Consider the following 288,358-nt stretch of genomic DNA (forward strand, 5'->3'; position numbering starts at 1 on the left):
AATTATTTTTAGTAATCCAGCAGCTGGAACAGACACTAACCAGAAAAACATAAGCACCATGAATGCTTAAGCTACCATTCATTGCTCTATGTCGAAAGAAACCAGAATAGACTAGTCCAATATAATGTGCACTAAAACTATAAGCTTTTTTTAAAATACACTCTTCAAGACATAATACTTCCCTGCCTCACAGGGGTATTCTGAGGATCAGTCCACTAACATATATGTGAGGTGCTCACCCATATTAGAACCTAAGGCTGAATTTTTAAAAGCATCTAGGTGATTTAGGAGTTTAAGTTCCACTGAAAATCAATTAGAGGCACCAGAGCTGTGCAGGAGATGATTTTCTCATCCCACAATTTTTTTTTTATGAGATACAAAAAATGTTTCCATCCTGAAAAAAGTTGAAATCTCAAATGTTTTCACATGACCCTGCCACAAAAATTCCAGTTTGGATCAACTTAAATGCCTGTTTCATTTTGGACCATTATTTATTTACTTTATTTATTGATACTTTAATTGGCTTACCTTTCAAAACAAAAGTCATCGAGAAGAGGGAAATCAGAATTTGTTTTTAAAATGTCAAAATGTGCCATTTCCACAACTTCTGAACTTTTTGCCAACATTTTTTGAGTCAAAACATTTGTTGAAACTGACCTTTGCCCACGAAAAGTTTCCATTTGTATTAGCTGGTATTTTCCAATGAAAATTCGTATCAGTTCTATTAGACCGTGTCTAGAGAAAAGATCTTGATCCTTATCTTACATCAGTTTTACATCATTGTAACTGCATTGACTTCAGTGGAGTTACTCTTGATTTACTACAATTTGAGTGAAAAGAGAATCAGGTCTGTAGTGTTTACTGGCTTGTCATGTTAGCAATGTGTAGGTGAATTTAGCACCTAGGAAAAAGATGGGCTAACACAGCACTGGCTTAATTCAATCACAGTAGATCTGATTCTATGCAACTATGCAGTTTCTGTAGTCATTCACACATGTGTAATGTGTGTTTAAAATACCACCATTCTGATTTGGAAGCATGTTACACCACTTTGTAATCCCTTTGCACAAGTGTAAATGACTAGACAGGGTGCAAAGCAGTGGAGAGTATGGCCCAGTGTTTGAAAATGTGTCTTCAGAGGTGATAAACTAATGCATTATTCCACTGAGTCACCTCCAATTCCTTGCTGTCATCTCATCTCACCTTAAAAATCAATTGAAATATTACCGTGAATTTTCAAAGTCATATGAAGTTACATGCTAAACTCTTATTATTAGGCCCAGTCTTACACCTCTGAAGTTTTGTCCTTGACGTCCTATGGAGGAGGATGGTTATTAATGGGATACACACTAGAACTCTCTGTACAGGATATTGAAGATAAACCCCCAAATGGAAGGAGCTATCCAATCAAAATACAAGGGTGGGGACAGTTTCTCAGCTGGTGTAATTCAGTGTGTCAGAGATCCTAGTGAACGTCCTTCCTGGCCACTCACTGGCAGTGCTGTCAAAGGAATACAGTCCTCTGTTGCTCTGGATCCCTTGGGTGTTTCAAGCTTCTAGGCCTCAGATTCCTCTCTTGGTCTTTCTGGCATATTTCCTGTACTCTTACTGTCTGTTACGCCTTCTCATAAATGGGGCTCCTCAGTCCACCTACTCTGGGTCTCCAGGGCCAGCGCTGACCCCCAAGATACCCCAGTTACATAAACACACCACTCTCCCAGAACTCCACCCCAGAGGTGTGACGCTTCTGGTTTACAGTTTAATTCTCTCAACTGCTTCACAACTACTGAGTGCCCTTAATACACATTCACTTTGTAGTCTAAAATCTTTATGTATTTCAGACAATCATGTAAAGCACAGGACAATCCAGATCATACAAAACACTGAATATTAATCACATGTCCCTGCTTCAGTATCCTCACCACTCCAGGGCATTCTTTGGTCCGGAATCCAAGTCCTTTAGGTTATCCAGAATCCTTGGGGCCATCCAGGCTCACAAAAGCAAGCAGGGCCCCCCCTGCACCCTGAGGCTGTTCGTGATGGGTGACATCTCCCTCCCAGAGTCCCTCTCCCAGCTTCTGTGACCTTGCTCCCTCCTGCCCCATGCTCCCTCTTCCTGTCTGGCCCTTGTTCCTGTGTGTTTCTTTAAACTCCTCCTGGTCACCTGGCCACTTTTGTTCTCCTCATAACTTTCAACTGCTCCTATCTCCCTCTTCCCTCCAGAGAAATCAGCTAAGCTGGTTTTAATAAGGACATAGCCACTTTTTTTGTATAATCCTTTGTGAGGTTTAAGTACCATCATTAACCTTAATGATTTCCTATTGTCCTTGTCTCTTGTGTATCTGCTTAAGGCCCGTAAGCAATGGTGGATCCACATACATAGAGGCACAGGTGATACAGCAGTTTTTCAGAATACTGCCGCCCTCACAAATATCAACCAGAATTCGTAAATTGTGCAGATATAGCTCCAGTTCATCACACCATCTAGCACCATTGACATTTATAGAGCGATGGCAATTTACAACAGCTGAGAATCTGGCCTCATGTGTAAAAAGAAAAATAACACACATGATACCAGAGGCATCTTTGTAGTTTTTTAGCTCAGAGAATTAGATTCTGATCTCCAGGACACCCATATAAATACAGAATAATGCCATTCACTTCAGCAGTCCAGGTTTGCAATAGTTTAACTGAGAGAAGACTCTTGCTCTATTTCCTGGGTTCACAGTAAATTGAGAGCTACAAAGGAACCTTCTGCCATGGGCGATCCAAGAAAAGATGGAATGTGGGTCTCGTTTGAAACACCATTCATATATAAGCAGCAAAGTATCCTGTGGCACCTTATAGACTAACAGATGTTTTTGCAGCATGAGCTTTCGTGGGTGAATACCCACTTCTTCACCCACGAAAGCTCATGCTGCAAAAACATCTGTTAGTCTATAAGGTGCCACAGGATTCTTTGCTGCTTCTACAGAACCAGACTAACACGGCTACCCCTCTGATACTTGACACCATTCATATATGAAACTTTAAAAAAATGCTTTAATTAAACACAGTTATTGGATTCAATACAGGACTATCTAGATGCCAGGGCCATTGTTATGCAGGGCATCAGACATGATCTAATGGTCTCTTCTGATCCTAGGTGAGAGGATGATTGCTGAAGCCGAGTAAATAGGAAGGCTGCAGAGAGATGTGCAGATGGAAGGATGGAAGTGCTGTTTGCCAAGGAAAGCAGCCATTCAAATCACCACTGTGGCAGGGGATCTGGGACGGCCACCAAGAGGGGCACAGTTGATGGGGACTGGGGAACAAGTCCTCTCTGCAGGTAGGCTCGTGAACCAAGCTTTTCAAAGAGAAAGCTTACCTGTGAGGTGGGCTTTGCGAAGCTTTCACACACTCTCTCTCCCAGGAATGCCTTAATTATCAGAATCTTAATTGTCAAAACAAGCTACAGGGAAAAAAATATCCAGTGTTCCATTTTCAGCTTTGGCAGCTGCAGCCAGACATGAATATAATAGCAATGAATAGTTACCCATGGAAATTACAATGCTCAACTTCAATTCTGCATTGGGGGATCATTAAGGGTTACATGGTCAGTCATTTGGAGGGGTCAGGTATTAAAGATTCCCAGTGCATCCCTCTTCCCTCCCACCCCTGCCCTTGTCAGCCATTTCTTAAAAGCAGTGATTTTATTCATAGCATCATCTCTCTGCTAACATGCCAGGTTCAAGCAAACTCTTCAGCAATAGCCCAAATGACTCACACTTTTATGCTTAGTCTCTTTATTGCAGATGGAAAGATTTCATATGTTTCACCCATAATCTTTCCAAAAGACACCAGATTTCAGAGAGCATTTCAGCTGTAATCTTGCCATCTGCAATAAGGAAACTAAGCGTAGCCCTGGCATGCCAGTGTCATTTAGTTTATTGGTAAAGCATGTGCTTTAAACTGCTGGGTCCACAGAGAGGCTGCCATTAATCTGTAACACAGAAGACTGCAGGAAGACTATTTTTAAAGTGGCACAACCAATTAATTAAGAACATAGTGACCTTAATAACTCAAATTTTGCTGAGATAATTGAGCACATGAGATCACACCAATGAAGTAATGTAAAAGCACAGTTTAGATGCACCAAGTGTTAGAAGAAATACAGAGAGAAAGAGAGAGAGAGCGCTTACCTAAGAGCTGTTCTACATGAGAAAGTTGCACCAGGATAATTTACAGTGTGAAGTTAAACTGATATAATTAAATCAGTGCAAAAAGCTGTGTGGATACTTATTTTGGTAGAAGAGTGGCTTCTTTTGATTCATATTAAGGGCTCTTCTGCATGGCATAACTGACTGTCAAAGGTATTATGGAACAGCTATTATGCTGTAGCTAGTCCATAATAATTCCTTGTCACGGGTCACGGTTACATGTTGAGCTGTGCTTTAGACCCCTTTGCAGTCCTTCTTGAGCGCACTGCCAAGTAACGGGTTCGTTTCTTTCACTTCTTTCTGAGTGGACTCCATGTCTAGCCATGCTTAGATTGGATCTCTAGGCTGCAGCCTTCCTGTTTCTCAATCATGTTAACACTGCAGGCCCAACTGTATTTGGCACCTGCAAGACACTTCCCTCTGAGAGCCGGTGACGGGGTTTGACTCACCACTGTTGAGGCCTCCTGCTGGTCACTTCGGGAATTAGCTCTCAACCACTGTGGAGTGCCCTCGACACGTGGTGTCTGGCCCATCGTCTCTGCTGCTGCCCTGGGACCCGCGTTGCTCCCTGCTTCGGGGCACCCTTTTCAGGACAGTCTTCATCCACTTCAGGACACTGCCCTCCAGCAGTGCCCACTAGTCTAGTCTCACCCCCTTCCGTGGGGGGTGTTAGCAGCAGTCTTTCTGTCTGCACCTGCCTCGCTGGCCAACCACAACCCTGTAGTCTAGCCCCTTATTTCAGTGGCAAGTTGCAGTCTATCTCAGCCCCTCTCCTCAAGGCCAGGGGCAGTGCAAATGGGGAAAGGGGAGACCCAGGCCCGCCCGCTACTCTGGGTCCTGACCCAGGGACCCTTTAGTGGCAGCCTCCCTCTTCTTTCCCCTCTCTCCTGCCTTGTTTCCCTGGGCCACTTCCCCTTTGGCCCTATGCACCTTCTCAACCCTTTTCAGCAGGGCCGCAGCCTGGCAGGTAATGGGCTGGAGCTCCTATCTGCTTCCCCAAGCTGGTCCAGCACTGCTCTGTCCAAGGAACTGCTCCTGTCATCAGGAGCCAGTCCTTCTCCCTTGCTGGCCAGGGAGTGACTACCCTCTCCCATGCTAGGCAGCCTTTATATAGGACCTAGCCCGGTCCTGACTGGCTGCCTCTTCTCCTGCCCTGATAGGCTCTGCCCAGGCCTTCACTGATTGGCTGCTGGTCCATGCAGCCTCTCTGGCCTGGTTCAGCCCTTTTTCTCAGAGCCCCTAACCAGAGGTTGATTCAAGTGACTCAAAACAGCTTTTCCAAAACAAATATATGGTTTATGCACCCAACTAGTGTAAAATAAGACCAGTCTATATGCATCTAGGCTGAGTTAAACTTCATCCTTTCCTTGCAAGTTTAGGAAGTTTCTGTTTAACCCAGACACACCCACTTCTGGGCTGGGACAGACATGCTGCCCTTCTCTATGCCTGAGTCTCTATGCCTGAGCCAAGCAGCTCCTGTCCACTGGACTCCCTCTCCCTCTCCAAGCAGGGATTTTCAATGATTTAGCGTCCTTTTGATCTTAGGACCTAGCCTTGGAAAAATAAGTCTGTTAACCTGGCTGGAACCAGGCAAATCAGAACATCTTTAATAGCCCTCCCATTGTTCTCTTAAGAACCCTTGTTATTTTCCCTAAATATATCATATCTCTATTATTGTTTTGTTTCCTGCTGGCTCTTTCTAACAGCCCCCTGGTATTTAACTCTATATAACCAGGCAGAATAATATCAAGAAGGTAAATTGAGGTACATATACTATTCATAAAAAATGATACAGATATCTCCCTTGCTCTCCACACTCCTCCTGTGCAGAATCTATTCTGAAACAAAAGTGACTTTATACTTAACTTTGTGAAATCACTTTTATTCGGGAAGAGAGTTTCCACACAGGGAGTTATATCAGAATAGCTAAATTATAGCAGAATAGCGATAGCAGAATAGTTATTCTGGAATAGCTATGTAGGTCCATTTCCCACTGCACCGCTGGAGCGCTTAGTTAAGATGCTACTTACACCAACGGAAGAGCTTCTCCTTGAGAGGTGATAGTTATGTCAGTGGGAGAAGCCCTCCCATCAACAGCACTGTCTACACTGGGGATTAGTTCATTATAACTACATTGCTCAAAAGTGTGGATTTTCCACACCCCTGAGAGAAGTCGTTATACTGACATACGTTTCTAGTGCAGACCAGAGCAAAGTGAATTATTTTCAGATTTAACTAAACTGCAGAATGTCCAGGAAGCCTTTTAACTGTATCAGATTAAAAGCTGACTCAAGATAAACGGGTGCAAATTTCTCATGTAGAAAAGCTTCACGTTCTTGCAGTTTGCCATTATAGGGCATATTTTCAACTACCAAACTGTTGTAAGACACACAGAGTGAGGGAATTCTGCCATGGGTTCTATCAACTTTGCACCCACACAGCAGAGGCCAGGCAACCCTCTGGGTCAAATTGTGTGGATGAAGCCTCCTGGCATGCATGCTAAATGTAGGTATAAAGAGGGTAGGAATTTGACAGCTTTTCACTCTACCATCATTCAGCTTAAGAATATGAACCTTGGGATGACCATGAAACAGGAAGAGCTGACTTCTGTAAACCCTAATCAATTGTACTGGAGTTCAGATTAGGAAAAAAGAGACTGAGGGCTTGTCTACATTACCCGCTGGATTGACGGGCAGCAATCGATCCAGCGGGGGTCGATTTATCGTGTCTAGTCTAGATGTGATAAATCGACCACCGAGCGCACTCCCATCAACTCCGGTACTCCACCAGGGCAAGAGGCCCTGGCAGAGTCGATGGGAGAGCATCAGCCGTCAACTTACCGTGGTGAAGTCACCACAGTAAGTAGATGTAAGTACGTCGACTTCAGCTACATTATTCACATCTGAAGTTGCGTAACTTACTCGATCCCCCTCCCCCCCACCAGTGTAGACCAGGCCTCAATGAGCTACACTGCACATGACTATGCAGATAAGAAAAGCATAACACTGGAATTACCAGAAATAGATAAGATTAAAAGTTATTGAAATAAAGAATAAACAAACCGAATACATTTCAGATGAAAAACTTCTAACAATTCCCAGTCTTCATCCTTTAGGACATACATTGATCATGAGCCCAGGTCAGGATGGGAGTCATTCATCTCCCCATACCATAGTTTTGAAGAATTGCCATGGGCCATTATTAAGGGTTTGTGCCTTGCTCTGAAGGATCTAATTTATGACAGAAGCAGATATATTAGGCCATGGATCTGTTCTGAGATAACTCCTCTGTTTCTGGTATGTCTGTAGTGAAAAGCTAGATATATTCTAGATTCTTCTAGATATATTCTTTCTTGAAATATTTATTACCCTGCAGGGCCTAAATGGAAAAGCCATAAAAACTGATGCTCAGGAACCTCGATTAAGTCACTCCTATGACTTGTTGGCTATGCAAGGTTGAAACCTGCAACCATGCAAATAGTTTTCCATGCCCCTTCCCAGCCACTTTAACAAAACACAGGTATTGTGCACATGTATTCCATGCCAATGCACTGGTTCACTGAATATGTAGTGCTAGCACAATCTGTTTAGATTCACCCACTTAACCATGAGCACATAGCATTAGACATGTGCACAGAGTGCAGCTTCTTAAAAATCTAGATTTCCATAAGTAATTCTCTCTTTTCCCTTTCCCTACATTGCTCGTCTCTGCTGTCAGGAGGCTTCCACTCCCCCTGTGCCACAACAGATGACTAACAAATGATATTTTATATCATACAATTGATATTACAAACAGCTCCATATTAATTCATATATTTAAGTCCCCTAGAACAGTGGTTCTCAAACTGTGCATTGGGACTCCAAAGTGGGTCACGACCCTGTTTTAATGGGGTTGCCAGAGCTGGCTTAGACTTGCTGGGGTCCATCGCCAAAGCCCAAGCCCAAGGCCATGGCCAGCAGGGCTCAGGTTACAGGCCCCCTGCCTGGGGCTTCAGCTTTGCCCCCCCACCAGGGAGGTGGGGGTTGGGCAGGCTCAGGCTTCAGTCCCCCCTCCTCAGGTACTGTAGTAATTTTTGTTGTCAGAAGGGGGGTCACAGTGCAATGACGTTTGAGAACCCCTGCCCTAGACTATAGATATTGATATATACAAAAAGTTTATCAGGTTGAAATTTTTCCATTGGAAATCATTTTAAGAGGGAAAATTGGGGTTTCAATGGGAAAAGTTTTAGAGAAAATTGTCAGCTTTCTGTAGAATTTTTTTGATTTTTTGTTGAAAATTGCCATGCCCAAGAACCAAAACATTTCAGCCAAAACCAGAAATATTTCAGTTCTGAAATGCTGTTGTAGACTAGGTACCTCATGCTCTCATTCTCCTCTATAGAACCAGTTCCTCAGCACCATTTCAACTCTTCTGATGCATCATGGACATGCCATTGTCATGATGTCACTTAGAGGAGAGACTGTGGTTCATCATGGGGTATGTAGTCCAACGAAGGAGCACAGACTGGAGAGGGGAATGGGGGCATGAGGCACCCAAACTGCAGCTCCCATGAGGTGCTGTGGCAACATTTCATAATAAAAAATGATGGAAAAGGTAGTGCAGTCAGATATCAACATGTACACAACACAACATAAGAACATAAGAACAGCCATACTTAGTCAGACCAAAGGTCCATCTAGCCCAGTATCCTGTCTTCTGACAGTGGCCAATTCCAGGTGCCCCAGAGGGAATAAACACAACAGATAATCATCAAGTATTCAACATCTTCATTAAGGATCTGGATGATGGGATGGATTGCTCCCTCAGCAAGGTCGCAGATTACACTAAGCTGGGGGGAGAGGTAGATACACTGGAGAGTAGGGATAGGGTCCAGAGTGACCTAGACAAATTGGAGGATTAGGCCAAAAGAAATCTGATGAGGTTCAACAAGGACAAGTACAGAGTCCTGCCCTTAGGACGGAAGAATCCCATGCACTGGGGACCGACTGGCTAAGCAGCTGTTCTGCAGAAAAGGACCTGGGGATTACAGTGGATGAGAAGCTGGATATGAGTCAACAGTGTGCCCTTGTTGCCAAGAAGGCTAATGGCATATTGGGCTGCATTAGTGGGACCATTGCCAGGAGATCGAGAGAAGTGATTATTCCCCTCTATTTGGCACTGGTGAGGCCATATCTGGAGTACTGTGTCCAGCTTTGGGCCCCCCACCACAAAAAGGATGTGAACAAATTGGAGAGATTCCAGTGGAGGGCAACGGAAATGATTGGGGGCTGGAGCACATTATTTATGAGGAAAGGCTGAGGGAACTGGGATTATTTAGTCTGCAGAAGAGAAGAGTGAGGGGGGATTTGATAGCAGCCTTCAACTACCTGAAGTGGGGTTCCAAAGAAGATGGAGCTAGGCTGTTCTCAGTGGTGGCAGATGATAGAACAAGGAGTAATGGTCTCAAGTTGCAGTGGGGAAGTCTAAATTGGATATTAGGAAAAACTATTTCAGGGTGGTGAAGCCCTGGAAGGGATGATTTAGTTGAGGCTGGCCCTGCTTTGAGCAGGGGGTTGGACTAGATGACCTCCTGAGGTCCCTTCCAACCCTGATATTCTATGATTTTATAATTCTATGCAGTGGCATAGCTAGGTGGAGGGAACAGGAGGAGCAATAAAAAAAAGGTGCCACCCGCTGCGGCGCTTTTACTCACCAGGCGGCGCGCCGGGTCTTCGGGCCTTTCACTCACTCCAGGTGTCTTTGGTGGCACTGAAGGTCCCACTGCCGAAATGCCGCCAAAGACCCAGAGCGAGTGAAGGTCCCACCGCCGAAGTCCTGCCGAAGACCCAGAGCAAGTGAAGGTCCCACCGCTGAAGACCCGGAGCGTCACCGGGTGAGTGAAATAAAAGCACCGCAGCAGGTGGCGCCTTTTTTTTTATTGCTCCCCCAGGTGAGTAAAAAGGCGCCAAGAAATTGACAAGGTGCCACTTGTGCTCAGTGTAGGAGTGGCCGCTCCCCCGCTTCCCCCCAGCTACGCTACTGATTTTATTATCCTTTGTTGCCCATTCCCAGCTTCTGGCAAACAGAGGCTAGGGACACCACAACAAACAGCTCCATGAACACCAGTGCATTTCTTCACTGCTATAATTATGTTTAAAATGTCATTTCCCAAGGTTTAATAGACATTGGGACAAACTCTGCTCTGACTTCCCACCACCCCATGCAATTCCAGTGAAATCACAGAAGTTGTATGGTGCACAATTCATCACAAATATTAGCCTGTGGTGTCTAAGACAGGTATATTTAATGCATGACAAGTTGTAACACATTGTGTTTGATTGGTATTGTAAGATGAATTTCCCCTCTCAGATCTGCAGCGTACCCAATCCCGAGGCATCAAAGTGTGGGGCACAGCCAAGTGGCCCCAAGGAAGGTGCACAAAGGTGGTGGGAGTCTGCAAACAGATCTCTTAATTGTTCTCCAGGCCAGCTTTCATTTAGAAAAAAGTCTCTAGCTATTATGATTGTAAAGAGAATCTCTAAAACTAAAAGGGAGTGTAACCAACATGGAGACATCTGCTTGAGTTTGCAGAGAGCCTGAAACATAGCTTTGAGGTGTGACTTCCCCCATTCATTTCAAAGGGTGCTAACTCAGATGCCAGCACAAACACTGTTAACTATTTCACTTCTCATCAAGGCATGTGAGAAAGAAATCATAGAAGATTAGGGTTGGAAGGGATTTCAGAAGATCATCTAGTCCAACCCCCTACTCAAAGCAGGACCAATCCCCAGACAGCTTTTTACCCCAGTTCCCTAAATGACCCCCTTAAGGATTGAACTCACAAGCCTGGGTTTAGCAGGCCAATGCTCAAACCACTGAGTTATCCCTCCTTCCCACAAAGTATCATATTATGAAGAGCTACACCTGTGTTTCTCAAAGGAGGGGCGACTAGCTGATGAATACATTGAGATGTATAAGCCTTTAATATAGGTTGCAGGAGCCATTATTCATTTTATTTTTCCGAAGCTTTCAAAATTTTGAGAGACACTGTCCAAGGGGAAGGGAGAACCTTGCTTTGCTCTACAGTTGTCAGATCGCCATTGAGAAAACAACATAGCTGGTGCAGAAAAACAATGGCATAATGCCTTTGACACATCGCAGAAATCCTGAAAGATCACCAAAGAAAAATAGTCATGTCTTAGTCAGTGGGATGGCTGCTGCAATCTTCAGAAAGGGAGGATGTGTCCTACATGCAAGTGAGCCATTGACAGATCTTATAAATGGAATTCTATTTCTTGGGCACCATCACAAAGAAAGGAGTGAGATGCTGGCTGTGCAAATCACACAAGTAACAAAATAAAATGCATCAAATTTGATTTTTGAATGATTGATTGGAATAAACAGGCCAAATGAAGCAGATGCCCCTGTATTAGGAGAAAACTCAAGTGGGGGGGTAAGATGCTCTGTGTTTTCTTTATTAAAATATTTCTTAAAATTACTAACATTTCTCCTCCAAAATGCTGCCGGTGCTTCTGAGAGGTAAGCTAGGTTTCAAAATGATGTTAGTAGCTCAAATCAAATTTGCTTGCCTTTTTTTTCTTCTTCATCTTTTGCAATTATGTTAGAGAAAGAGTTGTCCTATGAAACTGTCAGAGGTTTCTAATATGAAGACACATGAGATTTAAATATTCACTCACGGCCTGTTGTTGTTCTAACACTGACTTCCCCCTTCCACCTGCTGTGTATCAAGGAGACCAATGAAAGACTAGACACGTTTCTTAATTGGAAGAAGCTCTTTGAGAACAGTGGGAATAAAATAATGTCTTTGCTACAGCATCCTCTCTGCTTCAAGGACTTTGCTTTTCAACTCAGTTTTAAGGTTTTGAAGAGTGAGCAAGGTTTGTAACATGGAAAGACATCAGCCTGCTGGAGGGAATTCAGGGAAGAGCAACAAAATGATTAAAGGGCTGGTGGGATTGACTCATTATATTGTACCACTAGGGCAGACAAAGACTAACATTGTGGGAGGACCTGATAAGCATCTGCTAGTATTTAGGGTGGTGAAAGGAGGAAGAGGAATTCCTTGATGACAAGGTAGAAACAGAAGAAATGGGATGAAACTGAGCAAAAAAAAAAATGTAGGCTTACTGTCAGGAAACTTTCTAACAGTGACTGTTAGCCAGTGGGAGACTTTCTCAAGGGAACTGCTAGATAACCCACCACATGAGTCTTTGAAAAGTGGACAGGACAGAGGATATAGGAACAAGCCTCAATTGATAGGTGATGGATGAGGTGAGAAAATTTGTGGTCTTTTCCTTCACTGGCTTCTCTGATTCTATTGTCTGATAGACAAGAGAATTAGAATATAGCATAATGCATGCCAGAAAGAAGCTGTTTGTCCATATTTCATGTCCGTGACAGGATACAGGTGGTTTGTGTATCATGTTATTAATTTCTTCTTTGGCAACTGGAAACACAGAAGCACAGAGGAAATAAAGGAAACATGCAGATAATAGCTTGATTGCAGCAGTCAGAAGAGTTCCTACAACCGAATAGCTCAAATAGACCTGTTAAAGATATTAAAATAACAGATGTTAGTGATGGAAAATGTCTCTTAAATCATCCATCCAGCCCAATCCTTTGTCAGTGCAGGTTCTTCCCAGTTTGCTCCAGTCTAGTTATCCAGGCTGGTGCAGTGGTGGGAACCAGAACTCATCACTGCAAACTTGTGCTGCACACAACTGTTGGCTACTAACCCACAAAGAAAGAAAAATCCCTAATATGTGACTAAGGAACCAAGGTTGGAAGGGCAATTGGGACAGTTTTTTCATGGATTACGTTAGAATGCTCATGTCATTTCAGACCCTGAGGTTATTATATTGTAGCCTCATTGCATTACTAAGATGGTTAATCAATGATATGCAGGAATCCCGTTAGTGCAGACTAATTGTTCTTTGCAATGATTATGTGGTCCAGTCCCTGCCCAGTAGGTGGCCTGGTATTATAATTTAAGGATTCAGGTGAAGTGAAAGTTGAGGGGTCCAGATTCTGAGCCAATGCTAGGTTTACAAAGGGACTTAAAGCTGCCCTAAACAGACTCTTCCAACACGGAAGGACGGACTACAGCTGACATAGCTGGCTCTGTGCCACCACAGGTCAGATTCCCCAAGTGTAGTGGTCATGAGGGGATATAGCTGGAGTTCACCATGACCCAGCAAATAGTAACAGCCCTTCGGGAGCAGCTCTGAGGCTTCTCTAAACTATCCCATTAGAAAACTGCCTCCAGGATTGGGGAATGTGTTTCCCCTGGTCAGCAGCACCCATCTGAGTGTTCAGCCCAGTTGTACCCTTCAAATAAACAGAAGAGCTGTTCACAGAATCAAAGGGGATCTGTTTCTACATGCTGCCTTTGAAGCTCTGTCTGATGTTTTAGAGGCGCGATGCTGTGAGTCAGCCACCCTTTGGCATCCTGGATCATTTTCCACGTTTATTTTTCACCCAACAGAAGCGATAATTATTCTGCATTAGAAATGAACATTTACGTTTCTCTCCTCTGTCACAATGAGTGCACTAGCCTGGCTTGATACAGCACATCCGTTGTGAGTGCCCTTGTAAGGGCCCGTGGGTCTCTAACTCTGGCCCACAGGTTCTGAGGTAGCCACTCACCCTGGCCACCAGGGGGGCAGCCCACCCAGAGCTATGGGAAATGAGGAGCTAGCAAAACTCTGACCCCTACCAGGGACCCTGCCCATGAGGATCCAGACTAGGGACAATGACCAGCCCACTGATTGGTCTGACCATACTATTTGAGCCAGAAGGAGGCAAAAGAATTTGTCTGAGCAATTGAGAAACTTCCTGTCTGGTTATAGCACCAGACCTGACTCTAGTTTGATCCCTGGGTTTTGATTCCTGCTCTGACCCCGGGCTTGGTTCCTGGTTCCAGCTCTGACCCCTGGCCTAGTTCCTGATTCTGCCTCTGATCCCTGCCTTGGATTCTATCTCTGATCACCCACTCTGACCTTGCCTGCTCTAACCACTAGGTCAGCCTGCCATGCCCCTGTTTTGACCGCTCGGTCCGACCCTTAACCTCTCTGCCAGGCATGGATCCAGTGGAGCTCCTGATGCCCCAAGGGGCATCAACTTCGCATGAGCAGGTAGCCTGCTTTCAGGCAGACAACCAAGTGATGCAGGCACAGGCTATTGAATTGGCCACTGCAAACCAAATATAGTGGTAGCAAGTGCTCCAACTTTGTTCTGAGAATGCTGCACTTCAGACCTGACCTTTTTTCACCACTTTCCAAGCCAGCGCCCCTCATCCCCCGTCTGGAGCACAAGGATCACCAGATATTTTTGAGGCTTCATGAGTCAGTGCCATCTCCTGTTCCTGCTTCACTTGAGGCAGTCAAGATAGGCCTGGTAGTCAGGTTCCTGGCTGGAGAAGCACTGGACTGGGGCCTCCCCTTTACTCAAGATTGACAGTCCAGTGTTGTCAAACTGGGGGGGTCTTCCAGTGAACAATATCAACCACGTGCTGGCTCCTGGCAAGCAATACTACACCTACAAGTTCTAGATGAGTTACACATACTGGGCATCCCCAACAAAGTCTCCTGCAGTGGGCACTCATTGACTCAGGCACTGCAGATAACTTTATTGCTGTGGACATAGCGCAAAGCCTGAAGTTTCCCCTACAGCTGAAATCTCCCTCAAACCTGGTACAGACAATTGACGTATCCCTCTTGTCCTCTAGATCGGTGGTCATGGAAACCATGCCCATGGAGGATACCATCCAGGGACACTGGGAGATGCTGCAATTCAGAGTCATCCCCTCCCTGCACTTTCCTTTGATTCTGAGTATCTCCAGGTTGGTCTACCATAACCCACACATCCAGTGGACAGAACTGAAGGTCAGCTTCCCCTTAGAGTTCTGCCAACATCACTGCCAGACCGTGGTGGGCAGGGAGCATACAACCATTTCCTGGGGACCCACAAGTAAGGGTACTGAGCCTGGGTGGATCACCCACAGATCCTGAAACCTGACCCCTCTCTCCCTCCCTTCCTTCCTTCCTCCCTCCCTCCCAGTACAGTTATTATGCTGATGTATTTGAAAAAAAGAATGCAGTCTTCCTTCCACCACACCAAGAGTATGACTTCCCATAGAAATGCAACCAAGATGAAAATTTTGTTTGAACACATTTATGTCATGTCTGAGCCCAAGTTAGCCTACTTGGTCTTACATCAAAGAAAACCTGACCAAGGGATTTATTCACAAATCCATCTCACCTGCTGAGGCGTCAATACTTTTCTTGAACAAGAAGAAGGATGGAGTCTCTGATGGTGTGTGGACTATTGGCCTCTGAACCAAATCACTATCAGGAATCACTATCTGCTGCCAATCATCCCTGAGACCATGTGGAGGCTGCCAAGTATACTCCAAGGTGGACTGCCAAGGGGTGTTCAACCTACTACTCATTAAAGTGGGGGATGAATGGAAAATTACTGTTTGAATCAGGTATTATCACGCTGAGTATCTTGTAATGCCATTTGGTTTGACAAACACACCTGCCACATTCCAGCATTTCATCAGTGATGTGTTTTGGGATGTGCTGGATTATATGCAGTGGTATATCTGATTTTTTTTCTCTGATGATGTAGAACAGCACGCTATGCATGTCCATTCTGTACTTGAAAAGCTATGCCAGCATGGCCTCAACACCAAACTGGAAAAGTACATCTTTCACCTATGCTCCATAGAGTTTTGGGTGGGTTTCCTGTTTCCAAAAGGTGTTGAGATGGATCTGCAGAAGGAGAAGGCAGTCCTTGATTGGATGGCACCTCAAAATACTCACAACTTAAAGCATTTCCTGGAATTTGCTCATTTCTAACATAACAACATAAGAACATAAGAAAGGCCGTACCGGGTCAGACCAGAGGTCCATCTAGCCCAGTATCTGTCTACCGACAGTGGCCAATGCCAGGTGCTCCTGAGGGAGTGAACCTAACAGGCAATGATCAAGTGATCTCTCTCCTGCCATCCATCTCCATCCTCTGACGAACAGAGGCTAGGGACACCATTCTTACCCATCCTGGCTAATAGCCATTTATGGACTTAGCCACCATGAATTTATCCAGTCCCCTTTTAAACATTGTTATAGTCCTAGCCTTCACAACCTCCTCAGGTAAGGAGTTCCACAAGTTGACTGTGCACTGCGTGAAGAAGAACTTCCTTTTATTTGTTTTAAACCTGCTGCCTATTAATTTCATTTGGTGACCCCTAGTTCTTGTATTATGGGAATAAGTAAATAACTTTTCCTTATCCACTTTCTCAACATCACTCATGATTTTATATACCTCTATCATGTCCCCCCTTAGTCTTCTCTTTTCCAAACTGAAGAGTCCTAGCCTCTTTAATCTTTCCTCATATGGGACCCTCTCTAAACCCCTAATCATTTTAGTTGCTCTTTTCTGAACCTTTTCTAGTGCTAGAATATCTTTTTTGAGGTGAGGAGACCACATCTGTACACAGTATTCGAGATGTGGGCGTACCATGGATTTATATAAGGGCAATAATATATTCTCAGTCTTATTCTCTATCCCCTTTTTAATGATTCCTAACATCCTGTTTGCTTTTTTGACCGCCTCTGCACACTGCGTGGACATCTTCAGAGAACTATCCACGATAACTCCAAGATCTTTCTCCTGACTCGTTGTAGCTAAATTAGCCCCCATCATGTTGTATGTATAGTTGGAGTTATTTTTTCCAATGTGCATTACTTTACATTTATCCACATTAAATTTCATTTGCCATTTTGTTGCCCAATCACTTAGTTTTGTGAGATCTTTTTGAAGTTCTTCACAATCTGCTTTTGTCTTAACTATCTTGAGTAGTTTAGTATCATCTGCAAACTTTGCCACCTCACTGTTTACCCCTTTCTCCAGATCATTTATGAATAAATTGAATAGGATTGGTCCTAGGACTGACCCTTGGGGAACACCACTAGTTACCCCTCTCCATTCTGAGAATTTACCATTAATTCCTACCCTTTGTTCCCTGTCCTTTAACCAGTTCTCAATCCATGAAAGGACCTTTCCTTTTATCCCATGACAGCTTAATTTACGTAAGAGCCTTTGGTGAGGGACCTTGTCAAAGGCTTTCTGGAAATCTAAGTACACTATGTCCACCGGATCCCCCTTGTCCACATGTTTGTTGACCCCTTCAAAGAACTCTAATAGATTAGTAAGACACGATTTCCCTTTACAGAAACCATGTTGACTATTGCTCAAGAGTTTATGTTTTTCTATGTGTCTGACAATTTTATTCTTTACTATTGTTTCAACTAATTTGCCCGGTACCGACGTTAGACTTACCGGTCTGTAATTGCCGGGATCACCCCTAGAGCCCTTTTTAAATATTGGCGTTACATTAGCTAACTTCCAGTCATTGGGTACCGAAGCCGATTTAAAGGACAGGTTACAAACCTTAGTTAATAGTTCCGCAACTTCACATTTGAGTTCTTTCAGAACTCTTGGGTGAATGCCATCTGGTCCCGGTGACTTGTTAATGTTGAGTTTATCAATTAATTCCAAAACCTCCTCTAGTGACACTTCAATCTGTGACAGTTCCTCAGATTTGTCACCTACAAAAGCCAGCTCAGGTTTGGGAATCTCCCTAACATCCTCAGCCGTGAAGATTGAAGCAAAGAATCCATTTAGTTTCTCCGCAATGACTTTATCATCTTTAAGTGCTCCTTTTGAATTTTGATCGTCAAGGGGCCCCACTGGTTGTTTAGCAGGCTTCCTGCTTCTGATGTACTTAAAAAACATTTTGTTATTACCTTTGGAGTTTTTGGCTAGCCATTCTTCAAACTCCTCTTTGGCTTTTCTTATTACACTCTTGCACTTAAGTTGGCAGTGTTTGTGCTCCTTTCTATTTGCCTCACTAGGATTTGACTTCCACTTTTTAAAGGAAGTCTTTTTATCTCATTCTGTCATTGGTTCATCCTGACTTCTTGGAACAAGTCGCCCTCGTCACCTCTCTGTCCTGCAAGAACATCAAGTTCCACCAGAACCCCAAGGCTCAGCAGCCCTTTGAACTGCTAAAACTCGCATTCACTTCTGCCCCCATACTGTTCCACCTGAATCCCACACAAGTCTTCACTGTCAAAGCAGACACCTCCTATATAACGATCATGGCAGTGCTTTCCCACAGGCCTGGCCCCCAACGCATGTTGCATCCATGTGCTTTCTACTCCAGAAAACTCACCCCCACAGAACAAAACTATGAAATCCTGAACAAGGAGCTTCTAGAAATGAAGGCTGCCTTGAGGGAATGGCACCACTATCTTGAGGGGGCCCAGTACCCACTCCAGGTGTATACTGTGATGCTGGCAAACCAGGTCAATACAGGGCCACAGGCCAATCTACTTGTGTGTTAGTACAAATCAAAGTGTTACATGTATAAGTGTGTATTCAGATGTTTAAACTTCATGAAAACTAGTAGAATGGTATTTGTGTGATTTTCACTTATCTGTTCCTGTTATAATGTAACAGCAAATATTTACACTGCGTATCTCCTGTAACTAAATAACCTACCAAAGAAATCTTGTGAAATGCTAATGAAGGACTTAAGGACTTTAACAGAAAATACTAATTTTCAACGCAAGTGGTCATTGTGTGTGATAATCGAGGTCAAGGACTCTAAGTGCATTCCTCACTCACCATCACCAAAGGAAAAACCCACGTAGGTAGAGATGCTGTCAGCTTGCTTTCTGTGTGAAGAGACTATAAATATGGATTCAAAGAAAGATCCTTCATTTCTGGACAGTTTGGATTCTAACAGGGCAGAATAACTGAATGAGAAGACAAAGTTCCCTGGAGTTATTCTGGGTATCCCTGAGAGACTTGGGAAACTGGCATATTACAACATCTTTGCTACCATTTGGCTTATAGACCAGTGGTTCTCAGGGGTATGAGTATCCCTGGGGGTACGCAGAGGTCTTCCAGTGGGTACATCATCTCATCTAGATATGTGCCTAGTTTTACACCAGGCTATATAAAAAGCATAGTGAAGTCAATACAAACTAAAATTTCATACAGACAATGACTGGTTTATACTGCTGTACATATTATACACTGAAATGTAAGTACAATATTTATATTCCAATTGATTTATTTTGTAATTATATGGTAAGATAAGAAATTGAGCAATTTTTAATAATAGTGTGCTGTGATACTTTTGTATTTTTGTGTCTGATTTTGTAAGCAATTAGTTTTTGAGTGAGGTGAAACTTGGGGGACACAAGTCAAATCAGACTCCTGCAAGGGGTACAGTAGTCTGGAAAGGTTGAGAGCCACTTTTATAGACGATGATTCACCTGTTCATATATTTTACTTGCTTTAACCTTTCAATAACTGTCATTCTTTTTTCTTAGCTAATAAACCTATAGTTAGTTTACTATAGAATTGGCTGTCAGCGTTGTAACATGCATTCTACAGCCTAAACTCAACTAACAGGATGTCCTCTTGTCTACTTAGGTTCTGCTTACCTGAAGGTTCTTTTCACAGCATTTTTCAACAAGGGTGGCTGGGACCCTTCTTCCATGAAGCCAACTCTTCTGGTAGGTTGCTTCCCCATGGATGCTATAATGTCGAGGATGCTAAGGAGTCTCTCTGCACACCCAAATATACCAGACCAGTCTTTTTTAATTCCCTTCTAAACCAGAGTTTCCCAGCCCCTGCTGTTTACCTCTTCCTATTAATTTCCTTCTGAAGTTGGCCCCTCCCCCATGAGGTCTTTATTAGCATTTGATTCAGTTTGCAGATAGACTTGTATTGTAAGATACACAATGCTCAACCAAAAGATAAACATCTCCCACCATCCATCTGGAGAGGTTTGTTTCAATGCTCTGCACCTCTGAGTAACTTACCTGCCTTTAACTACAAGCCCTTAAGAACATAATGTCCAATATGTATACATATCTCCTTACATATTATCCACACATATATTTTGCAAATATTATGATGACCAGTGTGACACAGGCTTTCAGTAGAGACCCTACATAACACCCTTTGTTGAACTCAAATGTAAATACTGTACCAGATGCTTGGAATCCCTGTAACCCATATGCCCCATGTGCCTTTTGCCAGTTGACACCAAGAGATCCTTGATAGCAATGTCTATATGTAAGTAGGACTTGCATGTTGTGAATATTTAGTAAACACAGTGGTTATTCAAATCTCTCCAAGCACATACAGTTTCCTCATACTATTATTGTTGTGTAAAGGGCAAAAGACCCAACACGGTAGCACCTAGGGCGATCATTAAATAGCATGCAACATCACTGACCTTGGAGGATCAGTGGCTCAGTAGGGTGAGACCATTGCTTTCTCCCATTGCTGATCCTCAGTAGAATTCCTGTGTGGCTTTGGAGAGGGCAGGGAGACACAGTGGCCACATCAGTCAGTTGGCTGCTAGAAAAACAGTCACCAAACACCCACTGAAGAGTCATGGAAGAGGAGAGTAGCCCTCAACATGTGCTATTTAGATGACTGGGGAAATGTTTTATTTGGGTGCAAATTCTTTTTGCACACACTCTCCGGGGACCATCTTTATACATTAAATAGCAGGAGGTAAAACTGGAAATCCTCCACTTATGCTTATCTCCAGTGTGTAGCTGTGTCTTCATAATTTTACCAAGCTTCCTATAGGCATACGCCAGCATGAAATATTCACTCCTGTGTAATATACACTCCCTCATTTGACACCTGAGACTGCACAGAACAATCTGACGTCACCACTATAAGCTGGTTATTTTTTTTTATTAAAGGCTACAAAGATCACTGCAGCTACATATCAATGAGTGTCCTTTCCTAGGCTCCAGCCAGTGCCCAGCAGCATCAGCGTACATGTGTCAGAGCATGGATTGTCAGCAAGGGTGTCAATCATTCCACTATGTCAGAGACAGAGTGCCATGGCTTAGGGCCACTGCGGGGCAGTGTGTCATTGCTCCTCCATAGCTGCATATCAAGAACTGTGGCCAGTACTAGGCATTAGGGGCTAGATTTACTCCAGGAGTTCTGCTGGCACAAGCAGAAATGCTGCTTATTGCGTGGGTGAAGCCAAGTGAGATGCCTACAACAACAACTATAGTAAGAGGCCCAGAGACGGCATGAGGGGAGCTGGTTGGGAACGAATAAGTCCAGGCTGGCTGAGAGATACAGGGCCTCTGTCTAACAAACAACATTGCTGAGGTTCCCTTGAAGCCCTACGAGTAATGCAACGTAGCAATACCCCTCTGGGTGATTTACCCCTCCAGTGCAGCTGCCCTATGACCAGCAGCATGTAATTTTCACCTACATGGGTGAATCCAGCCTTGACTATACTGGGGATTAGCACCGATTTCAGTAATAGGTGGCTCAGCTGGGTCTGAGTTGGGACCAGCTAGAGAACTGAGGAGTCCTAGCTGGTTTGCTGCCAACCCCCCTCTTTGCTGAGCTCAGTGGGTCTTGACAGCAACTGAGAATCTGGCCCTGTCCATTGAGTCCATGCAAAATACTGAGAATTGCAAGGAATAGGAAGTGTTACCAGAATAAATATTCAGGGATCTATAGCTCTGGGCTATTGAAATAATGAAAGATGAATAGGTAGTAGTATAAAAGCCCATCAGAGATAAAATAATCCCATACCATGTGATAGCCCTCTTAAATTGAGCCCTGTAGGCTGGCCATGTTTCTTTTGGGGGGGCCATAGCTCAGTGGTTTGAGATTGGCCTGCTAAACCCAGAGTTATGAGTTCAATCCTTAAGGGGGTCATTTAGGAAACTGGGGTAAAAATCTGTCTGGGGATGGGTCCTGCTTTGAGCAGGGGGTTGGACTAGATGACCTCCTGAGGTCCCTTCTAACCCCAATATTCTGTTTTGTTTTTCCCTAGCTTTGTATACAACATGGTAATTTAAATTGGGAAGGACAAAAGCAAGCTTTTAAATTTAAAAGTGAATATGAGTCACAATACATTATGTATAGAGGTTGCAAATGATGACTAGAAGTGTGATCACATCTAAGTAACATCTCCAAAACAGATTAGTGAAAATGAAACTTGTTAAAATTCTACAGTTCTTGGCAGTTAAATCACATTAGAGTTATTTATTTCCTGACATTATTCTTTAGTTGAATAGTTATCAAATGGAAATTATGATCCGGTATAAATCACATAAATAGTAATATAATGTACAGTTATCAAACATTAATATGGAACAGGTAATCTTGCTACATTTGTATTGTTTTACAGCCTCTTTTTTCCGCCTCAAATAAAAGGATCACATTTGAAGATGGTATCTGTTGTTTTCTTCAGAGTTTTATCCACAACAGACGTTTTCAAAAATGCATATAGTCTCATGTACATTAAGTTAAAAAAAGTCAGGGCAATAGAAGAGCTTCCCATAAAAATTTCCAAAGCCACCACATTGCTCTTCTTCAAATACCCTGTTAAAAATCTCCTCTGTTGTGATGCCTACAAAAATTTGATAAACGGCAGCTGGTGTGCGGAGACCACTGCTTATCATTGATGAAAACCACCTTCCTGTTATCTTGTGTTTCCCACCACCCCATCCATTTATTGTATCTATTCATTTAAGTTGTCATAGGTTAAAAGGGAAAGTCCTTTCATGGATTGAGAACTGGTTAAAAGAAAGGGAACAAAGGGTAGGAATTAATGGTAAATTCTCAGAATGGAGAGGGGTAACTAGTGGTGTTCCCCAAGGGTCAGTCCTAGGACCAATCCTATTCAACTTATTCATAAATGACCTGGAGAAAGGGGTAAAAAGTGAGGTGGCAAAGTTTGCAGATGATACTAAACTGCTCAAGATAGTTAAGACCAAAGCAGACTGTGAAGAACTTCAAAAAGATCTCACAAAACTAAGTGATTGGGCAACAAAATGGCAAATGAAATTTAATGTGCATAAATGTAAAGTAATGCACATTGGAAAAAATAACTCCAACTATATGTACAATCTGATGGGGGATAACTTAGCTTCAACGAATCAGGAAAAAGATCTTGGAGTCATCGTGGATAGTTCTCTGAAGACGTCCACGCAGTGTCCAGAGGCAGTCAAAAAAGCAAACAGGATCTTAGGAATCATTAAAAAGAGGATAGAGAATAAGACAGAGAATATATTATTGCCCTTATATAAATCGATGGTACGCCCACATCTTGAATACTGTGTACAGATGTCGTCTCCTCATCTCAAAAAAGATATACTGGCATAAGAACATAACATAAGAACAGCCGTACCAGGTCAGAGAAAAGGTCCATCTAGCCCAGTATCCTGTCTACTGACAGTGGCCAATGCCAGGTGCCTCAGAGGGAGTGGACCTAACAGGCAATGATCAAGTGATCTCTCTCCTGCCATCCGTCTCCATCCTCTGACAAACAGAGGCTAGGGACACCTTCCTTACCCATCCTGGCTAATAGCCATTAATGGACTTAACCACCATCAGGGCCGGCTTTAGGCCAATTCAACCAATTCCCCTGAATCGGGCCCCGCGCCTAAGAGGGCCCCGCACCCAAGCCCTGCCAGTGCGCTGTACCGGGGTGGCCCAGCTTCCCCAGGAGGCAATTTAAAGGGCCTGGGGCTCCCAGCAGGGACTGGAGCCTCAGGCCCTTTAAATTGCCACCAGAGCCCCACTGCTGGAGCCCTGGGGGCTATTTAAAAAGTCTGGGACTCCCCTTGCTTCTACTGCCCCGGCCCTTTAAATAGCCCCTGGAACCCCGCCGCTTCCCCAGGACTCCCGTGGCTATTTAAAGGGCCGGGGTGGTAGAAGCAGGGGAGCCCCAGGCCCTTTAAATAACCCCCAGAGTCCTGGGGTAGCGGGGGGCTCCAGTTGCCTCTGCTGCCCCGGTCCTTTAAATAGCCCCTGGAGCCCTGCCACTTCCCCAGGGCTCCCATGGCTATTTAAAGGGCTGGGGCGGTGGAAGCAGGGGAGCCACGGGCCCTTTAAATAGCCCCTGAGCCCCGGGCTGCTGCTGCTACCCTGGTGAGGGAGGGGAGAGGAGGAGGCACTTACCGTACAGGGTGGGCTGCACCCCCTGTACCCACACCCCCTGCCTGCACCCAGCCCCTGCCTGCACCCAGCCCCGCACTCCCTGCCCTGCCTGCAGCCAGCCCCTGCCCGCACCAGCCCCGCACCTCCTGCCCTGTCTCCAGACAACCCCGGCCGCACACCCCTGCCTGAAGCCAGCCAGTCCCGCACTCCTCTGTCTCCAGCCCTGCCAATCCTTGCCGCACCCCCCTGCGGCCCTGCCTGAAGCCAGCTAGCCCACCCCACATAGAATCATAGAATCATAGAATCTCAGGGTTGGAAGGGACCTCAGGAGGTCATCTAGTCCAACCCCCTGCTCAAAGCAGGACCAAACCCAACTAAATCATCCCAGCCAGGGCTTTGTCAAGCCTGACCTTAAAAACCTCTAAGGAAGGAGATTCCACTACCTCCCTAGGTAACCCATTCCAGTTCTTCACCACCCTACTAGTGAAAAAGTTTTTCCTAATATCCAACCTAAACCTCCCCCTCTGCAACTTGAAACCATTACTCCTTGTTCTGTCATCTTCTACCACTGAGAACAGTCTAGATCCATCCTCTTTGGAACCCCCTTTCAGGTAGTTGAAAGCAGCTATCAAATCCCCCCTCATTCTTCTCTTCTGCAGACTAAACAATCCCAGTTCCCTCAGCCTCTCCTCATAAGTCATGTGCTCCAGCCCCCTAATCATTTTTGTTGCCCTCCGCTGGACTCTCTCCAATTTATCCACATCCTTCTTGTAGTGTGGGGCCCAAAACTGGACACAGTACTCCAAATGAGGCCTCACCAGTGCTGAGTAGAGGGGGATGATCACATCCCTTGATCTGCTGGAAATGCCCCTACTTATACAACCCAAAATGCCATTAGCCTTCTTGGCAACAAGGGCACACTGTTGACTCATATTCAGCTTTTCGTCCACCGTAACCCCTAGGTCCTTTTCTGCAGAACTGCTACCCAGCCATTCGGTCCCTAGTCTGTAGCAGTGCATGGGATTCTTCCGTCCTAAGTGCAGGACTCTGCACTTGTCCTTGTTGAACCTCATCATATTTCTTTTGGCCCAATCCTCTAATTTGTCTAGGTCCCTCTGTATCCTATCCCTACCCTCCAGCGTATCAACCACTCCTCCCAGTTTAGTGTCATCTGCAAACTTGCTAAGGGTGCAGTCCACACCATCCTCCAGATCGTTAATGAAGATATTGAACAAAACCGGCCCCAGCACCGACCCTTGGGGCACTCCACTTGATACCGGCTGCCATCTAGACATGGAACCATTGATCACTACCCGTTGAGCCCGACCATCTAGCCAGTTTTCTATCCACCTTACCGTCCATTCATCCAGCCCAGACTTCTTTAACTTGCTGGCAAGAATACTGTGGGAGACTGTATCAAAAGCTTTGCTAAAATCCAGAAATAGTACATCCACTGCTTTCCCCTCATCCACAGAGCCGGTTATCTCGTCATAGAAGGCAATCAGGTTAGTCAGGCATGACTTGCCCTTGGTGAATCCATGCTGACTGTTCCTGTTCACTTTCCCCTCCTTTAAGTGGTTCAGGATTGATTCCTTGAGGACCTGTTCCATGATTTTTCCAGGGACTGAGGTGAGACTGACTGGCCTGTAGTTCCCTGGATCTTCCTTCTTCCCTTTTTTAAAGATGGGCACTACATTAGCTTTTTTCCAGTCATCCGGGACCTCCCCCGATCGCCATGATTTTTCAAAGATAATGGCCAATGGCTCTGCAATCTCATCGGCCAACTCCTTTAGCACCCTCGGATGCAGCGCATCCGGCCCCATGGACTTGTGCTCGTCTAGCTTTCCTAAATAGCCCCGAACTACTTCTTTCTCCACAGAGAGCTGGTCACCTCCTCCCCATACCGTGCTGCAGAGTGCAGCTGTCTGGGAGCTGACCTTGTCTGTGAAGACAGAGGCAAAAAAAGCATTGAGTACACTAGCTTTCTCCACATCCTCTGTCACTAGGTTCCCTCCCTCATTCAGCAAGGGGCCCACACTTTCCTTGACTTTCTTCCTGTTGCTAACATACCTAAAGAAACCCTTCTTGTTACTCCTAACATCTCCGGCTAGCTGCAACTCCAAGTGTGATTTGGCCTTCCTGATTTCACACCTGCATGCCTGAACAATACTTTTATACTCCTCCCAGGTTATTTGTCCAATCTTCCACTTCTTGTAAGCTGTTCTTTTGTGTTTAAGACGAGCAAGGATTTCACTGTTAAGCCAAGCTGGTCGCCTGCCATATTTACTTCTCTTCCTACACATCGGGATGGTTTGTTCCTGCAACCTCAATAAGGTTTCTTTGAAATACAGCCAGCTTCCCTCGACTCCTTTCCCCGTCATGTTATTCTCCCAAGGGACCTTGCCCATCAGTTCCCTGAGGGAGTCGAAGTCTGCTTTTCTGAAGTCCAGGGTCTCTGTTCTACTGTTTTCCCTTTTTCCTTGTGTCAGGATCCTGAACTCGACCATCTCATGGTCACTGCCCCCCAGGTTCCCATCCACTATTGCTTCCTCTACTATTTCTTCCCTGTTTGTGAGCAGCAGGTCAAGAAGAGCTTTTCCCCTAGTTGGTTCCTCCAGCACTTGCACCAGGAAATTGTCCCCTACACTTTCCAGAAACTTCCTAGATTGTCTGTGCACTGCTGTATTGCATCCCCCTGTCTCCAGCCAGCCCCGCACCCCTTGCCCTGCTTGCAGCCAGACCCTACCTCCAGTCAGCTCCTGCCCTGCCTCCAGCCAGCCCCATGTCCACTGGTGCCCTGCAGTTCCCAGGGCAGTAACCCTGCACACCTGCTTCAATGAGAGGGGCAGGGAACAGCTGGGACCCACACAAGTGCACACCCTAGGGTGACCAGACAGCAAGTGTGAAAAATTGGAACAGGGGTGGGGGGTAGTAGGATCCTATATAAGAAAAAGACCCCCAAATCGGGACTGTCCCTATAAAATCTGGACATCTGGTCACCCTAGCACACCCCCAGGGAGGGGTGGGGACCCACACATGTGAAACAGAGCTCAGTTCTAGTTCAGGCCCATCTTTTTAAAAAAGAAGTTTAGGTAGGGTTAATGTACATCCGTATTTTCCCAGACATGTCCAGCTTTTTGGTTCTTAAATCGCCATCCGGGAGGAATTTTTAAAAATACGGACGTATGGTAACCCTATTGGTAGGAAAAAATACATACTGTGGCACATCCCTTAAAACAGAACTTTTTACAGGGAACTGGTTGCTAAGAAATGAAAGGCTTTTTTTAACTTTTTTTTTTTAAGTCATCCCTGCCGGGGCCCCACCGAAAATGTTCGAATTGGGCCCCGCACTTCCTAAAGCCGGCCCTGACCACCATGAATTTATCCAGTTCTCTTTTAAATGCTGTTATAGGCCTAGCCTTCACAACCTCCTCAGGTAAGGAGTTCCACAAGTTGACTGTGCGCTGCGTGAAGAAGAACTTCCTTTTATTTGTTTTAAACCTGCTGCCTATTAATTTCATTTGGTGACCCCTAGTTCTTGTATTATGGGAATAAGTAAATAACTTTTCCTTATTCATTTTCTCCACATCACTCATGATTTTATATACCTCTATCCTATCTCCCCCTCTGAAAAGGTTCAGAGAAGGGCAACTAAAATGATTAGGGGGTTTGGAACGGGTCCCATATGAGGAGAGATTAAAGAGGCTAGGACTCTTCAGCTTGGAAAAGAGGAGACTAACGGGGGGATATGATAGAGGTATATAAAATCATGAGTGATGTGGAGAAAGTGGATAAGGAAAAGGAACAATTAAATTGTTGCATCCACATTAGCTGTAGAGTAAGGGTGGTGATTGGTTGTTATGTCTGATATCCCAATGGTCTAGGACTCTTGGCATGCCATAGATACATGCCTTGCTGTTGCATGAGTGTAATTTGTAAAGTCAAAATGGCTCAGAACTTAAAAATGGGGTGGTAACAGACGACATATGCCAGCGATGATTGAACCTGGCAATATTCTGAACAAAAAGCACTCTCAACCCTGCTTGTAACTGTTTCCATTAGTTCACATTGACTCAACAGACATTCTAGGCTTCAGACTGGCACACAGAGTAACAATCCTCCCTAGAACCTTATTATATAGATAATAATCATAGACAGCAATAGAGGCTGTGAATTGTACAGAAATATTAATGGCAGTCATTAAAACAGTGAGACATGAACCCATGGTCTTATGGCTCATAGATCAAAGGGCATTTGGAAACAGCCTGTCATATATGTGTGTATTAGAGCGAGAGAAATTTTTACCTGTGATGCAGGCAGTCATGAAAGGACAGTCAAATGCATGAATGCCGTATGATATACATGACTCATGCAAGATAGTGTAGTTTTCTGCAGTGCCTACTATCCTGGATCAAGCCAGCCTCTAACTATTAGAGACCAGGATGAGGCCTCTGTGTGGGGCAGATTGTCCCACATCCACCTACTGTAGATTCTCGCACTTCCCTCTAAAGCATCTGGTACTGACTATCAGAGACAGGATACTGGACAAAATGAACCTTGGATTTGAAACAATATGGCTATTCCTATGTTCTTAATTGTACTCTGGTAAGACTCATTGTATACATCAGCAGGAAAAATCTCTAATCCTATGGGCTTGTCTACATTATCTGCTGGGTCGACAGGCAGTGATTGATCCAGCGGGGGTCGATTTATCACTTCTAGTCTAATCGCGATAAATTGACTGCCGAGCGCTCTCCCATTGACTCCGGTACTCCACCAGGGCGAGAGGTGCAGGCGGAGTCGACAGGAGAGGCACCGCAGTAAGTAGATCTAAGTACGTCGACTTCAGCTACTTCAGTTATTCACGTGGCTGAAGTTGCGTAACTTAGATCGATTTTCCCTCCCACCCCCTGCCCAGTGTAGACCAGGCCTATGACAATAAAACCTCTCTGAGATATACAGATGAAAAGGGCTATATAAAAGCTAGATATTTATTATTATTAATCAGACCAGAAACAGTTAAAGAAGATACTACCTTCTAAAAGAGAACAGAAAACCCCCATGTGTTCCTTTAGATATTTTTAGTTTTTTTTTAATCCCCTAACAGATTTTAGTCTCTTTTTCTAGTATTGATTTCAAATGCAGCTTCTCCCAACAGGGCATCACTCCTTCAGGATCTCAGACCAAATTTAAACTGCAGTCCTTGTGAAGAGACTGACTGCCTAATGTTGTAGGTTACAAAGACTTCATTTGTGGCGCACTGAGTGATGAAGTTAAAAGATCAACATCTTTTTTTAGTTCTTTTTTTTTGGATTTCATTTGCAATTAACTAGGAAGTCAGAGGTCTTTTGAGTACAAAGCTTTCTTCTGCAAAGGATTTCTATGAAATATCAAGTCCAAGCCAGTAATTCTCAAAGGGTGAAATTCACTCATCAGTTCAACAGCCGCAAAAGGCCATCAACATAGCGAAATCATAGTCTTTCTGTCATGTGAGGGCTGGGCAGGGCTGTGTGTGTGACAGTTCTATGTAGCCCACTTTAGAAGAGGGATTTAAGCTCAGGGTGGGGGCAGGGATGATGTGTAGCAGCTAGAGCTGTGCAGAGGACAGAAATTCCATATTGCAAAGCATTTTGAGATTTCAAAATTTGTTTTTTTTTTCCTAATTGGATCAAAACCTGAAAATTTTGAAATTCTGTCCTATGGAAAATTAAATAAATGAATGAAGGATACACAGATTGTAATAAGGGAATATCAAGCAATATCAGAAGTTACAGTTTATTTCCTTTAATGTATTGGAGGAAAAGAAAGAAGAGTGTTGTTGACAAGGTGGGTAACGAGGACACAAAAAGTTAGTCTGCTCTGAGGTTTTTATGTTATTTATTCATTTTCTCTTTTTTAATAATTATTTCAAATCTCTATTAAGGTTTAAGTAAGGCAATTTACAGCAGCACATATTCGACAATATCTAAAGGTCGCCCTTCCTGGAGAATCCCCAAGTGCTTTTACAAACCATGTAGCTTGTCTTGCAATTCTTACATAAGCAGTTCCATAGAAGATTGCTCACATGAGTAAAGACCATTAGAACATAGCATGCTTCACAACAGCAGAGAATGGGAATTTTGGCCAACTTCATTGGGTCAAACCTCTACTATGACCAAAATTATGGGATCTATAATGCTGACAAGGGTATGAGTTTTATTGCCTTCTTTAAACAAACAGGCCACAAGAATAAAAAAGCAGGGTTACTACTCAAGGGCCCAGTCCAAAACCCAGTGAAATCAATGGAAAGACGCCCAATGAATAAATTCAGCTTTGGGTAGACTCAGAACAATTATGCTCCACAGAGGTGCTTGCAATTCTTATCAGCTTCAATAAAAAGTACAGGTGCTCAGCACCTGTGAAGTAGAGGCCCATAAATATTTGCAGGTACAATAAGCTCTTAATAATGCCATTCACTATGCTAGCTCATAGCACTAGAATTGGAAAAGACACTGAGACAATCTAAATGAGAGAGGTTTCACCCCTGACAAATGAATGATCAAGGTTTTGTTCTAAAATATGCTTTCCTTATTCATGTAAATAATGCTGCTGACTTTAATGCATGCGTTGGCTCTTTACCACTGCCCGCAGCTGGAATACCAATTGTTATGCTTATTGCTGAAAACAGATGTGAGGCCTTTGTAGCAGCCTTAGCACAACTAACAGGCTGGGAGGGGAGGGGGAAGCAAGTGACTATGGAGAGTAAACATGACCTTGTGCCGTCCAAACTTGAGCTTTTTGCCGAAGCATGTGGTTTTGCGAGATGGAAGGTCGGGCAATCGTTAACTATTGCCATGTGAAATACAGCCGGTTAACTGATGGAATACTACAGGCTGCAAAACTCCACACTTAACTTAGCTTCTGCTCAGCAGTTATTTTTCTGAACAAGCTCTGTAATACTAACAAATTGGATATAAAAAGAGGAAGGAATCTGAGCATGGTGGACACTTCAACCTTTGGACACCTCTCAAGTCCCCCTGCAGACAGAAGGCTGGCCACTGGACGTATGCAATCATCCACTCGAGACTGCCTCAAGACCATAGATGACTCTTGCCTCTCCGCAGCAGGGTAGTAGAGCACCCCAAATTACCAGATTCAGATTTACCCAGGGTCTTGAGCATAGGTGACAAGTGGGGGAGAATGCAGGATCAAGTGCCCTTCCCCTCCCCCCAATTTCTGCTTAGCCTGCCAGGGGGCTGTGTCCTTCCCCCTGGCTTGCTCAGCCTCTGTCCCTGGTAGCTGGGCCCAGGAGGGAGCGGAAGGGGCAGGACCAGCCACTTCTCACGCCAGCCACTCAGGGTTGCTGCCCTGTGCAGGGTGGCAGCTGCGACAGAGAACCTGGCTGGGGTGGTGGTGGTGGGTCACCCCCCAACCCATGCCCGGCTGCTGCAGACAGGGGACGAGTGAGCTAGACTCTCCTCTCCCTCAGCATGTTTCGGCCCCTGTCCCTGGCAGCTGGGCCCGGGTGTGGGGCGGTCCACCGCTGCTGCTGCCTCCCCAGCCAGGGTCTCTCAGGCAGCTGCTGTGCTGCACAGAGTCAGTGACCCGGAGTGGCCAGCTTCAGCTGCGTGAGAAGCGGCTCTGTCCTGCTCCCCACCCAGGTCTGGCTGCCAGGGAGAGTGGTTGAACGTCCAGGGGGAGGCGCAGCGAAAGAAGGACAGAGCTCCCACCCCGCAGTAACATGGGGCAGGGAGAGCATGGCGGTCCTGGCTGGGCACAGGGTGGGTCACAGGGCAGAGGACACATGTGAGCAGGTCACGTGTCCTCCCTTTTAGATTATGCTGGAGAGTAAATACAGTAGAAACTTTCAGTGAAAGCACTTTTGTTTGTCTGTTTGCATCAACTATCTATCAGCAAGACAGCCATGTCCCCATTGATTTATTTCCTACCACTGCCTCTCAAAGAGTAAAGTTACAAGGACCTTTGGGTTCAGCAAAACCCCAGGTAACAACAGGATCTGACCCACAAAATGCAACCAACATTATAATATATGAATATATTAAGATTACAATTAGAGAATTAATACATTAATAAAATAGCATTAGAGAATTTACAGCTTCTTATATTACCTTCATATTATGCTGTTTTTGAACTGAAAAATGAGCGTTTGGTTAAATCATATTATAATGTTCGTCCCTTTTCCTTTGTTAAAATGTGATTTTTATACTGAGTTGAGTAGACTAGACCTGAGATCCCTTTTCTACTATGATTTGGGGTATTATTATTATTAATCATAATAATTATGAGTCCATAGTTAAGATACCGCTTCTTATATTGAGTAGCAGTTTCATCCTCAGGGAGTCTCCGTGGTTTTATTGGGATGATTCTTGGAGTGAAGTACTGCTCAATATGAGTACAGATGTTATTTCTATTATTATTTATTATTATGTATTAATCCTTGATGTTCCATTTGTTACACTCCCACTGCATATCAGTGTATTTTTCTATCCTACCCCCCTAAGAGTGTAATGATCTTCCATTCCAGTTCACCAAGCCCATTGCTCATCCAAGCTCTTTGTGAGGATTTTATTTGCTTTAAGTCTGGATAGTGCCTAGCAGAATGGGGCTCAGACTTGGTTGGGGTCATGTCTACTCTGCATTGTAAACCCAGGTCTGTGGGAGCCAGACTTGTGGAGTCAGTGTTTGCTTGTACACACTGCATTGTTAACCTGGGTTTACAATTGCTGGACCTGGGTCTTCCAGCCATGCTAACATGTCTATACTGCACAATGCAGATCTTCTGACTTGTGTTTGTGGCTTGACCTGCATCCACACTCCAAAAGAGCAGGGCTTGGACCCAAGTCCTTGATGGATCCTAGGACCCAGGTCCAGGGGGCTGCTGACCTGAGTCAGCAAGATGTGTGTGTGACGATAAGGGGTACTTGGGCTCAAACCTGAGTCTGAGCAGAGTGTGTGGATATGCTGGATGGCTGTTGTAATACAAATAATACCTAGTCATTGACATCCTTCCTAAAACCTATTTATTCTATATGATGTCCGCCAGAAGTGAGTTTAATAATGAGGAGGGGAAGCAGAAGTCACTAAGTCCTACCCACCTCTGGCTCTCCCAGTGCATGCTGATTTCTGTGTGCCTGTTCTTTACACTGCAGGCTCTTTTGGGGGGGGGGGGGGGCTGGCTCTCTGATCTCTCCCCACCCCACCCCCATTGTCAGCACTTAACAAACGCTTCAGTTCAGTGGCAAAGAGAGTCAGTGGCTGGCTTCCACAGCGCCTCTAAACCGAACCGAGCCGAGCCAATCCAGGGCAGGTCCTGACTTGCAGCCTCTGCACTGGGGATGGTTCTGCTTTCGCTGGACAGAAGGGGGGTGCAATAGACTAGGGCCTGACGTCACTGGGCATCAGCTGACCGTGCAGGGCTCTGCCTGCCTCTTCCAGGAGCAGCTGGAGCAGCAGCGGCAGCCCCGGCCACCGCAGCAGGGTCTTTACTCCGCTAATCCTGTCTATCCTGGGCGCTAATGCTCTCTGCGCTGCTGCTGCTAATGCCGGCCCGCGAGAATCACCCCACTCCCCGCTCACCCTGCCGCCTGCCCGGGGGAGCCGCGCCCGCTGCAGGGCTCCTGCCAGCCCCTGCCTGCAAGGACGGGAGTTGGCGTCAGCCCAGGGGCACCGAGAGCTCATGAGTTGCAGCCTCGTCCACGCGGCCGCCAGCACTTTTCAGAGCGAGAAAACTCCCGCCCGGCTCTCTCCCGGCCGGGTCCCGCACCTGGACCGCGGCTGCCCCAGTCTCCGCTGAGGGCAGCTGGCACTGCAGGCGCCCGATCCCGCCTCTGTCCCCGGCCCCGTGGGATGGATGCTCGGAGGCTCGCCTGGAAGTCCCGCGGAAACAACCCGCGCTCCGAGGTGCTCCTGGCGGGGCCCTGAGAGTTTGGTTTGCTTTGTCCGATGCCCCGCCACGGCTCCCGGACCTAGTCTCGCCACTGGGGCGGGCGCCCCGTAACCCAGAGCGGCCAACCCAGCCGGACATGTGCTGCTGCAAGTCACCGCTCGCAGGAGAGAAAGAACAAAGTCCCGCTGGGCCGGAGTTGCGTTTTGCAGCCGCTCTCTCGGCCCCTGCCAGCCCGCACGGGAGGATGCTGCTGCTGCCGCTGCCCAGCCAGGGATGCGGCCCCGCTCATTGCCCTGCCCGGCCCGTGCCCCGGGGCTGCCAGCCCCCCACTTCTAGGCTTCATGAATGACCTCGGCAAAGACCTTGCTGGGCTGTTTTGTTCTCCTCTCGCTCTTGCCCGGATGGCTTCTGCGGACCGGCCCCTTCGGGATGACAGCGGGTCAATGAGTCCCTCGCGCCCCGAATCCCGGGGAGAGTAACAGCAACACCCCGGGGGGGGGGCTGCAGACTCCGTGGGTGCATGTTGCACCGCTCCGTGCTCCAGCAGCTGGTCCCTGGATGGGACCAAGGCTGCTCCGTCCCCGGGACGTTGCCTCGCTGAGCCTGGGGGCGGGACGGGGGGGGGGGCACTTTGCCGGTCCATGGGCCTCTCCTCCTCCTCCTCCTCTCTGCGCTGCGCGGTGCCAAGCCAGACATCACCGCGGCGTGGCTGCACCTGCTAAAAACCAACCGGCGGCAGAGCCAACCAGCCCGCTTCCCTCCCCCGCCCAGTAAACCCGCCCGGACTCGCGGCATGCAGCAGGGCACCGAGCCGGCTCTGCCAGAGGCGCCAGGCGCGGGGCGACCCGGCCCTGCCACCCTCCGCTAACCGCCCGCCTCTCGATGTGACACTCGCCCACCCCGGCACCCCCTGGCGCCTGCTCCTCCCCCGCCTCTGCCCCCCGGCCGCCATGGAGCTCTCCGAGGTGCGGTGCCTGAGCGACAGCGCGGAGCTGTACACCATCAACAGGACCCCCCCCTGCAGCGGCCGCGCCAGACCCCAGCGCCTGCTGTGGCAGACCGCGGTGCGCCACATCACCGAGCAGCGCTTCATCCAGGAGCAGAGCAGCAGCAGCGGGGGGAGCAGCAGCGGGGGCAGAGCCCTGGGCTCGCAGGACTCCTGCTGCCCCAACCACCACCCGCACCCGCACCCCGCGCGGCGCCCCTCCGAGCGCCACAACAACGGGGGCACCAAAGTCTTCCCGGAGCGCACCAGCAGCAGCGGGGACCTGGGCTTCCTGCACCTCGACTGCGCCCCCAGCAACTCCGACTTCTTCCTCAGCTGGGGCTACACCTACCGCGGGGTCATCTTCCCCACGCTGCGCAACTCCTTCAAGTCCCGGGACCTGGAGCGCCTCTACCAGCGCTACTTCCTGGGCCAGCGGCGCAAGTCCCAGGTGGTCATGAACATCCTGGACGTGCTGACCAAGCTGACTCTGCTGCTGCTCCACTTGACCCTGGCCTCGGCCCCCATGGACCCCATCAAGGGCATCCTGCTGGGCTTCTTCACCGGCATCGAGGTGGTGATCTGTGCCTTAGTGGTGGTCAGGAAGGACACGACCTCCTACACCTACCTGCAGTACAGCGGGGTGGTGACTTGGGTGGCCATGGCCACGCAGATCCTGGCCGCTGGCCTGGGCTGTGGCCTTCTGGGCGACGGGATCGGCTACGTGCTCTTCACCCTCTTTGCCACCTACAGCATGCTTCCACTGCCCCTCACCTGGGCCATCCTGGCCGGGCTGGTGACCTCCTTCCTGCAGCTCGTCATGCAGCTGGTCATCCCTAGGCTGGCAGTGATTTCCCTCAACCAGGTACCCTCTTCATAACCGTGGCAGCCAGCCTGCACTTCTGCCCCAGGATGTGTGGGGGGTGGGGGTATAATAGCCCCTTCTTTCTTTAGTCATTGAAACGTGTGTCACTAGGAGGAGAAGGACAAAGATAAGAGACATTGGTTGAAGTAGGAAAGCCCCCTGGGAGAGGGAGCATGGTTTGGGTTAAGCGTCTGAATTGGGGCAAGGGGGATGTAAAGGTGGGTTTGCTGAATTCCACCCCTCCCCCCATGTATCTCACTGGTGCCCCTTGAAACACTCTTTTGGGAGAGAGAGGGGGAAGTTGGGGCACCCTGTCACTTCTCCCCTCCTTGCTTCAAGCGCTGAGCCAGTAGTTAAAGCACAGGGACTGGGAGGCAGCCATGCTGACGCCTCTTCCCAGCTGTGCTCTGATCTATGGCAAATCACTTCACTTGTTTGTGCCTTTTGGTTTCCTCACTCTCAAAATTACACCCTACCTCCCAGGGGTGTTGGGTGTGTGGAGCACTTTGAGATGCTGGCATGGAAAGCGTTGTAGAAAAGTGTAAAATGTTATTAATTACTTTCTTTTCTATAAGAACATAAGAATGGCCATATTGGGTCAGAACAATGGTCCATCTAGCCCAGTATCCTGTCCTCTGACAGTGGCCAGGGTCAGGTGTTTCAGAGGGAATTAACAGAACAGGGCAGTTATTGAGTGATCCATTCCATGTTGTCCAGTCCCAGCTTTTGGCAGTCAGAGGCTAGAGATGCACAGAGACTCTTGGCTAATGGCCATTGATGGACCTATCCTCCATGAACTTATCTAATTCTTTTTTGTATCCTGTTATAGTTTTGGCCTTCACAACATCCCCTGGCAATGAGTTCCACAGGTTGACTGTGTGTTGCGTGAAGAAGGGCTTCCTTTTCTTTGTTTTAAAAACTTCTGCCTATTAATTTCATTGGGTGACCCCTAGTTCTTGTGCTATGTGAAGGAGTAAATAACACTTCCTTATTTACTTTCTCTCCACCATTCATGATTTTATAGAGCTCTATCATATCCCCCCTTAGCAGCTGCTTTTCCAAGCTGTAAAGTTAACCTCTCCTCATGTGCAATGAAACATCTGAGGGTCAGAGCTGAAGCCCATTGAAATAATGGAAAGACTCCCACTGAATTTAAAGGGCTTTGGATCCAGTTCTTAGGCAGCCATCCAAACAGTCAAACCACCCAACATTGGTTTGCTGGTGGAGGTGGGTCTTCTTGGGTCAAACAGAAGTGTATTGGGCTGGGCACTTTGAAGGACTCACTTGGGACAGGGAGTTTATTGCCTGGTGGAGGTTGTGTGTGCTGTTTTCTGGTTGACAGACCCCTTGTGGGACAAGCTTGGGCACGAACGGGGGCTCGGTTCTGAAAATGTTAACTGCGTAGGGGCAGGAAGGAAGGATAGAAAGAGTAAATGAAGGACTAATATTACTTAGCACTCCCATAGCCCCTTTTGTCCTGCAATTTCAAAATCACTTTACAAACACTAATGTACTAAAAATTGCAACATCCCTGTGAAACTGGGAAATCTGACATTTTGCTAAGTTTTTTTCTCCCACTCGCTGGGCAGCAATGCAGAACTCAGTCATTTAGATGCTCCTTTTCCCCCTTCTAGAATGTCCTGGTTCTGTGCTCCCAGTATTTCAGATCAGATTATCATGTAAACGTGACTGATTAAAGTGGAGAGGAGAGGCAAGGGGGGAGTTAATCTCAGCCAGAGGAAAGTACAAAAATAGTGTCATTTTTCTTATATGGAGAAAGTATCTAGCCTCATTTGTGTCTTCTGCTGTTGTTGCCACATGACTGTAAGAGACATGCAAGTAGAAGGCGTGCACATTCTTACACTAGGAGTTTTGACTAGATGGGTCTCCTGGCAATCAGATGCCTCAAACCGGTCTCCAGGCAGCCAGTTGATTCGGCTTATGTCCTTTAGTACTATAGCTATTCCATTTCATTTATTTACCTTGACCTGATGGTCACTGTGTGCACCTTTAGGATCCTTGCCTTATTTCTGATTGCACTCATTTACTGTAACAGCTGGTCTGATTGGCTGCCTTTGCTTGTTAATGTCAAGGCTTTTATGATTTAGATACAGGAGTGTCTTACTTGACGTTAGCTGTTAGAATATGAACTAGTTGTGCTGAACTGTAAAGTCTTTGCTGCATAGAATTAAATATATTACAAAAAGGAGTACTTATAACAATCAAAATAATTGTCTATGGCAGGTTTTCAAAAATTCCATCCTGATCCAGTTTCACATACAGAAATATACTTCCATGATCTTTTTTTGTGATGAGTAATACTGTGTAATCTGCTTCATGCATTTCGGTGCAGCTAACTAATCTTTTTTGGGGAAGGAGGGTCATTCATAACATAGACATGAGAGAGATACCAATTATCCCTTCTATTTGAGAGCACAATACCTAGTCAGTTATATGAATGAAATACTATTGAACCATGCAAAATGATAAACTACTTGCTATATGATTGTCTTTATGAACTAAAAATATAGAACCAGGTAATATTCTCCACACACTATTCCATACACGGGTCTTGTTTTACACCTTAACAGACCCAGTTATTTAAACTATCAAATTATAAATTGCTTCAGCACTTTTTTCTCCACTAGAATATTTGATTTGACCAGATTCTCCACCTCCCTGCCAGTGGAAAGGATATTAACATTTATTTGACATTTCACTTTTTTTTTCTTTTTTCTTCTCTTTTTCTTTCCATCCCCTTTGTCCCGCCACTAAGCATTCTCCTGATTTAAGAGAATATAGAGACATATAAGAATATTATAGCTCTCCCTACCTCCCCACCCCATCAAAAAATGTTTCCGAGAATACATAGTTCAGACTATTTTATTTTCTGATCTTGTATTAAAGTGGAGGAGGAATAGAATAGTAAGTAAAGCCAGCAGCTGGCAGGCGTGTGACCTCTGTTGACACTGGGCGCTCTCCTCTGGCTCTTGGTGCTGAACATCCTTTGCCTTTTTATTTTTGGATGTAGAACATTTTCATTTGGCTCCCTCTTGTGGTTTCTTGTTACTTCCAATAGCAGCTTCTCTCATCTCCCAGCTTAATTTGATATTCCATAGGCTTTCACTCTGCCAGTCCAAATGGTGGGCATGATCCTGCCCGGTGCTTAGAAATTCCTGCCAGGCACTGAACGCCCTCAGCTCCTGTGAAGTAAATGAGAGTTGGATGTGCTCAGTACCCCCACAGAATTGGACCTATTGTCTACATGACAAGGCATAGTTTAGAATAAGTTTGCTGGTACTGCACTAAGACGCAATCAGGTACTGCACTAAGACAATGAATTGTAATTCAAATCACATTATCTACCTTGTACACTGTATTGATTTCTTGCATGGTAAAGTGAAGGAACAGGAAACCATTAAACAATATTCATTGCGTAAGGGCAGCATATTATAAAGTCGTAGTGATGTGATGGCTGCCCTATCATGTAGTTTAGAATAACTCGTATTGTTATTCTTAGCATGTCCACAATGTACGAGGCTCTGTACACTCACATGGGAAGATACAGCCCAAAGGGTCCCTTTGCACTGTTATAGCCATTTCCCTCTGAGGCTTCCAAAGCATTTTAAAATTATTCATGACTTAAGCCCCATAACACTGTCAATATTATTTTACAGATAGGTGCAGATAGTTTAAATGACTTGCCCAAGGTCAGACATTAAGTCTGTAGGAGAATTCAGTTATCCTGATCTTCCAGATAAAACCGTCTCTTTTATCATATGGTTCATTTTACCCAAGTTGTAAACATCAGATTCTCTGACCCATGACTATCTAATAATATTACATGCGGTGTTGTTGCAGCTGTGTTGGTCCCAGGATATTAGTGAGACAAGGACGGTGAGACAATACAAGATAAAATAAAAATTAAAGCTAGTACCTCGCCCATGTTGTTTCTCTAATAATGTTATGGAAGCTGTAATAATTTAGCCATCTGGATAGACAGGAAGGTGTGTAGCTACCTAAATTAGACCAGCTACATGAATTAAAATATGCTGGGAACGATGGAAAAGATAGAGGGTGAAATTCTGAGTTTTTCTGGAAATAGGAGTTTTTCCATTGACTTCAATGGGGATTTCATGCAGGGAAAATATTGCATACAGTACTGCATACAATAGCATGGTCTATATTAGCATAGCTAGTTAATTAGCTTATCCAGTAGTATCCATGTGGACAATGGGTCTGATTCTTTTCTTACTCATACTGGTGTAAATCAGGAGTAACTCCATCAAAATAATGAAGTTATAGTGGTGTAAGAGGGAAGTCAAGTAGCATGTGTTCTGTTTTCTCTTTATCCTAATTAATTACATTTGTTATTGAGAAGCGTATACTCAGATGCAGCTGAAAGTCTTCAGTAATATTGAACATCAGACGCACAGAGTTTGCCTTTTGGGGTAGCTGTGGTTTTTGTTATTGAAGGCACACATTTTAATGCATATAAATATTGCCCACAGTTCACCATTTTCTCCAGTAGTCATTTTCAAGAGGTTATGTGAATTTCCCTCCACGGCTGTTCCAAAATATTATTTAATCTATGATTTACTGATAGCACTTTCAGGGAGAAAGGGGAAGAGGGGAGGAAAAGAGAGAGAAGTGAAATGAGAAATGAGATAAAGAAAACAAAATTAGCTCTACTCAGGCCCAGTTCTGCAAGGTGCCCAGCACCTATTGGAAGATTCTGAGAATTCTCATCTCCCATTGACTTCCAGTTGGGAGTGCTGAGAACTGTACAGGCAATGTTCACTACGTGCCAAGGTGAAAGCCCACAAAGAGAGTCTGATCCCGTCATCCTGGTGAAGGCAAAGCTTCTGTTGACTTCCCTAGGAATTTTCCCTGAGTAAGGATTGCAAGATCGGGCTCAAAGTCCTTACCCCACTAAAAACAGAACTCTCATTTTTATACGCTTTTTATTTTATTCGGTCAGCTACTGTGATGTGGTGAAGTTTGCTGGAGACATTCCTATAAATGAATTCCCAGAGAGTGTCTGTTTGTATTGTATTTACGATTGTGTTTTCCTCTATTGGATTATAAAATATAAAGAGTAAATTATCTGCGTCAGGAATATAGAGAAGAATAAACAATGCATTTTATATTAATATACAATACAGGCAGATGATGCCATAGATATGAATTCTGACAGGCTGCAAGATAATCATGTAAGCCATGTACATAAACTGGATTTTTATGCTCCACTCCTGCAACCATTGCTCACATAAGTCAATGAGCCTACCCATGTGAGAAATAGCTACTCAAACTGATGGCTTGGAGGATCAAGTCTAAATTACGTACATTAAACAAGACTTTTAAAAAGTGTTAAGGAACACTACCAAGATTAGTTAGACCTGAAATTTGATCCTTGTCTTAATAAATCTCTTTGCAGAGGCTGTGCAGTTCTTTATGTGTATATGGTTGGTTTTTTTCCAGACATGTTTCAGAGTTATTATAAAAAAAGATGACAAATGGCAACCTTACAATAACAAACTAGTATACATGTCTAATGGGGCTAAAAGATTTTGTAAACACATTCCACCTTCATTATTTCCAATAATTTATTGTTGATATCAGTGTGGGAATTATGCCACATACCTTGGCAGTATCCTTTGAAATATTTTAGTCTAAAATTGCTTTAAAGACCAATTTGAATTTGAAAGTCAGAAAACGATTAAACTGTTTCACTCTTTAGCCCTAAAGCCTCCTTCATAGCACAATTTACTGTCAAGTTTTACTGCCATTTTTTACCTGGAGTGACTTATAAACTGACTGTATTTTTTTAGATTGGATTATGAACTTGTTTCTTTTTATATCCCGACGGGTATCAGTGGGTCAAAGCATAATTAGATTAGAACTGGATATACTTTTCTCTGGAGCAGCTGCAATAATGTGCTACATAGGACAAATGCATTAGTCATATTTACAATTTGATGATTGATTGCATTTTGAGAGTTCATCAGAAATGGAGTAATCCAAGCAGGAACATGGATGAAGCCTGTTTTTATCACTGAGCTTTATCACTGAGTTTCAGACAACAGCAGACGAGTGCACTTGCCCTCAGGGGAGGTTAGTATGATCATTTTGATAGAATATTGTCAAAATCGCTCTGACGACGATTTTTTCCCCCATGATCAAAACATGGGGATGTGCTGGTTTGGCCAAAATAGCAACTTCCAACAAAAACCACTTGCCTGCTAGCATAGTGCACCAAGGTAGTTAGTGATCATGAATGGATTGGGTTGGCACGGTCCTTTTTCAGATATTCAAGAGATTAAAGGAGGGTAACATGCCCATACTCACTCCTGTATTCTTGCCTGCCCAGCCTCTGAATCTGGCCATGGCCTGGAAGGAGGAATAGCTGCAGCTATTCAACTGATACTTCCCTCTGTAAGCAAGTGGGAGGAGAGGAAGCCCAGGGGTGGGAGGAGTTTGGGCTCTTCCCCCATCGCTACAAGAGTAGTTGGCAAGACACACATTGGGGTAAGCTGTTGTATGGAATGGGGTTTCCAGAGCAGGAGAGCATGGTTCTCTGAGTTCTTTGGTCTGCTCCCTGGTGCAGTATAGCTACCCACTCAGGGCAGACTGTGATATTACAATCTAGCCCAGTGCCAGGGGCACATATGCAAAATATGTCAGTTATTTGTACAATGTATACTTGAACATTTACAGATCGATTCCAATCTCAGTTACACTGATGTAAGCCAGGAGTAAATGTGATCAGTCTGGCATGTAGGGCCTGAACCAGAGAGATGCTAACACTCCCAATACCCATTGATTTGCTGGCATTCAGCATAGCTTGGAGCCATGCCCAAAGGGGTCTTGCTAGGTGCTGAATGAATGGAAGGCACTCAGCAGTTTGCATAGGGGCCTGATTAAAGCCCATTGAGGTTAATGGAAAGACTCGCATTGACTTCAGTGAGCTTTGGATCAGAGTCTAGGATTGATTTTGATTTAGGAAAACCAGCACGATTACTCAGCATTTCTACAAAATGTTACAAGTACATTCCAGGTTAAAGCACTGATTTATGTTTGGAAATCTGCTCATTCTGCCATGTATTGGTTTTCTCTGATTTCAGTCATTTGGAATAAATTATGTCAATCTTATCTTTATAAACACCTGAATCTATATCTGATGATGCTGATGCGCTGATGCCTAAACTGTAAGAGAGCAAATGAAGAAGCCAATACTATGTTGCACAATGCAAACTACAGAAACATACTGTCACCTGCTGTCACAATAACTTTTCATCATGCAAGTTTTGTTTATAAGCAACTATTTTAAGAAGTCCTTGAATTTCATTGGCATTTCATTTGCCAGCTTCTCCTGCTGCAGGGTTTCACACAGTTAGCCTAGCAGGAAAGACTCAGACTTTAAGGCCAGAAGGACCATCATAATCTTTGCAGGTCACAGACCCTCATTCACCCAGCCCATAACCACTGTCTGAGTTACTGCAGTCCTTTTGTTCTTGACAAATCTATGCTGGCTATTTCTTATAACACTATTATTCGCTAGGTGCTTACAGACTGATTGTTTTTAATAATTGAGAGTAGGGCTGCTGAGTAGTTTAATTAACCACTACTGCAATGAGGCATTCTGAGAAACCACTGAAGCATTTAAATGCAGCAACAGCCATTTTATCAGCTACTGCAAAAAAATGCTTTCCTTGCACATAATCCAGAGGGTTTGGGGCTTTATTTGTTTGTCTTCTCATCCTGGTGCTCTTAGTATTAATTTAATTCATATTTTCTACCTGTTTTGAATTATGAATCTGAATGCAAAGTGAACATGAGTTTCATGATTTGATCATTGTATCTACTGCAATTTTTTATTTTTTACCTGATTTGTTTCCCATTGTTTTACAACTTCATATGCCAAAGTATGTTCTTTTCCTTAGACACCCTACATTGTTTCTAAATGCATAGTCCTCTTGGAGTTAGAGGGTACAATCAATGGGAGCCTCTAACGGGGCCAGGATTTCACCAAGAATATTTTTGATTTTTCTAAACAAGGGCGGAGAGAGAGAGAGAACTGCAGTATTTACACAAAAACAATGAGGAGTCCTTGTGGCACCTCAGAGAGTATTTACACAGCTATCCTAGTTCATATTTTTAGAAGAGATTTGCATCACCGACACATTATTATTCCTCCTTTTCTCCAATCTCTGCTGATTTACTTAGGGGGTCAGTTCTTCAGGGCAGGCACTATTGCTTTGTTCTGTGTTTGTTCTCTGTTGATCCATGACTGGGGCCTGGAGGCACAACCACACACAAATAATTAATAATAATTTGGTAAGTCTTTCCGTGAATAAGAGACATAGTGTGGAAAATTATTTAAAAAATAATGTCTACCTTAAATGTGCAACAGAGAGATTAATGAAAGAAACAACTATTTGTTTTCCCATCTCTGTTACTCAAACAAATGAAGAAGATCTATATCGTATGTGATTGTCTTTGTCTTATGTGTAGGGCCCTACCAAATTTATGGCCAGAAAAATGCATCACGGACCATGAAATCTAGTCTCTCCCCATGAAATCTGGTCTTTTGTGTGTTTTTACCTTATACTATACAGATTTCACGGGGAGACCAGCGTTTCTCAAAGTGGGGGTCTTGACCCAAAAGGGAGTTGCAGGGGGTGGCAAGGTTATTTTCGGGCAGTCATAGAATTGCCACCTTTACTTCTGCGCTGCCTTCAGAGCTGGGCGGCTGGAGAGTGGCTACTTTTGGCCAGGCACCCAGCTCTGAAGGTGGCACCTCACCACCAGCAGCACAGAAGTAAGCATGGCAGTATCATACCATGCCTCACTTACTTCTGTGCTGCTGCCTTCAGAGATGGGCAGCTGGAGAGCGGCGGCTGCTGACTGAGGGCCCAGCTCTGCAGGAAGCAGCACAGAAGTAAGGGTGGCAGTACCGTACCAGGCCATCCTTCCTTCTGTGCTGCTGCTGGAGGCGGCTCTGCCTTCAGAGCTGGGCTCCCGGCCAGCAGCCACCGCTTTCCAGCTGCCCAGCTCTGAAGTCAGCACCGCCACCAGCAGCAGTGCAGAAGTAAGGGTAGCAGTACCACAACCGCCCTACGATAACCTTGCAACCCGCCCACAACTTCTTTTTGGGTCAGGGCCTCTACAATTACAACACCGTGAAATTTCAGATTTAAAGAGCTGAAATCATGAAATTTATGATTTTTAAAATCCTGTGACCGTGAAATTGACCAAAATGAACCGTGAATTTGGTAGGGCCCTACTTATGTGAAAGTATTTCTAATGGGTATCAGTGTTAATAATTTGTATCTATAATGTATCTACACATCCTTAGAGACTTCTAAGCATTATAGAGATCATTCCAATACGTATCAAATCTAATTTATTAGGATAGACATTTGTGGTCTTGTATGGGAGGTATTGGTATCTCGTGCATGCTCCAACCAGGGACTGTGAATCAAGATTTCTGGGTTCCGCTCCTGAATTTGCCACTGCCATGCTGTGTGTGTGACCTTGACAAGTCTCTTTACCTCTCTGTATCTCCATTTACAAACATACATATAAATGCATCTTCCAGGGTGCTGTAAGGGTCAATAATTAATGTTTTTGCAAAGTGCTTTGAGAACTTCATGCCAAAGGTATTATGTAAGTGCCAACTCTTATTATTACCTTGTTGACTACACAAAGTTATTCTCATTCTCTGCACCTCATTGTTACCTTTCATTCAAACATATCACAACAAAGAGCAGGAAGAACTACTCTCTGTTTAGTGTCCACAGTCATTAAGATAAGAATGTAGTGAGGGTGATTTCAGAAAAAATGTTTAAATACGACCTTGTTTTTTATAAAGCAGATCTGATTATGTAGTGATGGATTTTCTCCTTTAAGGACCTGGTACTCTTTTATACCACAGCCACTTTACACCCCCATGGCACTGCAGGAGGCCATACAATAGGAGTAAACTACTTGTATGTCCACTTTAAGGCCTCTTTACATAGCCAGAGCTCATTAGTGTAAATGAGGATTCGGCCTTTGTAGTGCAAAGTTTACATTTCCTAGGATGAATCGTCTGAAATTCGATTCATAATGTTTTTAATCTCTTCTTTATTTCTCCATTTATTGATTAACTCTATGAAAAAGCCCCTCCCCTTCGGAAAATAAGATCTTAAATAAAATAAAAATCAGTCGTTCCTATCAAAGATGGCATGGCACTTTCAAGCACACAATTCAGAGATTTGGGAGAAACTGTTTGTGTCTGTTTAAAGCACCATTGCTTATGTCAGTTACTTGCCTTCCTTTTCCAACTGCACTGTGTAGCTAGAGCAAGGTGGCATAGTTAAAATTAAAAATGCAAATCTTAACTGTTCCCACAGCAATGGTAACTGGGCTGCATTGCCCATATGTAGTATTTTCTGTTTGTCTTTTTCTTGTTAAGGACTCAAGCCTTCTACCATTGAAAGTCAATGGCAAAACTCTCATTGACTTCAAAGGGTTCAGGATTGGAACTATAGTTTTATTTTAAATGAAATCTTGAAATTTGAAGAAAAGAGCTAAACACAACAGAAAATATGGAGTGATGCAACTTTGAAGAAGCTGTGATATTTTTCATGTTATTGACAATGTAAATACAGCTTTTGGGTTGATAATGTGGGTAGGGATTTACTGTATTTGTTAAAATGAAATGGTTACAATCTCCTTCCTATAAAGCATCCCCGTAGCCAACTGAGAATGGCAGCCCTGGTGCTTGCTAAGCTGGAAAAGAGCATGTGCAATGTTATCACTCCCTGTGTGATGACACAAAGCGAATGGGGCTTCAGTTTTCTTTTAAAAAATCTAAACAGGCCCATTAAGCATGCTCAGAATTGATTTTCTTCAATAGCTTACAACTTTCTTTTCTGCCAGAAATGTACTTGTCCCTCCGTCGTTAAGGAATATTTATATGTACATTTTCAAACTTCAGCTATATTTTTTGGCTAGTGCCCTATAAAAAATACCTCAAGCAGCAGCCTAATATTACTCCCAAATTGTAAATTTAATGATGGCTGTGATGGCAACCTAAGACATTTTAAAGTGGAGTTCTCCTCTGGAAAGTAACTTCATAGACGTAGCATTGGGGGTTCCCATTTATTGTCTGTTAGTGATTTCCACCTCATGGTCCAGATCAATGGGATTGCTCATGTATTTAAAATTATGCACGTTTACTGGATTGGTGTCTTTCCGAATGGCAAAGTAACTGCCAACCCTACAAATTCAGCCCGAGATCTGGAAGTGAAGCTGGGTCCTTTCCTTCTCAACCATCTGCATAACCTTGTTGCCTTCAGTGGATTTGCACATGAAAATAAATGGCACTTATTAATTAATTCTGTTGGTGATGCACAAGAAGGAATAGAATCCTTTTACTGTTTACTGCCTGAGTTTTTTAAGAGAAGTAAAAAGCAGTAAAAACATTTTATCACTAAGCTCAGAATATTCGACCCTGAAAATACAAAACAAATAGCTCTGCTGAATAAGAAAGTGTTAGGTTTACATAGACAAGGTGTGTGAGGTAATATCTTTTATTGGAATAGCTTCTGTTGGTGAGAGAGACAAGCCTTCGCTCTAGGACCTTGCTCTGGGCTCTGCTTTCTCGCGAGGTCCTAGAACTCAGGCTCCAGCCTGAGCACAAACATCTACAGCACAATTTTACAGCCCCTCAGCCTGAACCCCTCCCATCCCCCACCCCCAAGCCTGAGTCAGCTGACACAGGCCAACAATTTAATTGCAATGTAGACATACCCAGAGTTTCACAATTAAATACAAGGTGAAACAGATTGTTTGGCATAAGTAGTTAACACATATGCTAAGGGATCATTAAAGGTGAAGTGGCCCATTAACAACTACAAGTCATACCACAAAATGGAGGGGATAGTGGGTTACAGATTCTTGTAATAAGCCATAAATGTAGGGTTGCCAGGCGTCCGGTTTTCAACTGGAACGCCCAGTCGAAAAGCAATCCTGGCAGTTCCGGTCGGCACTGCCGACCAGGCCGTTAAAAGGCCGGTGGGCGGCGCAGCAGAGGCCAGGGACTAAGGCAGCCTCCCTGCCTGCCCTGGCTCCATGTGGGTCCAAGAAGCGGCAGCTAGGTCCCTGCAGCCCCGAGGCTTATGGGCAGGCAGAGAGGCTCCGTGCGCTGTCCCCACACCCAGCGCCGGCTTCGCAGCTCCCATTGGCCGGGAACTGCAACCAATGGGACCCTGCAGGGCAGGGTGCAGAGTCTCTCTGGCCACCTATGTGCCTAGGGGCCGCAGGGACCTGGAGGATGCTTTCTGGGAGCTGCAGTAAGCGCTGCCAGGACCCTAACCCTGAACCCCAACCTCCTGCCCAGCCCAGAGTTCCCTCCTGCACCCCGAACCCCTCATTCCCAGCCCCACCCCAGAGCCCACACACCCTGCCGGAGCCCTTGACCCCAGACACACATACCCTAACCCCCTGCCACAGCCCGGAGCCCTCTCTCGCACCCTGAACCCCTCATTTCTGGCCCCCACCCCCCGCCCAGAGCCCATACTCCCACCCCACACTCCAACTCCCTGCCCCAGCCAGGTGAAAGTGAGTGAGGGTGGGGAAGAGCGAGCAACGGAGGGAGGGGTGATGGAGCGAGCAGAGGACAGGGCCTTGGAGAAGGGGTGGGGTGGGTGCAGGGCCTCGGGAAGGGGCGGGGCAGAGTGTTTGGTTTTGTGCGATTAGAAAGTTGGCAACCCTACATAAATCAAGTGTTTTTATTAAGACCATGATTTTAAGGGCTGAGCAACATTGTGGATTTAAGCTCCCAAGGTCATCCTTTGAAGGTGGTGTGCATGTTTCCATTGAGGATGAGGACTGAGAGGTCAGATATGGAGTGATCATTTTGTTGAAAATGGTGCTTTTGTCTATTGTCATTTTTCTACATGAGAGCATAGTGATTGTCTGGTTTCACCCACATACTTGTTATTGGGGTGCACTGGATGAGGTACACTACATGTTGTAATAGGCATGTGTAGGATCCATGGATCTTGAAAGGTGTTTTGGGGCATAGGCATGTATTGATTACCATAGCAATGGTGATATGTCTGCAGGCTTTGCATCTAGGCACTTTTCAGACATGCTCTTTAAGGCCTTAAAATACAATTACATTTGGAAAAAGGACTCAGTAAAAATGACATTGTGGTGTTTGTTACTTGCTTTCCGATCAGATTAATTATCTTTACACATCGAAATAATATCGGCTGTTTTCCTAAAGTTTGTGTGTACCTAAGGAGAACTGATAGGTGCTATATAAAGATTGAGAATAAATACATTAATTAATAAACACACTGTTTTTCTAATTACTATTGCTACAAACTCAAGCTGGAATCTGGAAATGAAGCTGTATTTTTTATGCCACCAGTAATAAAGATCCTGCAATTAGAAACTTCATGGTACGTTGTGCAGTAAATTGAGCTGAATTCTATCATCAGCTTCCTTTACAGAAGTCAGCAACGTGCCTTAAGGGAGGCACTGGCTATCTCCATCAGCAGTGGATTCCTTTGCAATAGACCCTGCTAATCTTCACCACCTATGCAGCATATGTAGGATATGGACCCAGAATTCTATTTGTGGCACAAAGTGTTCTCAACTCTCATACCTCAAGGAAGTCACAGTGTTTGTGCCTCGAGAATTTGCTTGGCGGAGATATCCAGTTTAGTTCAAATCTGCTTGATTTACTCCACAAAGTAACATGAAGTTTGAAGATAGCCTGGATCAACCTTTAATGAGAAATTAGCCCACAGTATTTTTGGTGATGCAAAAAGAGGGTAAGATCCAGCTGGTTCTTCCATAACAGTAATGATAGATTGCTAAAAGTAGTGAAACATGTTCTGTTCAGTAAAGTCAGCATGTACTGTAGAATGCAAAGAAACTGCAGGGATCAAGTATGCCAAATAAGCAGAGGCCATTTTTACACAGTCACATTTTTTTTTATTTTATCACAAACTCACTTTAATTCTTTCTTGTGCTGAGTTAATAAAAATCCACCCAGTTCCAATGCCACACAAAGCTGCAAAATTCTCCCACCCCTAATTTCATAGCCCTATTCTAACTTTAATAATCTCATTAATGTACATTGCTTTGTATATGACCACAGATCATGTTCTTTATTGCAGATGTCATTCAGTAGACTAGCAGAACATGTATACACAAGTTTGAGTAAAGAACAATAAGGTAGAATTTTTACTGTTTCTAATTAAAGCTTTGATTCAGCAAGATACTTTAAATACATGCCTAACTTTAAGCATATGAGTTGTCTTGTTGAAGCCAGTGGGACTTGAGCTGGCAAAGTATTTTTGGCAAATAGTAAATTCACTGAAATATTAATTTTTCAGGACATCAAAACCATTTGCAAATTCGGGTTGATTTCAGCAACTAGTTTCAGCTTCAAAAAACTGATTTTTGGTAAAGCCAAAAACTGTTTGTTTCAGCTACTTTGAAATGTTTCATTTTGACTTTTTGTTTCAAAATGGTGGTTTGTTTTGGTATTTAACCGAAAACAAAATGAAAAAACAAAAACTTTTGTTTTCAGTCAAACAAATAATTTTGTTTGACCCAAAACAAATTCTTTTTAATTGTTGGGTGTTCTTTTTATTATTTTATTTTTTGTTTTGGCAAGAAAAGCAACAAATAATAATCAATTTTGGTGTGAACTGAGCCTCCCCCCACTCCCACCCCCAATTTTCCAGTTCGGTCCCCCCAACCAAAACATCAGTTATTGCTCAACTCTAGATTGACCTACTCATGTTCTTAAAATTATGCAGAAGCCTATGGGACTTTTATAAAAATAACAGAAATCTTAAAATGTAGATAAAAATGGCTTGGTAGCTTCTCTACCTCTTGTCTTGCAGCTGGGGATCACCCAGGTCCCGGCCAAGATCTCTTGCTGCTAAACATGCCCATTTGTCAGGGAATCTAGAGCATGGGTTGGGATGGGGAACTTAGGAGCAGTTATGGAGACCCTACACCACTGGCAGATTCCTCTGTTTCGGAGAAATTCTCTTGGGGCTGGAGCCACTGGGTCTAAGGCTGCTTTATGTCACTGGAGCTGCGGAAGCATCCTTGTGGGCCGAGCATCTGGCCCACTTTACACAGGTATAAGTGACTACAGGAGATGCCAAGACGTTGAGAACTGGCTTTCCTTGTAGCTCAATGAATATAAAATGCTCCCCATCTTGTCTAAATAAACAGAGACTCTTAGCAGGAGCACAGAATTGTAATTCAGGCAGCATATTGGCTAATGTTCTCTTCAGGAACAATAAACTGAGACCTTGCTGGGATATTCTTTTATAATTTTTTCATCGCGTGAAGGGCAGTTCACTCATTCAGCAGCGTGCCTTAATTTCCAGTGCACAAATACACATCAGCACAGTTCAGAACAACGATGTAAAATTCTTCTGCTTTAATAAAGGATTTTCAAGGCAGCTAGCTACCAGCTCCTGCAATCCTGGAATTTGGCCGTAATGATGAATACTTTGGGAGTTCAGGCCTGTTGGAAAAATATTCAAACTTATTCTGAGGACATTGTTATAGAACCAGGGAACCTCTGGAACTGAAAGCAAGAATCTCAACAGCCTGAGGTGAAGGGCCAGCTTCTCCCCCAATGAACTGTAATAAAGACATGTCTACACTGCATTGTAAATCCAGGCCTGTGGGATCCAGGCTTATGGACTCAGTGTTTCCAAGCCTATACTTGAGCAGCCACACTGCATTGTAAACCTGGGTTTACAGTTTCTGGGCCCAGGTTTCACAGCTGTGCTAGTGCGTTCACACTGCGCTACTCAGACCTCCTGACTCAGGTCTTCAACTTGAACTGCATCAACACTGCAAAATGATGGGGCTTGGCCCTGAGTCGCAGCAGGAGTTGGTCTAAGGCCCACCCCACGAGGTGGTTCTAGGACCCACGTCCTGCCTGAGTGCTGATCAGAATCAGATAGTTTTGTGTGTGGATGATAGTGGGGTTTGGGCTCAAGCCATAGTCTGCAGTGTAGGCATACCCTAACAGAATCACATCCCCTGTGGATCAAGCACCAAGAGGCACATAACACATTGACCAATGGGCTAAAATTGTTCTTTATGTTATTCTTTTACTAGAAATATTTCAAAAGTGCCAACCACCCTCCCTCTGATAATCAAGCCAACCTTCAAGGTGTCTCAGATAAAGTGACCAAATGTCCCAATTTTATAGGGACAGTCCCAATTTTTTGGGGGGGGAGGGTGTTGTGGTCTTATATAGGCACCTATTACATCCTACCCCGTCTTGATTTTTTACACTTGCTATCTGGTCACCCTAGTCTCAGGTCAGGGAGCCAAAACGTCCAGTATGCAAAATCACCAGTCACTTTGGAAAATGTTGGCTGTAATATTCACAGTTGTCTAAGTTAACAATCACACAGAAAAGAGGGATCTTCCATTGTTGTACGCAGTGTTGTCGTAGCTGTGCTGGTGAGACAAGCTCTCTCACCAACGGAAGTCAGTCCAATAAAAGATATTACCTCACCCACCTACTCACAGAGAAGAGAGGCAACTACAACAGAGCGTGATGCCTCTGGGATCCCCTCTGTATGCCCTGCTGGGAAAATGGAAGGCTGCGCCTGTTTAGACCCCCTCCTGCCATCCCCTGCTGGCTTAGAGGGGTTGAGAGAGGGAGCCTGCCCTGCTGCGTCTGGCTTCACCAGCAACAGGAGCTGCCACTCCATTGCCTGCTCACACACAAGGTTATTGGGAGATGAGGTCAGAGGGGCAGTGGGGGGAGTGTGGGCAGAGGAGGCTTGTGGAGGAGGGCAAGAGTTACATGGGGAAAATTGGAGAGATGGGAACAGTACAGGCTGGTGCTGGGGAATGGGGGAGAAATACAGGGGGACCTTGGAGAAGGGCAATTGGGGGGAACTAGAGGAAGGGAAACAGAGGGAAAGATGGGCAAGGGGGAGACCAGTAAGGTGACGAGCTTGGGTGTGGGGCCACTACAGACAGGGACTTTGGGTTGGGGTTTGGGTACAGGAGTACTGGGGATGGGGTAACAAGTGCAAACGGGGTTCTTGAGGAAAATGGACAGGTAAAAAGTGATCTGGGGGGAAGCAAAGGGTGTAGTGGGGAAACTGGGAGGGTGGCAGGGAAGGAGAAGCAGAGTAGTTGAGAGACTTGGGGGGAGGGGAGCTCTGTAGGAGACCTCAGGGGCACCTGGCAAGAGGGAAGCAGAGACTGGGAAGGGAGCTGATGATGGGAAGGCAGAGCCTGGGAACTGGAGGGGGAGGGATCAGGGAGACAGAGTGAAGAGAGGTGAAGACATAGATTAGCTGGAGAAGGGATGGGGTATACAGAGCAAAGAGGGAGGGTGAGACATCTTGAGAGACAGAGGGGTAGTATCTGAGGGATTGAGAGAGAGAGAAGTAGAGGTTTGGTGCATGTCAGATTGAGGGGATATTATGGGTATATGTTTTTGAGAGACCTGGGGGCAGAGGAATATTGGGAGAGGCAGAGAGAGATGGGGACTTTGCACGGCAATGAGGAGGAATGCTAAGTACTTTTGAGCTTTAGAGCTAGGTCTTAGAGTTAGAAACATTTCTGTGTGTCATTATAAATACAGTGTCCAGCTCTTCAGCAGGGGAAGGCTAGTGCTGCTGGTCCTCTTTGTTCACAAGCTGACATATGGTGCCATGGAAGCATCAGTGGACCAGAACTAAAATTATCACTGCCGGACCCAGAAAAAGGTCATTTGGGGATAAATTCCACATTTGAAGGAAAAACTTGCTTTTCTTTTTAGAACTGGTCAAAAAATGCAATTAATCTTCATGGGAAATATCAAAACATTTTTTATTTTTTCTAAGTTTCCTGTGAAAAAATTTCAGGGTTTATTTTAATTAAAGAAAAGAAAAGAAAATAATTGGTTTTCAGTAAAAAAAAAAAAGCATTGGTTTTCAAATGTATATATCCAAGTTCTAACATTTTTCCTGAAATATTAATATTTTAAATGAAAAATGTTTGGTTTTCTGTTTCTGGTTTTTCATTAAAAAAATAACACAACCCAAATTTCACCCAAAACAATTTTTTTCCAATTTGAAAGCCATTTTTCATTAATAAAATGTTTTGACGAATTAATTTTGATCAGCTCTGATTATTTTGGTGGTAGGTGCTTTTCTTTTAAAAAATAGGAGTTGTTTGAAGTAACTTAGAGGTTGATGATTTTTTTAAGTACTCCGTGTAGAGATAGTCTATATACTGAGTGTGAGGATGAGGTCAAATGTGCATGATCAATACAGTTTATTACATGACTGTGTGGTTTACAGGAATTTATTTTATTAGTCTCATGCCCATATATGTGTTTATGTCTAGCTGTTTTCTACAAACTGATTACTGTTAAAATGACAGCATTTGCAAAAAGTGATATTGCTCTGTTTTTTCCCTATATTTAGAATAGTTTATAAATGTGGTTTCTGTGTCATATCTGTTACCAAATGTTGACATAATAATGGCAACTAATGTATTTGGAAATCTCTCAATCAGTGTTTTTCTATAGCACCAGCACTGTTGTATCTGAACACACAGGGAGAAACCATTTGAATATTGGGGCCTGATTCATTCTCCGTCAGGATACAAGACTTTCCCATTTTCTCCAGCAAGAGACACCCATATCCCATAGAGCTGTGGTGCCCAACCTTATGACACAGGGGGGACACATAAAAGCCTACATACTTTAATAAGATTTAAAGTCACCTGTACTGATTTATACTTTAAGTTCAGCTTGCTTCATATGTATTTAAATAGGTTGTTTCTAAGTACAGTATTGTCTGTTTACACACTTGTGTAAACTAAAATGATGTAAACAGGACAACAAAACGCTAATGAATCAGCCATTAGTACATTGTGTTGAAGCAGGCCATGGGCCTTATAAATTGCTCCAGAGGGCCATAAGTTAGGGTCCCCTGTCATAGAGAGAGAATTAGGCTGCTTGGTTGGCTAGCCTGCAGCCAGTTTGATTGGAGAACCTCTACTGTTTGCTGGAGGATGTAACCCAGGAACCGCTTGATGCCAACTAGCAGAGGACACCAGGGGTAGAGTTTTACAAGTATCCTCTGGGTCAGATATATGTACATATTAAATTTATCAAAGGGTTGAATGTCAGGTCTCTATAAAAAGCCACTAGCCCACTGGTCATCATAATCATTTAAAAATGTATGTAGAGGTAATAGTTAAGGATTTATGTAGCTATACTGGAAATTAGGTTCTCAAAGCCTTGGAACTAAGGTACTGGGAACTGGAGGTGGAGGGATCAGGGAGACAGAGTGAAGAGAGATGAAGACACCTTGGAACTAAGGTAGGTGACCAATAGGTGATATGTCTGAAGCCTGGACTACACTACAAAGTTAGGTTGACATAAATCTCCTTGCATCGACCTAGTTCTTCATGTGTCTACACTTTAATTTGTTTCCCACCACTGTAAGGACCCGGTTATAGCAACACTTTAACACTGCCTCTCTGTGATGCTTTGAGCCATGATCAATATACTGAGGTCAGTGCAGTGCGAGTGTAGACATTGCATTACTTATGTCCACATAACTGTCCACCTGCAGCTGCCCCACAATGCCCGACATTAACCACTTTGGTCACAAGTGTGAAGTCCACCGCCCCGGGTAACGAAGGCTGGAAGCCCTCCCTCCACTTTAAAGTCTCACAAATTTTTGAAATGCCTTTTCCTCATTGTCCAGCATGGCGAGCACACCTAGCAGCTCTCCATCGTCATGTGCAACTGCCCAGCTGAGCATGCCAGCAACATGTGCCAGATGTGCTCCTGCTTGGAATAGACAGGAGATATTGGATCCCCTTGACCTATGGGGAGAAGAGGCTGTGCAAGCACAGCTATGGACCAACCATAGAAATGGCGACATCTATGAGCAGATTGCATGAGGGATTGCATGCAGGGACCAGCAGCAGGGACACATGAAAGTGAAGGAACTGCAGCAAGCATGTCAGAAGGTCAGGGAGATGAACTGTCAGTCAAGTGCCAAGCCACAGACCTGCCGCTTTTACAAAGAGCTGCATCCCATACTTGGAGGAACCTTACCACCACCCTGTAGACCACCATGGATACCTTCAGGGAACCCAAGTCACAGGCTCCTGGCATGAACAGTGAGGAGGAGGTGAAGGAGGTAGAGAAGGAGATGGGAAATGTGGGATGAAGTGGGAATTTTCTGTAATATTTTTATGAATCCTATGTATGCCTCAGTTTCAACAATATGCTGCACTTCACCCAATAAAGGGTGGGAAAGGACTGTTTGCTCTCAGGGCAGGCTAAGAAACATAAGTGTGGATGTTGCCTACCTATCTGAGCCTTAGTCCCCATATCAGTGGAGCACCTGAGAAGACAATGGAAAAGCCAATCACCAGGATATTGACACCTAACAACCAATAATCCAGAGGGAGATGGAATTCCCCAAGTGGTGTGAGGTAGGGAGGATAAGTGTTGGCTGCTGGGAGGAGTCAGGGCTCTCACCTGGGAACTGACCAAGGAGGTCAGACTGAGAAACACACAGAGCTTGAACAATGAGAGTCACTACAGCTTGGCTGGGCTGTGGGCTGACCAGAATGGACTATGCTTTCTCCTTCATTTCTCTGTGTTAACCAAAGGACTCTCTATGCTGTGTTCCAGTTGACTAAAAAACCCTATTGGTTTTGATAATGCTGTTTGAGTGTCATTGCAAATGTTTGGCAAGGTGCATTAATCCCCGAAGAGTGTACAAGTCTCTAACAGGAGTCTATCTAGTTGGACTCACTGAACGGATCTGGGGCAAAAATCTGTCTGGGGATTGGTCCTGCCTTGAGCAGGGGGTTGGACTAGATGACCTCCTGAGGTCCCTTCCAGCTCTGGTATTACATGATAATGAGGCTTCTCTGGCAGCAAACACAGAGGCTGCATAGTCTTATGGACCTACAGATTCAACAATTGCCACCTCTCTTCCCTTTGCAATCCATGGAGGACTCCATTAAAGCACCTCCCTACAAACCTCATCAACATTGCATGTGGCATCCAGGGCCACACCCATACTCCTATCACTTCACTCCAGGAGACACTAAGGACAACCACAGCTTCATATATGTTGACCTGTGAAAGCCACAGTTGCCATATGTGTAGGTAAAATGGACATGAATGTTTTTTCCCCTTGCTAAATTCTTTGCACTGATTTTGTTACAGAATAAAATCCTGTTATTTGGGAAATAATTCAACTTTATTAGTTCACAGCATATGCTGCAGAGAGCCTAGCAGTTCAGAAAGCACCTGCTTACTTGTTACTGTACAGTGTGACACAACTCATAGGATCAGTGACAGACAAGGTATAATAATTATAAATGTACAGCAAGAACCACAAAAGTAACAGATGCGTTAATACTGTTATGTTCACAAATGCACACCAAGCACCACACAATTCCCAGCGGGCCTCGAAACAGCAGGGCCAGGTAGAGCACAATACACCACAAAGCATTACTGTGGCTCAGTGTTAAAGTATTCTGTCAAAGAGTCCCTGAGTCATATAACTCTGCATTTAGCTTTTCTAATAGCTCTTGTGTCTTGATGTTCAAACTCAGCAACCAGCCACTCCATCTCTGCCCTCTGCCCCAATGGCAATTTTTCCCCCTTTACTTCACAAATGTTATGCCTGACACAACAGACATCTATAACCATTGGGATTTTTGTGCACTGAGATCCAATCTTGTGAGTAAACGACACCAGTGTCCCTTCAATCTACCAAAGTGCATTCAACTGTCATTCTGCACTTGCTGAGCCGGTAGCTGAATCTTTCCTTGGTTCTGTCGAGATGGCTGGTGTGTGGCTTCATGAGCCAGGGGATCAAACTGTAGGCTGGGTCCCCCAGAATCACTATTAGCATTTCAACATCCCCAGTGGTAATCCACCAGTCGAGAAAGAAGGTCCCTGCTTATAGCTTTCTGAATAGCACTGTGTTCTTAAAGATACAAGCATCGTGCACCTTCTCTGACCAGCTAACACTGATGTCAGCAAAGTATCCCCAGTGATCCACCAAACTTGCATAACCATAGAAACGTAGCCCTTTCTATTGATATACTCTATAGCAAGGTCATCCGATGTCAAAATAGGACTATGCGTGACATCTATTTGTCCACTGCTGTTCAGGAACCCCATTGCTGCAAATCTATCGACTGTGTCCTGCACATTGCTGAGAGTCAAAGTCCTGCATAGCAAGAGGAGATTAATGGCCCTGCACACTTACATGACAACAGCTGCCAGAGAGGATTTTCCATATCCAAAGTGGTGTCCCACTGACCACAGAGCGATCGCCACTTGCTTCTCCACTCTCGGTGCAGCCACTCTCATCATCCCAAACCTTATTATGATGTGATCTCACCAGTTTGTGCTCATTTCTCAGACCCAGAAGCAGCGCTCTGCCATCTGCAGCTGCTCCGTGAATGCCACCATCTACCTTGAATTGGCTCTCCAATAGCAATTTGCTCGCCAAGAAATTGTCATGTTCCTCGCAGATTCGGTTCTTCTTGTGGCTCTGCAAACACTGAAGGATTGTGCCTCCTCTGCTTGCAACGCTCATGACAATAGTGCAGAGCTGTGCAGGCTTGATGCTTCTGTCAGAGATGATGGACAGCAAGGGGGGATGGGCAGATTCACGCAGTTTTTTTTTAAAAGGCATCAAAATGATGGGCTATTGATTACTTTATGGGGTGGAGACTGTTGCATGCTGGGAAATTGACCCCATGCTCCGAGTCATCCTTGTGCAACTTGTTTCTGTCCCACCATGCATTGCCAAAACTTCCCAAAAGACAGTGTGCTGGCTGGTGGCGAGTTGCACAGTGGGATACCTGCCCATGGTGCAACACACTGTGCAGTGACACAAGCACTCTTAGTGAGTACATGCAGCACCAACACAAGGAGCCAAGTGTGCATGCATACAAACAATATATGACAGCAGTGACTTTATGGCAACGTAAGTTGCACCGACCAACATTTGTAGAGGAGACATGGCCTTAGACAAGGTCAAGCAGGACGTAACAAATGCTTCTCTCTCTGTCTGTCATGTGTGTATTGTGTGTCTCACAATGGAGGCCTTTTTGCATACTGAGCCTTATATCAGTGAAAGATTGTGAAATCTACAAGAGAGGAAATTTACAGGCAGAAATAAACATCAGGAAGGGATCCTGTTTACCAGTAAAGGCAATAGATTGTAGGAGTATATCTAGGATAGTGGGTCCTTCACCTAGGATACAAGCTGACAGGATGGCTTGTCTCATGAAAAAGGGATCACAGCGTGGCTAGCTGGAAAGTACTGGTGAGCAGTAATTTATTAAACATGAAAGTGTCTTGTTAATTATGTCATAGAATGCCTGCTATGGTTTTATTTTATATGTAATACTTTGTTTCCAGTACTTCTACTTGCTATCAGTGGAATCCTCATACTTTGTTAAATAAACTTTTACTTGTTTTGACTGCAAACATATCTAAGAGCTGTGTGTTAAGCGGAGTGGTGATCTGAGGTGTAACAGGTAAACTGGTGTGCACTGCTTCTTTGGAAGCAGCGAATTTGTGAATACTGTGAGTGTCCAGTGGAAAGGGGGCTGGACATTCCAGGGAGACACTTGCAGGGCTCAGGGGTTGGGCTGGACCTATTGATAATGTGTAAAGTGACAGCAAGGCCTGAGTAGACCTAGAGGGGAGTGTTTGTCTTGCCTGTAGCCAATCGAGTTGTGGAGCAGACCCCTGGCAGGCACAGACAGGGCTTCCTCACACTAAAGGTGGGTTGTAGCAAGGTGCCTCAAGGCCCTGGGGATCCCCGGGAAGCCTCACATAGGGTTCATGCTTCCAGAGAAACACTCGTTCTGAGTATTAACAAACACAAGAAATTAAAGAGAATTGTCCGATGAGCGTTAGGAACACTTTATTTCACTTGCGTTCCAATAGACAGTGAACGGAGACTGTCAAAACAGAGCCCCAGGGCTTGATCTGAAGCCTGTAGAAGTCAATGGGCATGTCGCCATCGATTTCAACAGGCTTTGGGTAACGGCCCAAGTCCTAAACAATATATCATCCCATTTTAATTAAACGGAGTCCCTTTTCACCTGGCACCTTTCATAGTGTTTATACATAAGCACTGCTTGACTTCCTGTAAACATCAGCCAATTGGCAGAAGCAATTTATTGTAATAGTATTGGCTTGATTTATTTTTAAAGGTTAAGGAATAATTTTCCACCCAGTGACTGAAACCCTATTGACAAATCCAATGCACCAGATTATTCTCCATTTTTTTTAATGACACGAAGCTCTTAAACATTGTCTGTGAGCTCTCAGTAATAGCTCCCAGCATGTCCAAGAACATATAATGTTCCTTTTCAGATGCTCATCAGCGATGCTTTCCCACGAGAACAACAGTTATGTATCATTACTGCTTGGGCACTGATCTATATATTCTCTGGAGGACCAAAAGCTGCTTTGCTCATGCAGAGAGATTCTCTGATATCAACAGAGTTTTGTGTGAGGAGGACAGGCAGGATTTAGTGTCTCTAATGTCTGATTGAACTGGTATTGTAAAGCAGCAATGTAGATTGCTCTTATCGTGTGTGCATATGGGGCCTGATCCTCAGCTGGTATAAATCAGCATAGCTCCATTTTAAGAGAGTGATGCTGATTTACACCAGCTAAGGATCTTGCTCATTATATGTTAACATATGTACATCAAGATCAGTGCAATAGGTTTGATCCTGAGATGTACTGAGTTCCTGCAACTTCCACTGCCAGAAGCTTGGACTGAATGACAGGGGATGGATCACTCGATAATTGCTCTGTTCTGTTCATTCCCTCTGAAGTACCTGGCATTGGCCACTGTCGGAAGACAGGATACTGGGTTAGGTGGATCATTGGTTTGACCTAGCATGGCCGTTCTTAGGGTATGGCTACACTGCCGAGTTGCAGCGCTGGTAGTTTGCAGCGCTGGTCGTCCAGCTGTGCAGGGCCAGCGCTGCAGTGTGGCCACACTGACAGCTACCAGCGCTGCAGTGTGGCCACATTTGCAGCATTTGCAGTGCTGTACTGAGAGGTGCATTCTGGGCAGCTATCTCACAGAGCACCTCGTCCCGTTTTGGCGCCATTTTGGCGCTGAGTATTGTGGGAAGGGGAAGGAAGTGTGTGGGTCATTCCGCTTCCTGTTCCAACGCCCCGTGGTGCATCGCTTCACTTCCCAGCAGTCACAGTTTCGCCGTCCACTTTTCTTGCCATTGTGAGTGCAGCACGCTTTCTGTGTGAAATGGAGCCTGAGCTGCTGAGGACTTTGCTGATGGCTGTCGCCAGCACATTACGTTTGGCAGTTGAGCTATTCCTTCAGCTCCAAAGTGACAGTGAGGAGTCCGACGATGATATGGATTTGCCTAATGCGGGTGACATGAAATTGCTTGTGGCGGTAACGGAAATGCTCAGCACCATGGAACGCCGCTTTTGGGCTCGTGAAACAAGCAGTGAGTGGTGGGATCACATTGTCATGGAAGTCTGGGATGACGAGCAGTGGCTGCAGAACTTTCGTATGAGAAAAGCCACTTTCATGGGACTGTGTGCTGAGCTCGCCCCCACCCTGCGGTGCAAGGACACAAGATTGAGAGCTGCCCTGATGGTGGAAAAGTGGGTGGCTATTGCAATCTGGAAGCTGGCAACTCCAGACAGCTACCGGTCGGTCGGGAACCAGTTTGGAGTGGGAAAGTTGACCGTTGGAATCATGTTGATGCAAGTTTGCAGGGCCATTAATCGCATCCTGCTAAGGAGAACCGTGATTGTGGGGAACGTGCAAGACATTGTGGATGGCTTTGCAGAAATGGGTTTCCCTAACTGTGGAGGGGCAATAGATGGGACGCATATTCCTATTCTGGCACCACCCCACCTAGCCTATGAGTACATTAATCGCAAAGGGTATTTCTCTATGGTTCTCCAGGCGCTTGTGGATCACCATGGGCGTTTCATTGACATTTACACAGGCTGGCCTGGAAAAGTGCATGATGCACGCATCTTTCGGAACAGTGGCCTGTTCAGGAAGATGCAGGAAGGGACATTTTTCCCAGACCGAAAGATCACAGTAGGGGACGTTGAAATGCCCATTGTGATCCTTGGGGACCCCGCTTACCCATTAATGCCTTGGCTCATGAAACCCTATACAGGGAAGCTGGACAGGAGCCAGGACCATTTCAACTACAGGCTGAGCCGATGCCGAATGACTGTGGAGTGTGCTTTCGGCCGTTTAAAGGGGCGCTGGCGGGCGCTTTATGGGAAGCTAGACTTGGGGGAAAGCAGCATCCCTGCGGTTATATCCGCGTGCTGTACCCTCCATAATATTTGTGAAGGGAAGGGTGAAACATTCAGCCAGGCATGGACCAACGAGGTGCAAGTCCTGGAGGCTGAATTTGCACAGCCAGACAGCAGGGCTACTAGAGACGCCCACCACAGGGCAACAAGGATTAGGGATGCCTTGAGGGAGGAATTTGAGGCTGAAAGCCAACAGTAATGTTTTTTACCTTGACCAGGAGTGACGTGCACGGGTTACAGTGCTTTTAAGTGCCTGTGTTTTCCTTGCTGTTTGTTACCTGTGTTTTCCTTGGGGTTTGTTATCTTTCACTTTATGCAATAATAAAAGCTGTTTCATAATCAAAGAAATCATTTATTTAAAAAAAAGGAAGTAAACGGGCAGGGGGGTTGGTTGTTGAACTGTACATTCATAGGTTTGCATATGTACTGCCAGGAGTGCTGTGCACCTCAGGATTGTACTGTTGCATGGTGATGGGGGTTGAGTGCAGAGGGTAAGGGTCGTAGTTCTCTGGGCTCATAGGTGACCGTATAGGTGTCGGGGGCAGCTGGTGATGGTGTAGGTAAGAACCTGGATGCTGGGGAACGGGACTTGGAGCTGACATTGGTGCATAGGGGAAAGAGGTTTGGGAGGGTGGGGGTTTGGCACGGTAGTGCTCTGCCTGCATTGCTACCAGTGACTGCATACAGTCTGTTTGGCGCGCCATGAGGTTTATAAGCTGCCTCGTGGTTTTCTTCAGCATCAACGCCTTTCTCCTGCTTTCGGTTTCCTTCCAGTGCTGCATCTTTTCTCTCCATTCCTGCGCAGTTTTATTCTCTGTTGCACACTGGTTCATAACTGCCTTCACCAAATCTTCCTTGCTTTTGTTAGGCTTCCTTCTCAGGTTTTGAAGCTTTCTTTCGGTCACTGATAAGACCGGTCCAGGACTAGTCAAGGTCACTATAAAAATACAGCAAATGATACATTTTAAGAGAGCCTGCATTGTGTATAATCTGAAGTTAGTTTCAAGTCTCACACTGTAGCATTCCTCAGACATTTCAAACACAGCTAGAGAATTCACAGCCTCCCAGAAATGGTAAGTGAGGGTATCGCATAGTAGAAGTAGAAGTCAATAAAACATGGGAGACATGCTGGGAAACACTCCCTCCATGTCCCTCAGGAATTAACCCTGGGGTTCCTGCCGCGGTTTGCCTGGGCAGGCAGGGTGCTTTTTGCTTCATGGGTGCACTGCTTTTTTGGGGCTTTGGTAAAGGCAGGAAGCAAGCAGCAGTTGGGAGACCTGCGCTGCCATGTCCCTCAGGAATTACACCTGGGGTTCCTGCCGCGGTTTGCCTGGGCAGGCAGGGTGCTTTTTGCTTCATGGGTGCACTGCTTTTTTGGGGCTTTGGTAAAGGCAGGAAGCAAGCAGCAGTTGGGAGACCTGCACTGAAACACTCCCTCCATTTCCCACAGGAGTTAATACTTGAAGATATCTCCCTGCTGCGGGTTACCTGGGAAGCAAGGGAGGGTCTCCTACAACAATGCGGATTCCGCCCTGGCCCCTATGCAGCTTGCCCGTGTGCAGCCATGGTCCCCCCACCCCTCCTGGAACAGTGGCGCGGACGCGTTAGCCTGACTGGGACAGGGACCACACTGGCTCTCCCTTTAAACTTGGTCACGCGAATTGCCTATGCTCTTGCAGAAACTTTTGAAGAGATTACAGAGGCAGATTACCACGACGTGATAGACCACATCAATGGGATATTCCATGTCTAGGCATGCAAGCATGCAGCCATACCACCCCCCTCCTCTCCCAAAACCTTTGCATTGCAATAAAAGCTGCTTACCTGGGACCTGCTCCTGTGATTCTTCTGCACCAAGTCCCAGGGGCTGCGACTGGCTAGCTTCCTCCTGGCTTGAGAAGAGCTCCTGACTGCATGCCTCCTGGGACTCCAGGGTGTCTTCCCCCACCACAGTAGCCTCACTGTCTGCCTCCCCCTCCCCCTCCTCTACCGGCTCTGAACTGTCCATCGGTCCTTGGATTTACAGAGGGGTCACCCCCATAAATCGCATCCAGCTCCTTGTAAAACCAGCAGGTCGTGGAGGCAGCGCCGGATCGGCGGTTTCCCTCGCGTGCTTTGCAATAGGCACTCCGCAGCTCCTTTACTTTAACCCTGCACTGCAGCGCGTCCTGCTCATGGCCCCTTTCATGGCTCTTGATACCTGGGCAAAGGTATCATAATTCTTACGGCTAGAGCGCAGCTGTGCCTGCACAGATTCCTCCCCCCAAACACTGATGAGGTCCATCAGCTCGCCATTGCTCCATGCTGGGGCTCGTTTGCCACGTGGAGGCATGGTCACCTGTAAAGATTCACTGATTGCACTCCACACCTGGCTGAGCAAACAGGAAGGGGATTTTTAAAATTCCCGGGGCATTTAAAGGGCGGGTCACCTGAGGCCAGGGCAGTAGAGTCTGACCTGATGAGCAGAGTGGCTGAACAGGCATTCTGGGATACATCCTTATACCCTGGAGGCCAATCACAGCGCTGGTGTGTGGCCATACTTGATGACCAGCGCTGCAGCACCAGCGCTGGAATTGCCAGGGAGTTGCAGCGCTGGAAGTGCCCAGGTGTGGCCACTTACTAATTGCAGCGCTGGTGGAGGCTTTCCAGCGCTGCAAATCGCCAGTGTAGCCATACCCTTATGTTCACTGATGTCAGTGGGAACTGCAGATGCTCAGCATCTCCCAAGTTTAACCTCCATATTCTTTTAATTTGCTAGGAAGGATCCAATTCCTGTTTACCTTGCTCACATGAGTAGTTCCACTGGAAAAAATGAACCTACCCTTTGAGTAAAGCAAGCAGGATTTAGTCCGCAGTAGTTATCTGGGTGTGCTTGTGATCCTGTACTTGTTTTATACCAGAGTAACTCGATAAACTTCAGTGTAATTACTTCTGGCTAACCACAGTGTGAGATCAGAATCAGGCCTTGCTCAGTGTTTTTTCTCTTCCAAAAAAGCAGCAGAATAAATCTAAGCCTGTGTTATTTGTCTCTGACATATTCTGTCAGGCAAAGAAGAGTCAACTTTTTCCCACAGCACTCTTTGTACTTTTGTATTGCGCTGACTTTTCATGGCTCATCACATCGAAACATCCACCGTGGCTAATAGCAAAATAACTCCCACAGGTTTCACAAAGGAAAACATTTATCTTTGTCTAACTCTCTGAGATAAAGTTTTAATCCAGCTGCTGCGCTGTCGTCTCTTATGGGTCGTGTCCAGTATATTTCCACTCGCCTCTGTGTTCCTTTCCCATTCTCTGTCTGGGTGGGTTGTTAATTATGACTTACTAAAAAAAAGAAGAAGAAGAATCAAAGCCAAATAGGATTTTAAAGAGAACATTTGGCCACTGTAAATAAAATTCCTGAGGTGACCCTGACAAGCAGTGGTCCAGATCTTGAGCTGCGTTTGAGCTGGATGGGTGGGAGTACAACAATTCTAGAGTTTTCTGACCAGGCTGATCCCCAGCCACAGAGCTTCTCAAATTTATGTCAACTACCAATGTCCCCTAAGGGCCATTCTGGATGTTTCTGTGGCATAGAGATGCCCCAGCCATGCTCCCTTTTCCATGGTCTGACTGTCTATATACTCAAGACTAGGAAGGGGATGTGTACATCAGAGGGCTACATTAATTTTATTCCATTCAATAATTCCCGTAGATAGGGACAATATTTAGGGGCCTGGATCTTCCATGTTTACAGACCGTTATGGTGCAAAGCAGCTGCAGATCAGCTGAGAATCTCAGTCAGTATTTTTATTTAGGGGTTGTCTGTATGGCAAGTTTCTGCATGGGATGCCATGGTGTGAATCTACAGCGGATCAGCTTGCCGTGTGGCCACGTCCCATTTGGACACTGCTACAGTGCTGTGAAAGTTCTAGAGTGCAGCTTGATCTACCACTACTTGAAAGCTTAGTATGCCAGGCCACTCTCTGGGACATAGCACACAGGATATTACTGCATGGCCAGCACAGTAACTTGCTATGTAGACAAGCCCCAAGGATATAGTCTGCTGTGAAAACAGACTCTAAAAATGCCATTGCTGGAATACAGTTTTTCAGTGATTTCCAAATGGAACTGATTAGGTCACAGAAAAAAGTTGGGGGATTTTTTTCTTTTTTTTAAATATTTCTTTAGTTATGTTAATTGTGACTTTCAGAGCCATTGCAAAAAGAAAAATGTAATGTCTTAAAATGGCAGGAGCAGTGGGCACTGAGAAACAGAACAGAGTTGCCATTTTGCTATCAGGAGGTCTGAGTAAATATATTCCATTTTATGTGCAGGTAAGCTGCATGTACTAAAAGTTTTACAGTGTGATGAATTGATCACTAGATTTCTGGGCGGCCAGCCATGCAAATTCAACCTGGAATCTGAAAGTCAAACTTTTGGATTTTTACCAATATTATATATGGATTCTTCAGGCCAAATTATATCCTTATTGACATGTATGCAACCTGATTTTCTTCAGATGCTTCCATCAGTAACCGGTGTAACTGAGTGGGAAAATTATTCCCGCCATTGGAAGTTAGTTAAACATTCTATCAATGATGCACAAGAAGGAGTAGAATTGAGCTCTCTTTTCTCAGTTGCTTTGGCTCTGCGGGGTGAACAGGAGTAAAAATGCAATGAAAACTTATTTTTGAGATTAAAAGCAGCAAATGTGACTTTGAATACATGCAGAGAGCCAATCTGTTCAATCACAAGGTGCCGCTTTCACAGTTTCATTTCAGAGTAGAAACACACTTTGAAGCACAATTGTACTGCACAAAATAACTCTAATGATATCATGGAGTTCTTTATTTAGCCTTCTTTTTCAATAATTTCCATATCACATTTTCTCACTTTTACAAGTCAAAAGATGATATATCTAACTGTGGACAATGCAAACTTTTCCAGGGATATGAAACCCAAGCTGTTTTCTGTTTGTGCCTGATAGCATCACTGGCAATATACACACAGAGTTATAACAAAAGATGAATACTTTTGCAGTGGAACTCCATTTATTTCTAAGAATCCAGAACTCTAACTCACACAACAACCAAATGCAGAGAGAAAGAGAGAGAGAGAGCAGGTTGCTACCTAAGGCAGAGAGGCACAGCTCCAAGCTGGCTCTTATGAAGAGTGAGTCTGCTGAATATCCTGCTTGTACGCTTTCCCACAGAGTCTTGTAGCCTGCAACCAACACCAGGAAACCCCTTCAGACTTAAGGTGGCCACTTGTAACTTTAACACCGTTTTCAAAACACCACAGTTCTATAATCACAATTCAACAGACAAGTTTGAAGCTGATGAGCAAGGAATAAGAGAATCCTGCACGCTCTTCTGCAGCTATGCTGGCCATATGGCATTAAGAGTGCAATACACTTGTTTTTGTCTCTCAAGTAAGTGGGTCTGATTCAAGGACACACAGTGGACACATATGTGGTGAAGGAGAAAGAGACATTTTAGCAGGTTCCCTTTTCAGATCATACTACACTTTAAAAAGGACAAAGAGTGACCAGCAGAGCTGGAAATCTCTAAAAGTCTTTGATTCAGCTTGCACACATACTTTTACGTTGTATTTTTACACTGACTTCATCTGAGTTACTCCTGAGTTAATACTGGTGTGAAGGAAATCAGAAGCAGGCTGTTAGGAGAAAAGATCTGGTGGTTAAGTGTTGAGATTCAGTAAACCTGGGCTGAGTTCTCATTTCTGCCTAGACTTCAAGTGTGACCTGGGTCCAGTCACTTAGTCTGTTCTAGTTCCCTGCCTGTAAAGATGGGATAATAGTACCTCCTTACTACACAGGAGTGTTGTGAAGTGAAATACGTTAAAGATTTTGGAGCACTCAAAAGCTATGGCAAGGCAGGCAATATAAGTAACTGCGTTACAGTATCAACAGTTCACAGATGGCACATTCATTATTTCTGGAGACTCTCACCTGGGATGGAATGTCCTTCACAGCAGCCTTTTGATTTCTTGAAAAGCATGAAGGACCTAAGGCAAATGCTAGCTCACTATTGCTTTGCTGTTGCTTTCCTTTCCCATTCTATTGCAGATCTGGTTAGACAAGTCCAGCTTCCTGCCTCTAACAATGGCCACTACTTGATATTTCAGAGGAATAGGTCATGCGATAGGTCATTGAGGCTTGGCAGTTGCAGTGGGGAAGAAAGTGCAGTGTGTACTGCAGGTAATTGTCAGGACACACATATTTTTGATGAACAAAGAACAGCAACAAATAGTGTAAGAAAAGATTGATTGCTGTCAGTCACACAAACATAATTATCCCTCACCCTTTTGACATCCTCCTCCCAATTAGAACTGTCAATAAAAAACAAAAAATTGTCAGAATGTTGAAATATAGGTCAGATAATTCTGTTTTTGTTATACTATATTTTATCTAATACTGAAGCTGAAGTGGCATAGCAGTCAGTGTTTGATAGTTGTTGTAAATAACAATCTACATGTATTTGAAGGAACTTAACTGCCAAGAATGTGAATGATAATTGGGAATTGATTAAAAACACTTTTCTAGATACCCAGAAAGCCATAATCCCACCATTGAGGAAGAAGACCATATTGTCCAAAATACAATCTGATTTGGAAGGGAACTGAAGGCAGCTATAAAAATTATATATAACAATTGGAAGAAAGGGGAAGTTGATATTAATGAAAATAAATCAGAAGCTGTACAAAATTGATAAGGGAAGCAAAAGAATCCAAGGAGAAATATATGGCCAGCATAGTTAAGGACAATAAAAAGAGATTTTTAAGTATTTTAGGAACAACAACAAAAAAACCTAACAATGGTGTTAGCCCATTAGTGGATGGAAGTGATAGAATTATCAACAATTATGCAGAAAAGTCAGAAGTATTCAACAAGTATATTTATTCTGTATTTTGAGAAAAACAGATGATGTAGACATATCATATTATAACACTCTTTGCTCAGTATAGGAGAGAAAGATACTACACAATCCTATGGCTGGAAGTTAAAGCTAGACAAATTCACACTGGAAATAAGGCATACATTTTTACAGTAAAAGTAATTAACCATTGGAACAATTTACCAAGTGTTGTGGTGAATTCTCCATGATGGACACTTTTTAAATCAAGATTTTTATTTTTTTTTTAAAAGAAGATCTGCTCTGGGAATTATTTTGGGGAAGTTCTATGGCCTGTGTTGTACAGGAGGTCAGACTAGATGATCACAATGGTCCCTTCTGGCTTTGGAATCTATGAATCTAGGAGGGAGAAGGATTCTCTAGGTTGGTATAAGTGGGGTATAACTAGGAATAATGGGATGCATTTAAGGAAAAGAAAATTTAGGTTGAACATTAGGAGAAATTGCCTAGAAGTGCGGTATATACGAGTAGTGTCAAAGATAAAAGTTAGAGCTGGTTGGGAAATGTTTTTTTCTTTTTACTTTTCGACAAAAGTTCACAAATGGAAAATTTTTGTCCAAATCCACCAAAATTATTTGGAAATGCTGGTGCGCATGGTGGCTCGTGGAAGTTGTACTGGTGTGCATGGTGGCTTGTGGTGCCTCATGCTTCTCTTCTCCTTTATAAACCAGGCTTCCTGGCCAATCTACACCTCCCATGATGCATCATGGTCTCTCCTGCTGAGCCACCTTGGAGTGTCATGGAAGTCCCTGGCTCTGGTATATCATAGGAAATTCAGTCTTGCTGGGCACGTGGCCCAAAGAGGAGAATTGGAACATGAGGGACTGAACTACAGCACCCAGGAAGTAGTGTAGTAGCATTTCCAAATAGAAATTTTCCAATTTTCAGGTAAAATGTTTTGGTTTCAGGTTTTGTGTGGTTTTTTTGCTTTTTGGGGTTTTACGAATGAAAAGTCAAAAAATTTTCCCAGGCAGTTTTTGTGAAGAATTTTGTTTAGTCAAAAACCCAATTTTCATTTGATAACCAGTTTTGCTGGAAATTTTTTCCAGGAGTCCTAATAATAGTGGAATAGTATTTTAAAGGAAGTGCTCGAAGCTCCATTACTTTACTTATTTACCATTAAAATGGACAAAGCAGTGGAGACTGTTTGGGAAAATTTTCAGAAGTGACCTCTAATTTTGGGTGCTTTGATTTTAGCGGGCCCAACGGCAGCCTGATTCAGAGGTGCTGGGCATTCAGAACACCCATTTTCTTAAATTGGGCTTGTGAGTGCTCAGTAAAATCAGCCCTAGGGGGCTAAAGTTGAGCACCCAAATATTGAGTCAACCAAAATTGGAGACCACTTTTGAACATTTGGCCCAGAGTGTGCATAGTATGTATAAATCACAGAGAATAATCCAGCATTGGTAAGGGATGGGCTACAAAACCTAAGCATAATTTCCTATCACTAACATCTATGATTATATGTCCCTATTTCAGAGACACTTAGCATAGATCTTTGGTTAAATGCTGTAACTTCTATTAAAAGTAATTAATTTTCCATGTGCCTTTAAAAGGAAGATGTCTTCTATTAAATGTAATCACGCTGGCCTTTGTCTTGCACAGTAATTGTGCAGATAATACATCAGGTCAGCTTATGAATAAAAGATAGGTGAAGTATCCCTTCTTGGGACAGACTGAGCCTTGTAAGGCTGAAATTTGGGAGTGGGATGATTGGGTGCTGAAGAGAAAGCTGCACAACTGTTTCAGGTGCAGTAATATGGGTGTTGAGGGAGAAGAGCCATGTATCTGAGCAGGTGTCAGTCTCCCACCCTATCCTGTTTGCTTCTGGCTGCCTCAGATACTTATTTACAGTTACTTCAGCCAGTGGGCAAGAGATTGTGGTATGCGGAGAAGCATCACTTTTTCTACCACTCAGTGCAGCCTGACACAGGATCAGGTCCCAAGTCAGTAGCATTGACAAATGTAACTAGTTATGTTTTAAACTAAGCAGAAAAGCTACTAAATGTGCTAGGGTTTCAAAATTATCAATAAGGATATATAGGGAGAAAAATAGGGATGTGAATTTTCCCTTTTTAGTTCTGCCAAAATGCGCTGGTCTAGAAGAAGTTTTAGGAGGGACAGAATGGAAAGGGGATTAATATTCAGATGAAAAATAGACTGCCCACCTTAAATAGGGAGTTTTGCATGCCTGTAACCATGTAAAAATGTGTGAACAGATGGTGATAATGTGTCATCCCGTACAATGAACAAAAGATATAGCCGTCAGACTGCATTCGGTAGGGATGAGACCTTCTTTCCCGGCAGCTATTCTGCTCTCACTGACCTCCCTCTGACCCTTTACAGCTCAGGTGTGGTCCCACCTGTAATGCTCCTTTTTTTTCTCAGAAATTGCTTTCCATGGCTGCATGACCTCTCACTCTATCTAAACCTCTGTCTATCCAGGCCTGAGACTATAAAGGGTCAGAGGGAGGTCAGAGGGAGGTCAGTGAGAGCAGAGTAGCTGCCAGGAAAGAAGGTCCCCTGCAGTAATCCCTCAAGGAAGAGCGGGCAGGGAATGGGGACGAGGACTGGGATCGGGACTCAGCCGAGACAGTTCCTCGTGGAGGATGGGCTGTGCCCAGCTTAAGGCTTGGTGGAAGATTTGATTTGTGTTTGCTTTAGAACTTTGTAAATAAAGAAACCAGCCCTCAGGCAGGGCTTTGATTGCATGAGAAAGATTGTGTGGGGTTTGCATAAGGACCCCTGAGGAAAAGGAAGTTGGGGTGGGGGCACTGGAGAGTCACCCTTGTCTTGAAAGGGAGCTTGGGGGAGGGGCAGTCAACCCTGTTCCAAGGAAATATTCATACATCTTTCCTCATTTATCTGGGGGTGCAGGGAGTAGCCCCGAGCCTTCCAGTGTTCCAGACAGTCCTTGATGTCTGGTCACTTTAGCATTTTTATGAAAAGACAGACTTGTCAAAACTCCAGAAATATGTACTTTTCCTAGGGTTATGCCTAAATACTAGACTAGCTCAAAATGAGTTAGCGGTGATTTGTTGAAAATGGCTTGGCATTTAGGGATGTTCAGTGGCACTATCAGGGTTACATTTTAGCTTGCCTGCCTCAATGCATCACTCAGGTTGTGTCGCTTGCTGTCACTTTGTGGCTGATAGGACATGATTTGCCTTCCAGACCTAATGTATGGGCAGTGTATTGCAAATGCCCTGCCTTAAGTGGACAGCTGCTCTGCCAAATTGCATGTTTCGAGTTACCTATGAACAATTTGCTCTAACATTTAATTTTCTGCATTTCTGATGGATTTGATGGAAGACTGAAAGAGGGAAATAGCCATGTTTTCATAACAGAATATTACACCTCTTGCTGTGAATATTAAAAACACATTTCTGAATTTTGTTTTTGATCTAAAAACATGACAATTGACTTTATGTATATGTATCATTGTTCTGGGGGAAAATATGCTTTGTTTTCTAAATTGTCAACAAAAATGAAAATGACATGCCCTTGTGTTGCTTTTGTTTGCTTTTGCAATAGCCCAAAGAAGGAAAAAATGTCAGAGACCATCTGTTCTCAATGTAGATAATCAGGGTATGGTGCAGATTCTGCATATGGATGGGTAGGCACAATCCCCTTTGGAACCTATGGCTGTAATGGACAGTCAAGGTTAGGCTGTGTTCTTGTGTATGAGAGGAGCTGAAGTACTTATATACACACTAAAACAATGAGGAGTCTGGTGGCACCTTAAAGACTAACAGATTTATTCGGGCATAAGCTTTCGTGGGTAAAGAAACCCATTTCTTCAGATACATGGAGTTAGTCTTCAAGATGCCACTGGACTCCTCGTTGTTTTTGTGGATACAGACTAACATGGCTACCCCACTGATACTGATATACACACTATGAACACTTGTATTTCTAGGAACCCACAACTTATCTGTTGACTAGCAGCACTGAGGTCAGAATTCCATAAGAACTCGGATCCCACATATACATCTAAATAAGGGCTGATTGGGTTCTGATCTCCTTTAGAAAAATCTGGCCATCAGGGCCACAACAGGGGCTGAGCTCCTGAAAATCTGTCCCTGAGCTCTTTTGAAAATTTTGCACTAAATTGTCATTTCCAGAAATTAAATTTCCAAGAGGTAATACCTGCACAAAATGATGGTGCTTACACTTAACAATCCAGCAAAGGACCTCATTGGAACCATGAGGACATGCGTTTGCCTAAACTGAGCTGACTCAGAATCAAACCTCCCAATCTTATTATTCTTATTATTGATTTGTATTTCACAGTACTTAAGAGGGTTGGATAGCTCAGTGGTTTGAGCATTGGCTTTCCTTTCTAAACCCAGGGTTGTGAGTTCAGCCCTTGAGGGGGCCACTTAGGGATCAGGGGCAAAATCAATATTTGGTCCTGCTAGTGAAGGCGGGGGGCTGGACTCAATGACCTTTCAGGGTTCCTTCCAGTTCTATGGGATAGGTATATCTCCATATTATATTATTATAAGAGCTCTGGTCATGGAACAGGACTCCGTCATGCTTGACTCTGTACAAACACGCAACAAAAAGACTGTTCCTGCCCCAAAGAGCTTACATTCTAAGTCTTCTATCTGTAACCAGGGTCCTTTTTTCTCCCACCTGCCCCTCGCAAGTATGTTATATCCTCACTCATCTCTCAAGTCCATCACTTACTTTGCAAACTCGTTGAGGCATCTAGAACAATTATGGGTGTACAATAACAGTCATCCCTTACGTGAGTACCAATAGAACATGTAGTATACCTGTGGCCTGGATGATGCAGGGGATTAATAATGGTCTATGGAGCCTTTCCTCCTATGTCAAGTTAGTAAATCAAGCCTGAGTCAGTCTGTATTAACTGAAAGTTATGACAGCGGCTCAGTGGCCTTTGCAAAACAAGTTAGTGGTCTCCATTCAGTTCCTGGTGGAGAGAGGTCCATACGTTAAAAAGTAAATGCCACAGATATTAGTACTTGGCAGCGTCCACTGAGAAACCAAAACTGAAAGAGCATGAAGAGTAATTTTGTCCTCTAAAGTGCTGATGCGTGCTTTTCCAAATCCATTGATCAGATGGGGATGGGACACTTGCATAGCCAACAGTTCCTGTTCTATCCAAAGCAGAAGAGTTCAGCCTCCATAGCTATCAGTCCAACACATCACAACTCCCACCATTAATTAATTAGTCTGAGCCAGTATAAGTGATATTAAATGAACATGTTGAATAATATCTCTCCTTACACTGAGTAACCAAACCCCAGGTGAACTGCAAGAGAAGGGGGTAAATGAGACTTTGGAGACTATTTTATTAAAGAAAACAACTTTGTGGCAAACAGCTATTTTTAGTTTAATAACTAATGATTATTCAAAATGTTTCATCAAACCTAATTAACCAATAATAATTACCATAGCAACCACTGCTTTATATGGCACATACTGAAAACATTCTTAAAGAAACACAACAGCTTTCATTTCCACTGCTTACCTATCCCCGGTCAAAAAGTTCTGTAATGTGCTGGTGGAACCAACCCAAACTTAAAATATGGTATAGGAAAATAATAAAGTTATTACATGTGGAATTGCTTTTGGGAACATGTTGGACCTTCTGTCTCTTTACATTTTTCCCCTCCTTTAAGAATGTTCTGTTGTAGTTTTATTTTGCAATTGGTTTTATTTGGCCTCCAGAAGCAGTTTGGCTGTTGAACTGCTATTTTCTTCTGTTTGTTAATGTACCTCTTCTTCTACTCACAGCGCCAGTCTGCTGTCTCAGTTCTGCTTCTAACAGACATTTATCATCAGTTTCATTATGTACGCTAGTGCTTTGGGATCATGTGCTTTTGCAGAGCACTTTAGGGTATTTGGCTACAATAAGGGATAAAATATTTTTGTTAAGGTATACCTGCATTGCCGTAGAAGGTGTGATTTCAGATGAGGTAGGCATATCTGTGCTAGCTTTAATTTAGTTAACTGTTAAAAATTGCAGTGAAGATGCAGCTGCACAGGCTTCAGCACAGGCTGTGGAATCCTGGGTATGTACTCATGTTGCTAGCCTGCACTGCGGTCTCTGTCACTGCCTCATTACTGCTATTTTAAGCTTCCTTAGCTAGATTAAATCGAGCATGGATTTGCCTGCTTGAGGTGCAGTCACACCTCTGATTGCAGTGTAGACGAAGAGCTTCAATTCTCCTCTGGTTTTCAAAATTCTTCACGGACTTTGTCAACTTTCTCTCTCTAATCTCGGATCTATTCTATCTCTCCCTTCTCCTTCTCCTCTCTGTGTCCTGCAAGTGACTCTCAACTAGAGTTGGTTGAACTATTCATTATGAAGAATGTTTGTCACCTATCTACCCCCCTCTTGTTGGTTAGTTAATCACTAACCCACTGATTCTCGTAATCTTCATAACACATTCATAAATATTTAGCAGAAACTTTGAATCAATCATTTTCAGATGATGAGCTCCTTGGAGAGTGTTCTCTTTGATTATGGGCTGTTCATTTATTGCTTATCCTCCCTGCTTAGATGACTGAATCTTTTCAAACAAGAGAATAATGAATAGCAAAAAAGCAAACAACACATGTTCTGGTTGGAAATTTTGGATGCAACATTACGCATGCTAAAACTTTCAGGATTCACAAACTTTTCTGTTTGGACCTGCCAGTTGTCCAAATAATGGATTATGCTACCCTGCAAATGAAGTCAAATCGAAGCAAGTGCTTTTATTTGCAGATATAGCCACAAGTCAGTGTGGCGACTCTTGGATCAGCTCTGTTTTCAGTAGCTAGGAACTACTTTCCCACTTGGGCCGTTTTGACGTTTCTTCTTTCTGAACCATTGATTCACTCTCTCTCTCACTCTCTCTCTCTCTTCAGATCAGCCCCTCCTCTATCTTTTGCCTGTGGTTGTGATTAATTCAGCTCTAACCCACAAACCTACTGGCATACCCCACTGTCCTATTAATGAATATTCCCTTTTTCCATTCTCTTTATTTACTGTAGTTCCTTCTTTGACTAACACTTCCTCCAACTGTGTTTGAATTGCTCTTCGGCTGAGATCTGCTGCTCCCAAATATATTCCAAATGTTATTGGGTTTCATTTCTTTTAACAAAGCACTTTGAGATACTCTGCCTGGCAGGCACCAGACAAAAATGAATTGAATTGAATCATTGTCCACTTTCACAGCTAAACTTACCTTGTGTGTTTGACTTGGCTTGCTCACATTGCATTGCCTTTGTTTTTATATTGACTTTGTAAAGTGCCCCCGAGGTGCCTGCGGGAAGGACATTTTATAAATGTAAATTTCATTTGATTTGACAAGAGACTTCTTTGTGAATCAAGCTCTTAATTATCTCCTGAGTGATAGAGGGCTGTTAGATTTATAGGATGTAGAGATATGGGGAGTAAAAATTATAACAGCAGTTCTAGTTACCTGTGGATACTTTAGCATAACCTTCTTTATTTATCCACCCTTGTTATGAGACTCTCACCCAGTGGAAGTAGCTCTGATTTTGCAGTAATGATGTCTCCCCAACCATTGCATTGATGGACACTTTCTTGTTTGCAGTTATATAATATCTAATATGCAGATCTCCCCGTAGCATAATTTTACATCTACCAGCACTGTACATGGCTTTTTATGTCACTTTATAGCCCAGCTGCATCTGTTTATCCAAAGGCTGGGGGAGAAACAAGAAGGGTCAAGGGACTCTTAACTGATCTGAAAAGGTTTTCTTTTTCTTAACCCTCTCATTCCTTCTGTGTTGGCGTCTATTGTCTCCAGTACAGTAGAAAGGACATGGTGTGGTCCACAGCTTATAAAATCACAATTTGGCTTTGGCATATGGCCAGGCTATTCAGTGGAAATCTCCCAGGCCTTTTGGTACCAGCCATGTTGTGTGGGTGGTAGAGGCGCTAACAGCGAAAGACTCAAGTCTTTTTTTACAAGACCCAGATTCTTCCACCCTTACATTGAGAAGTACCTTACTCTGCAAGTGGTTCTGTTGGTTTCAGTCAGGCTACTCTGTGTAAGGATGGCAGAAAGTGGCTCCAGCTAAATAAGTCATTCCTTCACCTGTAACATGTTTTCTTTAATGCCCTTTGTCCAAAATTAGACCGTGCAGTCATTGTACGTAATTGAAGGCAAGTCTACTGCCCATATTCTGTGAGCAGTTCCGCTGAAGCTGGTGGAACTAGTTATGAACTTAAGTATCAGTAAATAAGGGGCCAGAACTGGCCCTACCAGAACATACAGTTAATCTATCAAAAACTGGACTAACTGTACTCTGCAAATCTGGAAGATGCTTGTCTGTGTAAGGTAAATTGGCCAACCCTTTTTAGAATGTGTATGTTGGGGACGAATGGGATTGAACGCCAGGTTTCCAAATAAAGTTGTTTCTTGATGTACTGAGGGATCAGTATTAGAGCTGGTCAAAAATTTTCTGTTTAAACTGTGTTTTGATGGAAAATTGGGGGGTTGATTAAATGAAATTTCATGTGGAAAATGTCTGCTCTCTGGATATTTTCAGGTTTTTCACTGAAAAACCAAACACCTGAAAGTCAAATATTTCATTTGAAAACCAAAATATTTTTGATTCTGAAATGCTGAATGTGATGCCTCATAAGGGTTATAGTTTGTGTGCCTCATGCCCTGTTCTCTGCAGCTCTGAGATGTAGTATCCCAGTGTCACAATGTTAGGGAAGTTAGAACCAGATTCTGTTAGCCTTCCTTCTTGAGTAGTTGCATTGGCTTCAGTGGGTTTCAGTGATCAAGGGTTTCAGGAGTTTCTGGCTCTTAGGAAATACTGTCATCTCAAAAAAAGGAAAATAATATACCCTTTATTGCAAAGTTTCCAACAATCTACTTTGTTTGACTGTAGATTTCCCTGCATACGCTAGAGAGAGAGTCCAGTTACGAGAGAGGTATCTGCTCTGGAACAAGACAAACTTGGAAAAGAAAACGAACACATTATCCAAGCATTTGAGGATTTAAATTCCATTGTAGCGTACATAAAGCAGTCAGTCAGAGTTTAAAGCAAAAGTGAAAGCAGTAGCAGATCCAGGAGGAAGCCCTCTGCAAAATCCAAATCTCTCCCATGAGGGTTGTTACCCTCTATTCTATTTAAATCTATCCATTAATTATCATTAACAACACATTACCTCATTAATATACATAAAGTAACATTAAGAGGGCATGTGTCACGTGTAGGAATCTGCTTGTGTAACACTAATGGGAGTGGCAGAGCTCCCTGCACACTGCACTGAGGGCAAATTTATTTTCAATAGTTCCCACTCCCTTGTACCACCTGAATGTTGCCAGAGGATCAGAATCTTGCAGCTGAGAATTGCCCTGGCAGAGACAACTCCTGCAACAACTGGTTCCCCGGCCAACAAGAGAGTGCAAGTCGGGAGAGGGAGGGACTGTAACAGAATTGGAACTGGTCTGTATTAATTTATGATTACCCTCGGTTATTGGGATTTTCACTGTATGTGTAATGATCTTGGGGCTCATTAGATAAACCAGTGAATGAGACAGGAATAAAACTTTAATAAAACAAACTGGAGAGCTTCTGTAGTGAGCTGCTGCACCCAGCCATGTGGTGTTCCCAACCCCTGCCTCCAGGGCACATCTCCAAATTCCTATGTTCCTAATACTGTCCCTTATGAGGAGTATCTCCAGATTACAATCTTATACAAACAGCTAATAACTCTCTTATAACACATGCATTAAATTCTCAACCCATGTAGTACATTTCCATAAACCCATCAACTACCTTGAGAGGAGAGGTTACTAGCATATCACTCTAGCGTGGTCTTTACCGCTCACTTTCCTCAATTACCCCTTCTCCAGGTGGGTTAGCAAGTCCATGAGTCTTTTAGGGTGTTTAATCTCCCGCACTAATCTTCTAGTATCAGCCTTTCATTAGAGTGTGAGTTGTTCTGTTGTTCCTTGACAGCTTCTCTTTTGTGCACTGACAATAAAGGATCAGTCAGATGGGAAATGCCAGAGTTTACATCTACTGTCAAAGTGTTGGAACTTTCTGGGATTCCTCGTAAATCCCTTTGAATATGTCGAAATGTGTCTCCCTGGTCCATCCGGATTATATAAACCCTTGGATGCAGCTGTTCTTTAATGGTACTCTTTGGCCCCATGTATTAGAGGTGTGATTCCTAAGGCACAGTCTATCACCTGGGTTAAGAGATGGGAGACCTCAGGCCCTTTGTCAAAATAATATTTCTGTTTCCACTTCAGATTTTCTTTCATCTTCCATATGAGTTCATTGTTTCAGCAAGTTATCAGTAACTGGTAAATTAGATCTGACCCTTCTTCCCACTAACAGCTGAGCTGGAGAAAAGCCATTCTCCAGGGGTGTACTTCAGTAAACCAGTAATGTTTTATACGAATCACCCCCACTGTCAAAAGTCTTTTTCATAAGATTCTTTACTGTCCATATAGACCTTTTCACAAGACCTTTTGATTGGGGGTAATTTGGATTTGATGTTTTGTGATGAAAATCCCAGTCTATGGCAAATTGCCTAAACTTTGCACTGGAAAAAATGTGGCACATTATCACTAAAGACTTCATCTGGAATTCCACATCTAGAGAAGATTCCCGTCATGCCAGCTATCACTAGGGTGACCAGATGTCCCCATTTTATAGGGACAGTCACGATTTTTGGGTCTTTTTCTTATAAAGGCTTCTATTAACCCTGACCCCCTGTCCTGATTTTTCACACTTGCTGTCTGGTCACCAGGGACGGCACCAGGCATCAGCGCAGCAAGCGTGTGCCTGGGGCGGCAAGCCGCGGGGGGCTGCGTGCCGGTCGCCATGAGGGTGGGGAGTCAGGCAGCCTTCGGTGGCAATGACTGTGGGAGATCCACTGGTCCCATGGCTTCAGCGGTAATTCGGTGGCGGGTATGCAGAAGGCGCAGAACCGGCAGATCACCCGCAGAAACGCTGCTGAATCCGTGTCGCCAAGGTCGCCTGACTGCCATACTTGGGGCGGCAAAAAGCATAGACCTGCTCCTGCTGGTCGCCCTAGCTATCACTGATTTACTATTAGTACTATGCAGTATGCAAATTTATGGATACAGAGAATAATAATCTGTGACTATTAAATAATCCTTTGATTGCCAGGTAAACAAGTCAGTGCTGACCTTCTCCTAAGAGCTCTGTGGAGCGGAATGCACTTGACTTTTCTGCATTTGGTAGCTACAGCATTTTGCTAAATGATTTCTCTCCGCCTCCCCATTTATGACAGTTTCCCAAAGGCAACACAGTTTGGGGCCATGCTGTGATCCATCTGTGCTCAGTCTTCCCCCTCACAGTGGTTTTCATAGCGAGTGGTTCCACTCTTTGATTTGACCTATTCTGGCTATATTCTTTTGTACTTAGAACATGGGTAACTCCTTCTGGTGAATTTAGTTCTTTGGCTTGTGCTTTCACAGTTTCTGCATATCTGGAGAGCTTTTTCTAAAGTTAAGTCTCCTTCACGGATGGAGCCATTTCTCTCTTAACACATTGTCTTTAATGCCACAAATGTTTTTCCCTGACCAGAGACTCTGTCAGCTCACTAAAGTCTCAGGTTTTACTGAGTTTCCTTTATTCTGTGACATATTGATCAATGGTGTTATCAGTTGTTTGCATGCATATAAAAAATGTTTCTCTCTCAAAGATTTCATTCCTTTTTGGCATGCAATGTTCCTCAAATTTAGTCAGTCAGTATTTTATTTAACTTCATGCTTCCACCTTCTTCAAACTTAAAATTGTTATAAATATCCAGTGCTTTCTCCCCAGCAACATGCAAAAAGATAGATGATTTCACTTTATAATTTTTCTCCTCTGCCCCTATGACAGTTAAATATAATTCAAATCTCTGTTTGAATTTTTTCCAGTTCTCTGCAACATTGCCTGACAATTGCAGACAGGAAAGAGGTTGCAACACATCCATTTTTGTCTTTTTTCCCTGCTTTCTTAAGCTAGTTAAGCTACTACTGTGCTCACCAAATACATGCAAAAGCCTCCATGCCTGGTGCTCCACATGCTTCTCTGGTGCTTCCCTTTGTCTCTGTTTTTAGTTGCAAACATAGGAGTTAACTTCAAAACGACTGCAGTTTCCTTCTCATTCAGCACTTCTGACACCATGTAACCATCTTTGGGTTCATTAAATAACAAACCAGTGAATGAGAAAGGAACAAAACTTGAATAAAACAAACTGGAGAGCTTCTGTAGTGAGCTGCTGCACCCAGCCATGCGGTGTTCCCAACCCCCGCCTCCAGGGCATGTCTCCAAAATCCTATGATCATAATACTGGCCCTCATTGTTATATCCTTGGGGCAGCCGGTGTAGGAAGCAATCACTTGAGGCCAGAGAGCAGGCAGCTAACCAAAACCTCCATTTTATTTACATATATACAGAGAGCACCTCAGCCGGTTGAAACCGGTTGAGCTAACCCATAATAATCTAACTCAGTTGCCATAGCAACAAAACCATGACAACCAAATACACAACACTCATGAGGAAGCATCTCTAAACTGAAATCTTCCACAAACATATCTCTACAGTATGGATCCATCGGTTTAGTTTAATAGGGGGGCTATAAGGAAAAACAAAGAGGAATGTCTCAGGATAAACACTTCTCCACACCCAATTAAGGGATGTTAAGAGATAATGCCAAGATGGGAATATATATGGGAACAAGAGGATTAAAGGACTGTAGCAGTTTAAAGAGGGACACTCTCTCAAGAAAAGGGGGAAGTTATTTGGGTAAACTAGATGAAAACACAGGCACCTGTTACGGGTGACTGAAAAACGTAGGCCTGCCTAGGTTACCATGGGGGGATTATAGAATCATAGAAATGTAGAGCTGGACGGGACCTCAAGAGGTAACTAGTCCAGCCCCCTATGCTGAGAAAGGACCAAGTAAACCTAGACCATCCCTGACAAGTGTTTGTCTAACTTGTTCTTAAAAACCTCTACAACCTCCCTTGGAAGCGTAGTGCGTTGCTTAACTATCTTTATAGTCAGAAAGTTTTTCCTAATATCTAGCCTAAATCTCCCTTGCTGCAGATTAGGCACATTACTTCTTGTCCTGCATCCAGTGGACACGGAGAACAACTGGTCACCATCCTCTTTATAACAGCCCTTAACATATTTGAAGACCATTATCAGGTCTGTCCCCCTCTCCCCCACACAGTCTTTTTTTTTTTTTCAAGACATGCCCAGTTTTTTTAACCATCCTTCATCGGTCATGTTTTCTAAACTTTTAATCATTTTTGTTGCTCTCCTCTGGACTCTCTCCAGTTTGTCCACATCTTCCTTAAGTGTGGCTTCTAAAACTGGACATAGTATTCCACCTCTGGTCTCAGCAGTGCTGAGAAGAATGTTACAATTACCTGCTTACGTACAACACTCCTGTTAATATACCCCAGAGAGATAATAGCCGTTCTCAGCTACAACACATGGGTGATTCATATTCAGTTTGTTATCCACTATGCCCCCCAGATCCTCTTCAGCAGTACCACTGCCTACCCAATTATTCCACATTTTGTAATGGTGCATTTGATTTTTCCTTCCTAAGGGTTTGTCTACACTGGCAATTTACAGCGCTGCAACTTTCGCGCTCAGGGCTGTGAAAAAACACACTCCTGAGCACAACAAGTTTCAGCGCTGTAAAGCACCAGTGTAGACAGTGCATCAGCGCTGGGGGCTGCACTCGTAGCTACGCCCCTCGTGGAGGTGGGTTTTTTAGAGCGCTGGGAGAGCTCTCTGCCAGTGCTCTGCCGCGACCACACAAGCCACGTTAAAGCACTGCCACAGCAGCGCGTTAGCATTGCCAGTGTAGACTAGACTTAAGTGAAGTATTTTGCACTTTTCTTTATTGAATTTCATCTTGTTGATTTCAGACCAAATCTCCTTTTTTTCAAGGTCATTTCAAATTCTAATCCTGTCCTTCAAGGTGCTCTGAATCCCTTCCAGCTTGGTGTTATCCTCAAATTTTATAAGCATACTCTGTTCTCCATTATCCAAGTCATTAATGAAACTATTGAATAGGACCAGACCTACGAGTTTGGTTTGTGAAGGTCTGGGGGAAAGTGAGACAACAAGCAGAATCGGTGATTTTGTAAATTATGCTCACAGGGCAAAATCTCCAGCTAGTGTAAATCAGCATAGCTCGGTTAAAGACAAATTCATAGCAGCTGAGGCACTACTCCATAAAGTTTATTTTAGCTTGGGGCATGCCTGGAGGGGAGAAGAGGAAGAATCCGGGATGCTCCTTCTTCCACTAGCACAAAGTGTGTAGTTCGCAGTTATAGGAGAGGAGAATGTTTTCTTAGCTTTTTTATATGGGAGGGATGAAGTGATACCTCTGTTTATACCACAGCCATGTTGCAAGTATTTGTTTATGCTTTGGGTTTGTGGTTTGGGTTTTGTGTTATTCAGAAATATGCGTGCCAGTTCGTTGTCATCAGCTGATAATGAGGTTGTTTCGAGTGTCAATAATACTAATACAGTAACAACAATAATTCATAATTCAATGGATACACTGCCCTTTTGTCGTTCTTTTTTATGTGGCTCACTTGTCACACCAAGCCAGGAAGCGCATCACAAAGCTGCTTTTACAGACAGGGCTATGGAAAAATAAATTCTGAATTGTGTTTATAACCACACTTGACTAGCGCCTTGTGAGTCAGCTCTTGGATGCATCATTCATGGTTCAACCAGAGTTTATTGCATATTTCTTCCTGCAGGCAGAGTGTGTTTCATATGTTTGACACCTTTAATTAAGATCCAAGAGACTTTTTTCTGCTAACTTTCTTAACTGTTTAGTTTTACAGCCTACATGACTTTTAAGCAGTCTTTTTCCTTTTTAAATGGATATTTTTGTCTCAGTCGTCTGATCAAAGTCCTGTTTTCTTGTCTATTTCAGATAGCGGCTCAGGCAGTGTTATTTATGTGTATGAATACAGCGGGAATCTTCATTAGCTACCTATCAGACAGAGCTCAGCGCCAAGCCTTCTTAGAGACCCGAAGATGCGTAGAAGCAAGACTGAGGCTAGAGACGGAAAACCAGAGACAGGTATCCAGAGAAATGCTGCTACTGTCATATAAATTGGAGCTCATACATCGCTAGGACCAGAGCCTCCTCTTATTTACATGCTTGTAACCTCTTGATGTGAATGGATTTATACTGGTTAAGTGAGGATCATGCTCTATCATTTGCTGTATTTTTCTGACATGACATCTCAAAGGCTTTCATAATGAAATCTCTTCCTTGCCTCATTTGTGCAGAGGAGCCTATTCTATCTGACACCCTTCTCCTGCTCCACCCCTCACTATGCCTCCTGGGTGTATCAGTTAAACTCACTTTGCACCCACCAAAGGATAAATCAATGCCATTATTCTGCATTGCCATTTAAACTAGTTTTAGGACTAATGTGCATTCAACATATAAATTAGGTTGCCGTTTAATTCACTAATGAAATTAGCCTAATGATTTTATTATGTATGAAAATGGTTTTTTTCATATTTCCTTCCCTTTTTGCCAAACTTACATTAAGAGATCCAGAAGTTGTGCAATGTTCTTAACATTCATCTTTGCAGTATCCTGCCGAGACATTGCTTCTTTTTTGGGAAAATCAAACGAATAATTTGAGTTCAGTTAGACACAGATCGGAATATTTTGTTTAGTTGAACTGACTCAAAATGTTTCAAATCAGTTAATATGAAACTGCATTTCCCATCATGGCATATTGCCTCAAGGGAACTCTCCCATGGCTTTGACTCCCTGCAGGACTACATCATTCATAATGCAACTCAGATTCAAGTCTGACCAAGCTTAGTGCTGCTTCATTGGAGTCACATGACTGCTGGTGCATGATGGGAGATGTAGTTTGTCCAGGGAGCCTGGCCCATGGAGGTGAGTGGTGAACAATAACTCTCAGGAGGCACTGCTCCACAACTGGGAAATGCAATTTAATGTTGAAGTTTCTCAAAACAAAATAGGCCAGGTCACTTTAAAAACCAGACTGAAACATTCTGATTTCAAGAATGTCAAAATATTGTGCTTTGACTGAAAGTGTCAAAACAAAATATTTCAATATTTCTGCATCAAATCTTTTGGAATATTTTGTTCCATGAAAAATTTTGAGATTTCAGCTTTTTGTATCAAGCTGGGATAAACACAAATGTTGAAATACTGGAATTTCCTGTGTGATGGAAATTCTGCCTTTTGCTCAGCCCTGCCCTGTCGATACATGCTTTTTTCTTTGATTTCTGAGAATTTAAGGTCATTTTAAGTTGGGGATGTGTACAGAGGTGAAGCAAAGGACTGCACTAAATATGTAACAAAAAATAACTGCCATAATTTACCATATTAGTATGTTGTCTACTTTAGCTGTCATCAGAATTATCCAATGAGTCCCTCATTAGCACAGAAAACTCTTGATTTACTAGGGCCATAAGCCCCCGCTTATACTGCATTTGGTTTTATTTCCCCCCATGCATGTAAACTGGTTAAAGATATGCATATCTTTGTGGTATGTTAGCCACGCTTAACTCTTCTGGTTTCCTGTAACCCTAGGGTTCCCTTTCATCGGAGTGAATGGGGTGATTAAAAGGGAGATATTTTTAGTTGAAATTCTGCTTCCTTCTGTTCAATTCTTTGCCACCAAACTCCCTCCCTCATTTAAAAAATCTCTGTCCTCCCATTCCCTATACCATGGGGTAAACTGTTCTTTGAGAAACATAAAGCCACCCTGATTCAGAATAAAAATGTCATTATTAAACATAGATTTCATGTTCAGTAGATACACAGTACACTGTGGATCAGATTCTCTTCTGTGCTGTCAGCTGGGCAACATAGTGGATTGGAGCACACAGGGATCCCACGATGTCTCCTTGATTCCATGGGTTGATCTGCACTGGTCCCAAGTAAGTTAGAGCAGCCTAGGAACTACTGGATACTACTCCAGATGGCAATGGCCCCCAAGGAACCTTAGAGCAGCTGGAGATTGCTAGAGTACAGTAAACTCTGGCTGTGTCTCTCCCCTTCTCCTTCCTATGGGTAAAATGCAGGGGGTGATGCTGGTGCCAGCTGCATAGGAATGCAGTAGAAAAGCTGGTGTTCTATTGTTCACAAAAAGCAGCATGATCTAGAGCTTTGAACAAGGGACTGACTGCTTGTAAATTTTGAGTTCTAATCTTGATTCTGATATTGACTTGCCGCATGGCCTTGGGCACGTCATCTATCTTTTCCCCATCTGTAAAATGGGGATTATAGTGCATATTTACCACACAGACATTAAGGGGCTGGTCCTACAAACACTTGTAATTATTTGTTCTTTGTATTACTGTAGTGCCTTGGAGCCCTGGTCATAGACCAGGACCTCATTGTGCTAGGTGCTGTACAATTACAGAACAAGAAGACAGGTGCATGCCTCAGAGAGCTGACAATCTAAGTTTAAGACAAGAGACCGCAGGTGGATACAGACAGATGGGAGAGTACAAGGAAACAATGAGACAACATTAGCCAGCATGATACAGATGGCATAAAGCCATTAAATGTTTTGGTGGTGTTTGGGGGATTTTGCATTGATCCTCTAATAAACACCTGCAGATCTATTAGAATACAAATGTTGCACTCATGTTTTAATGGACGAATGCAGGTCTAGATAAATTCCACACAGAAATCTTGCCATTTCCCTTGCAAAAACAGTTTTGCTTATTTCTTTTGACTTTGCTAATCCTAGCTTGTTTTTATGGAATGTGGTGCGAATTCAAGGTGAAACTATCAAAACGATGCTTCCCTCTCTCCCCCCCCCCCCCGACACACACTGTGGTTTTTTTGGAGGTGATTCCATTTTTTCCATGCAGTTCTGAGCTGAAATTGGACAGTTAAATGTGGTAGCATCTGCTGCATATTATGTAATTCTTCTTATTCTACAGCAACTCTTGTTCTCCTTGTCATTGGTATTTTTCATTATAGTGTGGGTCCCTTGCTTTTTTTTAATTGTTATCATTGGTTTTCTCAGCTGGGCACCATATTGTTCTGGAGCACTAAAATTGGCCAAATTCTATTCTCAGGTACATGGGTGTGTACTTGGAGTAACTCCACTGATCCATTGCTCATAGCAAGATACATTAGCATAAATTCTAGACTCGTGATAAATTTACCTACTGCAAAGAAAGCAAATAACTATGGAAATGCAGAATTTTATATATAGGATTATGGGTAAATTTTCAAAAGCCCCTAAGTGACTTAAGAGCATATTTTCAAAAGTGACGTAATCATTTAGGAGCCTAAATCCCATTGACTTTCACTGAGACTTCAGGTAAAATTTGCAATAAGAACATAAAAATGGCCATACTTGGTTGACCAGTGGTCCATCTAGCCCAGTATCCTGTCTTCCGATAGTGGGTAATGCTAGGTGCTTCAGAGGGTATGAACAGAAGAGGGCAATTATTGAGTAATGCATCCCCTATTGTCCAGTCCCAGTATCTGGCAGTCAGTGGCTTAGGGACACCCAATGCATGAGGTTGCATCCCTGACCATCTTGTCTACTAGCCATTGACAGACCTATCCTCCATGAACTTAACTAGTTCTCTTTTTTTGAACCCGGTTATATTTTTGGACTTCACAGCATCTTGTGGCAACAAGTTCCACAGGTTGACTGTATGTTGTGTGAAAAAAATACTTCCTTTTGTTTGTTTTAAACCTGCTGCTTATTAATTCCATCGGGTGATCCCTGGTTCCTTTGTTATATAAAGGGGTAAATAACACTTCCTTATTCACTTTCTCCACACCAGATTTTATAGACTTCTATCATATCTCCCCTTAGTCATCTCTTTTCCAAGCTGTTTAGTCCCAGTCTTTTTAATCTTTCATCATATGGAAGCTGTTTCATAGCCCTAATCATTTTTGTTGCCCTTCTCTGTACCCTTTCCAATTCTAATATATCTTTTTTGAGGTGGGATAACCAGAACTGCATGCAGTTATCAAGGTGTGTGTGTACCATAGATTATGTAGTGACATTATGATATTTACAATCTTGTTATCTATCCCTTTCCTAATGGTTTCTAACATTCTGTTATCTTTTTTGACTGTCACTGCACATGGAGTGGATGTTTTCAGAGAACTATCCAAAATGACTCCAAGATCTCTTTCTTGAGTGGTAACAGCTAATTTAGACCCAATCATTTTGTATGTATAGTTGGGATTCTGTTTTCCAGTGTTCATTATTTGACAATTATCAACATTGGATTACATCTGACATTTTGTTGCCCAGTCACCCAGTTTTGTGAGATCCAGTTGTAACTCTTCACAGTCTTCTTTGGACTTAACTATCTTCAGAAATTTTGTATCATCTGCAGACTTTGTCACCTCACTGTTTACCCCTTTTCTCAGATCATTAATGAATATTTTGAACAGCTCTGGTCCCAGTACAGACCTGTGGAAAACCTGCTATTTACCTCTCTCCCCTGTAAACACTGACCATTTCTTCTTATTCTTTGTTTCATGTCTTTTTACCAATTATTGATCCATGGGAGGACCTTCCCCCTCTTATATCATAACTGCTTGTTTTGCCTAAGAACCTTTGTTGAAGGACCTTGTTAAAGGCTCTCTGAAAGTCCAAGTATCCACTGGATCACCCTTGTCCACATCTTGTTGACCCCCTCAAAGAATTCCGATAGATTGGTGCATCATGATTTCCCTTTACAAAATCCATGTTGATACTTCCCAAACAAATCATGTTCATCTATGTGTCTGACAATTCTATTCTTTACTATAGTTTCAACCAATGTTCCTGGTACTGAAGTTAGACTTACCAACCTGTAATTGCCAGGATCGCCTCTGGAGACTTTTAAAAAATTGGCATTGCATTAGCTATCCTCCTGTCATCTGGTACAGAGGCCAATTTAAGCAATAGTTTACATACTACAATTAATAGTGCTGCAATTTCATAGTTGAGTCCCTTCAGAACTCTTGAGTGAGTACCAACAGTCCTGGTGACTTGTTACTGTTTAATTTATCAGTTTGTCCAAAAACCTCCTGTACTGACACCTCAATCTGTGAGAGTTCCTCAGATTTGTTACCTAAAAAGAATGGCTTATATGTGTAAATCTCACTCATGTAATCAGCCATGAAGTACGATTCAAAGAATTCATCTAGCTTCTCCACAATGGCCTTGTCTTCATTGAGTGCTCCTTTAGCACCTATATTGTCCAGTGGCCCCATTGGTTGTTTGGCAGGCTTCCTGCTTCTGATGTACCTTTTTTTTTTTTGCTGTTAGCTTTTATGACTTTTCAAGTTCTTTTTTGGCCTGCCTAATTATGACTTGCCAGAGTTTATGTTCCTTTCAATAGCATCTAAGTGACTTAGGAACCCAAGTCTCTTTCACAAAAGTTCCTAAGTCACTAAAGGCCAGATTTGTAAATGTACGTAGGTGCGTAAAGATGCAGATAGCTGCCTAGTGGAATTTTCAAAAGGGCTGAGGCGCCTTCCTCTCATTGGGAATTGGGCATCTAGGTGCTTTTGAAAATCTGACTGGGCACCTATCTACATCTTTAGGCACCTAAATATCTTTAAAAATCTGACCCTTACCCTATACCAGATATGTGGATGGCAGTAGAGTTAAGTAGGGTGAATTTTTGCCACAGTTAATTGTGAGTGATATTGTGATGAGTCAGTAGCATACTTCCTTGGCATTGTTTCTATCTGTTTGATAAACCACAAGAAACCTGGTCAACATGCGACAGTGAAATCCAAAGAAGAGGCTGTGGCCATACTTTTCCCATTTTCACGTAGAAATCAAATTTGAGTTTGCAACTTGGTTTTGGTTAAGATCTAAAACCTTTGACAGCTGGACTGAAAAAGTGAAACATCACTAGTGAAGACTCCCGAATAGGAATATTGAATATGGAAAAAACAAAAGATGAGGTAGTGGAGGTAACACAGCTGAGACAACTTGTTGTGAAGCAGTGGGGCAAGTGGATTTTAACTCTTACCAATATGCATAGGTGACTTATGGGAGGGACACAAAGGGGACACCAGCTAAAGGGGGGTCCGTGACCTCCCTGTGTGCCCCTCACGTTCCCACCCGTGACTCCTCCCCACCCCCATCCCGGGGCCCCCACGCTCTCCCCATCTCCTCCCCATCCCACGTTACCTGGGTGGGGGCTTTGTCCTCCTGCTGCGCCGGATACTAATTTCAGTGGATACCGATTTCTGAACCGCAGGGCTCTCCTGGGAACCGCAGTGGCGAAAGGAGCAGGACCGTACCGCCCCCAGTCCCACCTCCAGCCCTGTCCTCCAGCAGGGCTGTACAGACCCCGGACAGGAGATGCAGCTACGTGGAAGGGCTGGGGGCAGGGCTGGGGGCTGGTCCAGCCGTGCCAGAGGAGCTGCCGGCGTGGGGCTGCCTGCAGCCCCAGGTTCTGCTCCTTTCATCTCTCCGGTTCCCGGGAGATCTTGACGGTGTTCAGTGGATACAGAATATGGCTTTCCGGTACAGCATACTGGCAATACATATCTTAATGGTACAGCGAATCTGACCGTACTGGCTTACTTGCACCACAGTTGTGAAGGCAATTGTATGTAGCAGGTTGATGATACTGGCCAGCAGGTTAATTCATCCATGGAATGGTGAAACACACTCATCCACCTGGGCCTGAAAACTATGGATGTTTCAGACAACAAAAATGCTAATATTAAAATACAGCCCCCCCATGTATAAACAAAGCATATCTTGTCAGCCAGATTTTCAGTGGATGTAAACCATCACAGCTCCATTGACTTCACTGATTTACACAAGATGAGCCTCTGGCCCAGTAAGTTACTTTAAGCATTACAAAAAGATTTATGACCAGTGCTCCACTTATCTTGTCAACAGAATATTTAAAGACCAACATAGAGTGTTTTTTCTTTCTTACTTGGTGTTACCTCAAAGACAGAATAGATAATTCTGCTTTCATTATGGCAAGGCAATGAAAATGAAATGTGGGATATATACTTGAATATATACTACACAATTTTCAAAAATAATCATAACACAGATATGTAGTTTGCCTTAGTGCTAAGGTTTTGTATACTTGCTACCAGGGCAGAGTAGAAAGCTTCACTGAGATGAAAATGAAATTTGTTCTTTATTTAGCCTCTGTTCCTAACTTGCAAATGAACCATATAATAAACACACACATACATACTGGGGTAATGTCCCTATGATTATTGCATTAATGATACTCTTTTATCTTCCTTACCTTCTCTTTATCTAGTAATTGATCTCCACTGGAAACTTGTCAGATAAAATCAATCTTTAAATAGCTCTATTTAAAAATAAACAAATCTCCCAGAGAATTGTGCCCTTTCCTTCCAAAAAAATTTGCTGGTCTGAAAACTGCCATTGTGAAGGGTGGATAAAATTCAGATGTGCACTAGTGCAAACTCTCATGACTCAAGTCTGGAAATAGACATCGTAGAAGGGGAGACTTCCTTCTTCCAAATAAGGCACAGCTCTCAAAATAAAACCTCAACATTACAACATTATTATATGTAGAAAATCTATTTTAGTTAACCTTTGCAGGCCACTACAGTGTGTTAGTTAAAGTTTTCTTCTCCACCCAAGATCTACGTAGTTAGACTCATTTTATTAAGCAAGGCTGGCTTTCTTGGTGGAGTGATATGGGACCTGATCCAAAATCCAACAGAGTCACTGGAAAGAATCCCATTGACATTAATGGGCTTTCAATCAGGCTCATGAAGACGTGTGCCAATAAAAAGTTTAAAAAAACCTTTCTAGTCCAGTGGTTCCCAAACTTGTTCTGCTGCTTGTGCAGGGAAAGCCCCTGGCAGGCTGGCCCAGTTTGTTTACCTGCCGCGTCCACAGGTTCAGCCGATCGCGGCTCCCAGTGGTTTGCTGCTCCAGGCCAATGGGAGTTGCTGGAAGCGGCGGCCAGTACATCCCTCGGCCCACGCTGCTTCCCACAGCTCCCTTTGGCCTGGAGCAGCGAACCACAGCCACTGGGAGCCACGATCTGCTGAACCTGCAGGACATCGCAGGTAAACAAATGGGCCTGGATGGTCAGGGGCTTTCCAACAAGCGGCACAACAAGTTTGGGAACCACTACTCTAAAATATTTTTCTCTGAAATGTGTGATGCAGGCAGAATGCATGATGGTGTCTTGTGGCATAAGAACTCTATGGGCACTTGTTTGAGATGACCAGCTTAACCTACAATGTGTCTCTTGGGCCTGGTCTACACGGGGGATGGTGGGGAGGAGGAATTGATCTAAGATACACAACTTCAGCTACGAGAATAGCGTAGCTAAAGTCAACGTATCTTAGATCGACTTAGATTGACTTACTTTGCATCCTCATGGCGCGGGATTGATGGTTGCCACTCCCCCATCGGCTCCGCTTCTTGCCCTGGTGGAGTTCTGAAGTTGACGGGGAGCACGTATGGCGATCGATGTATCGCGTCTAGATGAGACGCAATACATCGATCCCCAATAGATCGATCACTACCTGCCGATCCGGCAGGTAGTGTAGGCATACCCTTGGATATGTATGTTTACTCTCATGATAAGTATTTGTTACTCTCCTCACTGTGGCTGGTTCTGAATGATTTATACAATGTAAACTCCCTACCCAGTGCCAAGATAGCCACCCATGGGGCTATACAATTACTGCTGTGCTGGGACTGATGATATTTGGCTTAGACTGAGTCAGAAAAATTCATCAGGTCTAGAAACCTGAAGAAGAAAAGGAAAGAAAAAACGCTTTGGGTCATAATTCACCACTGTGTTCTGCCAGTTCCAATGGAGCTATCCCAGTGGAAAAAGGGAGTAAGGCAGCAGGGAGACAGACCCTTTGTTGTTAGCTTCTTTGTTTTTTGGGTAGACAATCTGCCTCCATTGCATCAGCCAGACTTTTAGAAAACAGCTCTTTTTGACGCTTGCATTATTGTCCTGAGGTGTACCCACAGAGGGTTGGGGTCTTCTATGTATAGATGTAGTCTGCACAAGCAAAAGGGGGTGTTTCAGTCACCTCCACAGACCTTCTACTCCACTGCTCTGGACCACATGGAGGTCTCATTGTGCATTTGAGCACATGATGGGGGAGGGGATGGAGACAGGATGGGTCGAAGGAAGAAGCAGTTGGTCAAGGTGCAGCTGGTAAATACACACTGCCCTACTCTGGTCCCATGTGTTGTCAACTGTGGCATGAGTGTGTGTCCTCTCTGCATGCTGTCCCAGCTCTGTGCAGGTAGGTGGTTCAGCAGACCTCGATAGAACTGCCCAGAAAGACCACAGCCTCCATTCACTGATGAAGGTGCTCAGCCAGGTTTATTACTGATAAAGTATGGTAATAGCACCCCATAGATTCTACAGAGAGACTAATATATGTATGCCCGTGACAACGGACCAGCCCAGTCAGTGGTGGGACTTTCCACTGCCCCTTAGGCCAGATAGAGAGTTGAGGCAAGGTACCCCAATATTTGAAGACTGAGACAACCAACTTACATGTTTCGTGACATGTTTGTTACCTCCCCTTGTACCTTTCTCCTGATGTTTCAGACAAGACGTCCCTATTCATCACTTCTGTCAAACCATCCTATCTTGTGCTAGGCTGGGGTGTGCTTGTGCTAGCCTGCTGGAACGTGTTTACATATTCAATGTATTTTGGCAATGTTAGCAGTGCCTCTGCCAAGTTCATGTACTGGACACTGAACGTAGAGGCATTTGCTTTAATACCTTGCCTGACATTGGTTCACAGCCTCCGGTTCAGGCCTCAGGCCTTGCCCAGGCCTAATGCTCTAGGCTCTGTTGACTATACCATGCAGATTACTCAGCAGCCTGCTGGTCTTCTATCTGTTCTGGGGAGGCTGTTAGGGTGCCAGGGGTAGCTGTGACCCATGAGAGTGCCTGGTCATGTGGCTCCAATGGGAGCTGGGGGCAAGTGTGCCAGGGGTTACAGCCAGTATGGTGATCCCTGGGGATCTGGCAGGTTGTGGAAAGGGACGCCCTTTTCAGGGTCTCTTTTACTCACCCACCCAAAACGCTACTTGTTCAGGGTGAGTGGAATTTTGCTGGGCTGTCCAAATCTACTTCTTATCTACCTGCTGATACTGTGCTGGTAAAGAAACCTTGTCCAGGGCTAGAGGAGGGTTAGAAATATCAAAGGATTAGTTCTAACCATTTGTCCCCCACCCGCTCTCACACCATCTGTTGTCTCAATGGAACAACCATCTGTAATCTCCCCCCAAATCTCTCTTCTCCTGTTAACAGTTTACCAATATAGAAACTAAACAGTGTGCTAGTTACACATAGTAGTGGCACATTGCCTGCCCATATGGAGAGCTGAATGTCTACCTTGTTTTGCTTAGTCTGGGCTGGGAAAGGGATCCAGGATTCGATGGAAAGCTGACGCCATGATTAAGAAGCAAGTTCTTTCTTTCTGCTTTCCATTTATTTCCCTAACCTCGCCAGTTTCAGGAGTATTTTTTCTTGCTCCCCCTCAGCAATCTCAGTCTAATTTTTTTTCCATTTGCTTTAATAAAGCTCTCTGTAGGCTGATGAGCTCTGAATTTTTGTTTTTAAAGAAGCTTACATGTCATGCAGGTTTTATCAAGCTCTTACAGCTCTCGTTTTTAATCAACAGTCAGTATTTACAACTTTTAAAATAAGAGCAGATTGGGTTGGGATTGGAAAGGATATTTTAAGAAGGTTATATGGTCTAAAGTCATCTTTTTTAATATGGATACTAAGAATATAAAAATCCCTCTAAACTGGTATGAGGATAAAGTTCAGATTGGTGACAAAATATTCACCGAGACTTCATATTTCATTGCAGAAATGGTCTAGAAAGTATCATAAATAAAAATTCCAATCACAGTTATTTGGGACTTGTTTTAAAGGGTGGATGTTAACCCCCTTATAAAGTTTCTCTGTAGTAAGCCTTTGATCCGGGTTTGTTTATTATTAAATAGAAATGAAAGACCAGTTATTTCTCTATGAAGGAATTTCAGGAAAATTCTTAAGCTTAAGCTGCCAGAGTTTTCTTGCAATTATTAGAATATAAGAACATAAGAACGGCCATACTGGATCAAAGTAATGGTCCATCTAGCCCAGTATCCTGTCTTCTGACAGTGACCAAAGCCAGATACTTCACAGGGAATGAACAGAAAAGGCAATTACTGAATGATCCATCCCTGTTGTCCACTCCCAGGTTTTGGCAAAAAGACACTCAGGGACACACAGCGCATGGGGTTGCATCTCTGATCATCTTGGCTAATAGCCATTGATGGACCTATCCTCGAGAAACTTATCTAATTCTTTTGTGAACCCTGTTATAGTTTGACCTTCACAAAATCTTCTGGCAATAAGTTCCACAGGTGGACTGCATGTTGTGTGAAGAAGTACTTCCTTTTTGTTTTAAACCTGCTGCCTATTAATTTCATTGCATGACTCTTGGTTCTTGTGTTATGTGAAGGGATAAATAACACTTCCTTATTCACTTTCTCCTCACTATTCATGAGCTTATAGACCTCTATCATATCCTCCCTTACTCATCTCTTTTCCAAGCTGAACAGTCCCAGCCTTTTTAATCTTTCATCATATGGAAGCTATTCCATCCCCTTAATAATTTTGTTGCCCTTCTCTGTACCTATTCCAATTCTAATATAAGTTTTTTGAGGTGGGATGATCAGAACAGCTGCATAATAAGCAGATGTTTTCAGAGAACTATCCAAAATGACTCCAAGATCTCTTTCTTCAGTGGTAACAATTAATTTAGACCCCATCATTTTGTATGTGTAGTTGGCATTTCTGTTTTCCCGTGTGCATTACTTTGCATTTATCAACATTGAATTTCATCTGCCATTTTGTTGCCCAGTCACCCAGTTTTGTGAGATCCCGTTCTAACTCTTCGCAGTCTGCTTTGGGCTTAACTATCGTGAATAATTTTGTATCATCTGCAAATTTGCCACCTTACAGTCTACCACTTTTTCCAGAACCTTTATTAATATATTCAACCACCCTGGTCCCAGTACAGACTCCTCGGCGACACCACTATTTACTTCTCACCATTCTCAAAACTGACCATTTATTCTACTCTTTCTTTTCTGTCTTTTAAACAGTTACTGGTCCCTGAGAGGAACTTCACTATCATCCCATGACTGCTTACTTTGCTTAGGGGCCTTTGGTGAGGAATCTTGTCAAAGGCTTTCTGAAAGTCTAAGTACACTATATCCACTGGAGGATCACCATTGATCATATGCTTGTTGATCCCTTCAAAAAATTCTACTAGATTGATGAGGCATGATTTCCCTTTACAAAAACCATGTTGACTCTTTCCCAACAAATTATGTTCATCTATGTGTCTGACAATTCTGTTCTTTACTATAGTTTCAGCCAGTTTGACCGGTACTGAAGTCAGGCTTACTGACCTGAAATTGCTGAGATCAGCTCTGTAGCCCTTTTTAAAAAATTGACTTCACATTAGCTATCTTCCAGTCATCTGGTACAGAAACTGATTTAAATGATAAGTTACAAACCACAGTTAGTAGTTCTGCAATTTCACATTTGAGTTCCTTCAGAACTGTTGGGTGAATACCATCTGGTCCTGATGACTTATTTTTATTTAACATATCAATTTGTTCCACAACCTCCTCTATTGACACCTGAATCTGGGGACAGTTCCTCAGATTTGTTACCTAAAAAGAATGGCTCAGGTGTGGGAATCTCCCTCACATCCTCTGCAGATGGATGCAAGGAATTTATTTAGCTTCTTCGCAGCAGGCTTGTCTTCCTTGAGTGCTGCTTTGGTACGTTGATCATCCAGTGGCCCCACTAGATTGTTTGGCAAGCTTCCTGATTCTGATGTACTTAGAAAAAAATTACCATTAGTTTTTGTGTCTTTTGCTAGTTGCTTTTCAGATTCTGTTTTGGTCTGTCTAATTATACTTTTACACTTCACTTCTGTTTCTGCTCCTTTCTATTTTCCTCAGTAAGATTTGACTTCCAATTTTTAAAGGATGTCTTTTTGTCTTTAACTGACTCCTTTATCTTATTGTTTAGCCCTGGCTGTATTTTTTTGACATGTTCCCATTTTGGAGGAGTGGTGGTGGTGGTTGTTATTGTTGTTTTGGGATATACATTTAGTTTGAGCCTCTCTTATGGTGTTTTTAAATAGTTTCTATGCAGCTTGCAGATATTTCACTTTTGGGACTATACCTTTTAATTTCTGTTTAACTAGCTTCCTCATATTTGTGTAGATCCTCTTTCTGAAGTTAAACACTACCGTGATGGGCTTCTTTGGTGTGTCCCCCCCTCAAGGGATGTTAAATTTAATCATATTATGGTTGTGATTACCACGTGGTTCAGCTACATTCACTTCTTAGACCAGATCCTGTGCTCCACTTAGGACTAAATCAAGAATTGCCTCTCCTCCTGTGGGTTCCCGTCTTGAAGTTACATATACCCAGTTAATATGGGGATAGTTGAAATCTCCCGTTATTATTGAGTTTTCTATTTTTTATTGCCTCTTTAATCTCCTAGAGCAGGGGTCGGCAACCTTTCAGTAGTGGTGTGCCGAGTCTTCATTTATTCACTCTAATTTAAGGTTTAGCGTGCCAGTAATACATTTTAATGTTTTTAGAAGATCTCTTTCTATAAGTCTATAATATATAACTAAACTATCGTTGTATGTAAAGTAAATAAAGTTTTTAAAATGTTTAAGAAGCTTCATTTAAAATTAAATTAAAATGCAGAGCCCCCCGGACCAGTGGCCAGGACCTGGGCAGTGTAAGTGCCACTGAAAATCAGCTCACGTGCCGCCTTCGGCACGCGTGCCACAGGTTGCCTACCCCTGTCCTAGAGCATTTCACAGTCTCATCACCATCCTCATCAGGTGGTCGGTAGTATATCCCTACTGCTATATTATTATCATTGAAGTATGGCATTACTATCCATTGAGATTCTATGGTACAGTTTGATTCATTTAAGATTTTTACTATATTTAACTCACTGCTTTCTTTTACATGTAGTGCCATTCCCTCACCAGCACAACCTACTCTATCATTCCTGTATATATTATACCCCAGTATTAACATATCCCATTGATGATCATCATTCCACCAAATTTCTGTGATGCCTAGTACATCAATATCCTCATTTAACACCAGGCACTCAAGTTCATCCATCTTAGTATGTAGACTTCTAGCATTTGTATATAAGCACTTATAAAACGTGTCACTTTGAACTGTCTGCCATTATGTGATGTAATTGAATGGGACTCGTTTTCATTTGACTGTTTCTCATCAGACCCTACCTGTATTTGATCATCTTCCATCCTCTCCTCCTTTCTAGGACATAGAGAATCCTCATTAATAGATCCTCCCTTAAGGAGTGTCTCTGTCTGAACCATGTGTTCCTATGCACATGTTGACTTTGCCCCAGCCCACAGTTCAAAAAAACTCCTCTACCATCTTTTTTAATTTTACATGCCAGCAATCTGGTTTTGTTTTGGTTTAGGTGGAGCCCATTCCATTGTGGAGGAGAACTTTAGCCCCCAATATGGTTAGAGCTGGGTGAATAAGACTTTTTGGGCTTGGCTACACTTACAAGTTGCAGCGCTGGGAGTTACAGCGCTGGTCATGCAGCTGTGGAAGGGCCAGCGCTGGAGTGTGGCCACACTGACAGCTACCAGCGCTGCAGTGTGGCCACACTTGCAGCACTTTCCAGCGCTGTATTGAGAGGTGCATTGTGGGCAGCTATCCCACAGAGCACCTCGTCCCGTTTTGGCGCCGTTTTGGCGCTGAGTATTGTGGGAAGGGGAAGGAAGTGTGCGGGTCATTCCGCTTCCTGTTTGCCAGCGCCCCGTGGTGCATCGCTTCACATCCCAGCATTCACTCTTTCCAGCAGCGTTTGGCGCCATTGTGAGTGTCTTTCTGTTACTCTCTGTGTGAATCGCGATTTCTGTGGCAAATGGAGCCCGATCTGCTGAGGACTCTGCTGATGAGTGTCACCAGCACAACACGTTTGGCAGTCCAGCTATTCCTTCAGCTCCAAAGTGACAGTGAGGATTCCGACGATGATATCAATATGGATTTGCCTGCCGCGTGTGACACTAAAGTGCTTGCGGCATTTACGGAAATGCTCAGCACCGTTGAACGCCGCTTTTGGGCTCGGGAAACAAGCACTGAGTGGTGGGATCACATCGTCATGGAAGTCTGGGATGACGAGCAGTGGCTGCAGAACTTTCGTATGAGAAAAGCCACTTTCATGGGACTGTGTGCTGAGCTCGCCCCCACTCTGCGGCGCAAGGACACAAGATTGAGAGCTGCCCTGACGGTGGAAAAGCGAGTGGCTATTGCAATCTGGAAGCTGGCAACTCCAGACAGCTACCGGTCGGTCGGGAACCAGTTTGGTGTGGGAAAGTCGACCGTGGGAATCGTTTTGATGCAAGTTTGCAAGGCAATTAATCGCATCCTGCTAAGAAAGACCGTGACTCTGGGGAGCGTGCAGGACATTGTGGATGGCTTTGCACACATGGGTTTCCCTAACTGTGGAGGGGCAATAGATGGGACGCATATTCCTATTCTGGCCCCCCCCCACCTGGCATCAGAGTACGTTAATCGGAAGGGGTATTTCTCTATGGTTCTCCAGGCGCTTGTGGATCACCGCGGGCGTTTCATTGACATTTACACAGGCTGGCCTGGAAAGGTGCATGATGCACGCATCTTTCGGAACAGTGGCCTGTTCAGGAAGATGCAGGCAGGGACTTTTTTCCCAGACAGGAAGATCACAGTAGGGGATGTCGAAATGCCCACTGTGATCCTTGGAGACCCCGCGTACCCGTTACTGCCTTGGCTCATGAAACCCTATACAGGGAAGCTTGACAGGAGCAAGGACCGGTTCAACTACAGGCTGAGCCGGTGCAGAATGACTGTGGAGTGTGCTTTTGGGCTAAAAGCCCGCTGGCGTTGCTTGTATGGGAAGCTAGACTTGGGGGAAAGCAGCATCCCCGCGGTTATATGCGCTTGCTGTACCCTCCATAATATTTGTGAAGGGAAGGGTGAAACATTCAGTGAGGCATGGACCACCGAGGTTCAAGTCCTGGAGGCTGAATATGCACAGCCAGAGAGCAGGGCTAATAGAGAGGCCCAGCACAGGGCTACAAGGATTAGGGATGCCTTGAGGGAAGAATTTGAGGCTGAAAGCCAACAATAATGTTTGCTGCCTTGCATGGGAGTGAATTGCACTGCTTACACTGTTATTCTATTATCCATAATAATAATATGATTTGTAGTGCCTCTTTCTTTACTGGGCTAAGGTATCTTTCACTATCTGCTATAATAAAGACTGTTTTCAAAGCCAAGAATTGTTTTATTGAAAAGAAAAAAACTTCCTTGACAGACAGACAGACACACAACATTTCATGAACACAAGAGGGCAGGGGTGTGGGTTGGTGAACTGTACAGTCACAAGTTTGCATATGCCCTGTCTGGATTGCTGTTTAATGAATCCTGCACTTCAGGGTTCATATACTGCATGGTGATGGGGGTTGAATGCAGAGGGTAAGGGTGGTGGTAGGTATCAGGGCTGGTTGGGGAACATACAGGTGTTGGAGGCAGCTGGTGGTGGTAAGAACCTGGATGCTGGGGAAAGGTGGTTTGAGCTGACATTGGGGCACAAGGCACAAAGGACGGGGCGGGTGGGGGAGTAGCACGGTAGTGCTCTGCTTGCATGGCAACGAGTGACTCTATAGACTCCGCTTGGCGCTCCAGGATGCTTAGCAGCCGCTCCGTGGTTTTCCTCTTGGCCACTGCATTTCTCTTGCGTGTCCTGCTTTCTTTCTCTCGCCAATCCTTCAAGTCCTTACTCTCTCGAGCAGACTGATTAAGAACAGTTTTCAGCATGTCTTCTTTGCTCTTTCGGGGATTTTTTCTCAAATTTTGAAGCCTCTGTGATGTTGAACATCTGGGCAGTCCAGTAGTCAAGGTCACTGTAGAAACAGAAATGACAACATTTAACACGGGCAGCATTGTATCCACTATCTCCAGACATGAATTGTTACACTGAGGGAGTGAGTTCTTATTTAAGCATTCTTTTACCCACACGCATAACACTACAGAAGCCACGACATGGTGAGTGAGCAGTGCTTATATGGGGAGAAGTGGGGCTTGGGTGATAGAGGGGAGCTGGTTGCTTCGGGTAATCTGGAGTGCTAGAGGGTTTGAGTGAAATGAAGATGCAGATGCAGGGGTGATCTTATCTCCCTATCTCTTCACTAAAGAGTCTCCCAACATTTTTCACAGGACTTAATCCTGGAAGATGTTTCCCTACTGCGAGTCACTAGGGAACAGCGGGGGGCTCTTTTAGAGCAATGTGGATTCCGCCCGGGACCCTATGCGGCTTGCCTGTGTTCAGAAATGGTCCCCCCACCACTGGCAGAAGAGTGGCGCGGACGCGTCACCGTCACTGGGACAAGGGACACAGTGGCTCTGCCTATAAACCTGCGCAGGCATATTGCCCACGCTCTGGATGAAGCTTTTGCTGAGATAACTGAGGCAGATTACCGCGACGTGATAGACCACATCAACGGGCTATTCCACATCTAGAGGCTGGCATGCATGCATCCATAACCCCCCCTCCTCTCCAGAAACATTTCACCCAGAAAATAAAAGCCGCTTACCGGTAACACGCTCCTCTGCTTGTCCTTCTGCAACTGCTGGCTGCTGCGATTGGGTGCTTTCCTCCTGGCTTGAGAAGAGCTCCTGGCTGCATGCCTCCAGGGAATCTGCGGTTTCTTCCCCATGCCAGGAGCTTCACTCGCGGTTTCCTCCCCCCCCCACGCCTCCGCCTCCGCCGCCTCCTCCGCCTCCTCCTCCTGTCCCCCAGCCTGCTCAGAAGTGTCCATCGTTATCCTGGGATTGGCAGTGGGGTCACCCCCAAGTATCTCATCCATCTCCCTGTAAAAACGGCAGGTCGTGGGAGCAGCTCCGGATCGTCGATTCCCCTCTCGGGCTTTGTAATAGGCACTCCGCAGCTCTTTAATTTTCACCCTGCATTGTACTGCGTCCCGATCATGGCCCCGATCCAGCATGGCCCTTGATATCTGCTCAAAGATATCGTAATTCCTACGGCCGGAGCGCAGCTGTGCCTGAACAGATGCCTCACCCCAAACACTGATGAGGTCCTGCAATTCACCAGTGCTCCATGCTGGGGCTCGTTTGCCGCGTGGAGGCATGGTCACCTGTAACTGATTAAAACTGATTGCACTCCACACCTGGCTGCAGCAAACAGGAAGGAGATTTTTAAATTTCCCGGGGCATTTACAGGGCGGGTCACCTGAGGCAAGAGCAGTAGAGTGCAAACTGATGTGCAGAGTGGCTGAACAGGAATTCTGGGATACCTCCTTATTCCCTGGAGGACAGGTAAAGCGCTGGTGAGTGTCCACACCTGCTGGGCAGCGCTGGATCACCAGCGCTGCACTCCTTATACCCCTGCCGGGATGGGTTTTCAGCCAGCGCTGCAACCAGGGAGTTGCAGCGCTGGTTGTGCTCTGCAAGTGTGGACGGGGTGTTGTTGCAGCGCTGGAAAGCCTCCACCAGCGCTGCAACTTGTAAGTGTAGCCAAGCCCTTTGAGTTACTAGCAATTCTGAAAAATCAGGAGAAGGGGGAAGTAGCTTCTGATCAAACCAAAAATGATTTTTTTTTAATTTTTGGCAAATCAAAAAGTTGAAAAAATTGTTTTAGTCAAATGAGACATTTATTTCAATTTTAAGCATTTATAAATGTTTCTGATTGCTTTTAAAATAAAATTAAAGAAAATGTTGATACAAAAAGTCATGTTGAATTGAAAAATCAAAATGTTTTTCTTTGAAAACGTCAACATTAAATGTTTAATTTAAAAACATTATTTTTAAACGACTGAAACAATTCGGTGAAATTGACGCAATTCACAAAATGTTTCTTGTGTTGCCAAATCTGCATTTTTTGCTGATAAAGTTTATTGTGAAAAATTTCTAGTTGGATTGGGCAGGGCATTTCAGCCCTCCAGATCTGAAGAACTTCAGACTCCCAGGTAGGACAGCCTAATGCCTCTGCACAGTTCCCCAGGCCTTTCTCTTACAGTGGCACATTTTCCTTAGGAGCCATGATCTCATAATGTCCTTTGTGGCTGCTGCACTCACGTTTCCACTCTGAGGCTTAAGGAGAATCACTCAGTGGATAGGCCAACAACTTAAATGGCAGACTGGGCCAGCGTTATATTGTGCTTCGCAAGCCTTGTACACTTGTGCCATAGGGGGGGACCCTCTTCCCCCTAGCCCTGGTCCCTTCTGACCCATGAAACCAAAACCTTGATGTTCACATGTATTGAAGCTTCTTTAGAAACCAAGGAACTTGTCACAGAGCTGATGTTCCCATCTTCCTGTCCTCTACCCCAGATATGTCTGACATTTCCACTTGCAATAGCCAAGGGAATACTTTGGCCATAAGATTTCAGATCCTGTTTCTCCTGGCTCTGCTCAGCTGCACCATTGGCCCTTTCTGATGACGTCTAGTCCTTCCTCACAGCAGCATCCATAGCTCCTCCCTTCAAACAGAGATTTAAGACAAGGGCTGGAATCAATAGTTAAAAGGCCTTAGTTACCTCCCATGCCCATTGTAAATGAGGAGTAACTCCACTGAGGCCAGTGGCAAGTGAACAACCAGTGCAAGTGAAATGCAATTGGTAAAATCAACAGACTGGTTATGGCTTCAGTGTATGGAAGCTTTCCCTACCTGAGTTCTGTTGGTGAGCAAGAAGACATAATACTCACACTTTAAATAGTTTCAGAATTGTTTATTATAATCTGTATGTTTTGTCACCTCTCGAACACTTGTTCAAAGCTAGCACAAGTCAATAATGAGCAGGACTGATTACTGTCTGATGGGTGTTTGGTGGTCTTTGACTTTCGTCATCTCAGTTCACTGCCAAATACACAGGTATCTAATTAAAAATAATAATAATTAAATAAACGACTATCACAGCTGAGAATGACTAGTTGCAGTAGAGAGGCCATGGATGGAAAGGGCACGGAGATGGAAATGTTCTCACAGCCTGATGGGGATGAAAGACTTTGACCAGGCAGTCTGCATTTCTACTGGCTATGGTTAAATAGAGGATCCCAGGCTCACAGTCATCATTCTAGTACCTTTTGTGAATTCTAAATACACCTGAGTTGGCTGCATGAAGATTCTTCCAGAAGGGTGAAGGTGACTGACTATGCATCCTGAAAAACATCACAATTCATAGAGAATCTGTGATGTAGGGGTACTGCTTAGATTACCTGGCCCTTGTTAACTGTGAACAGTAAAAGTTTTCTGGAGACCCATACCAGGCTAGTCAAAGGCAAGTCAATAACTATATCACCATTAGAATAATTCAAGATATCATAAAGCTTTAGGCCAAGATTTTCAAATGGGGCTAGTGATTTTGGCTGCCTCCATTTTTAGGTACCCACCTTGAAACACCGTAAAGGGGCCTGATATTCAAAGGATGGTGTTGCGTGATGTCTACCCAAAATTGGTCTGGTGCCTCCTCCTGGTTGCTTTGTGGATTAACTCTCAAGGTAGATGCCCTCTTCCGTGGTTTGCATGCCATCACTCTCTCTCTTCTTCTGGTCTGCAGCTCCTTTCTCGCTCCCTGTGAGGGGCAGGTGTTTGTTGATGCCATTGTGTTTTAGGTCTTCTGAGTCTTTTCCATCCTGCTTTCATTGGATTAAAGTTGAATATGATTCTCACAGGCATTCAGAGCAGATGACTGTACCACATTAGAGAGTATTGGGTGACTCTTTGAGAGAGTAGGCCCTGTTACTTAGAAAAGAGATCTCTTCATTCAACTTTAATTCATACTATTTGATGTTTTCAGTCCTCCAGAGACATTTCATCTGAATGAAATCCATCTTCTTTTCAGTCTTGATAGTGAGGAGCCATGTTTCAATCCCATCGGTCAGAATACTGACCACCAAAGCATTATATATCCTCAGCATCACTTCTTTACTTATCAGTGTGTTTGGTTTGCAAAAGACATTTTTGATGACTCACCCTATTACTGATGGCACTTTTGCAGGGCAGACTTCATGTTCTTTCTCAGTGCTGCCCAGGCTCTTGACAACAGGGCCAAAGTAGGGGAAATTACCGACAATCTCGACTGGATGGTCATCCACCAAGAGGCTAGAGCCTGAAACATGTCAAAAAATGCCAGCTGAAAGAATTTTGGTTTTACCCCATTAATTTTCAGGTCAACTTTTGTTGTTGAGCTTTCCAGGGTTTTAAGTGCTGCAGCTAACTTGATTCAACAACTAGCACGATGTCATCAACAAAATTGACATTGACCAGATTCTTTTCAGGTGTATGTCTAAAATGCATTTACTTAGGTCATATCTACACTTACCGGGGATCGACACTGCAGTGATCGATGCGCCAGGGATCAATTTAGTGGGTCTAGTGAAGACCCACTAAATCAACCTCAGATTGCTTTCCCATCAACTCCGGCATTCGACCAGAAAGAGAAGCATAAGGTAAGTCAATGGGAGACGTGTCCCGTTGACCCAGCGTGGTGTAGACACCGCAGCAAGTCGACCTGAGCTCCGTCGACTCCAGCTATGTTATTGACATAGCTGGAGTTGTGTAACTTTGGTAGACTTACCCCTGTACTGTAGTGTCCGATCAAACATGTAGTCTATAATAGCATTAAAAAATTTTGGACTGACAACGCAACCTTGTTGAATACCCAGTATAATTTGAACGAGGGCAGTTCTTACAAAAGCGCTATTTGGGGAGTCATTATATAGAAGATGGAACATTCTACAGAGCTTGTCAGGAAGGTGTGCAAGTTTCAAGATCAGCCAAAGTGATTCCCTGTCAGGAGAGTCAAACACAGCTTTCATATCCACGAATGCAATGTGAATATGACACTTGAATTCTTGTGCCTTCTCAATAAGGTGGCACACTGTGGCATGGCTGGGAGTGAAGCTAGCTTGTTGTGGTCTTCTCTTGCTCCTGAAGATATCAATGTCTTGACCCAACAAGACATAGGCAAAAACTTTCCTCAGGACAGATAGAAGAGTAATGCCACATTTTGTTTCCAAAGCAGTAAAATAATGCCTTTTTTGCCAGTCGGACAGGAATGATTTTCTTCTCCAGGTGATATGGAACAACATCTGCAGCCACAAAAGAAGGTGTGTAAAGTGTGTACTTAAAATATGGTGCAGCCAAAATCACTTGTCTCTTTTGAAAATATTGGCCGAAGGCTTTGGGTGTTGGTTTGACCCAATGGTAGTTACTATAAAACAATGAAAGCTAAAATGCTAGTATTGGTGTTGCTTAGAATAACTTGGCACGTAGTGCTGTTAATATCTCATTGTAGACTGTTCTGAAACCTTGTCACTGCTTCATCAGCTAAGAATGTTGGGGGCAGAGAGAGCTGAGGTAAGTCCACATGTCTTCAGGAGTCAGACCAGGAATCTAGACATTATATGTCCTGGGCCGAATATCAAGAAGCATTCAGTGTCAGTAGAATAAGTCAAATAGTGGAGATGGCAGAAAGGTTGGCAAACATTTGTCATTAACACCATAGGATCTTGCATGCTATCAGTGAAAGTGAAATAATAGGATGAAATTAAGACAGTACATTTAAAATAGGACAGCTGGAGACTGGAGAGGGTGCAGAAAAGAGCCACAAAAATTATTCAGAAGCTGGAGAAAATGCCCAATGGTGAGAGAGTTAAAGAGTGCAATCAATTTAGCATATCAGAAAGAAGTTTGGTTTGAGATGTGACTTGAATACATCTAAGCAGGATTATTATCAGACTAGTTCAGGGATCGGCTATCTTTGGCATGCAGCCCATCAGGGAAATCTGCTTGTGGGCCAGGACGATTTGTTTACATGCAGCATTAGCAGGTTTGGCCAATCGCAGCTCCCACTTGCCGTGGTTCTCTGTTCCAGGCCAATGGGGACTGCAGGAAGCGGCGGCCAGCACATCCCTTGGCCCGCGCCGCTTCCCGCAGCCCCCATTGGCCTGTAATGGCAAACCACGGCCAGTGGGAGCTGCAGTCAGCCAAAGCTGTGGACGCTGCAGGGAAGCAAACTGTCCCGGCCTGCCAGCAGATTTCCCTGACAAGCCATGTGCCAAAGGTTGCTGATCCCTGGACTAGTTAATCTAATGGTCCCTTTTGGCCTTAAACTCTATGGATTTATGAGATGGGGGATCAGTGCTGGGAAGTGGTACAGGAATCCTAGATGCTTGGCTGGTGAGTCTTGCTCACATGCTCAGCCTCCACATAGGGATAATTGGGTGAAATGTAGCAGTCTGTGATATACAGGAGGTCAGACTAGATGATATAAATGTCACTTCCAGACTTAAACTCTATGAAAAATTTCTGGTAGTGAAATCTGTTAGCCCATGGAAAAGCCTCTCATCGAAAATGTTGGAAGCCTTGTTGCTTGTGATATTTAAGATCACAGAACCATACAATATCAGGGTTGGAAGGGACCTCAGGAGGTCATCTAGTCCAACCCCCTGCTCAAAGCAGTACCAATCCCCAGACAGATTTTTGCCCCAGATCCCTCTATGGCCCCTTCAAGGACTAAACTCAAAAGCCTAGGTTTAGAGTGGGGGAGGGGCAATGCTCAAACCACTGAGCTATCCCTCCCTCCTGTTGGACAAGATTGGACAAAACACATAAATAAACAATAGGGAGTATTCCTGCTTTGGCAGGGAGAGGGTAGGATATAACCTATGGGGTCTTTTCCATTTCTATAGTCTATGATTCTATGATATTAGGCTGCAAAAGAAATGACATCCAATCTTTATTTCTGTCACTTTTCTTGTTCTTTGCTGCAGTAACTGATATTATTTAAGGAACGTACTTATTATCCAAGATGCTTGGTAATTTTTTAAACAGCAAGAAAATAACAAAATGGGGGGGGGGAATCTAAAATCTAAATGAATGAAGAATACAAACAATGTAGAATAATTATATGAGCATTCAACAGCAACAGGATCAAAGCAATCCTAGAAAGGTCAAGGAGTGGTGTGAGATATAGATTCATAGATGTTAAAGCAAGAAGGGACCATTATTTTCTTTTAGTCGGGAATATGGATTGACTTTGTAACAGGGAACTCCGCTCATGTCCAAATAAAATGAAAAGCAGGATGAGAAACATTTGTTTATCCTAATTATCTGTATAAGAAGAGGAATTTTAAGTGCTGCAGATTTTTGAAGCCTTAATAGATCTGTTTTTTTACAGTGGGATTCTATTTTTTGTTGTATACTTTAAATTTTATTAAGGCAAGGCTATAGTGCCCAGTGGGTGATATGTCAGAAGATATGTCTGGGTGATATGTCAGAATTGCCTGTGTTGTCACAGAAGTACTTCTTTTTCCTAGTTGTTTTTATCCTCTAAAATCATCCAACAAATTATCACACCAGAATGTATTATGAGGGTAGGTAGAAACACATGAACATTACTTAAAAATTATGTAAAATTTCCTTTGCAATACACTGTCTCCAATGGAGTATAACAATTTTGGACAGTATCTAAAATAAACATTAACTTCACCCCAACAAGGCATTATAGAGATGTATATTATTGTGTAGCCTATGCTTTACATGGTGTGTCTCTGTGTCACCCTCTAGTGGCTGGACCGTATGCGTAAAAACAGAACACAACAGTATTTACAGTTACCTCAACAAAAATGTCCTTCCACAACAATGGTCAGTGCACTTTGTTTACCAGCATGCTACATGACAAAGTCAGTGTTTACAGGTCAAAATATCACTTTTAAGGTATAAAAACACAAGCTTCCATCCCTAGAGGGAGCCTTCTGCCTTACAGGGAGCTCCAGCTCCAAAGAGGACACCCTGATAAATAAACTTTGCAAGCTATATTGGTGCATAACCAAATGAACAAACTGAAAGGTACCTTCTTTGAATTACAGCAACACTTAGGATATAATGTTAATCACCAAGACCTGTCAGGGTTTCATAATATTATACTAGCTATTTGCACTTATCAGCCATTCCTTTTTAGCCTCCGTCAGACAAAGAGGAGCCAATTAGATCAAAACTAAAAACTTAATGAAAAGGCAGCCATGTGCCATACTCTCCTCCAGTATGTCCTGTGTTTACTACTTCATGCCATTCTCTACTCCATTACCTAGGAAACTATCAAATAACATATTCCCCCTACAAGGGGGAAAAATGGTGGGAGAAACTGTGTCGTCTCACCTTGAAACAATAACATTTTCCATGGCACCTTTTAATTAACTATACACGGTATTAAGGCTACTGCACATAAACTCCTATAATCCCCGGTTGCTTTGGAAAAGGCCACAAATTGCCATATTTCAAAAGAGTCTCAAGTCAAGTACCCAAACAAAAAAAATGTAATTAGGGGCTCCAGCACTGCGCTGTGTTTCTCTAAGAGTATACATATGCAGCCAAGTACTGAATCACTGGAATGCTAACTAGCTGAATCCAAAATAAAGGCAAGTTGATATGTCTTGTAATCTCATATTGCAGCAGCACATAATAAAAACGAATAGACAACCTTGTAAACTCACAAATCAGATCATATAAGATATCGCTTTTCCTTCTGTATCCCATTAATCACCTACTATTGTCTTCATAGTGCATTGTAAAGAAGTGCTACAAAGAGCCCATCCATTTTAGATGAAGTAAGAGTGTGAGAATTTCAGTTCAGAGTCCCTAACTATAATGAGAGTTGATTACTCCCTTTTTCCATAAAGGTTTTTGAAAATTAAAGCTATTGTGAAAATAGCTACTTTTTCTTTCATAAAATGATTAATTTTTCTTGTTTCTTAAAATGTAAAATGGGCAAATGTACTTTGGAAAGGTTAAGGTTACTTATTCTATTGACCTAGAGGCTTAAGATAAGTAAACCTACATTGTGATATTTATTAACTACCTCTTTTAAGCAAATTTGGTCATGGCAAAAAGAGTCTTAAAGACTGCAAGTGTGAAGTGGTTTCCCTACTACAGTCTCACCTCTAATCTATGGTCTTGAGTTCACAGATATGGGGCAGGTTGGTGTGAATGGAAACGCAGAGAGGGAAATTCTGATATGAACTGGCAATAAGGAGGGGGAAAATCTGACTGGGACTAAAGGTTCCTTCTAATTTTCCCTTGATCTGTGCTGACCCTGCCATCGAACTGCCCATGAAGAAGAGGGTGAGAAAGGGAAGGAAGTCCTAACAGCCAGGAGAAGCTCTGGCAGCATGACTGCGTTGGAGCTGTGCTGCCTGGAGGGGGCTGGTGCAGATAGCATGCTCTCTGGGTTGAATCCCTTACTCATTCCACAGGGGAACCCAGTGGGGTTTAGCTTCCTCTTGGCATCCTCCTGCAGGGCCCATGCCATTAATATATTTGTTGATGTTTGTTCCTTTATTCATCTCTACAAATGAATTTTTACTCACAAGATTAGGATCTGATCTTTCTGCTAATTAGGGCTGTAGGAAACATTTTTAAAGGGTATTAATTACTCAGCAGGGAGATGTTGAACTTGGTTGTGAATACAAATGGCCAAATTCTGTGCTGGAGTGTGCAGGCCTGACTTTCAGTGGGAGAAATGCCCATTCACCAAAGTTACAATTCAGCCATAGGGATGATGTTGGGATTGGTGTAGTTTATTGCAGATGCATAATACAGTACGTGGACACTGGCATAAAAATGATCTTAGCATCGTATGGCTCAAAATGGACCTGTAATAACTCATGTAGTTAATTTCCCATTCTCGTGATAGGATTTAATTCATGCTTCCTAAACTGTCCCTAATAGTTTGGTAATAGATGGGTATAAAGTGTGGTCTTTGATTGTGATTTCTGCTGGCCTGGACATATTGTTCCCTTGTCTAACTGTTCTTCTGGGGAAGGCTTTTCTTTTAGTTAACTTAAAATTTTCCTACTCCAATTTAAGTCCTTTGCTTCTTGTTCCTTCCTCACTGACTAAAGGATAAAGGACTGAGGATAAAAAAGACCTGTCTCCTTTATAACATCCCTTTGGGTAGTTGTAGATAATGATTACTTCTTTTCTCTCAAATGATTAGGCCCTGTATCTTTCCAAACTTCTTATCATTACTATTACTCTCCTATTAGTCAGTTGCTCAGCTAGCAACAGGGGATGCAACAAGGTGATCTGGTGAACCCGTCCCCTTTCCTTCTCCTTCAGGACACTTCCCCATTAGGCTTCTCTCTGAGGCATGAGCATCCCGAAAAGATATCTGGCATACATTGCTCTCTCCCCAAAAGTGCCACCCACTATGTAACTGACTAGAATTGTGAATAGGGGAAGGTAGTGGAGACAGACAGACAGAGTGAACAGATTTTTACAATAAGAGAGTGGTTCCAGTAGCAGAGCATAGGAGACTGCAGAAAGACTCAGGACTCTGCATTCTATTCCTTGATCTGTCACTGGAATGCTGCATGTGACCTTGGAGGGAGTCACAGGATCATTCTGTGCCTCAGTTTCCCCATTTGTAAAATGGGAATAATAATATCTAGTTCATAGCAGAGTTTGCAGAGCATAGAGAGATCCTTAAATAAAGGAGAGTATGCACAGAAAATTATATCCTTAGACCTGCCACGATCTCTTTGCAGTGCTGCATTGGTGCAAAGTAATAAAGCTGGATAGACTAGACGGCATAACAAGGTTAGATGGAGGTGAGAGAGCACGTTCCAGGGGAGAGAAGGGAAGTACATGGCATGCTATGCACTCCACCAATCTCTGGCCAAGGGAGTGATCCCTAAATAGTATGAATTCGAGAATTCTGATGTGCAGAATGGGACTGGTTCAGCACCTCCACCAGACCATGGTCATGAGTCGCTTAAGAGTGGTTTAGAGCCAACTTTGCCTCTGCTGAGGATGATGCCCACAAACATTATTAGCTGGTGGATTTTATATGCAGGGGAATCGATCACTGACTGTTTTGCAAAATGTATAGATGCAATAATTTTGTTATTTTAAAATGTTTGGCTGTAGCATGACATACAATACAGCATACTGTGTGAACTGCATATGGGATTCATGCTGGCATCTGGACAATATCCCTGCATGTGCTGGGGTATTTATAGTAAAGGACTACGGTGGTGGCATACAAATTATCATCTCTCTTTTTATGGGTCATTGCCAGATTTTATGTGCAGCTAAGACCACTGAATTTATCTTTATAAGTAGTATGAAGGTCAAAGTATCAAATATGTTAGGCACATTTTTCTTGGTTTGCTGAATATGTGTCAAGTGAAGCGTCCTTTATATTAAAAAAATGTTCTGAAGCCACTGTTTGATGGCTCAAATGAATACCAGTGAGATTTATAATATTTCCTGTCATGAAAAAAAGAATATTCTATTTCTTTGTCTCTGTATCTATGAAGAAATGTCCTTTTCTTATTTGCTCTTATCACAGCACTAGTAAGTAGTTTCAGTAATAAACAGTTCTTCTGTTTGATTTCTTTTCTTTTTTCTTTGAATTCAAAGTACTATTTTGTTTCTACAAGGATAAAGTTGGAAATGAAATACATAATTTTATAATGGAAAGAGCTTTGAATATAAGGCAAGTGTCTTCAGAGGATTTGTCAGACTTTTTAATCATCTAGATGCCAGAAAGACTGATATGATTTAGTTAAAAAGGAGTTTTATTATAGTCATGCTGCTCCCTCCCTACCATGTGTTATAATATTCAGAGAATAAGAGACATTAAGACAATATTCTATTAGAGTGTATCTTAAGAACATGAAGTGCCAAGAGTGTTTTTGTTTCCTTGAAAATTTTGGCTTTTGATCAGCTAATGACCCCAAATCTGCTGTCCAGAGAGGCCCTGAAACATTGTGTTAACAATGGTGGGGTTGCATTAGAACTATCACTACACAGGTGCATTCTGGAACCTGCAATTCAAACTGATTGCATAATTTTGCAGGTTTGGTCACCGAAATAGGAAATGAGGATACTGGGATTTCTGAATGGGAAGGATGGAAAAATAAACAGTGCAGAGCTGTGGAAATGTGGAATCCCACCTCTATAAAGGTCACAGTTTGCAGTGTCCATCCACTAAGGCAACAGGTGGGGTATTCAGTAAGAATGTCTGTCAAGTCACTGACACATATTATCATCTGTAGAGTGGCTTCTTCTTCCTCTGAGTTTCTCTGGGCTCTCATAGATTCTGAAGGTCATCCTGGTTTAACAATGAATTCTAGGTGCAGACTCAGTAGGGGACAGATTGGAGAAGAAGAGACACCGGACAGTGATGTTCTGCATTAGAATTTTATGCAGGGAGATAAGAAGAGACCAACTGTCTTAAGTGGAACATTATTCACATTATTTCCAGCAGGAGCAAAATAAAGTATTGATAATATGTGTTCTAGTTTCTGCAGCTAAATGTACAGCTTACCTGTGGAACTGAAGATGTTTGAATTGAAGGTTGTTTGTTCCCAATGTGCTTTCAGTGCAGCTGGGAATTGTTTGCTACCTAATAAGTCAGTCTTCCTGGAAGGAGAATGCTGGACAGTTGTCATTTTACAAAAAGTAATAATGGGATATATTTTCTTCCAAACACGATTGTTGTTCCAGCTACACATGCTGATATCTAAGGTACTGTTAGCCTCACAACACATCTATGAATTATGGAAGTATCTATTATCCCATTATTACAAACAGGAAACAGAGACACTGAGCGGTTAGTTGATTTACCCAAGCTCACACAGGCGCTCTGTGGCAGAGCAGGGAATTGAATGCAGCACTTCTGAATTCCAGGCTAGCACCCTCACCCTCATCCTTCCTTCCTGCTAGAGCCTCAGACTCTCACACCAGTCAGCAGTCACATCTAAAGGAGAGACAACTACAAAGTCAAAAAGAAACCTAGAAATACACAGTCACAAGGCACTGTGGTGGTGGGAGACCTTAAAAGCCCTGGGCCAATACTCCTCTCACATACAGCTCCTAGGACATCAATTCTAACAGGAGAATGTATCCCCCTGGCTCTCCTGTTGAAGCCAGGCTTGCAATTGCACCATGGTTCTTCACCAGAGAGGGTGCTTTCCAGAGAGCTGGTGGGAGGATGTTCACTTAATGTGGTTATTCACCACCACTCCCCAGTGGGATCAGTCCCCATGCCTAACCCATTAAAAAACCTTCCCATAATGTCCAGAGTAGAGAGAACTAATCTGTAGAAGTGGCTGCTCCCTCCCTACCAGGTGAGAAAGGGGAGATACATTTTTGGAATTCCCTCTGCATGCAGGTCTTAGAGGCATGATGTGGCCCTGGACAATTACTGACTACTTAGTCAGGCAGTTATTTATTTATTACTAAGCTGCTTAAAAAGCCATACAGATATGCCTGATTCCCTATGTCTATTTACTCAGCAGTTGTAGCATCGGTGAGCATATTTCATGCACATCCTTCCTCTCATTATCATCTCTGGGTTTGTCTGATCTCAGGCTCGTATATGGCATTCCCTGGCCTTTTCTCATATCCAACAACGTCATCAGCTGAAATTTGGTGATAAACAGCTTAAAGAATCGGCATGTTTCTCTTCATCTTGTCCTAATATACTGCTGTGATGCTTATAGACCAGGTGCCAGCTCACGCCAAGGTCCCTAGGCTTCAAGTGAACACTATCAAATGCATAGCTGGAAACTACTCTGACTTGCCTGTATGTTAGTAATACTAAAAATAGGTATTAGACTTGTAATAATGTGTTTAGTTTTTAGATTTTTTTGAAATATGGAGGAGTGTGATGCTATGGTGTGTAAAAAGAACAGGAGTACTTGTGGCACTTTAGAAACTAACAAATTTATTTGGGCATAAGCTTTTGTGGGCTAAAACCATTCCACAGTTTCGGAGGCTGCCAAATGAATATGAATGTTATGAATATTGTTGAATATTGATGAATATTGTTATAATTTTTTGTGTAAAGTGATCATCTATCACAAAGTCCAGCTTGCCTGGGTGGCAAGAGAGACTAGAAGGCCCAAGGGGACTGTCTGGGACTCCATGGTAAGACTGTTATAATGCTTTAGGAATTCACACTAGTGAACATACAGCCAGTTTAGGGGTTTTGCCCTGCTTCTTGACAGTCTGCCCTGAGGTTTGCACTCACAGTTGTGAGCCACTCCACACAGTGTGACATTTGTTTGTGACCCTTTAGATCACAAGCTGGTTAAACTGGAGTCTTGACAGTGGGAAGACAATAATCTGGATGATGGGATGGATTGCTCCCTCCGCAAGTTCGTGGATGACACTAAACTGGGGGGAGAGGTAGATATGCTGGAGGGTAGGGATAGGGTCCAGAGTGACCTAGACAAATTGGAGGATTGGGCCAAAAGAAGTCTGATGAGGTACAACAAGGACAAGTACAGAGTCCTGCACTTAGGACGGATAAATCCCATGCACCGCTACAGGCTGAGGACTGATTGGCTAAGCAGCAGTTCTGCAGAAAAGGACCTGGGGATTACAGTGGATGAGAAGCTGGATATGAGTCAGCAGTGTGCCCTTGTTGTGAAGAAGGCTAATGGCATATTGGGCTGCATTAGTAGAAGCATTGCCAGCAGATCGAGGGAAGTGATTATTCCCCTCTATTTGGCACTGGTGAGGCCACATCTGGAGTATTGCATCCAGTTTTGGGCCCCCCACTACAGAAAGGATGTGGACAAATTGGAGAGAGTCCAGCGGAGGGCATTGAAAATGATCAGGGGGCTAGGCCACATGACTTACGAGGAGAGGCTGAGGGAACTGGGATTGTTTAGTCTGCAGAAGAGAAGAGAGAAGAGTGAGGGTGGATTTGATAGAAGCCTTCAACTATGTGAAGTGGGGTTCCAAAGAGGATGGAGCTAGGCTGTTCTCAGTGATGGCAGATGGCAGAACAAGGAGCATTGGTCTCAAGTTGCAGTGGGGGAAGTCTAGGTTTGATATTAGGAAACACTATTTCACTAGGAGAGTGGTGAAGCACTGGAATGGGTTACCTAGAGAGGTGGTGGAATCTCCATCCTTAGAGGTTTTTAAGGCCCGACTTGACAAAGCCCTGGCTGGGATGATTTAGTTGGTGTTTCTGCTTTGAGCAGGGGGTTGGACTAGATGACCTCCTGAGGTCTCTTCCAACCCTAATCTTCTGTGATTCTATGATAAGCCACTAGATTTGTTTCCAATGGATAATATCTGGATAGGGTCTGTAGACCAAATAATGGACACATTGAATTAGTTTTTATATTTGTGACAGGAGGCTGGGCAGTTAGAACTGCTTTATTTTATATAAACTAATAGTAAAGATGAATCTATTCCTGTGTGTTCTTAGTCAATTAGGTCAGTCTAAAATTATTAATATTAAATGCTGAGTGTGTTGAGTTGTTTTTTACCAAGAGCAGTTCGCGGACTAGTTTGCGTTGGACATTGTTGATTACACGGTTAGGCTTACTTTCTGTGATTATGGGTAAAATTTTCAAAAGTGCTTAAGTGATTTGGGGCTAGGGTTGCCAACTTTCTAATCACACAAACCAAATACCCCTGCCCCGCCCCTGCCCCACTCCTTCTCCAAGGCCCCCGCCTCCTGCTCACACCATCCCCCTCTCCCTCCGTCGCTTACTATTCCCCACGCTCACTCACTTTCACTGAGGTAGTGGGTTGGGGTGTGGGAGAGGGTATGGGCTCTGGGCTGGGGCTGGAGGCTCTGGGTGGGGCCGGTTATTAGGCGCTTGGGGTTCAGGAGGGGGCTCCGGGCTGGGGCAGGGGTTGGGATGAGGGGATGAGAGCTCCAGCTGGGGTTGTGGGCTCTGGGGTGGGACTGGGGAGGAGGGGTTTGGAGGGCAGGAGAGGACTCTGGGCTGGACCAAGGGGTTGGGGTGCGGGTTCCCAGTGGCGCTTACCATGGCTCAGAGGAAGTGGCTGCCAGGTCCCTGCAGCCTCTAGGTGCATGGGCGGCTAGGCAGCTATGCGCAATGCACTCGGTCTTTGTGCCCACAGGTGCTGCCCCCTGCAGCTCCCATTGGTTGTGGTTCCCAGCCAATAGGAGCTGTGGAGCCAGTACTCGGGGCAGGGGCAGTGCGTGGAGCCTCCCAGTCCCTGGCCGCCCCAGCACCTAGGGGCTGCAGGGACCTGGTGGCCACTTCCAGGAGCAGTGCGGAGCCAGGGCAGGTAGGGAGCCTGCCTTAGCCCCGCTGCACTGCTGACCGCACTTTTAATGGCCTGGTCGGCAGTGCCAACCGGAGCCGCCAGGCTCCCTTTTCAACCGGGTGTTCCGGTTGACAACTGTACCCTGGCAACCCTACTTGGAGCCCACGTCCTATTTTCAGTGAAGGTCAGTGGAACATGGGCCCCTACATGCCTAAGGCCAAAATGTAAAGGTTTTCAAAAGTGATTAGCTATGGGAGCTCAACTTGAGGCATCTTAATGGAGACTAATTTTCAAAGGCTGGGTGCTCAACACTCTCTGAAAACCTGGCTCTTCTAATGTATCTCAAATTTGGCACCCCAAAATTAATGCATCTAAAATCACTGGTCACTTTTGAAAATCTTGGCCTAAGAGACTCTTGAAACATGGGTCTTGGGCTCCTAAATCAGTGAGATTCATTTGAAAATTTTACCCTATGTCTTTATTGTTAATAAGTTATTTTCTCTCTCTCTCTTGTATCTATTTTAGACTCCTCCAGCCACAAAGCATTTACAGCCAGATTGTGCCTATTAGGTACAGAGCAGTGTTGGAGGTGGTGGGGGACTACCAGGGCCGGCTCTAGGTTTTATGCCGCCCCAAGCAAAAAAATTTTGGTTGCCCCCACCCCAACCCTGGGCTCTCCCCCCCACCCACCTGCACCCTCCTTCCGCCCCAGCCCTGGGTCACTGGTAACTTGCTCCCAGGGCGGGTCATTCAGCAGGAATTTTGGATGTGCACAGAACACAGACGGGATTGGTTCCCATATGGTTACAGAACTGCAGTAAAGTGGAACAATTTTCAGCTTGTGTGATTGGAGGATATTTGGATGCATATTATAAGACTGTCCTCCATAAATGAGGAAAAGTTACATAAGAACATAAGAATGGCCATACCGAGTCAGACCAAAGGTCCATCTAGCCCAGTATCTGTCTACCGACAGTGGCCAATGCCAGGTGCCCCAGAGGAAGTGAACCTAACAGGCAATGATCAAGTGATCTCTCTCCTGCCATTCATCTCCATCCTCTGACAAACAGAGGGTAGGGACACCATTCCTTACCCATCCTGGCTAATAGCCATTTATGGACTTAACCACCATGAATTTATCCAGTTCTCTTTTAAACGCTGTTATAGTCCTAGCCTTCACAACCTCCTCAGGTAAGGAGTTCCACAAGTTGACTGTGCACTGCGTGACGAAGAACTTCCTTTTATTTGTTTTAAAACTGCTGCCTATTAATTTCATTTGGTGACCCCTAGTTCTTGTATTATGGGAATAATTAAATAACTTTTCCTTATCCACTTTCTCCACAGCACTCATGATTTTATATACCTCTATCATATCCCCCCTTAGTCTCCTCTTTTCCAAGCTGAAGAGTCCTAGCCTCTTTAATCTCTCCTCATATGGGACCCTCTCCAAACCCCTAATCATTTTAGTTGCCCTTTTCTGAACCTTTTCTAGTGCCGGTATAAGTTGAGGTGCCTTTATTATTCTTTTGTTCCACTCTTTGTTTCTATGGGGAATTTGCCAATGCAATAGCACTGTCTTCCTTTTAAACAAATAAAACTAAAAAAAAAAGGGCAATGGCTGTTGAAAATAGCAATTCCAGTCCAAAAAACCACCTGGAAGCATTTCTTGCTCAATTTTATCCTACTTTTTCTACAGCAAATTACAGTGGATCCGTATATTTGATTTGGGAGAAATGAAGTAACAGCTGCCCAGATTGAGCTTGAGCACTCCTGAATTTTGAGGTGTTCAAATCTGAAAGGCAGGTGCTAGATTCCCTTTCTGAATATTAGCTAAATCTGGAACGGAAACATCAATTTCTGCTTCCATGGCTCAGAAGTGGAAATCTTCCTACGTGCCTGGTACTGTATCTAAAGCCGCCCAGGTCCAGCAGAGCCTCCCCTCCCTTACTTTTCATCTTAAATTCTAGTGGGATCCACATACCTCCCTTGCTAGGCTTCAGATAGAGAGAGGGGCACTGTCCATTTAGTCCACCCAATTCCTTCTTTGGGGGCTACAAGGTGAGGTCACACCAGTATCCCTAATCCAGTCTGGGGATGTCTTCTGAAGGGGATATCTGGGCCAAAGCCTTCTACTCCTTGGGCACACTTGTTCCCCATTCACAGTACCACCCCGCTCTAGCAGTGAGCTCTCCATTCACAGCAAGCTGCAGCATGAGGTTTCAGCTACCATACTCCCTCCCCCTCCCTTTCCTGTTGATGGCAGCCAAGGGAATGCTGGGAAATGTAGTTCTTTCCCTGCTCCAGGGCTGGCTCTATAGGCAGGGAGCTAACCAAGGAACTACAGCTCCCAGGGCCCCCTGTTAGTTCTCAGCTCCCAGGCTGGATCCGTACCAGCTGCCGCCCCTGCAAATGGGCTGGCCCAAACACCTGCTTGCTTTGCTGGTGCCTAGAGCCACCCCTGGGGACAACACTGCCCCAGTCAGCATTGTTCCTTCAGCCAACAGCTGTCACTTATGGTCTCATGCTTCCCTGCCGCTATTAGCAGGACTGGTGCAATAGAAGAGACACAAAGGCCAGCAGCCAACTTGTGTTTTCCCCTCCCCCTTTCAAATATGAACAAACACCCACCGTAGTCTGGTCCTTTGAGTAAGAAGAGTATTGTAAATACTTATCAATTCATAGCTGGTATCCAGCTTCTTCAGCATCTCTTATTGAGGTTAATGAAGATAAGTCTGGAGTCAAAGGCTGGCTGATGGCACATAAGACTTTTGCAGACATCCAAATCAGTAACACAATTTAGGCTGCTGTTGCCAGCTAAATATGCTCTATAGTGAGTGCCAGCTAAACATTCTCAGCTAGTGTAAATTGTCATGGCTCTGCTGAAGTCAATGGAGCTATGCTGGATCTGCTCTTCTTACTCATGTGAGTTATCCCATTGACTTCTAGATGAGCAGGATTCAGGCCTCACCGTGCACTTGTTAATAGATATTGCTCTGCAGTTACATTAACTAATTATGTGCATATGAGTGTTAAACACCCCATTTGGAGTTTCTAAAAAGTGGTCAATACTGAGGATCTAATCCAGCAAAACTGTTCAAATGTTTAAACAGTTTAAGTTTAAACGTGCAGTATAAGCTCCTAATGCAGAGCTCTGTCATTTTGCTGTGAAGGATTAACACAGACCCAGTCTAAAGGGCCCATCCTGTATTTTTTTGCTTTTGTTCAGGAACGGCTGGTGCTTTCTGTATTACCTCGATTTGTTGTACTAGAGATGATTAACGACATGACCAATGTGGAAGATGAGCACTTGCAGCACCAGTTCCATAAGATCTATATTCACCGCTATGAGAATGTCAGGTGAGTGAAGGTGCCTATCTTTTATTTTAACTCAGCTTGTACTGGATATCAGTTTCGGGGGGAGAGGGGTATTGGGTTTTTGTTTGGTTTTGTTTTGTTTCTGCCCCTCGATCAATTCAATAATCAGCTATTTGAAATACCAGGAAGTTTTGTTTTTCCTGAACAGATGAGTATTTCAGAGCCTTCTCTAATTTATCAGACTGGTTGGATGCCTTTGCAACAGCTGTTCAAATTGAACACTGCCTTTTTTCAGCACATGGGAGCAACACAGGGAAATGTTTATTTGTTCATTACTAAACTGTGCCAGAGCGTTATTTGATCCCATTCAGGGACAGCCTCACAAGGTGGGGGTCTGCAAGCTTTGCCAACGAATGGGTGGGAAGTTCAGCATGAACTTTCCTCCGTATGTTCCTTCTACTCAAGAACATCTTGTTCCCTGCAAGCTAACAAATCAGCTGAGAAACTGGGGGGTCCTGTCAAAAGTGTAGGGTTACCAAGTGGTTGCCCTGAACTCATATTAGTGGCCCTTCTCTGCAGTGTTCATACAATCAAGCTTCTTCATGACTATTTTCTCCTCCTCCTATTTCTCTCTTTTCTAAGTTGCTCCGTCCAGTGGACACAAAACTACTGCTCAGGGATGGTGTGGGAATAGTCCTCGCATGCACTTGCCAGCTGAGAGTCAGTAAATAACAACCGCTGTTCACTTGCACCACAATAGTTAGCTTTCACTCCCAAGGTGTACAGAGCCTCTTCCCCTCTTTGGGCTTGCCTATATGGACAGAGAGTAAATCTATGGCACACTAGTGCCTCGCAGTAACTGTCCATGTGGAGCCTGCTACCATGCAGTAAAAGTTCCGCAGTGCTCACTGACCTACTGCTATTTCAAGGTGGAGTAAAAATTGTTGATGCCCGCTACTCAATGGAGCTGGAGATGAGGGGTTTGGGCTGTGGGAGGGGGTCAGGGCTCTGGACTAGGGTTGCAGGCTCTGGGGTGGGGCCAGGGATGAGGGGTTTGGGGTGCAGGAATGGGCTTTGGGTTTGGGAGGACTCAGGGCTGCGGCAGGGGGTTGTTGTGCAGGAGTGGGTCAGGGCTCTGGCCTGGGGATGAGGGGTTTGGGTTGCAGGAAGGGCTCCGGGTTTGGGGTGTGGGGTTCTGGGTTGGGGGTGCAGGCTCTGGGGTGAGGAGTTTGGGGTGCAGGAAGGGATTCCAGGTTTGGGGGGGCTCATGGCTGGGGCAGGACATTGGGGCGCAGGGTTGGGGGGCGGACTTACCTCCGGTGGCTCCTGGGTAAGCGGCGCAGCCGGGGTGCACCGCAGACCGTGCTGTGCCCCAGAAGTGGCCAGCAGCAGGTCTGGCTCTATGCAGCCCCTCCCTCAAGTTCCCATTGGCCGGAAATCCATTATGCAGAGCCAGTGCTCGGAGTGGAGGCAGCGTGTGGAGCCCCATGGCCCCCCTGCCTAAAAGCCAGACCCGCTGCTGCCCGCTTCCATGGCACAGCATGGTGTCAGAAAATATAGGCACTAGCCTGCCTTATCTGGGCAGCACCGCCAACGGGACTTTTAACATCCTAGTCAGCGGTGCTGACCAGTGCAAGGCGACCCAGTGCCTTACATGTCGCGACCTGGTAGTGGGTCGCGACCCACGGTTTGAAAAACACTGGAGTAGTTCAAAGTGCACTTTTAGCGTGCAGTAACAGAGTCAACACAGCCAGTTAGTACGCAGCATGCTAATGCGCTGTAGGTTTATATTTCAGCTCACCACACACTAGCTCTCTGCCTAGACAAGCCCTTTGATTCAAACATGATTCCCCCGGCTTAGAACATCAAGCTTAGCCCGTAATGTCTATTGTGAGTCTGTCCCAAACCAGGAGGAAAGTAATCAAACTCCCATCATATAAACATCTTCTAATTAAGATATATGATTCAATAGGAAAACATTTGTCTAGATTTTAAATGAAGCCCCTATATAACTTTGGAAGGGCCGGTTCAACTTTTACAAAGTGTAAATTAACTTTCTGCCACTCCTGTGGCCTTGGCAGCAAGCCACACATATTATTGTATTGGATGTGGCTGAAGGTACCAGGAACCCTTACAAAATGCTTACACAACACTAAATACAAAAATCTAGTTTTTTGCCCTTTCTCATCCTCTGCTACAGTAACTGTTTTTGTAGAACAATTCCAATGGGGAACAGATTGTTGTTACTTAGGTAATGCTACCTCCACCTTTTAAACACTGATAGTAAAGGGTTGTAGGTTTTGAGATGAAGAATGAAAATATTTCACCTATCTCCCACTCGAAAATGGTTATTGCTTTACAGCAAACACTGGGTGCTTTAAAACTGTAGACATTAGTCTCTTGCTGCATGAGCCAACAGGGACCTCAACTATTCAATGCTGTTTATTTTTTTTAAAGAAAACTTTTTATTAAGGCAAAATTGCAATAAAACATTATTATAGTACATCATACATCACTAATTCAGTATCCGTAAATATTCACAGAACCTGGCTAAAGATTTGGCTTGCCAGCTGGGGAGTAGAGTGACCACTTTTTCAAAAGGCAAAAGCAGGACACATGTATAAGCCCCACCCCCTCTGTGGCCCCACCCCTGCCACCTCCTCTTCCCCCGAGTCCCCGCCCCCTGCTCCTCCTCTTCCCCCCAAACCTCCACCCCCTTGGCTGGAGCCAAGCAGTGGTAAGAGCTGCCAAAGGAGCCTGGGCTGCTCCACCTGCCCTGGACAGTGGGCTGGGATGCCTGAGAGCAGCCCCCGGCCAATATCCCTGCCCCTGGGATGTGCCACCCAGGGCAAGTGGAGGATCCGGGGCTCCCCACAGCAACCTGGGCTCCCTGGGCAGCTCTCACTACTGCCCAGCTCTGGCTTCTGGCCTGGCCAGGGGGTGGGGCATCGGGGGAGAGAGGAGGAGAAGGGGGCAGAGCCTCATGGCGAGCCGTGGCTAAGGCCCTACTCAACCCACCTCACCCCCACTGGGAAGAGACCCTTTGCCTTGGGCAGGCACAGAGTAGTGCCGCAGGGAATCCGGAACAAATGCTGTCCCAGAGTCATTCAGCACGGTTCTGGGACTTCACCTCAGCATTTCAGGACCGTCCCACCCAATTCAGGATGGGTGGTCATCCTCCTTGGGAGCCCTCCTCCTCTGAGTACATTTGAAAGGGTGACCAAATCTCTAAATACTTATTCTCTTTTGGTCACTTCTCTTGCATATGTACTTGGTGTGAAAGCTTTTCCATTACAAGACAGCCCATATTTTACTACCCCACAATTCCACGGGAGGAGGGCTCGCATTTTTCCAATAATGTGCAGTACAAAATCTAGCTGCTAACAATAAAAAGAAATTAAATTGTTATTCTGTTGAAAATATGTATCATTTACAGGAGCATTAAGTAAGCAGGTCAGGGGATCTCTAGGACGCTGGCATTCTGTCATAAGATGAATCTCTTTAATAATTTCCTGCCAAAACCATTTATTTCCTAGACATAGCTGCCACATGTGCAAGTATGTTTCTCTTTTTCTGCAACCCGTACAACAAAGCGCCTCCCCATGCGGTGCTCCAACAACCATTGAAGCCAGGGAGATGTTCAGGTGCCCAGCGTCTCTGAAATTAGATCCCAGTGGGTTTTTCCCTGAAATACGTAGTAAAAATATGATAATCAGGGACAAAAATGTTAGATTTTTAAATATATCAATATATTTTAGGTTAATTTCTAATATTCATTCCTGTTTGATTACCTATGTTTCCCCCGCACCACCACTTTTTATGTGAGCCCCAGTAGAACCTACTCAGAAAAGTCCTGCTTTAGATTTCCAGCCTCTTAGTAACCATCATCCAATTTCTTTATTAGCTTTTGCATCTAGGGAAGCAGTGAATTATCCTTAGCCACATTTTATTTTCTTCCTGATCATAATCTGATTTTTGCAACAGTCAGGATGTAGCATTTAGTTATTCAACAAACATACTGAAGCTCTTCAGCTGGGTTACTTTTTGCTAAATCTCAAGCTGCACCACTGATTGTTATTTTACTATAAAGTTTTAATGAAGTCCGCTTCAAATTATTTGCCGTTCTGGGCCAAGTTGAAACACTCCATGCTGAATTTTACTTTCTGCTCCAAACAAATCCTTGCTTTCCTTGTCTTTTGTTTTTGTCTTCCAAATTCTGTGCTTTGGCATACTTAGATCAGAAATTGGAGGGAAATTCTTATTCTACATTTCTGGCCACATCTATATGTACAATGCTGCAGTGGTGCAGCTGTACTGATGGAGATGCGCCGCTGCAGCACATCTGATGAAGACGCTCTATGCCAGGGGTCGGCAACCTATGGCATGTGTGCCAAAGACAGCACGTGAGCCGATTTTTAATGGCAGGCAGCAGCGTCCTGGCAGGCAGCAACGTGCCATTAAAAATCCTTCCCAGCCCGGCCCAGCCCGCTCTTCTCCGTCCTCCGCTCCCCACTCCCCGCCCCTGCGGGGGCAGGGGCAAGGGGTAGAAGCTTGGTCCTGACGGCTCCCCTGCCTCTTCCCTCAGTGTGCTGGGTTCCTGTCCCTCGTCCGCCTCTCCATCCCTCCCTCCCTGCCGGCCAATCAGCTGATGGCCCTTGCAAGGGAGGGGGTCGGGAAGGAGCAGAATCAGCGTGCTCGCTGCTCCCAGCGGAGGCAGAGAAGAAGCGGGGGCAAGGCCTTGGGGGGGGTGGAATAGGGGCATATCCCCTCCAGACCCCTGCCCTAACCCCCCTCACACACACCCAGCCCTCTGCCCTGACCCCCCCGACACACCCCAGCCCTCTGCCCTGACCCCTCACACACACCCAGCCCTCTGCCCTGACCCCCCCGACACACCCCAGCCCTCTGCCCTGACCCCTCACACACACCCCAGCCCTCTGCCCTGACCCCCCCACACACACCCCAGCCCTCTGCCCTGACCCCCCCCACACACCCCAGCCCTCTGCCCTGACCCCCCACACACACACCCCAGCCCTCTGCCCTGACCCCCCCACACACACCCCAGCCCTCTGCCCTGACCCCCCACACACACCCCAGCCCTCTGCCCTGACCCCCCACACACACCCCAGCCCTCTGCCCTGACCCCCCCACACACACAGCCCCGAGCCCTCTGCCCTGTCCCCCCACACCCCCAGACCTCTGCCCTGACCCCCCCACACACACCCCAGCCCTCTGCCCTGACCCCCCCCACACACACCCCAGCCCTCTGCCCTGACCCCCCCACACACACACCCCAGCCCTCTGCCCTGAGCCCCACAGCCCTGCACACCCCCCAGACCCATGCCCCGAGCTCTGTGCCCCGCACACACCCCAGGCCCCTGCCTTGAACCCTGTACTCCCCTCATACACACCCAGCTCTCTGCTTGACTCGTTCACACACACCCTCATGACCACAGCCCTGACTCTGGCACCCCCACACATACCCAGCCCCATCCTGCCCTGACACCTGCACCCCCCTCATACACACCCAGCCCTCTGCTTGACTCCTTCACTCCCCCACCACGACCCCAGCCCTGACTCTGGCACCTCCACACATATCCAGCCCCGCCTCCCTGACACCTGCACCCCCCTCACATGCCCCCAGCCCTCTTCTCTGACTCTTGCAACCCCCCCGCACATACCCAGCTCCCCACCCCATGCACCCCCCACATCCTGACTCTTGCACTCCCCACATCCTCACCAACACCTGGAGTACCAAACAGGAGCTCCTGCACCCCCACCCTACGTTCCCACCTGCACCCCTCACACCAAATGGGAGCTGCCAAGGTAAGTGCCCCACATCCAAACCTCCTGCCCCAATCCCTGAGCTCCCTCCCTCATTCTAGCTCCTGGCCAGACCCTTCGCCCCCAGCCCTGTGCTCAGTGCACTCCCACCCTCAGCTCAGTGCAGAGAGAGGAAGAGAATGGGCCAGAACCAGGGAGAAGGTAGGTACCCACTGTATGTGGGCAGGGCTGGGACCCCAGATGGGCAGCTGGCTGAGCAGGTCTGGCAGCCGGGATCCCGGCTGGCAGGAGCCGGCGGATGGAACCCCTGAGCAGCGGTGGGCTGAGTCGCTCAGCCCACTGCCGGTCTGGGGTCCCAGCCGCTGGCCCCGCACAGCCCGCTGCCGGTCTGGGGTTCTGGCTGCCAGACCCTTCCCAGCTGGGGTCCTGGCCGCAGGCCCCACTCAGCCCGCTGCCAGCCTAGGTAAACGGAACCCCAGACCAGCAGCGCACTGAGCGGGCCGGTGGCGTAAGATCAACATTTTAATTTAATTTCAAATTAAGCTTCTTAAACATTTTGAAAACCTTGTTTATTTTACTATACAGCAATAGTTTAGTTATATAATATAGACTTATAGAGAGAGACCTTCTAAAAAACATTTAAAAACAGGCAAAACCTTAAATTAAAGTGAATAAATGAAGTCTCAGCACACCACTTCTGAAAGGTTGCCGACCCCTGCTCTATGCCGATGGGAGAAAGCTGTTGGCATAATAAAACCACCTCTGTGACTGGCACAAGCTGTGTCGTCAGGAGAAGTACTGTGCACAGGAGCACTTATGTTGATCGGGGGTGTTTTTTTCAAACCCCGGAGTGACATAAGTTATGCTGACATAGGTTGTAGTGTAGACATAGCCTTAGATACAACAGACTATTTGAGTAAGTGTGTCTGTGCGTGCCTAAGCACTGTTAAAGCCTTTTCCCTCCCCGCACACTTAAATGTAAGGTTGTTGTTATTGTAGGAATAGAGGACAGGGGTCCATCCTTTTTTTGCTCTGTCCATATCTGGTTGCTGAAATGGCCCTTTGGGCTGTTGGCTCCTGAGCACATATCAGAGCAAGGCTGAGAGCCCCAGCATTGGAGAGTCATCAAGTAACCTACGTTCCCCCATGTGAGTCTAGCACTGAGCAGAATTTGGCTAGACCTGAAGACCTGCCTCGAAGGATGAAGTGTGTCAAGCTATCTCTGCGCCCCCCAGAAAGAAAGACAGTGTACACAGACAAGCTCCAGTCTATATATTGAGGAACAGAGTCAACTAGTGGCTGAAGACTGGAAGTCAAGACTTCTATAAGTCTATCAACTTATATGGCCCTCATCACCATAGCATCTGAGCACCTCACGATCATTAATGGATTTTATCCTCACAACACCTCTGTGGGTCACACAGGAAGTCTGTGGCTGACCCAGAAGATGGCCCCAGGTCTCCCAAGTCCCAGAGTAGTGCTCTATCCATTAGACCATTCTCTGTACCCTCCGTTCCCAGCTCTGCCACCCTGACTTGCTGCAAAACCTTGGACAAGTCACTTAGGCCCCAGTGCTCGAAGGTATTTAGGTGCCTAATTCCCATTGATTTCAATGGGCATTAGACACCTAACTATCTTTGAGGATCTGGGCTTTAACCCCCTTGTGTCTCTGTCTCCTCACTCATAAAATGGGATAATTATGCTAAATATGGAGGTTTAGTTAGTGCTTTATAAGTGATATGAGATCCTCTCATGAAAGAGCCTATAGAAACACAAAGTATGAAGTTTACTATAACATTCTTTTATGAAGCAGTGTTTTAGTACTTTTGTTCTCATATTTTAGTACTTTTAATACTAGTTCTTTGTACTGCAAATAGTCCAGTGAGTAAGGCCCAAAGCAAAGACAGAATAACTTTAAAATGTACCCTCCCTGTGTCTGAGCTAATTAATTTCCCACTCTCCTTAAATTACACCCTGGCCAGACATGGGCTATTTGCCTCTTGCTTTTTCACATATGCAGAGTCCATATTAATCACTATACACAGGATTACTGTTTGTATTTATCATGCCAATTACTGGCAGAAATGGACTGAAATATTAATATCCTTTCCCTTTCTTTATTTAGCATTCTTTTTGCAGATGTTAAAGGTTTCACCAACCTCTCCACAACCTTGTCAGCACAGGAGCTGGTCCGAATGCTGAATGAACTCTTTGCCAGATTTGATCGACTAGCACACGTGAGTTACAAGGGGCGTGATGTTGCATCTACAATTCCTCACCCGCTGAGATTGGACATAGCCACTAGGGACGAGTGAAGCTCCAAAGGGCTGCAGTTAGGTTTCAGTTCAGATATGCATCCAAAAGTTCACATGCTCAACTGAGCCTCATGTGTTTGAAAAACTAGGCTGAGAATCTCACGAGAGCAGGCTTTCTTATAAGATGTCTAGAGAGTCGTCTCCTTCTGTTCCAAGATGAAAACTGGAAGGGAAATTGACTGCTCTGAACATTTTAAAAAGCTCAAAGATTTATTTAGGGTTTGATTCTAATAGTTGGGCAAAGGTTCAAAGATTTATTATTGTCATTGGCCTTTCTTTGCCCAGCCATCATGCTTACCAAGTATTGTTACTTAGGGTCACATTTTTATTCCCTTGTTCATGTTAGATAATACCTAACTCCACATATAATCCCATTGGAGACAATGGCATGACTTGTGGAATTAGGTGCTTGTGATGGGTTGGATCACAGAAACCCCCTTGGGAACTGCCAACTTAATGTGCCAAGACTACTTCTGCCCCTGCTTTCCCTGCCAGCTTGGGACTCCAGCACCTTGTCTTGTTGAGACAAACATGCCCGTCTGCTCCAACACAGACCCAGGGTCTGAACCACATGCCCCAAAACTGCAGACTTAACTGAAAGCAGTTTACAGAAGTGTTCCTGTCTTTAACAATCAGATGCCCAACTCCCAATGGGGTCCAAACCCCAAATATATCCATTTTACCCTGTATAAAACCTATACAGGGTAAACTCATAAATTGTTCACCTTCTATAACACTGATAGAGAGATATGCACAGCTGTTTACCTCCCCCCCAGGTATTAATACATACTCTGAGTCAATTAATAAGTAAAAAGTGATTTTATTAAATACAGAAAGTAAGATTTAAGTGGTTCCAAGTAATAACAGACAGAACAAAGTGAATTACCAAGTAAAATAAAATAAAACACACCCGTCTAAACCTAATACAGTAATAAAACTGAATACAGATAAAAATCTCACCCTCAGAGATGTTTCAATAAGTTTCTTTCACAGACTGGATGCCTTCCTAGTCTGGGCACAATCCTTTCCCCTGGCACAGCCCTTGTTCCAGCTCAGGTGGTAGCTAGGGGATTCCTCATGATGGCTGCCCACCTTTGTTCTGTTCCACCCACTTATATATCTTTTGCATAAAGCAGGAATCCTTTGTCCCTCTCTGGGTTCCCACCACTCCTTCTCAATGGAAAAGCACCAGGTTAAAGATGGATTCCAGTTCAGGTGACATGATCACATGTCACTGTTAGACTTCATTACTCACTTGCCAGAGCACAGGTATACAGGAAGACTTACAAGTTAAATAGAGCCAGCTACAGACAATTGTCCTGGTTAATGGGAGCCATCAAGATTCCAAACCACCATTAGTGGCCCACACTTTGCATAATTACAATAGGCCCTCAGAGTTATATTTCATATTTCTAGTTTCAGATACAAAAGTGATAGAACATTGGGGTTGGAAAGAACCTCAGCAGGTTGTTTAGTCCAGCCCCTTGTTTTAAGCAGGACCAATACCCAGGCAGATATTTACCCCAGTTTCCTAAATGTCCCCCTTAAGGATAGAGCTCACAACCCTGGGTTTAGCAGGCCAATGCTCAACCCACTGAGCTATTTCTCCCCCATTTATGAAACAGGATTATAAGCTTTGTAATGGTACCTTTCCAAACCCCTTTTGCATGAAGCATATTCGAGTTATATTATATTCACACTAATTAGCATATTTTTTATAAAATCATATAGAGAGCAACATGAGCAGACTAGGACCTGCCCTCCTAGCTCACCAATGGGAATTCTTGCAGAGAAAGGTGCTGAGTGGCAGAATCTGGTCCATTATAAACTCTATTGGGAGAGTTCCCCTATTTTCTGCTTTTCAATGGATTTCTGGTACAGCGGAATTACTAATATTATGGTCTGTCTCTAAGACTTTTAATAAGGTCCCTCGTTAGTTTCCTGTGCATTGTGCTTATTCAGGGGACAGGTGTGCATCTCCTAACCCTGATGCAATCCTCAGCATAGGCTCTTTGCTTGCATATCAAGGTCAAGAAAAGTAAGACTCTATTATTCAATTACTGAGTGTAATTTCTGAGCCAATCTTTGCCATCTGGAAAGGAAATGTACTTTCTCAAGTATATATTAATGCTTTGGACCAATACCAGGGCAATAACATATTGCCAGTGCATTAAGATCTACTTACAATATTTGTTTTGCAAACAAACAAAAAAATGCCCACTCTCTGGCTGTGCGGTGCTGATTTGTACTGCCAAAGCAAGCTAAGTGAAAGGAGTTAAATTGGTTTTGTCTTTGATGCAGGTTAAACACTCACAACTACTTCTTTATCACTTAGCGAAATTAAATTATCCGGTGGGGGAAAGTATATTATATTAAATTTAATTAATTTGTGTCTTACAAAGGCATTTAAAAACATAACATTTTTTTCACAAATGTATTGAATGCATTTGTTTTACAGTTCATATTTGCCCAATATGCAAGGAACAGTCTCCAGCCTCATGTGCATAGATTTCTTCTTTTTAGTTTCTTCTTAAACCATATTTAATCTACCATGCCTTTGTGTCCAGGTATCTGGCCTCCATCGCTCTTGTGTCTGACAAATGTTAATGAATTTATCCTCACATGATCACTGTCAAGTAGGGCAATGGTTTAATCCCAATTTTACAGATGGGGAAGCTGAGGCACAGAGCATAATTGCTTCTCATCTCACCTGAGGTAAATCAAAAATAGCTCCATTAAAGCCACCGGTACAAACTGGAGGATAAGTAAACCCGGAGAGGTTAAACAACTTGCCCAATGTCACACAGGATGCGATAACAGAACAGGGAGTAGAGTCATTGTCTGAGATTTTCAAAATTAGGTGCTTAAAGTTTCAGCTTCTGCGTCCACATATAGGCACCAAAATGGACAGCCTGATTTCCAAAGAGACCTGCACAGCTGCATAGACCTACTCTGATCGGAGCTAGGGGAGCAGAGGGGAAGAGCAAGGACTGTGTGCCCAGTCTGTCCTGCTTTCTGTGGCTAAATGGGCAGAGAGAGGACAGCGAAGGACAGAGGACTGAGCCTAAAAGATTCTTTGGGGCAGGGGTCATCTCTGAGTTGAGGGTCTGTACAGCACTTAGTACAATGGGGTCATGGTCCATGACTAGGACTCCTAGGTGCTACAGTAATGCAAATAATAAGATCAATCTAACTGTTAGCATCAAGAATTAACTCCTGGATAGCTCAGTGGTTTGAGTATTGGCCTGCTAAACCCAGGGTTGTGAGTTCAATCCTGGAGGGGGCCATTTAGGGATCTGGGGCAAAATCAGTACTTGGTCCTGCTAGTGAAGGCAGGGGACTTGACTTGATGACCTTGCAAGGTCCCTTCCAGTTCTAAGAGATGGGTATATCTCCAATTATTACTTACCTCCTCAGACCAGCCTTAATAATAGCTCTCTCCATGGCACTATCATCCTGCAGGTATCCATAGATGATTATGTTCTCCAGGAGCCAGCTCTTAGCCAAGCTATAGGTAATTAGCTCCTTCAGTCTAAGTCAACTCAAGAACTCCAGTATTATTTTTGTTGCCTGTCCTCTGAACTCTCTCACACTGTCAAGTTTCTTGACAGGGAGTTGCCCAGTACTGAATTCCAGGTTCATTTGCATCAGCATTGTCAGGAGAAGAGCTATTGTCTCCCCACCCTATAGCATGAAGTTCTGCCCATCCAACTCGAAACCAGTACTGCATTCACTTCATGTCTATTTGATAATTGACTTTACTCAATGTGGGTCCAGACTGAGCCATATATCTGCCAATCATAATCTCATTGTAGATTAAGGGTAAATCAAAGACTCCCGTTGACTTCCATGGGCTTTTGGTGTAGGATGGTCCAAAAACAGCAAAGTGATGAAGAGCACAAATCCCTTTGACTTTCAGTGAGATATGCCCCTAAGTCACTGGGGCACTTTTGAAAATTCCAGCCCAAATATGGTACAACCACATCTCTGTCATTCATGAATTCCTGTTCCCACATGCCATAGAAAAGTGTTGTAGTGAGATGGATGCATATTTATTACAAAATTTAAACAAAAAAAAACAGATTCTGTAAAATATACCAGGGTAAATTCTGTTGTCAGTTATATCAGTATAATTCTACCGACCTCTTTGGAGTTTGTCAGGATAGTTAACATTGATTAAGTATGTAGTTAGCCTGGTACCTCCATGAAGTTTCTCACTCCTCTTTCGACCTGTGTTCCTTAGCTATGGTATAGACTGAAGAATGAATTTAAATGTAATAGATTTTAAGGCTAGAAGGGATTGTTAGATCATCTAGTCTGACCTCCTGTATAACTCAAGCCATATAATTTCTTCCAGTCACCCCTATATTGAGCCCAATAACTTGTGTTTGACTGAAGCATAACTTCCAGCAAAGCATCTAGTCTTGATTTGAAAACTTCAAGATGGAGAATTCACCACTTCCCATGGTAGTTTGTTCCAATAGTTAATCACCCTCACTGTTATGCCTTATTTCTAATTTGAATTTGTCTGGCTTTAACATCTAGCCATTGGTTCTTGTTATGCCTTTCTTCATTAACAAGCCTTTTAGTACCCACTCTTTTCTTCCTGTGAAGGTACTTATACACTGTAATCAAGTCTCTTCTCAGTCTTCTTCTTGATAAACTAAACACAATGAGCTGTTTAAGTCTTTCACTGCAAGACTCCAGTCCTTGAATCATTTTGGTGGCTCTTAACTACACTCTCTGCAATTTTTCATCATCCTTTTTAAAATGGGCACACCAGAACTGTATTCAGTAGTCCAGTATTGGTCCTAACTGTGCCATAAACAGAAATAAAATCATTTCCCTACCGCTATTCACTACTCCTCTGTTTATACATCCAAAGTTGCATTTGTCATTTTTGCCACACCATTGCACAGCGGGTTCATGTTCAGTTGTTTGCTCAGTATGATTGCTAGATCCTTTTCAAAATCACTGCATTCTTTATTCCTAGATGTATGACCTTGCATTTGGCTATATTAAGATGCATTTTGTTTGACTAAGTCCTGCCTATCAAGAAATCCAGATCTGTATGACTGCCCTCTCCACATCATTATACACCACTCTGCCAATCTGTGTGTCATCCGTAAATTTTATCAGCAGTGAATTTATATTTACTTCCAGCTCATTGCTTAAAGTATTGGATAACATTGGGCCTGGGACTGATCTCTCCAGAACCCCACCAAAAACACCCCCATTTGATGATGATTTACCATTGACAACTATTTTGAGATCTGTTAATTAGCCAGTTCTTAATCCATTTAAGATGTGCTTTATCGATCACATCTCTATTTAAAATAGCATTGTTCAAACAATTTGCAATACACTCTTTGCTCAGATTGGCTTGGCAATGACTCTTCCTCAAATGAAGAGCTCTGTTACAGAAAGCTTTAGATAACTTTACATTTTTGATATAATTTCTTTAATTTTAATTACACCTTATAAATTCATATTTACTTATTAATAATATTATACATTTATAATACTGTGTCAAATAGCAACTTGATCTGCTGAATCTCTCTCACAAACTTATAGGCATAAAGCTGATAATATAAAAAAGGAAGTTACTTCACAGTTTAGCAAGTTTCTGGTTAGTTTAGCTAACTAGCTGTGTCTGTTAGTCTGACATTTTTGAATGGCTTATGCCGGAGTTATGCCAATGATTCTGGTCTATGTGGATGTATATGACTATTATTATTACTATTATTAACAAATTTTATATTGTCTGTGTTGTCACTACAAGCTGTACTGAATTAAGAGCGGATATCAGCCCACCATTTGTTTAGAACAAAAATATAATAGCATGTTATATATAGCTACTTCTCTCTCTCCTACTCTCTCTCCAACATTTGCAAAAGATTTATGGTTATTAAAGACCCAAGTGGCAACTGGAAAGAAAGCAAAACAAATTGGCATAAAACACAGCTGAAGAAATGAGTTCTTCAAATATCAATCCACTGGTGCAGAAGCTTCATTAATATTTCTTTTTTTCCTCAGGCAGAAATTCTGAGGAGGGGAAAAAAATGATTGATTGCATTTTGAGGATGTGTATGGCTAAGAAAGTTCCAGCTTTGATGAAGCAATAGCTATATTTGCTATTTATTTTTCTCTCCCCATCTCAGATAAGCTATTATCTGGCCCAACAGATTAAATTGCTTGCCATATGTCTGTGCCCCTGCAGTCTGTGTGTAGATGCAGTTTTAGATATAAAAAACTAAAGAGAAATGACCAGATCCTCAATTGGTGTAAATGGTTGTAGTTTTGAAGGTTTCTATTACACCAGCTGGCTATCAAGTTCACTGTCATTAAGAGTGAAGGATGAGCTCAAACCACAAAATTCAGATCTGGATCCAGATTTTTTTTTTCTCTCTCTCTCTCTCTCTCTCTCTCTCTCTCTCTCTCACTCACACACACACACACACACACACATATAGTCACACACAGACACTGTCACACTCACAAAGATTCCCATGTGTTCAGATGCTGGGTTTGAGTTTGGACCCATCCCTAATAAGAACTAAGTATGTTCCCATTGATAAGAAACATTAAAGTATTATCATGAAAGATCACCATGCATAGGTTTTATGTAAGAGCAGATCTCCTAAAGGAGAAGAGAAAGTTTTATGGCCTTCGTCTCTTCCATTTGAGATCTCATCAGCTCGCCTGTGCTAATCGGGTGGAACCTGCTCCTTACTTGGATGGGAGTTCTCCATGGAAACCTCAGCTATAGGGTGTGACCTTAATGAACTAGTAAGTGGCACTCATCCCTTTGATCCAGTGTGATGCTACTGGAGATAATATATTTCATATGCAGTGAAAAATAGCGGTCCTGGGCACTTGTTGTTGTTAAAGGTCCCATGACACTTTTTGCAAAAGGTCATGGGAGTCCTGGTCAAATTCCATTTTGGCTAATGACAATCTTCTTAAAATTCCTTGTGTGGTTTCACCCGGAGACAGTATTCTTTTTCACTTCCTCATCTAACCTATCTTGTGTGTAGCATTGCAGTGCCCTACTAATCAGTTGCTGTGTTCCAGCCAGTGGTGGCTGCATTTTGTTCTGTGGTGAATCCTTGTATATGTAGTTGGTGTAGAGTATTCTGGAATCTCTGGTTGAAAGGGACTATTTAAACATCATTTATACATGTAAATAAGGGAGTACAATTCAACATCATACAGTAACATGTTAGATTAATGGTATGTTGTAACGAGAGGGTGAATTAATTGGACTGCTAAGGTACATGTCAGTGATATTTAACTAAGCATTTCATTCACCTTTCTGTAGATATGTAATGACAATTTTAGAAAACCTTTAGTTTCTATAACTTCTCTTTGAAGTCATGCATTCTTAAAGGTCATTCTGGAGGGGTTTTTTTCCGACAGTGTCCAATACTTAATTATCCACTACAAAAGCTCTCTAGAACCATTTTTATTTCATAGTTATAGCATTAGAGACTATAAAAAGCCTATTAGGTTAGCAAGGGACCTATTTTATCCATATAACGCCCCAATCTAGCAAACGTTTAGGCACATGCTTCACTTTATGCACATGATTAGTTCCATACGCCTTAACAGAAAAACAGACTCGATGAGGGCCAAAATTTTCAAAAGCGCCTACATTCCGTTTTCAAGAGTCGCTTAGGAACCTAATTGTCATTGACTTTCAATAGCACGTAGGCTCATAAAGCAACTTTTGAAAACAAGATTTCAGTTCCTAAGTCACTTACATGCTTCTGAAACTGTTACATAAGATGATCATAATAGTCCCTTCTGACCTTAAGATCTATGAATCTGCTATGTGGTCCATGCTATAAAAGAGTTTGGAAACCTTTGCTTTAGCAAATATTTTGAGGGACTTTTTGTGTTCTGCATGCCAACCTCACCCAATTCCTCACTTATGGAGTATGAAGTCTAGCTTGAAATAATTGTGAAAACTGAATGTTTGGTTAGTTGATAGTGAACATTTTGGACTCCTTTGAAAATGGATGGAATGATTAATTCGCTGCAGCTGGAACTCTGATAAGCTGGGTTTATTTTACGAAATGTGATCAGTCTTTTTTTTTTTCCTTAGAATTTCTGCCTGAGGAGACAAGAAATGTTAATGAAGTTTCTGTTTGTGTGTTTCAGTGGTTTGATATTTGAGCAACTCATTTCTTCAGCTCTATTTTATGCCAATTTGCTTTGCTTTCTTTCCAGTCACTGCTGGTGTTTTTAATAAGCCAAAGCATAAATCATTCACATGCTACTCTGTCATAATCAGCTCATATGTTCACGGTAGCACTGCAAATTCCCTTTTGCTCTGGGTTAAGGTGCTTTGGATTGGGGGAAAAACTCCCTATTAACTGCTAAGGATCTCTGATAGAACTGTTATTGCTGATCATCTTGGGTGTGATCCTACTCAATTTACTCAGGCAAAACAGCTTTTGACTTCAGTTGAAGTCTTGCTTGCGTGAGGATGGCAGGATCAGGCCCCTAAACACTGTCATTCAAATCAGATGAGAAACTGTGATTTAGAGGGCAAGGAAGCTTTCCAGTATCTGTGAGACAATTTGACACTAATTGGAACCAACAGAAAATAATGCTCATCACAGGGGGGTGAGAGATACTAATGCGTATTTTTGAGCAGTGTTGCCTGTCATTCACAAGCAAAAGGAGAATTTCTGGGGTTCTGGGAGGGAAGTGGAATAGGAAGAGAACATAAGGAACAGAAGAGGATGAATGAGACATCATCAAAGAGCAGAATAGGGCTGCTGGTTTGAAATATTGCTCTAACCAGTTCATCCTTCTTTTTTAAAAGCATTTTGATTATTTTGCAGTTGAGTAATTTTTTTCTGCATGATGTTGGATTTCACTTTACATAAGCTTGCAGCTTTTTAATCATCTATTGTAATCAAGCTAGTACACAGCAATAGGCTTGAACACTAAAGGCAGGGCAGGTTATTCCTCGTTGTTGTTTTCTTTGACTGAGAGACGTGCTGGGCAAAAGGCATTGGTAAGTTGAGTTCAAATTTACAGCCACACTCCTGCTGCGTTGCACTGCTCCAGTGGCACAGAACAGCCATAAAGAGGGTCGGCTCCAGGCCCCAGCACGCCAAGCGCGTGCTTGGGGCAGCAAGCCACGGGGGGCACTCTGCCAGTTGCTGCGAGGGCGGCAGGCAGGCTGCCTTCGGCAGCTTGCCTGCGGGAGGTCTGCCGAAGCCGCGGGACCAGCGGACCCTCCGCAGGCAAGCCGCCGAAGGCAGCCTGCCTGCCGTGCTTGGGGCGGCAAAATGCCTAGAGCCTCCCCTGGCCATAAACCAATAAATCCGACCCATGGTCCCTCCCCAATCTGAATTTTAGATGTGACTCAACGAGTGGAGGAAATAAATGGCAGGAGGAATTGGTGAGGGCAGCACAGTGACTGTTACTCAGCTCACGCACACGCTGACAGTGAGCCTGTCACAATGATTCAGTTCAGGGTTTGTTTTATAAAACAAAAACAAGGCAGGTAAAGTCTTGAATATTTTTGACTCCTTGTGGCCATCACAGAAGAAATACATTTGTAAGAGAGATTTTAAAAGAGTGGGTGCTTGCTCGGTAAAACAGACTAGAGGTGGCATGCTGCAGAGGGCAGCATCTATCTAGCCAGTGTCTCGCTGAAAATATGTCATCGGCCTCACACATATATTCATACTTACATGCAACAAACCCTGATTAGCATATGACAGGTAAGGATGTGTATTTCTTATCATTTGTCTACATTACTTTTCTTTTGGGCAACAATTTGCTTTTTTTTTTTTTAAACAGATGGTCAACATGCAAGGTGAAATTCTAGACCCATTAGAATCTATGGAAGTTTTGCCATTGACATCAAGTAAGCCAGGATTTCACCCACTGTTTTTAATAAGGCACCAAGATCCTAACCACTGAGATCGTTCCAGTTTTGCATGAGATTTTAGTGGAGCTCAGATTAGATATTTGTTTAATGGCGAATAAGTGTTGTAGGGAACAGGCTGATATTTCAAGAATAACCAGGCATATTAAGGTCACATACAAGCTTATCACTGGAAGGATTTTTCCCTAAAGGATAGCAAGCTATACATAATAAGAGTTACTCTTTCAGAGACTCTTTCGCTGCCCGGAAGTTGACCATTTTTTGTTAGAATGGCGATTCATCAACTGATACATTTTGTAATTGTCCCAGGTGGAAAAGAATCTGTTCAAGAATCCATTACCTTATTCCAGTGGCCTCCTATCAGTATAATATTATACAATGCTTATTATAGTATGTCAACATAAAAGCAAAATATAATTTATCTGAAATCAATGGGACTATTTGAGAAGCAATGCAGCTTATTATGGATATAGGTATCAGGATCTGTCCTTTAGTAATTATAAAGTGCCTAGAACCACATAGAAGGAAGGTGCTACAGAAACTCTTTAAGATAAGAGTTCTGGTATCACGAATCAACTCCCACTGACGTAAAATTGTTTGTCTTGGAGTCACATGTCCGAGCAGAATTTAACCTTCAGTATCTCTGTGTTAGGAATGATGGTGTCCCAATCCAATCAGAAAAGATAACCCTTTAGCCCTATCTGGAATTACTAGTAGTTCAATAGTGTGCATGTGTGTGTGTAAGGGAAGGAAAGGAGCAGATATAATGTTTACAGTTTTAGAAGCTTTACTTCATTTTAACATCCCTTGTTACACTCTGAAAGCAATGCATGGCACTGCAAGGGCCTGATCCTGTATTCATTCTGAAATCCACCCCGTGCAGAGAGCCAGCCCAAGGCCTATGCACCACTCAAGTCCCACAGAGGGCTTCGGTAACACTTATGTGGTGCATAAGCTTATTCTGGCCTCTACACTCAGGGGTGCATTTCATCTTCTCTGCATACTCAAAGGTTCCGTTGACGTCACTGGGAGCTTTGGTCCAAGGTGATACTGTAATTAGGTCACTTTCACCACTTACGTATTTAAAAAGAATATTCCGAGGCTGTTTTGCAAGACTCCACTCTGATTCTGTAGTAATATAAATGATAGCATAGAGTCCCCGTCAGTTTGCCAATAAGCGATTCCAGAGGCATGGCAGCCACTGGCAGTTGCTGTTGTATGGCACCTGCTGTCATCATGTTCCCCGGACTTATTAGTGCATCTCTGTGCTCTCACTCCATTTCTTTTGACTGAAGTACAGCTTACATGGGAGGTTGCTTGGGACAGCAAGGAGAAAAGGGATAGATATTATAGATAAAGGAGACCAAATGTTATAGTTAACGCAGGAGCTTAAGAAATCTCTACACTGCTTCCCTTGTATGTCTGATTCTTTACTGCAAGGGTTTCCTGCTACCATACAAACATACGCTCACCTGGTGTTAGAGTGCACTTATTTTTTAAACTACTTTTCATCATGAAAAGTCTCGTTCAGCTCTAGAAAATCCACATTTGTACCCCTGAACCCTGTAATTCCAATTACAGTACATTGACTCTCAACCACAGACCACAATCCAGCAAAGCACAGAAGCATGTGCTTACAATTGAGTACAATCTTAAGAGCTTTGATGGGTTGGGGATTTAGTAAAAATGAATTTTATTTCATCAACTACAGTAGAGAGTGGAACCCGTGAATACTTGGTTGTTTCTGAGAGCTGTTTCACTAAAAAAGGATATGCCAAAGTAATGATCTAAAAACAAGATAATATGGTGTTTCCGTCCATTACTATAGAGTTCAGTAGTATCTTTATATATGATGAAATACTATATTTTCCCTTGACGTTGAATAACATTTCTAGTTGGATGGTGTGCAAATAAATATGTACTGTATCTGTGACCAATGACATCTGTTTTTTTATTTTATTTTGGAATATAGGCCTCATCCAAAGCCCACTGAAATCAATGGGAGTCTGCTGACTTCAATGGGTATTGGATCAAGCTCTGGGAATGTCTGCAATTGTACTGGAAGCAAAAACTTTTTTAAAAAAGAGGTGGGAAATGCTCCAGGAGATAAGATTCAAAAGGTCCTGCTGTTCTGTATTTTCTTGCCTGGAGGATCTGAATGAAGAGATAACAGAAAAAAAAGAAATCCAAACCAAAATAAATAACTCTTTAAATCTAACTATTTAAGCTTCTTTATTTCACTTTAACAAAAATCTTGGAGGGAGGGTATAACAGGTCCTCCTTGGTCCTGCTTCTCTCTCGGTCGACTACACAGCGACCCTTGTGCTGGTCCAACACCTTATGCAGTTTATTTATAAAGGAGTCCCACCATCTTCACAACATACATAATACTGTTAACAAGCAGAGGAGAGCAATTTCTCTCTCCCTCCTACTGCCCTGCTTCCCCCTTTTTACTTATTTCCTGTGCCTATTTGTGGGCTCTGGCTAATGGCTTAATCAGCCTTTCTGACCTGCCCCACCCACATATTAGGCATACTTCTGCTTTGCCTGATTGGAGCAGCTGTGAACATAGTGCTGACTCCGGCTTTCATACCTAGCACTCTGTCACAGAGGGGTAGAGGTGCTCCAAAACATTGCCTGTGGCATTCATTCAGTAATTGCTTCATGAGAAACCAAGAAAAGGTTTTCTTAATATAATTATATGTAATGAACAACATTTAATTGCTGGAGATATTCTCTAGTTTGTTTGTAAGGGACAGAGGTAGAGGAGGAAAACCATGGGAATTCCTTCCTACTACATTGTTTATTCCCTGTTCCCAATGTTCAATAACTTCCCAGACAGGGAATGTATTGTTCCTCTCTGTGGGCCTGATCCATGCCCAGTGAAGTCAGTGGAAGGGCACGCTATGGTGTGGATCAATCCCTATATATTTCTGTGGTTTCCTAAATGTGAGACTCTAATTAACCCACTGTGCAGCTTCTGGGACCTTTGCCTAGCTTCTAACCCAACCCTGCTAAGAACTTCACACACCTGCAATAAAAACTTCAGACACACACAAAAAATAAGTAATTATATATAATGGAAGTATAAAGGCACTAATTTTCAAAATCAGAACAAATCAAGATAGTATTAGTTACACACACACACAGAGTATAGTGAAAACCTTTTACATTTCCTTCCAATTTTTTTCACTGCCACATCCATGCTTGTGTTGCAAATACAAACCCATTACTACAAATCTTTCTGTTTTGATACATTTAATTTAGGAACATCATTGCCTTAGAATTAAGATCCTGGGGGACTGTTACTACTGTGTTTCTGGGCTCCCGGAACCTCGCCAAGACCATGCACATTGTTGTGTTGAAATGGGACTCAGCATGATCAAAACTATCAGGTAATTCTTTTCTTTGTTGTCTTCTTTTGGGGATGTTGCTACTGTCCTGTGGTCTGTTATGTAAGCATTTTTATTGCTAGACAGAGTAAATCTTCAAATATTGTCTTGATGGCACATTGGCTTCAGAGATGGATTATCGACTTACTGGAGCAAGACAGAGAATTTTGTTATCTGTGAAGCAGCACCAGGTCCACATTCATAGAACCTGAATACATTTAAGTAAAATACTATGATTTAGAACCTATAACATAATATCTACGATGATAGTAAGAAGGTGGAGGAGGAGACAATGGCCATTGTATTTCCACAGATTGAAATTTAGCAGTTATTCATTTTTACTGTTGCAATTTTTTTAAGATGAGGTTGCTTAGGATAAAACGAGGCTGGCTCATTTTCTATAATCCCTTTGACAATCAAAGATCAGTAAATAGACAGCAGTGGCAATGGCTTTATCTGAATAATAGGTCAGAGATAAATTTATAAGTGGTATAAGATTTGCCAGCTAAATAGACATTGCTTATTATGTTAAGGTTGCCCCTTAACTCCACAGGAGCTATGGAAGTTTTAGTTAAAGCTTGAACCTCCAGTATGTAAATAGCTTTGTTTCTGATCTTGTATAGTATTCAGAGGCAGTGGCTGCTCCAGGCACCAGCTCTCTAAGCATGTTCCTGGGACGGCAAACCTCAGGGGGTGCCCTGTCGGTCCCTGCGAGGGCAGCAGTCAGGCAGCCTTCGGTGGCGTGCCTGCGGGAGGTCTGCCAGTCCCACGGCTTCAGCGGTAATTTGGCGGAGGGTTTGCCAAAGGCAGCCTGCCTGCCATGCTTGGGGCGGCAAAAAAGCTAGAGCCGCCCCTGCTCAGAGGTGATCCAAGCCCAATGGGAGCCCTAAGCAGGGAGCACCCCCCCACACACAAGACATACTAATAATTAATAGGGGGCCCCATGAGCTGCTCAGGGCCCAAAGCAATTGCTTAGTCCGCTTATGCCTAGCGCCAGTTCTGCATATTTTGCTCAGATATGTGCACAGAAACTATCAGGCTTCAGAAGTCCATTTATAGTCAAGTATTTTGCCCTGCTAATGCCCAATTTCCAGTGCTACAAAAGAAGCATTCTCAGCCTTTTTCACCCATCACCTCAAAACCACCCACTTTTTGGTCCAGTGCATCCTTCTCCCAATGCTCCTCCCACTGTGGCCTTCCTTATCAAACCAGTGAGTCCCACACCAAACCTCCTCCCCTTATTACTGCTGTTTTCCTATCCAACCTCTTATGTGTTCCATTTTCTGTTTTTTCCCACCTTTCCACCTGCCTACCTTCCTAATCCTGGGTGTGTCCCATGGAATTAGAGTTAGTGTGGACTGCACTATACTACTGTGTCCTGAATTTAAGAGGAGCTTGAAGATAATTAATAAAAATGCAACTAAATAATGGACCTTGCTGTTACTGATCTCTAGGAAGGGAGCTGATAAAACTAACAGACCAAATATTGCAGAGTATGGTGGGTATTTTGCTTCGGGTCCCACAACCAAAGTAAAGCACAAATCATAGAAATTATAGGTGGAAAAAGCTATCTATGGGCTTGTCTTCACTACTGGGGAGATTGACGCTGCTGCAATCAATATGGCAGGTGTCGAAATCAACAGCAGAGAGCTCTCCAGTTGACTCTGGTACTTCAGCTCCCCGAGAAGAGTAAGGGAAGTTGGCAGGAGAGCGTCTCCCATCGACGCAGCGCTGTGAAGACACAGGGGTAAGTCGACCTAAGGTACGTTGACTCCAGCTATGTTATTCATGTAGCTGAAGTAGCATAACTTAGGTCGACTTCCAGTAATGAAGACAAGCCCTATGAGTACTATTAAATATTTCAGTTGTATATATAAATATATGCAGTGTAGTAACCCACTAGCCCCCTCTTTTTGTCCTAAGACTGCAGAAGTGTTAACCGGCCACTGTACCTTGAAAGATCCCTTACAATATGTGCTACCTACTTATGCTAAACAATCTGTTCCACCTTGCATTTTGCTGTGATGCTGGGAGTTCCTTTCCCAGACCTGAAGAAAAGCTGTGTGTAGATCAAAAACTTGTCCAATAAAAGAGGTTACCTCACCCACCTCGTCTCTCTTATATAGATAAAGTCATTTGTACAAACTTGACAGCACACCCTCTGCCAAGTTCTTCATAGGTCACTTTTCCTCTATGATTGTAAATTCCTTGGGGGCAGGGACCCATGTCTCGTTATGTATTTGTGCAGCATTTAGCACATTGGGACCCCATTACTGATTAGGCTTTTTCATAGAGTCCAAAGCCAAAAGAGACCATTGTGATCATCTAGTCTGACCTCCTTTGTAACAGGCCATAGAACTTCCCCAAAATAATTTCTAGAGCATAACTTTTAGAAAAACATCCAATCTTGATGAAAAATCTTCAGTGATGAAGAATCCACCACAACCCTTGGTAAATTGTTCCAATTGTTAATTGTTCTCCCAGTTCAAAATTATGCCTTATTTCTAGTCTGAATTTGTCTATCTTCAACTTCCAGCCTCAGGATCATGCTGTACCTTTCTCTGGTAGATTGAAGAGCCCATATTAAATATTTGTTACCCATGTAGATATTTATAGACTGTGATGAAGTTACCCTGTAGCCTTCTTTTTGTTAAGCTAAAAAGATTGAGCTCCTTGAGTCTATCCTATAAAGCATGTTTTCTAATCCTTCAATCATTCCTATCGTTCTTGTGTGACCCCTCTGCAATTTATCAACAGCCTTCTTGAATTGTAGGCACCAGAACTGGACAGAGTATTCCAGGAACAGTCTCACCAGTGCCAAATACAGAGGTGAAATAACCTTTCTGCTCTTACCCGAGATTCCCCTCTTTAGGCATCCCAAGATCACATTAGCTCTTTTGGCCACAGCATCACACTGGGAGCTCATGTCCAGCTGATTATTCCCAGAACCCTCAAATCTTTTTCAGAGTCACTGCTTCCCAGGATCGAGTCATGCATCCTGTAAATGTGGCCTACATTATTTGTTCCTAGATGGATGTATTTCCATTTAGCATATTGAAACACATATTGTTTGCTTGCACCCAGTTTACCAAGTGATCCAGATCACTCTGTAAGAGTGACTTGTCCTCTTCATTATTTACCACTCCCGCAGCTGGTCTCTAGTCACTGTGGTAATATATAGTTTATCATAGTTTTAATAAGTTTAATAGTAGTTAAATTCAGTTGGAGTTGTGAGCCTAAGTTCCTTAGGCACTTTTGACCATCCCAGTCCAAATTAACTGGCCAGACTCTCACAGGCTCCTTTAAAGATCCCAGCCTTAATCTCTGTATCTCAGTTCCCCACCTGTAAATGGGGGAAATGATCGTTCTTCCTTTCTCCCACCCTTTTTTCTGTCTTGTCTATCTAGATTACAAAGCTTTTGGGGCAGGGGGATCTTACTATGTGCTTGTACAGTGCACAGTATCCCTGAGGCCTTCTGAGAGCTATCATCATCATCCGAGCAAGCGCTGCCTTTTACATGTTTGAGAGACAGCCTGGCATTACCTACAAAAATCTGTCATTCCAAACTGAAATCACTCTCGTGGCTAGAATGGAAAAACTTGTGTGTACTGAAGACTTTTGAACTGACCCCTGCAGAGCTTATTATTGGCATGACGGGTCTGAATGAAATCCTGCCAGTGGTTCCATTTTGTTGGTTATGGGATGTCTTTTCTTTTCCTGAAGGCTTTGCAAAAGAAATAGCTTCTATGCACAAAATATTTGGAGGACTCCACAGGAGATTAGATCAGAGACACAGTTAGGCCAGTTAGCTCAATTCAAGGCTTTCTTGAAGGGTGGAAAATATTTACATGGAAGTTCCAATAACCAGAATCAGACTGCTGGGCAATGCTGCTTGTGCAGTTCTAAGCTTTGACCACTTCCCATGCAGCTGTATGGATATCCCTGAATTTAACAGAAGAAGACAGAGCTGCTAAGGACCTAGCAAGAATAGAATCTACTATCTCTGCATCCCTTTATTCTATTTTATGTCAGATCATTTGGATTATTATAACACAAATAAATTATAACAATAACAATAGGGTCTAAAGGCCAAATAAGAAAAGGATCTTCTTGTGCCATGTGCTGTGCAAACACATAGTGAAAGACTTTCCCTGCCCCAGTGGTCTAAATAGACAAGACAGACAAAGGGTAGGGGAAAGGGATGGAACACACAAGCAGAGTGAACAGTGTGGTGGCTTCCAAATGCCATGTTCTCTGCTACTTGGGGTAAGGGTTGGTGGGTTTACTTTGTGATGGGGGGTTAATGATATGGGTGGGGTTAAGTTAGGAGAGGATTGGATAGCTGAAAAGATGAAGGGAGGAAGGTGTGGGGGATAGATCTGGGAGATGAGGGCGGAAGGATGGAGTGGGAGCATGGAAGGCAAAGGGAGTGAGGCTGAGCTGAGGAAACCTTAAGAGTGGCATCTGGAGGGGAAGTAGAGGAAAGAGCCAATCAGCACAAGGCAGAGAATATCCAGAGTGAAAATTGAAGAAATGGCCTGAGGATGGTGAGACCAACACAGGAATACTGCAGCCACTTCTGCAGCCCTCATTTTTTCAACGGATGTTGATTTGAGGGCTGGGGAAAAATGCCTTGCAGTGAGAGAAGAAAAAGACATAACAAGAACCAGTGACTGGAAGCTGAAGCCAGAAAAATTCAAATTAGAAATAAGGCACAAATATTTAACAGGGAGGTTGATTAACTATTGGAACAAACTCCCCAGGGAAGTGGTGGATTCTTCATCTCTTGACACCCTCAAATAAAGACCGGATGACTTTCTGGGAGATACGCTTTGGCCAATCACAAGCTATTGGCCTCAATACAGGGCTAAACGGGTGAAATGTAATGGCCTGTGATATACAGGATGGTACACACTAGATGGTCTCTTCTGGCCTTAAACTCTGTGATAATATAGGTGGCCAACAGTCCGTGTTGAACCGGCTTCTGTGATTGCTCAGCTGGCTTGAATTTCTCTGGGCCTAGGGCTAACTCCTCCCTGGAATTTCTTTGTTCCTGAGGCTTACTTCACTAGGAGAAGGGAGGTTGGGAGGCTGTGTCAGTTCTGCCATCAGAGGGACGGCGTCTCCCTGCCCAGTAGTGGAAATCCAAACAAACCTTACCAACACACTTATATTGCAGGTCTAGGAGTCTTGGATGGATTAGTGTCTGGGATACCTGCCCACTAAAGTGCCAGCTGAAAGAATATTTATTATGACCGAAGTAGTCTCACCACACAACTGAAACTCAACTCTGGACACAGTATAACAGCTTGTCTTCATTATAAACCAGTCTATCTATGTGTAGTCTCTAACAGTAGTAATATTAATTCAAGAAAAACAGCTACTATGCATGATCTCAGTAGCAGACGTGCCAAGTTTCCTGCTGTTTCCCAAGGAACAACTGCTTTTTGACCTGTTCTATTGGTCTGTTGGGAAACCTGACCCACCTACTCCTTATTCTGATATATATGAATTCAGAGAGTGATTTACATATGGTAGAGAAAGTGCCCTGGCACTAAAATGTTCAAAAGTTGTTTTGAACTCCCTGACATAGCACAAGTGATTCAAAATTAGATGCCTTTTCTAGTTGGCTTTGCTAATCATAGAGGGCTAGATCCTCAGCTGGTATAAAAATGATCATAGTTGCTGTGAAAATAGGGAATGAGAAATGTGGACATCAGAACAAAACAAAAGATACACACAACTATTTGCTTAGAACTCTAGGGCCAGGTCCTCAGGTGGTATAAATTGACATAGCTCCTGTTTTTGGTTTTATAGTTAATACTACCCTAATTTAATTCTTAAATGGCCCCCTCTCCCCCGATACCCACCATCTTAAGACATGTTATGAAAAAATAATAGGAACAAAATTGGAAATATGGCATGGCAATGTAATTATTTGATGCAGTGTTATAGTGTAATTGGAAAATGGAAAGGCACAGACTTCTAATGGTTTGTGCTTGAATTTGTGGAAATGCATACAAATGTATAATTTTTTTGTTGGAGAATACCGACACATAAACAGCAGTGTACTCCATGACTTTATTGTAGTGTGTAGTACTACAATATCAGCTCATAGGCATTCAGTGCTGAGCATGGTATAAGAACCGCTACAGATAGTGATGTTACTCATATCAGCTCTAACAGTGTAAGTCTAGAGTAAATCCATCCCTGAAGCTGCTCTAAATTATATAGAGCCCAGAGTGTCATTTTGCATTAGACAGCTACTTGACCTTGTGTTAGGGCCATCTACAAAGTATTCCATCCTATGAGTGTTTGGATCTTAGCCACATTTTGCAAGCCATTCAGTAGTTTAGTGCATCCTGCTATCTAACTTTTAAAATAAGTATGACAATATATAAATGCATTCTTAAATCAGCAATTAGGCAGACTTCTGACTTTTAGCTCAAATTCTTCATGCACACAGAAAAGCCTTTTATTAACCGCTACAGAACCTAATTACTAGTCAGAGAATGCTGACCAGGAAGAAAACCTCAAGGTCCCATTGAAGTCAGTGGGAGTTTTGCCAAAATCAAACTGTCTCTGCAGAATTTTTTAGATTTTGACATCTTGGGAAATTCCAATGAAAAATTGTTTCATTGGAATTTTTCCAAGCAGCTCTATCCATTATGTAATGCCTATCCATTATCTTTTCCAAAGCTTAGGTCTGGCTGGTCAACAAATCTCTAATCACACAAAACCAGTCACTTCTCAAATGCAGGTATTCACTTTCTTCTCCAATAACTCCATGATGTGTTCATAGGCTTCGTTCACACAATATACTCTCCTTTCAGCCAGGGCCCAGTTTCAGTGCCCGGTGGGAACTTCTCAAGTTAGAAAGCTTCTTTCTCTTTCCAATGTTGACTGAAGCGGAGGGCTGGAAAGGAGTCCCATACATTTGATAGATACTGTAGATTGAAAGATCAAGGGCCAGGCCCTAAGTCTGGACATGCCATGCTGAAATTTGCTATTAATTCCCAGTCAATTAGTGCTAGAGAAGAATAAGTTTTCCTTCCAGATGCCAGTTTTGGCACTGGACTCAAAAAGGTGAAAATCCTAAAAATAAAATGTAAAAAATGACAAAATTGTGCAGAGCAAAATTCAGAATCCCAAGATACAATATTCCAAGAACCACTGGCAAGTCATTTGCCACAATCGGTGTGTTTGAACAAAACGCTGGTGGAGTAATAAAACCAGGTGTGCTTCTTTTTTTATAGAGAAACATGTTTTTGGTCAATACATTGGAGGAAATGTGCCAAAAAATAGTTTATCAATGTGTAAATCTCAGTCTACCCCTCTTGCCAAGGTCACTGAGACCTCCTGGTGTCTGGATCTGATGAGTAAGTGCTGGGCTAGCAGGATAACAGCTGCATAGGAACATATTATAGTCGTCATTTTTCTCAGAAAATGTGCAGGAGAGGACAATAAAGGTGAATTGCTTTTTCTGTGAATCCTCTCATTTTTATATAATTTCTTTTCCTTTTTGAAACTTAATTTCACACACTACATTGATGTCCTTGTTGACAGTAATCAAAGACCAAGGACTGAATGGAAGCTTGTGATTTATCCTTTTGTCCCTAGACATGATCTGTCTAGGTCAGATTTGAGTCTATGATGTGCAGCTCGGGAATTGTGAAATAGCTCTGTTTATTCTTTGTCTGTCCTAAGGTATGATCGTGCACCATTGCCATTGACTTCAGTGGTAGCAGGACTGGGACTTGTACAAAGAAATAGCAAATTTCAGCCTGCCGTGCATTTTATTTATTCTGAGACTGCCAGCAAGGATGTTAGTTAGTGCAAACAGTAGTGGGGGTGTTTTAAGGTAAAGTCAAAGTTCATTAATAATGTCAGATTGAAAGCTCTGAAGACAATACTCTCTTTGTCCTCACAGTAGGTATTGCACTGGTGACTTAGTTGTGAGCTGCTCCACACTGCCCAACCAAAGTGCCTCAACTCTCACTTGGAAGGACACCCTCTGGGGTGCAAAGGTAGTTTAGTGTCTCCACGTACACTGCATTGGAATCAGTCTGAAAGGAAGGTACTAATTTAGTGTAAGATCATTGTAAATCCATCTTCTGGCTCAGGTCTTCATCTAGTGGAGCTCCATTTACTTCAGTAGAGCTACATTGATTTAAACCAGCTGATTATCAAGCGCATAATTTCCTTTCTGAGACTGTCAACAAAGTTGCCTAGTAATGTCAAAGTGGACTGTACCATGATGCATACACACGACAGGGCAAAGCTGAGGGTTGTTTATGCAGGTTTCTAAATCTGGAACTATCTGTATCATGGACAACCTGGAAGTGTCATGTCTCATGCCCCTTAGGAGATCTGCCAAAGTAAGCACCTCTCCTTGCGAACCTGGTATGTTGGGAAGTTGGGGAAGGCACTTTGCTCTTCCCTGAGGCCTGGCACATCTAAAACATATCAGAGGAGTGCTTCTTTCTGCAAACCATACAGAGAGCAAAGTAGTGCTCCCTAGCCCTATCACATTTCACAAGGTCTGCCGGGGCGTTGGCATCTTTCTTACATAGCTAAAATAGTCATGCATGAATACATAATGCAACCTCCATTAGCTGCATATTTTATGAGCTTCATGAAAAGCCCTGTGCAAAATGTACTCTGTGAGTGTGCAGGGTACAATTTTCAATTGGCCAAATCCTCACCAATTTTTACAAACACACCCCAAGGCTTGTTTTATGCTTAAAATTTAAGTTGATGTAGCTATGGCATTCCGGGGTGTGAAAAATCCATGCTCCTGAGAACAATAACTATGCTGTCCTAATTCCCAATGGAGACACAACTAGGTCAATGGAAGAATGCTTCCATTGACATAGCTACTATTGCTCAGGTAGGTGGTATTTCAACAGCGATGGACAAACAAACCCCTTCCATCACTGTAGGCTGCATCTACACCATACGTTTATACTGATAAAGCTAAGGCACCATGGCTGTGCTGCTATAATTGCCATAGTGTAGACAAGGCCCAAGATACTTCTCTTTAATAAGGCTTATTTCCATGCCAGATTTTAGCTAAGCAACCCCAGCTGCTTTGACTGCTCAAAAAAAATCCCAAGAATGTTTGTTATAATGGGAAAAGTATCTATTTTTTCAATCCCTTCATATTCTTAGGAGCATTTTTGTCCAAATCCTCTAACAAATATTTCACCTTTGGGCGAAGACCAACCCTAGAAAATGTCAGCCAGAAAAGGGAGGTTTTGGAAAGTAATGAGTTACTCAGAATAGGAGGAGGGTAGAATGAGATCATTGTATATCTTAACTATAATAGTTTCTGTTGGTGTGTTAAATATTCAGTTATGCTTTTATGGGCAAGGACTCAGTGGACCCTACAGTTGCTTCCATTTAAACATCTCTCTCTTGCTCTCTCTCTTTATATTTCTGCAAAATAGGAATAATATGTGTGCCATCAAACCATGCACGCAATTAAGCACCTGTATGATAATCCAGCTTTCAGAACCATTTTATGACTGCACATACTCTGCCACCCAGAATGTTATCTCATAACTGTATATGGCTATCAAGTATCCCTACATGTCAAATTGGTGTTGCATTTTATAGACTACGTTTTTTAAACTCGTAAAACCTCTGAATGATGTTAGCTCTGCAGCTGCCCTGTTATCTGGAAAGGCCTGCAGGACAGTTGTTACGGTGCAGTGAAGATGTGACTTTTCCACATGGATCATAGTTACAGACTTCTATGGAGTTGATTGCATGAGCTGATCTTGTATTTCTTTGTGTATTTAACCCTTTAATAAAAACAGGTATGTTAGGTCAAGAACAAAGCATGACATTGACATGCGGATCGGAATACATTCTGGATCAGTGCTGTGTGGGGTGCTGGGCCTACGGAAATGGCAGTTTGATGTCTGGTCGTGGGATGTGGATATTGCAAACAAACTCGAGTCAGGCGGCATTCCTGGGTAAGATGGAGCATGATCCCATCAGCTATATCATTTTTGTTTGCCTTTGACAAATTAACTCTCTTTCCAGTATTTTAATAGGTTTGATGCAATGTTTAAAGCATCCTTCTGGTGATATTTGTAAAATGGCTCTTAGCAAAGGCTGGTGAGAAGATTGTCACAAAATACCCATATACCAACTCTCCTCTTAGATAGCCATTGACTGCCCCAACCAACCCCCAGCATGCAGATCTTTTGGGAAGGTCAACAGATCTCATTTCCATTGCTGTCTTGCCTGCCCTTCAGACCTGGGTGTTGTGGATCTGGCTGTGGGAAAGGGAATGTTGCCCTCTGCAAATGGTCAGAGACAGTATTCAGCCAATAGCTATTTCTGAATGAAGCAGGGCTTACCCAGTCTGGCTTCAGGCCCTGCTGCTCCCTCAGTTTCCTTCCTTTCCCCGTTAATCACACTTCACGCTGCAGCTGTTTTCTCAATCATTCTTTCCTTTTAAGAGTCTGATTTATTAATGTAAGATACAAAACAACACAGATCTTACATCCAACCTTCCTAGCTAGATCATAGCACTTGGGGGCAGAATTCTTGGTCCCAGCCCTCATCGCAAGCTTACTCCCCTCACTCCAGCCTTCCTAGCTGATTCCTGATCTTTGCAGGCTTGCACCCAGGCCTCTGCTTGGGTCCCTATGGGGAATGTTTTTGTGTGGAACACCCCTCCTGCCCCTTTTAGACTCTCCTCTGAATGGTCTCTTATATTTTCTAGCAGACCTGGTTCTGAGTTCCCCCCCTCACATGCTCATTATACTAATTCCCTTTACCTGAAGAGATGAGTTAAAACTGCCACAGGTGAGGGTGAGGCCCAAACCCCTTAAATGGGCAGCTTGCCCTGTGACACCGTATCTGACACAGGATTCATGCAGATACCTTTGGTTCAAGATTCTCCCTTCTGACTAGCATGCAGGCTTCACTCCTAAGTCCTTTGGTTCCAAATGCTGGTGTGAGGAACATGGGTGCAGTTTCCCATGATTTTACACAAGATGTGGGAGCATTGTTGCATCTTTCATAAGCTGCCAAACTAATTTCATGGAGTTTTGGAAAACTTACCCTGCAGGGATTGTTCACAACTAGCTTGATGCTCTGAGCTGCTAATCTGTGCTTTGTGACCTTTACGGGTGCAATTGTATATGTAGGGATATACTTACTGCCATCCATCTGCTTAGTGTTTCTTCATCTGAGGTGTCTGCTTCACCCCAGGGCTGAAAAGTTATTTCTGCCTCATATGACCTGCATCTCAACACATTTTGAGATGCACAATTCCCATCTTTGCTGTGGTGAGTCAACCACTCTCCGTACCCTTCGCAGCCAGACCACTTACTATTTTGAAGATCTGTTAGGGTCAAGCAGTGGGGTCATGCTGGCCACCGAAATCCCCATTTAAGCTCCGGTCCTGTTCCCGTTGGTGTATCTGGCAAAAGTCCTATTTACTTTAATGATGCAGAGTCAGGACCTTGGAGCAGAGACGCAACATCTGGGGAAGTTCTGGAACAGATGAAGTTTAGTGTGCCTGCCAGTTCTTGCCGTGAGAGTTGTGCTACACTGGTCTGGTCTTTGAGTCCTTAGAACACCCCTTCAACCTAGATCTGCCTCAAGCAATACATGGAAAAGCCATGTGCCAGGCTCTAATAGAGATATTGCAGATACGGTACCCCTGCCCCCGTACTGACTGCAGAATAATTGTCTCTAAAGTCAGTGGGAAATGAGTCTTTTTACCAATCTGTAATTGCTTTCTAAGTATTGTTTTGTAAAGAGCGGTTATGCTCAGAAGAATGACTCCTCCTTTCCCAACATATATGATCTGTATGTGCCTGAGTCACACGTGCACACTAGAGTGACAAAACACATATTCATTAGTGTTACCCCCACAGAACCAATATAGATACGGAGGAACAAGCTGTGTCATACTCAGCCTTGTGATCATTAGCAAAATGACCAAGCCAAGTTCTGCTTCCCAAATCTGTATTGTAGTGGGTTGAATTTCACCCCTTTGCTGAAAGTGCACAACACAAAGCCTGTATACTAGACATAGGGCCTACCAAATTCATGGCCATGAAAAATGCACCACAGACTGTGAAATCTGGTTTTCCCCCATGAAATCTGTATGGTATAGGGGAAAAACCAGATTTCATGGGGGAGACCAGTGTTTCTCAGACTGGGGGTCCTGAGCCAAAAGAAGTTTCCAGGGGGGGTCACAAAGTTATTTTAGGTGGGCTGCGGTATTGCTACCCTTACTTCTGCGCTACCTTCACAGCTGGGCAGTCGGAGGGCGCTGACTTTTGGCCATGCACCCTGCTCTGAAAGCAGCAGCAGAGAAGTAAGGGTGGCAATACCATACCCCGCCATCCTTACTTCTGCGCCGCTGCCCTTCAGAGCTGGGATCCTGGCCAGCAGCTGCCACTCTCCAGCCACCCAGATCTGAAGGCATCACCACAACAGCACAGAAGTAAGGGTAGCCGTACCACAACCCCCGTACAATAACTCCTTGCGACCCCTCCCCATAACTCCTTTTTGGGTCAGGACCCCTACAATTACAACACTGTGAAATTTCAGATTTAAATAACGGAAATCATGAAATTTATGATTTTTAACATCCTATGACCGTGAAATTGACCAAAATGGACTGTGAATTTGGTAGGGCCCTAACCATATAAATCCCACCTAGGCCCTCAATAGAGGGGCTTAGTGGGACTTCAGTGGTGCATACATTGAAACCTGTCCCTTAGCTCACAAGGGGGTGAATTTCACACCTAGAAACTAGGAGCACAAAGAATACAACTTTACTTTCAGATCTCAGATGCAGTTTGCTAAAATGAAAGATCAATCATTTTTGTGTTTCTTAGGGCATTTTTACACAAACACTTGCTGCACAGCTAGCTGGGGTGTTAATCTACAGCGCTTCAGTGTCCCACACACTAAGTGTCCATATGGGACCAGGCTGCTGCTCACTAAAAGTTCCCTAGTGAACTTTGAACTATGGCTGTTTCAAACCACAGTACTGCAATATGCACCAGAGACCTCTTAGTGTGCATAAGCACAGTACACACGGACAGTTAGTGCGTGGCACTCTGGAGCTCTGTAGATTTATACTGAAGCTTGGCATGCAGAGAGTGTTTGTGTGGATATGCTCTAAAATGAGCAAATTTGATCCAGAACCCACTGATAGAGAGTACATATGGAATCCCAGAATATTATTTTTAGAGCCACTTTTCTGTGTATTAAAGGCAGGGCTGTTATTTCTAATACATGGTATGTGTCACTGTGCATCTTGGAATTAACCTGTTTGTTCTTGCATAAAGCATAGCTGATAACTGATTTTTCAGGATACCTTATTTATGAATAGGTTCAAAAGTCTTGGGCCTGATTCTGGTCTTACCTTTTCTAAAATGGGTTAGATCCATTGACTTCAATGCTGATTTACACATTTTAAGTGAGCCCAGAATCAGGCCTCCTCAACATACATTTTAAATGAATGAAGAAAAGTCAAATTCTTGTAAGGTGGATGCAGAACCCATTCTTGACTCTACCAGCTGGTTTATTAATATTTTGTCCCAGTACGTGTATTAAATCAGTAGCCAGGATCACAGCTCTACTTAGCGCTGTTATCGTTTCCATTATAAACCCCATATTTCAGGAGTTTATAATGCAATCTTCTGAAATTGTATTAGACTAAAACTCAGCACAAAGATAGTCACCCTAGCAACTAATGTATTGTTTTCTATCCTTTTTTGTATTTAGTCCCTTACTTAAATTAATTTAACCTTTTTGGATTTATAAGCTTGGAAACAAAGTCTGTTTCTCAGGTAGCAGACTATTTGTTTTTTCAAATCCAGGCCAAATGTGGCTTACCTTCAGGAAACAATTTTTACAGTCATTTTATTGTTAGGGACCATTAATCTCGGTGGACATTTTGGCAAAAATAATGGGTCAGATCCTCTTCTGAGGTAAATTGGCATAGATGCATTGACTTCCATTCAGCTACATTGATTTATATTGGCTGAAGATCTGGCCCTAGATTTTAAATGGATTGAGATATAAATATTTCAAACTTTTTAGGGTTTTTTATTGTGAAATTATGTTTCATATTATATATAGCTTCTGATTCTGTGTTTTTCTGGATTCCTTCACTTCCAGGCACTTCAGAGGAGTTAAGTGTAATCAGCAACTTGCAGGAGGTAGTCACTACCACAAAGGGTTAAACCCATACCCTTTTTACTACACAAATTCCTAGGTCTATCACTAGGATTTTACATAGTATAAATCTGCAATGGCATCAAATAGGCCACAAAACAAGGGTTGCAAAGAGATGGGATGGGAAATATTATGGGCCAGAGCTTGCGCTGGTGTAAACCAGTACAGAGCCATTGAAATCAATGCAAGTTTACACCACTATCTAGCTCTGTGTATCTCCTACATATGTTACTCCTGGGGGAATGCTGTCCCAAAAAAATTAAAAATTCTGCACACAGCATTCTGTTTGTCAAAATAACACAATAGAATCACGCCAGTTTCAATTATTTTGGTAATTTATTTCAAAATACCTGTCAGCAAGTATTCAGGAAATGTTTTTTGACAAATAGATCCCTTACTAGGTGTATTAATACAGAACTTCGAGTAACTCATTTACACTACCATACCAACACGTATTTCCTGCCCCTCTCGGAAGCAGTGCAAAGGCTTCGGGGAGTCAGGTGCTTGGGGCAGGAGCAGTGTGCGGAGCCCCAGGGCCTCCTCACCTAGGAGCCAGACCTGCTGCTGGCCGCTTTCGGGGCACAGCAGAACAGGTAGGGACTAGCCAGCCTTAGCCAGGCAGCACTGCTGAGGGAACTTTTAACAGCCCAATCAGCAGTGCTGACCAGAGCCGCCGCGACCCAGTGCCTTACATTCTGCGACTCAGTACTGGGTCATGACCTGTAGTCTGAAAACCACTGCCATAGCTCACACTGACTAGTACCTCACTCTGGGGGTAGTCTGATGGGAATCAGTAAGACTGCTCCCAGAGTAAGGTACTACTCATCATAATGGAATCAGGCTCTGCTATTAAAGCCCCCGTTCTGCAATCTGATCCAGGTTAGCCTTGTGATGCTGTAATACCACTGCATACGATGCTCACCAATAGTGTCTCATTGTTTTCTTGTACTCCCTCCTCAGTCTGTCTGCACCCATTTGTTGTCCCTTGCCTGATACTTAGATTGTAAGATCTTTGAGGCAGGGTCTGTTTTTCTGTTCTGTTCTGTTTGTATAGTACCTAGCACAATGGGGTCCGGTGCATGGCTGGGGCTCCTAAGTGCTACCTCAATCCAAATAATTAATAATAATAATAATATGGGCTGATCCCTACACCTGCATGGAATCCCACTGAAGTGAGTGGGGCTCCATGCTGGTGCCAGAGTCTGACCTTGGGCTTCCCACTGCAGTACTGGAGTCTGTGTTTATAAAGAAATTTGCGGATCATGAGTGATTACACAGCACCTCTAAAATGTAACCATTTATAATGCTGAATTATTGTAAAATCATATGTAGTACCAAAAAGAGCATGTATCTATAATGTTAAATAATGACATAAAGCTCTCCATAGTCCTTCCTGTCAAAATACGCAATCAGCATTTAGTACCACTTGTGTCATACACGCAGGAGGATCCACATCTCCAAAGCCACTCTGGACTGCCTGAATGGGGATTATAAAGTTGAAGAAGGACACGGTAAAGAACGAAATGAATTCTTAAGGAAACATAACATTGAGACCTATTTAATAAAACAGCCCGAGGAGAGTCTGTTGACTTTACCTGAAGATATTGTGAAAGAATCTGTCAGCACCTCAGACAGGAGAAACAGTGGGGCAACATTTACAGAAGGATCATGGAGCCCTGAACTCCCATTTGATAACATAGTGGGAAAACAGAACGTAAGTCAAACTTTCCTTAATGTCATCAACTATGAAAGCATGCTTGAATGCGTCTCAATAATGGAAGCCTCAGAGGAAACAAATTCATCTTTAACCTTTTCTCTAACATGTACTGCAACTGCAGATGATTAAACAAATCGCTTCAGGACAGAATTAACCTATGTATCAGAATCGGGGAAATGCCAGGGTTTCATGGGGAGGGGCCAGGGTTGTTTTTTTGGGTCCAACTAAAATTAAATACTATGCAGCTGAGTTTTAATTGAACCAAACCTCAAAGCAGTTAATTAAATGTAAAAGCAATGTCATTAAACGACATGAGATGGGCAAGTCACCATGTGTAACTTCTATTTAGCCAACGCAGTATATTTTCAGTGCACTGCTGTATTAATTGTCAAAGTCGAGACAAGCAGGTGTATGTTGTGTGGGATGTGCAAACATAGCACAGGGCGATGCATGAGCCAAAGTAAAGAGCTGTGGACTAATATGCACCTTGTGATAACAGGATCACTATTCTTCACATTCTTCCTTTATTAGCTTAAAAAAAGAGTCCTGGACATAATTATGGTTCCCCAACAGGGGATTATTGGAGTCTTGACTAGCTAAGCAGAAGTAGGGAGCAATAACATGAAAGAAATGTCTCTCTAGATTGCTCTCAATCAGACCCTTTTCAAAAGCATTTCATGTTAGTTGTACGCATTCTGGGATCCAATAATTTTTCACAGTCATAAAATCAGTTATGAAGCCTGTCTGCTTAAAAGGAATTAAAGATGAAAAGGTTAAAATGCCCTAAGACACCACTCTTTCTGCTGCATTTGAAAGATTGATGAGTCATAGTGAAACAAGATCAGTTTGAGTTGCCTTCCATTTGTATGTGAGAGATCTATAATGACATGATATTTCCTTTCTTTTGCTGCATGTACTTAGTCCTAGTTGTCTGAAATGTCTGTAGAACTTAAAGCTTTGTTGCGTGAAGATCATGCTTCGTCAACAGTCTCTTATGATAAACCCTCACAAGTGATCAATTCTTTGTGAAGAGTCTTTGTCCTTTCAGACTGAAATGGTGCATGGTACAGTTGGCTGTTCTATAAAACATCTGTTTTATATGGGTATCTGTGTTTTTGCTTATCTGTATGTACAACTCCTTTCAGCTCTCACATCATTTTGTCAGCTTATATCTGTGTTTTCGTTCCATTGGGAATGAAAGAGTGCATGCATGTTGCTAAGATTAACTTCTCTCAACATTCTCCTTTCCTTATTCTTTCCATTTCCAATTTCTATAGGCCAAAAAAAAATAAAAAATTGCTGATTAGGCTATTCTCCCATTGTCCATATTCTCAGCTGTACCTTACCATGGTGCTCACAATGGAGAAAAAGAACTATTGTTTTATACCATTGTTGACCTCATTCCATCTAACAAGCCAGTAAAAAGTCTATGAAAATTACTGAAATGTGTATAAATGCACGTATCTTCAAAGGGATTGCACCTTATGGCAACAAAACAAATCTAAATCAACAGAAGATGGCTTCTCCGTATTTTGATTGACTATTATTTATCCCAGTATTAAAAGCATAAATCATATTTACTATATAACAGTTAATTACCTGGGTAGAAGCTCTAATTAGCCAGTCACTGCATGCATGACTCAATTATGTAATTTTCAATTGTAAAATCAATATAGTGTGTATTATTGTTTATTAATAGTGGGCTGAAGCTAATATAATCTTAGAAATCAAATGGCATGTTTGAATTATGCTAGTAATTTGTATCTTTCTCCAAGGGCTGGTCAGCCTTGGACAGAATAAGCATTTAATAGTGTTAATTATCAGCAGAAAGATCATTTGTAGCAGAGGAGGTTGGAAATGCAAGAAAGAGCTGTTCAACAGCGAAGCACTGGATCTGCTTTAGTATTTGCCAGTTCCTTTCAAATGTCCTCACTAAAAAATTATCAGTTACAACAAGATTTGGGTAACTCAACTCATCTGGTACCTGTGGCTTAATTCTAGGTTTTGCCAAATCTGTGAGAATCTGACAGATTAGAGCCTCTTCTGATTTCTCTTCTCCGAGCGCCAATTCATCACATTTCGTACTCTTATCCCTAATTTATTTTGGACTGTGAGAGTGGAGTGGAGTGGAGGTATGAGATTTGATTTAGAGGCCAAGTAAGCAGTCTACACATCACACACATGTAGAAAAGCTAAAGTTACCAGGCTTGTGACTTAGTTTTGGTTGTGAATTATGCTGAGGTTGTGTGTGGCCATAATGAAATTCAGTCCATGTCCAATATCCTGGACTGTATAGCTAGTGGAATGGAGCTATTAGCATGGCTGGGCCCTTCTGTAAAGCGCAGACAGAGTCTCCAACCCCTGTAGTATATGGATAGTTGGTGGAATTAGATTCTCTGTCTGTGCTTTACAGAAGTTGTAACCAAGGGCAGAATATGGCCCCTGATGTTACTCTGAAGAAATTTGACAGAAATGGGATGCAGTTACAAAAATGCTAGTCTGACAGATTTGTGGTGTATTCTAGTGATTGTTTTGGTGACTGTTACCAATGCAGGTATCTAATAAACAATGTATAAAGAATACCATTGATTTTAGAGAAGTATGAACAACTGTTGTAAAGACCAGGAGTCAAACACAAAAGGGCAAGGGTCATAAAGTGCAGGAGACCTAGATTCAATTCCTAGTGCCAACCTCTTATTTTGATGCCAAGAGCCCCTATGAACTAGTCTTACAGGACTGAATAGACAATGGAAACCTGTCTTTTGTTATTTTAAACCATCCTGTAGTGTTTAACAAAGAATCATATCCCTGCCATAGAACTCTACTGTAAAAAAGAAACTTACAGAAAGGATATTGCTCTCTATTCAATTTTATTATTTTTAGAATAATTTCTATAAAATTCTGTTTCATGCTTATGCACTTCTGTAGGACTTTGCATAGAGCATCTTTAGCTGCTTCAATATCTTTGTAAATCTGGCCCTTGGACTAGGAATATATGATGACATGGGCAAAATGGACCAGAAGAAAAAATCATTACTTACTATTTTTTCAAAAAATGCGTGTATTTTTATTTTTAAAACGGACTTTTTAAAATTTGACCTCTCCGATTCCTGTACTTTAATATATTTCTGCACCCTCTGCTTTCAATTTATCTTATTTTATGTCTGGTTTGCCCTCTCACGCTTTTTGGTCTTTTCACTTTAAAGTCCAGATTCTGCCCTCTGGCATCAATGTGAGCTCATCTAATGGTGGAACTTGAACCTGGGAGCTTGTGCCTGTGTCATACACTAACGAGACTCAGGCAATTAACCCATGTTCTAAAAGGAAACGTTCAGCTCAGTGAATGGGAATTTGAATGCACCATCTTTTTAGCTAATGATAATATGAGTAGCCTGCCTACATTTGCATTGCATCATACTGAAAACATAACCCTTAAGGTCTGCCAGTGTGTCATTTCTTCTGGCTAATAAATGAGAAGGCAAAACAAAACTCTGTTGGCACCACATGGGGGTATGCAGTTGTCTAAGGTTCCACTTAGCCATGTTTTATATTCCGAATAACTAAGCTGACTCTGGATCTTTTTTGTTGACACAACAAAACCAATCCCAGTTCCAAAGCTAATTGGATATAGATAATAGTGTAATTAGATTTAGTACTGCATTATGGTTCTGCTGGAATACGTTGAATCAAAAGGATTTAAACCTACCCCCTGAAACTCACTCAGTGTTTTTTCTTGTATTTTTACAGTTACAAAAAAATAAGGAATCCTTGGTTAGTGTGAATTTTTCTACTACTTCTTCCAACATTCTCTGGGCCTAAACCCACATCCTCTATCTATGCAAAAATGCCAGAGGCATCACTGGGAGATGGCAAGTAATGGGCCTGTCTCATACAACTCTTTTATATCAAAGTACAAGCCTCTTGATCTGAGATAACCCAAACATTTGAAGTAATGTGATTGCAAGGGGTTAACATGCTAAGGCCCAAAACCTAGTCACAATGAAGTCAATGGAATTTTTGATGTTGATTTCAACGAGATAAGGATTCGCAGCTGAAGCATTAAACAACACTGGGAAATGCATTATACTGTCAAACTGGAAAAGTTTTGTGTGAAAAACAAATTATAATAACTTCACTTGGATGGCAATAATAGGCATGAGAAAAATTGGAAAGCCATGTGCTGAACTGCATTATTCATGCCTTTTGGTCTGCCTCACTAGTTCTCTGCTTACTAATACCCCACACACACACCCTCCCTTGAGACATACTTATAATTCCAAATCTCTTGACAACATCAAACAGCCCCTATTTTAAACCAATCAACCTACTGGGTAAATGTTTTCTCCTTTCCCTTAATATTACACTGCTCTGAGGTACAGAATGGGCACCAGGGAGAGATCCTCAGCTGATGTAAATCGTCATGATAATGTACTCCAGCTGATTTGCCCCATGGGATAAAATCCTGGTTCCATTGAAATCAATGGCAAAAGTCCCATGACTTTAACAGAGCTAGGATTTTACCCTGGACTAATGCAGAGGCAAGGTTAGATGTACTGTGATCCTGCAAGGCTACAAATGGGAGCTTTGTGCCATTAGAAAGGGGATATTGCCCTGTTTTCCCATGGGATATACAGCACTTGCATCTCACCCTGGAAGGGCTAGTGATATCCGCATGGATGATCTCATTTAACTTATTCTTAGAGTTTTCTAAAAACGTATTCATTATTACGTTCCTCTTCAGTACAGCTTAGGGTGACCAGATGTCATGATTTTATAGGGACAGTCCCGATTTTTGGGTCTTTTTCTTATATAGGCTCCTCTTACCCCCCACCCCATCCCGATTTTTCACACTTGCTGTCTGGTCACCCTAGTACAGCTGGACTTGTGATATTAAAGGAGCATGGTTTTACAGGAAGAGGGAAGAGAAATATCGTTCCCATGAAATATTTCAAATCTCTCTGAAACATTTCTAAAGTTGTTGGTTTTTTTGTAACACATCTTCATCTGTGTTTGAGCAGAGCCTCATACACTGGTTCCCTGATTCTAAATGGAGTCTTAGGGTGCTACTGTAGTATAAATGCTGATCATCATCATCATCATGATATATAGAACACATCATTGCATGATATAAAGGTTTCAGTGCTGTTCATTTGGGAGGTTAGCCTAACTCCTGAGTACAATGGCTATCCCCAAACTTGGGTCAATAAAACCTTTAGAGCACACCATTGCATGCACACATATTTGTGCATCTGACAGACAGACACAGAACCATTGCCTTAAAAAAAAAAAGACATTTGCCAACTGTTAACCACACTCATATCATGGACACTAGTTTTTCCTAAGACTTAGAACAATAAATTAGTGTGATAACTCTACAGGATGGCATCTGTTGGCAAACATGGAACTGTCTTATGTTGACCACTATATGTACAATGCTTTCTCTGCCAGTAGGGATGTGACTGAAAGCACTATGTCTTGTCTTTCACTGTCACTCACTAATATTGAAAAACAAATCATTAAGCCCTGATTCTGCCACCCTCACTAATATTCAATAGTATTTTACTCTGCAGATAGCCCTGGTGGTTTCAATGGGATTACTTGAGGAATAAGAACTACTCCGGATGAATAAGGGTGGTGGCATCTGGCCCTCAGTAGTTATATAGATCACCAGTATTTGTTCCATATAGCTGCTGACAAGACAGCATCATAGGCTTGGTGGGGAAGCAAGCATTCGACATTGGCTCCCCTAGCAAATGCAAAACAAAGCATGGTATGTGCTGGCAGTAGTGGATGCGAGCACATACCTTGGTCAATGACACACAGATAACCTTTTATTACTTGATTCTTATTGCCCATTAGGGAAAAGCTGTTTGCTTCAGTGTCTTTGTGTATGTGTGAGATGGACAGATTGCATCATGTTCAGCTTGGACTTTCCCTTCTTTTTCTCAGAGAAATACGGATTGTTTCAATCCAGTTCCCCTGCAAATTGAATTGTGGCCTCTGTCGTGATTAGGTTGCATATTTAGGCACCAGTAGTTCTAAACCAATTAGTTAATATATGCAGCAACAAAGCAGCATGATTTTTCACTTCAAATTGAGCAAAATTACTTTAGTCACCTGCTGAAGTGAGGTTAGGTGAGGTGAGATAATTTCCCCCAAGTAATCAAGAGTTACCCAGCTAAAACATCAGGCACTTGTCTCCCTCTTCTTCCAGCAGAGCTATAATGATAGGACGTAGTTCTGAAGAGACCAAAATGCTTCAGCCTCTGAAGTGATCCTGTTCTTATATAGAACCATGCACTGCTTCAAGCCTTCATCCCTATATCAGAATATCCATAATAGCTTCACCACTGAACTCAAGTTTAAATTAACTACTTCAAGTCTGGAGAACGACTAATATACCTCTAAGGAAGGGATGTTATTAGGTGTGATCCACAACACATTGCAATCATATTTTCTTATGTTCCTAAAATCTCAAATCACATGATTCACGGCTTCTCCCAATCACCTGTAGGGGTCAGGAAAGACTCTTCTTTTTTTTTCTCCTTCCTCTGAAGTACCAGAGATGGCCATGCCTGAAGATGGAACACTGGGTGGAGTGGGCCAGTGATTTGAGGTGGTACTCAGAATTCTCTCTCTCAGGTGCTTGGTTGGCTGGTCCTTGCTCACATGCTCTGGGTCTAACTGAGCACCATATGTGGGGATAGGAAGTTATTCCCCCAGACCAAACTGGCAGGGATGCTGGTTGTGGTTTTTTCCCTTCCTCTGCAGCATGGGGCAAGAGTCACTTGCCAAAATCATCTGGGTATGTATCACTGGAAAACTCCTTGTCACTGCTTGGGCCTCACACATTTGTGCACCTCGGTCCTTCCTGTTCTCTGCCTGTGGCATGCAATAATTTAAGCTCCAGAGGGCTATAGTACTTTGATCTAATTCTGGTTGATAGCGTTGGTGTGGGGGTGGCTAGTTGGAGTTTATTGACCTGTGATTTACAAGAGGTCAGATTAGACGTTCTGGTGGTACCTTCTGGCATGAAACTGTGACTCCAGAAAGACTCCTAATGACTTCACTGGAATCTGTCCTTAATGCATACATCTTAACTCCTGCATACTAAGGATGAGATGGGGACTTAGATATGTCTGAAAGTTTTTATGGTAATGTTTAATTGATTTCCCTTTCAAAAAGTTGGTGGTACTGCCTTTTTTGTGGCTAAGTAAAAGGGCTTGTCAAAACACTTAAAGGGTGAAATCCAGCCCTATTGAAGTCAACAGCAAAATCCCCATTGACTTCAATATGGGAAGGGATTTCAGCCATAGTAAGTTAAGCTCTTTTGGCTTTCTATGTTCTAAAGTTTCTCTTCTAATTATGCAGTGTAAGAGAGCAATTTACTATTCAGGATTATTTGATCCTTGGCCTCTCTACTGTGACTTCAAAAATGGTTGCCACTTACACCTGTATTTTGTAATGGTGGATACTTATCCACTGGTAGTTAGGCTAAAACCATTCTCGTGTTCTTATGTGCCACTCAGTATTCATCAGAAGGTAGCAGCTTAGGATAGTTTCTGTCCATGCTCTGAATTTGAACCAGGGAAAGACTCCATATTCCATTAGCTACATGGAGTCTCCTAATCAATAAGAATTGCCTTATAGGTTCAATCCACAGGTCCAACTAGACCAGTATCCTGTCTGCTGCAGTGGGCAGTACCAGATACATAAGAGGAGCCCTGTAACAGGCAGCTATGAATTAACCTGCCCATAAGGAAAATTTCTTCCTAACCCCTAATAATTAGAGGTTGTCTTGTACCCTAAAGTTTGAGAGTTTATATCCCTTCTACTCATTAGCATTTCTTTAAACATTGGGAATATAGCAGACAATAATGTTTACATTTTCCCATTCAATCTGCTGTCCTGTGGTTCGAAGAATGAATTGCTACACTGGGTTGAGTTACTCACTTCATGGAATTAAATTCTGCATCTGTTCTCAAAGTTAAACACTAGCCTTACTATCTCCACCATCTGTCCTTTTCGAAACTTCACAGAAATCACTTGCGTCATCAGTGATGGAAAAGTACAATTAAAATGATCTACAAAAAAATCTACCACAGTTACTACCATGAAAAGCGCTGTATATGAATTATGTTAACCAATATAGCATAACGGTGATCTACATATGCTGGTTGGAACATGCCAATGTAGAGAGAGAGCTCACTGTCTGTTTGAAAGCATATAAACAGGCACATGGTGAGGCAGACAGGGAAGTTTCTCCTTCTTTCTCCTCCCCTCCAAACTATCTGTTCCCTGACTATACACATCCAGTAACTTCACTGTCTTTTCTCCTTTACATATTTTCTGTGAATTCTGTTCTAATTGGCTAAGACAGACCACTGAATTTAGTCCCCTGTTTTGAGACGTTGGTGTGGGTTCCTTCCACCATCCTCTAAGAATTTCACAAATAATTCAGCAACAAAATCTGGAAACATTATAACAATGATATAGTTCAGTGGAACCATGAACATAAAAGCCCCTACAAAACATGACATGAAAGCAGCCACCTGCTATACTGTATGTGTTTAGTGGAACAGACATTTTTTTAAACTTCTGTAGGTTTCATTGAATGAATTGCATGGAATGCTGTTACGGTTTGCAATGCAACATGATCTAAAACATTGCATTTTTAACCCAAGGGGACCTGCAGGTTTATTCTGTTTGCATGTGCTTTCCCCTAGACTCTGGCTGCCCTAACAAGAAATTCAATAAATCTGCTTCCAAACCATCTTGCACAAGCTTTGCATGTCCAGTCTGGGCCCGAGGAAATTAACAAGCGAATAGAGCACACCATCGACTTACGGAGTGGCGATAAATTGAGAAGAGAGCATATCAAGCCTTTCTCACTGATGTTTAAAAACTCCAGCCTGGAGCATAAGGTAGCTGGGTCTTGATAGCTGCTTTTTTCCAATTCAAATTGTCTTAAATGTCCACTGAATTAGAGACAACAGCTCTAGGTTCTAGCTTTGTTTTGTTTTGTTTATAGAAGACATGATTGAACCGAAGGTCATTATACTCCTTGATGAGTCAGTTCCAAAGCTGGCAAGTCCCTACTAGTGAGCAAGGGCTGCTTTTGAAGAAAAGTGAAAGATGTTTGCAGGCCTTTTAATTTGATGATGAGTCTTACTTTTAAAAATCAGGCTGCTTTGGCACAAACTGGGAGCAAGCACATCAATAAAATGATGCTTCTCCTTAAAAAAAAAAGAGAGATAATATAGAGATCTATTCCCCCTTTTTGGTGATACGATCTCACCCTAAATCCCAGTCAATTGCTATTTTTTATTTTGAGTCAAAACCACTCTGTCAAATCTTTGTTTTAGGCCCCAAATTAAAGAAATGTTTTACTTTTGAAGGATAAATATTGTTTTCTCATGTCTCATGTTGCTCCTGATCTGCAGTATGATCCCACCTAAATCTTGTCTCTTGTCTGCGCTCAAAAGCACATATATATTTCAGTTTGAAAGGGGGGAATGGAAAAGTGCGCTCGTCCAGTGTTCCTTGCAAGCTAATTGTGTTGGCTCTTTTCATTGATTTCAACTGACTTCATCAACCCAGAGGATAACAAAGTGCTCAGTGTCAGCAGTGACAGTCTTATGGTCAGGTATATGCCTAACTGGGGAAGGGGGAGGGAGAGAAACAGCATGGAAATTGCACGCTTGAAGAGTCTTGTTGTCCATCAGTGCTTTAACATCTGTTGAGCAACAGCTCAAGGTACGTTTGCTCAACTCATGTAGGCAGATCCTCAACTGGTGTAAATTGTCATAGCTCCATTGACTTCCATAGAATTATAACAATTGACACCAGCTAGGGGTCTGTCCCATAGACATCTGCTAGCATTTTGAGTCTGATCCCACATTCCTGACTCAGGCAATACTCTGATTACAGATCTTGCTCTCATTAAGTAGGAACTTCTCCTCCTGAAACCCTTCCTGTCATTGAATCGTACATTACTTTGCAAAAGCTCCCACTGAAGAAAAGAGGACTAGTCAATAAATAAGTTACTACTCAATACAAGCAAAGCCTTAATCTGGCCCAAGGTAAATGGGGATTTTCCAGAACCATGTTAGGGGCATTGTTTTGTTAAACCTGCCTGCCAACTCAGACTCCATAATTAGCAATGACAGGAAAATTCCAGATGGAAAATGTGGGGTCTAATTTAAATTCAGTTTAAGCAGGGCAAGAAAAAACCCACCCATCACATTTCATAGGTCAGATTTCAAATATTAACAAGGTGTTAAATGATATCTAAATGACAGAAAGGTGTCTGTTAAAAAGTCAGCATCTGTTAGTGGCTGCGACACCTGTTGCTCTCAGTATGATACCTCAGAGAGCACAGTGCCATAACTGTAGGTAAATTATGACTTTTTAATGATAACCGTTGTATATCAGCATTTCTAGTCCCCTGCAGAACCAGCAGGCATAGAATATTAAAAAAATGAAGAACTTCTTTTAAAAGTGAACTGGAATAGTTTCAACTTTCTGAATTAGCTTTTTTCAAGTATTGGGTAGAAGTAGAGTCGGAGATATTATTTTATCTGATCTGGTTTGTTCAGAGCAAATAATTAGAGGAAAACCAAGGTCTCATAGCTATTCATCTTGCTAAGATGCAATCTAACCATGCCATCACAAGCTAGACAGTGAGTTCTTGAGGGCCTGGGACTGCTTCGTCATCCATGTGTGCAAAGTGCCATGCACACCAATTGTGCTACTCAAAATAATAAATCTAGTAAGTATGCATGGGGCCAGTAGGTTAATGAAAGCCAAATAATCATGTACACTTGATTACTAATATAGTGGAACTATCTTATAGTGACATGCAGGAAATGTTTGTTCCTCCCAGTTTTCCCTGTGCAATGATTGCAGGATTAACACCACTGGTGATGTTAGTGATGTTGTACAAGATAATATCTGGAGAGAATAGCCACCATTTCTAGAAAGGCAGCCCCTAATTATTTTCTAGATTGTCTATATACTATCATTTAACACTAATTGTTTTCCTCTTGTTTTATCAGGTTAAAATTTGAGTCCGACAAGAATATTTCAAAACATTTTCTCATTCTTCCCGGTCCTTGCCTTTCACTCCAGAATCAGACTCCCCCCCCCCCCCCCCCGCAGGTCTTAATACTTCTCTGCTGTCTGCCATGACCTTCTACATCAGCTCCAATAGTTGCTCTCCGCAGTGCTTCTGAGTAAATGAACTGGCCCAGGTTTATTGGCTTTCTCCTCTCACTCTGCAGTTCCCCCATGCCTGATTGATTTAGTTTGCTCCCTGTTGCCTTCAGTTCAGTGCAGTGGCTGCCACAAAACAGCAGCAGCTACGAAATAAAATATTTCCAAAATGTTTCCAGTTTCTTTTTTCTGAAACCTTGTGTCCTCACATTCAGCCTTGTGCTTTTACACAGCACTGACTTCTCCCTAATAAACCCTCGCTTTTGTTTTCCAGGCATTTCTCCCTAGAGAGTACATATATTAAATGTGTACAATAGATTCACTAGCATTAACCCCCCGGTCAATAATAAAGCATCGTACTTGCTAGCCATGTTCATTCTGGACAGAGAGTCAATGGCTTATATCTCAGATCATTTTACAAGCAAGTAAATATAAAAATTACTCTGCCTGTATAGGCAATAGGACTGTGCCACTTATGTCCCATTGAAGGCTTATTTTTGGTAGTTTGCGTGGGACTTAAATGGAGCATTGAACTTACATTGCATCTCTGCTCAGGGGCTGGGATTTCATCCATTATAAAATCACGGCAGTCAGAGGAATTACAGCAGGGATTAATTTGGAGCTTTGATTTGTTAAAAAGGACACCAAAGGCAAAGCATCAATTTCAGGAATCCACCTGCTTTGTGTAAGTGGCCCAATTTGTTGTGACACTGTAGCATAATTCCTATCTATTTATAACAGTTTAGGCCTTTATGATTACTTCCAGGGGCAGATTCCCCGTTCCTGTTATTCTCCTCTGCTGTTGCATGAACATAGATTCCACAGAGGTGGCAAACATAGTCATGTCAGAAAATAGGATATCACCATGAAAGGAAAGATAAAATGCACAGTGAATTCCACCAGGATTCATTGCTGTTAGGAGGGATTCATGAAAGATGCCAAATAGTGTGTTTTTAAAATTATTTAATTGCTAATGCATATGTCACTTATTAGCGCTTGATATCTCACTGGACTTTCCTTATAATTCACTCCCAGTTTCTCTAGAAGCTATTTTCACAAACAGGATAGTGGCAAATGGGAAAAAGCAAAGGCTAAAGAATTCTTGAAGTTTTAGCATCAGACTGTGGAAGATGCTGGCAGCCTTCTGATAGCTCACAAAGGTTCTCAGCTATCGCTTGGGATGATTCCCCTCTAAATAGGTGTTTATCATGTAGGGGTTTCTCTGCACTTCTTGTTTGTCAGTTGGAAACTTCCCAGTACCCTGAATCCCATGCAGATATATCAGGAGAGTGTTGCAGAGAATTTTTCAGCAGGGAGAAGATTGTGCTCAAGAAAGTCTCATTGCTAAAGATGTAGGTATCCCTAAGGGAATTTCTAGCCTCCGAGTTGTTCCTCTCCTCACAAGGGTTATTCCTACAGAGAACTACATTGCATTGGGAAGGGAATGTAGGAGGAAGTTGTTCCCAGGGTGACACTTCAGTCTTAAAGTGTTCCCATGGAAAACGTGTAATCTGGGCTGACCCAGAAGGCTGTGAGCTCTTAATGGCAGGGACTGTCCTTCCATTATGTGCTTGTACAGTGCCTAGCACAGGGGCGCCTGATACTCTATTGTGGCCTCTACAGGCTAATGATAATATACATCCTCATCACTAATACTAATTAAGACCAGTTCATGCCCTGGTTCTCTGCAGCCATGAATGGTGAGTGCCCACTGCCGTATGTGGCTGCACAGTCCCTGCCCGGACCACCGCTCTAGCATGCAGAAGGAAAGGGATTGGATGTTGCGAGCAAGTGGGCAGAGAGAGGTGGGGAATGATCAGAGCTGTTTGGGGGGGGGGGGCTGTGCTACGTACGCACAGTGCCGGATGGGAGCCTGGGGAAGATTGTGCCTCTCTGAGTCACAGTGACTTCCTGGCATTCCTCCTGGAGCAGGGATGAGCCCCGAGGCTCAGTCCAGCCCCAGTGACTTCAAAGCACTCAGAAAATGGAAATTGCTACTGAAGCGCTACGTTTTTCCATCGGTCTCAGTGCTCTCCTAGAAATGTTAACAAGTCCTTCTCGAGACACGATTATGCCACATATGCCGTTATCCTTTCAACATCAATTTAAACACAGCAGGAAATGCTGTATTTGTGCTGCAGTAAATTAATTCTCTATGATTTCCCTAACCAATCATTTTCATTTCATAATAAATTGTAAAAAGTTGAAATTACCTTTCCTTGGTAATTTTGTGCAGTGCATAGGCCCAGTCCTATACAGTTGAGGCAGGCAAAGCCCTTTCTTTCTCCAGTGATAGTTTTACCTGAATCAGGAGTGTGGAACTCGGTATTTCACATGTTACTAGAAAGAAAATGGGGCTTTGTATTGGAGAGGAAACAAGTTTTGTGTTTACAAAGAGCAGCTGAATTTAATACGCCAGTTTTCTTTAAGTACTATCCTTACGTCATTGCTGCCGATAGCTCAGTGACTCAGGTAGCATGTGGAGACAACTCTAACTAAGCTCACACCCATGCCTTCAAAAACTGACATCGATATCAAAAAGCGAGTAGGAGGCGTTCCCTGGTGAGTGTGGTGAGGCACTAGCGAGCAATTTCTGCAAAGTTTAATCCTTCTTTAAAAAAAAAACACCATGAATGGATGAAGTGTTGTCTTCTTGCAAACGCAGGTAATCTAGTGCCTCTGCACACAGCAGCAGAGTTAAACTAGTAACCCTGTGCGCAGTAGTGAAACCATCAAGAATCATGTCAATTTCACACTGCTGCTGCAATGAGTAGGCAAGGGTGTTATTCATGGGAGAGGAGGATCCAAAAGTCAGTAGCAGGCAGAGAGGTAAATGGACATCCTCCTTCCTTACAGCAAACAGGACACTTTGGAAGAGAGAGAAGCTAAGCACCTGCTCCCTTCCAAAAGCTAGATGAGATGGAGCTTTAGATTTCAGCAGATGCTCATACAGGAGATGAAGCCCCCAAGCCGGATGCAAGGATTGGACACGGTTTAAAGCCCAACACCCTCCTCCTTCAAAAGCAGCCTAGGAGACAGAGGGTTGAGCTTTGCAACAGGCTGTTACTCAGGGACCTTAGTGGTGCAGCTCGCTCTCTCTTGCCACTTTCTCTTCTCATGCCCACATTTTAGTTCTGCTAATCTGGACCTGTCAGCATCTGGGGGTTTTTTTTGTTTCTCACAAAGTCTGTAAGAGAGATCCATATATATTTTATATTACCTTTGATTTCATTTACAGTGCTGAATATATAACTCAGCTTCATCATCATCTAAAGAGATTAGATAAAAGAGAGAGGCATGTTTCCATTACAATAAAAGTTGAGAGAGAAAGTTTTACAGAATAGGCACCTATTTATTTTTATTCCTTAAAGGAATTTTTGTAGCACAGATAGAGCATAAATAGAACTGCGCCAGATTTTTTGAAATATAGGTACATGGGCCAGCTCCTCATCTGCTGTAAATCGACATCGCTCCGCTGAAGTCAACGGTGATATGCTGATTTACACCACCTCAGGACCTAGTCCATGTGCTGCTCCTGGTTTAACTGATTGACTGAGCCCCAAACTCGTTTCTGAAGTAACTCGCCCGGCAAGGGTGATGTGGTAATCTGTGATGTCTGCTAGGATTTCCAAAATCTGTGGTTTGCAGGACTGTAAGCAAAATGCTTTGCAATATGTAGTTTGAATTTCAAAAAAACAAAACCAAAACCAAAACAGATTAAAGCATTTGGTGGCATCTTTGCAACTCAAGGCGTCTTCAGTATAAAAGTTGGGCTGTTGACAAAATAATAGCTCCACTTTCTGCAGAGGCAGAGTGAATGCTCATGTTCATAAGTTTATATATGACCAGTGTGTTATTTGGAATATTGACTATCACTATTTGAAAGGAGCACAGGATAAATGTAATACAGAGTTCAGGCCATATTCTGTTAGGCTCTTGGGAAAAGGCGTAATGCTACCCCAAGTGACACATACATTACAAAAGTAGCATTAATGGTTGTCCATATTATCATCCGGCGCCATTCACAAATCTCATGCACAATTTATTTTTCTAAGAGTAGGATATGTATGGGTTTGGGGATGTGGGGGAGCCATGTGAAGGGGAAATTACAGATTTAAAGAATAGAGCCCTACCGAATTCACGGCCATGAAAAACACATCACGGACCGTGAAATCTGTTCTCCCCGCCATGAAATCTGGTCTTTTGTGTGCTTTTACCCTATACTATACAGATTTCACAGGGGAGACCAGTGTTTCTCAAATTGGGGGTCCTGATCCAAAAGGGAGCTGTAGGGGGGATTGCAAGGTTATTTTGGGAGGGGGCAGTATTGCCACTTTACTTCTGCGCTGCCTTCAGAGCTGGGCAACTGGAGAGCAGTGGCTATTGGCCAGGCACCCAGCTCTGAAGGCAGCGCTCCACCAGCAGCACAGAAGTAAGGGTGGCAATACCATACCATGCTACCCTTACTTCTGTGTTGCTGCCTTCAGAGCTGGGTGGCCGGAGAGCGGCGGCTGTTGACTGAAGGCCCAGCTCTGCAGGCAGCAGCGCAGACGTAAGGGTGGCAATACCATACCAGGCCATCCTTCCTTCTGCTCTGCTGCTGGCAGCGGCTCTGCCTTCAGAGCTGGGATCCCGGCCAGCAGCCATCGCTTTGGCTGCCCAGCTCTGAAGGCAGCACCACCACTAGCAGCAGCGCAGAAATAAGAGTAGCAGTTCCACAGTCACCCCTATAATAAACTTGTCACACACACACACACACACACACACACACACACTCACACACCTTCTTTTTGGGTCAGGATCCCTATAATTACAACACTGTGAAATTTGAGATTTAAATAGCTGAAATCATGACATTTACAATTTTTAAAATCCCATGACCGTGAAATTGACCAAAATGGACGTGAATTTGGTAGGGTCCTAGATATAAACATATAGACTGACCTTTACATTACACTCTGTGATCCCTTCCCATCACAAAGTGGTCTCTTGCCATGTTTTGGAGAAGTCAGAATAAGCAGGGACAGTGGAACTCGGGAGCGTAGGGGAGGGGCTCACTTCCCCTGAAAGTTGAGTATTTTAAAAGGAAAACATAATGACTTTGATACTGCAAACACTTACACACATGTGTAACTTTATCTATGTATCTAGCCTCTGTTGACTTTGGTGCACGTCTTCCATTTCTTTTTAATAAGAGTCCCCAATTAAAACTTTGTGTCCAAATACTGCCGAATTGTGGGGTATTAGTGATCTAGATCTGAATTTGCTGCTTGGACTTCCCTGTCTGTACTATGTTTTTTCTAGCTACACCTGGGTATTTTGCATCATATTCATCCCCATGGTACCTGTGGCCTCACCCCATCTTTTGCTTTTTAATGCATGGAATTTAGACAAAAAGGCAACCATGTAAAACACTTTTTATTATAAAGCAAAAGAGTTGGGGTTTGCTCCCATTGTGAGAGTGGTTTATTGGCTCATTCATGACATGATGATTTTCTTTCTTTTTTAAAAACACCACAATATGCTAATTAATGTACCAGATCCTCTTTCTAATTTCCCAGAAACTTCAAAGAATGTCACTCTTTACAAAACTGACGCATGAGCCGAACGTTAATTCATTCTTCTTTATTTTTTATTCCAGTATTCTCAAATGAGGGATGAAGTGTTCAAATCAAACTTGGTGTGTGCATTCATTGTCCTTGTATTTATCACCGCAATCCAAAGTTTGCTTCCTTCTACAAGGTAAATACAAAGAGACTTAATTACAATTCTAAAAGGCATTACGGGGAAAGCACGGGATTAGGGTGAGTGTTTTCCGACAATGAAAACAGAATACGTTTGGATTCTCAAAGCTGTATATTTTCAGAAATTTTGGAAATGCAGGATATTAATACAAAAATACATGTATTGACAAACATGAGCAATATATAATCCTTTACAGCACAAAAATGCGGGGCACTGAGGGCCTCTGAATTCCTCATTTTGACCCTACAGTTTGTAGACCGTCTCTGTTTTCTCGGTTTTTGTCTCCCACGATCTGTTGATTCTGGGTTCTGCGGCTTCTCCCTCACCTGGCTATTGTTGTTTTGGTGAACTCCACTCACTAGTTCCTAGTTATCAAATAGGCTAGTACCTAGCTCCTTCACTAAGTTCACATAAAAAATTCTAGTGCAGGGAAAAATAGGTGTTTAGAATGGAAACCCTGGCATGAGAATAAAAATAGTAGTGACCATTATTCACAGATCTAAGTAACAATAATAATCACAATTAATAATGTGCCATAAATAAAAACCACCAGAAAGGCTGCCAGGCAAAGTAACTCTGTTACTAGTCTTTTTTCAGTTCACTAGATCAGAACTTTTTTCCTGAAATCATCCAATCATCCAAAACAGTTTGTAAAATAACTTTCCCATATCAAAAGCTACCCTCTCGCTTGCTTATGCCGAGGGTCACTGCAAAAAATCACTGTTGACCAAAAGTTATTAAATTGTAACAAAGTATAGTTAGCTGTCTAGGCACATTTCATCAGAAGTATCTTTATTTTTATTGTCTGTAACACCTCTATTTTATGAAATCCTATTCTTTCTGAGAATCCCAACTGCTCCCTGCACTAAAGTAAATTATTCTGAAATGGTTGCCTGCCAGTTCAAAGTCTTACACCATGTTTACACTTCAGAGATTATTGCATGAATTTTAATAGGTGTCAGACAAGGATGAATAATATTGTAAGCTGTGCATTATTTCATCCTATCTAAGTAAAACAATTGTCCCATAAATACCATTTTTCAGAATGATTAAAACTGCATCAGAAATTGTACAAATAGCAAATTTAAGACTCAATTGAATTTAACTAGTGTATAATATCTCCTTATCAGCAAACTATAGCTAAATTATTACATTGAAAATGAAAATATTTCTATCAAAGGTAAATGGATAGTAAATATAAGTTAACGTTAATAATATACATGATTAAGGTTCTCTGCTTGGCTCTGTTTCATTTTGGGTACGTGTATCGTGCTTATTATTTACATCTATTTCTGCTGTTGATTATTTGCTCACCCTGGTTTTATGTCCTTAGTTTTTTTCACAACATACATTTCCTTTAGTTTAGTCTGTTTTCCAGGACACTTCTCATTCTCAACATGCCAAGGCCCTAGTTAAGAAGTACGCACTTTTCTTACATAGATATCACCATTTATTTACGGGCTATTATGTAAAAATATTTTTAACTATTCGAGGCACCTGTAAGCAGGGCCAGCACTAAGCTATTTCAGGGCCCCATGCAGAGTTTTAGGTTTCAGGCCTCTTCCAGCTCCCTCCTCATATGATTTTCTTACATCAGCACAACTGGGCTGCCTCCTATCTGCAAATCCTCCACCTCCTAGTCTAGCGTGAATCCCCCCCTTAGCCACTTTGTAATTGCAAAAGACCCAAACCACAAATCGGAGTTTGCAATTCAGAACTTTCTCTGTACAGGCCACATCTGAACACCAAATCCAAACACCCCCAATCTGGGAAATTTGGGATTTGGATTTAATGCCCCCAAGTGAAGGAGTCTGCAGATGAGAGGAGGAGGGTGGCTTCACTTAAACATCTGACAAAGAGCAAGTGTAAAGTTAAGCTATTGCCTCCCACACGACCCCGTCCATGCAACCTTAACACTGCCCTCTTTGAGTAATGCCCAAACCTGATCCTGGTGACATGGTAGCAACCAAAGTACCCTTCCATATACTGAGCACAGAGAGCGTCAGGGTTCATGAGAACTGCAATGGAAACGGTCACAATCTTCTCTTCAATAAGGCAAAAGTCCTATTTAGGACAGGCTTAGCGACCACGCTCTAACTACACCTGACCTACACTCGGCCACTTCACTTACTCCACGTAAATTCCCCCAGACTGTGTTACTTTACTCTTGCCCTAAGGTTTGTCTCTGGGATGTTACCTTCACTTAGGGCGGCCAGGTTTCCAGTTTTCAACTGGAAAGTCCAGTGGAAAAGGGGACCTGAGGTGTCCAGTCAGATCTACTGAGCAGACACCCAAAGTCCAGTTACTGCAGGGGGGAAGAGGGGAGGTGCCCAGTCATCACCTGCACCAGCCCCTACTTAGCCAGGGCCACCTTCTACCTGCATGGGGCAGCAGTAGCTCTCAGCCCCAGCTCTGCAGGAGGGTCCCTCATGACCCACACAAGGAGGGAGGAGAGGGGAGAAGCAGTGAGCAAGGGAGGAAGGGGGAAAGAGGAGCGAATGGGGGTGGGGTATTAGCTGGAATATAATTACACAAATATCTAGTGCCTAGTACACTAGCAACAAATTTGCCAAGTTCACATACCGGACAGTGAACTTGTAAGCACCTGCTTTAATACATGGCCTGACTTTCCTTCAGATCTCAGATTTTGCACCAGGCCCAGCGCTCCAAGCCCTCTCTACTACAGGAGGCTTTCCCCTAATGGAATTACTGGCGTGTCAGAGGTTTATATTTAGCCACACGCCATGTTGTGGAAGGGCATGAGGCAGCAACAGGCAACCTGAGTTCTGTGTTAATGAAGATTTTTGGCCATCAATACCAGTGTAACTCCACTGATTTCAATGCAGTTTCGCCTGATTTACACAGATTTCATTGAGATAACAATCTAGCCCAAAGAGTGAAAAAGATAAAGGAAGACAGAATTGGTACTAATATGGCATATAGACACTAAGAACTTGATCCTGCAAAGCGCTGAGCATTTTGGCCCAGATTCAGCAAAACACTTTAGGACATGCTTAACTGTAGGAGCAATCCCATTAATTTCAAGTCCCATGCCTAAGCCAGAGAAACTAAACAATTCAGAAGAAGGTATCAAAAATTGAACTGGGAAGGATCTATAGGTCTTTATGCATGTGAGTATAACAATATTTATTACATCACAGGCTGTGGGGTGGGGTGTGTATGTGGCAGTACCTGATTAAGGACCAAACTAGAGAGCACTACATGGAGAATATGCCAGAGGACACTTTTCAGTTAACCTTGGTCTGCTAAATCCAATGTAAGGATCACTGAGCACAGTTTCATGTACTCTGTATTTTGAAGGGCTTCTATGAAAACGAGTGATTGATTATCATGATTGTTAAAATTCCATACGGTGTTTAACTGCTATGGTCTTGGGCACAATATTAAAATGTAGATACAGAGAACAAGGTAAGCCTTACCTTTCTGTCAATGCTGTGGTCCCTTCTCACCTTAAGATCTACCATGCTATACGTGCTAGATTTTTAAGACACCTGTGCATAGCTCTATATGCAAAAAAACCTTTGTTTTAAAACTGTCTACAGCTAAACCAGCCTAGTTGTATAACTACTAGCTTATACATGAATAGAGCTGGGATTCTAGAGCATGAGTAGACTGGCTTTGAAAGCATCTTGAAAGAGAAGCACTGAGGCCTGAAAAGAAGGATATTTCTACCACTCGAACACCCAGTGCCTAGAGAGATATTGGTAGTAATTTCAGTGGAATGTTGCCTTGACAGCAGTTGCTTAGCAAGCTAGGATAATAAAATAAGTGAAGTAATGGTCAGCCATATGGAATATAAACAATTCTTTGTATTTACTGGGATGTCCACAACATATACAATGTTTCATGGGACTAATTGTACGAGTCATTAGAACAAGTGATTTTAAGAGAAAAAAACGATGGAAAAGGAAGGGAAAATGTGTTGTGATCTAACTAGTATTTATTTCCTAATGCTAACTAGCAGTTTACTAATCTGTTTTTTTAATACTAAGTGGTATTGTTTTAATATTTTGTTGGGTTTTCTTTTTTTTTACCTGCAGGATGATGCCAATGGTCATTCAATTTTCCATTCTTATTATGCTGCACTCCACTCTTGTTCTAATCACCACTGCAGAGGATTATAAATGTTTACCTCTAGTGCTACGGAAAACTTGCTGCTGGATTAATGAGACCTATTTGGCCAGGAATGTGATCATTTTTGCATCCATTATGATTAACTTCCTGGGAGCCATCATAAATATTGTAAGCATCAGAGGGACTAAGGGAGGGTGGTACATGTATACGGGAAAAGCTTTTTTATGAATTATTAAATCATATCATTCTTCCTGTTATTCTTCTTGCTAACTAATGTGGTAATGAGCCACCCGTTATTTAAATATAAAAGACAAAGCTGAAGCGCTTCAGGAAATTCAATCAGTTGTTTAAAATATAGTTTTCTAAAATGCATAATTATTTCTCCCTTATGAGGATTATCTATTTTAAAATCCCGTCTGCTGCTTTCTGCTCAACATGTCCTGTGCTTTGCAAACCATTTATGGTCTACTGCTGTGATGATGTGGTTTCTTAAGAACTAGTATTCCAAATAATGATCACAAATAAAAGGTACAGGATTCTCATCTGTTGCAACTCTGCTGTAAATTAGATTTCTAAGCAATGCTATTGACTAATAATGTAAGAAAACACCATTGCATTGCCAGTGGAAGAATGGATCAAATGTGGGGTTAGAGTAAGAGACAAGAAGTCAGGAGTCCTAGTCTCAGTTCCTAACTTGGCTATTTATTCAGTGTGACCTTTGGTGAGTCACTTAGCTTATCTCTCTGTCAGTGTACCTGTCTGTAAAGTAAGCAAGCAATGTTTGTAAAGCATTTGTGCTTAGATACTAAGTGTTTGTGCTTTGATTGTGTGGTGACGAGCCCTCTAGAAAAGGGCCCTGTGTAACTGAAAAATGCAAGAGTGCACAGACTATCTGAAGGTCGTCAGAGGCACCAGCAACCTTCAGATAAATGGGTCAGATAATCAGGTCAGCCAGTCCAACCAGTATTGAAGTCTGTGCTCAGGGTGAGCTAGGGTGACCAGATGTCCCGTTTTTAAAGGGACAATCCTGTTTTTTGGGACTTTTTCTTATATAGACTCCTATTACTCCCCACCCCCATCCCATTTTTTCGCAGTTGCTATCTGATCACCCTCGGGTGAGCTGAAATCTCACTGTGTGAATTATAATATGTTCATCATTCTCTCCACTTCTAAAGTACCTTTTGACAAAGGATCTTGGAGTGCTTTACCTGCTTGATTTTACTATTTGTATCTTTATAACTCCTGCCAGACGAAGACCTGAAAGCTCTTTCCAAAAACATAATTAATTAAGCCACCATATGATAGGCACATGTTATTATTTCCCCCTATTTTGATAGATGGGGAAACGTTGCCACAATGAGGTGAAATGACAGACAAAGTCTTGTGTGCTGAAGTCAAACCTCTGACTACGAATAACCAAGAGTTTAATTTAGGGCTTGTGTATATGAACAGTTAGTGCATAGCAACCTGGGATGTAAATCCACCCTGCACTAACCTGCAGCACGCTAACTGTCCATGCGGGCCCTGTTGCCATGCACTGAAAGTTCCCTAGTGCACTTTAATCTACTCCTGTTTCATAGCAGGGTAGATCAAAGCACACTATGAAACTTTTAGTGTGCAGCAGCTGATTCCACTTGGCAGTGAATGTAAATTCACACCCCAGCTTGCCACACGCTCACTTTTCATAGAGACAAACCCTTACGGATGTCACCATTGTGATTTGACCACCCTGTGTTCTGCTCTTGTCATTCCACTGTGATTGGCAGATGGTTATTGGTGTGCTATGGCTTCCTTCCAGTTTCTTTGTGATATCATGTAGCCAGTGGTAGGGAGGACAGTGGCAGGAAGAAGAATGTGACCACTGATTCTTACCATTATAGATGAAGTCCCCATTGTCTTCAGTAGGGCCAAGATTTCATGCGTGGTATTTAGATTATTACCAGGAGAATGGTGCAGTTTAATCTTATATGACTTCTGCTTCTAAAATGGGCAAATAGATTATAGTTGTGTTACCATTGTACCAATAGTTAGTACAGTTGTGGGAAACATTTCTAGCTAGTGTATTGCTGTTGCTTCATATTTGGCCTTAGAAAACATACCATAGATACTCGTTCATTAGCCCATTCATTTATAAGCCGACCCCCCAAAATGGATAGGTAAAAATAGCAAAAACTGTATGACCCTTTCATAAACCAACCCCATATTTCAGGTGTTGGAAAACGTTGGCTCCCAGCCACCAGGGTAAGTCGCTGGCAGGTCGGGACATTTTGTTAACTTGGAGCGTCTGCAGGCATGGAGCCCCTCAGCTCCCTGTGGCCGTGGTTCACCGTTCCCAGCCAATGGGAGCTGCGGGAAGTGGCACCACTGCAGGAAGTGGCGTTTATAAGCCGACTCTCGCTCTTTGATGCGTCACTTTTTTACCAAAAATATTCGGATTATGAACGAGTATATACAGTATACAAAATTTCACAGGGGTATTCCAGCATGCCTATGAGTTCTGTCTGGTTGATCCTAGTACTTACTATTGAATTGCACCTCGTAGATTACTCCATCTTTGCAGCCAAATGCATCTGCTAAGTTCACAGCACCAGTTAAAAAGGGCATGAATCATTGAATTAAAAAAATAATTAAATTCTTTCTAACAAAAAAGATTTGGGTTTTGCTTCAAGCTTTCATCAGAAGGTCAAGTGGGTTTTATGTTTCTCCAAATTGGTTCACCCATCCCTGGTGGAATATTCAGATACCACCTCTAAGCCTGCAGATTTTTAACTAGATATCCAAAGTGGTTCTCATGGACTCTATAGTGCAAAAAGAGATAGTCTCTGACGAATGCCATATGAACTTATATAAGACATAAACTATGAATTGTCACTGAGAATTGCACAAATATCCTAGAGGATGGTACTGCATTGCTGAGACCACCATTATTCAAAGAACAAATAGGAGAGTTGCAAGTTGAGACTTCATTAGAATTTAACTATAGGAAATTGCACCTCATTAAACAAACTATCTAACTCTGTTTCCAGGAATGAGAGGGGATTTAGCCTGTAAGTATTAGCCTGCTAATAAACATCCAGGTTGGATTAACGTGTGTGACAAGTGACTCCTTCTGACTTCATTTTTAAGATATGAAATCATTACAGAATTTTTCTGTTTTTATATTATGCTATATTGCATCTCAAACTTCCATTTGGTTTAGATTTTAGCTGCTGTATATATGTTAATTAAAATACTCTATTTAAAACATCTATTGAGTTTGTATCAGATAAATCTATTTCCAGTACAACACTCTAATTTCCCGTCATCACAATAGTCACTCCCAGAATCTTGGGATCGAATTCTGTTTTTTGAATGCACAAGCCAAACTTCCAGTGAAAGCTATGGGAATTTGGCCCATATCTGCTAGGACCACACTGTTATTTTTGGTGCAATGTGTATGTCGTCAAAATGGTGCATAGCTTTTATGTGTGCAAAAATATCTATCTAGGCATGTAAAGTGGGTGTGTTTAATTAAACTACTCTTAATCTAATTAATCTAATCTTGTGAAATGAGTTTGGTCTTTATATGCCAATAGACAGTTGCACACAGACTTCCTAGACATCTTCCTACCCTTTCATTCTCGGGATTTTCTGCTGAGGCTGCTAGCAAGGGAGCCAGTTGTGGTGGTGGTGTGTTTTGTGATGTGGACACCTGGAAACCAAAGAGTTCCTTGCTCTATGTCCACCTAACTCAATGTGGGGTTTTGGTCATCAGGGAACAGTATAGCGGGTAACTTCAGTTTAAATACATTCCTAACTTGTTTTTTTTTTTAATCCACAGCTATGGTGTGATTTTGACAAACCAATACCCTTTAAGAATCAGACTTTCAATTCCTCTGAATCTTTTACAGATATCTGCTCCTATCCTGAGGTATTTCTGAGTTTATATTTAAACTTGTTGAGATCTTAGTGTTTATCAACATGCTGGTAGAAAACACAATGGAAGGTTACAGAGAGAACCAACCTGATGCTCTTGTAGGAGGACATTACAACCAGTTTTTTGCCCTCTATTATTGATACAGTGCTTCCTGAATGCCCCTCCCTTTGCATTGTTCTCACAGATCACTTCCATAGGCAGGTGACTTTGGCAGACATATGCAGAAAAATGAGACGTTGAAAGTACTAGAAAATGAGAAGTGAATGAGGCTCTGGGCATCACATTGTAAGAGGGTGGTGAAATTTTGCTGGATTTGCAACACCAAAGCACCCCTTCAGGTTTGATTCTCCACTTGAACAACATGGAGGGGGCATGTTGCAAGGGAGGGGCTCCATGATCCTGAACCACTCAGACCTGATGTAAGAAAGGACTGCCGGGGCAAACCTAATTTATGCCCTGAGAGACCATTTGCAAGTGGGCAGCTAGGTGTAATGCCCTTTCCTCTCCCCACTGTGCTCGAGAAATGCCCTTCCCAGGTTGGCGTAGCTAGCACAGGAAGTGGCAGAGCCATCTCTGCCAGATTTCTGCAAGCAGAGATTTCTCCTGCACAGAGGGAATCCTCCTCTGACCATCTCCATACAAACTAACTGTAGTTATTTTGCACCAATTACTAACTATATATACCCCATAAATGTTTAGGCCTAAATTATCGTAAGTGTCCACTGTGCAGGGATGCTTCAATTTTTGGTGCCCAAATAGGACACAGAGCTAAATTTGCTAAAGTTCTGATCACAATTAGTGAACAAAGAACATTCAGGCCTTCATAAAGTTGAAACTGATCACTCATGCTCTCTGTTTTCAGTATTTTGTCTTTACCGGTGTCCTGGCAATGGTGACCTGTGCAGTGTTTCTTCGTCTCAACTCTGTTCTGAAGTTGGCAGTGCTTCTCATTATGATCGCAATCTATTCTCTGCTGACTGAGACCGTTTATGCCTCCCTCTTCCTGCGATACGACAACTTTAATCACAATGGAGAGTAAGTGATAGCAGCTACATTTGGAAAAAAATGTCTATTGTTGTTATACTTTTTATGGGCCGGATTTTGCCACCTTTCCTCACAATGAGTAGTGCCATGCTCCAAAAGGGACCCCTAGTGTGGTAAGGTGCTACTCGCCAGGAATAAGCACAGCCCTGTGTGTGCTGTATCCTTGCTTTCATTTCTTGAATAATCATTAATAATTAAGGATAGGACTGTGATCTCCTTACTCATGCTGAATAGCACCTTCCGCTTTTAATAGCCCCATCGGAGTCAAAGGAACAACTCCTGGAGTAATGTGCTGCTCAGTGTGGAAACGAGGATCACAATCTGGCCCTGAATAAATAATAATAACACTGAGCTCTGATATGGTGCTCTTCAACCGTACATTTCAAAGCATTTCACAACCGTTAATGACAGAATCAATAGATTCTTGGCTAAGAAGCCAACAAGGCATTGAACTTGGAGTGATAGTCTCAAGTTTATTGGAAATCGTTTCAACTGTCAATAAGTGATCAATATGTTATGGCAATTCAAATAAAAAAGAAAAAGTAAACTCCAGACATTCACCAGGAGTTTTAAACAGTAATTAGCAATAAGTGTCAATTAAGAGATAATGCAAAAATCTTAAGCATAATTTACATATACATATAAAATCTGTCTGTGCATGTAGATTGTATGTAACGTACTCTCCTCAGATAATATGGTGGAGTAGCAACACCATACTTAAAGTTGTGCCTGACATCTAATTTTAACGGGGCTGAAAAAGTTGCATTAGAAATGAGTTTTGAAAGAAGGGATTGATTTGAAATGCTGAATGTAGTTTGAACTTAGCTATCACGATTCCAGACAACACCATATGTTAAATATTTTTGAAGTGGCTCGTGTTTTCTTCAGAACCCTTTTTAAAATGTAATAAAGCTGCTTTAGGTATGATGTTAATGTGATCCTTTGCTATCAGTACTTTGGATGATTGTTAGATAAAAGCTGCAGCCTGCTTTGTATGACTACTTTTTAAGGTTCAAAGAGTTAACGTTTAGGGCATCCACAAGACTAATTAACAACGTTAGAGGCATAAGAGCTGTGATGTCACAATGACTGAGGGTTTCAGATGACACAGTGTGTCAGGCTTACTTATTACTATGGCACTAGAGGTCTTCAGAAAATGCCATGGAAATCCTCATTAACACAGTGTGCGTGTTTGCTGTACTCTATAAGTGCCAGGCCACTTATAGAGGTTTATGCTATTGCCTGTGAGTTAATGGAGCTGCTCCTTTCGGCCCCTGCAGTAGACACGCGTGCTTTTAGATTGAACTCTGGTTCAATCCCTGAGGGCCAAGGGAGACATTATGTGAGGTGGCTCATGCAGGGGTTGTGGACTGTGTCCAGTATTCTCAACATGAGCTTCCCAGGGCAGATGGAATGTGTTAATCACACAAACACAAGTATGACTTTATAGCCCCCTTGAGTGGTTAGATCATGTGTAATAATACCCATAAGTCAGATCATCTGCAAGGACTGAACTTGGGAACTAGTAGATCTAGAGCCTTAAGCCGCTGCTGCTTGAGCTAAATGGACTGTGTCCATCAGCTCACATGTAGGAGCAGACTTGTGAGCCTCCTCAGAGCCCTTCAGGGTGAGGCTTTCTCTTGCTGGGCAGTTATTTTCTTTGGGGCTTGCAAGAGCTACTATAATATAAATAATACTGGTAATAAGCTACAAGCATCAAATGTCATGGGGATATATTTAAGCATGATCTTTCTCTGAGCTACCTGCTGCTGATGGCTAATTTACTTAGTTGCATTTAATTCATGCCATGTGTTGCTATTTTCTGTCCTCTGCCAGGAGTGTAATGTCATGTCATTAAACACTGAGGGACCAAAGGGCCTTAGAAACACAAAAAAATTTACCCTGAGTCGTCTGATTTCTAGACAAGTCAATACCTCTTTGCTGCCGGAAACATCTCATTAACTAGCCATAGAAGAAGATGCATGAATGGAACAAGGCAGGCTTAATATAGGTCTCATAAATGAAAAAAAATAAAGCTGTAGCCATTTTGATGTGTAGATCCTTCCCATTTCAAATCTCAAATGAGTGTTATTGTGGTTCTCTAATATTCTGTGCAACTCTCTGGCCATATGAACTGCCTGTAGTACATGCATGTGCTCGTATGCACCAAGAGCTAAAATATTTCCTTTGAACCATGTGCATATAGCCCAATGCCCTGAGGGGAAGGAAAACTCTCCTCAAGGTACTCCACAACTGCTACTGTAACTTTAAAGCTGCCAAAGCCTCCATTCTTGCTCTGTCCTTGCCTGGGGACAAAAATGGGTGGATTTGCAGTCTCCCCCCTGGCCCTTTCTCAGCCAGCCCTCCAAGACCCAGGGGATGTGCACCTCCTACTCCTGAGGGAATTCTGTGCCAAAAAAAATAAAAATTCTGCACACAATATTTTAAAATTCTGCAAATTTTATTTGTCAATAAATAAATGAGAAGGCTCCAGCATGGCAGTGAGGAGCACAGGTGACTAGCTTCACAGAGGTGGAAGATCACCCTGTGGTCCCTCCGCCCCAGGACACGGACTTGGCCATGAGGCTGCACCCAATCCTGACACAGTGCAAGAGCTGGGCCTGCCCCAGAGATCTGTGTCCCAGGGAGGGAGAAGGGACCTCCCACCTCTGTGCAGCTAGTGGCCTGTGCTCCTCGTCGCCATGCTGGAGCCTCCACATTTATTTATTGACAAATAAAATTTGCAGAATTTCTAATTTTTTGGCACAGAATTTTCTTGGGAATAGGACTTCCAAATCCCCACATTTGAACCATCTCTAAAAATTACCTACTGTAGTCTTTGATACACAACATTAATGTGTAGATGAAACAGCTGAATTCCCATCGATTACCATTGAGCCATCATTTCACCCTTGTCTCTGGATCTTTCGGGGCTAGAAGGAAGTGTTGTATATCTCTCTGGAAACCTTATTCTGCTGCTTCCGGAGCCTTGCTCCCCAAAAGAAGTGCAGCTTAATTGCAAGGAGTGCTTCTTGGGGTTCCCATGTATTTGAGGGTAGGTTTACACTTAAAACACTGGAGCGCTTCAGTGAAAATGCTACTATCCCGACGGGAAAGCTTATCCCATCAGCGGAGTTAATCCACCCCCACAAGAGGCAGTAGGTATGTCGACAAGAGAAGCGCTCTTGTCAACATAGCGTTGTCTATTCTGGGGGATAGGTCAGTGTAACTGCGTCACTCAGGAATGTGGATTTTTCACACCCCTGAGTGACATAGTTATCCTGATCTAAGTTTATAGTGTAGACCTGGTCTAAGTGCCACTTGAGCACTCATAAAGTGATAGAATTGCCAGTGGTGATGCACATTGTTGACTAGTCCTGGACCAAATCCAGAGAATTCCACATTTTAATTTTTCTTCAGATATCTTTGTGTTTTCAGACAAAATAGTCATATATCCAAATCAATTTAGCACAGATGTACTTGCATTACAAAGATATTTATCAGCTTACATTACCCTCAGCTACAGTGACATTTACAGTGTGTCCGTTGGTTTATTGTTATGTATTGGAGAATTGTCTTTGTTCCTAGCCAGTCTTGGATTGTTAGGGAAAAAATCTAGTAGAAAAGAATGTACAAATGCTATTATTAATATAAATAATCTGATACTTAAAAAAGAGGTCAGGTTGATTGGGACTTAGAAGTGAGTGTTACTATTAGAAACCAGTTTTCCTGACAATCTTGAGGCACCATGAATGACAGTGAGAAGATACCAGTTGTTACAGGGCAGTTGTTGCTAAAAGGCATATTTAAGGAGATGCTTACTCTTACACACACAAAGGCAGTATATTCTAAGCATACTAAAAATATACTCGTTTTCCATCAGGAAATATTATCAGATGGGTTTTCATGGGATGACTTCAGTTTGTTGATAATATGAGTTTTGGGCCAAACTGATGAACGCTATGTTGAGGTTAAAAAAAAAGACTATTATATTGAACCATGTAACCATTTTTTTATAACACTGTGACATAAGAGAAAGAGTGATCTAGGTACCTGTTGCCATTCTAAAATTACCACAGAATAGACTGACAGGCAGGTAGATAGATATGATCAAGTTATCTGCTATGAACAAAATATCCAACAATTTTAGCCCTCTTTTCTATTTACAAATCATTTCCAAATACAGCCGATTTTTGCAAATCTATTTGTAATTGCTCAAATAGAGTGCAATATGTTTGTATAAGGTCTGGGTTGTTCACAAACTGTTCATTTTATCCATCCTGTTATTTGTTATTCATGATAGTCAAATGATATTGTTTCCAGTCTTGACAGGAGGATTGAAAACATCAGGAGAATAAACAATTATGAATGGTGTCTGCTTTTATTCATACACAAATACCTTTCTTCACTTTTTAACTATGAGCAATTGTATGAATAACAGACATTTCCCAGATAAATGTGTGAACAAAGCCTATTTATGTGAATATTCATTGATAGTGATTAAAAAGGGCCTCAGCATAATCTAACCAAACAGCCACTTGGAATTCAAATGAGAGGCACGAATAAATTATCTGACTTGCCCCAGTTGTCTGGAAATCACTTGCAAAGCCAGGAATAGAACCCAATAGTCCTGACTTTGTCTTCTACTCAAATCACTCTCTCAGCCGGATTTAGTAAACAATGTGTTTGCCATATTTCACCAGCTCAGGTCAGGAGAATCATTAGAATAGAAGACAAAGTCTGAACTCCTGGGTTCTATTCCAGGCTTTGCAAATGACTTCCAGACACCTGGGGAAGTCACATAATTTATTCGTGCCTCTCCTTACCCAGCTGTAGAATGGACAGAATACTGATCTACCTCAAAAGGGTAGTTGGAGGCTTTGTCGATGTGTATAAAATGTTTTGAAGTCCTTGAATGAAAGGTACTAGGCACATGCAAAATAGTCTAACAGCTGAAGTTAGGATTGTAGGTCATAATCCCAGATATAGGGTCAGATTCTCTCCACTCTTCCATACCCTTTGTACTGCTCCACCAGCAAAAAGGTGCCAAATGCTGGTTATATTTGGCCAGCTGAGACTTCCTTCAGTGAAAGGAGGTCTAAGCTGGCCTAAAGCCAGCATAGCTGGTTCCTACCCTGTGTACTGTCCCCTGGTCCTGGCACAGAGGCCATGCTGGAAGCCAAAGGAGGTTTCTAGGGGTGCAGCAAGAGTGTAAACTGCTCTAAACTCCAGCAAGACCAGGGCAAACTAGAGACTCATAAAACCATAACACAGTCTGTGATAGGCCCCCTTCTTCATTGCCAAGTAGGTTTTGATGCTGCAGATCATCCTGGCCCATAGCTCTGAAGCCTGGATTGGGAGAGGACTGCAGTGTGCATACCACATTTAAGGATCTATTTAATCATGTCAATTCTGTTTATTGCGTACTGCTGCCACTGGGATCACCACCACAAAGAGAGTGACTGATGCATGGCTTCTCTGTCACGGTTGGAAGGGAAGGATTAGCATCTCCTGATTGCCATTGTAGGCCTCGCTTTAATTGTTCAACACATTGGTTATTAGACAGTGAACATTTTAATTACGGTCTTGTACTGTTGAATTAATTATTATTGGTTATATTTTTAAATGCCAAGGTTTTTCACAACAAACTGTAGAAAAGCACGTAGGTTACCAAATTAAAGCCCTCCCTGATTAAAATAAAACACTGACCGATCAGTAATAATGTTTTTCTTTGGGTTTTTTTCTTTCCAGAACCGATTTCCTGGGCACAAAGGAGGCGTCCTTGCTACTGATGGCAATGTTCCTGTTAGCCGTATTTTATCATGGTCAACAGGTAAAGCAAACATTTACTGTAACTGCTCACTTTACAAACTAGAATTGCAGGATGCGGCAATAATTACTTTCAAAATACCAGCTGCCATTTGAAGCAAATATTTTTATCCACTTGAGTATATGACCTTTAATAATGTCATGTCAAATAAGCCATAGCAAAGACTGATTAAAGAAGGCTCACATCCAACATGGTGCAGTTTTAGTGATTCTTAAGAGCAGCATGCACTAGTATTCAATGCTGTGCATGCACTGCAGAGAGGCCAAATGTGCAATTGTCTGTGTATCTTAGGTACTTATATGGCTCCCATAGCCATAGTACTGAAGTGTCTCAGCATCTTTGATGTATTCAGCCTCATCACTCCCCTGTGAGACAGGGAAGTGCTGCAAGCCTCCATTTACAGATAGGAAAGGGAGGCATAGAGAGGCCAACTAACTGGGACTTGAGTGCAGAACTCCCACATCCTAGGTGAGTGCCCTAACCACTAGGCCAGACTTCCTACCTAGAATGCCTCTGAAATTGAGAGTTATGGTTAAGGTAAGATAAGGATCTGAACCCATCTGTGCTTCTGGATTTGTAAACGTAAAACCTCATTGAAGTTGTTGCAAAACCAATCTAGGGCGCTGTCAGTCTCTAATGAAGTCTAAACTCCTTGGGGTAATACAGTAGGAATGTTAAGATCTAACCCTCAGCAGTCCTAGACCAGTGGGGGAAACCCCCCTTTGGCTTCAGCTGAAGTTTTTTTCTGAGTAATCACTGAAGGATCAAGCCCTTAGAACACCCCAAGTTGTGCAAGGTTAAGTTGTGGCATCGAGCCACAGTGCTGCATTCGAGCAACGTGAAGGAACAGCACTTCTGGGATCGGGGGTGGCATTTGGAGTCATTCTGCTTCAGGAAGATGCAATGCCTCCTGGAGCTCCCTGGTTCGGCTGGTGGGGATGGGGTAATTTGCTACAGCCCTTTAGGAAATGCAGCATACTCCTCTCTGCCATCTGGGAGGAGAGGAGAGCGTGGGGAAAGCATGGCTCTGTATGTTCTTAATCTCTTTACAGGGAATTGTTCCTAGGGACAATCAGCTTGGCAGCAGCCCTTGTGCTCTCACAAATGCAGGGGCTGTGATTCAGACCAGCCCTTACACAGACTAGGATTTGGACAATAATGTAGAGTTACTTTCACTGACTACACTAAGGTGTAAATTTGGCCCTGAATCGCAACGAGCAAATGGATTGCACATTGTAAATCAGGGCAGAACATGGTCCTAGATGTTTTTAAATCACTTCTTATTTCTGGAGATCTTGACGTTTAGTCATAGAAAAAATAGCATGTGATCATGTAATTAAATACAGTATCAATGCATGTGCACAAGAGGGCCAAATTAAGGTTGCATGGGAAATTCTCATGTTGGCATTTCCTAACATTTAAAGTGCTTGAGTTTGCAACCTTAATGTTCTTTCAATATAGTTTGTTTGTATGTAATTTCCCAGTTTAAAAAAAAAACAGAAATTCCACTACGTGGTATCATATTGACACTCATGTGGGGTAATCAGCAGGGCTGGAACCTTTAGATCCACCACAGAGATCTCTGCCGCTTGAGCTAATGGAGTAACTGATAGCATTGGGAGGTTGTCATCCTCTATGGGGACTTGCTCTAGAAGGGGATGAGAAGCACACTTTGCCAGTAGTATAATAAATACTTACTGAAAAATGGTGGGATTTAGGAAGCTTGGGTTCCATTCCAGGCTCTGTGGGGAGAGTGTTCTCTAATGGGGACAGATTCTTCTGCATATTTCCCCCAAGCTTTGACCCCTTCTGCTCCATCCTGTCTAACCTGGCCCTGTGCTAATTCACACTGCTGACACAAAGGCCCCCCCTGCCAATTTTCAAGACCCTGCTCCAAACATAGGCATGCATTAGAATTTTCAATAACGGTTGCCCACATTTTTTCAACATTGACAAAATGTATTTTTCCCTAGCCTCATTCTCAGAAATGGCTAAATGATTCTGGCTGAAATGTTCCCAAAACACCCTGATGCAGATACCTGGCATGAAAAATTTCAGTCAAAACAGCTATAGTTTGGCAAAGTTATAAGCAACTGAAAACAGGGTCTTATAATGGGCAACATCAGGCAACCTTAATAATATGCTGCATATAATATGCCACTGTGTCACCTTGTGTTCCTTGCGGTCTCCTAATTTCAGCTTCCACTCACCTCAGCAATATATTGAAAGCATGTAAAAGTCAAAGAAAGAGCCCAGCTCTCCAGAAATAGATATATAAAAATAAGGAAATCACTATGGAAACATGGAGATAATGGGGGTTTGCAAGAAAGGGGTTGAAATAATTGTAAATGCTTTTGTGTTGGGTTTTTTGTTTGTTTTTCAAATTACATAGTATTGAATGGTGTGGAGTAGAAAGAATGTCTTAGAAGTGGATGAAACAGAACATTAAAAGCACCTCAAAGAAGAACATAGAACAGATTCTTGTATTTATATATAAAATAAAAAACCTTTAAAGTGTAACAAAAAGCAAAAAATCCTCAAATATGCTAAATAAAAATCACGACAGTCTGATTCTTCATGCTGCTATTCCAGTATGATGTTGCAGCAAAGACACTGATTTCAGCATGCATTGGTGTAAAACTGGAGTGATATGATGAAGGAACCATGCTGTGAAATGCTGTGAAGTGATTGATTTAATATGTCCAAAGGGAGAAGATGAATGTAGGAAACACAGGTTCAGAAAATGAAAAGGATGTAGGATCAGGATTTTAGTAAGCCACATTTTGGAACACATGGCTTGGCAATCATGAGATAAGCTTAAAAAATATGAGATTTTAAAAATAGTAAATTCTGGGTTCTTTGGATTTGCCTCTGCTCTTGGAGCCTTTCGGGTTCATGTTTTCAAGCTTTTATCTGCAACCATGAGGCTAGAAACGTACTATTTTTTAAATGAAAGCTGAGATGCCAGATAATAACATGAATCCACCTGCTGGAAATTTGTGAAATGCACCACAGAGCACAAGGACTGGGAACACTGAGAATTTAGCCCTATACAAAAGCAGCCACTTGTGCATTTAATAATGTACCTGCCCAGTGCCCAGGCTGGTTCTACTGGAGGGTGAGCAGGAGGTCACCCTGAACACCAACTTCCAGGGGACACCATAATGGTGTGCTGCTTGGCCTAGGGCTGTTCCTGCCAAAACCATTGTATCCAATATCCTATATTGTCCTATGTTCCATGAAACCTGTTGAATTGCAACAGCATCTGAAATAGATGCCAGTTTTTTAAAGATAGGGATAAAGCAAACAGATTAGCAACTTTTAAGGGTAAGCATTCTGCAACTCTCCATATGAGCACGGAGTAGGAAATACAGCAGAATGTCACCCTGTGTGACATATAGCACTCAGCAGGGGAGGGATAGCTCAGTGGCTTGAGCATTAGCCTGCTAAACCCAGGGTTGTAAGCTCAACCCTTGAGGGGGCCACTTAGGGATCTGGGGCAAAAATCAATACTTGGTCCTGCTAGTGAAGACAGGGGGCTGGACTCAATGACCTTTCAAGGTCCCTTCTATTTCTAGGAGACTGGTGTATCTATTATTATAAAAGTTTAGACTGCAGAAGTAAATAATGCCTTTGGCTAAAGCTACCTACCAACAGTCTCTCATCCCTCTCCTCACTCAGCTATGGTAGAATAGGCTGAGGCATGCTGTTCTAGGAAGATTTATTAAACAGGAGATTCGTGTTAAAACAAATGTGAGTGTTTTCCATTTCAGAATTGTTAGCTGTCTGCCGTCCTTTATGCAGCTTCACAAACTTCATTTCAAGTCCATCCCTAATTTTGCACACACAGGCTTTTAAGTTGCTTTTTCTAGATACAGTCGAGACAGAGCAAGGCTGTCTAGTCACAGTGAGAGAATTTCCTAAAGAATCGCCGGTGCAGCCAATAAGTCTGGAAAAATCAGTCATGCTAAACCCCTAATTAAAAATAGTTCCCTTAGCAATATATGGTATCAACATAAATCAAATATTTCCATACCAGGAATCTAATTTAACACAAAACCAAGCATTCTTAGCCTGAAAATTATATTCTAAAAGCATTTGACTTACAGCAATATTTTGAAATGACATTTGTACCGGAAAGCTGTTCTGATATTTCAGGCAGTCCCAGTCTTATGGCTATTCTATACTGAAGTATTTATTTCATTCAAAAATCATGTAGCCCAAATTACATAGAACTAGAACATACCTTAAAAACACATCAAAAATAGAACAGCACGTACAAGTTCCCCTACAAGACAGAAATGTTTCTAGACAAAATCCATACAGGGAAATGCTTCCGGGGCCCTAGCTCTGTGGATAGCAGCTAAAGCATCTGTTAGACCTAATTTTACCTCTAACACTCTGCCTAAGCAGCTAAAGGGAGGCTTCAATAACTGCAGCCAGGGACCAAACAAGCCACAGCTGAATCAAGTCCCCCTGTTTCTCCACCCCAGATAGGCCTATCAAGAGTCCTTATAAAACTGGAGCCAATCACTCTCTCTGCTTGTTTTAGTTCAGAGATGGTTGCTTTAGGCCAGAGTTATTCCTTACTGTCAGTGGATTAATTTTACCCTATCTTTCCAGGTAGCTTTTCATGAGTACATTCAGCATTCCATAGATAGATAGATAGATAGATAGATAGGAAATTCCAAGCCAATAATTGATTCTCACTTAAAGTATACTGCAGTATGGCCAGAGTGCAAAATGTGACCAGAGCTCAGCATGCTTATCTTTTAACACAACGTATGGCACTTTAAGGTGTTATGAAATACACTGAAAAGAAAGGATTTTCACAAACTAGGGTGCTGGAAAGCTATATATTTAGGACCCACAACACTGGGGTAATATTTCAGTTCTGCAGAGCTCTGCATTCTGGCTGGTAGGACTGATTTGCCTAAGTAGCTATTTCTCAACCACAAAATAAACACGATTATCTCAGCTGCTCACCCTCTCTACCTTGTTACTCCATTGGTGCTACTCCTCTCCACTGAATTAATCCCAAGGGAGATTAAGCCCACATACTTTCAGTAAAGAGCATCTTGTAATTTAGTTATATTTATTTTAGAAGCTCTCCCTTTCCACCTGCTTGAGATTCATCAGTGCAGATGGAGGAGAATCCAGCATCCATCCTCAGACCTTTCAGCATCTGAATAACTCTGAATGTGGAGAGGGGTGAAAGCAGGAGAGAATTTGGGAAATGGAAAAGGATCTTAGGGGAAAGAGAGAAGAAGGAAAATTGAGGGAAGCTTTGAAATTCAATGGAATGTTAAAACTCCCTCTTGTCGTTGGAGTACAGGCTAACCCTTCTGGAGACTGATCCATCTCCCATTGAGTCTTTCCACTGAACTCAGTGTGAAGTGGCAGGTCTTGCAAGTGTAGTGAGAGGGGAGAAAGCACATTTGCAAGCACTCTGTCCTTGGAATTTCTTTAGTCCAGCATGCGATTATTTGCTCTTAGAGGAAGCACCCTTGAGAAATGTCCCTACTACACTCCCTCGTCCCCAAAATAAACTAAACTAGAAATACTGAGAAAACTGAGAGTTGAACCCATTAGCACCTTGTGCTTCCACCACACCATTGTGATTATATATGTATAGAGGCTGAATGGTATCTCCACTCCTAGGATTTGGGGCTTTTTGGCTTCCCATGCAATAGTCTAATTTCTTTACTCAATAATGAAGGTAGCCACATTTCTAGTAATCACATGGCAGCGCCAAAAAACCTGATTGGCAATGATGCAGCCCTTGGAACAATCCTTTCCCATTAACACCACAGTGGGGCCGTTCCATAGAACAGAGCAGACATTTTGTGCCTGGGAGGCATAGAAAAATTGTTCCAGCTGAAATAAGAGGGAATTTTAAATAGCGAAAATAAAATTATCCAGATTGGATTTTAGCCTGGAAATAAAGGCTATTTACTGATGTGCTGGACTGGGCTTGAAGAAGTCCTATGTTAAAATTCTCCCATTGTTAGTAATTTATTTTTCACAGGTGGTTTGGATACATATATCATTTCAAAGCTCTCATTCTAAACTACAAAATACAATTTTAATGAAATCTTCCATTATGTGTGTCATAGGTCTCACCCCCACTTAGAGCTGTTGGGTTCCAATATGGGGACCTGCATGAATCCTTCTTCTAAACTAAAATCCTAGTTTAGATCTGGTAAAGCTGCCACCACCCAATCAGGTACGTGGATTGGGACACAGTCCTTCCCCAAAATCCTTGGGGATCCCAAGAACCCCAAATCCATGGAGTTCTTACACCCAGGAGAAATAAACCATTCCCCCCTGCTTCCTCCCCCCTCCCTTTTCCTAGGAGAGATACCGGGATCCAGCTACAGAGGGATACCTCCCTCCTCTCCTTTCCCTGAGAATCCACCCAAGGAAAGACCAACCAAGTCCTTAATAGAAAAGAATTTATTAAAGAATTAAAAAGAAAGTCACTGTCTCTGTAACCAAGATGGAACAATATACAGGGTCTAAACTTATCAATCTCTGGAGAGAATTCCCCCTCCTTTCTTTCTCAGTAAAAGCAATAACAGTACAGAATTAAAGAAATTCTATAGCAAAACACAGAATTGCAAATACAGAAATAAAAGTATAAGAATACTAGTTCCTTGCTAATACTCACTAGCTTGAATAGAAGAATTTATTGCAGAAACCTGGGAGGACTTGATTAAGATGTCTGGACTCTCTTAATTCCCAAGAGAGACTCTCCAAGAAAACAAAGAACAGGGAAAAAAAAACTTCCCTCCACAGGGATTTGAAAATATCTTGTCCCTCATTGGTCCTCTGGTCAGGTGTCCACAGGTACTGCTTGTTAACCCTTTACAGGTAGACAAAAACCTTAACCCTTAACTAACTGTTTATGACAATGTGCAATGAGAAATATTCTGCAAATAACTAAATTTTTTAAATATTATAGAAGACAATTTCCCAACTCAAAAAGTGTTGCATCCAACCCCGGGGAATTCTTTATTAGTCCTCATGTTGACAGATAAAGAAGAACTGATCACAAATCTAAAAATTTGTGATAGCTTAGATACAAGTGATTATAACTAGATCATCCTTATAACATGCAAATAGCATAAAGTCCACAACAGTTTTATATACATATGATGCTTTAAAAGGGTCACTTTCACAAGGCTGAAAACAATTATGAGCCAAGTCATCTGGGAGGAAGAATTTAATTGGTAAAGATGTGAATAATAATTGGGAATTGTTTAAGAATACTTTGTTAGATGCCCCCAAAAGCACAATCTGACAATCAAGGAAGAAGGCTGTATTGGTTAAAATAACAACCTGGTTTAGAGCTATAAAAATAGACAAATAAATTAAATTAAACCAATGGAAGTTGATAGTAGTGAGTATAAATCAAAAGGTAGAACTTATAGAAAATTGATAAGAGAAGCAAAAGGGACCCACAGAGAAATGTACAGACAGCTCATTTAAGAACAATAAGAAGGATTTTTTATAACATATTAAGAAGGAAAAGAATCCTAACAATGGTATTTGTTCATTACTAGATGGAAATATTAGAATGATCAATAATAACGCAGAAAAGGCAGAAGAGTTCAATAAATATTTATGTTCTGTATTTGATAAAAACAGATGATGTAGTCATATCATGTGATAGTGCTCTTTCCATTCCACTAGTATCTCAGGAGGATGTTAAACATAAGCTACAAAAGTTACACATTTTTAAATCAGCAGGCCTGGGTAACTTGCATCTAAAAGATTTAAAAGAGCTGGCTAAGGAGCTCACTGGAGCGTTAATGTTGATTTTCAGTAAGTCTTGGAACACCAGGAAAGTTCCAGAAGACTGGAAGACAGCTAATGTGCCAATATTTAAAAAGAGTAAATAGAGTGAAGAGTCTGTGAGTCTGAAATTGATCCTGGGCAAGACAGATTAAGCAGATGTTTAGGAAAGAATTAAAGGAGGGAAATGTAATTAATGCCAATCAAGATGGGTTTATGGAAAATAGATCCTGTCAAACTAACTTGATATCTTTTTCTGAGGAGGTTACAAGTTTGGTTGATAAAGGTATCAATGTTGATGTAATAAACTTCAGTAAGACATTTGATTTGGTACCACATGATGTTATTGAAAAATTAGAATGATTTAAAGTGAACATGGCACACATTAAATGGATTAATAATTGGCTAACTGATAGGTCTCAACATGTAATTCTAAACAGGGAATCATCATTGAACAAGTATGTTCCTAACAGAGTCCCATGGGGCTCTGTTCTTGGCTTTATGCTATTTAACATGTTTACAAATGACCTGGAAGAAAACATAAAATCATCACAGATGAAGTTTGCAGATAACAAACAGTTTGGGGGACTGGTAAATAATGAAGAGGACAGGTCACTGATACAGAGCAATCTGGATCACTTGTTAAGCTGGGTGCAACCAAAAAATATGTATTTTAACATGGCTAAATGTAAATGTGTACATCTAGGAACAAAGAATGCAGGCCATTCTTATGGGATGGGGGACTCTATTAGGAACATACTTGTTCTAAATAAGATGTGTGGGTGATGATGGAATATCAGCTGAACATAAACTCCCAGTGTGATGCTGTGGCGAAAACATTTAATGTGATCCTTGGATGCATGAAGAGGGGATTCTCAGGTAAGAGAGGAGACGTTATTTTACCTCTGTATTTGACACTGGTGCCTCCACTTCTGGATCAGTGCGTCCAGTTCTGGTGCCCTGTGCCAGAGTACTGAAGTCCAAGAGATGGGTCAGCACTCTGATCACTGTAGGCTCAGTTAGTTTCCCCAGTGTCAGCAGATTGAGGAAATAGGGAGGAATTAGCTATTCAGATGGGGAGGCTGGATAACTGGAATTAATTAGTCCATACATTGACTAGCTTGGTAAAAGGCAGGAAGTGTTAGAGGGAGGGAAGATAGGGCCGACTGTGCCCAGATTAAAGGAGATCCGAAGGGAGAGAACTCTCTTTTCCTCAAGGGCCCTGATTAACAGGCACTGAAGGTCGTAGGGATTCTGGCTGTTGTGTTGCACTCTACAGGTGCTGATGGAGGGAACTGGAATAAATTATACTGAGTGGACACTAAAAGAAGAGAGTCTGAGCAGTTCATGGGGTTACCTGGGGATTACAATGGACGAGAAGCTGGATAGGAGTCAGCAGTGTACCCTCGTTGCCAAGAAGGCTAACGGCATATTGGGCTGTATTAGTAGGAGCATTGCCAGCAAATCGAGGGAAGTGATTGTTCCCTTCTATTCAGCACTGGTGAGGCCACACCTGGAGTATTGCATCCAGTTTTGGTCGCCCCGCCCCTGACTACAGAAGGGATGTGGACAAATTGGAGAGAGTCCAGCAGAGGGCAAAGAAAATTATTAGGGGGCTGTAGCAGGGTGGTCACCCTGCTCGGGCCCTGAAGGGGTTAAAAGCAGCCCTGGAGAGGGCTGCAGCAGGGAAATGGAGTGAGAACAGCTGTGAGAACCCAAGTGAGTCACTGACCACAGCTGTGGTCCTTATAAGAGGGCTGGGGCCAGAAGCTAAACAGAGACAGTCTCTCTCTGGCTGTTGAGAGGGATGGGCCTGGCTGATGGGAGCTGAGCAGGGTACCTAGACTGTAGCAGGGCTGGGGAAAGGCCAGAGGAGTTGGGGAGCTCTGGCCTGGAACCCCCCCTCCCCCGGCTGCAGGCCGTCCTAAAGGCTGGAAAAGGTACTGGGGTTGCAGAGGGCAGCCCAATGGTAGACAGCGGCAGCAAGTCCAAACCCTTCTTGCTGATGATGAGAGGCAGTTACTCTGCAGTCTGCCCCAATGAGCGGGGGCCAGATGGTGACTGACAGTAGCTAAAGTCTGAGGCGAGGTGGGGATAGGGGGTTGGTGGTTCCCTGGGGAGGGGAGACCCTGAGAGACTGCAGGGTACTGCAGGGGGCAGAACCCTGAGAGAAGGGGCACCGGGGTCCGTGAGAGAGACAGGGGCCAGTGGCAAGGTGAGACACCAGCCAGCAGAGGGCGCTGCGGAGGCTGGCGAGCTAATTCCCTGGACAAGAAGCAGGAGGCGCCGTGCTGGTGAGTCGTCATCCCGCCACAGGGGCTGGAGCAGATGACTTATGAGCAGAAACTGAGGGAACTGGGGTTATTTAGCCTGCAGAAGAGAAGAGTGAGAGGGGATTTGATAGCAGCCTTCAACTACCTGAAGGGGGGTTCCAAAGAGAATGGAGCTCGGCTGTTCTCAGTGGTGGCAGATGACAGAAGAAGGAGCAATGGTCTCAAGTTGCAGTGGGGGAGTTCTCGTTTGGATATTAGGAAACACTATTTCACTAGGAGGGTGGTGAAGCACTGGAATGGGTTACCTAGGGAGGTGGTGGAATCTCCATCCTTAGAGGTTTTTAAGGCCTGGCTTAACAAAGCCCTGACTGGGATGATTTAGTGGTATTGGTTCTGCTTTGAGCAGGGGATTGAACTAGATGACCTCCTGAGGTCTCTTCCAATCCTTATATTCTATTCTAATTTTCTACCAAGGACAGCAGTGGAGGGGAGGCCTTGCACCCCGTCACATACCCACAATTCAAGAAGGATGTTGATAAATTGGAGTGGGTTCAGGGAAGAGCCGCAAGCATGATGAAAGAATTAGAAACCATGCCTTGTAGTGACAAAATCAAGGAACTCAATCTATTTATTTTAACAAAGAGAAGATTAAGAGGTGACTTGATTATGACCTATACATTCCTATATAGGGAACAAATATTTGATAATGGGCTCTTCAGTCTAGTAGCGAAGGGTATAACATGATCCAATTCAGACTAGAAAGGTGTAAATTTTAAACAATGAGGTTAATTAACCATTGGAACAATTTACCAAGGATCAAGGTGAATTTTCCATCACTGTCCATTTTTAAATCAAAATTGGATGCTTATTCTAAAAGAAATGCTCTAGGAATTATTTTGGGGATGTTCCGTGGACTGTGTTACAATGGAAGTCAGACAAGATGATCAGAGTGGAACCTTCTGGGCTTGGAATCTATAAATCTGTTAATCTAAAGCCTCATGTAATTTCTCAGAATTCACCAGTGGATCTCATGACAAGTAAATGAGAGGTGATTTTAGGCCATTTTTTCCTGGTGACATAAAGGTAGATCAGGGTCTTATCTGCACCCTGTCTCATAACACAAGAGCAAGGAGGCATTCAATGAGATTGAAAGGTGAAAAAAATTGGTAAAAGGAAATAGTTTTACAGACTGTGCACCATTAGCCTGTGGAATTTATTGCCATGGATATAACAGAGATCAAGAGCTTAGCAGATTCATAGGGATGACAAGAGTTTTAGAAAATAATGCAAAATAAATACAAGTTTGGAATGAAATATAAACCTGCATGCTGCAGGGCTTAAACTCAGTTCTAGTTATGGGGAGTTAGGAAGAAATTTTCCCTCCAGTTAGGTTATCCCATAACTGTCCATGCAGGATTTCTCGCACCTTTCTCAGAAACATCTGTCACATGGCAGTGTGGTTGACAAGATACTGAACTGGATGGACCACTAGACTGCTACAATGTGACAATACCTAAATTCCTTATTTACCATTCTCCACCCATTCAGGATTATCCTCTAGACAAAGATACCAAGTGTCTTGTCTGGTCTGCTCTCAAAAATTTCTAGTGCTGGGATCTCAATAACTGTTGTTGGCAAATCATTTGATTGACTAATGCATCTCACAGTCAGAAAATGGGCCTATTTGCTCATTTGAAATAGTCCCATTCTAGTTGTTTGACTCTTACTCCTGGTTGTATCATCCCAAACTGCATCAGTCGTTCTTTGACATAGATCATAGAATCTCAGGGTTGGAAGGGACCTCAGGAGGTCATCTAGTCCAACCCCCTGCTCAAAGCAGGACCAAACCCAACTAAATCATGTTTGATGGCATCCATACACAGACACAGCCGCACTATTTCAGTACCTTTCCATAGTTCAATCAGTTACCGCTTCTGCACCTCTAGAAGGATTAAACTGCATTAGCTTCCTTCTGATCCATTAAAACTCTCTCATTGGATGTGATGCCTACAAAAATCTAAACAATGGTGAGGCAGCTGGTATCCTGAGATCACGGACGATCATGCTGACCACTATTGTCTCACTCTTCCTTGTGCTCCCCGCGTCTGTCTGCATCCACCCGTTGCCTCGTGTTCTAGGGATTCTTTTCCAGAGATCCTGTTTGTACATCACCTACTGCACTGGGGTCCTGGCCCATGACTGGGGCTACTAGGCACTATGGTTATACTAATAATCAATAGCAATATTGCAACCTTTGGAAGCAGAATGAAATCTGAATGGAACTACAGACTATTTATGTAGCTACAAGACAATCTATATCGGGGTAGGCAACCTATGGCATGCGTGCCGAAGGTGGCACACGAGCTGATTTTCAGTGGCACTCGCACTGCCCAGGTCCTGGACACCGGTCCGGGGGGCTCTGCATTTTAATTTAATTTTAAATGAAGTTTCTTAAACATTTTAAAAACCTTATTTACTTTACATACAATAATAGTTTAGTTATATATTATAGACTTATAGAAAGAGACCTTCTAAAAAGGTTAAAATGTATTACTGGCACTTGAAACCTCAAATGAGAGTGAATAAATGAAGACTCGGCACACCACTTCTGAAAGGTTGCAGACCCCTGATCTATATGCTTCCACTATCATATATAAGAACAAAAGCAAATGTCTGTTTGCCCTAGCAGCAGAAACAGCTCACTTCAGGCATCTCAAACTTGAAAGTCCTTCTTGAGCATTTTGGGCTTTTCATACTTCTGTTCACTGAGAAAAGAGTGCTTGTCCTTGAGAGGTAAAAAGATGAATATATTTTCTGATTTAGGAGCTGGAAGAATATGTTGTTAACCTAGCTATTTATTCTGTTACTTTATCTCATGTCTGACTCCATAATATCATTCTTTAAGTAATGCAAACGTGTTCTAGGGGGAAATAACTTATTGCGTGTCTGCGCTTATCTCATCAGACTTAATGTTTGCCTTTCTTCATAACTATAGCTTGAATACACAGCCCGCCTGGACTTTCTATGGCGTGTTCAAGCGAAAGAAGAAATCAACGAAATGAAGGAATTAAGGGAACACAATGAAAATATGCTACGAAATATTCTGCCAAGTCATGTTGCCCGTCACTTCCTGGAGAAGGATCGAGATAACGAAGTACGTATCAATTTGTTTCGGGAAGGGCAGCCAGCACATCCCTCAGCTCGCGCTGCTTCCCGCAGCCCCCATTGGCCTGGAGCGGTGAACCGCGGCCAGTGGGAGCCGCGATCGGCCGAACCTGCGGACGCAGCAGGTAAACAAACCAGCCCAGCCCGCCAGTGGATTTCCCTGAACAAGCAGCAGACCGGCTTTGAGAACCACTGTTCTAAAGAACAATGGAAATCAGGCTTCAGATTGGAGATATACAAGACCTTTGAACTGTGCATCACGAACCAAGGGTTCACAAATAGTTCTAGAATCAAGATACCAGCAATAAGCTATTTGCAGTACAATTAAATGGGTTCAGAATCCCACTTGTCAGACAGTACTTTTTTGAAAATAGATGTAACTAGCCAAAATAGGTCTGACAGGACAAGCCATCGTTTTTTCTAAAAGTTGTGCTTTAAAGTATCAGCTAGGAAAAATGACATCATCTTCAAAGGTTGCATGTCCAGGCACTTAAGAGTTTAACCTCTTGGGGAATTTCCTACTCTGTAAGAATTAAATTGCTAAGAAACCACAATGTTATTATGCACAATTGAAGGTTTGTGTGCATATGACAGAAGGAGAGCAAAAGCAACGTACTTTTTTTAGTGTGAAATAAACTCCAGTTCTGGCCCCTGCCATCTTCTGTCATTAATATATTATGGCTGCTGGGAGAGTGCATGCTCCATCCTACTGAACCATTGAGATATAACGTACATCCACACACATTCATATTCAGTGCTAAAATAATTTTCAAAAGAAGCATTGAAACCAGATGCCTGGTAGGTCAATGCTGATGCATTCAATACACTTGCAGTTGTATTTCAGCTGCCACCTCTGCTTTTTGCCAGGCAATTTCCTGGAGCGATTATACCTGGGGAGGATTTATGAATGAGCTGGCTGGCGTTAACATCTTGAAGATTACTGTACAATCAATCTTGTAATTCATGTCTGGCTATTAACTTAATTCTCCTGCTCTCAAAAAATGACTCCCCAGATGTGTACTGTAAGCACTTTCTCATGGACTTATTATTTCTATCTTGATGCTTCCTACCAAAAATAGAACAACGGAGCAAGGGAAGGCTCAGCTGAATGGTGTTATAGACAGCACTTGGGGAGAAAGTACATATGTGTATGTAGATACACTCATTCATTCACACACTGTCTCTTCTCCATAATTAGGGCCCCAGGCTTTACTCTGAGCACTGCAGCTGTGAAAGGGAGAGTTTGAACTTTGTTGTATGGTTCCCCTGTTCCTGCATCACAGATCCATCACAGATGAAGGAGTGGCTGGGTTAAGAAAGTCAGCTGTGTTCCAAAGAACTTGAAGTACTTTACAAACTTGAACAAATTAAGACTCACAGCACCCCTGGGTGGTTGTTCCCATTTTTATTGTCAGGTAAATTGCTGCACAGAGAGAAGAGATGTGCTGATGACTAAAGAGTGAGTCAGTAGAAGAGTCAAGAACAGAAATCAAGAACCCAGTTCTTACCATTAGACAACAGCACTATTGCCAATCCCAAGCTTTCAAAAAAATTTGAGTGGCTTAAAAATCATGAGATGTTCACAATAATTAATTTTGTTTGCTTTCTGGTGTTTAAGCCTTGCAGATACACATTTCCAACACTTCTCCGCAACCATGAGGGCTGAAAATGTTTTTCTTTTAAATTAAAGCTGAAATTCTTACATAATAACATGACTCAAGCTGATGGGGCTTTAAGAAAAGCACTAAATATTGCAAGAGCCTCATGATAAAATTACAAGTGTTGGCAACCCTCTTGGCAACCTCCTCCCAGAGAACTCAATAGTACCTACAAAATGCCATGTCCAGAGCTGTTCATTAAGCAAATGTTAAGTTGTTCTTAAAAAGATAGAGACATGGGTTGTGACATGCAGACAATGAATTTCCACAGACCTGTGCCACCTATGGGATAACCTTCCACTCCAACTTGTTTTTCTTCCCTATTGTTCCCTTAGGAGTTATATTCTCAGTCCTATGATGCTGTTGGCGTGATGTTTGCTTCCATCCCTGGGTTTGCTGATTTTTATTCTCAAACTGAAATGAATAACCAAGGAGTGGAATGTCTCCGTTTGCTGAATGAAATCATTGCAGACTTCGATGAGGTAATACCAGCTAATTGAGAAGGGGGCTTGGTGGACTTTAAATAATGAACACCCAGATCAGCGGGTCTGACATTTGATTAATCATATTTACTAAGTCCCTGCAATATTTGTGCCTGGTCTTTACTGTAATTGCTATTCAAGTTGTATCTTTTCTTCTACTGAAAGTGCCAAGCACTGATACTAATTACACCAGTAAGGTGAAGTTAAGACTGAAATTAGTTGAATGACTTGGATTTACACCTGTGTGATTGCAATCAGAATCTGTCCCAATACATCTAGATAATATAGATATAGACTCATACCTTGGCATTGATGGTTAAAGAGGATGAAGTTATCTGAACTAGTTTTGGGAAAGGAGTGGTCCAGATTTAGAAAGTAATGGCATTGTTTTGAAGGCAATGAATTTATGGACTCAAGGAATATGAAGGAAAAAATAGTGAACAGTGTCAAATCAAATGTCCAGATTCTTGAAAGAAGATGGTAAACGAGGGCTGGAGAGATGGCTGAGTTTTGATTGAGGATGCTGGCCTGGTCAGATAGGGAGGATACAAGTTTAGATATATTAAGCTGAACTAAGTTTCATAGTGATGCTAATAATCTGTGAGGAAAGGACTTAAAGTCAAGGGCTATATTTAGGTATCGTTTCCCCAGAAAGGACAACCAAGGTTGATTTCAGACTAGGCTCCAAGGGGGATAAGATAAACAAGGGAAGAGAAGCCAGCCTAGGACAAACCCCTAAGGTTTAATGGCAGAGAAGTAACCATTGCCAGTTTCAAGAGAGGAGCAGTTGGAGAGCAGGAAGCAAGTTGTCCAAGGCTATTACTAACTCTGCCAATCAATTAATAGGGATGTCAAGATAGATGGTGTCAAATTCTGTACTGCAGTCAGGAAGGATTAGAAGAGAAAAGGAACAAGGGCTAGACCTGAGAAGATCTTTGAGCAGAAGGACAGTTTAAGAACTGTGAAGCAGCTGGAAGCCATAGTGGAAACTACCAACAATAGAGACTGTCAACCTGGGGGATACAAACAAGTTTCAGTAGGTTGCGACCGCTCTGCCTTTCGCATATTGCTAAATGGCAGCAGTCCTTGATCCCAGCTAGATGGGAGCGAGGTCCTGGTTTCAGCGTGGAAAAGCCTGAGCACCGCGGATCCAGGGCATTGCTTTTGGAAAAGCAAATTAGAGAGCTCAGAAAAAAAAAAATCTGGATTTCCAGGATTTTGCTAAGAAAGAAGATTGGAGATCAGATGGAGAGAGGGTGGGGATGGACATAAACAAGGAGGAATCTTCAGAAAGGGTGGGAATGGTGGCAATCTTGAGACCACCAGGGAAGGTACCAAAGGACAGTAGATGGCGGTCTGTTGCTGTGACACTGAACTTGGAGTCAGGAGGAGATAAAGTGAGAGGGAATACAATCAAGGCTCACAGTGCTTTTCTATTGAAAGGATGGGGTCTCAAAGGGCACCAAAGGAAAAGGATGAGGGTGTGAGTGATAAGCACATGAATGGAGTAGAGGAGATACATTTCTCTAGGTTCTTATGTGCCCCCCAGCACCACGGTGTCTAAGTGCCTTAGAATTTTAAATGAATTTATCCTCATATTGCCCCTGTGCCAGAAGCGTTGTTATCCAAATTTTACAGGTGAGGAACTGAGGCACAAAGAGGCAAAACCAGGACCATCGCTTTCCTCTCCCAGGGTAGTGTGAGAGGGAGGCTGGTGGTGGGTACATCTTGGATTTTGACTGACTGGCAAATGCTGGGGTGAGGTAGTGATGGTCAGGGAGGAATAAGGAGGCACAATCTGAGGTCCCTATGGTTTGAGCATTGGCCTGCTGAACCCAGGGTTGTAAGTTCAATCCTTGAGTGGGCCATTTAGGGATCTTGGGCAAAATCAGTACTTGGTCCTGCTAGTGAAGGCAGGGGGCTGGACTCAATTACCTTTCAGGGTCCCTTCCAGCTCTATGACCTAGGTATATCTTCATAATTACCTTTCAAATATCATGGCTACTTATCTATGCTACCTGCTAGGCTTCTGCATAGCTGTCCTTACAGATATAAATATCTGATTTTATACCTAAGCTCCCACCCAGTTGTCACCATATTTCTTGATTAACGGTTTTGTTTTTCTTTGTAGATCTGATTTCTAATTTTATGCCTCAAAGATAATGCAAAGTTTATGCTATGAATTAATTTTAAGAAGTCCTGTCATGCATGTGAGTGCAATCTTGGCAGAATAATCATATTGCTGTAGCTGTGATCACTAAAGACATCTCTTTCACCAAGAAAATGAACTGCTACTCTGAAAGAAAATGAATGTTATCTCACATTCAAGTCCCTAACACCTACTCTCTGATTAATAAAGAGCCTATTGAGGAACTATGTTAAGTCTCAGACATCTTTAGCTGTATAATAGGTTTTGGTGTGGATATTAAATGAAATAATGTGATCCCTTGCTAGCTGCTAACCAACTTCTAGTGTGGAGATGCAGTTTGCTTACTCCAGCTAGACTCTGGTCTGCAGCTCAGCTGTTTGAAAGGAAGCAAATAAGAGAGAATAACTGAAAAGAGTTAATGATCATGCACAGGAAAGAAGGAAAGGCTGAGAAGCATGAACAAAATGTACTGTAAAGAGACAGAGAAGTCATTAAGCTTCCCATTTTCAGCTGTGCAACATCCCCTAGCTGAAAGTCTGCTGGTAACATTTTCTTGCAAATATTGACTTAAGGACAAGGTGGAGGGGACCCACCCTTGGTGTGCATGATGCTTCCTTGCCAATATTTCACCCTACTCCTTATTTGCAGACCTGTGAGCAAATCTGGATGCACAGCTTGGGAGCAGCCCTGTTAGTGTTGGGAAAATGCTGCTTTTCAGCAATACATATACAAAGATTGTGAAAAACTATTGCTTTACTCAGCAGCTGTTAAGGGCTAGAAGGGTGATTATGAAAAATGGTGACATCTTAGTCAACGTTTCTGCAGCCTGCATGTATTTGGAGTCAGAGCTGCTGACTTCAGTGACCAACATCCATTGTGACTGTTTATTATTCCTGTTTGCTCCAGTCAGCTGAGAGAGAGTGAGATGGATTGTTTCCTGTTAAAGATTCTGCAACTGGAATGTAGTTGTCATTGGTGATGGCATGTGAGCCGGAACAAATCCAGTTTGCCTGCCAGAGCCTAGACTGAGTTTGCAGATCTGGCAGGTGGAGGGGACCAAAGTAATTATGGAGTCACTGAATGATAACAAACCATTCTTTATTCAGTTTGAGATCAGGGCTCAGATTTGCACCTACCTGGGCAGAGGACCTTTTCTGTTGATATTCCTTCCCCACCCAGTTGAGTTTGAGAGCTGCATAAAGGAACATACTGTGCTGAACCATTTGGTTTATATGTTGATGGGACAATATAATTATCTTCTCTCCTTGACACACAGATATGGTGTCTTCTAAATGTCCTTCTGCATCATTCTCTTTGGTATGCCTTCTGTGGCAGGAGCAGCATGAAGGAAGGGAGGTTAGAGCACTAGTGGTGAAAATCCTGTTCTGGATTCACCCAATTGCTGCATGTACACTTTTAAGTCATGTGCTGTGGCTGTGATGTAAACCACCTCTTTCACCACCATAGCAGTCTGCAAATAAGGAGGAGTGGTGTGCATCAGGAGAACTCTTCTGGGTGTAGTCAGCCTGAGGAAACAAATGTGTCTATGCTCAAAAACTGATATGAGTGTTGATTGCTCTATAATTTGGTGAACAGGACTGCTACTATCTGGTCTTCTGTCTTCACAGTAGTAGATCTATGTTGAGGATAGAAAAACAAACAGAAGACTTCTCTGGCTGAATTTCAGCCATTTTGGGGAGAAAGTACATATGTGTATTTTGTGCTTCCTGTGCTGTACGCTACCTCAGAGAGTCACAATCCCACCCCTCTTTGCCCTTTGTCCTGGGGAGAAATAACCTACATTGTGAGGATGAATTCAAGACTGCCCACTCCCTAACCCTCTCCTCCCACTCCCCACATTCCCACACAGGAGAGGGAAGCACCAGCCTCATGGAGCCCTGCTTTCCTTGTGTGCTTAAAGCAGCAGTCCAAAGGGGACTCACATGGTTGTAGAGGCAGGTGTCTAACTGCCTCTTATATCCTGGTACAGACACATAAGGCCAAGCCATAGTCTGGCCACAAATTTATGTATTTGGGGGCATGTGACTCTGGAACTTATTTTCCCAAAAGCTCCAAAAGTCTGACCTTCAGAACCTGCTGTAAGGCCTGTCTAGTTATCCAGGCCTCTCTCTGATGCACAAGCCGGGAGGTGATGACTTCTGGACTGGCATGGGGAGTCTTTCAGTGTGACAACGTGTCATTTGAGAATGCAGTTATACGTGATTTTCTATTCTGTAGACGTGCTCAGAGGCACTGACAGGCACATTTACTATATGGACACTGTGCTGCCTTTTTATAGCACCATATATGTGAATATTATTATAATTATTCAATGCATCCTAGAAGGCACAACCAAGGCCAAGCCCTGTGTTTTGTATGCTGTACAGAAGCACACATAGACACTGTCCCTGCCCTGAAAATTGCAGATCTAAGGCAATTTTTTTTCCGATATCTCATTTTCTATCTAATCAGTTTAATCTAAGGTGGTTACCACTTTAGTGGTGTCTTGGTGCTGCTATTACTTGTTTTGGTATTTTAATAAGGGCTTTCTACTTCACGGATCATTTTTCCTTTCTCTTTACATTGCAGTGATTTAAGCCGTGTTTATGATATCAGTCTTTTGCCATAGCCGTCACTATGCTGTCACAACTATAAATTATGATTTAACTGCAGAATCACATTTTCACACTTCACTGATTAAATTGTACTTGCATAATATGCCCAGATGCATGCAACTGGGTAATATTGCGTGTGTACACTTGAGAACCAATCTTGCATTTTTTTGCATGATCAATGACATCCCCCTGATCTTGGATATGTGAAGAATGTGGGATCAAGTCCTTAATTAGTTTTTGGGCTCAAGGTAGGTTTAGTGTTAGAAAATGTGCCCTAAATTGCCCAGGCAAATTAGCGAACACAGGAAAGGGGGAAAAACCAGAACTGAGTCAATTTGAATATTTTCCCACAATATTAAAATCCATCTTTGTAAGATGCCACAGAGCAGGAAATGAAAAAGAAAGCATTGTTTTAAACATGGAAGGAAGCAGCTGATAAAAAGGCTAAAGCTGAAATATAAGGGTATTTAAAATAATAGAAGACAAAAAAGAAGATAGCTTGAGATATTCTCTGTAAATGATCTAAGAGCCAATGGCTTCTTTGCGCCTGAAAAGAGCATGGTTCAGATATTTGTCATGCTTTTTAAATTACTGTGTTGCTCACTGCAGTTTACAAAAACACTTCGGAAGCTGAAAATGAAATCTGTTTCTTTACCAAAATTGTTTTCCCCCAACGCCTGTTCACACTGATCTGTTGCCATCAGATTGCTCATGAAGGCTGTGTTACAAGCAGTGATTCCTTTCTTTAAGAGAGCATTGAAGCTTCTGGCTTTTGGGCAAGGAAAGGCATATAAATGACTTTGCAAGCAGATAGAAGAAAATAAAAGTAGGTCAGGTGTTGGCCTTTCCATGGTTGGAAGGGCATATGGGTTTACATTCCCTGCACAGGTGGCACCATTCCATTAGAGACAGGTGGTGTGATTTCCATAAATAATGTTTCCAAGACCCCAGATTCTTGACTTACATACAATGGAGTTAGTATGATGGGAGGTCATCTGTGATAAGCCTATGGTATGCATCTTGCTTTGAATAAAGTAATCCCTTTAGCTTTTAATCAATGGGAACCTCAGAAGCATGAATTGGAAGAACTTTGCATAGTGATATATAGTATAAGGGTGTTAATGTTTTGCCTAATAAGAGAGAACTCCCCTCTAGGATTTAAGGAGATTTTGTAACGTTTTGGGTGCTGGTTGGTTTTTTTTTTCCAGTTTGTTTATGCTCAATTTGTGTGTATGTGTGTGTATACATGTATGTGTATCTGTGTGTGTGTGTTTTGTGTGATGGAACTGCAGCAATTGCCTGAATTTAAATTGGACTTGAGTGTGTGTATGTTGTACTATCCATAATACGATGTGCCAAGCAGCCCTGCAGGGCACAGCAGGGTTTAACTGAATGTATTTTGTGAGTACCTAGCTTGGAAACATCAAAAGCTTTAAGCTCATTGTACAAAGAAGTTCAAGCGAACTGTGTGCCATTGTCAATTACACAAGATGCTCTACCAAATTAGATCTTCCTTACAATGAACTGTGAGAATAATTATTAGTTTAGGTCTTTGTACTTGTACAATTTAACTCTACAGCATTTGGCATCAGGTACTATAGAAGTAACAGCCTTTTGTCTCATTTGCATTAGTTACTAGGTGAAGAAAGATTTCAAGATATTGAAAAAATTAAAACCATTGGCAGCACATACATGGCTGTATCAGGATTATCACCTGAAAAACAGGTAAGAGGCTAATTCAATCTTTTTAAATCAAGCAGAGATGTCAATGTGATGCTCTTAATCCATTCCTGCAAAGTAAAGGATATTGGCGTCATTTTTAGATGCTCACAGGGAGATATTTACTAGAAGAAAATAGAGATTTGGAACTTCTAGCGAATGAAAATCACAATTGTTTTCAAAGAATTCTCTCGCCTTCTCTTTTCTTCTTTCACTCTCAATGCTGTTTCTCCCCTTATTCCCCTGATTCCCATTCTCGTTACTTTTCCTCCTAAGCCAAGTTGTGTTTCTCTTTCCTCACCCCCTCAGCTTTAACTTTATCCCCTGAAGTCCCACCTCCTGCTTATTCCCATTATTACCCATCAAATTCCTGATCTCAAGCAAAGCATTTACAGTATTTCACAGCAAGGCATCTCTGTACTGAAATGTGTAAGCAGTGCACCATAAATGGAATGTATTACCTTTCCATTAACAGTGAACCACTTCACTGAGATTTAATAGGGTATGATGAGACTGCTCTTATGAATTATGATTTCACATACTTAGCTCTGGGGAGATAGTTGTTTTATAGCAAATGCAAAACACACATAATGTATTCCATTTTAATTCACTCTTAGCAATGTGAAGACAAATGGGGACATTTGTGTGCTCTGGCTGACTTCTCCATAGCTTTGAATGAAAGTATACAGGAGATCAACAAGCATTCGTTCAACAACTTTGAACTCCGCATCGGTAAGTACAGTGCAAGCATTTGAAATAAAGTGGGTTGTTTATACATAAGAACATAGGAATGACCATACTGGGTCAGACCAGTGGTCCATCTAGACCAGTATCCTTTCTTCTGACAGTGGCCAGTGCCTGGTGCTTAAGAGGGAATGCAGAGAACAAGGCAATTATTCAGTGATCCATCTCCTGTCATCCAGTCCCAGCTTCTGGCCGTCAGAGGTTTAGGGACACCCAGAGCATGGGGTTGTATCCTGACCATCTTGGGTAATAGCTATTAATGGACCTATCTTCATGAACTCATCTAATTCTTTTTTGAACCCAGTTATACGTTTGGCAATGAGTTCCACAGGTTACTTGTGCACTGGGTGAAAAAGTGCTTTCTTATGTTTGATTTAAACCTGCTGCCTATTATGACCTGCAAGGACATTGTATATTGATCACGTGGATGTACAGAATTTCAATACCACCAGCTATTTTGTCTTCTGTGGTCAGATTGACTTCAGTTAAGAGCAGCAGATAGAAATCCAACCTTCTGGCTCCCAAAATACAGGCTCCTACTACTTAGCCTAAAAGAGAATCTTCTGGTTCTCTTTTTATAACGCTTATAATCTCTTGTTCAAGCTACTGTACTAATGGATGATAGCATTCTGTACACTCTCGCATGAATCTGACAGAGATGCATCATTGTGTGATGGTCTGAGCATTAGAAGGGGATCCAGGAGCAACTATAGCTCATCGTGGATCTGATACTGACTCACCTTGTCTTTTTTCATTTAATCTCCCTGCCTCAGCTGCTTCTCTTGTAAAATAGAAATGAGAGCTTATTCTAAGTACGGTAACATGTTTTTTGGCTTTTCACAAAAATCTAATTCCAGTTCTGACCAGACCTGTAGGATCACCAGTGGTTTTGAATTGCTGCCATGGGGAACCTGGCATCCTGGATGAAACGGTTAGGATGGGACACAAAAGTGATAAGCTGTATGAATTGGATACAGCAGTAACATGCCTGTACCTGACAGTCATTATAGGAGACTGCATTACTGGATAAGCCCAAAACATACCCAGCAGAACTGTGGTTCCTTAGAGGTGGCCTTTCCACATCAAGGTTCAGCTATACAGATCAGGCAATGTGGGGAGGATTGCATTGTCATTGTCTGTATATAGAATCATAGGATATCAGAGTTGGAAGGGACCTCAGGAGGTCATCTAGTCCAACCCCCTGCTCAAAGCAGGACCAATCCCCAACTAAATCATCCCAGCCAGGGCTTTGTCAAGACTAACCTTAAAAACCTCTAAGGAAGGAGATTCCACCTCCTCCCTAGGTAACCCATTCCAGTGCTCCACCACCCTCCTAGTGAAAAAGTTTTTCCTAATATCCAACCTAAACCTCCCCCACTGCAACTTGAGACCATTGCTCCTTGTTCTGTCAATCAGGTACCACTGAGAACAGCCTAGATCCATCCTCTTTGGAACCTCCTTTCAGGTAGTTGAAAGCAGCTATCAAATCCTCCCTCAGTATTCTCTTCTGCAGACTAAACAATCCCAGTTCCCTCAGCCTCTCCTCATAAGTTATGTGCTCCAGCCCTCTAATCATTATTGTTGCCTTCCGCTGGACTCTTTCCAATTTTCCACATCCTTCTTGTAGTTTGGGGCCCAAAACTGGACACAGTACTCCAGATGAGGCCTCACCAGTGCAGAGTAGAGGGGAATGATCACGTCCCTCGATCTGCTGGCAATGCCCCTATGTATACAGCCCAAAATGCTGTTAGCCTTCTTGGCAACCAGGGCACGCTGTTGACTCATATCCAGCTTCTCGTCCATGCTAATCCCTAGGTCCTTTTCTGCATAACTGTTTCCTAGCCATTCGGTCCCTAGTCTGTAGCAGTGAATGGGATTCTTCCGTCCTAAGTGCAGGACTCTGCACTTGTCCTTGTTGAACCTCAACAGATTTCCTTTGGCCCAATCCTCTAATTTGTCTAGATCCCTCTATATCCTATCTTTACCCTCCAGCATATCTACCAGTCCTCCTAGTTTAGTGTCACCTGCAAACTTGCTGAGGGTGCAGTCCACGCCATCCTCCAGATCATTAATGAAGATATAGAACAAAACCGGCCCCAGAACTGACCCTTGGGGCACTCCGCTTGATACCAGCTGCCAACTAGACACGGAGCCATTGATCACTACCCATTGAGCCCGATGATCTAGCCATCTTTCTATCCACCTTATAGTCCATTAATCCAGTCCATACTACTTTAACTTACTGGCAAGAATACTGTGGGAGACCATATCAAAAGCTTTGCTAAAGTCAAGGAATAACACGTCCACTGCTTTCCCCTCATCCACAGAGCCAGTTATCTCATCATAGAAGACAATTAGGTTAGTCAGGCATGACTTGCCCTTGGTGAATCCATGCTGACTGTTCCTGATCACTTTCATCTCCTCTAAATGCTTCAGAATTGATTCCTTGAGGACCTGCTCCATGATTTTTCCAGGGACCGAGGTGAGACTGACTGGCCTGTAGTTCCCCAGATCCTCCTCCTTCCCTTTTTTAAAGATGGGCAATACATTAGTCTTTTTCCAGTCATCCAGGACCTCCCACAATCGCCATGAGTTTTCAGAGATAATGGCCAATGGCTCTGCAATCACATCCGCTAACTCCTTTAGCACCCTCGGATGCAGCGCATCCGGCCCCATGGACTTCTGCTCATCCAGCTTTTCTAAATAGTCCCAAACCACTTCTTTCTCCACAGAGGGCTGGTCATCTCCTCCCTATGCTGTGCTGCCCAGTGCAGCAGTCTGGGAGCTGACCTTGTTCGTGAAGACAGAGGCAAAAAAAGCATTGAGTACATTAGCTTTTTCCACATCCTCTATCACTAGGTTGCTTCCCTCATTCAGTAAGGGGCCCACACTTTCCTTGACTTTCTTCTTGTTGCTAACATTCCCGAAGAAACCCTTCTTGTTACTCTCTTGCTAGCTGCAACTCCAAGTGTGATTTGGCCTTCCTGATTTCACTCCTGCATGCCTGAGCAACATTTTTATACTCGCTGGTCATTTGTCCAGTCTTCCACTTCTTGTAAGCTTCTTTTTTGTGTTTAAGATCAGCAAGGATCAGCTGGTCGCGTGCCATATTTACTATTTTTTCTACAGCAATTTCTCTCCAGAGCTGTGTATCTATCACCTTTCACTGGTACTGAATTTACTTTTAAAATAGGCATATTGACCCTTTTAATCTTACAGCATTACCCCTTGTCTTAAATTTACTAGTAATGCTTGCAGGACAATTTTAGCTTTCCCAAAATAATGCTAAGCCACTAAGGAAAAATAACATTTTTAAGCAATTGCATCATGATGTTGTGATGTCTTTTCGTGGGAAGTAACAATATGATGCTGTCACATCCTGATAGCATAATACTAACAAGTTTGTCTTGCAGGACAAACTCCCAAAAGATGGCAAACCTACTTGGAACAAAGGCTAATCCTGAGTCCTTGTACAGTACCAAGTTTATTGGTGTCAAGGTGATGCATAGTTCACAGATATTCACATCATACAGTGATAGCTACCATATACAATCAATATCCAGATAGAAGTTCCAATGTTTTATGTCCTTATTTCTCTTTATTTCCACACTTTTCCTAAAACTCAGAGAAGAATGTGTCTGAAGCAAACTTCTAAAGCATAATTGCAAACTTGGTATTTCAAACGTTCTTGCCTGATTGTCTAATTATGTTTCCTCTTGATTTTATTTTGTTTGTAGGTATTAGCCATGGCTCTGTTGTAGCAGGAGTTATCGGTGCTAAGAAACCCCAGTATGATATCTGGGGCAAAACAGTTAACTTAGCTAGTCGAATGGACAGCACGGGTGTAAGCGGCAGAATACAAGTGCCTGAAGAAACGTATCTGATCCTGAAGGACAAGGGATTTGCTTTCGACTATCGAGGAGAGATTTACGTCAAAGGTATCAGCGAACAGGAAGGAAAAATCAAAACATATTTTCTTCTAGGAAGAGTACAACCAAATCCTTTAATCTTACAACCAAGAAAACTGACTGGACAGTATTCCTTAGCGGCTGTTGTATTAGGACTTGTACAGTCTCTTAACAGGCAAAAACAGAAGCAAATCCTTAATGAGAACAATAACTCTGGCATCATAAAGGGACATTATAACCGGCGGACTTTGCTATCTTCCAGTGGACCAGAGGCAGTGGCCCAAGCAGAGGCCTCTGACAAAACTGAATTGCCATAATAAACATTTTGTTTGTGTTCTTTTTTTTAATTTCTTTTATATATAAAATAAATATACAAATAAAAAGGGTTTAATTTTTTTTAGAAAAAGTGTGATTTTTTTTTCCTTTTGGTACAACGTTCATGCGAAACTAAGTCACCAGCGGTTTCAGGAATTAATAATGGAATGAGAGACGTCTAGTCATTATTTAGTCTTAGTTATCCATTGTCCTATCATAGTAAGCTAGAAGCCCAGTCTAAGATCAGGGTCCCATCATGCTAGTCATCGCACAAGCCCCTGATAAAAGAGAATCCTGGCCAGGAAGAGTTTAGAATCTAAAGAGAACTAATAGACCAAATGGGAGAGAACTAAGGCACAGAGAGGTCATGTGACTTGCCCAAGGTCACATAGGAAGCCTGTGGCATGGCCAGGAATTGCACTCAGATCTCCTGATTTCCAGTCACTGCCTTAACCACAAGATTGTCCTTCATCTCTGTGAGCATCACTTCAGATTCACACCATGTCTACAGCATTACCATCTGATGGCTCTTTGGCCTGTGTGAAATGAGTGAGTCTCAGTCTAGTCCACATCACAAAACTCACCACTTCAGCTGCTGCTCCTTTTAGACTAGTAGACTTGAAGGCCAGAAGGGACTATGGTGGTCATCTAGTCTGACCTCATGTAGGTCGCAGGCCACAGAACCTCACCCACCCATTCACTCCTGTAATAGGCCCATAACCTCCGGCTGAGTTAGTGAAGTCATCAACCCTTGATTTAAAGACTTCAAGTTACAGAGAATCCACCATTTACTCTAGTTCAAACCAGCCTGTGACACATGCCTCACGTTGCAGAGGAAGGCAAAATTTAAACCCCAGGGTCTCTGCCAATCTAACCTGGGGGGAAAATTCATTCCCAACCCCAAATAGGGTGATCAGTTAGACCCTGAGCATATTGGAAAGACCCACCAGCCAAACACCTGGGAAAGAATTCACTGTAGTAACTCAGAGCCCTCCCCATCTAGTGTCCCATCTGTGATCACTGGGGATATTTGCTACTAGCAGTCATGGACGGGCCATATGCCACTGTAGTCAGTTTCATCATAACATCCTCTCCTTAAGTTTATCAAGCTCAGTCTTGAAACCATTTAGATTTTTTCCCCCTACTGCTGTCCTTGGGAGGCTGTTCCAGAACATAGCTTGTCTGATGATTAGAAATCTTCATCTAATTTTAAGCCTAAACGTGTTTATGGCCAGTTTATAGCTATTTGTTCTTGTGCCAACATTGGCATTTAACTTAAATACTGCTCTCCCTCTCTCATATTTTTCCATCTGATATATTTATAGAGAGCCTTTGTTTTGTTAGGCTAAATAAGACACACTCCTTAAGTCTCCTCTTGTAAGGTAGGTTCTCCATTCCTCTAATCATCCTAGTAGTCCATCTTTGTACTTGTTCCAGTTAGAATTCATCTTTCTTAGACATGGGAGACCAGAATCGCATACATTAATCTAGGTGAGGCCTAACCAGTCCCTTGTATAATGGTAATAACACTCCATTGTTGATTCCAACTGATAAATCCCCATCTTATGGCAAGAATTCTTGTTGTTAGTCCCTAAGTGCATGACTTTGCACTATTAAATTTCATCCTATTACTCCAGTTTTCAAGGTCATCCAGATTTTCTTGTATGATATTCTGGTCCTCCTCCGTATTGACAATACCTCCAAGTAGTCTACCCTCACAGTTTTCCAGTCCAGCCTGCATCTGAAAGTCTTGAGTTTTCCCTTCAGCCTCCTCTCAGCTTCCCTCCATCATCTTCTCAAATCCCCATTGAAACTCAAACATAAGTTCTAGCTGCATCTCCAAACCTCAGGTCTTCTCTTCTATCACATCTATCAGGCAGCACTTCATACAAATGGAGCATCTTTCAGGTACCTACTCCAGGATAATGTACATCCCGCAGCATCCTCAGTCATCTTCATTGTTTCTTTCATTCCTTAGTCACTACCACTGCTACCGCTGTGGCTCTAATAGCCTTCCTTCCTATGTAACTATTAAGAAACACACACACAAAACAAAAACAGAACACCAAACACTCTCTCACCCAGATTCCCCGTACAAACTCCCACTTGAACTCTCATTTCTAGTTCTGTTGGCTGGCTCCTGTGCCATTGACTGGCTGCTTGGCTGCCTTTATAGGAGTCTGATCAGTGAATTCCCACCCCCAATCAGGACGTGATCAAAGGCTCTGCTTCTGTCACAACACGCTGCCCCCCTACCATCCTCTACAAACCAGCAAACAAACACTCTCAAGAACTCACACTGCCCCTATGGAACCAGGGCTTAACGCCCCTGTTTTCAGCTCTCTTTGCTGGCTCCTGTACCATTTTGACAGTCTGTAAAGAGGCCACGTACTTCTTAGCATATGCACAACATGCCTCAGGTGGTACGTGCCCAGGATTCATCACCGAATTTGGTCCACTGGTTGGATCATTAGCTTCACTGGGGTTGGGTACTGCCGGGGAGCACAACATGAATGCTGATCCAGGCCTCCCGAGATGGAGAATTAAGCCTGACCTGCCCTTCTTACCTCTGGATATAGATCTCTGTGCCAGGATTGAGACATCTTCATGAGGAGAGGGGAAGCTTGCCCTGCTGCTATCCATATTTGCCGCAAGATAAGCAGAGGACTCTTTTCTCCAGAGCTGCCAATCAGGCACCTTTCACCAGCACTAAAAATCACTTTTAAAAGCAAGCTATGGATGTCAGGGCCGGCTCCAGGGGTTTTTCCGCCCCAAGCAGTGATCGTGATCTGCGGCAATTCAGCAGGAGGTCCTTCGCTCGAGCAGGAGTGAGGGACCCTCTGCCGAATTGCCGCCAAATAGCTGGACGTGCCGCCCCTCTCCGGAGTGGCCGCCCCAAGCATCTGATGGAAGTGAATGTAAAAATGTGAAAAATTCACACTAAGCAAAGAGGCAGGAAACAGCCTTTCTGGAAACACCAAATCTCAGTTCCCATGTATGCAGCAGTAGAATTAGTAAATAGAGTAGCTTGAAATGTAGAGCAATGTCCAGGGGACTGGAATAGAATTACTGTGCCAAGAGAAAATACTCTATGGTTGTGTATGCGTAGGTATGCCTAGCTGTTCCCTCTTTTACCATAGCTTAACTTCCTCACCCTCCTGCTATTGGGCTGTCCTTATCCCATAGGTTAGTCTATTAGTTAAGTTAAACTCATTAATATATATGTCCGTTAGGTTACTATGCTTACCTGTAGTTAGGCTGTTAGAGGCTTTCCTTCACCCTCCCACTTCCCTGGCTCTTGTCATGTAGACAGCAAGCAGCAAAAGACCAGAAGTCCAAAGTGCAACCAATTCAATGTTTATTGGGGTTAGTTTCCAAGCAAGCATATTCCGAAGCCCTTCACGCCAGTCGGGCTTATCTCTATGTGCTGATACAGTGTGTTCCCCAGTGTTCCATTCCCAACTCCGACACCGCAGAGCGTTTACCCCGCATCCCTTTGCCAGCTCTGACACCGCAGAGGAGTGGCACTATATGTTAAAGAAAGTGTAGATTCAAATGAAGTAAAAATCTTAAGCGAATCCACAGGTTCCATAGAGTCTCTATGGATAGAAATTTCATGCTCTAGTAAAAATATAACAGTAGGGATCTATTATCGACCACCTGACCAGGACAGTAATAGTGATGATGAAATGCTAAGGGAAATTAGAGAGGCTATCAAAATTAAGAACCCAATAATAGTGGGGGATTTCAATTATCCCCATATTGACTGGGAACATTTCACTTCAGGACAAAATGCAGAGATAAAATTTCTCGATACTTTAAATGACTGCTTCATGGAGCAGCTGGTACGGGAACCCACAAGGGGAGAGGCGACTCTAGATTTAATCCTGAGTGGAGCGCAGGAGCTGGTCCAAGTGGTAACTGTAGCAGGACCGCTTGGAAATAGTGACCATAATACAATAGCATTCAACATCCCTGTGGTGGGAAGAACATCTCAACTGCCCAACACTGTGGCCTTTAATTTCAAAAGGGGGAACTATACAAAAATGAGGGGGTTAGTTAGACAAAAGTTAAAAGGTACAGTGACTAAAGTGAAATCCCTGCAAGTTGCGTGGGCCCTTTTTAAAGACACCATAATAGAGGCCCAACTTCAATGTATACCCCAAATTAAGAAAAACAGTAAAAGAACTAAAAAAGAGCCACCGTGGCTTAACAACCATGTAAAAGAAGCAGTGAGAGATAAAAAGACTTCCTTTAAAAAGTGGAAGTCAAATCCTAGTGAGGCAAATAGAAAGGAGCACAAACACTGCCAACTTAAGTGCAAGAGTGTAATAAGAAAAGCCAAAGAGGAGTTTGAAGAACGGCTAGCCAAAAACTCCAAAGGTAATAACAAAATGTTTTTTAAGTACATCAGAAGCAGAAAGCCTGCTCAACAACCAGTGGGGCCCCTTGACGATCAAAAGGAGTGCTTAAAGATGATAAAGTCATTGCGGAGAAACTAAATGGATTCTTTGCTTCAGTCTTCACGGCTGAGGATGTTAGGGAGATTCCCAAACCTGAGCTGGCTTTTGTAGGTGACAAATCTGAGGAACTGTCACAGATTGAAGTGTCACTAGAGGAGGTTTTGGAATTAATTGATAAACTCAACATTAACAAGTCACCGGGACCAGATGGCATTCACCCAAGAGTTCTGAAAGAACTCAAATGTGAAGTTGCAGAACTATTAACTAAGGTTTGTAACCTGTCCTTTAAATCGGCTTCGGTACCCAATGACTGGAAGTTAGCTAATGTAACGCCAATATTTAAAAAGGGCTCTAGGGGTGATCCCAGCAATTACAGACCGGTAAGTCTAACGTCGGTACCGGGCAAATTAGTTGAAACAATAGTAAAGAATAAAATTGTCAGACACATAGAAAAACATAAACTCTTGAGCAATAGTCAACATGGTTTCTGTAAAGGGAAATCGTGTCTTACTAATCTATTAGAGTTCTTTGAAGGGGTCAACAAACATGTGGACAAGGGGGATCCGGTGGACATAGTGTACTTAGATTTCCAGAAAGCCTTTGACAAGGTCCCTCACCAAAGGCTCTTACGTAAATTAAGCTGTCATGGGATAAAAGGAAAGGTCCTTTCATGGATTGAGAACTGGTTAAAGGACAGGGAACAAAGGGTAGGAATTAATGGTAAATTCTCAGAATGGAGAGGGGTAACTAGTGGTGTTCCCCAAGGGTCAGTCCTAGGACCAATCCTATTCAATTTATTCATAAATGATCTGGAGAAAGGGGTAAACAGTGAGGTGGCAAAGTTTGCAGATGATACTAAACTACTCAAGATAGTTAAGACCAAAGCAGATTGTGAAGAACTTCAAAAAGATCTCACAAAACTAAGTGATTGGGCAACAAAATGGCAAATGAAATTTAATGTGGATAGATGTAAAGTAATGCACATTGGAAAAAATAACCCCAACTATACATACAACATGATGGGGGCTAATTTAGCTACAACGAGTCAGGAAAAAGATCTTGGAGTTATCGTGGATAGTTCTCTGAAGATGTCCACGCAGTGTGCAGAGGCGGTCAAAAAAGCAAACAGGATGTTAGGAATCATTAAAAAGGGGATAGAGAATAAGACTGAGAATATATTATTGCCCTTATATAAATCCATGGTACGCCCACATCTCGAATACTGTGTACAGATGTGGTCTCCTCACCTCAAAAAAGATATTCTAGCACTAGAAAAGGTTCAGACAAGAGCAACTAAAATGATTAGGGGTTTAGAGAGGGTCCCATACGAGGAAAGATTAAAGAGGCTAGGACTCTTCAGCTTGGAAAAGAGAAGACTAAGGGGGGACATGATAGAGGTATATAAAATCATGAGTGATGTTGAGAAAGTGGATAAGGAAAAGTTATTTACTTATTCCCATAATACAAGAACTAGGGGTCACCAAATGAAATTAATAGGCAGCAGGTTTAAAACAAATTAAAGGAAGTTCTTCTTCACGCAGCGCACAGTCAACTTGTGGAACTCCTTACCTGAGGAGGTTGTGAAGGCTAGGACTATAACAGCGTTTAAAAGGGGACTGGATAAATTCATGGTGGCTAAGTCCATAAATGGCTATTAGCCAGGATGGGTAAGAATGGTGTCCCTAGCCTCTGTTCGTCAGAGGATGGAGATGGATGGCAGGAGAGAGATCACTTGATCATTGCCTGTTAGGTTCACTCCCTCAGGGGCACCTGGCATTGGCCACTGTTGGTAGACAGATACTGGGCTAGATGGACCTTTGGTCTGACCCGGTACGGCCTTTCTTATGTTCTTATGTTCTTAGAGCCTTTACCCCGCATCCCCCTTCCCGGCTCCGACGCCGCAGAGCGTTTACCCCACGTCCCCTTTCCTGGCTCTGACACCGCAGAGTCTTTACCCCATGTCCCCCTTCCCAGCTCTGACGCCACAGAGCGTTTACCCCGCGTCTCCCTTCCCGGGTCCGACGCCACAGAGCCTTTACCCCGCGTCCTCCTTCCCGGCTCCGATGCCGCAGAGCCTTTACCCCGCGTCCCCCGTCCCGGCTCCGACGCCACAGAGTCTTTACCCCGCATCCCCTTCCCAGCTCTGACGCTGCAGAGCCTTTACCCCACGTCCTCCTTCCCGGCTCCGATGCCGCAGAGCCTTGCCTGTGTCCCTGTTCCCCATTCCCTATTCCCTGTTCCCATTCGCCCCCATTTAGCAAACATAATTCCAATTTCCTTTCCCCCGCACTTCCTGTTTGACCCCAGTTTATATAGTAATATTCTCAGCTATACTTTACCCAATCATTTTACTGAAATTTAACTAACCCTTCCGAACATATTCTCTAACCAATTGTATCCCACTACCCTAATTAACTTACACCTAGCAAAATTAATTATAGAGCAGACAGAAACAAACAGAGAACCAGACAGATTGACAATAGAAAAGTGAGGCCATAAAGATGAAACATACAGAAACGAGAAGTTCACAACCGCAACCATTGATAAGTGATGTCTTGCCAGACAGGACACTATCAGACTAAATTTTCTTTAACCACCCTAAGATCTGTTTCTTTATCTGGTGGTGATGGGTGCTATCAGGACAGGATCATCTTCCTAACAGCCCAATAGCACCTTATTTCAGTGTGACGGGTTTGGGATATGAGGATGTGACCGTACGTTTCCCAGCTTATGGCTGCCCTTGCTGCTTAGCCAAAGGCCTTAGCCTAAGAACCAGGCCTCAGCCTGCCACAGTGAGAGAAGGCCCAGACGCAGGCAGACTGTGATTTTGATTCTTTGTTTTATACCCCTGTAACTAGCTAAGTGATAAAAATACACCTAAGTTCTTAAGGCCTTAAGGCCTTTACAGGCAGGCCTGAATAGCTATATTCTAACACTGGCATCTGCTGTTGTGTCCCTCCAAAATATTCTGAAGTAGTACAAACTGCCTTCGGGCAGTTACTGCCATCCGTTCGCAACACTTGTGCTTATTGAAAAACAATAAACAAAGTCTTATGCCATCTTGTGACTCAAGATCACAGTTCAGTTACTTACTCATCCTAACTTATTGAGCAGCTACTCCTACTCACGCTATAAGGCCTTATGCTAACTGCATAAGCTATTCTTATAGATATAGGCCTATAGATCTTGCGTTTCTGCTACCAATTCCTTACCCCTTCCTCCGATAATTACTGCTATAATTGCTCTATGGGCTACACTATGTTAATGTGAACTAGGTTCCTTTTAGTTCATGCTAGCAGGGTCTACATGAGAGTTAGGGTACGTCTACACTGCAATGAGCTATCCGCAACTGGGCCATGCCAGCTGACACGGGTTCATGGGGCTTGGGCTAAGTGGCTGTTTAATTGCAGTGTAGACATCTGGCCTTGGGCTGGAGCCCAGATGCCAGGATCCTGTAAGGTGAAAGGATCGCATAGTTCAGGCTGCAGCCCAGGCCTAAATATCTACACCCCATTAAACAGCCCCGTAGCTCGAGCTTCGCGAGTCTGAGTCAGCTGGCACGGGCCAGCCGTAGGTTTTTAATTACAGTGTAGACTTACCCTTGGAGTGAAACATTTTAGTGTGCATTGCTACTCTCACCCCCATACTCCGCACTGGGCAGACAAGCCCTGAGATAGTTAAACTAATTTCACATTGAATGCGGCGTTTGGGGCACTCGGGAACCAAGTCTTGGCAGGTTTAAACAGTGCTTTAAAAAACAGCTGTCTTTTTCCTTAGACACTAGTTTTCCTACCAACATGGATGGATCAGTGTTTCCTGTGGTTCACTTGGCATTTCATCCTTGCTAAACACATAAGTCCCTGATGAACGAGTTTTCTCCTTCTCATTGTCAATGCTGCCAACCCCTGGAGTGACAATTTCCAGCCTGAGGAAGGTGTTAACTAGACAACAGGAATCCATGCTGAAGATGTGAGGATCACAGCATTTTTAATATGGTGCTTCTCGGCATAGGCATGGGTGTCTTTTTTTGTTAGTCCTTCCAAAATCCCCCTTAGCGTAGCTATATTCCCGAGCAGAATTCTTTGCTAATGAAGTCTGAGCTCTGTGTCACATAGATAAAGTGCTGGCTAAATTTGTTCAGTCTCATGGAATAATATGCTAGTGAGGACATTCCACCTGTGACTTTCACAGGTAAAAAATCCCAGCCTGGGGTTACTTGTCTATGTTAGATGGATCCTATTTATTCCACCGATTACACTGCTTGTGACTTGTGCAAATGTGATGGCCTAAGCAGTGGTCTCCAACTTTTTTACACCCAAGATCACTTTTTGAATTTAAGGGCAAGCAAGGATCTACCCCGCCCCTTCCTCGAGGCTCCGCCCTTTCCCCAAAGCCCCACCCCACTCACTCCACCCACCCCCCGTCACTCGTTCTCCCCCACCCTCACTCACTTTCACTGGGCTGGGACAGGGGGTTGGGGTTCAGGAGGGGGTGCGGGCTCTAGGGTGGGGCCGAGGGGTTTGCAGTGTGTGGTGGGGCTCTGGGCTGAGCCTGGGTCAGGGGATTGGGGTGCAGGAGGGGGTGAGAGGTGCAAGCTCTTGGAGGGAGTTTGGGTGCAGGAGTGGGCTCAGGTCTGGGGCAGAGTGTTGGGGCCCAGGAGTGGGTGGGGGTGCTGGCTCTGGGGGGTCAGGGCTGGGGGGCTTGCGGTACAGGAGGGGGTTCACGGTGCAGGAAGGGGTATGGGGTGCTGGCTCGAGGAGGGGGATCAGGGCTGGTTTGGGGTGCTGACTCTGGGGGGGGGTCAGGGCTCGGGCTTGGAGTGCAGGAGGGGGTTCGGTGTGCTGGCTCCAGGAGGGGGCTCAGGGCTGGGGGTTAGGGTGCGGCCTCCTGCCGGGCAGCACTTACCTTCAGCAGCTCCTGGTCGGCGACACAGTGTCATTGCCGTTAAGGCAGGCTCCCTGCCTGCCCTGGCCCCACCCCCACAGCTCCCATTGGCCATAGCTCCCCGTTCCTGGCCAATGGGAGCTGCGGGGGCGGTGCTTGCAGACAGGGCCACGCTGGCTGCTTCTGGGAGCAGCATGGGGCCGGGACAGGCAGGGAGCCTGTCTTAGCAGCAGCCCCACTGGAGATTGGGATCGACTGGGAGATCCTCTAGGATCAACCAGTCGATCGTGATCGACCAGTTGGTGACCACTGGCCTAAAGGCTACAAGTGAAACACTAGCTGTTACCTATGCACTGTTTTATAGATATACTCTATGACTTGTCAACAGCATTGTAGCTTGTGATCTTACATCCAACCCATAACAACATTTATATCTATCATCAGTGTTTCTTGTCTGTTGATGCAGGTACTGCTCTTCAGGCTAAAGAAGGAGGGCTCCATCCAGACCAAATACTTAAGTTTTGTACTGGAATGTAGAAATCAAGTCTTTCTCTGTGTACATATAGGCTTAGTAGTGCTGGATGTTGCTATGCAGGCACATTGTCATGCTATCTTTGGCCCAAGAGGTTAGCCAATATTGGGGGCCTTTCAGAGTTGTTTCTGGTAGGATGAGAAATAGAGGATGAGAGTCAGGTATTTCTTTGGTGACATCTTTGTGTACCAAAAATGTCCAAAAAGTTCTGTTTCCATGAACACAATAGGAACAAACAGCAGCAGGCAGTTTCCTTGCTCAGAAACTCCCAAGTATACCAAAACTACCCAAGCTCTGCTGGCTTCTAACACAAACAGGCTGCAAAACCGATAGCCTCGCCCCCTGTATTTGCAGTCAGGGAAATCCCTCAGACCACATGGGTTAGCTCTGACTTGCTGTGTGCCCGGGGCAGTGCTTCCATTGTCTGTAGCTGTCTCTTCTACACAGTGGGGCTTGATTGCTTCGTCCATTGAGACTGAAGGAGTTTTAGCCACACCCATTGGCTTTAGCTAGGTCTGTGATGGTCTTTAGATCAAAGACTAACCCAATGGCAGACTACAATATGTACCACTACAAGTCCGATATGCAAGCAGTGTAGGCAGTGACTAGACATATGCACCCTCGTAAATACCAGAGGTGAGCTCAAACCCCAGTATAGAGTTGGAGTTGAATTTACCCAAAGTTTAGGCATGTTTGAATCCAGTTTGGGTTTGGATGCATCTCCCATAACAATACATTGCTTCATATAGCTTCAGAAAGTGTCTTTTAAAAAGATTAACTATTTGTAGGAGTAAGAATAGCACCTGCTAAACCAACACACAGTGAATTGCAGCATGGTCAGTTATTCCCAGCCTTTGAAGAATCCAGTTTTGATCACTGACTCAGATAGGATATTGAACTAGCTGGACCACTGATCTTACCCCTCCATGGGTATATATTTACAATGTAAAGTCATTCACCCACTTTAATAAAGGGCAAATTTGGGGCTAAAAGTGTAGTATCTGGCATATTAAAAAAATATTTCAGGTCCCTTCTGGTTGATTGACAATCCCATATCTATTGTTGAAAGTTCAAGAAGAGGTGAAAATGTTATGCAACTCACCACTACAGAGACATTTATCACAGATTTCAGAGTAGCAGCCGTGTTAGTCTGTATCCGCAAAAAAAAACAGGAGTACTTGTGGCACCTTAAAGACTAACAAATTTATTTTAGCATGAGCTTTCATGAGCTAAAGCTCATGCTAAAATAAATTTGTTAGTCTTTAAGGTGCCACAAGTACTCCTGTTTTATTTATCACAGAGTGAGAGCTGAGAATAGTAGGGCTTGTCTACACAGGGACACTCAGGAAAATTAATCCAAATGAATTTTTGAAGTAGACTAGTTAGACTGCACTTAATCCCTGTGTGCACACTGTAATTCACTTTGGTATTTAATTAAATTAAAACAAATTAAGGCCATTTGAATTCTGAATGAGAGCATCCACACAAGCATTTAATGTGGTTTAACGAATCCACTTTAAATTCACACATTTCATTCATTTGGATTTATTTTCCCTGAGTGTTCCCATGTAGACAATCCTGCATTTCCCTATACTGAGCATAGTGATAAACTGTGGTATCTCAGAGCTTCGCTACACAGAGCATTAGTACATGCTAGAGGGACGTAAATTCCAGTGTTGCACTAGCGTGTTGCACACTAAGTGGCCTGTGTGGACCCTGCTGGCATGTACTAAAAGGTCTCCAGTGTGCGTTAATGTAGTACTCTTTGAAACGGAACTACATTAATGCACAGTAAGGAACTTTTAGTGTGTATTGGCAGGGTCTAGCATGGGCCCTTAGTGTGCCACACGCTAGTGCATGCAGGAATTTACACTGTTTAGACAAGCTGTCAGATACCACAGCGCGGTATCTGCCTAAATGCTGACTTGATAATGGTGGCTGTTGTGTATGTAACCACTGAAAAAAACCCACAGCTTCTCACTCATTCCTGATTACCTCACTGGCACGTGCACATCTGAAAACAGCCAGCAAAGATTCCTCTACCTGACAGTCTCATTTAATCCTTCCCTTTGGTCTCCGTAGGAATTTACCTCCTTTTTCTATGCAGCATGGGGCGTCAAGGCGTTTCCATGTCAAAAATATGCAGTGCCTGCTGTTTTCAATGGCAGTTAATAATGGCCAAATGGCCTTTCATTTGACTGTCAAGCTGACACCATAGAAGCAGAGAGTCCTGCCCAAGACTTGATTTTGGCAGAGGTGCAGTGAAATGATTAGAGCAGAAAAGAGCCACATTAAGCTTCTCCACTGGTACATGGAGAGCTTTGTAACTGCAAAGCTGGCTGGGAATTCCTGTCAGTTGTCATCCAATGGCAGAGTGACATGGATAAGCATTTGCAGTCTTTCAAGCTCCGTGCTTCACTACAGTGGGTGGGGAGGGGAGAGATTACAATGCAATAGACAGCACACACAGAGAATGCTTAAAACCTCCATGTCAGTATCCCCTTGTCATTGAAGCTTGCTGTGCTTGGGTTAGAATTGAAGCCACTTTGTGTTAATTAGCCTTGCTGGTGGTAATATTTACTTGGGGTATGTCACATTAATGGGTGAAGCTCATTTCTTTATATGGTCATTTTTCTTAATCATTTTTTTTCCATTTTCCCTTTTACCGCCTAATAAACACAAGGAAATTGATGCGCCGAAGGCCTCGCTCCTTCACAATTAATGTACCTCTGAAGCTCTTTTAAGCAGAGCTCCCTTCAAATTTGGGGAAGGAATACAATTCAGCACAGCTTTGCCTTGAGATAGTGGGATATAGGTAAAAAAATACATGAAGACTCTTACTGGGGTTTGGGTAACAACTTTTGGCAACAAAGCTCTCATCTTTCTACCTGCTCTCACACAGCAGCAATGATTCTGAGATTTTCATGGCAGTAAGTTAAAGATCAGTTTAATTAGTTATCTATTTATTTTTTTAAAAATCCTATTTTCTATACTTTGACACTCATCCTCACCCATGTCAAGTAGAAATACTAGCTCCACAAAGTGCTAGCCATAGGCTTTTGAGGCTTAGGAGAGAGAATATCTCCCCTGGGTGGTACACAGAGAGCTGGACTCAGATAGCACTTCTAGGTGGCTAATTCTAGTCTAGCCCATTGACTGCAAGTTGTTACGGGATGATGACTGTTCAGTGGCCTGAGTGAAATGACTTGGTTGTATCAGGCTTGGTCACTGTGTGAAAAGGCAGTAGGAAAGCCACCATCACCAACACAACTGGTGTGTTTGTTGGCAGTCACTCTCCATGAAGGCAGAGGGACATCGGGGAGATGATGTGGGTGCTGTTCTCCCATGCTGTTCAGCACCTGCTGTGTGAATAACAGGAGGAGTTCAGTTTCCATGCAAACCAATCTATCACCCTATTTCTTTTTTAAATGGCTCCTGTGTCCTGGCTGCAAAATGCCATTTCATGGCTTCCCTTTTATTTATTCCTTCGGATTTCAGTCTGAATTCAAAGAGACAAGAACAGTGGAAATGCAGAATAAAACCCAACCAGAGCAAGAGCACTGACACACACCAGCTGATCACCAGGCACAGGACCAATACGGCTTACAACCCCAATTGCACATCCCCACCAGTCACACCTACCCTCACCTGCCTCAAGCCCCAGCCATCCCTGCCCAAACAGATAGGCCTTGCAGTGTGCGTGGAAGGTCAGCAGATTTGGGAGGTTTGGGATCTTGGGGTGCTACATGGAGCAATCGTTCTGTCTTGGTAGGGCTGGAGCCTGGCAGCAAGGTCCACATCTGGAAGAATGCAATCTCCAGAACAAGAACAAGCTGAAAAAAAAAGATGACGACTGCTGCAGAGTGCACATCCAACAGCAGATGGCGATCTAGCACTACCCCCAGATTGCAAATGTACACAAGAAGTGAGTGGCAGGCAAATAACTGAGGTATCAGCTTCCTATGTATTCCATTCTCTTTCCCCAACCCACCAGCATAACCTCAGTCTGATCTGAATTAAGCTTCAGACAGCTAGTTCTTATCAGTACCCCAACTTTCCTCATACACTTGGCTAGGAGTTCAACCAGACTGTCTGGACTTTACCCCTATAAACATTTTCACTAATCCTGCCTCCCGCTCCTTTCTGTGCATTCAAGTTTGAAAATGCCAGGTGGGTTTCACTAAGTCTTACTGGCTAGTCTGCACTGCCACCCTACAGCTGAGTGCTTCTCTCATCTGGCCGTGGGCTACTCCGACAGGGAAAGGGATAGTCTAAGACTGTCTTCTTACGAGCTCTAATTTCTGTGCTCCAGCAGCCTGACAGCTCAGTTTCTGTGTGGTTCTCAAACAGGTTCTGCTAGTGCATCATGCCAATGTCAAGCCTGACTGAATCAGATGGAAGGTTTATGGGAAATAAAGGGATTCATTGGATTTCATTTTTATTCATTACAGTGTATAAATACATAAGAACGGCCATACTGGGTCAGACCAAAGATCCATCTAGCCCAGTATCCTGTCTTCTGACAGTGGCCAATGTCAGGTGCCCCAGCGGGAATGAACAGAACAGGTAATCATCAAGTGATCCATCCCCTGTCACCCATTCTCAGATACTGGCAAACAGAGGCTAGGGACACCATCACTGCCCATCTTGGCTAATAGCCATTGATGGACCTATCCTCCATGAATTTATCAAGTTCTTTTTTTGAACCCTGTTATAGTCCTGGCCTTCACAACATCCTCTGGCAAGGAGTTCCACAGGTTGACTGCACTGTGTGAAAAAATACTTCCTTTTGTTTGTTTTAAACCTGATGCCTATTAATTTCATTGGGTGGCCCCTAGTTCTTGTGTTATGAGAAGGAGTAAATAACACTTCTTTATCTACTTTTGCCACACTAGTCATGATTTTATAGACCTCTATCACATCCTCCTTTAGTCATCTCTTTTCCAAGCTGAAAAGTCCCAGTCTTATTAATCTCTCCTCAAATGGCAGCCTCTCCATACCCCTAATCAGTTTTGTAGCCCTTTTCTGAACCTTTTCCAATTCCAAAATATCTTTTTTGAGATGGGATGACCACATCTGCACACAGTATTCAAGATGTGGATTTACATAGAGGCACTATGATATTTTCTGTCTTATTATTTACCTTCCATATACCTAAGGTAATAATTGGAGATATACCAATCTCCTAGAACTGGAAGGGACCTTGAAAGGTCATCAAGTCCAGCCCCCTGCCTTCACTAGCAGGACCAATTTTTGCCCCAGATCCCTAAGTGGCCTCCTCAAGGATTGAACTCATAACTCTAGGTTTAGCAGGCCAATACTCAAACCACTGAGCTAGCCCTCCCCCCTGAACTATCTTCCCAGGAAGAAAATATCATATACAAAAGAGCTCTTTACTTTAGCCGATAAAGGCATAACAAGAAGCAATGGCTGGAAGCTAAAGCCAGACAAATTTAAATTAGAAATAAGATACAATAACTCCTTGCTTAACGTTGTAGTTATGTTCCTGAAAAAATGTGACTTTAAGTGAAACGATGTTAAGCGAATCCAATTTCCCCATAAGAATTAATGTAAATAGCGGGGATTAGGTTCCAGGGAATTTTTTTCACCAGACTAAAAACTATATATTATATAGCTATATACACAGTATATGTTTTAAACAAACAATTTAATACTGTTCACAGCAATGGTGATTGTGAAGCTTGGTTGAGGTGGTAAAGTCAGATGGTGGAAGTGGGTGGGATATTTCCCAGGGAATGTCTTGCTGCTAAATGATGAACTAGCACTCGGCTGAACCCTCAAGGGTTAACACATTGTTGTTAATGTAGCCTCTCACACAAGGCAGCACGAACACGAGGGAGGAGAGACAGCATAGCAGACAGAGACAGACAGACACCTTGTGTGTAGGAGAGAGAGATGCACACTGCCCCCACTCTTAAGTGCATTGTCTTTTTAAGTGGATCAGGCAGTTGAGACAGCAGCTGCTGCCCCGAGCTCTCTCTGTCTCTCTCTGTCCATGTCCCCTCCCTGCTCTATATAGAGAAGGGGTAAGCGGGGTGCAGGACCCGGGGAGAGGGGGACCCCTGACATTAGCCCCTCCCTTCCCTCCGTGGGCTGACCAACCATTGCCTACAGAAGCAAAATATTCAGCCTAAGGAATGTTCAGCGTCACTGGCTGAGTGCTAAAATGGCAGACATTTTCCATGTAACTAATGTGTGCAACCCCCCTAGCAAACAGTGCTCACTCTGTGCATCTTGCTAGGGAAACACCCATGGAACTTGTCACCCCTGTGTCTGGCTGATTCGTTTTAAGAACACATCAAGACCTTAACAACTAAATCTTAGAAGAGACGTTAAAGTTGTTTCTTCCAAGTGCATTTCCTCCAGCACCCCCCAGCTTCTCACTCCCTTCACCCACTCCATAGTGTGTTGTAACAATTCTCCATGTAATCTGTTTTAATTAGATTTTAAGATCCTCAGGGCAGGGTCCATCTTTTCTTGACATGAGACCAGGAGAACTGAGTTCCACTCCCAGCTCTCTGACAGTGACTCAAGATGTGACCTTGGCCAAACGGGGGGTATTAATATTTTCCCATATGATTAAAGTGCTTTGAGTTCAGTGGATGAAAAGTGCTAGGAAAGTGCCATATCTCATTACTATTAAATGTCTCAATCATTTGCAAATAAGCATGTGTGCATCAGATGTGATATAAATAACTATGCAGTCTTCCATGGCTTATGCAATCTTCTGTGTTGCAAAGGCCACAAATGGCTGCTGCAGAATACAGAAAGCAGTGAAAGAAAAGTGGAGAGAAAATCTTCTCCTGGGGTTGGGGGAAGGGGAGGGATTATTTTTAGATGCTCAAAAGGCTCCTTCCAAAAGAAAAACATTACATAACCGCAATCCATAATTAAAAATGTGTTTCCTGTACTTGTCACGGAGGCTAATTAGGGGAATTAGAGAATTATTTGTCTTATTGTTTCTCTCCCAGAAAAGTCTGAACTGCACTGTTAGCCGAATCTGTCTCAAGACAAAAATAATATTTATAAAGCATAGTATGTCACTTGGATTAGCCATTCCTGCCAAACAACAGAGGCTAGAGTATTTACTGATGAAAGTGACAGTGCGAAGCATCAAGGCAGAATAAAAGCTTCTGCTGCTTTGAATTATTAATTGTATATCAGCTCAGCGCACATCCAAATCACACTGCTCTTCCTTCTCTTGCCCCAGGAAAAAAGTGACATACTTGTAGAGAATTTTAAGCCTATTAAAAATGTTCTGAGTTCACCAGGCTATTCCATAATAATGGGCCTTGTCTCACTACAGATCCCAAGCTCCTTTAGCACCTGAAATCAGACTCTTGCACTAAGCTTTTAGAGGGAAATTTTTAAAAGTGGAAGGGAGCGGATCAGTGTTCCTAAATCTGTCAGGCTCTTTGGAAAAGCTCCCCTTTGCAACTAATTAATTTGTGTCATTCTCTCATGTCACCAACCTCCATGAAGTGCCAGGCGAGGACGCAAGCTAGGAATTGCCATCTATCATGATCTTCATCTGTTAACTTCTCTCTTGCAGTGCCCATTGTCTGATCATTCAGGTTAAGACATTAAAACCTTTATACTGCATCTAATGAGGCCTCCTTCAGTTTCCCTCCAAGCTGACCAAAAGGCTGCTGTGGATAGCTCTTTGCCAGACCCCTAATATGGTTGCATGGGTGTCAGTGTCACCCCACTCTGGGCCAACTTAACTGGCAAAATAGGAAGCCAACAGGTACACAATAGAGTGTTATTACCAATAGAAAAGCTCTTAATGAACTAGGAATGAGGTATTTCCTGGGTTAACTTCAGCAACTGCTCTCAGCCAAGGTGACTTTTCCCATCAGCCAGCTAAAGATTCAGGCTAGATCAGGCCAAAGCTAAGGCTCCCCTCCCTTAGTATCAGGCTCCTTCTGGGGCTGTTCTCAGAACTCATGATGAGTCCTTCTTGTCTATGCATTTTTATTTACGACTTGCCCTGCTTCCATCTTTCTTCTTTGCAGAAGAGGAGGAAGGATTTGGGGTGAGGTGGGACTATTGGGATTCTAAGTCTGACTGACTGGCAGGGCCAGCTCCAGACCCCAGCGCACCAAGCGTGTGCTTGGGGCGGCGTGCCGCGGGAGGGCGGCAGGCGGCTCCGGTGGACCTCCCGCAGGCGTGCCTGCTGAGGGTCCGCTGGTCCCGCGGCTTCAGTGGAGCATCCGCAGGCACGTCTGCAGGAGGTCCACCAGAGCCGCGGGACCGGCGACCGCCAGAGCGCCCCCCGCAGCGTGCCGCCCTGCTTGGGGCGGCGCAATTCCTAGAGCCGCCCCTGCTGACTGGGTTATTTTATCTACAAAACCCAGGGCCAGATTCTGAGAACAGTTCTGAAGAAAACATTCAAAGAGTGAAACAAGTGTCATCACAATGTCTGCCAGAGTCTGCAGGCAGCCTGAAACAATAGCTCGGGGAGAGGTGAATTGCTCCATTCATCTTATTTTGTTAGTAACCCTGAAACACATTACCTTGTGCCACCCTCCAGGGATCTATGTGAGGGGATAAAGGAGGGGGTTCACTGACACTGGCCAATCTCAGTTCTGATGTGATGGTGTCAGAAGGGACCCACACACACGAGGGGTGGAGGGCATCTGAATCTTCTCACCTATAGACACACCCCAAGCTACCTGTAAACAAGGTACCCTGGTGCCTGCTCAAAGTGAGCACTCCAGCACAATACTCTTGTGTAGGTGGCCTCTGGCATTGCCACCCCAAGAAGGTGTAGAGACCCAGTACATGGAGGTGTGGCTATAGTGTGGGGGTGTCACCAAGGACAGTCCCCATATAGAGTGTGTTTAGGGCCCCAGATTGCCTTAAGCTTGTCCTGGCAACACTGAGTCCCATTGCTGAATATTAGAAATAAATAATCATTCACTACTGTATCATGAAACCAAATTCATTCCTGGCCCCAGCTACTTTTCAATCTACAACCTGAAACAGGAGGGAATAACAGCTCTTGAAACCTCTATCCCGGCTAGTGGAATTGCAGATACTATTTTTAATCACACCAGTGTCTAATGCTGTTAGCATCCCACGTCTCACCATCATTCATGGAAAGGTTACCCTCACTGTCACTGAGGACTGCTGTCCCTCTCCATTCAGCTTTGTGCTCAGACTGACTTGTTTCAATTGTCTGAATATAAGAGCTGACCCAGGTCAGACTTCTACTGCCTGTCTCCATCAATTCAAGTGAGGCTCTTTCTCCCATTCCTCCCAATTCAAGCTTCCAACGTGGCTGCTTACATTTCCATGAACCCAGGGCCACCCAGAGGATTCGGGGGGCTGGGGCAAAGCAATTTCGGGGACCCCTTCCATAAAAAAAAGTTGCAATACTATATAATACTATATTCTCGTGGGGGCCCCTGCGGGGCCCGGGGCCTGGGGCATATTGCCCCACTTGCCCTTGCCCCCACCTCCCCCGGGCAGCCCTGCATGAACCCAGTAACTCTTGCTCACTGTGAAACCTTTGCAAGAAGCTTTCCTTCACATTCCTGATTCTTTCTGACTTTAAAAATGCCACTAAGGTAACTATATCTGGCCACCTTTATGCTAGGCCCTGGTTGCCAGCTAAATCCAAGCACCCTGATGTCCATAGCCCATCAGGGAGGCTGTTAAAGCTACTGGTCTCCACAAACTGCAGTAGGATCATCAACATTACCTTTCATGGGCTTTTCTGTTGCCCCGTCTGCATAGTATCCGAGTGCCTTTGGTACACTAACACTTTAATGCAGTGGAGCCAGAGTTTAATTAAATGGATTTAGCTTGTGACATCTCTATCACAGGTGTGCAAACGTGTTAAAATCCAGTACCTGTGTATACAAATGTATACAAAGGGCATAATCAAGAGCCACTCAACTTAATGGCTATTGGATCAGACCCCAAAAGTGCTCGATACTATGGTGAGAGGCTCTGTAGAAAAGCCATAGGTAGAATATATGCGTGCTCATACATCAAGCTTGTGCTTGCACAAATGGAGGCCTGGATCTAACAACTGGTGCAGAGAGTTCCTCCTGTTAGAGATGAATTCAAATACATGTAGGTCTCGGCTCTGCTTCAAGAAATCTAAATGCGATAAAAGATTTAGAATGCTTGGAGAATGAAAAATGAGGGTGATTAATTGCATAATAATTAGGGCTGTCAATTAATTGCAGTTAACTCACATGATTAACTCAAAAAAATTGAGATAAAAAAATTGTGATTAATCGCAGTTTTAATTGCACTGTTAAACAATAGAATACCAACTTAAATTTATTAAATATTTTAGATATTTTTCTACATTTTCATATATACTTATTGCAATTACAACACAGAATACAAAGTGTACAGTGCTCACTTGAATACACTTGAATTCTTGCTCACTTGATACAAGAATCTGACTTGCATCCGAAGAAGTGGGTATTCACCCACGAAAGCTCATGCTGCAAAACGTCTGTTAGTCTATAAGGTGCCACAGGATTCTTTGCTGCTTCTACAGAACCAGACTAACACGGCTACCCCTCTGATACAGTGCTCACTTGATATTATTTTTTTAATACAAATATTTGCACTGTAAAAATGAGAAAAAAAAGTAGTATTTTTCAATTCATTTCATACAAGAACCATAGGGCAATGTCTTTATCATGAAAGAGCAACTTAGAAATGTAGATTTTTTTTTGGTACATCACTGCACTCAAAAACAAAACAATGTAAAACTTTAGAGCCTACAAGTCCACTCAGTCTCACTTCTTGTTCAGCAAATTGTTAAAACAAACAAGTTTGTTTACATTTACACGAAATAATGCTGCCCGCTTCTTCTTTACAATGGCACCTAAAAATGAGAACAGACGTTCGCATAGCACTTTCGTAGTCGGCATTGCAAGGTATTTACGTGCCAGTTATGCTAAACATTCATATGACCCTTCATGCTTTGGCCACCATGTTTCCATGCTGATGACCCTCATTAAAAAAATAATGGATTAATTAAATTTGTGACTGAACTCCTTAGGGGAGTATTGTATGTCTCCTGCGCTGTTTTACCTGCATGCTGCCATATATTTCATGTTATAACAGTCTTGGATGACAACCCATCACATGTTGTTCAATATAAGAACATTTTCACTGCAGATTTGACAAAATGCAAAGAAGGTACCAATGTGAAATTTCTCAAAAAAGATACAGTACTTGACCCAAGGTTTAAGAATCTGAAGTGCCTTCCAAAATCTGAGAGGGACGAGGTGTGGAGCATGCTTACAGAAGTCTTAAAAGAGCAACACTCCGATGCGGAAACTACAGAACCCGAACCACCAAAAAAGAAAATCAACCTTCTGCTGGTGGCATCTGACTCAGATCATGAAAATGAACATGCATTGGTCTGCACTGCTTTGGATCATTATTGAGCAGAACCTGTCATCAGCATGGACACGTCCTCTGGAATGATGGCTGAAGCATGAAGGGACATATGAAACTTTAGCACATTTGGCACATAAAAATCTTGCAAAGTATGTTCTCACCCTCAGGTGAAGTAAACAAGAAGAGGGCAGCATTATCTCCTGCAAATGTAAACAAACTTGTTTGTCTGAGTGATTGGCTGAGCGCAAAGTAGGACTGAGTAGGAACAAAAGTTTTACTTTATTTTATTTTTGAATACAGTTATTTTTGTACATAATTCTACATTTGTAAGTTCAACTTTCATGATAACGTGATTGCACTACAGTACTTGAATTAGGTGAATTGAAAAATACTATTTCTTTTGTTTTTTATAGTGCAAATGATTGTAATAAAAAATAAACTGAGAACTGTACACTTTGTATGTGTTGAAATTGAAATCAATATATTTGAAAATGTAGAAGACATCCAAAAATATTTAAATAAATGGGATTCTATTATTGTTTAAGTGCGCGATTAATCGTGATATTTTTATAATCACTTGACAGCCCTGATAATAATACATGCTCCTGCTCCTTGAAACAAGTCAAGGAATATGCAGGCATGCACTAAAAAAATGCCATTAAAACATGGTCACATCTGCTGACTGTGACATTCAGATTCATTTAGAAATCCATCCTAATACTTCTCAGAGGAAAACTGCTAGCATTAGTAATGCTCCCAGTGTTTGCTGTGAGATTCATTTGTTCAGTGAACAGTGAGGGTGTCGCTTCCAATGGCTTTCCCTATTTCTCGCCTTTCTGTGACACTTCTAAGTAGCACTTGTCTTCCTTTTATCAGTATAGGCTGCTAATGTGCACACAGGTCGGCAGTTTCAGTGCTGTATATGCATCATTTTTAAGTAGCTCTTGAGTAGTACAAACATCTTACAAATAAGCATGAAACACTGTTCTTCCAAGCCTAGCACTCTTTCTCTCATGAACAAGGATCGCTGATGATGTCCAAAAATAACCCTGTGGCATTAATGGCTGTGTAAAATGATTACAATGCAACCTAAAAACCCCAAAGAACTCATCTGCCTTTAGAATTTGTTGCAAGCCCATAGTTCGGCTTAGGTTTACCATAAGGTTACATAAATTCTATGAACCTTTCTAGTGAAATTGGGGCCAGGTTTAAAGCTATCTGTCATGGACTCCACTCACCACTAGTGGTGCCTCCTCCTGGGGATTAGCTTTGACCAGGCATTGCGCCCTCCTCTGTGGTGTCTTTCCTGTCATCCTCTTGCGCCCTCTGTAACTTAGGGTGTTGCTTCTTTGTGATTTGGCCCTCTGGCCAGGTCACGATGCATGTTTCACCTCCCAGGAGTATCAAAGTACTGCTATACAAAATGGCCGTCTTCCCTTCACAGCTCTGACCATGCCACTCCTCCAGTGGATGGTAGGGGAGCTGGGGCCCACCTTCAACTCCAGGTTCTAGTCCAGGAATGCTATTTCTAGCAACAGTGACATGCTTGGTCCCAGACTGTGTTGGTCTTCCCCTGAACTCCTTCCAACACAGATTCATAGATTCTAGGACTGGAAGGGACCTCGAGAGATCATCAAGTCCAGTCCCCTGCCCTCATGGCAGGACCAAATACTGTCTAACTTCATATCTCTACCTTCTGGATCCCCCCCTCCCCGGGTTTGCCAGGCCAAGCTCCCTCCTTCCCTGCAGCCTCTTTCTGCTCTCAGCTCCTGGGCTTTATACAGGCCCCATCCTGTCCACCTTAGTCCCAAGTCTAATCAATTCCCTGCTCCCTGGCTCCTCCTCCAGGTGCAGCCTGGGCAGTTAATTGGCCTACCTGCACACCTGAATCCCTTCCAGTCTTGTGTGGGGTGGACATCCCATCACACTATCCGTGGACAATTTATGGTTTCAAACCTAAACCTTGGGAAATTTGTGGTTTTGATGTGAAATCACAATAAAAATAAAATCACATTGAAATGGGAGGAAAATGAGGGTAAGGGAAGTCAGTGGAGAGAGGGGAGAAGAAGAAAGAATCGTGTAAGGTAACTTCTTCATCTGAATCACCAGTATGTGTTGTCTGCAGTTTGTGTTTGTAGACTCCAAGCTGCCTGAGACAGGGATCATGTTGGTATCTGTGTCCTTTATAGCAGCATGTCATGGTGCCAACACTTAACAAATAATGAAGAACAATAATATATAACAATATAGAGGCAGGAGTTGTCTGAGTATGACTGGGTTTTTGGATTCATTAGGAACTAAAACTCATTGGACTGTAATTGTCTGATAGGTGTGTTTTCGTCTTGTACATCAGGCCTGCACTCTCACAACTCTGGGCCAATCTTCACAGCTATACTCTGAGGCAGTATGTAGGTTTACATACATATGGTGTTAGCTTGTAAATTATTTTACCATGAAAAGCTTCTATAATTTGGAATGCTGGTTCAGTGTGGGAAATAAAACTTAGCTAGACAGTTTCACCTTGTGGATTTTGTTGGTTTCCAGCACTGCCACAGACAGTTTATATTAAAAACTCTTTTCACTGAAATTAGAATATTAGGAAATCATGAAAACATTTTCCTCTACATTAGGTGTCATAAAACTCTTCCTTTCACAACCTAAATTCAGGACCTAATCTACTTGACAGTAGTTGCCCTGTAAAGTTCTATTAATCTGCTTTCCTCCCATATATGCAACTTTGTTATACTCCACTGAATTGGAGGTTTCATGTTGTTATAGTTATTTACTACTAATTTTTTTACAGTAGTGCCTAGACACCAAATGAATTTGGGGCCCCAGCGTACTAGGCACTGTACATACATATTGGGTATTAAGCTCCTAAGTCACTTAGGTGCTTCAGAAAAGGTTATATTATGTGTATGTACAGAACCTAGCACAATGGGTGCCCTAGTCACTTAGGCACTTTTGAAAAGTATATCTGCAGTAAGACAGTCCGTGAAGAGCTTACAAACTAAATAGACAAGACAGACACAGAGGGAAAGGAAACAGAAGCACACTGAGTTAAAGCGATCTGTTGTGTGATCTTGAGCAAGACTGTGGCAGAGCAGGAGAAGACGTAAGGATTCCTGATTCCCAGTCTAGTGTCCAGCCCACTAGACCAGTGTTTCTCAAACAGTGGTCACCACTTGTGTAGGGAAAGCCCCTGGCGGGCCGGGCCGGTTTGTTTACCTGCCCCGTTCGCAGGTCCGGCCGATCGCGGCTCCCACTGGCCGCGGATCGCTGCTTCAGGCCAATGGGGGCTGCAGGAAGCAGCGCGGACTGAGGGACGTACTGGCTGCTGCTTTCAGCAGCCCCCATTGGCCCAGAGCAGCGAACCACGGCCAGTGGGAGCCGCGATCGGCCAAACCTGCGGACAGGGCAGGTAAACAAACCAGCCCGGCCCGCCAGGGGCTTTCCCTACACAAGCAGCGACCCCAGTTTGAGAAACACTGGTCTACACAATGTCGCCTCCTCTATGCTCTTACCTAATAGACCCATGTTGGCATTAGGTATAACACTCACAAGTGACTTTTAGAAGAGACTTGGAAGCCAAGACCCCTTGGACATGTAGTTTTACAGCCCAGCTTGTTGAATTGACTATATGTTTTTGCTTAACCTATTTCTTAAAGAAACCCTTAAAGAAAAGACTTCCTGGCTGAGGAGCCTAATACTTTTAGAATCTCAGGAGAGACTCACGAGGATTTTGATCTATTTTCTGTCACGGTTATCAAGATTCGATTGACTGATTGATTCTTTCATTAGTCTACAAGCTTAGAATAATGGACAGTAGCACTTTGTAGTTGTTTGCTTAAAAAACACTCCTACTCCACCATCCAAACAGTAAATATCAAATCTCTGTAGTACAAAACAGAGGACTGTTGCTATTTAAATACCCAGTTTAACAATGAGAGGATTTTTTGCATTTTTGAACCTGGCCTTATGCCTTTACTTATTAGGTGTTTTTCTTTTGATCTTACAAAATGTGTTCACCTCTACAAAATGGCATTGATTTTTGTCAGTGTTTTCTTGAGGCTCCAAAATAAATTATTTACAGCCTTTTAGAGTCAGAGTCACTCCTTTTATTCCAGCAGACCACATTGGCAGGCATTAATGTGGCAGACAACTAGATTTCTGCAAGACTAAATGGGGGGTGGGCGTGCTGGTATCATGAGGATGTACTAAGAAAACTTTTATGCAATTACATAGTAATTAGCCAAGAGCAACCAGGGCTCAGGGTTGATGGCCACAATGGGACTTGAGGCATGAGGGTTTATAATGATTCTTACTGATCACATCTACCTGACAGTGATCTACAGAGGCGTCCATTCCACTAGTCTCTGAGGGACATATCTGCATCTATTTAGAATTTGTTAGGGCTTCCCTTTCCTACATAAGGAAATATCTAACCTTTCTTTCATCAGTTGGCTGACCTATAGCAAGAGAGAGACATAAATAGAGAAAGGCAAAAAAAATCTTCATTTCCTCCTTTACGTCCCCCTTAGCCTTCCAGTGCTCCTAGGCAACTTTTCCTTTCCTGTGTCAAGCCATCAACTCACCACGACTCCTCACTATGGATCAGAATGCAAGATCTTTACTCACATTGGGTATTGCCACGTTCCACCAACACTCCCATTAAATTCAATGGAACTTCACATGAAGTAAAGTCCTACTCAGTGTGAGTAAATTTGTCACTATATGGTCCTTATTTATATTCTGGTAGCACCCAGAAGCTCCAGCAGGGATCATGGTCCCATTGTGCTGGATACAATAAACCAACAGGGAGGTAGTATGGTCTAGTGGATAGGGCACTGGCCTGGTAGTCAGGCTGTTTGGGTTCCAGCTCTAGTCCCAGCTCTGTTACTGACAAGTTGTATGTCTCTGGGCAAGTTACTTCACCTCTCTGCAGCACCATTTCCTCTCACATCTTCGCCCTGTCTTGACTGTGAATTCTTCAGGGCAGTGATTGTATGTACATGTACAGTGCCTATCACAAAGGGGCTAAATCGCAGTTGGTGCATTTAAGTGTTACTGCAATACAAATAAAAATAGAGGACTAGAAAGCTATTGTGGTTAAATGTATTGAGGATGGACGGACAAAAATTAACACTTGAAATCAGGACTGATGGACTCACAAATCATGCTGTGGCGCTCACCTTCCTGGAGAGGACACAGGACAATCCATCTCTAAGCCAGATGTTGCTGTGGTATTGGAGGCTGCTGGGAACTTGATCTGCTGGAAAATACACACAGAGATGTCACCTAGGCAACAGCAGCTCAGACCTGTTGCTCCCTGGCACACAACCTTGTCCTCTACAAAGAAGTGGCTGAATCTGGACTCCCACTGCAGTGGAAACACATCAACACCACCTCCCAGCCAGTGACCTCAAAGCCCCACTGCTCCTCAGTGGGGTTGGTCAGTATCATTAACCCCAGTTTACCAGGAAGGAAACTGAGGCACAAAGACGTGCCGCGACTTGCCCACAGTCACAGAGCAAGTCAGTTAATGAGCCAGGAACAGAACCCAGGTATCCTGACCGTTGGGGTTGTGCTTTAGCCACAAGCCCTGGCTTCTTGGCTACTATTGTTAAGTATCTGTGAATTCTTCAGATGCGTTCTTAGGGTATCTTCAGCTCACAGCTAGAGCCAGACTGGACAGGGACACTGCAGGGCCCAATTTCCATGGCATTTCTAAGCCAGATGATCACTCCCAGGAAGTGGTTAAAGCCCTGATCTCGCCTTCCTCTGCAGCATGGGGCACGGGTCACTTGCTGGAGGATTCTCTGCAACTTGAGGTCTTCAAACCACAATTTGAGGACTTCAATAACTCAGACATAGGTTAGGTGTTTGTTACAGGATTGGGTGGGAGAGATTCTGTGGCCTGCATTGTGCAGGAGGTCAGACTAGATGATCATAATGGTCCCTTCTGACCTTAAAGTCTGTGAGTCTATGAGAATCAGGACCTCAAAGCCCAGGTGTCAGAGCTTAGTTGTTGCACTGTATCACATGAACAGTGAGCATATCTTTAATGTAATACAAAGTAACTTTCATTTAGCTCTTCATAGACTTGGAAGCTTGGAAAGCATATACAATAAATAAATCTCTCTCACCAGGTGGCTTCCCACAAGCACTCATGGGTCTATCACAATGGTATTTGCAGTGTCTTAATCACAGTTGGAAAGCTGCATGTCCTTGTATGCCTTTGTCCTGTACTTGGGCAACAATTTTCCTTTGCTGCCATCTTGTGGAACAATTGATAAAATGCCTAGTGAAACAAAGCTAAAGGCTTCGTTCAACCTGTTCATCTTTACTGAAATGAAGAAAAAGAAAAAAAAAACGGGTGTAGAGCTACATGAGACTTTCTGTTTTGGTTCACATTGTTTGTACCCATTGAGTTTTCCCTTTGAGTGTCAGCTTCCATGTGGCAAAAGCTGAAGTGATGAATGAAACCTGCAGAAAAAACTAGGTGTCTTGGAATGAGACAAGACCATCATTTATGTGCTTTTTTTGAAGCAGTTTACTTTCTTTGGACCAGGCCAAAATGAAATTCTCATTGTGACATACTAAGGTGACTCCCATGAAGTACATGGGAACTGACCTCCTAACCTGCTTCCTAACCTGAGGCATAACAATAGGGTCCCATAAATTACCTGCGTATCAAATAACACATCTTGAGACAGGATATCTCACACCTGTTAGAGAATTAGAGGAGGTCTTGGAAAAATAAATAGGGCAAAAGATTAACAGCTAATTGTTATTGTCCATTAGATAAAACAAATTCTGAAAACTAAGAACCCCTTTCCCATGTGCGATACAGACTATATATACTGGATTATTGGCAAACAAGTTGAACAGAGACTTCATAGAACGTCATTGTCTTCGAGAGAGTCACCCAATTGAAATTACAGTCTCCTTGAGACCTATAAAGCAAGTCAAGTTTGAAGAATATCAATTCTGAGAATGTAAGTGGGATTCAAGTGGTGCACAGGTCTTGTACACTGAGGTGAATTTCACCATCAGTGACTGTGTTTCTACCCATGACTCTCCAAAACAGCTGTGCTCCTGTGGGACAATGCAGCTGATAGGACACATGAGAGCCAAAGACAAAGCCTTCTTGAGTGAGAAGGTTCAGCTCTGTACAGAGCCTCCTGAGGAGAGGCCTTATCCAAAACTTGACCACTGTCAGCGCTCCCTGCAAGATCCTTCCCTTTGGCAAAGTATTTCCAAAATATAATGATGATAATACAAAGTATAATATATTATTCCCTAAGCAGAGTCACCCCTACCCAAGGAGGGAAGGGGAGCAGAAAATACCATGTAGTATACTATGAACCGCACTATGCAGATTTAACTGATACACTTAGGGTCAGGCCCTTGGATATTAAAATATTGGATGCTATAGAAAACTCTTAATTGATTAATTATGTCAATCCCCTGGGCAGCCTCATCCTTGTCTGCAGTTTAAAGATACCTTTCCCAGGTGGGACCATAAGCAAACACTATAATTTTGTATTGGTGAATTAGAAAAAGCAATTGCAATAGTGTATTACAATATAGACGTAATAGACTCTTCACTGTAGTCATTAACAAGTCCGATCTCGGCTGAGGAAAGCTACAGCGTAACCTCAGTTTATAAGTAGACAAATGCTATTACCTGATATAGGGTGGCCCAGAAAGCTAATAATGCAGTCGACACTGGGTGAGCTACTGAGCTGCCTCCTGTTTGCACAGTCAGAGAAAGTACAGATATTTCCTGCAATAAACCTGTGCGGCTTGAAGGACTTTACATCATCTCAGTAAAACAAAGTGCCATAAAAGCTTGTGGAACTTTGAGGCTTTATAGGTGCAGTGTCACTTCAGTGATGTGGTACTTTGTGGTGTGTGTGTGTGGAGCTGGGGGGTTACCTTGACTTTTTATCATTATGTTGAAAACCTAAATCTTTAGGAAGCGGAGTTAAGAATTTTCCAAAACCCAGGTAGCACGTCACACTGTTAGAAGCAGTTCATGTGGGGCAAGTATCGGAGGGGTAGCCGTGTTAGTCTGGATCTGTAAAAGCAGCAAAGAGTCCTGTGGCACCTTATAGACTAACAGACGTTTTGGAGCATGAGCTTTCGTGGGTGAATACCCACTTCGTCGGAGGCATGTAGTGGAAATTTCCAGAGGCAGGTATAAATATGCAAGCAAGAATCAGGCTAGAGCTAATGAGGTTAGTTCTACCAGGGAGGATGAGGCCCTCTTCTAGCAGTTGAGGGCAGAGGCTGCTCAGATCTGAAGAACTCAGGTTCTGGCTGTGTAGCCTGTCAGCAAGGCTTACAATGGGTCTGCAGCAAGAAGTGGCAAGTCTGCCACAGTCCAATGATGGAACTTCATTTGTTCATTTTAAAAAAATGGCTAGAGTTCAGAGAGCTTGTTCAGATACATTAATAATGATCTCTCACAATAATCTACCTCAGACCCACTTTAGAGCTCTCCTTTTTGTGATGGTCATGGGAGGGTGGGTGTATGAACCTGGAAGGCCCAGATTCAAGTTTTGGTCCCACATGAAAATTATTTTGGTGGTCTTGTACTTCCCTATCATCCAGTGGCCGTTTCTCTATCCAGAAAAACTATGGAACAATTGAGCCTGATTTACAGTTTCTGCTGAAGCAAGCCTAAGATTAGAATAGACCAGATGTTGCTGGTTTGAGTAATGCATTGCCCAGAGGGCATTTCCACAGCACCAGCAGTGTCCTTTTATGCTAGTGCTTTCACAGCAGAGGGTGCTAGTGCACGTGTTATCTTCCAAGTAAATAGTATCGGAGCCGGCTTCCTCTGTGCTGAGTTCCTCATGTCTCTGTTTTTAATATTCATGCACTCTGGGGTTCAACACTATCCAATGAGCACTGTGATCCTGAGCTCCTGTAAATCCAAAATGGAGTCTCCCAGAGATAGGTAGGCCTGACTGCCCAATGTACAAGCTAAAGGGGATCAGGAAATCCGTGGGAAGGCCTGTGGACAGATGGACAGAAGTGAGTGGGCTTCCAGAGGGTGTGGGAAGTGAGCAGAGATAACAGTAAAGTGGCTCACCCAAGAGGCAGAAGCAGTGAGGAAGAATCAGTGTCAGTCTCTGCTCTGTAAGAAACAACAACAAAAGACACATTTTTAAAAATGGTCAATGCTTTGGATCAGATCCTCTGCCTGTGTAGATCAGCGTGGCTCCTTTGACTTCCCTGGAGCAACACTGGTTCACCAGCTGATGAGCTGCCACTGTATTTCAAAGGAGGAAAATGCTGGAAATTTTAGCCTGGCCAAGTGAGTGCTTGGTTGGGAGGCAGAGGGACAAAAAAAATCATTAAATCCTCAATCTGCAACATACGTAGCAAGTTGTCTGTCATAGTCTGTGAGTTTTCTGGCGCAGGACTGTCCTTGTGCTACTCATTTGTGAAGCACCTCGCACAATGGGGCATTGAGGCCTGATTAAGGGCTCTATGTGCTAGTGCAACATAAATAACAAACTTCCAACCCATTTACATAGCTCAGCCTCTATGGTCTCTCTGGGCTTTGGTGACCCTCTTTATCCACATCTGAAACGCAGTAGGGTACTAGCCAACAAAACCAAGCACATGCCAGTAGCAAATAGTCAGTTGACAGCGGTGATGGCTTCATTTGAACCACTGCTTCAAAACATTTTTCTGAATGCAGGTAGGGTCTGTTGTTTTCCTTATTAACAAACACACTGTGTATGAGGAGCAAAACTAACTACAGTGTTTAAGTGTATTGTAGGCATTCAAAGAGATGTAGGACCAGATTCTCAGCGGATGTAAATTATTATAGCTCCCCCATTGGTGTAAACTGGCACAGCTCCACTGATTTCATTGACGCTACACTTGTTTACAAGAACAGAGAATATAGCCCTTAATTTAATTATTTTTGCCTCATATCAAATTTAAGGCACAACCTGAGCACTTTACTATTATGGGCAAAGTCATTTGAAAAATATCCTCGGGGTCCTAATTCTCCACTTCCCAGCGCACTCTGTAGTCCTTACCCTTGTGCAAAGTGGATGCAAATGTTGTCGTGTCCAAATTTTTCCTTCATTTGCCCCATCATAGCATTTAACCCCCTCTCTGCACAGAGCAAATGACAAGACCATGGAGAATCAAACCCTCCCATTTTTAGTAATGAGCAAATCCAGTCAGCTCTCTAGTCATTCAGATACCGGTGAATGGGTCCTGGTTGCCAAAATGTACCAACAACCATTCTTATTCATGCCTTGTGAATTTGCCACATTATTTCATCTTGGAACACTAAAATAACCTTAATCAGTAGGGAAAAAAATATGTCTCTCCAAAGGTCTTGGGCAGGTGGGGGGTGTTTTTTGTTTTGATTTTTGTTGGCTGCTTTGTTTTGGCTTTTGACAACAGAAACTATCAAAATGTAATGCGTTGTACTATCATTTTTGGCTGGGAGAGCCATTATCCTTCTCACAGTTGCATTCTTGCAATACCTCTCATTTTTGTTGCTCCCAAAGAACAAAAAACTCGTTTTGTTTTATTTAGTTATGTTTATTACAGTAGTGCCTAAGAGGCAACTGAAAACAAAGTGTCACTGGGATAGAGTGATGGCCAGACCCTGCTCCAAAGAGCTTACTGTTTATCAGGACACGCACAGGATTGGGGAGAGGCACAGAACGTACAATCGAAGAGAACAGTGATAGTTTGCAATTGTCACACTAGAGCGGCGTTAATTTTTTAGGGTGGGGTTTTGTTGGGTGATGATTGCTAAGTGGAGAGACAACAAAAGAAGAGAGCGGGACAGAAAGAAGAGGTGGGCTCGGGGGACAAGGGAAGGAGACGAGTGATGGAAGGAAGGTGGGGAGAATGGAGGTGAGAGGAAGAGATTGCAAGAGAAGAGGCAGGTGGAGTTGAGCACACAGCCAATCAGAGCAGGGGAGAGAATGTCCAGAGGGAAAACTATAGGAACAGCCTGATGATATCATCAGTATCCAACAGTCCCTACTGAGGCTGCTTCTGTGTCTGCTCTGCTGGTGAAAGTCGCTCTCACTGCCTGGGTTGGCTCCTCCCCAGAGATTTGATTTGCTAAGCCCATATGGCTTAGGGGAAAAAATGGAACTGTATGAATCTTAATGCCCCTAGAGAACAGAGGGCACCATTGCATGCCTCTGGGTACTAGGTTACAGGGCTGGCCACAGCTGGGCCCCATCTTTCCTACTCACCACATAGTGCTGTTTCTGTGTCTGCTCCTGAGATCTGGAAAGAGAATTTGGGGATACACCACCAGTGTATTAACCGTCCATGAATGTAGTAGGCTGTTACAATTTTACAATCATAGAATCATAGACTTTAAGGTCAGAAGGAATCATTATGATCATCTAGTCTGATCTCCTGCACAACGCTGGCTACAGAATCTCACCTACCCACTCCTGTATCAAACCTGTGTCTGAGCCACTGAAGTCCTCAAATCATGGTTTAAAGACTTCAAGGTGCAGAGAATCTTCCAGCAAGTGACCCGTGCCCCATGCTGCAGAGGAAGGTGAAAAACCCCCAGGGCCCCTGTCAATCTGTCCTGGAGGAAAATTCCTTCCCGCATTGAAGTGTCAATAATACATGCCCCAATAGGAAAGTAGATACTCTTTTGTGGTGGTGATGGTGATGATGATGAATTATTGGTATTACAGAAGCACATAAAGGCCCAAATTTCAGTTGGGCCTAGGCACTGGACAGACACATAGCAAAAGGCAGTATACACTACCCTGAGGAGCTCACAGTCTAAATAGACAAGAAAGACGAAGAGTAAGAGGGTAGGTCCAAAGGTCTTGCAATTTTCAGCTATTTGTAGCCATTTGTATGTATCCCTTTAGTCATCACTTAGCCAGTATAGCTCTTTCAAATTTTCCCCATAGATCAATTCCTGCAGCCTCCTGCTCATTTTAGTTTCTTTCCTCTGAACCCCCTCAATTTGGAAATCTATTTCTAGTAATGTGGTGCCCGGAACTGAACCCAACATCCCAATTATGGTAACACCAGAAACCAGAACCTCTGTGCTTAGTGGTCTAATTATTTTGTATATACTGCAAAGTCGTATCTAATTTGCTGTCCAGTTTCATCTAGGTCTCTCTCAGCATTAATGATTCCCAAGTGTCTCCTACTCATTGAATAGATCAGTCTGTGTTTCAGGTTATTTCCCCCCAGATCAGTTAGCTTGCTTTTCTCTAAATTGAATCTCATTTTATTTTCTGCCCACCCAGCCTGCTAACAACTCCTTGTCCTTTTGTGTTAGTTCTTTCTCCTGACTGACATTCACATTTCCTTCCAATTTAATAGTCACTGAGAATTCCATTAACATGCTGCCTACTCACTTTCCCAGACCATTAATGAGGGCGTTAAACAAGATTGACTCTAATGGTACCCCATTAGCCAACCCCCTCAAAAAATTACTGTTTTATTACTTCCAGCCAGTTTTCAATCCACATGCCAGTGGTCCCATTAAGACATTTTGAATTAACTTTTTGAGTAAGATTTCCTGAGAGACAGCACAATATGCTTCCCTATAAATCCATTATAGTGACCATGTTTCCTTCATCCACTTACATCCTGAGACATATTTGACTTCAATGGGTGCTGCGGGTGGCAAACCTTTATCATTCTAGCAAAAAGAAATCAAGAAAATGCATGTGGCTGCTGATTGCTCATGGTACCATTACTCTCTTTTCTCGTTCTTGCAGTACTGTTTCATTATTTTATTAGCAACAGCAGTTAAATGGAAGGGATGCTAATTGCCAGGATCGTTCTTCTTTCCTTGTTTGAAAACTTTTCTCTAGCTTTTCAGAGCAATCCTAGTTGTCCATGATTTTTCAGAAGAAGCTATCATGGGTCTAGTAATGTGTTAGCTAATTCTCCTAGGGCTAGATTCTGAATCAGAACACGTACCTGAACAGGGGAAGTAAAAGATGCATAGCTCCATAGATGGGGTACTTGGACCTTGGATCCAGGCTCATGGGATTGAGTGCCGTTACTCATCTGTTTGCTCCCTTTCTGGAGCAGGTAGGTGGAGGGTAGCTCAGCATCACTGGTTCTAAAGTGTGATGAATCTGCTGAGCAGTAGTAGAAGGCTGATTGGGGCAAATCTGCTGTTCTCCTTCTCCAGATGGGAAGAATTATAGATGGCCAACTGGAGAAAATTACGAGGCATTTGTGAGCTTGGTTGGGTCACAGAGGCAGGGTATCTCAGTCTCTAGGCAGACCATATCATTGAAGGCAGTTAAAGGAGTGGGTATGGGGACCCACTGGATGTTACGGCCTATAGAGCTTCAGCTGGTTTAAAAATTCAGCTCAGATGTAACAGCTATTTCTCAGGGGTGCTGTTCTATGGAGTACCTGATTTCATGCTTTTGGAAACTAAAGCGGGTGGAGGTAGGTTGTCAAATGAGAGAAAGATCATTTATACACAATCACTACCCATGTAGAAAGTTGCATGGAATTACTTCCCAGCTCTGTGATGAGAAAACATTCCATACCCTGAAGAAACGCTACATAATTACACATCTACCACTTTCAGAAGAGGAAATGGTCTGTGTTATAGCCATCCATAAGAGAAGATGCCTAATTCAGTCACCTTCTCTAATTAGGCGAGAATATAATTAACTACACAAACACTGCCCTGGGATACAGGTTTATACAGAGAATGATTCATGGATTCTTTGCCCACTGGTCTAAGGAGAAAGTAAAAAATGTCTAAACTGGTATATAAAAGGCCAGGAAATAGTTTCTGAATTGCTCACAATTTCCTCCTGCACCTCCCAGCCAATTCTAGTTGATTTTGTTGCTAGCTGTAATGAACAGAAAACATAAGCAAGAAATACCGTCCTTTAAAATTCCTCAGCCAGACAGTGCCATCTGCTGAGAAATTGCTGTGAGGAAAGATTCACACATAAGTTTTTAGCTGAATAAAACAGTTACTAACCTGTTCTGTAACTGTTGTTCTTCGAGATGTGTTGCACATGTCCATTCCTCTTCAGATGTGTACATGCCCAGTGCACTAGAAGCGGAAATGTTTCCCTTAGCATTACCTGTCAGGGTGGTGCATGTACCCTCTACTGCCTCAGGGGCATGAAATAAAGGGCAGAGCCAGCCCAGGTCCCCCTCAATTCCTTCTTCCCTTCTATATCCAAGTCCGTCCGGTGGGAAGGAGAGGTCACAGAATGGACATGTGCAACATATCTCAAAGAGTGACAGTTGCAGAACAGGTTAGTAACCATTTTTCTTCAAGTGATTGTGCATGTCCCTTCTACTTCAGGTGACTCACTAGGTGGGATTCGAGTCTACCTAAATAATGATTGAAGGACTGTACATCCAAATGTGGCATCATCTCTAGACTGTTGAGAGCTGTCATAAATGAGAAGCAAAAATATGTACTGAAGACCAAGTCGCATCTCTACAAATGTCCAGTATAAGCACTTGAGCTAGAAAGGGTGCAAAGGGGGATTCACTGAGCTTGGTACTGGGAGCAGCTGCCCACTCCCTCCCCCCATTAGCCAGGGCACTCACTCCACTGCCTGGCGCATGTCTGCAGAGCAGGGAGTCCTGCTAGCCAGAGTGCAGCTGCCGCCTGCCCAGAGGCTCACCAGCGTGGCTGGGGGAGGCAGCCGCCAGCCACCAAGTAAGTGGCACCAAAAGTTTGTACCCTGGGGGGTTTTTTTGGGGTTTTTTTTGCTTTGGGTGGCAAAAAAGCCGGAGCCGGCCCTGCCCCAGAGGAAAGTGATGGCTTACATGATGTGGCTGTGACACATAAGATCCAACTTCTGACTTAGAGAACAAACTTGAGAGAGAACAAACTGCCAGGGAGATGCAGTGCCTCTCAGTGCTGGGAAGTAGTGATGGGAGTCTGAAGAAGATGGCATTGGGGAAGTCATAGCCACTTGGGCTCTTGATAGCACAGTACAAGGGGGTACTGCAGTATTCCGAGGTGCCCACAGTACTTAGGGCTGAACTCTGGTCGCCAGCAAATCCACACAAGTGTCCATCAGTTCCAGGCAAGACGTTTCTTGAATGACTGGCGAGATCATCACTGAGATACTCAGCAGATAACGTGCCGCAGCATATGCCTCAGGCACTGGTGCACACTGGGAGAGTCTTTTGTTGCTGTCGCTGAGCCAAAGGTGATGGCACTGCTGAACAGGATGGTGATCCCCAATCAAAACTGACCATGTGAATGCACCCGACTGGATCTGAACCAACAGCAGCTCTTTTAAGGATCTGCATTTTGTATTACTAATCCAACAGATGGGAAGAGCCACATTACTGAAATGCAGCATCAAGAGCCTATCCCTGAAGACATTTCAGTATTGAGGTAGGAAAGCACTTCAGGGCAGGGATCATGATTTCCTCCCAATTTCTACAGTGCTGCACATACTGCCAGCACTCAGTAAATAACAATCTTTCACTTAAGGACTAACTAAGTGCCCAATTCCAATCCCATTAAAATAAAAAATGACTCTTTCCACAGCTTGATTGGGTCCTATATGAATAGCAATAAACAGATTGAGGTTAAGGCTTAACATTTGTAGTTATTGTGTCTAAACATCTCATATGAAACCACATGCATACACCTCTAAAAAGGTTAACAAATCCCACTTTGAATCCTGTGGACCTGTTTCGCTGCTGTGTTGTGCTACTCCAGGTTTACACTGGTGAAGCTCCACTGATTTCAGTGGAGTTACACCCAATTCTCACTGGGGTAAGTGAGAACAGAAGTTAACCCAATATGTACCAATTTGCTTCTATATGGGCTAAAAACCTTGCTGACCCTTACCCAGGTGCACAGAGGGGGAAGGAGCCCATAAGGAGCCTTCCTGCAACCCTATGCATGGCTTGTGAAAAACTCAGACACAATTGCAACTCCTGAGCTCTGGAGAGTGCACCAGCTGCTGCCTCCCTTCTTCCTTTGCAGGGCAATGCAGAGGCACGGATCCACCCCCCTACACACTGGCTGGCAGAACCAGTCTGCACAGACAGGAGAGCAGGTTGCAGTCTCCAAGGGGTGTGGTAGTGGGTGCATTGTGTCTATGCCCATGAGCTCCAAGAGGCATTCTGGTCCCCTTGGGCCAGGGCAGTTCTGCATTGACCTCTGTGCAGGGCAGTGCTTAAATGGCACATTCAAGTCCCATATTATAACTGTCCATAAGGTATAGTCGTATTATCTTCAAGCTTTGCCTTTTCCCTCCTACAGCATTTGTTTAATTTCAGAGCTAGCGTTAATGCATTTCCTTTATTAAAATTGTCACCTCTTTTTGGTTTTATTAACACTCTGCTTCAGAGTCAAACAAAAGCCAGTTATGCAGGTCCGTCAGCAGAACGTCATGCAGTAAATTGAATTCTGGCTCCTGCAAAAAATTCATCTCCCATTATCCTACATTCACATCATAATTTTCCACCCTTGATAAAAAGAGGTGCAAAATCAGGTTTAAAAATATCCCATTCCACAGGCTACAATTTCTGTCCTCTGTAGAGAAGGGGGTATTTGAGTTTTGTTTTATTCAGCAAACCCTCTGTAAAGAACAAAACCTGTATGAATATACTGGAAAAGGAGACGTCACCTTAAAGATGGATTCACTGTTGTTTCTATGACAGTGACATCTGGAGGCCAAAGCTGGGAGTGGGGCCCTATTGTGTTAGGTGCTGTACACACTTATAGTAAGAGATGGTCCCAAAGAGCTTACTTGTGAAATAGACAAGATGCAGGGTGGGAGAAAGAGTATTACATCCCAAGGTTACAGTTGGTGATCTAAGGCATAGAGAGGTTCAGTGACACTTGCAAGAGGATGGCTATAGCAGAAGCAGCAAATGAACCCAGCCTCCTGAGTCGGAGGCCAGCGTTTTAACCACAGAACCATTTTTCTTCTCAGGCCTTACTTAAGGAAAACTCCCATTGATTTCCTACTACAGCAATCTGGACTTGGTCAAGGAGAGCTGGCTCGTGAGCCCCCCAGTCCCTTCTAGATCAGCTGGAGTGGTTGCTTCCCCATTCTGGCCCCTAAAGGCTGAGTGTTCCTCTACTGCTAGTGTTTGCGAACTAAGCCTGGTTCTCCTGCATGGCACCACAGGACCACTTAACAACACTCTTTAATTGCATTACACACGTTGTTATAGGTACAGTATGAAAAAAAATAACATATGTTGTCATTATAACTTTAACAGCTATACCTCACTTAAAGTGCACAAGATCCAAGAAGTGTTAAATCCCAGGTCATTACCTCCCCCACCACCTTTTGTTAGTCAGCAATCAGCAGAGATATCTCATTTGAACAGCAATTATACTCCTTCTCATCTGATCAACTGGGATTGACATTGCTGCTGCTTCAGATGGAATCGATTCCATTTCCCTCTCATGTTAATTGCTGAAGAGGTAAAACTTTACTCAGCCTCACAACAGGACCCCTCCCCATACGTCACAGGAAGGAAAGCATCTGCCACTTGTTTTGTCAGGTTTCCTTGAAATAGAAAGGCTGGTTTTAGGCGAACACCTTAGCAATCCAATGGAACATAATATTTTATGCAGAGAATGGAGAATTGGAAGGACCAATTTTGGAAGCAATTTTACTCACTATGGATAAGCTAATGATAAGGTCTGTTATCTGATAAAAGAGCAAATACAATTAATGCAGTTACTGAGCCGAACAATTTAACATAGGCTGAGCAACAAGAAGGAATGGGAAATACTAATTAAATTAAAATGGGAGAAGGGTTTGTATTTCTAGAGAAGTGGCTCTGACCTGTGGTCTATCCAATGGTGGAGGTTCTTCAGACAGATGCTGTCTAATATTATAATGTTAAAAACTAACAGACTACAGTATGAGGGAGACAAGGTGGGAGAGGTAATATTTTTTACTGGACCAACTTCTGTGGGTGGAAGGAAACCTGAAGAAGAGCTCTGTGTAGCTCAAAAACTTGTACCTTCCTATTGCCAGCCAGACCATGAGCAGTCAGGCCTAGTGGTAAAGGCGAGAGTTCAGCCTACTGGTTAGAGCTGGGTCAAGCGTGCCTGGGCACCAGGAAATGAGCTGAGGGTCAGTAACGGACGGGTAGAAGCAAAATGCCAGAAACGGGGGTGGTGGGGTGGCCACTCTGAGAGTTCTACAGCAGTGCAGCTGGCTCATTGGTTGCCTAGCAGCATAGTTAGTCAGGGATCAGGCCAGCAGCCTTTCCTCACTGGTATAGTCCCTGACATTTCCACCAGCAAAAGTTGATCCAATAAAAAATATTACTTCACCTACTTTGGCTCTCATATCCTGGAACCAACGCGGCTACAGCAAGGCTACAGTAGTGCATTTTTTAATCTAGCTATCTATCCATTTATCTAATCTAATCGATTTTATGTATACTTAGAGTGCCATCTCTGTAGATCTGAGTCACAAATATACAGCTCAGCTGTGATTTTCCCAAATACAGCTGCAACAGGAAGTGGAAGAGAGTAAGATGCCCACCATGTGCTTATAGAAAATAGATCCTCTCTAACTAACTTTATCTTTTTTGGATGAGATCACAAGTTGGGTTGATAAAGGTAATGGTGTTGACGTACTATATTTAAGCTGCCGTAAAGCATTTGAGTTGATGCAAGACATTTTGATTAAAAAACTATATATAAAATTGAAATGCACACATTAAATCGATTAAAAGCTGCTGAATAATCGATCTCAAAATGTATTGCAAACAGGGAATCATCATCAAGCAGGTGAGTTTCTAATAGGGTCAGAGAGGGATCTTTTCTTGGCCTTATACCATTTCACATTTTTATCAATGACCTGGAAGAACACACAAAATCATCACTGATAAGGTCTGCAGATGACACAAAAATTGGGAGAGTGGAAAATAATGAAGAGGATGGTCACTGATACAGAGCAATCTGGATCAGTTGGTAAACTGAGGCAAGCAAACAATACATGTTGCCATAATTACACAGTGAGGGACTCTATCCTGGAATCAGTGACTCTGAAGAAAGGTTTTGAGCTCATAGTAGATAATGAGCTGAACATGAGCTCATGGTATGACTTTGTGGCCAAAAGTGCTAATGTGATCCTTGGATACATAAACGGGGGAATCTCAAGTAGGACTAAAGAAGTTATTTTACCTCTATATTTGGCACTGGTGAAACCACTGTGTTCAGATCTGGTGTCCACAATTCAAGATGGATGTTGATAAATTGGAGAGAATTCAGAGAGGTGCCATAATAATGATTAAAGGATTAGAAAACATGCCTTATAGTGATAGACTCACGGAGCTCAATCTATTTAGCTTAACAAAGAGAAGGTTAAGGGGTGACTTGATTACAATCTATACGTCCCTGAGGGAACAAATATTTTATAATGGGCTTGTCATTGTATCAGAGAAAGGTACAATAATGGCTAGAATTTGTCAAGGTTCAGGACAACTACATTTCCCTTTCATGCACAAAGTGCACCCCTCTATGCTCCAACCTCCTCTGCTATCACTGCTATTGGGCAGACACCACCTGTCTCTCTCCATCCTGGCCAGGAGTTTTTCAGACTACATAGTTTCCTGCTTACACTGTGATATTCCCATCAATCCAGACTGCCTAAACTGGCCAGTGTCTGTGTTTTGCTTTCTATCCAGATGCTATGTGGGTGGAGCCATGGCTCTGCTCCCCATATCCATCAGCCATCACAGTGGAGCTGACAGAGGGGAAAAGAAGATGCACACTGTAAAGGGATGGTGTAACTTACTTCCTACTCAGAGTAAGAGGGGCGCAGAGGAGCGGCTTTGGTCCTCTCACATAGAAGAGAAGTGACTTGCTCAAGGTCACCCATCCTGCCAGTGGCAGAACTGAGAACTGTATCCATCAATGTCAATGGGACCTCTTGCATAAGTAAAGCAAATAGGATTTTCATATTTATCGCCACCCGCTATAGGCGGTGTGTAGCAGACACGAGCTTCACATCACACACCTCAACACATCTGTAGTTTTTGAACAATTTTATTTGGAGGTAAAGTGGCTGATAGCCAACACTGCATATCTACCTGTTTCAGGATCAGAGTCATTTCCTTATATGGTTTATATTAACATAATCCTGATGAGACAACCCTAACCAGGTAATATAAGATCATGACTCCTGTAGTCTATTAAGTCATAAATCTGTTGCTCAATTAGCTGCAAGATGTCAGAAAATAATCCATAATACATTTGCATTAGGCCACCACAAGCAGTAACTGATCATTCTTCTAATCCATCCTCAGATCTGTTTCCTATAACTAGTAACTATAAATGCAAGAATTAACAGCACAAGGACAATACACCTGAAACTAGAGATGGCAGGACAATTTCTGAAGGTGGGTTGGGTTCAGCTAAATAAGCAGAAGTTGGGGGGCTTACTTGAAACTCTACCAAACACTCCAACCATTGAATTTGCTAAACTGGCCAAGACTACGTGAAAGATCTGACTCAGCGAACAGCAGAGAGGCTAACAGAAGGAGTTTGCCTGGGAGTTCGCCTGGAGAGAGCTCTTAGAAGGAAGAGACCATGGATGCTGAGCAATCCGCCGTTGTGACCTGCACAGGATGCGCCATGTTTGTCTTCCTTCCACAGGATAGAAGCGACTTTGTCTGTACAAAGTGCAAGCTGATCTCCATCTTGGAAGAGAAGATTCAAGGTCTGGAGAAACGATAACAACCCTGCGTTCCATAAAAGAAAACGAGGATTTCCTGGATAGACGTCAGGATCAGCTTCAGTGGGCACAATGTTCTGAAGATTCAGAGCAGGCTACACAGCGGGGACAGAAGGCCAGCGAGGATAACTGGCGGCATGTGACATCCAGAAGAGGCAAGAGTACCAGAAACGTCCATGTACCAGAAACACAGATACAAGTGAGCAACCGCTTTCGTGTTCTCTCCGCAGGTACTAGTGCAGAGAGTGGAGGGGATGATACACCTGAGGGAACAGAGCAGAAGGAGACTCCACTGATTGGAAGGCATGAGATGCGCCGTCCTAGCGATGGGGGTTCCACGACCACCACTCCCAGGAGGAGCAGGAGGGTGGTGGTGGTCGGGGACTCTCTCCTCAGGGGGACTGAGTCATCTATCTGCCGCCCTGACCGGGAAAACCGAGAGGTGTGCTGCTTGCCAGGGGCTAGGATTCACGATGTGACGGAGAGACTGCCGAGACTCATCAAGCCCTCGGATCGCTACCCCTTCCTGCTTCTCCACATGGGCACCAATGATACTGCCAAGAATGACCTTGAGCATATCACTGCAGACTACATGGCTCTGGGAAGAAGGATAAAGGAGTTTGAGGCGCAAGTGGTGTTCTCGTCTATCCTCCCTGTGGCAGGAAAAGGCCAGGGTAGAGACCGTCGAATCGTGGAAATCAACGAATGGCTACGCAGATGGTGTCGGAGAGAAGGGTTTGGATTCTTTGACAATGGGATGGTCTTCCAAGAAGAAGGATTGCTAGGCAGAGATGGGCTCCACCTCACGAAGAGAGGGAAGAGCATCTTTGCAAGCAGGCTGGCTAACCTAGTGAGGAGGGCTTTAAACTAGGTTCACCGGGGGAAGGAGACCAAAGCCCCGAGGTAAGTGGGGAAGTGGGATACCAGGAGGAAGCACAAGCAGGAGACTGCAAGAGGGGAGGACTCCTGTCTCAGACCGAGAAAGCGGGACAATCAGCGAGTTATCTTAAGTGCCTATACACAAATGCAAGAAGCCTGGGGAACAAGCAGGGAGAACTAGAAGTCCTGGCACAGTCAGGGAATTATGATGTAATTGGAATAACAGAGACTTGGTGGGATAACTCACATGATTGGAGTTCTGTCATGGATGGATATAAACTGTTCAGGAAGGACAGGCAGGGCAGAAAAGGTGGGGGAGTTGCGTTGTATGTAAGTGAGCAGTATGACTGCTCAGAGCTCCGGTATGAAACTGCAGAAAAACCTGAGAGTCTCTGGATTAAATTTAGAAGTATGAACAACAAGGGTAATGTCGTGGTGGGAGTCTGCTACAGACCACCAGACCAGGGGGATGAGGTGGACGAGGCTTTCTTCTAGCAACTTATTTTAGTTGCTAGAAGAACTAGCACAGGCCCTGGTTCTCATGGGTGACTTTAATCACCCTGATATCTGCTGGGAGAGCAATACAGCAGTGCACAGACAATCCAGGAAGTTTCTGGAAAGTATAGGGGACAATTTCCTGGTGCAAGTGCTGGAGGAACCAACTAGGGGAAAAGCTCTTCTTGACCTGCTGCTCACGAACAGGGAAGAAATAGTAGAGGAAGCAATAGTGGATGGGAACCTGGGAGGCAGTGACCATGAGATGGTCGAGTTCAGGATCCTGACACAAGGAAAAAAGGAAAGCAGTAGAACAGAGACCCTGGACTTCAGAAAAGCAGACTTTGACTCCCTCAGGGAACTGATGGGCAAGGTCCCCTGGGAGAATAACATGACGGGGAAAGGAGTCGAGGAAAGTTGGCTGTATTTTAAAGAAACCTTATTGAGGTTGCAGGAACAAACCATCCCGATGTGTAGGAAGAAAAGTAAATATGGCAGGCGACCAGCTTGGCTTAACAGTGAAATTCTTGCTCGTCTTAAACACAAAAAAACAGCTTACAAGAAGTGGAAGATTGGACAAATAACCAGGGAGGAGTATAAAAGTATTGCTCAGGCATGCAGGTGTGAAATTAGGAAGGCCAAATCACACTTGGAGTTGCAGCTAGCCGGAGATGTTAGGAGCAACAAGAAGGGTTTCTTTAGGTATGTTAGCAACAGGAAGAAAGTCAAAGAAAGTGTGGGCCCCTTGCTGAATGAGGGAGGGAACCTAGTGACAGAGGATGTGGAGAAAGCTAGTGTACTCAATGCTTTTTTTGCCTCTGTCTTCACAGACAAGGTCAGCTCCCAGACAGCTGCACTCTGCAGCACGGTATGGGGAGGAGGTGACCAGCTCTCTGTGGAGAAAGAAGTAGTTCGGGACTATTTAGGAAAGCTGGACAAGCACAAGTCCATGGGGCCGGATGCGCTGCATCCGAGGGTGCTAAAGGAGTTGGCCGATGAGTTTGCAGAGCCATTGGCCATTATCTTTGAAAAATCATGGCGATCGGGGGAGGTCCTGGACGACTGGAAAAAAGCTAATGTAGTGCCCATCTTTAAAAAAGGGAAGAAGGAAGATCCAGGGAACTACAGGCCAGTCAGTCTCACCTCAGTCCCTGGAAAAATCATGGAACAGGTCCTCAAGGAATCAATCCTGAACCACTTAAAGGAGGGGAAAGTGATCAGGAACAGTCAGCATGGATTCACCAAGGGCAAGTCATGCCTGACTAACCTAATTGCCTTCTATGATGAGATAACCGGCTCTGTGGATGAGGGGAAAGCAGTGGATGTGCTATTTCTGGACTTAAGCAAAGCTTTTGATACAGTCTCCCACAGTATTCTTGCCAGCAAGTTAAAGAAGTATGGGCTGGATGAATGGACGGTAAGGTGGATAGAAAACTGGCTAGATGGTCGGGCTCAACGGGTAGTGATCAATGGTTCCATGTCTAGTTGGCAGCCGGTATCAAGTGGAGTGCCCCAAGGGTCGGTGCTGGGGCCGGTTTTATTCAATATCTTCATTAACGATCTGGAGGATGGTGTGGACTGCACCCTTAGCAAGTTTGCAGATGACACTAAACTGGGAGGAGTGGTTGATACGCTGGAGGGTAGGGATAGGATACAGAGGGACCTAGACAAATTAGAGGATTGGGCCAAAAGAAATATGATGAGGTTGAACAAGGACAAGTGCAGAGTCCTGCACTTAGGATGGAAGAATCCCATGCACTGCTACAGACTAGGGACCGAATGGCTGGGCAGCAGTTCTGCAGAAAAGGACCTAGGGGTTACGGTGGACGAAAAGCTGAATATGAGTCAACAGTGTGCCCTTGTTGCCAAGAAGGCTAATGGCATTTTGGGTTGTATAAGTAGGGGCATTTCCAGCAGATCGAGGGATGTGATCATTCCCCTCTACTCAGCACTGGTGAGGCCTCATTTGGAGTACTGTGTCCAGTTTTGGGCCTCACACTACAAGAAGGATATGGACAAATTGGAGAGAGTCCAGCGGAGGGCAACAAAAATGAGTAGGGGGCTGGAGCACATGACTTATGAGGAGAGGCTGAGGGAACTGGGATTGTTTAGTCTGCAGAAGAGAAGAATGAGGGGGGATTTGATAGCTGCTTTTAACTACCTGAAAGGGGGTTCCAAAGAGGATGGATCTAGACTGTTCTCAGTGGTAGAAGATGACAGAACAAGGAGTAATGGTCTCAAGTTGCAGAGGGGGAGGTTTAGGTTGGACATTAGGAAAAACTTTTTCACTAGTAGGGTGGTGAAGAACTGGAATGGGTTACCTAGGGAGGTAGTGGAATCTCCTTCCTTAGAGGTTTTTAAGGTCAGGCTTGACAAAGCCCTGGCTGGGATGATTTAGTTGGGTTTGGTCCTGCTTTGAGCAGGGGGTTGGACTAGATGACCTCCTGAGGTCCCTTCCAACCCTAGCGAAGCAGCAAAGAGTCCTGTGGCACCTTATAGACTAACAGACGTTTTACAGCATGAATACCCACTTCTTCAGATGCAAGTGGGTATTCACTTGCTAGTGGGTGACCACTTGCATCTGAAGAAGTGGGTATTCACCCACGAAAGCTCATGCTGTAAAACGTCTGTTAGTCTATAAGGTGCCACAGGACTCTTTGCTGCTTCTATAGAACCAGACTAACACGGCTACCCCTCTGATACCTTCCAACCCTGAGATTCTATGATTCTATGATTGTGGTATTTCCTGAACGTTAAAATAAATTAATAAATTTCAGAACCTTAATAAAGGTTTGGTTTGGTTTGGTTTGGTTGAATTAGTATAAGCCACAGGCAGAAGAAAAGATATTTAGGCCAAAAGATTCAGGCTATGACAACAGAATCCACCGTTCAACAGCCAAAGAACTGCATCACAACTAAGAATGAGCATTTCTCTAAGATACAGCTACTACATAGTAAGATAAAACAAAAATTGTATTATTGGTACCAATATAATTTAGTGACAACCTATAATACTACAAGTTTAAGGTTGATTTTACAAATAGACTGTGAGTCAGATGGGATTTCTCGCTTTTTCTGAACCTGTCTACCCATCTCTACTTGAACCCAGGACCAGAAATCAATCCTACTTTAATATATAAATAATAAATTGATTGGTTAGAAATATTCATAGGACCATTTCAGTAAGAAGATCTACATTTTATCTGTTTGCTTATTGGCTCCAGTGTCATCAGTAATTTTTCAAAGAGCTGTAGCAAAAATGATTGTTATTAAAGTACCTTTAGCAAGCTGAGTTATAGGCTTCCTACTCAGAGGAAAAGTTTTGTCGAGGTGTCTAAACACAAGATCTCTGCCACGTAAGGTGAAAGTCTGCCTTCAGTTATACCTAGTCATCCCCACTAAAATCAGTTAGGTTGCACTGGTGTAACTGAAAGCAGAATTTGGCTCATAAGCCTCCCTTGACCTGAGTTCTGCCCCCTTGAAAATTGCTGAGAGTAATGTTGCAACTTGTCTTGAGTGTCCAAGCACAGGAGTAAAGGGGCATAAAGTGTCTCCCTATTCCTCTAGTCTGGCTACCCCTATCACAAGTGGCAGAGTGGGATGTAGAATGGCCTGTGGATGGCCACTGTTTTCCCTCTCATGCACGTTAGTGGGTGTGGAGTCTTGTATCCTCCCACACACACTGTTCAGGCTAGCACAGCTGAGCAGGCATGGATGGAGATTTACAGTGCACCAGGTGTAGAATCCCTGAACAGAATGGGAGCCAGATTGTTATCCTGAGTCATGCCATCTAATTCCTGGGACAGGAGAACTATGCAGTGCAAAGTCACAATTGATCCCTTAGATTACTCAGGCATAAAGGAGGGCGGATCCTGTCCCCTATCTTAGGCAAAACATATAAAACATGCACTGTAGCAGAGATCTGAATATATTGGATCCTCAAAGTATCAGATCAGTTATTTTTCATATTAATTATATTAGATTAGCATATTCTGTTAGTTATGTTGGATTAATTAACTAAAAAATCCTATCTTTTAATTCCTGCAATCGCTGCTCAGTGGCTGCAGGGTGGCACAATTGTCTTTTTTCATATGCACTGCACGACATAAAGTTAATATGCAAATTGCAAAAGGCACAGTCAGTTATCTGGCATAGGATGTTAGAATGCCCGCTAGAGCCTTACTGAGTGCAACGTGTTCAGATCTTTTCAACCAAGGAAGAAGGCCTTTAGGGGTAAATATGAATAAGGTGTGCTAGGGTTTAGCTCCACCACTCCAATTAACTTTAATGGGAGTCACGCAGCTGAGATTTAGTGGATTGTGTTACAAATTTAGCCCTTGATGTTCAATATTTAAACAAAAAGTTTAGTGTGTGAACTTCAGACAGTCTTCCTTTAATGTTAAACCAGCATCAAAGCAGGAGAGAGCAGATTTTCAAACTCTGGCATTGGGTTCCTATACTGACAGTGTTACAGATGAAGCCACTATTCAACCAAAGGCCAGCCCACAGCAAAGGGCTCAGAAATGCCTATTTTAATTACGTTACAGTTCAAGAATGCACATCCAGGAAATATTAAAATTCCTCAGCCAGTTCTGAGCATCAAAAGAAGCTAGTGAACAAGACAAAGGCACTTTAAAATTCCTTGTGCTTGCAGCTCAAATCAAAGTAGCAGCTCACGGAGGAAACTTCTATATTCAGGGCCACTGATCACTGGTTGCCAGAAATGGAAAATCTACTCAATTGGAATTTTGATCTTTTCTGTATTTGGATCCTTCTTATCACTTACTGTCAAACAAATAAACAGGTGACATTTACTTGCAGTGCGTTAGATCGTCACTATTATGTTTTAATATATGCTTAAATATGTGTAGTGCAGTGAAACGGAAGGACTTTTGTTGTCTGTTGTATCATCTGGGTCAAACCATGCAGTCAATGGGAGCTTTGCCTGAGTAAGTGTTACAGGCAGGGCTGGCTCTGGCTTTTTTGCTGCCCCGAGCAAAAAAAAAAAAGAAAAGAGGGGGCAGGGCCACCGGAGCAGCAAAGCAGGGAGCGGCGCAGGGGGAGGAACACGGCGCAGCAAAACAAAACAAAAAACCCTACAGGGCAGCCGGAGCCAGGGGACTCCCTGTGCTGCAGAGTGCGCGCCGGTTCTAATGCGGGGTAAGGGGGGGACAGGGGGGAGAGAGAGAAGGGGGGCGGCCAGCACTTCAGCGGGGCGCTCACCACACGGCTCTGAGCACCGTGCCGCCTGCCGGGAGGGCTCTGCTCCGCTCCGGTCGGTGGGGAGGGAAGGACGCGGGCTGCCCTGCCGAGTTTGCGGCAGGGCGCTCCCCTCCTCCACACCGCCACCCCCTACAGGGTGGCCGGAGCAGCGAACAAAAAAAAAAGCAGCCATGCCGCCCTAGGTTTGGGCGGAAGCCACCCCGTAGAATCTGCCGCCCCAAGCATGAGCTTGCTCAGCTGGTGCCTGGAGCCGGCCCTGGTTATGTGACCACATATGTACTGTGTCCCATGGGTCTAACCCCAGCCCATCACTTCCACAGCCACGGAGGGTGCAGTGCAGAACTACTGCACAGAGAGGCTATGATACCAGCGGGCCCAGGAAAGCATGCTAGGGGGAGCTTGCAGGAGGAGATGGAGCACAAGGCTGCCATGACAACTGTGGAGTGTCTGGTTCCATTACCACAGCGTGATAGGAGTACTCTGCCCCCCTGCCGTGGGAAGGGGAAGACTGCCACCAGATAAGATTTTCTTTACTGTTGATCCTCATTTCAGAATCCTGGGCTGAGTGATGGTGGGGGCTGCTTACTAGCCTGGGGCTGCCACACAAATTCCCAAGGTGTCAAGAGGGGCTGCTGTGTTTCACAAGCAATACTGCTCAGCAAGTCTCCAGCCAACCATGTCCTTCCCCAGCTTCCTGGGTGGCCACTTGTAGCAGCACCTGGCCTGCCACAGTCACTGATCTCAGGGGAACAGGAGTGGGTTCCACTCCTTCCTGCATAGCTGGAAGGTACAAAAACAGAGCACAGCACAGGCCAGCCACCATGGGCCTAGACTGGAGCCTGGTTTCTCTTCCAAGATGCTGTGGGTCAGTCAGACAAAGCCAGAGGTTGCTAACAGAGATAGAGAACTGGGGAGCACTGGGGTATCCTGAGTAAAGAGCAATGCATAGTTGTGCACAGCCCAGAAACGAGATTGTGATTCACAACCTGGCTCCCACTCTGCTTGGGGGAATGGGGGAGAAAGATGACAAGTGGAGTAGAAAGACAGAAAAGAAAATGAAAGGAAATGGATGGGGAGGCAGGATGGAGGCGGGGGGAGTGATGGTAAAACAGAGGGAGAGGAGAGAACCTGAGGGAAGGGAGAAATCCAACAAAGAAGGAAAAGGGAAGAAAAATATTATGAGTAAGGATAAGATTATGTCACAGATTCTGTGACTTTCAGAGACCGTGACATTTTCTGCTTCAGCCCTGGGTCAGTGGGGCCAGAGCTGTTAGCTGGTGGGGACTCTGGATCTCCCAGTCCTGAGGCGCAGCGGGTGACGCAGGGACCCTGGAGCTCCAAGGCGCTGCAAGGGGTGGGGGGGACCCCAGAGTTCCAAGGCACTATGGGTGGTGGGGGAACCCCGGAGCTCTGAGGTGATACAGGCAATGGTGAGCTCCAGCCGGTTCGCACCGGTTCGCAGGAACCGGTCGTTAAATTTAGAAGCCTTTTTAGAACCAGTTGTGCCAGGACAACCGGTTCTAAAAAAGCTTTGAAATTTAACCAAGGCTCAGGCAGCTGTCCACCCGGCCCCCGGCCCCAGCTCACCTCCCCCTCTCCCCTGAACGCTCCTCCCTCCTTCTCCTCCCCCTCCCCTGCTTCCCACTAATCAAATGTTCGCGGGAAGCCTGAAACAAGCAGCAGGCAGGTAAGCCAGGCAGAGGAACGCGCGGGGGGCTCCAGGGAGGCACGGCGCATGGCCCAGTCCAGCTCCACCTGAGCGGCTCCTCCTGGTCCTGGCCGAGCGCCCCAGCCCGGTCCCGGCCAAGCACCCCCAGCTCGGGCTGGTCCCAGCCGAGCGGCTCCGACCCGGCCCAACTCAGCTCAAGGAGTCGGGCCCCGCAGCGCCGGTGCCGGCTGAGGGGCTCCGGCCCGGCTCAGGGAGTTGGGCCCCGCGGCGCCGGTCAAGGTCCTGGAGGAGTGGACCCGGTCCCAGCCCCAGGCAGTGTGGTAAGGGGGCAGGGAGCAGGGAGGGGGTGTTCAGTGGGTTGTGGGGGGGGGTGGATAGGGGTCGGGGCAGTCAGAGGGCAGGGAACAGGGGGATTGAATGGGGGCAGAGGTCCCGGGGGGGGCAGTCAGGAAGGATCAGAGGTTGGATGAGGTGGTGGGGGGCAGTCAGGGACAGAGAGAAGGGGTGGTTGGATGGGGCAGGGGTCCCGGCAGGGGCCATCAAGAATGAGAGGAGGGGCTGGATGGGGTGGCAGGGGGCAGTAAGGGGACAGGAAAGGAGGTCCCCGTGGGGGTGTCAAGGAACATGGGGGGTTGGATGGGGCACGACCCCCCGGGGGGGAACAACCCCCTCATGAGGTGAGGAGGAGGGAACCTGTTGTTAATATTTTGGCAGTTCATCACTGGATACAGGCAGCGGGGGGGCGGGAACGACCCTGGAGCCCCTTGCCACAGTGGACAGTGGGGGGGGCAGAGCTCCCAGCAGCATGGGGGGGCCACAGAGCTCTTATCCACTGCAGGCAGTAGAGGAGACCATGGAGGTCTCATCTACCTCAAGCAGCAGAAACCCAGGAGCCGTCAGCCACCGCGGGCGCAGGCAATGGGGACCCTGCAGGTCTGAGCCACTGGAGCTGTGGTGGGGGCCCTGAGCTGTCAGTCACTGCAGATGCAGGTGCTGGACACCTCTCCCTCCAACCACAGCAGGACTTTGGTTCTCTGTCCCCGTTCCAGCTCAGGCTTCAGTCATCCCCCTGGCAATACCACCACCCACCATATTATTTTTAGTAAAAGTCACAGACAGGTCATGGCTTCTGTGAATTTTTGTTTGTTGCCTGCGACCTGTCTGTGACATTTACTAAAAATAACCGTGACAAAATCTTAACCTTAATTATGAGAATAAAGGAAGAGGATGAGAGAGAGAGAGGAAAAAGCAAGCAAAAGGCCCAGCTCAGAGGATAATGAGCTGTGCTTTATCTATTGCTATATGTCTCTTTTCTGCAAATTGCATCGTGGGGAGAATGCAAATTGACGCTAAAATGAATGTAAATTTATGAAAACATATGTGCAATTTAGCTGCACCCTTGGGGCTCCTGGAAAGTTATCAACACAGCGCTTTGCACTGCCAAAAGTGTCTGATCTAGTCAGTACAGTTCAAGCGCACAGAGCTCATACTGGTCTCTGATGGAAGGTAATCAAGAAAATCGGCAGTGGACCTGTTTTCCTTTGTAACTTGATCAGACTTTGATGACTTCACATTGCCTTGTGGTCCCATATGTAGTCAATAGTCTCTTTTCTCTTGTCTACTGGATAAAAATCAGCCACAGACAAGGGCTGTATTCTTTTATTCACCTCTGATGCAATGGTTTGAATGCTGAAGTTCATCAGGTTACTGGATAGCAAGTGAGCTTGCATATTTCCTGCATGGACAGAAGTGTGATTGATTAATTAGAGTGCAGAACTGGGACTCAGGAGATCAGGGTTTCGTTCCAAGCTCCACCACTGATACATTGTGTGACCTTTCCCAAGTCAGTTTAGTTCTCTGTGCCTTGTTTTTCCCTGTCTGCAAAATGGGATAATAATATTTACCTCACAGTGGTGTGGGTGGGGGCCTCAAATGGTGCTCTGAAAACTCCCCTGACTTTTTAGCTATGTCGGGCCATAGGGTGCAGTATGCCATTTTTAGTCTTTTTGTTTATTTTCACAGTGACATGGCCTATTTTGGCACCCACTGCCAAGGGCCTCTTCCCATCATTTAGCGAGATGAGCTAGCCCAGGGGTCTCATACACGCGGCCCATGGGCTGCCCAAGCTCCTCGTGCCCCCCCCGCCCCTCTGCCTACCCGCGGGATTGCCCCCTGTGGCGTTGCAAGCCCCACACCACTGTCTGAAACAGCTGGCAGCATGCCCCTTCGGGCCGGGGAGGGAGGGGGAAGGAGGCAGAAAGCTCCTGCATTGCCTCCTTCCAGGCACCGCCCCCGCAGCTCCCATTGGCTGGGAACAGGGAACCGCGGCCAATGGGAGCTTCGTGGGAGGTACCTAGAGGAACAGCAAAAGCAGCGCAGGCACAGAACCCTGAGCCCCTCCCCCTCCCCCAGGGACACGGTTCCAGCTGCTTCCTGGAAGGGAGCAGCACGGGGCCGGGGGCCAGGGCAGGCAGGCAGGCAGGAAGCCTGCCCTGGCCCTGGTGCACGCCACTGCCACCCCAGAGCCACTCTAAATAAGCGGTGCCGGGCTGGAGACCGCACCCTGCACCCCAGCTCCCTGCCACATCCCACACCCTTCCTGCACCCCAGCTCCCTGCCCTGAGTTCCCTGGCACATCCCACACCCTTCCTGCACCCCAGCTCCCTGCCCTGAGCCCCCTGCCACATCCCGCACCCCAACTCCCTGCCCTGAGCCCCCTGCCACATCCCACACCCCAACTCCCTGCCCTGAGCCCCCTGCCACACCCTGCACACCACCTGCCCCTGGGGGCAGCATTGGGGTGGGGACTTCGGGGAAGGTGTTGGATTGGGGTAGGGAAGGGGTGAAAAGAAGTGGGGCAGGGGCGGGGCCTAATGGAGTGGGGGCAGGGCCAGAGGCAGTGAGGGGGGGTGTCAATGATGCGGCCTTCGGTTCAATGCACTAGTCCTCATGTGGCCCTCGTGGTCATTTGAGTTTGAGACCCCAGAACTAGCCACTGTTGGAAGTGAGTGAGTCTGGCCCTGATTCTGTAATTAACCTGTGCAGAGATCCACTGACTTCAGCAGTGAATGTTCAAGCTCTCGCTGACATCAGTTGGGCAGCCTCAGCCCCTTTCAGAAATCATACAGATTCCCCTCTAGGGGGAGCCTTTGCTCTACTGTCAGGTCAGTCTTTCTTATCACTGTATAGCCATTGCTTCTGGTGTTGAGCTCTCATCCTGCCCAATGGACAGGGAATTTGTGCTGCAGGTCCTCTTGAACACCTCTAACAGTGGCAGAACTTTTTTTGCCATGTTCCTTGGCCTCCTAAGGGTATGTCTACACAGCAATGTAAGCCCAGAGTTAATAAAACTCAAGTTAGCAGAGCCTTGGTTTTTTTTAACCTAGGGCTTGAGAGGCTACACTTATTTGAAACCCCAGGTTAGGAATTGTTGAACCAGGGGTCCCATCCTGGGGCTCCATTGTCTATGCTGCATTATAGGGGCCTAAGTCCAACCACCCATATCCCAGACTTCCTAGCGTCCTCCCAAAATGTGGCTGCTCTATCCCAGTGCAGTGTGGGAAAAGTTGATTGTCCAAAGAAAATTTTAATGGACTCCCAGAGCAGAAGTCCAGTGGGGCTATGTTTATACTGAAGATCAATTGGCCTGCAACCCTGGGTCCAAGCTTGACTCAGGCTCAGACCCTCCACCCTATGGGGTCATAGGACCCTGGGTCTGAGCCTGGGTTAGTGTGTAGACAGGAGGTGGGTTACTGACAACCAACAGCCACATTTTGAAGATGTCTATTGCCTGGCCTAAATTCTGCCTCTCTTCAAGTGAGCCCTGTGGCATAAGCTGTGTACCAACTAACGTAATTTATTACTAATTGATATTAATAGTTTACTTTTGGGTTAGTTAAGGTTCTCTTTGTTCATAGATGTCACTTTATTTAACAATGAAACCTCGTCAAAATGAAAGATTAATTTTGACCTGAGTGATCATAGAAATGTAGGGCTGGAAGGCTCATTAAGAGGTCATGTAGTTCAGCCCTTTGTGTTGAGGCAGGATCTAGACCTTCTCTTACACGCGTTTGACTAACCTGTTCTTAAACCTGTTCCATTTGTGGGAATTTCATATCAGTGCATTAAGGTTTTTGCATTTGCAATCTTAATTAGTCACACATATTGCACTATTGAATCTACTGAGTACCAACCACATCTGCTAGAGAGCACTTGTAGGTTGGGGTTGTAAAACCTGCAAAATGAAAAGCACAAAAGATGTTGTTATACCCAGAGTAACACCAGAATGACCACAGGGCATTTGTAATACTTAGCAATTTACATAGCAAGCAGGCCACTTGATTATTGTCAAATGCTGGGAAATGAAACAGAATTTCAAGAACACTTCTTATTAGTCTGGTGTTCAGTGCAAACTTTTCTACCTTTCCTCTGAACTCCAGTACCCTGAACAAGTCCAGCAAATAGTGTCTAGGCTCCAGCAACAATTGGAAGCAGTGCCGGCTCTGTAGGCAGCAACAATGTGTCCCTCTAATATCCTATAACACAGGCCCCCTCCTTCACCATTGCTTCGGTTGGCACTTTTTGCATGAGCACAGATGTTTAACACCAGGGTCCTGGCTGAATTCTAGAGTAGTTAAATGCCTATCTGAATTCTGCCTACAGTTTCAAGTGACTGAGGTATTCTGCTTCATTGCCTGCCCTAAACTGTTGTGCATTGTCACAAATTCACATTTCATCCTGGATTGTGGATTGGACAGTGGAATTTTACCCAGAAAAGATTTGCTTGCCAGAGGGAATGGCCATTTTTCAACTGGATTGCAATCTCAAATGTGCAGAAAATGTCAGTTTGCACATGCTCTTAAAACAAAACTCGGTAGCTTTGCACCCCACCTTCCTCCAAGATTGCAGCAACAGAGGTGTCTCTGAGCCGAGATACATCATCCTTCCTACCCATTTAAACTCCTGCTTTCTAAAATACACACACTCAGATTTCTTACATCTCCACAAATTCAGGCAATATTTTTCTTTCATGTCACCCGTGGATGTCATTGGGAGTTCTGCACAAAAATTCATGATGTAACCCTTCTGCCGGGCCAAAACGATAGCAGCAAGGGCCGGGTTCAATACATAGGGGTCCCTTCCCCACAACATAATGCAAAACCAGCTCGAGCCCCCACCCAGTGACCTGGGAAAATCTTACACACACCCCTGGGCGCCTCGAGGAGGCAATACTTCCCCTCTCGCAAGCACAGAGTCTTGGTGTAGCAGAAAAGGTTTAATACATGATAAACAACAAGCATTAAATTGGGAAAATACCTCAGCTAGAGTTCATGGGTCAAACCGTGAGCAAAGACCCACCCCAGCAAATTGGGCCATGTCCTTCTCTCGGGGCCCTTGAGTCCAGCAACCCCCAAATCACCCACAGTCCCAAAAGTCCCACAATCCAAAAGTCTCTGTCTTGGGGTCAATGCAGCCCCAGAGTTCAAGAGTCTCTCTGCAGAGGTCCCCCTCCCCAGCCTGGGTAGAAAGGGGCACCTTACGTGGTTTCGGGGCCAACTGCCCTGCCTCTTCGTGGGGTTCTGCTTCCACTAGTCATCCCCGTAAACAGCTCAGCTCCGCTTACTCTGTGGGCTGCTCCGCTCTGCCAGCTGCTCTGGTCCACCAGCTGTCCTGTGAGCCACTCCAGCCGTCCTCGCGAGCTGCTTGGCTCCACTCACCCAGTGGCTGCACAAACTGCTCCACTCCGCTCTGCCAGCTGCTCTGCTCCACAGTATTGCTTCAGGCTCCCCCCACTCATTAGCACAGTGCTCTCAGCTCAGCAAGTCCAGCTCTTCAGTGATTTCAGCTCATAGTAGGGGAGCCCCAGTGCCAGTGAATTCAGCTCAGTAACCTGTATCTAGATTCTTAAGGGAATCAAAAATTAACTCTGACATTCCACAGTGGAGAGAGGCACAGGTGGAACTGGTGCTTCTGGCTCACACAAGAAGCCTGCACCACCCAGTACAGATATCTGTCCCCAGCCTCTCTCTCTCTCTCGACTGGGTTTTGGAACCCATGTCCCTTGTCTAGCAAGTGCTATTTAATTGATAATGAAACCCTCTATCACAAGACAGTTTAGTAGTTCCTCATTTACTTAATCGGGGTGACAACATTTTATTGCTCCTGCCCCAATAACAATGAAATTGGGGATCCCACAGCTGTGAAAATAACCATCCCATGCTGCTTTGCGGTATGCTAAGTGGGGTGGGAGTGCTGATGCAAATAACCAAAATACCAATGCAACACTTTAAACTTCTTTCCGCACTCCCCATAATTTACCACCAGATGTCAGGGTGGGGCTCATCCTGACTCTGCTTACAATGAGAATGGGACTGTTGCAAGAGAGGGGGAAGTCTGGTTACTTGCTAAAGAAACATGTTGCTTTTTTAGTATTCTGAGTTATATGTAGAGCGGAGTATTTCTATATTTTTCAGCTCACATGTTAATATAGCCAAAGATTCTTAGTTTGGCATCTGCGGAGGGCTGAATATGGCAAATGGGTGTGCTATTGGGGAAATGCGATGGGAAAATCATAACTTTTCATCTATGAAAATGTGTAAAAGAAAATAATTGTAAAAAATTTAAGTAAGTAGCTTATATTATGGGAATGCATAAAGGCCTCAACTGAGAATGGGGCCACATTATACTAAGTGTTGTATGTACACATGATGAGAGATAGCCCCTGCCTCAACAAGTTTACATTCTAAGTACACAAGACAGGCAAAGGGTAGGATTAGAAACAGAGGCACAGAGAAGGAAGTGATTTGCCCAAGGTCACACAGAGGGTTAGTGGCAGCCCTAGGATTTAAAAATGGCTAACTGGTAGATCTCATAAAGGAATTGTAAACAGGAAATCATCATCCAATGGAAGTTTTTCTAGTAGGGTTCCAAGGGATCTGTTCTTATATCTTTATCAATGATCTGGAAGAAAATATACCATCATTATTGATAAAGGTTTTAGATGACACAAAAATTGGTGAAATGGTGTTACATGAGAAACTGAGCTCACTTGAACAACATGCATTTTAATGCAGCTAAATGCAAGGTCATAGGAACCAAAAATGTACTTTTAGGATGGGGGACTGTGTTTTGGAAAGCAGTGGCTCAGAAAAGGGTTTAGGATTTAGGAGTCATTGTGGATAACCAACTACTCATGAATTCACACTGAGATGCTGTGGCTAACAGAGCAAATGCAAAAGTAGAAGCAGGGAATTGACATTACCACCATGTGTGGCATTAGACTATTCCTAGAATACCGAGTCCAGTTGTGGTGTTGGCACTTAAAAAATAATGGGTTCCACAAGCTGGAAAGGGTTCAGAAAAGAGCTATAGGAATGATGTTAGGTCTGGAAAATGTGCTACAGCGAGACTCTGAAGAAGCTCAACATAGTTGGCTTAACAAATAAAAGGTTAAGAGGAGACTTGCTCATAGTCTATAACCAGCCACATGAGGAAAAGATCTCTGAGAGGAGAGGGTTCTTTAATCTAGCAGACAAAGACTTAATATGACCCAGTCTGAAGTTAGAAACATTCAGATTAAAAATAAGGCATGCATTTTTAGAGGGGGTAGTTAGTCATTGGAATACTTTGCCTTCAGACATGGTGGATTATCCATCACTCAAAGTCTATAAATATGGGTTAGCTGTCTCTTTATAATGTATGTTCTAGCTCAATCAGAAGGCTTGATGCAAAAACTACTTGGAAATCCTATGGCCTGTGTTACATAAGTGGTCAAACTAAATTATCCTAATGGTCCTTTGTGGCTTTGAAATCCATGAGAACCCAATTTTCCTTAGTCCCAGTCCAGGGCCACTACCCACTAGACCACACTGCCTCTCCATTTTAGGCCCTGATTCTGCAATCTGATCTGTATGGGCAGATGCCTGCACCCAGGTGGAGCACTGTTGACTTCTGTGGGGCTATATGTGAGCAAAATGGTCTGCTTGTGCAGATCGAATTGTAGTTTCAGGACCCTAGTTTGCATTGTTGTTGGTACTGTGCTGAGCAAATTAGACTCTAGTCCCGCAATGAGCCTTGCAAAGACAGTCCCCGGAGTCTGTGCTGAGCCCCAGTGGCTATTGTCAGAGAAAAACTTAGTTCTCGCTTTTTGTTTGGGTGCAGCAAAATCAAATACTTTATTATTTCTCCAGTAATTACAATGGAGGGAGAGAGTGCCATAGGACACAGGGTCACCCCAGTCCCGGACAGGTCTCTCAACTGGTAAACAATTACATCAAGCCTTTATACCTTTGTTACAGACAATTTCTAGCAATAATACAGACGATAAAAAGCAACAAATACATTTTGTTTATACATAAGCTTTTCTGCTATCTTATTTGTCTCACTACTAGAAAAAAGCAAGACTGCATATTGCAAGGTCGTAATAACTTTCACACAGTTCACTCTGTCTTACATTATCTTGCTTCTACAAATCTCACGTCATTAGGGTCACAGCTAGCCTAACTCATGCTAACTAACTAACATTCATTAAGATCTCTTCAAATCCTTGTTAATTATTAATTGGCTTCCACACTATGAATGGATTCCATGTGGTGTAGAGATCCACCTGTGCAGAACTCATGTAGATCCTTAGACTGCACTGAGCTGCACTATGGTTAGCAGCTTCCTGCGCATCTGCCATTCAAAGATGCTGAAATCAGAAAAAAAAATGAATGAAGTTGTTTCCCCAATACTTTCAGTGTGTATATTCTGTTTTGATCTCTCTGACAAGTTAATATTTAGAATTTCACCAGTTATCTTCCCGGTTGCTAAGTGATAGCAGAACTGAGGGTGAGGAAATTTACTGTATAAAAAACAATAGGATGCGGCTCTCAGGGGCATAGCACTTTAATTGTTACATTGCAACACATGTCAGAGAAAACAACATGCTAAGGGCATCCAAGGAAGGAGATCCTGCAGCATAGCTGACAGTCTGCTAATCTGAAACAAGGTTCAGCAGAAACTGTCAATGCCCATAAAAGGGAGTTCATCACTGTTCGGGATCTAGCCTGATTCTTTTGCATGATCACATTAAAGGGATGCTGTCAGTTCATGCAGCAGTCAGCATTAAGGCTCTGATTGAGCAAGGTATTTAAGCATGTTGTCACAGCTTGACCCAGTACTGCACTGTATGGACACCAGTCTGTTGCAAGTGGACCCAAGCACTGGGTTCCACGTGCTTCTAAGCCCAGTGGGTCTGGGAAGAGCCTCATCGCTGATTCTAGCTCTGGGCTTTTAGGCTTCACTCCCAGGTCTGAGCACTTCTTTGGGACTCCACAGACCAGCCCGTTAGACCCTGAAACTGGTGCCTCAGACCTTCTGAGCTACCCAACCCAGCAATTGCTTGCTCATGCTTCCTCAGAGTGTGATCACTCTGGGCTTCTTGATCAATCCCCTCAGGGACCATGTGACAGGAAAGCAAGGAAACACAGGCTTAGCACAGGAATTTCTTAATCACAGTCACGTTAATCTTAACAACACTAGACAGTTGACAAATAGAAAAAGTGCCCTCAGGCCAGGATGCACTCCACCCCTACTCTGATCTCACCCCGTCAGTAGCTCTGGGGCTTGTCAAAGTTTCAGGCTAAGCAGAGGACCTCATGCCTGCTCCCTCTCCAGCTGGCCCTGCTTATATGTCAGGGGTAGGCTGCCTATGGCACATGTGCCAAAGGCAGCACACGAGTTGATTTTCAGTGGCACTGACTGCCACTGGTCTAGGGGGCTCTGCATTTTAATTTAATTTTAAATGAAGCGTCTTAAACATTTTAAAAACCTTATTTGCTTTACATACAACAATAGTTTAGTTATATATTATAGACTTATAGAAAGAGACCTTATAAAAACGTTAAAATGTATTACTGGCACACGAAACCTTAAATTAGAGTGAATAAATGAAGACTCAGCACACCACTTCTGAAAGGTTGCCGACCCCTGGTATATGTAGTGATGGTCTTCCCCCACTAAAAACACCCTCCTCCCCCAAATACAGTCTCTTTCTGCTTTTGCCATGGGCCCAGGCTGTGAACATCTACCAGCCATGCTGGTGCCCCTGTGTTGAAAATACAAAGTGACCTACTGTTTCATATTTTAACACAAAAATTAATATCAAATAACAATTTGACTGTAATATCAAATAACAATTAACCAGGTGAGACTGTTACCACCCCGACTCATGTGTCAGAGTCTAATTTATTTCACTGAGAGAATGAATCCATTTTAAACTACCTACTGGTTTTCTTCACGTGGGCATTTACCGGTCTTTGCTTTCCCCCTGCTGATGGCCATTTTATTATTTCACAGTGCGACAAGAGGCTACGGGGTTCTGTGCAGCACAACGGAAACAGCACATGAATTTGCAGTTCTCACCTTCTAATCAGCCACATACTAGGCAGCAGCTGGGAGAGTAAAGTGGTGCTAAGTCTCAGGCTGTTTTCTGTGTGTGAGTGCGTATGTGTACTTATATAGGTCAGTGTATGCATGTATGAATGCACACACAGAAAACAATTTTTTTCATTATGGTATAGTTCAAGTGCTTGCTACAGCAGACTTTGAATTTTCTACTGAGCGAGCCAGAAGGCTCCGTATAAGCTTAGCTACAAACCCCTATACACCTTCTTTGCTTGAGTGTTCTCATCTGTAAAATACTTATGTATGAGGATTAATGAGTGGATGTTAGGAAAGTGCATTAAAGCACAATGTAAGTGCCAAATATTATTTGTATTATTATTTACACTTCAGAGGCTTTGGCTGGATTCTAAATGTGGTCGAGCATCAGACGAGCTGTTTCCATCCTCCTCTGTTTAGCATTTAATAAAAGTGTTTTAACTAGAGCAAGATGGAAATAGCTCTCGTGACACCAAACCCCACATCCTAGACCCCGCCTTTCCTTACCTCAGGTTTCCTGCCTCGTTAACCTTAAACCTGCAGTGAACCTCATTGGAGAGATGTATCCTTACTACAATAACAAACATTGTAAAGCTCCCTAACAATTCACATTTTCCAAAGTAGCCACTTGCTTTGGGTGCTGTCTGTGATTCGGGGCCCCCAAAATTAGTGACCGCTTTTGAAAATGTTCACCCTCAGGCTTTGCAATGGAGTATACATACCTCACACAGGGGTTAAGGAACTGCTGTGGGCTCAGCCAGCCCAGCCCTACCACACCTGTAGGAAATGTTTCAACTGGAGGAGGAGTTAAAAGGCAAGGGAGTGGCTCATTTTGTGGGAAGAGAGCAGACTTGCCACCTGCAGCTCCAACAGAGGAGAGCTGAGTGAAGGGAAAGGCAGCATTTCTCCCCACAACTACCCAAAGATCCATCTCTGAGGGAAGGGAGGACCTGCTCCCTCTCATATGGACTCTGAATTTTGTTAATTCCCCTTTACTTTACTACTCCAGCATGGGAAAGCCCTAGGACTGAGCTGGCCCAGGAGAGTGGGCCACACTTCAGGAGGAGGCAGTCGCTGCCCAAGAGAGAGAAAGCTACCATGCTACATGTAACTGCCACATGGTGCCTTGTGGTGATCAGATACCCTTCATGCTACCTAACCCAGACGGTGACTTTGGGTCAATCGCAAGGGGGCGGTGATAGACAGTGGCCCAGAGAGGGCAGTCTTAACCAGCCCCCTCGCCGTCACACCACTGTTAGCCCTCAAAGGGTCCTGGTGGACTAGGAGGGCCCAGGCTCCCCTACAAATAACTTCCCTTCAAGTCACGAGCCTAAGCCCTGACCACTACCTAACATGACCCTACCAACCAACCTCTGAGCAAGGACCATCACAGGCATGATTGCCCATTGCCTTGCACTTTGTGTAGACATGGCACCAGAGTGCCCTGACCAGTGGACTACAGAGTCATTCTCACTCTGTCCCTGTCCCAATTAACAATTCATTATTTAACACAAAATGGAACAGCTTCAATAAGAGAGACCCACATCAGAACATCCCATTGTTCAGTGCCTAGGGCCCTCATCAGAGAGATGGAAACCCCCAGTTCAAATTTCTCCTTCTCAGCAGGCAGAGTGGGAAATTGAACTGGGATTTCCCACATCCGGGGTGAGTGCCATAACCATGGGGCTATGGGTTATAAGGGAAGCCACCACCTCCCCTGTTTAATGTGGAGCTAGGCGTGCTCAGTCAGGGTTTGTTGGCACTACCCGCCGGATCAACGGACAGCGATCAATCCAACAGGGGTCGATTTATCGCATCTAGTATAAGTAGATCTAAGTACGTTGACTTCAGCTACGCTATTCACGTAGGGGAAGTCTTAGATCAACCCCACGCGGTAGTGTAGACAAGCCCTCAGAGCACACCTATTGGCTTGGTCCCCCAGGTGAGATAGGAGGGGGAACACCTATCTCCCCCCAGTTTGAGGAACACACTGGGACTTAGATCTCCAGATGCTGCCTGTAGCAGCAGTGTGCTAGACACTCGATTTTAAGGCAGCAGTGTAGGCACCTTTTACAGCACGCATTTAGGCAGTGATTGAGTTTAGGCACCTACAGTGCTAGGTAGCAACTGAGCAGAGGCTTGTGGATCTCAGTAGTGTGTAAATCTGGGATTTAGGTACCTAAATCTGGGGTTTAGGTACCCAGGTCCCTGTGTGGCTCTGGGCCATAGCGCTTGGAGAAAGGGATTGGGTTCTTTTCCCAACATAGTTGCTGATTAGGTGATTGACTTTGAGGATTTGCATAACTACAATGTGTCTCAGTTTCTCACATCTGTAACATCACACCTCCCAAAAAAGAGGGCTGGGAGTGTTAATTATTGCTTGTAAAATGCTTTGAGATCCTTGGATAGAAGGTGCACATTGAGTCTAGTGTTGCATTGTCACAGTCCTGTACAATGGAAATAAAGGGAGGCCAATACAGTGCATGATAACGTTGGCATTTGTGTCTATTTCTTCCTTTCTTCCTCATTTTGGGTGAGATTTTCAAAGCGTTCAGTGTTGATCTAATTTTACTACCACTGAAATCAAATAGAAACCTCACTTTGACTTCCATAGGACAGAATTAGACCAATGCCAAGTGATTTTATAAAATCCCACCTTGTAGCTCACGAACTATTTAAACTTTAGTCCTGAAGACAAGTCCAATATTCTTCACATGAAGTCCTGAGTAGCTTGTTATAAGATCATAGTAGGTAGAAGTATGGGAACCTTGGATCCAGTCCATTCCCCTAGGAGGGCAGGACATTATCAATTGACAGAGAACACAGCTAATACTAAACTGATAACTGATCATGTACTAGAACTTAGTGAAAGGGCAGAGACAAAGATAATGCATATGCAAATGTCTGCGTAACATAACATAGAATCATAGAGGATTAGGGTCGGAAGAGACCTCAGGAGGTCATCTAGTCCAATCCCCTGCTTAAAGCAGGACCAACATCAACACCATCACCAACATACCTCTGTCTATTTTTACTGTCAGGGTCTGCAGGCCAACAGTAGAAGTTCTAAGTTTCTATCCTTAGAATCATAGAACCATAGAATCTCAGGGTTGGAAGGGACCTCAGGAGGTCATCTAGTCCAACCCCCTGCTCAAAGCAGGACCAATCCCCAACTAAATAATCCCAGCCAGGGCTTTGTCAAGCCTGACCTTAAAAACCTCTAAGGAAGAAGATTCCACCACCTCCCTAGGTAACCCATTCCAGTGCTTCACCACCCTACTAGTGAAAAAGTTTTTCCTAATGTCCAACCTAAACCTCCCCCTCTGCAACTTGAGACCATTACTCCTCGTTCTGTCATCTTCTACCACTGAGAACAGTCTAGATCCATCCTCTTTGGAATCCCCTTTCAGGTAGTTGAAAGTAGCTATCAAATCCCCCCTCAGTATTCTCCTCTGCAGACTAAACAATCCCAGTTCTCTCAGCCTCTCCTCATAAGTCATGTGCTCCCACCCCCTAATCATTTTTGCTGCCCTCCGCTGGACTCTTTCCAATTTTTCCACATCCTTCTTATAGTGTGGGGCCCAAAACTGGACACAGTACTCCAGATGAGGCCTCACCAGTGCTGAATAGAGGGAAATGATCACGTCCCTCGATCTGCTGGCAATTTTCTTACTTATACAGCACAAAATGCTGTTAGCCTTCTTGGCAACAAGGGCACACTGTGGACCGGGACGGCTCTAGCTTTTTTGCCACCCCAAGCATGGCAGGCAGGCTGCCTTTGGCAGTGCGCTCGTGGGAGGTCCCCACTCCCTCGGATTCGGCGGCACGCCTGCGGGAGGTCTGCCGGTCCTGCGGCTTCGTCATACCCGCTGCTGAGTTGCCGCCGAAACCACAGGACCGGCGGCCCTCTCGCAGGCAAGCCGCCGAAGGCAGCCTGACTGATGCCCTCACAGTGACCGGCAGAGCGCCCGCCACGGCTTGCCACCCCAGGCACGCGCTTGGAGCGCTGGTGCCTGGAGCCGCCACTGCTGTTGACTCATATCCAGCTTCTCATCCACGCTAACCCCTAGGTCCTTTTCTGCAGAATTGCTGCTTAGCCACTTGGTCCCTAGTCTGTAGCAGTGCATGGGATTCTTCCATCCTAAGTGCAGGACTCTGCACTTGTCCTTGTTGAACCTCATCTGATTTCCTTTGGCCCAATCCTCTAATTTGTCTAGATCCTTCTGTATCCTATCCCTACCCTCCAGCGTATCTACCATTCCTCCCAGTTTAGTGTCATCTGCAAACCTGCTGAGGGTGCAATCCACACCATCCTCCAGATAATTAATGAAGATATTGAACAAAACCGGCCCCAGGACCGACCCTTGGGGCTCGCCACTTGATACCAGCTGCCAGCTAGACATGGAGCCATTGATCACTACCTCTTGAGCCCGATGCTCTAGCCAGCTTTCTATCCACCTTATAGTCCATTCATCCAGCCCATACTTCTTTTACTTGCTAGCAAGAATACTGTGGGAGACTGTATCTAAAGCTTTGCTAAAGTCAAGGAATAACACGTCCACTGCTCTCCCCTCATCCACAGAGCCAGTTATCTCCTCATAGAAGGCAATTAGGTTAGTCTTTGTTTTCAGACAGGCTGCAGTTATTGCTGCTTCCTTAGAATGACCTACCTAATCTCTGAGAAAGTGTCGTTTCTTATTATAATTAATACATCACAGAACAAGTCTGCAGGTGTCTTGCTAAGGCAGTCTGCAGGGCTGGCTCTAGACCCCAGCGCACCAAGCGCGCGCTTGGGGTGGCATGCCGCCGGGAGGGCGGCAAGCGGCTCCGGTGGACCTCCCACAGGCATGCCTGCGGAGGGTCTGGCGGCTCCGGTGGACCTGCCGCAGGCGTGCCTGCGGAGGGTCCGCTGGTCCCGTGGCTCGGCATGGTCCTGCAGGCATGCCTGCGGATGCTCCACCGGAGCCACGGGACCAGCGGACCCTCCGCAGGCACGTCTGCAGGAGGTCCACCAGAGCCGCAGGACTGGCGACCACCAGAGCGCCCCCCGCAGCGTGCCGCCCTGCTTGGGGCGGCGCAATTGCTAGAGCCGCCCCTGGCACTCTGAATTTCTCTCGACAAACACACTTTATGTATTCATTGCTGCTAAACACTTTTGGGGCTAAAATCATGAACCGGGTAGTTAGTGTGTGTGTGTGTACCACTGCCCTCTCTAAGATGGAATCAGAATTGTCTCCTTTGGTTCAAATGGTAGAAGCTTGTGCTTTTGCTTTGGCATTCTAGGTGGCCAATGCTAACAGCATAGTGATGACCAAGAATTTTCTAGATGGCCATAAATTTGTTACAATGCTTTGTGCTACTGCAACACCTTTCAGGGGAAGATCTCAAAGCATTTTATATTAATTAGGCCTCACAATATCAACATCAATGTGAGGTAAGTATTATGCCCATGCTACAGATAGGGAAACTGAAGCACAAGGCAGTTGAGTGGCTTGTTCTAGGTCAGTGACAGAGCCAGCACTAAAATTCAGGGATCCTACCTTGCTCTACCCAGTACACAACATTGCCTTAGCCATGCAGTGCCTTGGGTTTAAAAAACCTTTTACAGTAAACCTATCGCAACAAACCCACTTATAAACAGTACATCACCTTTCCCCTGACTACTTTCTGTGGTTGTTTTAAATAAGTTTATACTTACTATCAGCACTTTCCCCTCTTGCAGAGATTACAGATAAATGCAAGGCAAACTGTTTATTTTCCTGCATCATATTTGGCCCCATGCCAATACTGCACCCAGTCCTGCTAAATAGGAAATTTGCCCTTGATTTCAGTGAGAGCACAATTTGCTCCTTCTTATTTCCGTAGTACATCTTTAGCCAAATTCTGCTCTCAGTTACACCTGTGTAAATCTGGAGTAGTCCCACTGAAATAACATGATATCTGTGAAATCAGAATCTGGCCCATTGCTTACAAATTTACATTTAAAAACATGTCACTCTTGTGTCATCAAAGTAAAAGAGAGAGATTCGAAATAACTGGAGTGAATAAATACCAGCACTTGCACATAAATTCAGAAACCTGGGGCTGGTTTCTGCTGTTACACTGGAGTAACTATCTAAGCCAAGGAAGTTACACCAGCATATGTAAGATCTGCATCAGACACATTTAGTCTGCCTTCATCAGATGTCATAGAAGACCAATGCTACTACAATAGCAGTGTCCTGCCAGCTCCCAACACTTCATTTGAGGAGACAGAGGTGCTGTATTTGAAGCAGTGGTATATAATAGCTTTTGAGATGACTTGTTTAAAACACAGGTGCATTCAAAAGAGAACAAGCAGAAGGGTTTTTCTTGGGGACTTTAGTTAAAAAACATGACTCTGTGACCCTGCTGTTTGCTAGTTCTGGCTTTGAGGTTTAAGAAAGAATTCTGCAGTATTCATGCAGCGCTAAATTAGATGTTTGCTGAGTCCGGAGACACATTTATAAATCCCCCTCTGCTTAACTGTTCACCTGATGAATGTAAACTAGGCACTGGACGTTTGGTTCTCAATTTGAGCAGATTTGCCAGTGAAGGGAAACTGCTGGGTTAAGAGCTCCAGCTGGGAAAGAAACTCGCATGCCTGCTGAAACTCACTGGCCCAATTTCTGAAGTGCTGTGGTGAATACACAATAGAAAGGTGACAAAGGCTCCCTGCACAATAACAACTGCATGAATCTGGGTCTTCCTGTGTTCTGAGGTACATTTGAGGAAGTTGAAGGTATGGCTGAGGGTCACAGCCCCAGCTCAGAAAAAACATCGAAGCATGTGCTTAAGTGCATCCTTATTCAGCAGAGCATTTACCAATGGGACTTACGTGCATGCTTCGTGCTTCGCTGCATTAGGACTGATGTGCTCTATCTCAAGGCTTTTTTTTGTTCTATAACTGCACTCAAAAACAAAACAATGTAAAACTTTAGAGCCTACAAGTCCACTCAGTCCTACTTCTTATTCAGCCAATCACTAAGACAAACAAGTTTGTTTACATTTATGGGAGATAATGCTGCCAGCTTCTTATTTACAATGCCACCTGAAAGTGAGAACAGGCAGTCACATGGCACTTATGTAGCTGGTATTGCAAGGTACTTACCTGCCAGATATGCTAAACATTCATATTCCCCTTCATGCTTTGGCCACCATTCCAGAGGACAGGCTTCCATGCTGATGATGCTCATTAAAAAAATAATGCATTAATTAAATTTGTGACTGAACTCCTTGGGGGAGAATTCTTCTACTCTGTTTTACCCACATTCTGCCATATATTTCATGTTATAGCAGTCTTGTATGATGACTCAGCACATGTTCATTTTAAGAACACTTTCACTGCAGATTTGACAAAACACAAAGAAGGTACCAATGTGAGATTTGTAAAGATAGCTACAACACTCGACCCAAGGTCTTAGAATCTGAAGTGCCTTCAAAAATCTGAGAGGAATGAAGTGTGGAGCATGCTTTCAGAAGTCTTAAAAGAGCAACACCCTGATGCGGAAACTACAGAACCCGAACCACCAAAAAAGAAAATCAACCTTCTGCTGATGGCATCTGACTCAGATGATGAAAATGAACATGTGTTGGTCCACACTGCTTTAGATCATTATCAAGCAGAACCCATCATCAGCATGGACACATGTCCTTTGGAATGAGGGTTGAAGCATGAAGGGACATATGAACCTTTAGTACATCTAGCACATAAATATCTTTCAATGCCAGCTACAACAATGCCACGTGAATTCCTGTTCTCACTTTCAGGTGATATTGTAAACAAGAAGTGGAAAGCATTATCTCCTGCAAATGTAAACAAATTTGTTTGTCTTAGCGATTGGCTGAACAAGAAGTAGGACTGAGTGGACTTGTAGGCTCTAAAGTTTTACATTGTTTTATTTTTGAATGCAGGTATTTTTGCACATAATTCTACACTTGTAAGTTCAGCTTTCATGATAAAGAGATTGCACTACAATATTTGTATTAGGTGACTTGAAAAATACTTTTTTTTGTTTTTTACAGTACAAATATTTGTAATAAAAATAAATATAAAGTAAGCATTGTACACTTTGTATTCTGTGTTGTAATTGAAATCAATATATTTGAAAATGTAGAGAATATCAAAAACTATTTCAGTAATGATAGTCTATTATTGTTTAACAGTGTGATTAATCATGATTAATTTCTTTAATCATGCGATTAATCGTGATTAATTATTTTAATCGCTTGACAGCCCTAATCAAAAGTTACTTAGTAGTAAAAGAGGATCTTACTTTGTTTTAATTAGTATAGGGCTATAGAAAAGATGTTAGTGTGAGACATTTCTCTTTCTTTCCTGTTGAATGCCATCTATTAAAAATAGTCAACAACTGCATCTGTAAATTCAGTCGTGTCCATTTCTGTGCTACTGGCTATCTTTGAACATGTAGCCCCACTCAGCTTCACTAGAGGGAGCCAGAGAGCTGTTCAAGTCTGGTTCAGCACATGCTGAGCTGTGCGTTCCTCTGCTGTCTTAGGCTCCTGGCCTTTACCTAGCTGTAATGCAGCTAATCGTGGCATCCTGATTAAAAAAAAATCTCAGGAGGCAGCTTCCTACACAACAGAGATGCCTATAGCTCTCACTAAGCGAGATCAATGGACACATATGGTGGCTGAGCATGTGAAGGAGCCAGACTCAGGACGTGTGGGCAGGCTTTTGCAAGGTCCTCTGTTAAAGTGGGATTTAATCCTGCATTCACCCCAGCTGCCTGCATACTGCCTGCATTGTGATGCTAGACCTGAACTCATACTGCCTACCAGGCAAACAGCTTTTTAGCTTTATCCCAATTTCGTGCAAACGACAGAGGCGTGAGAAAAACTATATCTTGACAGCTGTTGTGCTCTAACACCAGAGCAAACCTCTTCCAACAGGAAAACTACCTCTGAGCATTTCCTATTGAATTGTGCATTTTCTCCTTGCTTAGCTGGTTGCACCAATTCCTGTGAATTAAGTGTGAGCAAAGCATCGGCTCTAGGTCCAGAGTTTTACCCTGTCTTCTTACCCCCAGATTCCTATTCTTGTTTCCCTGGGGAGGGCAATGCTACCGTCAGCAGTTCAAAAGCATGTTCATAGCTGTTTGTGCCTGTGATGTTTCTGCAGGGGACGGATGACTTGATGAAATGATTGTGACACACCAGTCTCTTCCTAAAATCTATGCTTGCATCAGTCACTGCAGACCTTTCACTGAGATATAGCTGACCTGATTTTCAGAGATCCCTGCAGTTTCCCATTGTCTTCATCAGCGGGTAAAGTAGGTTGAATCAGGAGGGGGAGTTATCACAGCACCAACCAGAGAGGATGGGGAGATCTCAGTGTACCATGATAAGAGGACGAGGAGGTGCTCTGACCTTTACCTTCTCCCTCCCTTAATTTAATCCCTGCTCTTCATCTGGATGTGCAAATGCTCTGTATCTTTGAAATTCAGTCCCAGTATATGTGGCTTTTTATCAGACTGGTTGATGGGCCCTGGGAACAGTGTTTGAGTCCGGACCTCTCTAAAACACTATGATAATGTGACAAAGAATAACATACTGTAGGCCTGATCCAAACCCATTGAAGTCCATAGAAAGATTCTCATTGGTTCATTTGGTCTTTCGATCAGGTCTTCTCTGGGCAAGAATCATCTCGGACTGCATTGCAGTATTTTAAAGGATGCTAGCAACGCTGCAATCTAGGGGTTAAAGCAGATGACTAGGAGTCAGGATGCTTTGGCTCTGTTTCTTACTCTGCCACCGGCTCCATGCATGTCTTAGGGTAACTCAGGTCATCCCTCCTGGCCAAATGCTCCCTTTAGTTTCCACGAGCAGAGAGGAGACTGCTTTGTGGATCTTGGCTAGAGGATGTCACACACAGGGCTGCCCAGAGGATTCAGGGGGCCTGGGGCAAAGCAATTTCAGGGGCCCCTCCCATAAAAAAAAGTTGCAATACTATAGAATACTATATTCTCGTGGGGGCCCCTGTGGGGCCCGGGGCCTGGGGAAAATTGCCCCACTTTCCCACACACACACATGGGTGGCCCTGGCCACACAAGGGAGGATGCCAGCCCTGCTTCCCACTCCTCCTAGCCCTGCAGGTTGAGAAGGGATGGGACAGAGGGGAAGGGACATGGACTGGTTGAGGAGCTGGCTGAGCGGTGTCAGATTCTCCCCTCAAAACCTGCAGGCTGAGCGTGAAGGGAGGTTTCCAGGGGTGGGCAGCAGTCAGGGAAGCCGCAGGTGGCATGGCTCCATCATAAGGAGCTGTGCAGCACTGTGGAGGAAAGCACCATGAAGGTATTCCCTGTTCCAAGGGATTTGCCCCCACCCCCATTTCCCAGCAGATTAAGTGATCTGTGGAGTCAATTAACTGTCACAAGGAGGCATAGACCCTTGTTGCCTTTCCCATCTGTCAAGTGAGCGTGATAATACTTTACTGTTTCATAGAGATGTGGGAGACGTAATTAATATTGGTAAAGTGCTTGGAAATTCTTGGATTAAAGGCACAGTTTACAGGTACCGTGTCCCTTTTATTTCATTGCTCTGCACTGTTTGTCATCCCCTCCTAGAAGCTTGGCAATAGCACCTCACGTATGCCAACATTGCTTTCTGATGGTTGGCTTTTCCCCTGTTTTTAATGGAGGTGAAATTAACATGCCACCTTTTTGTTTACATCGCTGTCTGCGCTGCTGCAGCAGCATTCATTGCTGTCGGCACAGTTCTGGGAACTGCAGTGCTTAGATAACCACCGGTGCAAAAATCTCTTGTTCCGCTAATGGAATAAGTTAGTCACTTTTGGTTAGGACCATATATCATGCTGCCCTTTTACTAAATACACATGCACTGCTGTTCCCTTCAACAAAATCTCCCGTTTTCTACGCTACTGCACAA

The 288,358-nt window shown here is 43.7% G+C and overlaps 1 protein-coding gene across 3 annotated transcripts; it reads left to right on the forward strand.

Moving 5' to 3' along the window:
* The first annotated feature begins 33,709 nt into the window (after window positions 1-33,709).
* Window positions 33,710-216,815, forward strand: ADCY8 (adenylate cyclase 8). Of its 3 annotated transcripts, XM_045008218.1 has the most exons (18): window positions 33,710-35,951; window positions 84,196-84,345; window positions 120,658-120,788; window positions 128,656-128,767; window positions 142,023-142,150; window positions 151,970-152,128; window positions 157,812-158,082; window positions 166,812-167,009; window positions 174,941-175,041; window positions 179,106-179,307; window positions 182,960-183,049; window positions 183,918-184,090; window positions 189,851-189,932; window positions 202,995-203,153; window positions 205,158-205,304; window positions 211,701-211,793; window positions 212,405-212,519; window positions 216,269-216,815. In XM_045008218.1, the coding sequence occupies exons 1-18, from the start codon at window positions 35,052-35,054 to the stop codon at window positions 216,754-216,756; spliced, it is 3,699 nt and encodes a 1,232-aa protein (XP_044864153.1). In that variant the 5' UTR covers window positions 33,710-35,051; the 3' UTR covers window positions 216,757-216,815. The 3 variants fall into 3 exon arrangements, with proteins under 3 accessions (XP_044864153.1, XP_044864154.1, XP_044864155.1); XM_045008219.1 differs by lacking the exon at window positions 166,812-167,009; XM_045008220.1 differs by lacking the exons at window positions 142,023-142,150; window positions 151,970-152,128; window positions 157,812-158,082; window positions 166,812-167,009.
* Window positions 216,816-288,358: the final 71,543 nt, after the last annotated feature.

The sequence above is a fragment of the Mauremys mutica genome, chromosome 2, assembly GCF_020497125.1.
Source record: "Mauremys mutica isolate MM-2020 ecotype Southern chromosome 2, ASM2049712v1, whole genome shotgun sequence".
Classification (NCBI taxonomy): Eukaryota; Metazoa; Chordata; order Testudines; family Geoemydidae; genus Mauremys; species Mauremys mutica.

Coding starts and splice junctions, on each gene's coding strand:
- ADCY8 (XM_045008218.1), top strand. CDS start 35,052: ATGGAGCTCTCCGAGGTGCGGTGCCTGAGCGACAGCGCGGAGCTGTAC. Junction 175,042..179,105: donor AGTTTGCTTCCTTCTACAAG/GTAAATACAAAG, acceptor TTTTACCTGCAG/GATGATGCCAATGGTCATTC. Junction 184,091..189,850: donor AACTTTAATCACAATGGAGA/GTAAGTGATAGC, acceptor TTTTCTTTCCAG/AACCGATTTCCTGGGCACAA.